Source organism: Musca autumnalis, unplaced genomic scaffold (assembly GCF_047663935.1).
Source record: "Musca autumnalis isolate F117 unplaced genomic scaffold, ASM4766393v1 scaffold_5, whole genome shotgun sequence".
In the NCBI taxonomy this organism is placed as follows: Eukaryota; Metazoa; Arthropoda; class Insecta; order Diptera; family Muscidae; genus Musca; species Musca autumnalis.
Genome location: NW_027412088.1, coordinates 21,202,797 through 21,491,154, shown reverse-complemented (window position 1 = coordinate 21,491,154; position 288,358 = coordinate 21,202,797). Strand labels below are relative to the sequence as shown.

Here is a 288,358-nt window from a genome sequence, read left to right as displayed (position 1 = left end):
GGTCTACCTCCAGTTCCAAGAAGGTGGCTACTTCGATGGGATGTAACAATAGATCCACTGGAGTCAGATGAGTAGGATTGGTGGGGCAGTTGAATAGGTGCTTAGTATCGTGCGGGCCCATGCCGCATACTGGGCAGATGTCTTGCACGGTGCGATCGATCCCAGCCCAATAGGTACATATTTAGGCGACTGCAATATCCCGAGCGAAATTGAGCCAAAACTACTCTAGTTGTTGTCGTACTGGAAGAATCTTTGCCTCCTCATATAGATGGTCCAGTATAGATTTGAGGAGGCATCCTGTTGCTGTTCTCAGGGCGGCGTTCTGACAAACTTGAATCTTATCACACTGCGTGTCACATAAATTAGGGGACCAAACTGGTGCCGCATAGCTTACCACAGACCGACCTATCGCTTTATATGTGGTCAACAAGGTTTCTTTATCTGCACCCAAGTGCTGCCGGCTAGGACTTGAGGACCTTGTTTCTACATTTCAGTTTATCGCAGATAGCTGTGGCATGCGCGGACGACGTGAAAGTAGTGTCGAATGAGACCCCTAGAATTTTGGGGCAATTTGTGGTCGGAATTCTGCTACCGTCGACCCTGATATTCAACTCTCTTCATTACTGCGCCGTCCATGTGGTGAACAGAGTGGCCGTCGATTTAGTGGCGGATATCTGTATATTCCTCGCGTGGAAAAAGGTGGTAAGATCGGTTAAACAGGAGTTCAGTCTCTCACGGATGTCATCAGGGTAGGTACCTGACGCCAGGATCTTACAATCATCCGCATACGTTACGATCTCAATGCCGTCTGGAGGGGGCGGAATATAGGAAAGGTAGAGGTTAAACAGTTCCGGAGATATCACCCCTCCTTGGGGAACTCCCTGTTTCACTCTGCGGGACTTGGATTTCTTGTTCCTGGCCGGAGGGTTGTCTGCTCGATGTCCTCGAACAGCGTGGAGTGCCTGACAGTATCAATTGCTTTTGATAAGTCAAGCGCCACCATCACTGTTTTCTCACACGGCCGCTCCAGGTATAGTCCTCGACAAATATATGTGGAGATGGCGTGCAGTGCTGTTGTCGTGCTGTGCTGCTTACGGAATCCATGCTGATGATCGGCAACTTGATTGCTATTTCGAATGCTGGGGAGGACTAAGACCTCAAGAGTCTTCGCTAAAGGTGACAAAAGCGAAATCGGCCTGTACGATTCACATTTGCTGGCATCTTTGCCTGGCTTCAGTAGCGGGACCACCCTGCCCATTTTCCAGACTTCGGGAACAATAAGTGTGGTTAGCGACAGGTTGAGAGCTTTAGTGAGATACTCCACTCCCGGCTCATCCAGCTGTTTTAACATTACCATGGAAATTCCGCCAGGGCACAACTCTTTGGATGATTTAGCGTTCCTGATGGCATTCGCAACATCATCCATTGTAAACTGTGGTGGTTCATCCTCGGCAGGAAGAGATCTAATGCGACGTAACGCTCTTCTCTTCGCCCTGTCACTCTCAGGGTGCTCGACAAACTGTCGATTGAAGTAACTGCACACCTCTTCGGGTCAGTCAACGTAATGTCGCCAAACGTGACTGAGGTCCTGTCATCCCTCCTTCCGGGGTTCGAGAGTGACTTAACCGTTGCCCAAAATTTAATTATACCGGCTCCAATGTTGCAACCCTTCAGATGATTGTTCCGCTTATGTTCGCCGACCAGCCTGTTAACTTCCAGTGTTAGCTCCCTGACTCTGGGGTCGTCGGGGTTGGTTCGACGAAGCTCATCACGCTCATTTGCTAATCCCGTCGCCTCTGCTGGGAAATTTGGTCTTACTTCGGGTATTCGACCAGCATGTATATGGCGGGCGGCTGCAGCATTGATGATGTTTCGGAACGTCCTTTCCGCTACCCGAACATCAGAAGGATTGGGCAATTCTCTGAAGCGGTGATTGGTGAACTCTCGGTCAATCAGCATTCCCATGATTGGAGAATGTGTGGCGTTCAGAGGTGATGAAATCGGGTGGTCTGCTGATGGAGCCAATTATGGGGAGATGGTCTGATCCAAGGGAAATGACGGGTTGCCAGGTTACGTCATTTGTCAGACCAGGTGACACGATGGTTATGTCTGGCGAACTGTGGCACATGTACATGTGTTCTTTTACTGGTAGATAAGGTCTGGTTATCAGGTCTTTCATCGATAGAAACCCTTTTTGTATCTTCTAGAGACGGCGACCTTCATCAGGTCTTCTCCTGATAGAAGACCTTTATTACGTCTTCCATCGATAGAATACCTTGATGAGGTTTTCTACAGATAGAATACTTCACGAAGACTTTTACTTCTGTAGATAGAAGAGCTTTATAAGCTTCTAACAGAAGAGCCTTATGAGGCCTTTTACTGTTGGAAGGCCTATATAAGGCCCTCTACTATTAGAAGACCTGATAAGAATTGTATGAGGGTCTTATAAACATAATAGAACTTCATGAGATGTTCTCGCGATAGAAAACCTTTATTAAGTCTTCTCAACATAGAAGTTCTTTATGGAGTCTTCCCAAAAAAGAGGGGAGGTTTTCTCAACATAGAAGACCTTTATGACACCTTCTCAATATAAAACAATTTTATGGCATCTTCTAGGGATAGCAGACATTTACTAGGACCTTTGTGAGGTCTTCTCAACAAAGAAGATCTTAGGAGATCTTCTCTACTTAGAAGTCCCTTTAAAGGTCTTCTCAACACAGAAGACCTTTCTGAGGTCTTCTATGAGATTTACAAGACCTTTTTCAAATATTCTCAACATAGAAGACCTTTGAGGTCTTTTGCTATTGGAAGGCCTATATTAAGGCCCTCTACTACAAGAAGACCTGATAAAAACTTTATGAGGGTCTTATAAACATAGAAGAACTTTATGAGATGTTCTCGCGATAAAAGACCTTTTTAAGGTCTTCTCAACTTAGAAGATATTTATGAAGTCCCTTAAAAGGTTTTCTCAACACAGAAGACCTTTATGAGGTCTTCTATCAGATCTTCTCAATTTACAAGACCTTTTTCAAATCTTCTCAACATAGCAGACCTTTCTTAGGACTTCTAAGAATAGAGATCCTTTATGAGGTCTTCTCAGCATAGATGACCTTTATGAGCTCTTCTCAACATATATGACCATTATGAGGGCTTTCATCGATAAAAGATATTTTTGAAATCTTCTCCATATATATAGAAGACCTTTCTAAGGTCTGCTCGGCATAGAGGACCTTTATGAGGTTTTTTCATCATAAAAGAAATTTATGAGGTCTTCTCAACATGCCTTAAAAAGGTCTTCTCAAAATAGAGAAGCGATGTGAGGTCTTCTTAGAATACCTTCTGAGATCTTCTCAATTTAGAAGACCTTTATGAAATCTTTTCGACGTAGAAGACCCCGCTAAGGTCTTCTCAATATAGAAGACATTTAATGGGTCCTCTCAACATGGAGGACGTTTATAGGTCAACGCAACATAGAAGACCTTTATGAGGTCTTTTCGACATAGAAGAACATAGAACATTTATGGGATCTTCTCAACTAAGAATACCTTTATGAGCTCTTCTCAACGTAGAGACCCTTTACGAGATCTTCTCAACTAAGAAGACCTTTATGAGCTCTTCTCAACATAGAGGTCCTTTATGAGGACGTTTGTAAGGTCTTCACAAAATAGACGAATCTGTATGATGTTTTCTCAACATAGGGACCTTTATGAGGTCTTCTCTTGAGGTCGTCTATAGATAACACATAACCTCTTAGGTCTTCCACAGACAACAGAAGACCTCTTGAGATGTTCTATAGGCAAGAAAGACCTTTTGAGGTCTTCTACAGGCAACGGATGAACTTTTGAGGTCTACTACAGGCAACGGAAGAACTTTTGAGTTATTCTACTGACCTCTTGAAGTCTTTTATAGACCTCTTGAAGTATAGACAACCTCATCTTAAGGTTTTCTGTAGACCTCTTGAGGAGTTCTACAGATAATGGAAGACATCCTGAGAACTTCTATTGACAATGGAAGACACAATAAGGTCGTCTTGAGATATTCTATTGGCATCAGGAGAACTATTGAGGTCATTTACTGACTTGAGGTCTTCTATAAAAAAGAATCCTAAGGATTCTATAGACAAGGAAGACATCCTAAGGTATTCTATAGAAAACAGAAGAGCTCTTGAGGTCTTTAATAGACAACACAAGACCCCTTAAGGTCTTCTATAGTCAACAGAATTTGTATAATCCATTGAGATCTTCTATAGATAACAGAAATCTTCTTGAGGTGTTCTATATACCCCTTGAGATCTTTTTCTGACCTCTTGAGGTCTTCTATATACCTTTTGAAGTCTTCTCTTGAAGTTGTCTATAGACATATTAAGGTCTTCTATAGACATATTGAGGAGTTTTACAGATAACGGAAGACCTCCTGATAACGTCTATAGACAATAGAAGACACCATAAGGCCCTATTGAGATATTCTATTGGCATCAGAAGACCTATTAAGGTCTTTTACTGACTTGAGGTCTTCTATAGACCTCTTTAGGTTTTCTGTAGATAATATATGACCTCTTGAGAACTTCTATGGATAACAGATTACCTCTTGAGGTCTTTTATAAACAACAGAAGACCTCTTGAGAAGACCTATAGACAATAGAAGACATCATAAGGTATTCTATAGATAACAGAAGAGCTCTTGAGGTCTTCCATAGACAACACAAGACCCCTTAAAGTCTTCTATAGACAACAAAATTTGTATAATCTCTTGAGGTCTTCTGTAAACAACAGAAGACCTTTTGAGATCTTCTATAAATGACAGAAACCTCTTGAGGTCTTCTATATACCTCTTGATATATTCTATATACATCTTGAGGTCTTCCATGTACCTCTTGAAGTCTTCTGTAGAGCTCTTGAGGTTTTCTAACGATAACAGAAAACCTCGTAATTTTTTTCTATATAAACAGAAAATTATATACTACAGAAAACATCTTGAAGTCTTCCATAGACAACAGAAAAACTCTTGACGTCATCTCTAGACCTCTGTTGATAATAAACGACTTTCTGAGGTCTTTTATAGGCAACAGAAGACCTCTTGATTTCTTATATAGACAAAGGAAGAACTCTTGAGGTATTCTATAGAGAAGAGAAGAGATCTTGAGATAACAGATGACGTCCAGATGTCTTGTATAAAAAGCAGAAGACCCCTTGATGTCCTCCATGGACAATAAAACCCTCTTCTGGTCTTCTATAGCCAACAGAATACCGTTTAATATCTTCAGTAGACAACAGAAGACCTTCTTGAGATTTTCTATCTTCTTCTTTATTTGCGAATCCGATATTCGGATGTAAAGCGATCATACAATATTATTGTTTACATGTTTTAAAATGAATTTCAAATATAGATATTATCTAGTTGTAGGTAAGTTCTCGATTTTTAGCGGCATTTAGTAAGTTGGTTTCATCTCTGTATCCTATAGTGAACAGAAAATCTCTTGAGGTCATCTACAGACAACAGAGGACCTCTGAGGTTTTCTTTAGATAGAGGACCTTTATGAGGTCTCCACAACATTGAGTACCTTTTTGAGGTCTTCCTAGTATAGAAGTCTTTGATGAGGTCTACTATAGGTAAAAGACATTTCTGTAGTGTTCTGTAAACGTCCCAGTTCCGTTATTTAGTCAACTTAATTTTAGCTATTGTTAACTTGTACTAACTATCCACCCCAATATACATTTCAACAATTATGCAATACGAAATAATCATACATACAGAATTGTGTGTCAGCAAATACCTTTTGCATGGCTATGAAAAGTGTAACAGGCATTTAACTCTCAGACACAGACCTAGGCAAATATAAGAGTCAACATATTTTTATTTAACTTACACACACACACACACACAGATGATTACACATATTCACAAGATTTACATATAATATTTGTTGTAAGGACATAAAACAAAGGCAGGTGTAGTGAAGGCAACACTGAGTATGTGTGTGCGGGTGTGGGAAATGTGGGAATGAGTGAGTGATAGGGGTGTTGCTTCACGTTTGAAGAAAAAATATATATATAGTCATGTTAGAAAACACTATTTGTCACATATACCGTAGACACTAAACACACATACACACACACTGCAACTAATTTCTCACCTTAGCTGTATGCCAGCAGCCTTGCAAATGTAGGAGAAACAGCAGAAAGCAAAAGCTTAAAGGACTACAAAAATTGCTTGGCTGCTGGCTGATTGCCTAGTTAAGCAGCAAACTTGTAACAAGGCTGGCTGGCTGGCAAGCTAACTGTTTTGTGTAGGTTTTACAACAACCATCGCCATCACGTACATAAATACATATTTAAAGTTAAATAAACTTCAAGTTGAGTTTAAATGGCCCATTATGACTGTTTGGCACATTTTAATTTTAAATAAATATTTACTTAGCAATAAATGTTTATTTTTTGCTCTTCTGCCACTCACACTGCTGCTTTTTCTTCTTTTTGTTTCTGGTTTGTTATTTGCATGCCGCCGCCGACACCAAGCTACAGGCGAGAGAGGTATGGCAGACAAAATGTGTAATTTATAATATGAAATATCATGGGAACAATGTTTTTTGTGGTATGCATATGTGTGTGAGGGTAGGGCGATGGAGTAACAAAATACTCTTTAAATTCCGCCACAATCCCTTTCGATAAGACTCTATTAAATATATGAATGAATGGTGGTTTTTAAAAATCATGTTCGCTACGTCGAGAAGGGAAGTTGTTTAAATTGGATAAAGAACTTGAACTGGTAAATAACATGTGACTTAAAAATCGAATAAGAGTGATCTCCAAAAGATAACCAAAAAACTGGACCAAGATAGACTACCTTCAAATCGCATTGCTCGATCTTAGCTGAATTGTGGGCGACCTATATATAATTGTTACGACACCGCTTTATAGAGAAGTTTTACAGGGCTGAAATACTCAGGAAATGTCGCCAACATTACTGAGGGGTATTTTGCCAACGTTCAAAATTTTATTGAATTTAAGGATTTTAACCATGCTTACCATTACACAACGGTGATATCTCAGTACGAAGGTGATAGGTCAGATTTATCTAGAGGATGTGAGGCTACTGGAAATCCCCGATCTGTGATAGACCCTAGAATAATATTCTTTAAAAATGTAAGGATTTTCGATTTGAAATTTCTGTACGAACAGACGTTTTTCAATCCATTTTTTTTTTTTCAATAAAAAAATCAAAAATAAAAATCAAAAAAGGAAATTTACATTTCCCCAAATCGCGAACTAGCTGCTGTCGATCTTTATGATGGTCAACCGTTTGCCCAAGGGCAGTTCTGAACTGAAGAAGCCGCCTGATAGGAGTTCGAGAGAAAAAGGGGATAGGAAAACCCCTGAATGTCTGAACAATAATCAGAAAATTTTATCGAAGAAAGTCGACGAAAAAACTGCTAAAATGTCAAATTTGCCAGCTAATAGCTGCGGTACCAACGTGAAGGAAACGCGTTTTGCTGACACTTCCGGAAAACCAAAAACATTTTCTAAAAATGATATGCCGTTCGTAATCGAGGACGAACCAAATACATCCTTAATAATTGATAAAGCAAACATGCTTAGTTCAACCCATCAACCATCTTGCGCCTCTAATGATGCACTTTTAAATAATGATCAAGACATCTGTCATGCTAATAATGGTAAATCTTCCAACATCAATCTTGATTTTAATATGGAGCCTTCATCTGGACTTGATGAAGATTATGACGATTTCCAAACTGTTCAGAACAAAAGATGTAAAAGAATGAGACATGAAAGTGATGTGGACTTTTCAAATCTGAAATCAATTAATTCAAGAAACCAAAGCGGAGATTACACCCAAACTAGTTCTCAAAATAGATATTCGATACTAGCTACATTAGATTTTGAAAAAGAGCCCGAGGATTCCAGAAGGGATGATAGAGATGTAAATCATGGACCCAAGGTAGTGGTACGTAACCCAATAAAATTTTGCCCACCAATATTTCTATTCAATATAAATATAGGTCGCTTGATAAGTGAGTTGGATGCGAAAAGTGTTGTTTATAGGATAGTTAATAAAAACAGATATAAAAGTAAGTTATACGTGCAGGATCCGTTGATTCACGCGGAAATTATGGAAATCTTACGAGACGGCAAATTTGAGGCATACACTTATACTCCCAAAGAATTTAAGCATGTAAATATTGTCTTGCGAAATATATATCATGCTAGTAAGTTAGAAGATATTAAGGCATGTTTAGAAAAGCAGGCTCCAAACACGATTCACAATGTTACTAAGTTTACCACACAACACTCGAGGAAAAATAACTATGACACAGGACTTTTCTTGATATCATTACTTCCAGGGAAATCTATATCTGATATATCACACATTAGATACGTTTTAAAATAAAAAGCCACTTTTGAATCCCCAAAAGCTAATACGAGAATACTTCAATGTTGGCGTTGCCAACAGTGGGGTCACGTGTCTTCCAACTGCAGCCGTCAGCGTGCATGTGTCAAGTGTGATAAGTGTCGCGGTAATTGCGAATATGTACAAACGGATAGTAGCAAACCATATTGTGTGAATTGTAAGGAATACGGTCATCCATCAAGTTATAGGAAATGTCCCTCGTATTTAAAGTATGTGGAACTAAAAGAAAAAATTAAAACTTCTGCCAAACAAAAGAGATTAGAGGCTTCAAGAGGTGTATTTAATGCTCTGGATAGGCAAAATATAGTTCAACCCGGAAAAACGTTTGCTAATTGTTTCAGCAGCTCTCAAAATTGCAAGGAGAGCTACGCATCAAATACTGTTCAAGAGTTCCTAAAAATAGCAAGAGTTTTATGTGAACCTGAGACGTTGTCTCTGGAAGAAAAAATGGAGCGTTTTATGAGAGGATACAAGAACATGACTGTATATGAGGCTAAAAGCCAATGTTTGGGGTTGTTAAACGAACTAAAGCAGTCTTATGGTCCGTAAACATATAAATTTGTTAACTCTTAATGTCAGGTCGTTAATTGATATTAGCCGAAGAATTGATTTATTGAGTATATTAAATTCTAACAGAATAGATTTAGCTTTCATTCAGGAAACACATTTGAATGAAAGACATCGAGTAGTATTGAAGGACTATGTCTTTTTAGAAAACAGAAGTGGTGTTGGTGTGGCTTTGGCTTTGGCACTTCGAGAAAACATAGCATTCACAAGACTCGAAATTCCAAATCTTCAAGTTCCAAATTTGTTCATAGTAATCAACACTTCAATAGATGGTCAGCAGAAGAAGATTTTGCTAGGAACAGTTTATTTTGAGTGTAATTTGGGGAATTCTATCATTTACAACAATCTTTCAATTATAAACAATTTCTCTCGGAACTATGATGGTTTAATTTTAGGCGGAGATTTAAACTCCAGAAACGTATGTTGGGGTGACTCTTTTACAAACTTAAACGGTAGATCACTTCTACAATGGATAAATGACAACTCTCTCGTTAGATTGTGCGATTCAACACCATCATTTCCAAATGGAGCGTCATTCTTGGACCATTATTTAATCAGTCCAAATTTAGTAGATGTTCTGCACCCTAATTTTCGTATTGAGAGTCTATCAACCTTTTCGGATCATTATGCGTTAAAATTACAACTTACGTTTAGTGGTGTTGACTTTGTTATTAGGCAGCCTAGGGAATACGTCTCATTTGAAAACACGAACTGGGTTCAATTTAAATCCGATTTAACTGCTGAATTAGATGCTCATTTCCCACCTCTTAACAAAAATCTGTCTAACGGAGTGATAGATGATTACATTGAGGAATTTACTTTCACTGTTGGTTTCGTGTCTCAATTACATTCTCAAAGAAAACCGTTGAAAAACAGAAAATTTAAAGTATCACAGGAAGTAAATAATCTTTACAAATTAAAACATGAATGGCAAAAATAATTGAAATGACTTTTTCACCGTCACATGAACAGACAAAATCCTCAATATGTATTACTCTCAAAGCAAATTCAGCTTCTTAAAGTTATAATCAAAGAAAAGGTGGAGATAGAACAGTCCCGTATTTTTGATGGAAAACTGCGAAACATTAGACCTGGTCCGAATGCATATAGACAAATCTATGGCTTAATAGGAAAGTCTAACAAGTCGGCAATAGGGGATGTATCAGTAAACGGTGTGGCCGTGATAAATGACAATGAAAAACTTCATGTATTAAAGAATCATTTTGCTGAAGTTTATAATGGGCCAGCGCCAGATAGAGACCTTACGTCTGTAGAAGAGTCAATTAGAGATTATTTGTCTAATATTCCTGATCATTTGGTAGAGTTTAATAGCGAATCAAACTCCACAAACAATGATTTAGATAGCAAATTCACCACCATGGATTCAGTTCGACTAGTGGTATCCACATTAAATAATAAAAAATCAAGTGGTTTGGACAATATATCGAACTACTTGATTAGAAAATTTCCAGTAAAAGCTTTAGAGTATCTCGTTGTTATATTTAATAACTGTTTGAATAATTCATACTTTCCAAAAGTTTGGAAAATTGGAAAGATTATACCAATTAAAAAGAAACAAAATTCCACAGACATTAATAATCTACGACCCATTTCGCTCTTATCCAATTTAGGAAAGTTATTCGAGAAAATTTTACGTGAAAAAATGGACCTAGATGTTCAGGCAAATTATATTCCTCCTTACCAATTTGGGTTTAGGAAGGGACATTCTACATTAGATGCGCTTACCAAGTTTAGTAGTGATATAGATCATAATCTGAGAAAGAGAAACTGCACTGTTGCAATTTCGCTGGACGTGGAAAAGGCATTTGATCGAACTTATCACGATGGTATTATTTATAAAATGATTCTACTAGGATTTGGAACTCATGTTGTAAAAATGTTTAGAAGGTTTTCACCGATCGACGTTTCTATATTGAACTAGGGAATTTGAAATCCGACTTAAGTAGTGTGTCTTGTGGTGTACCACAGGGGTCAATCTTGTCACCTCATTTGTTTAGCATTTATATGTACGATTTTCCGCTTGCTTTTCAGAACTCGGTGGGTGTTTTGTATGCCGATGATTGTCTCTTGTATGCCCACGCTGAATCTCCGATAGAGGCTCTGTCATTTGTTTCGGAACATTTGCGGGCTGTTCATGAGTTTTATACAGAATGGGGTATAAAAATTAACACTAGTAAGAGCGAGGCGATGTGTATAAGAAACGCCTCTGGAAAATGAAAGAGATGGGTGGTACCGGAAAGTAGGATATTAAAGCTCTCCCTTAATGGGGTAGAAATTCCGTTTAGAGATGGATTTAAACATTTGGGTGTAAGGCTAAATAAATAATTTAAATTTAATGAAAATGCACGAATATACTTGGGAAAGGCATATCGCATAAAAAGTTCATTTGGACGACTCTTCAATAACAATGCTTTACCAACTGAAACTAAAATATTATTATACAAAAGGATTGTTAGACCCGCACTGCTATATGCTTTTCCCATTTGGTTTTCAATATCCCCTACTGTCATGAAAGAGCTCAGTATCTTTGAACGAAAAATAATTAGGATGTGCATAGGAAAGAATTTTGAATCTTTTAATAAACGTCACTCAAATGGTTTTATATATGAAACATCTGAAGTTAAACCCATTTCCGTGTACGCTATAAAAATTATTAAAAATTATGTAAACAGACTATTTTTGCATCCAAACCCACTTATGAATGAAGTTGTTGAAATTGAATCGGAATACACCTGGGCAAATACAAATTATATTTCAGCTCTTGGAATTGATCTAAATTATGATTTGGGTGGTTTAATGTGTCCAGATTTTTATGTACGCACTTCTCCTGGAATCCACAGGGGCTAAATTAACCAGAAATGTGGCCTCTCTGACAGGTCTAAACATTCCTGTCAGAGAGGCCACATTTCTTATTCATTTCTTATTTATTTTTTTTTTATTTTTTTTTTATTAGGTTTAGGTTAGGTTAAGTTTAGTTTTAAGTTTAATCCAAATGAGACATGCTCTCTAAATATTGAAGTGTCGAGAGCAAACAAGATTTACTTTCACGGTACAATAACAACATATCTTACACGTCAAAACAAGCCAGATGCTGAATTTTTAAATATGTCATTGAAGCAAAACATAATAGCTTTAAGTATTTCATATTATGTGCATTTTAAACTTGTATGAAATTAAAAAAAGACTCAATAAATTTGAATTGAATTGAATTAAAAATGTAAGAGCTGTTATAATCCCTAGAAAAATATTCCTTAAAAATCCAAGAGCAGTGATAGTCGCTAGAAAAATATCCTTTAAAAATCCACGAGCTGTGATAGTTCCCAGAAAAATATTCTTTAAAAATCGAGAGCAGTGATAGTCTCTAGAAAAATATTCTTTAAAAATCCACGAGATGTGAGTATTAGTCGCTAGAAAAAAATTTTAAAAATCTACAAGCTGTGATAATCCCTAGAAAAATATTATTAAAAAATCAACCAGCAGTGATATTCCCTAGAAAAATATTCTTAAAAAATCCGCGAGCAGTGATAGCCCCTACAAACATATTCTTTAAAATTCCACGAGCAGTGATAGTCCCCAGAAAAATACTCCTTAAAAATCCACGAGTAGTGATAGTCCCTAGAAAAAATATTTTTAAAAAAATCCATGAGCTGCTATACCTAGAAATATATTAATTACAAATCCACGAGCTGTGATAGTCCCTAGAAAAAATATTTTTAAAAAATCCATGAGCTGTGATACCTAGAAATAGTCCCTAGAAAAATATTTTTTCAAAATTCATGAGTTGGACTATAAAAAAATATTCTTTAAAAATCCACTTGCAGTTATAGTTCCTAGAAAAATATTCTTTGAAAACCCCAAGCTGTGATAGTCTCTAAAAAATTATTCTTTAAAAATCCACGAGATGTGAGTATTAGTCGCTAGAAAAAAAATTTAAAAATCTACAAGCTGTGATAGTCCCTAGAAAAATCTTCTTTTAAAATTCATGAGTTGGGATAGTCCATAGAAAAATATTCTTTAAAAATCGACGAGCTGTGATAGTCCCTAGAAAGAAATAGTTAAAAAAATCCATGAGCTGTGATACCTAGAAATATATTCATTAAAAATCCACGAGCAGTGATAGTCTCTAGAAAAATATTCTTTAAAAATCCACGAGCTGTAATAGTCTCTAGAAAAATATTCTTTAAAAATCCATGAGCTGTAATAGTCTCTAGAAAAATATTCTTTAAAAATCCACGAGCTGTAATAGTCTCTAGAAAAATATTCTTTAAAAATCCATGAGCTGTAATAGTCTCTAGAAAAATATTCTTTAAAAATCCACGAGCTGTAATAGTCTCTAGAAAAATATTCTTTAAAAATCCACGAGCTGTAATAGTCTCTAGAAAAATATTCTTTAAAAATCCACGAGCTGTAATAGTCTCTAGAAAAATATTCTTTAAAAATCCACGAGCTGTAATAGTCTCTAGAAAAATATTCTTTAAAAATCCACGAGCTGTAATAGTCTCTAGAAAAATATTCTTTAAAAATCCACGAGCTGTAATAGTCTCTAGAAAAATATTCTTTAAAAATCCACGAGCTGTAATAGTCTCTAGAAAAATATTCTTTAAAAATCCACGAGCTGTAATAGTCTCTAGAAAAATATTCTTTAAAAATCCATGAGCTGTAATAGTCTCTAGAAAAATATTCTTTAAAAATCCACGAGCTGTAATAGTCTCTAGAAAAATATTCTTTAAAAATCCATGAGCTGTAATAGTCTCTAGAAAAATATTCTTTAAAAATCCACGAGCTGTAATAGTCTCTAGAAAAATATTCTTTAAAAATCCACGAGCTGTAATAGTCTCTAGAAAAATATTCTTTAAAAATCCACGAGCTGTAATAGTCTCTAGAAAAATATTCTTTAAAAATCCACGAGCTGTAATAGTCTCTAGAAAAATATTCTTCAAAAATCCACGAGCTGTAATAGTCTCTAGAAAAATATTCTTTAAAAATCCACGAGCTGTAATAGTCTCTAGAAAAATATTCTTTAAAAATCCACGAGCTGTAATAGTCTCTAGAAAAATATTCTTTAAAAATCCACGAGCTGTAATAGTCTCTAGAAAAATATTCTTTAAAAATCCACGAGCTGTAATAGTCTCTAGAAAAATATTCTTTAAAAATCCACGAGCTGTAATAGTCTCTAGAAAAATATTCTTTAAAAATCCACGAGCTGTAATAGTCTCTAGAAAAATATTCTTTAAAAATCCACGAGCTGTAATAGTCTCTAGAAAAATATTCTTCAAAAATCCACGAGCTGTAATAGTCTCTAGAAAAATATTCTTTAAAAATCCACGAGCTGTAATAGTCTCTAGAAAAATATTCTTTAAAAATCCACGAGCTGTAATAGTCTCTAGAAAAATATTCTTTAAAAATCCACGAGCTGTAATAGTCTCTAGAAAAATATTCTTTAAAAATCCACGAGCTGTAATAGTCTCTAGAAAAATATTCTTTAAAAATCCACGAGCTGTAATAGTCTCTAGAAAAATATTCTTTAAAAATCCACGAGCTGTAATAGTCTCTAGAAAAATATTCTTTAAAAATCCACGAGCTGTAATAGTCTCTAGAAAAATATTCTTTAAAAATCCACGAGCTGTAATAGTCTCTAGAAAAATATTCTTTAAAAATCCACGAGCTGTAATAGTCTCTAGAAAAATATTCTTTAAAAATCCATGAGCTGTAATAGTCTCTAGAAAAATATTCTTTAAAAATCCACGAGCTGTAATAGTCTCTAGAAAAATATTCTTTAAAAATCCACGAGCTGTAATAGTCTCTAGAAAAATAATCTTTAAAAATCCACGAGCTGTAATAGTCTCTAGAAAAAAATTCTTTAAAAATCCACTAGCTGTAATAGTCTCTAGAAAAATATTCTTTAAAAATCCACGAGCTGTAATAGTCTCTAGAAAAATATTCTTTAAAAATCCACGAGCTGTAATAGTCTCTAGAAAAATATTCTTTAAAAATCCACGAGCTGTAATAGTCTCTAGAAAAATATTCTTTAAAAATCCACGAGCTGTATTAGTCTCTAGAAAAATATTCTTTAAAAATCCACGAGCTGTAATAGTCTCTAGAAAAATATTCTTTAAAAATCCACGAGCTGTAATAGTCTCTAGAAAAATATTCTTTAAAAATCCACGAGCTGTAATAGTCTCTAGAAAAATATTCTTTAAAAATCCACGAGCTGTAATAGTCTCTAGAAAAATATTCTTTAAAAATCCACGAGCTGTAATAGTCTCTAGAAAAATATTCTTTAAAAATCCACGAGCTGTAATAGTCTCTAGAAAAATATTCTTTAAAAATCCACGAGCTGTAATAGTCTCTAGAAAAATATTCTTTAAAAATCCACGAGCTGTAATAGTCTCTAGAAAAATATTCTTTAAAAATCCACGAGCTGTAATAGTCTCTAGAAAAATATTCTTTAAAAATCCACGAGCTGTAATAGTCTCTAGAAAAATATTCTTTAAAAATCCACGAGCTGTAATAGTCTCTAGAAAAATATTCTTTAAAAATCCACGAGCTGTAATAGTCTCTAGAAAAATATTCTTTAAAAATCCACGAGCTGTAATAGTCTCTAGAAAAATATTCTTTAAAAATCCACGAGCTGTAATAGTCTCTAGAAAAATATTCTTTAAAAATCCACGAGCTGTAATAGTCTCTAGAAAAATATTCTTTAAAAATCCACGAGCTGTAATAGTCTCTAGAAAAATATTCTTTAAAAATCCACGAGCTGTAATAGTCTCTAGAAAAATATTCTTTAAAAATCCACGAGCTGTAATAGTCTCTAGAAAAATATTCTTTAAAAATCCACGAGCTGTAATAGTCTCTAGAAAAATATTCTTTAAAAATCCACGAGCTGTAATAGTCTCTAGAAAAATATTCTTTAAAAATCCACGAGCTGTAATAGTCTCTAGAAAAATATTCTTTAAAAATCCACGAGCTGTAATAGTCTCTAGAAAAATATTCTTTAAAAATCCACGAGCTGTAATAGTCTCTAGAAAAATATTCTTTAAAAATCCACGAGCTGTAATAGTCTCTAGAAAAATATTCTTTAAAAATCCACGAGCTGTAATAGTCTCTAGAAAAATATTCTTTAAAAATCCACGAGCTGTAATAGTCTCTAGAAAAATATTCTTTAAAAATCCACGAGCTGTAATAGTCTCTAGAAAAATATTCTTTAAAAATCCACGAGCTGTAATAGTCTCTAGAAAAATATTCTTTAAAAATCCACGAGCTGTAATAGTCTCTAGAAAAATATTCTTTAAAAATCCACGAGCTGTAATAGTCTCTAGAAAAATATTCTTTAAAAATCCACGAGCTGTAATAGTCTCTAGAAAAATATTCTTTAAAAATCCACGAGCTGTAATAGTCTCTAGAAAAATATTCTTTAAAAAATCCACGAGCTGTAATAGTCTCTAGAAAAATATTCTTTAAAAATCCACGAGCTGTAATAGTCTCTAGAAAAATATTCTTTAAAAATCCACGAGCTGTAATAGTCTCTAGAAAAATATTCTTTAAAAATCCATGAGCTGTAATAGTCTCTAGAAAAATATTCTTTAAAAATCCACGAGCTGTAATAGTCTCTAGAAAAATATTCTTTAAAAATCCATGAGCTGTAATAGTCTCTAGAAAAATATTCTTTAAAAATCCACGAGCTGTAATAGTCTCTAGAAAAATATTCTTTAAAAATCCACGAGCTGTAATAGTCTCTAGAAAAAATATTCTTTAAAAATCCACGAGCTGTAATAGTCTCTTGAAAAATATTCTTTAAAAATCCACGAGCTGTGTTGGTCTTGAAAAATATTCTTTAAAAATCCACGAGCTGTGTTGGACCTTTGAAAAATATTCTTTAAAAATCCACGAGCTGTGTTGGACCTTTGAAAAATATTCTTTAAAAATCCACGAGCTGTGTTGGACCTTTGAAAAATATTCTTTAAAAATCCACGAGCTGTGTTGGACCTTTGAAAAATATTCTTTAAAAATCCACGAGCTGTGTTGGACCTTTGAAAAATATTCTTTAAAAATCCACGAGCTGTGTTGGACCTTTGAAAAATATTCTTTAAAAATCCACGAGCTGTGTTGGACCTTTGAAAAATATTCTTTAAAAATCCACGAGCTGTGTTGGACCTTTGAAAAATATTCTTTAAAAATCCACGAGCTGTGTTGGACCTTTGAAAAATATTCTTTAAAAATCCACGAGCTGTGTTGGACCTTTGAAAAATATTCTTTAAAAATCCACGAGCTGTGTTGGACCTTTGAAAAATATTCTTTAAAAATCCACGAGCTGTGTTGGACCTTTGAAAAATATTCTTTAAAAATCCACGAGCTGTGTTGGACCTTTGAAAAATATTCTTTAAAAATCCACGAGCTGTGTTGGACCTTTGAAAAATATTCTTTAAAAATCCACGAGCTGTGTTGGACCTTTGAAAAATATTCTTTAAAAATCCACGAGCTGTGTTGGACCTTTGAAAAATATTCTTTAAAAATCCACGAGCTGTGTTGGACCTTTGAAAAATATTCTTTAAAAATCCACGAGCTGTGTTGGACCTTTGAAAAATATTCTTTAAAAATCCACGAGCTGTGTTGGACCTTTGAAAAATATTCTTTAAAAATCCACGAGCTGTGTTGGACCTTTGAAAAATATTCTTTAAAAATCCACGAGCTGTGTTGGACCTTTGAAAAATATTCTTTAAAAATCCACGAGCTGTGTTGGACCTTTGAAAAATATTCTTTAAAAATCCACGAGCTGTGTTGGACCTTTGAAAAATATTCTTTAAAAATCCACGAGCTGTGTTGGACCTTTGAAAAATATTCTTTAAAAATCCACGAGCTGTGTTGGACCTTTGAAAAATATTCTTTAAAAATCCACGAGCTGTGTTGGACCTTTGAAAAATATTCTTTAAAAATCCACGAGCTGTGTTGGACCTTTGAAAAATATTCTTTAAAAATCCACGAGCTGTGTTGGACCTTTGAAAAATATTCTTTAAAAATCCACGAGCTGTGTTGGACCTTTGAAAAATATTCTTTAAAAATCCACGAGCTGTGTTGGACCTTTGAAAAATATTCTTTAAAAATCCACGAGCTGTGTTGGACCTTTGAAAAATATTCTTTAAAAATCCACGAGCTGTGTTGGACCTTTGAAAAATATTCTTTAAAAATCCACGAGCTGTGTTGGACCTTTGAAAAATATTCTTTAAAAATCCACGAGCTGTGTTGGACCTTTGAAAAATATTCTTTAAAAATCCACGAGCTGTGTTGGACCTTTGAAAAATATTCTTTAAAAATCCACGAGCTGTGTTGGACCTTTGAAAAATATTCTTTAAAAATCCACGAGCTGTGTTGGACCTTTGAAAAATATTCTTTAAAAATCCACGAGCTGTGTTGGACCTTTGAAAAATATTCTTTAAAAATCCACGAGCTGTGTTGGACCTTTGAAAAATATTCTTTAAAAATCCACGAGCAGTGTTGGACCTTTGAAAAATATTCTTTAAAAATCCACGAGCTGTGTGGGACCTTTGAAAAATACTCTTTAAAAATCCACGAGCTGTGTTGGACCTTTGAAAAATATTCTTTAAAAATCCACGAGCTGTGTTGGACCTTTGAAAAATATTCTTTAAAAATCCACGAGCTGTGTTGGACCTTTGAAAAATATTCTTTAAAAATCCATGAGCTGTGTTTGTCCCTTGAAAAATATTCTTTAAAAATCCACGAGCTGTGTTTGTCCCTTGAAAAATATTCTTTAAAAATCCACGAGCTGTGTCGGACCTTTGAAAAATATTCTTTAAAAATCCACGAGCTGTGTTGAACCTTTGAAAAATATTCTTTAAAAATCCACGAGCTGTGTTTGTCCCTTGAAAAATATTCTTTAAAAATCCACGAGCTGTGTCTGTCCCTTGAAAAATATTCTTTAAAAATCCACGAGCTGTGTTTGTCCCTTGAAAAAGTATTCTTTAAAAATCCACGAGCTGTGTCTGTCCCTTGAAAAATATTCTTTAAAAATCCACGAGCTGTGTTTGTCCCTCGAAAAATATTCTTTAAAAATCCACGAGCTGTGTTTGTCCCTTGAAAAATATTCTTTAAAAATCCACGAGTTGTGTTTGTCCCTTGAAAAATATTCTTTAAAAATCCACGAGCTGTGTTTGTCATTTGAAAAATATTCTTTAAAAATCCACGAGCTTTGTTTGTCTCTTGAAAAATATTCTTTAAAAATCCACGAGCTGTGTTTGTCCCTTGAAAAATATTCTTTAAAAATCCACGAGCTGTGTTTGTCCCTTGAAAAATATTCTTTAAAAATCACGACCTGTTGCCTTGAAGAACATTGTTTAAAATCCACGAGCCTTGAAAAAATATTCTTTAAAATTCCACGAGCTGTGATGGTCCGTAGTTTGGGGTCTCTCATTGTTTTTCTACATCTAGACCTAGAAAAAAAAGCTATAAATATCCTTCGCTTGTTAACATTTAGTTGTCTAACTGTATTTCACCCTTGCACATCCTTTTCGCCAATGAAAAACAAAAATTTTTCGTTGTCCTTGAGCATTATTACGAGTTCGTCTGTAACGTCCCTACCTTCAATTCAATTCATGCCACCTGATTTTATTGGCACTCAAAACAGCATCAAATGTCAATGACCACTGGACTATCCCTTTTACAAATTTGCCGTTTCTTCAAGTGTAACCCTAACCCTATCATCCAACAGTGCTCAGGGAAATATTCAATACACCAACATTCATTCACTCGTTTATTTGTGCACTTCTTGTTCTTCTTATTGATTAAAGCATTTGAAAATCGGAAGCTGTTAATAAATTATTTCTGTGAATGAAAAGAAAACAAATAAAATATTTGAAAAAGTTTTCCCTAGCTGAGAAAAATTCCCCAATTGGTGGTGTAGTTGATATGAACGAGGGAGCAGCGTATCATTTTACATTAAGCACGTGTACTATGAAAAGAAAATGAAACAGGAACAAAAAAATCGCCAAGATATTGTAACAAGAACTGGCTGCTTCCTTGTATCAAAACCCACATTCCTACATATGGACGGCTATTCAATATTTTGACACCCTACTTGCCTGATTGTAGTCACACAACGACGACAGCAGCAACACATCTTTGGCCCCAGTAATGCATTTTATTTTGGTTTTAGTTGTTCCACAGTTTCACTACTATGGAATTGTGTGCAGAATTTGAGAGAGAGAAAGGAAGAGGCAAAAGGAAGACCTACATGTTTAGGAGTTATACGGTGGCCACATTGTACGTATATTTTCCAAAAGGTCACTAGCCTTGATAACGTGAGTAAGTAAAGTAAATTGTGGGTGTTTTATGTGATGCTGCTGCTCAACAAAACACATTCGCCCCCTTGTCCGAACGCCACTCTTGCCCTCCAGCAAACGTAGATGCACGTACACACGTGCAAAATAAAAACAGAGATACATGTACTCAATTTATCACAAATTGCTTTCAATTTAAACAGCTCCCACTTACTCACGCACGCAGTGGTGTTTAACCTGCAAAGTTTAGGCACTGAATGATGATGCTCTTCTTTGTGATGAGATGAGCGAGCAGCAGATAGTTTGTGAACTTTGCATCGGAGTTTTGTGTGAAATTGTTGATGGACTCGTTGCTCTCTGTATGCAAAAGGTGGCCAATAAATGTACTCATTTAATTTAATATTAATTAAATCTACTACTGCCTGCGACGAGCATCCAGACATCCCCAAGAGAGACTAAGTGTGGGTGGGGGGAGAAAAGAGAGTGTGAGAAACTTCACCTTACAACTTGTCACTGACAAATGGACAGAACAAAAACAATCACAGATTATTGGGCTGCACATTATGCCGTTGTTATGTCACTCTCAAATTTTTCAAATTTCTACTCTCAATTCTCCTTCTCCAGCATCCTTTTGAGTTATTTTTTTCCTTTGAAGTTTACATCTCTTCCACTCATTTCAATTGTTCATCAACGCAAAAAAGCTTTTCCCGAGAGCTGTGTATGGCTTTTGTCAACTCCAAGTAAGCTCCCCCATGAATTGAATTGAGTTCAGTGCTCTCCACCACCATTGTCGGTCGGTCTCCTCTAATAGAAATGTTCTTAATAAGAGATAATTGAGTAAATGTGTTACTCAATCTTTGGTCATCAGTTTCTTGCTGCTGCAAATTGTATTTTTGCGAGGGAGGTCACAGCATCTTTGCATTTTCACCAAAATTCATTCAGTTGCAGTACACGGACGTGACAAGTCAAACAGGCTCCTGGTGTTTTCCAAAAACCCAAAAGAAAAAAAAAACAACAGACAAGTGAAGGGCGGCGGGCGTTGCTAATGTTAATACTTTAATTTATGGCAAATATTTTGAAGTTGTTTGTGGTGCAACAGACTCTACTCTAGACTGTGTGATAAGTGTTCGTGAACAAACACAAACGCGTGTGTATTGCTGTGTACCTCCTACAATGTGCGTGACTTAGTGTGTCTGCAATATAAATTGAAACTATAATTTACTATGACGCTTTTGATTCTCTCTCCAGCTAGACAGACTACAACAAACGAATAAATAATAAATAAATGGCAACAACAATGTTCGTTTTTTTTTTCAATGCTGCAAGTCCTACAATATGCGGGTGATAGATGTTCCTTCAAGTACTCACATTTGTGCGTGTTCATATTTCTTTTTTATTATTTTCTATCTTTTGTGGCTGCTGTCTCCATAAAGATAAATTGCAAAGCAACAAGAATAAAAATAAGAACAACAAGAAAAAACGAATCAAAAGAAAAATGCAACTGAGAAACTCATAAATAATGATGTTAATTTTCCGATACAATGCCAGAGGCAAAAGAAGAAGAAGAAAAAACGAAATGACTGATGCTCCCCAGCTTTTTTTTTTGTTTTCTGTCTGCAAATGACCGGACTTTACAACTACTGTTTGCACTGCAGCATTCCTTTTTTCTTCGTACTTCTTGTAATTTGCAGAGTCTGGGTAAGTGTTTTACAGAAAAAAAGCAACAATACAAAAAAAAACTCATTTAGTCTGTTTTGTGTATTTCACTAAAATCGTTGCGAATTATTGTGTCCAAGCGGAAATCGGAACTGTAGTGAAGTGATAAAGTGTTCGAAGATACTTTAAATTGTTTTAATAAATTTGTTGTAATTTTGCAAGGACCTAATACAAAGTTTAGAATCTCCATACTGTGTATTCTCTTAAAAATATATGTATGTGTTTGTATTTCGGTTATAATAATAAAAAAATGAAAAAAATAATTAAACAACTTTAATTTACGACCGACGTACATTTGACTTTCATAGGCTATACCTACATCTGATAACTGAATTAATCTTTCCCATGTTTTTACCCTCCATCACATAATAGAGGTTATATTAAGTTTGTCATTCCGATCCACAGGCTAAAAAGCATTTCTACCAGAAATTGTTTATATTGGTCCAGGTTTTGATATAGCAACCATAAAACGGTACTCCCGATTTTCTTCGATACATTTAAAGTTTTAGACTCAAATTGCTTAAATCTCGTGTTAAGTTTTCGTTGGGAGCGCTGAACTTTCGTCCAGAAATGTTGATGTTATAGACCCACTAATATATATATTTAGCCCCAATAGAACAATACCTCCAGATGTTCAGTATTTCAAAGTTTTAGCCTCTTTATCATACCGAAATGGCTGATATTTCGTATTCAGCCCTAGTTGGGACACACTTTCCCGTAGAAATTTGTCGTTATATGTCCAATATAGCTTTAATTTGATATAGCCTTCATAGAACGGTACTTCTCGGTTTTCGATCTTCTCAAAGTTTCAGCCACATTATCACACCGAAAATCCTGAAATTATTTATTAAGTCTTCCCAAGGGGTATAAAACATTCGTATGGGAAATTGTCGGTATAGATCAGACGTGACCAAGAACAACAAAAATGTGAATATATTTTAGAAAATGCAATTATTGCAAATGGTTTAGTAACAGGCTGTCGAACAACAACAAAATCGAAAGATTTGTTTTCTTTGCTACGCTCGTTCTTAGCAGTCGTAACTAGGATGAACACATAGGGTATAGATCCACGACTTATATATCCCATATAGCTTACACGTAACGGTTCTTTGTCACATCTTCGGACCGAAATATGGATACCAAGGGCATAGGTCTAAATGTCGGTACGGGGCCGACCATGTGATCTATGCATCAGTTCTTCACCACACTGTCGTAAGAGGTATTATGTCTTTCTGCATTTATACCTATGTAACATACAAAAGGAAACGAGATAGACCCATAGTTCCTTCTAGGCATATACATAGAATCACTTTCTGAGTCGGTTTATGCATGTCCATCCGTTCACAATGTACAGGTCACAATTATTGTCCGATTCAGCTGAAAATTGGGAAATATAATTTTTTAGTCATAGGAAGAATGATATTGCTTTTGATGAAAATCGGTTCAGATTTGGATGTAGCTCCAATATATATTTTCGGCAGATTTCAAGTATTTGCTGCACCAAACACACATATATGTATATTTTCGGACGATTTCACGTATTAGCTGCACCAAACACGCTATAAATGATTGATTTCGATGAAATATGGAATGTGTGAATGAATTCGGTCTAAAAATAAATGTGTCAAATTATATCGAATTCCGTCCAGATTTGAATACAGCTCCCATCTATATTTTAGGCAGATTTCACGTATTTGCTGCATCAATCACGATATATATGTACATACGTCTGATTATGACGAAATTTGAAATGTGTGACGGAATTTGGTCTAGTAATAATATCGAAATCAGTTTAGATTTATATGTATCTCCCATATATATTTTACATATTCACAGTTCTGCTGGGTATCAAATAGTCGGCCCCGTACGACTTTGATCCTTTCCTTACTGGTTTTAATCCATTTTATTCAGAACCTTGTATATTATACAACCATCAGCAAACTCAATAAGCTTCTTTCTTTCTGGGGCCCCAATCGTGACCATCCGACCTAAATAAAGAATCGAATCAATAGCATACAGAATATGTTACCAAAAATTTAAAAACGACCGTCTCGTTTGCGGATTGTACCCGAAAGAGTGGTCATATGTAGTCAATAGTAGGACATAATTCGAGGCTGTAGGAAACAATAAGATGTACAACGTTTGGTTTCTCCCTTCAAGGGTTATCTCACATACTACCCACTACCTAGTTTAGTTGGTGCCGGCAGGCTTTTTTCGTAAGAACGCTTTGCAAAAAAAAAAACCAAACGATTAGAGACGAGCTATTAAAGTGCACTTTTCCCAAATTTTGTGTGGCAGGTACCCGAAGGACGGGACCAATGTAGTCCATATTCCGACCCGATACATGACTAGATGCAATAATACGATGTGCAAATGTTGGACCAATCAGAATCTCCCTGCGAGAGTAATCTTGGGGATTTACCATTTTAGTTGGTGCTGTCCAGGTTTCTTGGAGTTTTTAGGCCATTATCTCAGGAAGTATGGTCTTGCGCCCAAAAAAATTGTACCGTCGTAAAGGAAGCCGCAAGGACAACCCGCTGAAAAAATTCCACAATGATCCGAGAGGAACACTTAAACTTCACTGTACCCGAATTTTGTGTGGGAGGTACCGGAAGGAATGGACTGATATAATCCGTATTATAACACGATTTATGTATATCTCGAAGGAATAATACGATGTGCAGCCTTTGGACCAACTTGATTGCTCCCTTCGAAAGTTTTCGTTCAGAAAAATGTTGAACTTTTGTGGGGGAGATACCTGAAGGAGTGGACCTATATGGCCTATCTTCGAATCGGTTGATTCTTTACAGAGTTATTGTGTGAACCAGCCAGACGGACATGGCTAAATCGACTCCAAATTGGCTGAAACAAATATCGCCCTAACATAATTGGGGTCTAAAACCGTTATTTCGATAATGCACATTTTTGGTCGTATCAAAGTGTATATACCCTTCTTAGCTTAAAGGCTGAGGGTATAGTTTGCCTAAAGGCTGAGGGAATAAATATGCGTTCTTAAAAGTATTTATAAATAAGAGCAATAAGGAATTTAATGCGAAGTTTCATATTTTAAAACCGTTCCAAAATAATTCATTTGTACATAGTTTTTTTTCATGGAAATATGGTTGAATGAATTACAATCCCGGATCATGAAGATTTTTAAGGTTAATTGGTGTTAAATTAACAAAAAAATTCAGTGTTTTCCTCTCCCGAATAATGGATCGTAAACATCGATAATCGAGGCTCGAATGTATATTTATATATAAAGGTGATATGTTACATACTTTTGAGCCAAAACCAAGTCATAACACTTTCCGCACATAGTTTTTTTTATTCATTTATTTGAAATTATTTGATTTAATGTCTTATACTACGAACAATAGTTTAAAACAAGAAAAGAAGAATAATTCAAAAGGTCATACTGAACATAGGGCGTCAACAAACTCTCTTCATCTTGGTCGGTCATTTGCTAGGACCTTTATTTGGATCCATGTCATGTTACGAGATTGACATTCGTTTCTAACCATACGAACCCATGTGTTTCTAGGCCTGCCAGGTTTTCTGTGACCCTGAGGATTCCATTCAAGGGCTTATCTGGCTATGTCGTTGGGTGGTCTTCTCAGTATATGGCCAATCCATTGGCATTTGCGCCTACAGATATCATTTTCGATGGGTTTGCGGTTTGCAAGTGTAAGTAGCTGGGTATTTGTTACCCAGCTACACCCACATAGTGGTGTAGAGTTTGACATTCTGATTGAATCAAAGCAGTTTCATTGGAAAACGTGTGCATATTTTTACGAATTTTTATATATTTTTCTACCCATTTTCCCTTTGATGCGATAAAAAATGTGCCTCGTTGAAATAATGTTTTTGGCCCACAACTATTTTTGGACTATATCCGTTTAAGACAATTTGGAGTCGATTTAGCTCTGTCCGTCTCTCTGACTGGTATGCACTATAACTCACAGTGGAATAAACGGATTTGTTCCTTTTGTTAGCCCTCGCATATTTTGTCCCAACTTAGATCACGCTCCATGATGGGCCATATCGGTCCACTGCATCGGTTACTTTCCAAAAAAGTTTAACATTTGTCGAAATGAATAACTTCTTCCAGACATATATTAGTTTCCAAAACTTCATAAATTTTTGCTATAGTGCGGTTAACAACATATCTCGGACCATTTTGAAGATGGAGGGTATAATTAAATTTGTCATTCCGTTCGTAATACATCGAAATATTCGTCGGAGACCCTATAAAGTATATATATTATTGATCACCATAAAATTCTATGTCGATTTAACCATGTCCGTCGGTCCGTCCGTCTGTCTGTCTGTTGAAATCAAGACACAGCTCGCAATTTTAACGATAGAGAGTCAATATTTGGTACAGAAGTTTTTATTACTTGCAGGATGGTTGGTATTGAAAATGGGCTATATCGGTCCACGTTTTGATATAGCCCCCATAGAACGGTACCACTCGATTTTCTTTATTTTGAAGGTTTTAGCTTCATTATTACACCGATATGGCTGAAATGTGGTACTTAGTCTTCGTTGGGGGCATATAACTTTCTCCCAAAATATTGTCGGTATCGGTCCACGTCTTCATATAGCCCCCATAGAACGGTACCTCCCGATTTTCGGTATTTTGAAGGTTTTAGCTTCATTATCACACCGATATGGCTGAAATTTTGCACTGAGTCTTCTTTAAGGGTATAAAACTTTCCCCCAGAATTTTGTCGGTATCGATCCACGCCTTCATGTAGCCCCATAGAACGGTACCTCCCGATTTTCGATATTTTGAAGGTTTTAGCTTCATTATCACACCGATATGGCTGAAATTTGGTGCTTAGTCTACGTTGGGGGTATAAAACTTTCCCCCCCCCCCCAGAATTTTGTCGGTATCGGTCCATGCCTTCATATAGCCCCCATAGAACGGTATTTTGAATTTTCGGTATTTTGAACGTAGTGGCCTCAATATTGCACCGAATTGGCTGAAGTTTGGTGTCCTCAACTTTCCTCCGAAATGGCTGAAATTTTGTACTTAGACATCGCTGGGGGTTCGCAACTTTCCTCTTTAAATTTGTCGTCGTCCACGCCTTCATATAGTCCCCACAGAACGGTACCTCCCGATTTTCGGTATTTTGAAGATTGTGGCCTCAATTTTCCTCCGAAATGGCTGAAATTTGGTATTTAGACTTTGTTGGGGATACTCAAAATTTGTCGGTATAGGTCCACGCCTTCATATAGCCTCCATGGAAAGGTACCTCCCGATTTTCGGTATTTTGAATATTGTGGCTTCAATATTCCACCAAAATGGCTGAAATTTGGTATTGAATTTTCTTTGCGTCTAAAATTGAATTGAAACTAATTTTTCAATGTTACTTCAATACATTTTATGGTGGAGGGTATACAAGTTCGGCCCGGCCGAACTTAACGCCGTTCTTATTTGTTTTTTTTTTTTTGCAGCAGGTTGTTCTTGCGGCCCATTACAATGCACAGTGTGTCCAAACACAATATTTTCTGACAAAAATTCTACGTTTTTCTTAAATTCCCAAAAATAGAAAACCAGATAGCTTAGAGAGAAAATTTTAAGTTTCGTTAGTTTTATTGTTATATCTGAAGTAAGTATATACAACAATACCTTTTTCGTTAAAATAAAAATGCTCAACATCGCAAGGAAATTCCTCCATTACGTGTGGACCATATTATCACGAATTATTGGAATTTGTAATGGTTCTTTTTATACCCTCAGCATTTATGCTAACGAGAGCATATGCACTTTTATACGGACAAAATGTGCCTCATCGAAATAATGGTTTTAGTCTCCAGTATGTTTGGACGAAATCCGTTTCAGATTTTACAGATTCGGTCCAAAATTTGGCTTTCGTAATATTTTGTTGTCCAATTTAGTTTAAGTTCGAAGATGGGTTTATCGGTCCACACCATCCCCCAAAAGTTCGAAAATGTTCGGAAAATTTGTCCGTACGATAACTCTTGAAGGGAGTAACCGATGTGGTCCATACTTTGCACATCGTGAAATTTCTACCAGACTTAGATGAAGTTCCAATATGGACTCAATCGGTCCACTCCTTCGGGTACCTCCCACACAAAATTTCGGATAAGTTCAGTTTAAGATCTGCTCGCGAATCACTTTATTTTTTTGTTGAGCAACATGCTGCCTCAATTATGACGATAAAACTTTTTTCGGGGGCAAGTCCATACTTCTTGAGAAAACAGCCCGAAAGGTGTAAAAAATCCGATTTGGTTCAAAATGTGGCCTTCATCATATTTTGTCCAAACTTAGCTTAGCAAGGTGGACAATACCGGCCCACAACTTCCGGTACCTCCCCGCAATATTGAAAAATGACCATTTTAGTGTCATTTTTCAATATAGCAATAAGCACGATATCTTTTGAACGGTACAACCAATTTGGTCTGAACATTGAATCTCCTAATATTTTGTCCAAATTTATATTAACTTCTAAAATGGTATATACATGTCCTCTCCTTAGGGTACCTCCTCCAAAAAAGCTCAACATTTGTGTCTAGTTGCAGTTTAGGGTCTGTTCGAAGATCTTTTGGAGAAGTAAGCCGATGCTGTTCCTTGCGGTTCTGTTTACAGCGATATTATGTTTTCTGTGGACAAGTCCATGCTTCCTGGCATACTGGTCTAAAAGTTCTATAGGATGACCCACTGAAATGACTAGTGGGCGTGATAACTATCGAAAAGATATAACTCCCAAACAAAGATCCACTTCCATAATGGACTATGTCTATACATTCCTATAAGTATCTCCTCGGCAACACTTTTGAACTTTAATCCTAATAAACATTTTTGTCGGCAAGTTCAAATGTCCAAAAAGAGCCACAAAATTTTGAAAATACCCTAAATATATTCAATCTGTCCGTAGATGAAAGTTTTGAATCACACAGGCTGAGGGTATATCTTTGTCGAAAAAGCCGATTGATACTTTTTTACTTGTTACTACTTATTTTAATGGTAAAAAATAAGTATTTATTATACGTGACATGCCTTCGTTAAAATAATGGTTTAGTAAGGATATTTGATTATAATGATATTAATATTTCCGTCTTGAAGTCACTCCTTCTGTTACTTTTCCCCCAAAAGTGCAAAATGTTTTATTAATTTGAGGTCCTTTATTGGACAGCTTTTAAAAACTCGACCCATAAATCTCATAAATTATAATTATTTTGAAATGTAGTAAATTCCATCTCATTGTAGTTTATTCCAGTCTACTGTTGAAGTACTATCCGAATTCCTCCTTTTTTACTTTTCAATTATTAAATCGTCACAAAATTTCAATACAAATTTTCTAATCCCAGTCATGAATTTATTGTTCAATAAAATTAAATCCAAGATGTCATACAGAGCAAAATCATTTCAAAAAAATCAACAAGTGAGACAACAACAAAAATACAAAGAAGAAACACACAACTTTAACTCTGAAACAAAACCCTCAAAACACAAAGCAATTGTATTGGAGGGATACTTCAACTGACTTGAGGAAATACTCTGGAGATTTATTTCAGACACGTACATTTGTAAGTGTGTATTGAAGAAGTATGAATTCACTTCATCGCAGACAGACAGACATATAAAGAAGACATGTCGACAAATCGAGTGACAGACGAGACGGACAAACAAACATACCGAGACATATCAATTTATATAGAACAAGCTGTTGAAAAAAAACAATATTGCAGATATCCATACATACACATACATTGAATTGAATAATATACAGACTTGGGTCAAGATATATGAATGTATTTAGGCTTCTAAACTATATAAAATCACCATAGAGGGAGGTATAAGCATAAGCATACATATATGTACATCATTTAAAGATTTTTCGAATCGGATTAAACCTATCAGCTACAAATTAACATAGATGAGCATTATTTAAATTACATGGGCTTCTAATAGAGCTGAAGTCGTCCTCTGAAAAAAAAAATAATATAATTCCTCGTTTTGAGGAGACATCGTTCCCCCAAAATGTCCCCCTGATTTACATATCAATCATCATATTTTTTAATTTATTGAAATATTATTAGCAAACATTATAAACTTGTTGTAGCAATTGGTCATGCCAAACCCTCTGAGTATCTCCCAATTCGTTTTTTTTCATCTCTTCAATATGTCAACTGAAGATGTTGCTTATCATTATTAAATATTTATTATCATTTTTGTTCGTTCCATATTATTTTCCTTTTATTCCTTTTACGTTATTTTCTATTGTCATTTCTTTCCTTACTCTTTGTATATTTTTATCGATTGACTCAGAAAACAATAGCTTTGCTTTTTATTTTTGCATCCAAAGGGGAAGTGAGGTGTGTGCTTGTGTGTGTGTACAACCTTTGTCTCTGGTTGACATTAGTGCTTGCCAAACATCCAAAGTTTATTTTGCATTACTTCATAATAATGACAATTGTATCCAGGCGAATGGGGGCGTACGTGGGCTGTTGTGAAAGGAAGACATCTTGAAGGCAAAGTGGAGGTACAAAAGCCATAAACGTAATACAAATGAAAAGAATATTTCTGTAGAGCTCTTAAGTGCGTGAATTAGCATTTATTTGCTATATCATAATTTTCTGTTTTGTGTACACATGGATATAGAATAATGCTTTTGCTTGGCATACACACAACAATACGCATATTGACATACATACATAAATACAGATGTATACAAATACAATCGGTATAGAATGAAGACTTTTGATATAATGATAATAAATATAGTTTAAGGAGGAATTAATATTGGTATATAAGATAATGAGGGGACCACAAAGAGAGTTTTAATGAAAAATAAATCTGGATGTCGATTAAAGAGTGTTGATGACCCGGAATAATCTTTAGGACAAGAACAAAATTTTGTTTAAAACATTTAGGACCCAATCAACACAATCTAGACAAAAAGTACATAATCCCTTTGAATATTACTCGGCGGAGTTTTTGAAATATTTGGGTCCTTATCGAGAGGAATATGAAGAATAAAATTATAGTGCTTTAACAAAGACAAAAGTCCACTAATAAAATTCGAGTGAAAAGTGCATGAACTAGTGGCATTAAATATTGAGATACTTTGGCACGGACATCTCAGGAAGAACTGGGTTTCCCAAGTAGAACAAGTATAAGCAAAACCTATCCTCAATGACTAAACGTTCCGAGAAGTGGCCTTAAACTGCATTAAAGCAAATATGTGACCTACGGTGACCAATTAGAATGTTTAAGCGCTTTTGGTCATCATTATTTCAGGAAGCACGAAGTTGCCCAGGAAACAAAAATATTGTTGTAATTTGAATCACAAAGATTACTTTCATAACAATCCTCGAGCCAGCTTTAAAAAGCACTAAAGCAAAAATGGTGTCCGATATAGTATATTTTCGAACTTGATGTAAGTTACAGAGAACAAATAAGAAAGTATCAATCAGCTGCACGGTCAACCTCTGATCTAAATAAAAGAAGAAAACACAATACTTCTGACGTCTATAGGAAGTATGGATTATTTGCCTCCGAAAAAATTGTGCCGTTTTAAAAAGGTGCGCATACAAAACATTTTGCCAAAAATTTTAAAACGATCCCAGATGAGTCCTTAATCTCCACTCTTTCCCTTTGCAGTCCGTGTGGAAGGTACTCGAAAAAGTGGTCCGACGTAGTCGATACTCGGACATAATTCGAGGCTGCAAGAAATAACGTTTGGACCAAATCGGTTTCTCCCTTCGTGGGTTTTCTTACGTCCTACCCAATTTAGTTGATACCGGCAGACTTTTTTGACTATTTTAAACCATTACCTCAGGAAGTACGGACTGCTCCCGAAAAAAATTTCGCTGTCATAATAGGGACCGCAAGAAGATCTTTAAAAAATATATATATATCAAAACGATCCGAGATGAGCTGTTAAGCTGCACTTTTCCCAAATATTGTGCGAGAGGTATCCGAAGGACGGGACCGATATATTCATATTCAAACCTGATACATGACTAGATGAAATAATACGATGTCAAAGTTTGGGCCAATCGGAAACTCCCTGCGAGAGTTGTTTTGCGGATTTGCCATTTTAGTTGGTATGAAGTATGAATTTGACCCCGAACAAGTAAAAAAGTCTCAGCCTGTGTGCGAGAGGTACCCGAAGGACGGGGCCGATATATTCATATTTCAACCTGATACATGACTAGATGAAATATGTGCAAAGTTCGTGCCAATCGGAAACTCCCTGCGAGAGTTGTTTTGCGGATTTGCCATTTTAGTTGGTATGAAGTATGAACTTGACCCCGAACAAGTAAAAAAGCCTCAGCCTGTGAGAATTGAAACACTTTCCAATTTTGGGCGTATTTCAGAATTTTGGGCGTATGAACTTGCCGACAAAAATATGGGATTGGATTAAGGCTCAAAAGTTTTGCGGGGGAGGTATCTAAAGGAATGGACCGACATAGTCCATTTTGGTAGTATGTCTTATTTTGAGAGTCATTGTTCTCGATAGATATCGCGCCCGCCAGTTATTTCAATTGGTCACCATATAATTTTGACCGTTGAACATTATATCATGGACTTGCCCACGAATAAAAGTAGTATCTTCGGTAAAACTTCCTAAAGGATACTTGAACAGACCTTTAACCACACTTAAACAAACCGGTTGGAAATTTTTGTGGGTGGTACCCCAAGTATTGGACCGGTAGGATCCACTTTTTAACATAAACTAAGTTTGAACACAATATAAAAATTGTACCGTCGCACACGTCTAGCGGCGCTAAAGTCAAAAAATCAAACTATAAAATTGCGAAATATTTTCCTTTGTATCGATTACAGACACTTTGCAGACAAAAATTTTGTTTTTTTTTTTCATTTTTCAAATAAAAGAATTTTTGTTGCATCAGATTTTAAAAAAATTGTTCCTAAAAATTAATTTCAAATTTGTTTAAATGTTAAATAAATTCGTAATAAAACTAGACAGCATTAATTTTTAATTAATAGCAGAGGGTGTGATTTAAATTATAAAAAATAGTTTGGGGTCTGGAGGTTCTTAGTGATATAGCAATAAATTTAAAAAAAATTAAATTTTTAAATTGGACTCTCTGGATACGGAATAACCACAATAGGGCTGCAAATATTTGCAAATCTTCTGATGACTGCACTTTTAAAATAAGGGGTTTTGCATGAAATTCATACAAATTTAGCTGTGCATTTGTATGGGAGCTATATCAAAATATAGACCTATCTCGAGAAACGTTTGCAAGGAGGAGTTCTACCACCGGAGACACTATAATACCATATTATAGATAAATATGTTAATAAATAGACATCGGATTTTGCATATTTGCATATTTTTTAATAATAAAGATACGAAGATTCTGATTGGACCAAAATTCGTTTCAAAGAAATCTAAATTCAATGGCAGGGTCATATTTTGTATTTATTTTGCATATTTGCATATTTTGCATATGCACAAAATATGCAAAATATGCAAAAAATATGCAAAATATGCAAAAAATATGCAAAATATGCAAAAAATATGCAAAATATGCAAAAAATATGCAGAATATGCAAAAAATATGCAAAATATGCAAACAGTTTTTGGCCGAAATTGACAATTAAAGTTGGAAAAAATCATCAAAAAAACTTCAAAGTGTCCTAAATTAGGATAGTTGGCCGTTTAACGACTCTTTTTTAGCAGATTATTGTGCTATTGAGACCCCTTACCACAGTGTGGATATAAAAATATGGTTTTATGTCTATTGTAATACCATTTTTTTTATTATTAACCTATTAAAAAATATAAAATTTGTTAAATTGTCAAATATTTTATGTAAAATTCAATATTTTCTTTGTCTTAATTTGTTGCATTAGTCTGGTTTTAACTCAAAGGGAAAACATCGATGTCCAATTTTTTATGCGGCACTCCCCTAAAGTTGTTAGTTTGGTTAGATTTTAAGATTGTTAAAGTTTAAACACTATTGGAATATGTTAAGACATGCCATTGGGGCCTCGTAATTATGAAAATCTTGATTTTTTGGCTATTTGACGACTTCAACGACCCATATCTATAAAACGGTTAAAGCTATTTGCTCGTGTTATGCATTAAAATAAATGCCATACTTTTCTCGATATTTCTTGCCGAACAACAAAATACCTAAGTAGTACTGAATTCAAGATAATAAAGTCAATGTCCTGAAAACGCCTTAGGGTGAAAATGGAGTCTCTTGTGAAAAAGCCCTTTTTACAGTGTATTATTTAACTTGTCTGTTTAGATCAAATCTAGTAACTTATTTTCCACACAGTTGTAGTTGACCAATCGAACTAAAACTATGCACACTTTTCAGACTTGGACGACAATACATAAATATGAAACCAAAACCAATATGGGTCCATTTTTTTCTTAGAGCCCCCATATAGCGGTACCACCCGATTTAAAGTATTTTAAGGATTCTGTTTAAATTTTTAGGCCGAATTTTTCTATAACTTGGCATTTGGGGTTCCCAATGGTACAGAAACTTCCTCACTAAAAATGTTGGACTTAGGTCAAGGTTTTGGTATAGCCTCTATATAACGGTACAACACGATTTCAGGTATTTTAAAGTTTGTTCGGCCTAAATTGGCTATAATTTTGCTACGAAGTTCCCAGTGATAAAAAAAATAAATGCTGAAAACTTAAAAATAAAAAATAGTTAAAAAATAAGTTACAGTGTTTTATTTACAAATGCACTTAAAACTAGAAAATAATGTTTAATGATTAAATCTCTCAAATTAAACGCTTGCATTTGAATTAAAAATTGGGGCAATATTAAACGACCACCAGCGTTTTATTTGAGAGAATCCATCATTAAAAATTATGTTCTCGTTTTAAGTGCTTTTATAAATAAAACATTGTAACTTAATTTTTTAAATTATTTTTTTTTCTTCCCATATTATCAATTTTTGGGAATGAAAACAAATGTCTTTTACATTTTGTTCATATTTTAATTTATTTAAGGGACTGACATAATGTCATTTTGGAGACATCTGGGTAAAGATGACTACTTGGTGATGAACTCGACTCCTTGCTCTGCTATGTCGTTCACAACTTTCAAATTGTTTAACATCCTTTACCCTTCCTGGTAATTGATGTTCTGCGGTCAAGTTACAGGATCTTTTTCAAGAAATTCGGAGTTAATGCTTCATCTCTTGAACAAGAAATAATTACGACTGGTAGACTTTTTCTGGAAATTTCGGAAGTTGTTCTTTTGTTATACCCCGGTTACACTTAGCCAGATTAACCCAGTGGGTTTGGATTTCAAATGTCAATTGCATAGCGTAAACGTCAAATAAATCCTATCGAAGTGGGTTAACCCGGCAAAAAACTCTAGTGTAGCCGTACTATTAGTTTGGTTTTTTCCATCTTATTTTGCTTGCTTTGTTAAGATTTTTCTCGCATTTGGCTCTTTACGGTGGTTTGAACTATCAGATCAGGCCAACAAGTTCAGGACTAAGACACCACAGATGATTTATCATTTTGTTATTTCCTTTATCTGATATTTGTTTCGTATTTCAATAAATCTTCAATGCGGTTTAGGTCTTTTTTTGGACCTAAAAAATATTTCTGAATTTCGTTTTCACTATTTGTTGTATTAAACGCAATCTATTGTCTCTAATCCTTTTCAACCTATTGATTATGTTTACCCAATCCATCCAATATTATATCTACATAACCATTATCTTGTTCATTATACGTTTTGTAAAATCAATAACCCACACTCTCATTTATAACACTCAGTTGTTGTCGTTTGATACAAAATAAATAAACAAAATAAGAAACGTTCTGGGCACGTTAAACCAGGCTCGAAAGATGAAAACGCAAAGTGCTTCTACGACCTCTTGTTCTTGGGAAGTCAGCTGGGAAGTAGTTTTAAAACATTCTCGCCTACATCGAACTTGGATTTGTCAATCGCAGACTATTCTTATAGAAATCGCGTGAATATGTTTGGTTGATGTCCGTATGTGATGCAAAACTTGTAGTCAAAAATCCTTCTCAACAATACTTCTTATAAATCTGTACGCAGGTACAGAAGCTCTGCACTTAACATCTGCTCAAGCTTGTAAGACCCCATTATTCTAGGCATTCGTACACTGCTAAGTCTGGTTTCTCCCCTGAGCTACTGTCAGTTTCAGGAACGCCCAAGAGTTGTTCCTTACCTCCATACCAGATGATACCAGAACAGCAACCCGTGCAGAATGCTGCACTGTTTTGGGAATACCTGGTAATAGTTTTTCATGCCAGTTCACGCAAATAGCCTTGTTTTGGGGTATCTTCATTGAAGTTGTTGCTAGTATTTTTCACTGTTTATTCTCCGGAATAAACGGATAAAGCTTCTAAAGATCATATATTTGTTGGGGTCCTCTCGGAGAGCTTCTACTGTAGATAAAATGATTCGACAAACGTTCCTATAGGACACTTTACAGGGATCCAGCAGCAATGACAATTTCATGGTTAGGAGTTTTTGTTGGAGCTTCAGCAATATTGTAGCCCTAAAGTAGTAGAACTTATGTGTCAAACAGATGAACTAGGAAAAGCTGCGTCTAGCGCATCAAATTCGTTACAATATAGAAAAGTTTACATAATTTCTGAAATTCTGGCCAGTAACATCTAAACTGTTGGGGATTAAACAAGTAGCCATTATAAAATTTTCCAAATGATGTGACCATCAATTCTTCAGAACATTCTGAAACTCTAAAATTGTTATTTCACGTTGTTTAAGGGGTATTTCATAATATACCTTTTACAAAACTTATTTCAAACAATGTTCACACAGGCTGTTTATTCTCATGTTGAGGATTTTAACGAATTATTGAAATATTTACCAAATTGTTGTTGAAAATTTTGCTATAAACAAGGCGATAGAGGCATTTTACAACAATATAATGTTCTGAAGAGTTGTGTATTATATTCCAGAGAATATTTTCCCAAAAGGTAACATTAAGAAGAATTTAACATTTTGGGAGATACGCTGCGAAATATACCCAAATTATAGAATTTTTAAATATATTATATAATTTGAGGCAATGAATGCAGTTTTTCGAGTTCACTATTCCTCTAAATATTTTCTTCTTGCTCTTATCTAGAAGTTTGCTGCAGATGTCAAAACAATATTCGTTTTGCTTTCAGAGATACAGCCCCGATTTGTTTTAAATATTCGATCTTTAACCATGTTTAGATGAGGCCATAAAAACCGAACCCGTTCTAAGAAAACAAAACCCAAATATGGTTTTTGCCTATTGGTCCTCTACATTCATAAAATTGTGGACAGAAGTTGTTTGCACGCGATTGGCTCAAAAATGTTGCACAGTGTTATAATACCATATATCCTACACCACACCGTCGTAAGAGGTATCAATAACATAATAATTTGCTAAAAAATCGACGTTAAATGACCAACAGTCTTAATTTAGGGCACTTTTAAGTTTTCTAATGATATTTTCCAACTTTAATTGTAAATTTTACGACTTTTATGACGATTTTCGCCCAAAAACTGTTTGCATATTTTGCATATTTTTTGCATATTCTGCATATTTTTTGCATATTTTGCATATTTTTTGCATATTTTGCATATTTTTTGCATATTTTGCATATTTTTTGCATATTTTGCATATTTTTTGCATATTTTGCATATTTTTTGCATATTTTGCATATTTTTTGGCATATTTTTTGCATATTTTTTGCATATATTTTGCCTATTTTTTGCATATTTTTTGCATATTTTTGATATGACCCCAAATATCGAAAAATTGACCCTCAAAACGCCTAGATCCAAAATTTGAGTCCAATCGGATAAGAAATGAAAAACATGCAAAAATCCGATGTCTATTAATAAATATGGGATAACAAATAAAAATTCAACGAATCGGGGGTACCATAAAAGGGGCTACATCGAAATTTAAATCCGTATTGAAAATGTTTTGTAAGAAGATTTTATACGCAGTGAGAACACGGAATGCCAAATTACAGCCAAGTCGGTTTAAAAATGTGGTCATGATATTCAAAATAACTTAAATCGGGAGGTACGGTTACATGGGGCTATATCAAAACGTGCACCTATGTCCATAATTTTTGGAGGAAATATTTTATGACCACTAGGAAGCCTAAGTACCAAATTACAGCTAATTTGCTACGAAAATGTGGCTAAAATCCTCAAAATACCGAAAATCGGAAGGTACCGTTATATGGGAGCTATACCAAAACATTAGCTGATATTGTTCATATTTGGCCCTTTATTACCCACAGATACAGACTGAGTTTGTGCAAAATTTCAGTAACGTATCTCAATTCGTTTACAAGTTATTAATTTCGCGCCGCTAGATCAGTGGTTTCGACCACCGGGCGTCGTCGTGAAGGGGGCCGCAAGGGCAATTTGTGTGAACGTACCCCAAGGAGTGGACAGATATGTTCCATATTCAAAATAATACGAAGTGCAATGTTCGGACCAAATCGATTGCTCCCTTCAAGAGTTATGTTTGACATCATTTTACAGAACAAATTTGAACTTTTGTGAGGAAGGTACTCGAAGGAGTGGACCGATATGGCCATCTTCGAAATCAGTATAATCTTGGACAAAACATTACGAAGTGCAAAATTTGGTTCGCATAGGTTGATCCGTTCAAGAGTTATCATGCGCAACAGCCAGTCAGATGGAGGTCTGTATGGGATGTACATGCGTCGTGGTGTTTAATGTGGATACCTACCATACGGTCTACCCCACAGTGCTCTTAACACCGGGTGAATACAATGCGTCTACCAACGCCCCCGCACAGTAGGTACGAGTACCAATTCGCTCACACGTATTTGGACGTGATCGCCACCTTGGTTAGGAGCGGAGCCTACCTAAACTCCTGCCTCTCTATGGGTCAGGCACCCGGCTGCAATGCAACTCCACACTTGGAACTAGTTTTACGGAGAAATAATAAAGTCAGGGGTTTTAGATCTTTTAGGTTATTGTCTCATGAAGTATGGACTTACTGCGGAAAATCAATGCACAAAATTTCAAAACGTTGAGACACATTTCCATGAACTGCAATTTTGCGAAAATTTTTGAAATGTTTTGTGTGAGGTACCCAAACAATGGAGTGGACCGATATACATACATAGTTCTTACTGAACCTAATCTATATCTGAAATATTACGATGTGCAAAGTTTAGACCAAATCAGTTACTTTCTTCGAGAGTTATCGTGCGCATAATTTTAGCAAAAATTGTTAAACTGATATAAGACCTTTCAAAGATCTTCAGACGAAGACAATGCATGGACGGAAGACCTTCAAAATGTTTTCTAAGCGCTTTTAAAGGTCAGGAAAATTTCTAAAGGTGTTTTGTAGACAGAAGAACTTCTACAGGTCTTCTAAAGACAGAAAATCTTCCAAAGGTCTTCTATAGGCAAAAGACTTTCCAAAGGTATTCTATAGATTGACGACCTTACAAAGACTGGAGGCTTTCCAAGGGCTTCTAAAGGTCTTGTATAGACTGAAGATCTTCCAATGGTCTTCTGTGGGCAGAATGCCCTATAAAGTTCTTCTGTAGATAGATGACACTTTCAAAGACTTCTAAAGGTCTTCTATATACAGAAGACTATCGAAAGGTCTTGTATAGTCAGAAGACCTTCGAAAGGTCTTCTATAGACAAAAGAACATCCAAAAGTCTTCTATAGATAGAAGATATTCCAAAGAAGACCTCTCAAAGGTCCATTGAGCAAATTTTAAACGTAGGTTTATAACAAGCCAAATATATAGAAAACCATTTTTAGTGAATGTAGGTCCATATTTGGGTATAGCTCCCATAGAAAGATTCCGCCCGATTTGTGGTATTTTAACCATTTTGGCCAAATTAACCAACCGATTTGGATGTTATTTTGCATTTTGAGTTCTAAGTGAAAAAATACCTCCTTGCAAAAAATATTCAATATAGGTCCACGTTTAGGTATAGCCGCCATATAAATGTACCCTCAGATGTTCGGTATTTTTACAATTTTAGCGAATTTTTTCAACGGATTTGGCTATAATTTGGAATTTTGAGTTCTGAGTGAACCAAATACGTCCATGCCAAAAATGGTCAATATCGGTCTACGTTTAGGTATAGCCCCCATATAAACGTACCTCCCGATTTTCGAAATTTTGACGATTTAACCCACATTTTCCGACCGATTTGGCTGTAATTTTGTATTTTGAGTTCTGAGTGAGCAAAATACCTCCTTGCCAAAAATGTTCAGTATAGGTCCAAGTTTAGGTGGGCGTGGTGTAAGAGGAATAACTTAGCTGGTGGCAGTTGGGGGCAGATGGACTTTTTTTAATCGCATTCTAAAAAAAAAATTAGACTCACAAATGCTCACAGCATTAGCAAAACTCAACATAAATTAATAGTAATTATATTAAAACTAGCAGAAAAAGTCATTTATTAAGAATTTATTTTTAATGAAGATAAACAACGAATTATGAATTTGTTTTTTCGTAAAAACATTGCCAATGCCATCACCTATAAGTTTCATTTTAAAAATTGCACATTTACCTCTCCAATTTTGTATAATTTTACCCATAACCTACGAATGCTTAGCCGATGTATTTTTCGTTTTTAAGGCCTCACAAACAAATCACAACTTCTTCGACTTAACTTGGAGTATAACCACTGAGAATTTACAAAAAAAGGCCACGGGCGGAACCACTGTGCTATGGTCTACTCTAGACTGAAGATCTTCCAAATGTCTTTAAGGGACAGACTCTATTCTACAAAGTTCTTCTGTATACAGAAAGGGTTTCTATAAACAGAAGACCTCCCAAAGCTCGTCTGTGGACTAAAGACTTTCCAATGCTCTTTTATAGAGATCTTTAACAGATCTTCTGTAGGCAAAAGACCTTCCAAAGGCAGCAGATATTTCTAAGATATTATAAAGACAGGAAACCTTCTAAAAATGTTCTATGGACAGAAGACCTTCCAATGGTCTTCTATAGGAAAAACATCTTTTAAGGTTTCCTATGGGCTGAAGACCTTCCAAAAGACTTCTGTAGGCAGAAGAATTTTAAAAGGACTTCTAAAGGCCTTTGGAAAGTACTCTGTCCATAGAAAACCTTTAGAAGATTTCATGTCTTTAGAAGACCTTAGAAATATCTTCTGCCCATAGGAGACCTGCGTAAGATACTTTCAAGTGCCACCTAAAAGTTTTGTATAGACAGGAGACAATCCAAAAGCCTTCTATAGACTATAGACAGAAGACCTTCAAAAATCTTCTATGGACAGAAGACGCTACAAAGACAGAAGACCTTCTAATGATCTGCTATAGACTAAAGATCTTCCAAAGGTATTCTACGGACAGAAGAACATACAAAGTTCTTCTGTAGACAGGATACTTCTATAAACAAAAGACCATCCAACGATTTTTCTATAGACAGACGACCTTCCAAAATTCTTCTAAAGGCAAAGTTCTCCTGTAGAAAGCGACTATCCAACGACATGCGTTGTACAGAATTCTTTACAAAGGTCTTCTCTAGACAGGCCTTCTGTAGACAGAAGACCTTCTAAAAGCCATCTGTTGAGAGAATGCCTTCCAAAGGCCGTCTATTGACAGAAGACCTTCTGTAGATAAAATAACTTTCTAAAGACTACAGATCCTCCAAAAATCGTTTATTGACCTTCTTTTCCAGATCAGTTAACTTGATTTCATGCTAATGTGCTATACACTTTGATAGTCTTGGGAATACTAAGCACAGCTACAACGTTGAAACAAATAGTATGGTACGCCCTTACTATTTGCAGAATGTTAACTCGAAGCAAGGCCGTAAAGCTTAATGAACAGCAAAACGAAGTCGTGGTAGAAGAAGTCTTGCTTCTGCAGACCACATTGATTTTATACAGATAAATAAAACTCTTTTAACACTGTGTATCATTTTTGGAGTCATGGTTTATTAATCATATTCTGACACTGCAGCGTGATAGAAGACCAAAAATAAGAAGACACGTGTCCTGGTGATTTTTCCTATCATTTCAACTGTAGCGGTTATGGGCCCACAAAGACCTGAGGCATTGATGTCAAAAGGGATCATTCTGAAGGGCTCATATCTCCTAAATCGCTGAGAATTTGGGTTTACTCGTGGATGAAAAGTTGTAGCCCTCATCTTAAAGAATAATAATTGTGAACACATAAAATCGATTCAACCTCATCTTCAAGGTCAAAGTCACCATGGTCAAATTTCCCTTATAATTTTCTTCTCGGTTTTTAGACTACTGATATTAAACCGATCAGAATTGAAGCAAACAACCACCTACAAAAATGTACCTTAGGTCTCAATAAACAACTTTCTAGAACATATGAACCCTGTAGAAACGGTTCTTAATGACCAAAAATAGCAATACAATTTATCCTCTTTTCTCGGTGTCTGCTCCATAGATACTAAACCGTTGAAAATTCAAGACAAGAATTAACGACATTAATGTAGCAAAAATATCTGTAAACAACTTTCTGGAACATACTATCTGTCTATGAACGCTCTTTATTGGCGAAAATAGCGAAACACTTTTGAAAACATTCGATTTTTATACTTTTTTCTCCGATTCTGGTCCAAAGATAGCGAACCGCCCAAAAATTAAGAGTACAATCAACTACAAAAATGTACCTAAGATCTCAGTAAACAACTTTCTAGAACATATGAACTTTCTAGGAACGGTCCTTCATACTCAAAATTCGATAATTTAAGATCATTCTTTCCTGTTCAGGTCCGTAAATAACAAACCTTTTAAATTTCCTTGAGTTTTGAACAGTTTGTTATTTCCAGACCTGAGCAGGGGGAAACGTTAAAAATAATTCAATTGTTTGTGAATTTCAGCTTAAACAATCATTCCTATAAACTTCATGTGTTCTAAAAGGTAGTTCATTGAAATCGTTGGTACATATTTAGCCTATCAAATCCTTTCTTACTGTAAAAAACTAAATTTGTATTAGGCATTTCTCTATTGGGTCCACCCTTTTTGTGCATCCCATTTAAATATATATGATACAGTTTTGAAAATTTCTTCCATAAACTAAGAGAATTTCTTAAACAAAAGCTTTCAATTTTTACTGTAGTCTACATTCTGTATGTATGTATGTTAAAAATGTACCTATACTTCCTTCACAAAAACCATTACAATTCGAAAAACAAAACATAACTTTATCATAAACGTATCAATTAATATGCTTATCGTCAATTTTAGACTCAATTTGCAGTTCAATTAAATTCACATGAAATTTAATGGAATCATTACCAATAAGCCGATATGAAGGGCAAAAAAGCATTCACACAGACACACACACGTACACATTATATGAATTGGAAACCATCAAAAAACCTAAAATGAACACACAAACACACACATACAGTTGCCATAAGGGATAAATACGAAACAAGAAAAATAAAATTACACAAATCTCATCAGGATGCAGGACGAACAACAATAACATTAGTAAAAAGCAAGCAAATTGCAAAATGAGAGAAAGAAATCTGAAAAAAAACACTCACAGAACATATTCCAAGTTCTGTCAAAATCAGTACAATTAGTACATACTTATTTAGTTACGTACATATGTATTTACATATGTGTGACATGGTACATATGTATGTACCTCAATATGAACATCTGTAGTTAGCTAGCTGCCGCTGTGCTTAGGAGCAAAATAATGACAGAGTACACAAATCCAGCTTATTTCATTGGAACCCTCTAAAGAACCGAGAACTAAGCTCTGCTGAACTAAACTTTACTGCTTGTCATCAGTGTCGTTGCCGTTTTTTTTTTTCTTTCAATTTAATTTCTTTTTTTTTTGGTACAGATGTCAAAACCACAAATATTTTCTTCTTCGTCTTTTTCCCTTCCCCTTCTCCTCTTCCCCCTACCCCTTCCTAATGGAGAACATTACTTAAAATCAAAAAAACCACAAAAACAATGGCACAAAAAAGTCAAACAATCAGCTCAAATAAGAAATGAAATATATCCCATATATTCGAACATACATACATATGTATGTATAAGATTTACATTTAATACACATACAAACATTTCATACAAATGTATATTAAAATACTTACGTACACTCGTCCGTATGTATGTCTGCTGAAATGTAATTGAGTACATAAAAATTCCCCTAAATATGAGCATTAAAACAAACAATTCAAACAGCTTTGGCCTTAAACCTACTACCACTCAAATCAACTCGTTGAAATATTTGATTCGACTTAGTCATGCAGTGAGACTCAGTTTTTATTTTTAAAGCAAAATTCTTATTATTTTTGTGCAAAGAAAGCATTAGTGTAGAATGATTTTGAAATTGTATTTTATTCTCAAAAATAAATAGTTTATTTCATTAAAGGAAGAGACTTGAATGTTTTCAAAATAAAAATCTTAAGTTAGAAGAACCATGTGCCTTTTAAGTCTTCGGGCTTTTTTGGTCTTCCATTTCCAAAATTTGTTCTAATCTAGTGCACGTTTTGTGGGTTTATCTTCAGGTCTGCTTTTGCTCGTCTATACCACAAAAGTTGAAGAGAATCTTATACTGAAATACTCAGGAAATTCTACACACACCATCACAACGCTGAGGAAAAATGAGACGTAATATTGACTGGGACTCCAACTAAAGAATTAAGTCTGCAAAGTAGGCCTGGTAAAGACTGCAGCATGGTCCCACCCTTCACTTTCGTTAGCAGAATATTTAAGAAAATGAAGAGTGTCACTGTGTAGAATGGAGCCCTGAAAACGTCAACGCCTATTGACCAAGGCAAACACAAGTGGTTGCAATTTAATTCGGACTAACCGTGCCTAAGGGCGAATTGATATGTCCCAAATATTTGTTTAGTCATAGGCTTAAGAAGTTCATACAGTCTTCATATAGAGAAGCAGAAAGACTGGTTGCGAAAGTGCAGATGTTCTTATAGAAGACCAACTAGGGAAGACAGAAGATGTTCATACAGGAGACCAGGTTTTCTTCCTCTTACAGACGACCGAAGGTCTTCTAGAAACCCCTCCTTCGGCAGACCAGAAAGTGTAGCTAAAAAAAACACGGGAAGGTTATTTTACCGAAGACTAGAAAGTCTACCAAAAAGCCTGAAGTACTTACCAAAGAAGGCCACAATGTCATTTTAAAGAAAACCAGAAGGTCTTCTTATGGAAGAACGTTTTCTTGTGGATTGCAAGAAAATCCTCTGACAATAGACTAGAAAGCCTAAATATCTTCATATAGAAGATCAGAAGGGCTTCTAATAGAAGACATGAATTCCAGAAGATCTTCTTGTATAAGGAAGGAAAGTTTTCTTACAGAATATTGGAAGATCTTCTATAATGTCTGAAGTATTTTTACAGTACAAGGTTAATACAAATCAGATGATCTTCTTTAGAAAAGCAGAAGATCTTCTTAAAGAAGATCTATAGATCTTCTAATAGAAGAGCAAAAGTTCTTCTTAAAAATGAGAAGACGGTCTTATTAAAAAATAACAAAAGGTCTTCTTAAAGAAAAGCAGAAGGTATTCTTATAAAAGATCTGAAGGACTTCTTACAGAAGACCTAAAGGACTTCTTATAGAAGACCTAAAGGACTTCTTACAGAAGATCGGAAGGTCTTCTTATAGAAAACCTGAAGTAAGTCATCTTTGAGAAGAACGGAAAGCCTAACAATAGACCAGAAAGTGTTCTTACAGAAAATCAAAAGGTCTCCTAGCAAAGAACCAGAAAATTTTCTAACAAAAGATCAGAAGTTAGAGAAGATCAGAAGGTCTTCTTTATGAAAATCTGAAAGACTTCTTATAGAAGACCTGAAAGTCTATGGAAGATCTGAAAGTCTTCTTAGAGAAGACCAAAAGGTCTTTAAAAAAAACAAAAGCTCTTCTTATAGATGGATGAGAAAGTCATCTGACAAAAAACTTAAAGAACTAAAGGTCTTAAGTCAGATGAGCAAAAGGTCTTCTGAAAGAAGAGCAGAAGGTATTTTTAAAGAAGAGCAGCATATCTACTTATAGAAGACCTGAAAAACTTTTAACAGAAGTGCAAAAACCTCTTTTTGAAGAACAGCAGAAGGTCTTCTTACAGAAGGGCAGAAAGTCTTCTAAACGAGGAGCAAGGACTTCATAAAGAAAGTCTTCTAACAGAAGAGCAAAAGATCTTTTTGAAGAATAACAGAAGGTCTTCTACTGGAGGAGCAGAATGTCTTCTTAAAGAAGAGTAGAAGGTATTCTTAAAGAAGAGCAGAAGGTCTACTTAAATAAGAGCAGAAGGACTTCTTAAATAAGAGAAGAAGGACTTCCTAAAGAAGAGCAGAAGGACTTCTTAAATAAGAGCAGAAGGACTTCTTAAAGAAGAAAAGTAATACTCCTTTTAGAAAACCGGAAGGTCTTCTTATAAAAGGTAAGTAACTCCCCTAAGAGAGAAGACCGGAAAGTCTTATAAAAGACAGGAAGGTGTTCTTACAGGAGAACAGAAGGCCTTCTAGCAAAGCTCCAAAAACTTTTCTTCCAGAAGACCAGCACGTCGTGTGGAAGGCCTGCAGGCCTTTTTAGATAAGAAGACCTGAAAGTCTTTTAAAGGATTTGAAGGTATTATTATAGAACGCAAGGAAACCCTCTTTTCGAAAACGGGGACTTCTTGCAGAGAAGCAGAATGTTTTCCTTTAGAAGACGCACAAGATTCTCCTATAGAAGAGCAGAAAGTCTTCTAATAAAGGAGCAGAAAATGACTAAAGATACTAAAGACCAGGAAGTGTAAAAGGCAATAAAACATTCTTATAGAATACCTGAACAAAAAAGTTGAAGGCCTAAAGGTTTTCATACAGATGAGCAGAAGGTCTTCTGAAAGAAGAGCAGAAGGCCTTTTTAAAGAAGAGCAGAAGATCTACTTATAAAAGTCCTAAAAGACTTCTAGCAGAAGAGCAAAAGCTCTTTTTGAAGAAGAGCAGAAGGTCTTCTTCCAGAAGAGCAGAAAGTCTTCTAAAAGAGGAGCAGAGTGTCTTTTTAACGAAGAGTAGAAGGTCTTCTTAAAGAAGAGCAGAAGGTCTACTTAAAGAAGACCAGAAGTACTTCTCAAAGAAGAGCAGAAGGACTTCTCAAAGAAGAGCAGAAGGACTTCTTAAATAAGAGCAGAAGAACTTCTTAAATAAGAGCAGAAGGACTTCCTAAAGAAGAGAAAATGAACTTCTTAAAGAAAGGCAGAAGGACTTCTTAAAGAAGAAAAGTAATACTCCTTTTAGAAAACCGGAAGGTCTTCTTATAAAAGGTAAGTAACTCCTCTTAGAGAAGACCGGAAAATCTTATAAAAGACAGGAAGGTTTTCTTACAGGAGAACAGAAGGTCTTCTAGCAAAGCACCAAAAACTTTTCTTCCAGAAGACCAGGACGTCGTGTGAAAGGCCTGCAGGCCTTTTTAGATAAGAAGATCTGAAAGTCTTTTAAAGGATCTGAAGGTATTCTCATAGAAAGCAAGGAAACCCTCTTTTCGAAGACGGGGTCGTCTTCTAAAAGACTTCTTGCAGAGGAGCAGAATATTGTCCTTCAGAAGACCCACAGGATTCTCCTATAGAAGAGCAGAAATTCTTCTAATAAAAGAGCAGAAAATGACTAGATACTACTAAAGAAGTTCAGTAGGTTTTCTTCCAAATGACCAGGAAGTGTAGAAGGCAATAAAACATTCTTATAGAATACCTCTAGGTCTTTTATACAAGGTAAGATAGTTTTCACACAGAAAAGCAGAATCTCTTCTTAAAGAAGAGCAGGGCTTCATAAAGATGACAGCACGTCAAAAGGTCTTCTTGCAGAAGACCAAAATGGTCCTCCTATAGAAAAGCAGAAGATTTTTTAATTAAAGAAGAGTTTTCTCATTTCTTTCTTCATAAAGGTCTCTTCACAAAAGGTCTTCTTAAAAAGGAGCAGAAGGTTTCCTTATAAAGGAAAACTAAGTGCTCTAAGAGAACATCGGAAAGTCTTTCAAAACATTAGAAGGTCTTCTAGCAAAGGACCAGTAAGTTTTCTTACAAAAGACCAAGGCGTGTTCTAGGAGGCCTGCTGGTCTCAAAAGGTATAGTTATGGAAGAACTGAAAGTCATCCTGCAGAAGACTAGCAGTTCTTTCAAAAGTCCGGAAGGTCTTCAAAAGGTCTTAAGTTATTCTTACGGAAGGTAAGAAACATTCTTTCAAAAGACGGAGAGGCATTGTTAAAGACTTCAGAGGAGCAGAAGGTCTTCTTACAGAAAACCAAAAGGTTCCTCCTATTGAAGAGCAGAAGTTCTTCTAGTAAAAAATAACAGCAAATGCCTGAAAATACTCTTACGAAGTTTAGAAGGTTTCCTTATAAGAATACACTGTGCAACAAAATGGAGGTGAAACTCTGGGGAAAGAAAAATTCCTCTTGGGAAAGAAAGGCCTTGGTGAGTATATTAAGAAACCCAAAGGACAGATCCGCGTGAGTCGAACTTCCGCGTTATGGCGTGATGAAATTTTTGCTAGAGACCATGTAAGTCATCAGGAATTAGCGTTATGTCTTTGTTCACTGTTGTTTTAGCTTATTTTTGAGATGACATGTCTTCAGTCAAATCGAATGAGGATTATTTTCCTAGAACACTTCGACCTTCTAACTCGCTTCCTTCAATGTTCTTTTCGTCCTTTATTTTAAGACCCGCAAGCTGACGTTTTTCAGCTTGGAAATGTTTTGCAAAAATGTCGCTCAGAAAATTTTAGGTATGGCTCTAATTGACAACTAATCGATTTTGTCGCATTTTCATAGTAATTTTTGACATTTACCCCTGTTTGCTCAGAAAAAAGGTGTTCTTACAGGAGAACAGAAAGGTGTTCTTACAGGAGAACAGAGGGTCTTCTAATAAAGCACCAGAAACTTTTCTTCCAGAAGACCAGGACGTCGTGTGGAAGGCCTGCAACCTCTTCTCAAAGACGGGGAGGTCTTCTAGAAGACTTTTTGCAGAGGTGCAAAATGTTTTCCTTCAGAAGACCCACAGGGTCCTCGTATAGAAAAAGAGCAGAAGGTCTTCTAATAAAAGAGAAGAAATTACTAAATATACTCTTAAAGAAATTCAGATGGTTTTCTTTCAGAATACCAGACAGTGTAGAAGCCAATAGAACATTCTTATAGAATACCTGAAGGTCTTCTTATAGATGGTAAGAAAGTTTTATCACAGAAGAGCAGAAAGTATTCTTAAAGTAGAGCAGAAGGTCTTCTTAAAGAAGAGCAGGAGGACTTCTTACAAAGGACCAGAATGTGTTGTTCCAAAAGGTCGAAAAGTCTTCTTCTTCTTGCAGAAGACCAAAAGGGTCCTCCTATAGACAAGCAGAAGATTTCTTTCAAAGAACAATAAAGTGCTCTTAGAGGAGATCGGAAAGTCTCTCAAAACATAAGGTCTTCTAGCATAGGACCAGTAAGTTTTCTTGCAGAAGACCAAGACGTGTTCTAGAAGGCCTGCTGGTCTCAAAAGGTAAAGTTATGGAAGAACTGAAAGTCATCCTGCAGAAGACTAGCAGTTCTTCCAAAAGTCCGGAAGGTCTTCAAAAGGTCTTAAGTTATTCTTACGGAAGGTAAGAAACCTTCTTTCAAAAGACGGAGAGGCATTGTTAAAGACTTCAGAGGAGCAGAAGGTCTTCTTACAGAAAACTAAAAGGTTCCAGCAGAAGTTCTTCTAGTAAAAAATAACAGGAAATGCCTGAAAATACTCTTACGAAGTTTAGAAGGTTTCCTTATAAGAATACACTGTGCAACAAAATGGATGTGAAAGTCTGGGGAAAGAAAAATTCCTCTTGGGGAAGAAAGGCCTTGGTGAGTATATTAAGAAACCCAAAGGGCAGATCCGCCGTGAGTCGAACTTCCGCGTTATGGCGTGATGAAGTTTTTGCTAGAGACCCTGTAAGGCATCAGGAATTAGTTTTATGTCTTTGTTCACTGTTGTTTTAGCTTATTTTTGAGATGACATGTCTTTAGTCAAATCGAATGAGTATTACTTTCCTAGAACACTTCGACCTTCTAACTCGCTTCCTTCAATGTCCTTTTCGTCCTTTATTTTAAGACCCGCAAGCTGACGTTTTTCAGCTTCGAAATGTTTTGCAAAAATGTCGCTCAGAAAATTTTAGGTATGGCTCTCATTGTCAACTAATCGATTTTGTCGCGTTTTCATAGTAATTTTTGACATTTACCCCTGTTTGCTCAGAAAAAAATGTGTTTTGTGTTTTTGTATGTTCTGTAACGAATATACAAAAAACAAAATATAGTATTTTTCTGAACAAAAACAGGGTAAATGCACAAAACGACCACGAAAACGCGACAAAACCGATTAGTTGTCAATGAGAGCCATACCTAAAATTTTCTGAGCGACATTTTTGCAAAACATTTCGAAGCTGAAAAACGTCTTCTTGTGGTACTTTTATAGCGGCTCTTAAAATAATGGACGAAAAGGGCATTGAAGGAAGCGTATTAGAAGGTCGAAGTACTCTACGAAAGTAATCCTCATTCGATTTGACTGAAGACATGTCATCTCAAAAATAAGCTAAAACAACAGTGAACAAAGATATAACGCTAATTCCTGATGCCTTACAGAGTCTCTAGCAAAAACTTCATCACACCATAAGGGGAAGTTTAACTCACGGCGGATCTGTCCTATGGTATTCTTAATATACTCACCAAAGGATTTCATCTCCAAAAGGAATTATCTCTTCCCCAAAATTTGTGTTCACAGTGAAAGAAGGTATTTTATTAGGTCAAAAAGTATTCCTTAAAAACTCCGGAAGATCTTCTTATAAAAGAAAACAAGCTCTCTTATGGAAAACCACAAAAAATAGAACAAGCTTTTCTTAAGAAGACCAGGAATCTTCGCATAATACACCAGTATATCTTCCTAAAGATGGTCAGGAAGTATTTTTGTTGAAGACCAGAAAGCTTTTGATCTTCTTATAAAAGATTTAAAGGTCTTGTTATAGAACTCCATTAGGCTTTCTCATAACAGTCCATTAGGTATTCTCATTGACATGTCAGTGGGGATTCATCAACCACTCGTTACATAAATATTGCCATTTTATTGATGAGGGTATCGTTTGCCTTATTTGTAAAATTTTTGCGGGTTAAGGATTGTTTGGCTGCAGGCTTTTTAAATAAAAAATCTGATGTTCTGATTTAAATTTCTTTATTTTCCAATATTTCGATTGGAACCTCCAATCATCTTCAGGGAATTGAAAGAGAGTTGTTGTAAGTTTGCTGCCAAGTACTTTCTTCAACTCAATTTATGCCATTTTAGATGCGGTAATAAACGATATTCCTGGTCAGACTAAAAAATGGTTTAACGTAAACGATGTCAAAGCTGGTTAAAGAGCATTGGAACTGAGGAAACCGTTACAGCTAGTACAACCACAACGCTATAATTTTTTTTTAGAGGAAGAGTTATTTAAAGCTCCGCAGCAACCCATCGTGTCGTGATGCACGCTGTCGGTGTTGGAATTCCAATAGTAGTGCCAACAACAAAATCATATATAGGTCTAATTCATAGTAAAACTAAATCTTATTTTATATAAGACGACCTAATGGTCTTATATATAAGAACTTATAGAAGTTTCCAAAAATATACTTCAGTAGCCTTTTTAATGAAGATATAATCCTTATACCCGTTAGAAATTGTGAGTAAATTTCATTACAACCCATTGTCCATGTATGATCAAAATATTCAAATTAAATTTATCGATTTAGGTTGCTGTTTTGTGTGTGTTTGGAACCGATAAATGATTAAAAAACATACACATATGTATGTACATACACTCCACGTCAGTAGAATAGAACACCTAAATTTTTGTTAATGTTAGCTTATTTATCCCAAAACGAATTAATCAACGTTTTTAATATTGTAGGGATTTAAAGTCTATAATGTTCCGTATCAAACACAGAAAAAATTATGTTTCTAGCTCTTCGCGAAATGATTTTCTGACCAATTTTCCGATAGTACTATGAAAAATAGACATTTATTTTTGGTCATCAGGATAGAACATTCACTTTATTTTCGCGAATTTTTGAGTTATTGACGCCGAATTTTCTTTCAGTCGATAAAGCAAATCTTTCTAATCATTTTTCACCAAAGAAAACCTATAAATAATTCCGCGAACACCGAAGTAACAGCGTAAAAGAGTTTAAAATGACAGATAATTGAAACATCTCGGAATATCAATAGGAGTGGCGCAGTAATGCCATATTTCTTCACAATTAGATAGAATATGAAACAGACAACCTCGACGGATACAATCGAGTTCTTCGGATGCTGATAAGATGAAACATTTTCAAAATAATTATGAAAAACGTCAAAATTTCTTATAAAAACCATGATGTTTTGTTCAATAAAATTGTTTTTCCGCGAACAAGTCTGCCGTTTAAATCTTTGGAAATATGCTCCAGATTTAGAGGAACATAATCTGATATGAAAACATCCTCTATTCAATACACTGAAGGAAATTTTAGCACTTTTTCAAATTTAACACAACCTTTGGACTTTGAATTTTATATGTGTTCTTATTTCGGTGTCCGCGACTGTTCTCAACAGTATTATGTTCCAATATAAATGGACCAGGTTATGCTTTTCATACCGGATTTTACGATGTAGTAGTTTTTTTACTGAACTCGCATATATAAAAGCCCCGTTTTCGCGGGAAAACGGGGTCATGGAAATTGAGGTTTTGGGTTTCGTATGTTGCTTTTAAAAAGTAATAAAATTTCGCTCAGTGTATTAAAATAGCGGTTGTTTTCATATCAGATTGTCTTCCTCTAAATGTGAAGCATATTTTGAAACCTTTAAATGGCAGACTTGCTCGCGGAAAACCATTTTATTGAAAAAAACATCAAGGTTTTTATAAGAAATTTTGACGTTTTTCATAATTACTTTGAAAATGTTCCATCTTATCAGCATCCGAAGAACTCGATTGTATCCGTCGAGGTTGTCTGTGTCATATTCTATCTAATTGTGAAGAAATATGACATTACTGCGCCACTCCTATTGATATTCCGAGATGTTTCAATTATCTGTCATTTTAAACTCTTTTACGCTGTTACTTCGGTGTTCGCGGAATTATTTATAGGTTTTCTTTGGTGAAAAATGATTAGAAAGATTTGCTTTATCGACTGAAAGAAAATTCGGCGTCAATAACTCAAAAATTCGCGAAAATAAAGTGAATGTTCTATCCTGATGACCAAAAATAAATGTCTATTTTTCATAGTACTATCGGAAAATTGGTCAGAAAATCATTTCGCGAAGAGCTAGAAACATAATTTTTTCTGTGTTTGATACGGAACATTATAGACTTTAAATCCCTACAATATTAAAAACGTTGATTAATTCGTTTTGGGATAAATAAGCTAACATTAACAAAAATTTAGGTGTTCTATTCTACTGACGTGGAGTGTATGTATGTTTATTCCCTGTAGGAAATGTCAATAGTAAATCTATAGTGACTCCCTACTGACATTGTTAACAGTACTACAAATTGCTAAGCCAAAGATTCCATATAAGCACATAATTAGTAAATAAAGCCAATGTTTTCAAAGCGGGCTATGCATTTTAACATTTAAAAAATAAAAAAAGTTTTCATTGTCAGAAATATTATCGCCTTTTTATTTTCTTTGCGACAAGACTTGGTGCGACTAGTCTGCTTAAAATATTTCTGCTGCACTTAACGTTTACCAGGCGATTCGAATGTTGATATAACATCTAGGAATTGAAAAGAATAAACATGTATAAATAAACAAAATGTCCTTAAATTTGCTTACCTATTACAGCTGTATAAACATTGGAAAAATCTCGCAATTTTTTGCCAAGTAATACTTCAACATTGTAACTCATTATTATGTTGTGTCCAAATATCAGATGTAAATTGCGTTCAGCTTTTCCAGCGAGACGGGACAATACATTTTTCGGGCTCCACAATCTTCTCTTAAGGTTCCACAAAATGACTAATTGTCTATTTTTCACCACAAGTGTTGTCAGCGCCTCCAGAATTTGTATTTTTTCACTTGTATTTTATAATATTTTTTGCACATGCTCGTTGTTACTAAAATTATAATTAATTTAAAGATATTTTATTTATTTTCACGAATCATCAAAATTATTGTACACCAAACAATTAAGTAAAAAATGAAGAAAAAATAAGAAGATGCTTCGTTGGGCTATCATCTGGCAATATAAATAATGCTTCTTCTTATTAAGATAAAAGTATCAATTGTTGACAACATGTTGACTTTGTCACCATAATAGTAGACAAAGTGGTGACTTGTCGACACATGACCCCATGCTTCCTACAGGGTTTTTTTCGCATACATGTATACTGCACATGTGCTTGCAAATGTAAAATTACAAAAAAACTCAAATCGTTTGTCACTAATACTGGCATTGATTTAGGAAATTGTCAGGATTTTACAATGCTACCTATATTCATATATCATTTCAAAGATACATACATACATATGTATGTATTTTAATACGTACAATCACAACGGAAGCAAGGATATTATAGTATAGTATCGTAAAAAAAATCAACATGTGTGATGGAAAGGAAGGAATCACAAACAAAATTGTTTTTTTTTTTGTTTCTTCCTCAGATGCTGTATGTACCAGCCAGGCAAACTTACACAAAAGCCATCAACCTCAACTTCATACAGGATAATGATTTAAATACATTCATTGATACGATTTACATACACACGTATATACATACATACATACATATATACGTATATTAATTTTTTTTGCAATATTGCCGATTTTGTTTTTATGTTCTATGGTCATGTGAATATGGTATGTATGTTAAAGTAAGGAAGGCAAGCAAGAAAAAACATGATAAAGAACATCTAAAACCACATTTCAGTTTTGTGGTAATTTTTCCAGTTAAAGAAATGTATTTTATGTGAATATTCTAAAAGTTACCATAAAATAGCTTAACAGAATGCAATTTTTGATTTTGTAAGTGATGGTAAAGAATTGAAGGATTAATCCTTGTAAATATGGGTAAAATATTTAGAGGTAGTCTTCCGACCCGAATACCTAATAGTATCAGTAAGTTGATGACTAAAATAAAGTTGTTGCTAAGATCGATCGACATCGAAAGTGTTGCTAATTTATATGTTACGTTTTAAATTCAAATTACGCATTTTAATTTCTCAAAAAAAGTATTTGCCGAAATCTACTACAGTTAAAAAAAAAATCAATATTCCTTATTCCCAAAACATTTACAGTGCAATGATCTTTGTATAACATCCAACACGTGTTAGTTCTCCATGCTATGTCATCAATACAATGGTGACGCATTTGACCATTGGCCCCTTCCTGTGGTGTAAATTTATTCTGAAATAAACAAAAGCATAGCAACAGCACCCTAGAAAATACAACAGAAGAAATAATAAATACAATAAACTAAAATCTTCTAAATAGACCATATCCGGTGAGCACAGAAACCCCCATAGATTTGCATACCTTCTTCGGATGGTTGTTCCAACATATAGTGCATAATATTTATGTACATATTTACATACATATAGTATGCACATACTTATGTAGAAACAAACATATATACATACGTCTACTCTATACTCATTTGCACCAAACGAAACTCGACGAATTCACGAAACTATTCACAGTGTCAAGATTTAAAACAAAACAAAAAAACTCAGGCTTTGATTAAATGTAGTAGGTTATAAGACCCCACTAGTAAATTGGGATATAGTCGAGAGATCCTGCTACGAAAAAAGGAAAGCAAACATACATTGAATTTGTTTTTCTCTTTCCAAAGGAGCTGAAGGGTCAGCTTGATAATGCCAGAAAAATTGTTGCACTAACAAATACACGATATGTTTTGCATTTGATAAGTCCCGTCTTCAGATGTACGAAGTGGGGACAGTTTTATACCTAAGAGACAATGGGGGGACATAATTAAGGCTCATATCTATTCTGAGTTGTGTTGTGTAGTAAGTCTGAAACGAAAATCGTGCCCTCACACGGTGTGAAACATCAATCAAGTAAAAATGTCTGGTATTCGAACATTGTATACACTATCTTTCCTCGGATAAATACCCTCCCAAGTTAACAGAAGAAATGTGATTGCACGATCCACAGGATGAATATGAAATTATACGCATCTACATCTTCTACCACTCGATGCTATAGCACGCTGCCAGAAGGTCTTCTAGCAAAGGACCAGAAAGTTTTCTTGCAGAAAACCAAGATGTCTCCTCGGAGGCATGCAACTTTTTTTAGAAAATATCAGAAGGTCTCCTTACAGAAGATCTGGAAGTTTTCATACAGAAGACCAGAAAGTCTTCCAAAATCCCTGAAGATCTCTTAAAGGCCTGAAGTTATTTTTATAGAAAGCAAGAAAGGCCTCTTTCTGTAGACAGAGAAGGTTTCTATAACCACAGAAGCAAAAAAGATGTGAAGAAGGTCTTCTTAAAGAAGAGCAGAAAGTCTTCTTATAGAAGACCTGAAAGACGTCTTACAGAAGACCTTCTTATAAAAGCAAAGTAAGAATTTCAGAAGGCGCCCTTCCATAATATCAGAAGGTGCCCTTCTTACAGGAGACCAGAAGGTCTTCTTGCAAAGGATCAGACAGTTTTCTTGCAGAAAACTAAGGCGTCCCCTAGGGGGCCTTCAAGTCTCCTTTGAGAATATCAGAAGGTCTCCTTACAAAAGATCTGAAAGTCTTCTTTTAGAAGACCTGTAATGGGATTCTCCAAGCTTTTTCGGTTACCGACAAAAATGGTAAAATTAAAATGCTTATAATTTCGGTAATTAACGAAATTTGTCGGTAAGTTAGTAACCAAAATAAAGTTGTCGCTAAATCCAACCGATAGCAATAGCGTTGCCAACGTATATTCACAATTTACGATTTTATTGTTTTTTGTCGGTAACAAACAAATGCGTTAGAGAACCCCAGTACAGAAGGTCTCCGCATCTACATCTTCGGCTACCCTGTGCCATAGCAATCTGCCACAAAGGTCCTTAAGCCCCTTAGCGGCATCATTGGAGTACAGATAAAGAAATATTGTTTAACACATAGTACGCGATATGTCGGTTTGTGACAAATCTGTCAGAAAGTCGCACTGAGAACTGCAACTAAATACATCGTCATGTCATCAGTAGGAGGTGACGTACAGCAACGCAATATCATGTTCTCTTTGCAGACCTTGTTTGGGTGTTCGTCGTGAGAGTCATCCTAGTCACCATGTGAGGGCTGGAACCGTATCACCCAGACATTTTAGGAGGGATCTTCATGATCTGGAGGAAACGCTTAAAGAGAGAACCCTTAGATCAGCAAGCCTACATCAGGCATGTTTAAATAGCATTCACACATATGCAGTCGCAAACGCCAAGAATTGAAAACACACCAATAGCTTCGTAGCTACAACCCTGAGAAGTTGCACAGAGTCAGATTAAGCTTATAATGTTGCAGCAAAGGCACGTACCCGGCTAAACGTAGCAAATAAAGCACGAACAGACACAACACGGAAGTTGGACATCGTTAAGCCGCAAACACAACAGATAGCCACAGCATATTCCACTCAAGTGGTCCATTGCTTAATGAAAGCACTCCTCGTCCCGATAACATATCAGCGCAATGGCAAAATATTGCCCACTCCATGCAAACAGACACAAAATCCATACTTGGATACCAGAGACCTTCACCAAGGAACCCATGGTATGACCAGGAGTGTCGTGCTGCTACCGAAGAGAAAAATGCGGCATATAGGGCTACTCTACAATCAGTAGCAAAGCGTAGCGCACGAGAGAGGTATAGGTAGAAAAGGAGAGGGGAGAAACGGAAAAGCGGGAGTATGATAAAATCGAGATGTACAGGAGTCAGAATGTAGTCCGAAAATTCTACCAACGAATGAAGCATCAAACTGATGGCTTTGGTACAGGCTCATCCTCCTGTAGAGACCAGCAAGGTAATTTAGTAACTGATACAGATAATGTGCTCGGGATATGGAAATAACATTTTTCCAAACTGTTGGTATCCAATACTAACGAAGACAACGGTGATACCACAGAGCCAATCCCAAAAAATGGTGTTTAATGTATACCGCCTGGCCAAGATGAGGTAAAGACAGCAATAAACCGGCTGAAGAATAATAAGGCAGCAGGAGCCGATGGCCTATCAGCCGAGCTGTTGAAATCCGGAGGCGACACGCAAGAAGGGAGAAGGGCTCCAGGGACATAAGTCTGCTCCCTATTGCATATAAGATAGTATCTGGCATATTGTTTGAGCAACTAAAGAATATGGTAAATGAAATAATTGAACCCTATCAGTGCGGCTTTAGACCGGGCAAATCCACCATTAACCAGATATTTACCTTGAGACAAATCCTGGAAAAGGCACAAGAAATGCAGATCGACACTTTCAATCTTTTTGTCGATTAGAAAGCATCCTTCGACAGCCCTATATGTTCAAAGGTGTTTCAAGCCATGTCTGATTTTGGTATTCCTGCAAAGCTCATTCGGCTTTGTAAGATGGCATTAACTGATCCTCAGTTAAAATAGGAAAGAACCTCTCCGAAGAGTTTATTACGAAAAGAGGTTTCAAGGTCGATCGATAAAGGAAGTAAATGAAACCTTCGCAAAAGTCGAAAGGGAATCTGCTAAAGTTGGTCTGGCAGTAAACGGCGATAAAACCATGTTGATGGTATCGACGTGTAATATGTCCACAGATCTCGCACCATCTGTAAATGGTGGTACCTACAATTTTGAGGAAGTAAAGACCTCGGCACCGCCATAAACACAACAAACAGCATCAGTTGTGAAATACGAAGAAGACTAGTGTTGGCCAACAGATGCTACTTTGGGCTGAATAAGCAGTTTAGGAATAAAGCCACATCTCGTCAAACAAAAATAAAACTCTTTACAAAACACTGATACTGCCCGTGCTAATGTATGGTTCCGAAGCATGGGTACTTGCGCAAGCAGATAAGGCAGTGCTTGGTGTGTTCGAGAGAAAAATTCTTCGAAAGATCTACGGGCCAATCTGCGTTGACGGCGAATATCTACGTGGTATGAACAACGAGCTGTATCAACTATACAACGACATCAATATAGTTTAACGAATCGAGATACAACGATTGCGATGGCTAGGTCATGTCATAAGAATGAATGATGATGAAGCCGCACGGATGTTCACGCAGATCTGGAAGGCCAAGACTTCGTTGGAACGAACAAGTGAAACGAGACATCAGAAAGCTACATATCCCAGATTGGGCAAATACAACAGCAACAAGCAAATACAGCAGCATATGTTCTGTAAAAAGCCAGCTAAGGAAGTAAGTACATAATTGGCCTAAAGATAGGCTCGACAACTATCGAAAAAGTGACTTACAAGCATAGATCAAGTGGATTTAAGACCACTCCCTCATCCACCTCCCGCACGGAAAGCCAGGTTTTTACCACAGAGAGTGTTTGTATTTGTGTAGACTGTTTTGAAAGCTTCCAAATGTTTTTTATCATCTATGAAAATTCTATTTATTTCTAAGATTGTGGGTTCTGTTCATTTTTACAGCCATAGGCTAAATACCTGCAGCTGTCAGCAAAGCCATCTTGTACCGCTTCCTAGTGTCTAGACTTTCGACGACCATAATTTAGTACGTCTGCTTTAGGGGTTATGGTAACGTCTTTCGTATTCAATATCCGCACATAGTGTAATCGCCAGCTCGTCTATAAAGACTCTCTTCTGTTTGTCTATAAAACTCCCTTCAGCTTGTCTATAAAGATTCCCTCCAGCTCGTCTATAAAAACTCCCTGCAGCTCGTCTAAAACACTCAGTTCAGTTCGTCTGTAAAGATTTCCTCCCGCAATTCTAGAAAGACTCCTTTCAGCACATCTATAATGTCTCCCTTCCCGTCTCTTAAGACTCCTTACAGCTTCTCTATAATGACTCCCTTCAGCTCGTCAATAAAGGCTCCCTTCTGCTCCTCTAAAACGACCCCCTTTAAATCGTCTTTAAAGATTCCCTTCCGATGGTCTATATAGACTGCCTTAAGCTCGTCTATAAAGCCACCTTCAGCTCATCTGTGAAGACTATCTTCTGGTAATCTATAAAGACTGCCTTCTACTCGTCTATAAAAACTCCGTCCAACTTCCTTCTGGTCGCCTATAAATATTCCCTCAGCTCTTCTGTAAAGACAATTAATTTTTGCAAAAGATTACAAAGTGTTTCACAAACTTAGAATACCACTCCGACAATCGTAGCTGATATGAAATACAAATTTGATTGAAATAATAGATTCAAACCATTGAGTCAGTTCGTCAGTATCGGTCGCAAATTGTCTACCCTCACAAGCTGACAAAACAAAACATAAACAACAAAAAAAAACTATAATAAATTGACGATTAAATATGCACACTAAACTATACTGAAAACCTAGAGATTTACACACACACACACACGGGTAACAGAAAAATATACAATTTGCATTTCTAATAAAGGAAGGCATAGCTAAATCTGGATATGTGTTCTATCCACTATCTGTGTTTGTTTGGATGAGCGGCGACGGACCGTTTGTGCGTATGCAATGACCAATATTTAAATAATTTTTTTCTACACTTTTAAAACTGTCGCGACGACGCATGCAAATGGGGGTTTATCATCATCAGTTGTGGATTGACAGACAACCATGAGATTTGTTCTCGTCTATTCACACTGTAGCAGCAATGTCGTCATTATCACCATCATCATCGTGTCATCTTTTAAATAGTTCATCACTGGCAGAAAGGCAGCCAGCCCGGCAGTGCCCTGTCCTGTCCTGCCAAGCAGTACCATCATCATATCAAAGCAATTGTCCCCACCATAGTAGATACACAAGTTATTTATGTGGTTGTCGTTGTTGTTGTTGCTGTTGTTAGTATTTGCTTGTTCATTGGTTACTGCTTTAATTAAAACAAAAGCAACAGGGTGATGGTTTCTCTACCGTCCGTTCAAAACAACAACACCACCAACAACAATGTTTTTGTTGGATTTTTATTTAAAAAAGGGATTTGTGTGTTCCGTTCTCGGTGTTCTTGTTTTATAATTTCATTAATATGTGTGTGTGCGTGTTTTTGTATGTTTACTTGTTGATTTAATGCTCGTAGTCCGAGGCCAAACAGGCCGGCAGTTCGTTCCTCTGTGAGTTTGAAACTATTCACAATGGTATGCAGCGTAAAGTTGCTGTTTTCAGGATCATTAACATTTAATGACATGTCAAAAGTCACCAACCAACCACCACCACTATCACCATTGTTGTTTGATTGTTGCCCTGCAATAGTGGCCCCGTTAGTGTGATGTGATTTTTTTCACTCTTGTTCTTCTTCTTCTTTTGTTTTAAACATTCCGAGAGCCTTCCTCTTCAATACAATGCAAATATTGAAATTTAATCTTTTTTTCGAAAGATTTTTGTGAACAATTTGAAATTAAAATGCGGCTTTGCAGAGGGAAATGGTGAGTGAACCCAAAATTAAATGTTTAACAATTTAAACGGAAACGGATGTCAAGAGGCATGAAACTACAACAATTTGATTAGATAAGAAGAGGAAGGGAAGAAGGGATATATTTTGATTGTATTGAAATTGTCCAATAATTTACATAAACATTATCCGATATTGGTAACTTTTTTGAAAATTCAAAATGGACATGACATTATTTAACTTTATCAATCATTAAGTTAGAAAATTCAAGAATTCAATGATACAAAATTCTGAGAAATTCGAAAAATAGAAGTAAGAAAGTGATAAAACAAGTAAGGACGTATCAGTCAGCTGTGCTGACGGAGAAATACCCTCAGCCACTGACCAAGAAAAACACAACAAAACCAAACCAAACACAATAATTTTTTGTACGAGTATGCTTTAAAATCTGTATGTACCGTAACGTGGGCTTATACCAAATCATTGACATATACCAAACATTTTTGGAAACCAAACTTCCTCATGAAGGACTCAAAATATTAAATTATGTTAAAATAAGTTTGAAAGAAATTTTTGAAAAAGTATTAGAGTTATCTTGCACAATATCCGACAGGGTTTTGAAGCTTTTGGGCCATTACTACTTACAGAAAGTTTGAATATAAAGTTCATTATAAGGCCAAGGATAATCCATACGCGTAGTTAACTTTGCATCTTCCCATGAGTGAAACTCTTAAGTTACGGCCGAAGTCCAGATACAGAAGAAAAATTATTTTTAAATTTTAGGCAGTGTGCAGTGTGTCCTATTTAATTTTGACCCTGTACCCACGAAATTGGGCCTTATAGCTGCGGCCTGAACGGTCACAGCGCTCAAAATTATTATTGGGACTTATTTCCGGACGCTAATTAAGCCTCCCTTCTGGTCGACAAGGAATTCGACTCGGATCTGGGAGTCCGTACAGACTTTTTTTGGTAGCCAATAAGACTCTAATGTGGCCGTTTATAAAACTTCAACCTCATCGAATCTCTTCCATCGGTTTCCACAACTATTTCATTTCAGTTCAGCTATAAAGAATCACTTCAGCCCGTCTATAAAGACATCCTTCAGCTCGTCTATATAAACTCCCTTCAGCTCTTCTATAAAGACTCCTTTCAATTCGTCTATAAAGACTCCCTTCAACTCGTCTATAAATACTCACTTCAGCTCCTCCATAAAAACTTTCTTCCGCTCCCTTAAAAAGACTCCCTTCAGCTCTCATAAAGAGACTCTCTTCAGCTCGCCTATAAAGACCCTCTTCAGGTCGACTATAAATACTACCTTCAGCTTGTCTATAAAGAGTCCCGTCATTTAGTCTATAAAGACTCCCCTCAGTTCGTCTATAAAGACTCTCCTCGACTATAAAGACTCCATTCAGCTTGTCCATAAAGTCTCCCCTCAGCTAGTATATGAAAATTCCCATCTGCTCGTTTATTAAGTCGTCCTTCAGCTTGACTATAAACGCTCTCTTCAGCTTCACACTCCCTTCAGCTCGTCTATAAAGACTTCCTTCAACTCTTATATAAGGACACCCTTCAACCTGTCTACAAAGACTACCTTCAGCTCGTCTACAAAGACTCCCTTCAGCTCATCTATAAAGACATCCTTCAGCTCGTTAATAAAGACTCCCTTCAGCTCGTCTATAAAGACACCCTTCAACTTGTCTATAAAGACTCCCTTCAACTCGTCCATAAAGACTCCATTCAACTCGTCTATAAAGACTGCCTTCAACTCGTCTATAAAGAATCCCTTCAGCTCGTCTATAAAGACTCCCTTCAGCTCGTCTATAAAGACTCCCTTCAGCTCGTCTATAAAGAATACCTTCAGCTCGTCTATAAAGACTCCCTTCAGCTCGTCTATAAAGACTCCCTTCAGCTCGTCTATAAAGACTCCCTTCAGCTCGTCTATAAAGACTCCTTTCAGCTCGCCTATAAAGACTCGCTTCAGCTCGCCTATAAAGACTCCCTTCAGCTCGTCCACAAAGACTACCTTCAGTTCGTCTATAAAGACTCCCTTCAACTCGTCTATAAAGACTGCCTTTAGCTCGTCTATAAAGACTCCCTTCAGCTCGTCTATAAAGACTCCCTTCAGCTCGTCTATAAAGACTTCCTTTAGCTCGTCTATAAAGACTCCCTTTAGCTCGTCTATAAAGACTCCCTTTAGCTCGTCTATAAAACTCCCTTCAGCTCGTCTATAAAGACTCGCTTCAGCTCGTCTATAAAGACCCCCTTCACCTAGGCTATAAAGACCCCCTTCACCTAGGCTATAAAGACTCCTTTCAGCTTGTCTATAAAGACTGCCTTCAGCTCGCCTTTAAAGACTGCCTTCAGCTCGCCTTTAAAGACTGCCTTCAGCTCGCCTTTAAAGACTGCCTTCAGCTCGCCTTTAAAGACTCCCTTCAGCTCGTCTGTAAAGATTCCCTTCAACTCGTTTATAAATACTCCCTTCAATCGTCTATAAACACTCCCTTCAGCTTGGCTATAAAGACTCCCTTCAGCTCCTCTATAAAGTCCCCCTCCAGCCGTCTATAAGGAATCAATTTAAATTGGCTATAAAATCATCCTTAGGTTCGTTTATGAAGACTCTCTTCCCACGCATAAACAAATGTTACGAAAATTTATTTTATTGTATTGCTCTGGCAAAACTTTATACCCAAATATTTTTTCAATTTCAATTCTTTTTAAAAATAACCACAAATTAAATTTCATTTAAACCAATTATTAAATCTGAAAACCAAAGCAAATATAATTCGATTTATTTTGCAGCAGTAGTGCATAGTGCAAATGGAATAACTGGAAACCCCTTCGAAATATTAAATAAAAACATACATATTTTCTATTTTTAAATAGAAAAAAAATATTGCTACAATATTTACGGGTCCCTGCGTATAACTAGAATGTGGTGTACATGTCCACAAAAAGGTTTTTGGTGGAACATTTTTGTCCCAAAAATATCATAAATCTTTGAGCAAATTAAAGTTTATTGTTTTATTTCGCATTTTATTCTCTTCTGTGTCCTTTATTCTCTTCGTTTGCTTTTACATTTTAATTCGATTCTAAAGAATGAAAGGACGAGTCATTCATGCAACAGAGTCATCAGTCGGTTATGGGGTGATGAAATTACAAATAATGGGTTTTTTGTTATAAAAAAAAATCTGGAACAAGGATAAAGTAAGGGGTGAGCGGTGTGCAACAATAGAACTGTGGCGTGTATGTGTTTTTTTGCATTCACTTCTTTAGAAAATTCAATTGTTTTAGTTTATATTTTATTTTGGAAGTGACAGAAAGCAAAAAAAAAGTCAACCCAACTCGACCCTCCTCAGCATACAAGGCAATGGCATTTTTCGTACCATATGCATATTTGTGAGACCCAAAGTTCCGCATCCTTTATCAAGGATGTGTATGTGTGACAATGGTTATGCCATCCTGTGGTTTGTTTGTTTGTACAGTGCCAGTGTATCCGTGTGTCTGTGTCCGTACTTTACTGCTGACACTAGTGACACAGTGTTTGGTTAATACAAAACACATTTAGTCATGTGGAAAGTACCCAGATCTACTTTTATTCACTCTCAAGTTGTTGTTCAAGTGCACTTCTTCCTTTTTTTTCAAAAAGACGTTGCCATTTTGGTTGGTTGTTTGGCTGTTAAGGTCCTAGGAACAACAGCCAGCCAGCAACACATACTCGTACTTCATTCACATCATCATTGTATAACAGTACATTTCCTGGCCAGTTGCAGGATGCAATAAGCATTGTTCTGTTTCCTTTTTTTGTTGTTGGTGGTGTGGAAAAGAAGTACGTTCATACGATTTTGTATGGATTTGATCACTCTTCTGTATGTCGTCTGAAATTGTTGTTAAATTGCAAGTAAAAAATTCATACATATTAATATACATATGCATATACACATGTACATAAGTTATACATATGTATGTAGATAGCTTGACATAATTATATTAAAAACCTGAAACCTTGAAATCAATGCCTATGAAACGACTCGAATTCAAATTCATTCGAACTGCTATCAAACATCTGTGGTTTGAAAACTATTTCCTTGCATTTTCACTCAAACAAATATTTATCACAATAAAATGAGTTTGGTCTGGCCTTCTAAAAAAACCTCTTATCACTTCCAGATTGTCCCGGAAATAAAAAAAAACCAAATTTACAGAACTGTTCCTTTAATGTCCCCATGTTTTATCAATTTATTCCCCAATTTTTAACATTTGGCACAGTCCCACTTTGACTTATTAACCAACTATCTTCCTTTCCCCATAAGAAAAACAACAACAACAAAATACATTTTTACATATCTTTCAACTCATTTGCGAAAAATATGCCATAATATCTTCACATCCTTTATGCTACCTTTGTGCAGTCGTATGTAACTCCTCTTATTGCAACACAACAACAACTCCTCAACAACAAAAACGGAATGAATTTTATGGTGGTATGCGTTACCATACCTTTTAGCTTTGTACTTGCCACCATCCTCATCATCATCATCGTCTTGATGGTTTTTATCATTTTACTCTAAGGATTCATACACTGTTCCTTTAGGTTTCCTGTCATGTGTCTGATGTTTTGTTTAAAGGACTCTTCAGAGTGAGTATGTAAGTAGTATGGTCGGTCGGTCGGTCGGTCGACAAAAGTGTTCGCATGCTTTAAAACCCGTGTGCATTTTGTTTATTCTTTTGGCATTTTTGATTTTTTTTTTTTGCTTTCTCTTCTCAGTTGTTTCTGCTTAAGTATCAAAGGAAACAAAGACAAAAAGCCTTTTGAAGATGAAGATCATATTGAACTGAATTTGCCCCCGCAGGCTAACAAGAAGGACAAAGAACGGTAATCGAATTGTTTGCTCATTTTAATGGTGGCATTTGCATTAATCTACTCCTCCTACCTACCTATCGATGGCAAATGGAAATGTAAAATAAAAGAGAGTTGTTGTCATTAAAGTAAAATTATGGAAGGAGAATGGTATGGGAGAAAGATGGAAATATGTATTTAAAAAAGAATTTATTAAAAAATTTAAAGTCATTATATTTAGAAGGGAGTCTTTATAGAAGAGCTACTGGGGGTGTTTATGGACCTTCTGAAGGGAGTTTTTACAGACGAGCTGAAGGAAGTCGTTATAGAAGAGTCGAAGAGAGTCTCTATAGAGAAGCTGAAGATTGTCATTCCAAACGAAGTGATTGTTTAGAGACGAGCTAAAGGAAATATTTATAGACAAGCTGAAATAAGTTTTTATAAATGAGCTAAATGGAGTCTTTATATACGAAATGGAGGGAGACTTTATAGACGAACTGAAGTGTGTCTTTAGGGACGCGATAAAGGGGTCTTCTATAGACGAGCTAAAGAGAGTTTTTATGGACGAGCTAAAGGGAGTTTTTTGGAAGAGCTGAAAGGAATCTTTAAAGACGAGCTGCATGGAGTTTTTATAGACGATTTGCAGGGTGTCTTTAGGAACGCGATAAAGGGGAGTCTTTATAGACGAGCTGGAGGGAGTCTCTATAGATGAGCGGAAGGGAGTCTTTATGGACGAGCGGAAGGAGTCTTTATAGACTAGCTGAAGGGAGTCTTTATAGACGAGCTGAAGGGAGTCTTTATAGACGAGCTGAAGGGAGTCTTTATAGACGAGCTGAAGGGAGTCTTTATAGACGAGCTGAAGGGAGTCTTTATAGACGAGCTGAAGGGAGTCTTTATAGACGAGCTGAAGGGAGTCTTTATAGACGAGCTGAAGGGAGTCTTTATAGACGAGCTGAAGGGAGTCTTTATAGACGAGCTGAAGGGAGTCTTTATAGACGAGCTGAAGGGAGTCTTTATAGACGAGCTGAAGGGAGTCTTTATAGACGAGCTGAAGGGAGTTTTCATAGACGAGCTGAAGGCAGTTTTCATAGACGAGCGGAAGGGAGTCTTTATAGACGAGCGGAAGGGAGTCTTTATAGACGAGCGGAAGGGAGTCTTTATAGACGAGCTGAAGGGAGTCTTTATAGACGAGCTGAAGGGAGTCTTTATAGACGAGCTGGAGGGAGTCTCTATAGATGAGCGGAAGGGAGTCTTTATGAACGAGCGGAAGGAGTCTTTATAGACTAGCTGAAAGGAGTCTTAATAGACGAGCTGAATGGATTCTTTATAGAGGAGCTGAAGGGAGTCTTTATAAATGAGCTGAAGAAAGTCTTTATAGACGAGCTGAAGGGAGTCTTTATAGACGAGCTGAAGGGAGTCTTTATAGACTAGCTGAAGGGAGTCTTTATAGACGAGCTGAAGGGAGTCTTTATAGAGGAGCTGAAGGGAGTCTTTATAGACGAACTGAAGGGAGTCTTTATAGACGAACTGAAGGGAGTCTTTATAGACGAACTGAAGGGAGTCTTTATAGACGAGCTGAAAAGAGTCTTTATAGACGAGCTGAAGGGAGTCTTTATAGACGAGCTGAAGAGAGTCTTTATAGACGAGCTGAAGGGAGTCTTTATAGACGCGCTGAAGGGATTCTTTATAGACGAGCTGAAGGGAGTCTTTATAGACGAGCTGAAGGGAGTCTTTATAGACGAGCTGAAGGGAGTCTTTATGGACGAGCTGAAGGGAGTCTTTATAGACGAGCGGAAGGGAGTCTTTATAGACGAGCTGAAGGGAGTATTTATAGACGAGCTGAAGGGAGTCTTTATAGAAGAGCTGAAGGGAGTCTTTATAGACGAGCTGAAGGGAGTCTTTATAGACGAGCTGAAGGGAGTATTTATAGACGAGCGGAAGGGAGTTTTTATAGACGAGCGGAAGGGAGTCTTTATAGACGAGCGGAAGGGAGTCTTTATAGACGAGCGGAAGGGAGTCTTTATAGACGAGCGGAAGGGAGTCTTTATAGACGAGCGGAAGGGAGTCTTTATAGACGAGCGGAAGGGAGTCTTTATAGACGAGCGGAAGGGAGTCTTTATAGACGAGCCGAGGGGAGTCTTTGTATTTGGAAGGGAGTATTTGTAGACGAGCCGACGGGAGTCTTTATAGACGAGCTGCAGTGAGTTTTTATAGACGAGCTGCAGGGAGTCGTTATAGACGAGCTGAAGGGAGTCTTTGTAGATGAGCTGCAGGGAGTCTTTGTAGGTGAGCTAAAGAGCGTCTTTATAGACGAGCTGAGGGGAGTTTTTATAGACTAGCTGAAGGCAGCATTTATAGACTAGCTGAAGGCAGCATTTATAGACTAGCTGAAGGGAGTATTTATAGACTAACGGAAGGGAGTATTTATAGACGAGCGGAAGGAAGTCTTTATAGACGAGCTGAAGGGAGTCTTTATAGACAAGCTGAAGGGAGTCTTTATAGACGAGCGAAAGGGAGTCTTTATAGACGAGCGAAAGGGAGTCTTTATATACGAGCGAAAGGGAGTCTTTATAGACGAGCGAAAGGGAGTCTTTATAGACGAGCGAAAGGGAGTCTTTATAGACGAGCGAAAGGGAGTCTTTATAGACGAGTGAAAGGGAGTCTTTATAGACGAGCGGAAGGGAGTCTTTATAGACGAGCTGAAGGGAGTCTTTATAGACGAGCTGAAAAGAGTCTTTATAGACGAGCTGAAGGGAGTCTTTATAGACGAGCTGATAGGAGTCTTTATAGACGAGCTGAAGGGAGTCTTTATAGACGAGCTGAAGGGAGTCTTTATAGACGAGCTGAAGGGAGTCTTTATAGACAAGCTGAAGGGAGTCTTTATAGACGAGCGAAAGGGAGTCTTTATAGACGAGCGAAAGGGAGTCTTTATAGACGAGCGAAAGGGAGTCTTTATAGACGAGCGAAAGGGAGTCTTTATAGACGAGCGAAAGGGAGTCTTTATAGACGAGCGAAAGGGAGTCTTTATAGACGAGCGAAAGGGAGTCTTTATAGACGAGCGAAAGGGAGTCTTTATAGACGAGCGAAAGGGAGTCTTTATAGACGAGCGGAAGGGAGTCTTTATAGACGAGCGAAAGGGAGTCTTTATAGACGAGCGGAAGGGAGTCTTTATAGACGAGCTGAAGGGAATCTTTATAGACGAGCTGAAGGGAGTATTTGTAGACAAGCTGAAGCTGAAGGGAGTCTTTATAGACGAGCGGAAGGGAGTCTTTATAGACGAGCGGAAGGGAGTCTTTATAGACGAGCGGAAGGGAGTCTTTATAGACGAGCGGAAGGGAGTCTTTATAGACGAGCGGAAGGGAGTCTTTATAGACGAGCGGAAGGCAGTCTTTATAGACGAGCGGAAGGTAGTCTTTATAGACGAGCGGAAGGGAGTCTTTATAGACGAGAGGAGGGGAGTTTTTATAGACAAGCTGCAGGGTGTCCTTATAGAGGAGCCGCGGAAGTCTTTATGGAAGAGCTGAACGGAGTCTTTATATACGAGTGGAAGTGAGTATTTATAGATGAGCGGAAGGGAGTCTTTATAGACGAGCGGAAGGGAGTCTTTAAAGACGAGCTGATGAGAGTCGTTATATTCGAGCTGAGGGAAGTCTTTATAGACTAGCTGAAGCGAGTACTTATAGACTAGCTGAAGGGAGTCCTTATAGACGAGCTGAAGGGAGTCTTTATAGGCGAGCTCAATCGAGTCTTTATAGAGAAGCTAAAAGGGAATCTTTATAGACGAGCGGAAGGGACTTTTTATAGACGAGCGGAAGGGAGTCTTTATAGACGAGCGGAAGGGACTTTTTATAGACGAGCGGAAGGGAATCTTTATAGACGAGCGGAAGGGAGTCTTTATAGACGAGCGGAAGGGAGTCTTATAGACAAACTGGAGGGAGACTTTATATACGAACTGAAGGGAGTCTTTATAGACGAGCTGAAGGAAGTCTTTATATAGGAGCTGAAGGGAGTCTTTATAGACGAGCTGAAGGGAGTCTTCATAGACGAGCTGAAGGGAGTCTTCATAGACGAGCTGAAAGGTGTCTTTATAGACGAGCTGAAGGGAGTCTTTATAGACGAGCGGAAGGGAGTCTTTATAGACAAGTTGAAGAGATTCTTTATAGACGAGCTGAAGGGAGTCTTTATAGACGAGCTGCAGGGAGTCTTTATAGACGAGCTGTAGGGAGTCTTTATAGACGAGCTGCAGGGAGTCTTTATAGACGAGCTGTAGGGAGTCTTTATAGACGAGCTGCAGGGAGTCTTTATAGACGAGCTGCAGGGAGTCTTTATAGACGAACTGGAGGGAGACTTAATAGACGAGCTGAAAAGTGTCTTTAGGGACGCGATAAAGGGTTTTTTTATAGACGAGCTGAAGAGGGTTCTTCTGGACTAGCTAAAGGGAGTATTGATAGGTGAACTGAAGGGCGTCTTTATAGAAGAGCTAAAGGGAGTCATGAAAGAAGAGTTATAGAGATTCTTTATAGACGAACAAGAGGGAGACTTTATAAACGAACTGAAGGGAGTCTTTATACACGAGCTGAAGGGTGTATTTAGGGACGCGATAAAGGGGTTTTGTATAGACTAGCTGAGGAAAGTTTTTACAGACTAGTTAAAGGGAGTCTTTATAGACAAGCCGAAGGGAATCTTTATAGAGAAGCTGAAAGGAGTCTTTATAGAGGTGCTGAAGGGAGTCTTTATAGACAAACTGGAGGGAGACTTTATATACGAACTGAAGGGAGTCTTTATAGACGAGCTGAAGGAAGTCTTTATATAGGAGCTGAAGGGAGTCTTTATAGACGAGCCGAAGGGAGTCTTTATAGACGAGCTGAAGGGAGTCTTCATAGACGAGCTGAAGGCAGTCTTCATAGACGAGCTGAAAGGTGTCTTTATAGACGAGCTGAAGGGAGTCTTTATAGACGAGCGGAAGGGAGTCTTTATAGACAAACTGGAGGGAGACTTTATATACGAACTGAAGGGAGTCTTTATAGACGAGCTGAAGGGAGTCTTTATAGACGAGCCGAAGGGAGTCTTTATAGACGAGCTGAAGGGAGTCTTCATAGACGAGCTGAAGGGAGTCTTCATAGACGAGCTGAAGGGAGTCTTCATAGACGAGCTGAAAGGTGTCTTTATAGACGAGCTGAAGGGAGTCTTTATAGACGAGCGGAAGGGAGTCTTTATAGACAAGTTGAAGAGATTCTTTATAGACGATCTAAAGGGAGCCTTTATGGATGAACTAAAGAGTGTCTTATTGACGAGCTAAAAGGGGTCTTTAAAACTAGTTGAAGAGCATATTTATAATGGAGCTGATGGACGACTATGAAGACTCCGTTCATTATAGACGACCTAAAGGGAATATCTATAAACGAGTTACATGGTGACTTTATAGACGAATGGTGTCTGTATAGGCCAATAAAATGGAGTCTTTTATAGACGACTGGAAGACAAGAGAGCCAAGGGAGTCTTTGTAGACGAGCTGAAGAGGCTCTTTTAGACGAGCTGAAGAGGTTGTTTGAAACTAGCTTAAGGGAGTCTCTATAGACATGTTGATGGTGTTCTCTATAGACGCGCTGAATGGAGTATTTATAGACCAACAGGATGGAGTATTTTATGGACGAGCAGAGGGCAAGACTAGCTGTAGGGAGTCTTTATAGAGGAACAGAAAGAAAGCTTTGAAGACAAACTAAAGATGGTCTTAATAGACAATCTTAAGGTAGTCGTTATAGGCTTGCTGACGAAAGTCTGAAGGAAGTCTTTATAGGAGAACTTATGGTAGTCTTTGCGGAATAGCTGAAGATACTCTTTATAGACGGGCTGAAGGGGGTATTTTTGAACGAGTCGATGGTAGTCTTCATTGACAAGCTCACGGGTGTCATTTTAGAGGAACTCAAAAAATCTTAAAAGACAACTGAAGGATCTAAAAGAATTCTCTTTCGACGATTTGAAGAGAGTCTTTGTCGGCGTTAGTTCTTTCGATATTGTTGATCAGTGTGTCATGATTTCGAAGGGTCGAAAACTAGAATTATTGTTCGGTGGCACCTCAACTTATAGTAGCAATTTCAAGACAGCTCTACGCCGGTTTACATGACAGAAGTCCAATCATCCATTTCCCTGGGTTCGGTAACACGTTAGCTGGTTTTGATTCCAACGCTGCAACTTTAATCGGTTTTTCTGATTGCGTTTCTCAAATAATCTATTGACGGTTTTCTGACTTTTATATTACTGTTCCAAGGCTATTGGCAAGTGCCAAAATTGAGGCCATGGGTTGCAACGTTTGTCACCATCTCATCTTCCATAGTTCCACATTTACGAAATGCTTCCCCTTTCTGCCGGTTGCTCCATCGTCATTGTTGGAAATTCCTCTGTAACACCGACCGTGTAGGTGAAACAATTTTTAGATTATGCATTTTTTATGAGCCGAAGAAGATTATAAATGTCGCCATCCAAGAAGGTGATTCAAATCAGCAGTTTTCAGTTTTGCCATGGATACAACATATCGAGCTTAAGGATCTTTCGACTAGTGAAGGTGATGGAATTGCAATATCACTGCAGAATTCTTTCCACTAAAGATCTACAATATTATTTGACCTTTTTTGGAGTAACGGTCAAGTGGTGAATAGCCATTTAAAAGCTGTACCTTGAGTTAATCGGCTAACATTAGATCTATTTACGAAGGTATATCATTCTGGTTCTAGGTTTAGTAGCGCTTTTACTATAAATATGTACATATGTACCTGTTTCAGTATTTAAAACTGCCATTGAATGTCTTAGTATTACTTACATTTGTATGTCGGTATAACACATTTTGGCAGAGATTCAAAGAACACAGTGACAGTAATCTACTTGAAACGAATTCAAATGCAAATGAATATTACATTCGTCATCATTCTATCGTAATCACTATCTGATGGTTATCATTGCCGTCATCATCATAATCACCATTATAATTCTTCAAGGTTTAAAACAAAGATGCCAGGTACACTGAGAGAAAAAAATAGGAAGTATAGTGAACAGATTTTCAAAAAATTTTACAACGTCTAAAAACTTAGTTTCGGACCCTATGGACCGATTCTTGTTATCGTCGGTGCAACATAGTGTGGGTGAAAATTACAACAACTAACCTAATACCATATCCTATCACAAAACCAACCTCAACAACAAATCTTTCGGTTTTTTGTTATTCTTTTGTTATTTTTCTCCATCATGCGGGAATTTTAGTTTTCAATTTGGGGGTTTTCATTACTTTACGCTTTTACTCGAATGTGGCAAATTTTCTTTTTAAATGAAAAAACAATGCAATGCCTGCTCATGTTTGCTTACAATCAGATTTCTAGGACACATCAGAAGCAAAAGAAAACGCAAACCAAGCGAGTCATCATATGAACGGAACGAACTAACGACCGACCAGCATAGACAAGACGAATTTTCAAAATGCAATGACAAAGATTGCAATACCCAGAAGATGCAAATATGGAAGTGCTCATTCAAACAAAGCCACACACATATCCACATACATACATATTCCTTTACAGAAATACAGCACACAAAAACAACAGTAGCTTGAATGTAATCTTACATGTGGTTCTGCTGATAAATGTGCGTACATTCCCACACAAGATATCAGCAACAACAACAATAACACCAACAACAACGAACTAGTAACACACAAGGCCATAAAGAATAGAACAAGGAATACGACAATGAGAATAATGATGACTATGTGTGAATGTGATGAGTAAAAAGAATGCAAAGACAGACATAGAACATATTACGATTATCGTATGAAGTATGAAATTGTTCTACAAAAACAGCAACAACAACAAAACATGACATGTCACCAACATATGTTGCACAAATGTTTCACGCTATCTTTTTCGTTGAATTTTTATCTAAGAAATTTTTACGCTGTGCTCATTTGTTTGTTTACATACACGCTCACACAAAAATATAAAAAAAATGTACATTTAGCATACGACAAGAATTTTCAATAGATGATTATGAAGATTAGGCAATTCCAATTTGGAATTTGGCAAATCTACACATTGGATTTAATGACTCAATTACCAAGCAAACCAAAGTTCGGATGCCCGAAGACTCTGAACAATTTCGGAAGAATCTTAAGATTCTTCGTTCCAAATTTGTTCGATTTTCTAAGGGATTTTTTGTTTGGTTGTTGTGGAGAAGCAAAGTAATTTGTTATAAAATTCGCATATACATAAATTGTTTCTATACTGTTATTAAACTAAATTATTGCAAAACCAAAATTATTACAAAATTTTAAATAAAAAAATAACCATTGTTAATTTATTTTTTAACAGTTTAATTCTTATACATGTTTATTAATTCAACAAAATAAAATAAATTAAAAAAAATAAAACAAAATATAAAAGTGGTCAAATTATACAAAAAAAAAAAAAAAAAAAAAAAAATAATAACACTGTGCAACATTTTTGAGCGAATCGCGTGCAAACAACTTCTGTCCTGAATTTTATGAAAGTAGAGGACCAATAGCCAAAAACCATATTTTGGTTTTGTTTTCTTAGATCGGGTTCGGTTTTTATGGCCTCATCTAAAAATGGTTAAAGATCGAATTTTAAAAACAAATCGGGGATGTATCTCTGAAACCAATACGAATCTTGTTTTGACATCTGCAGCAAACTTGTAGATAAGAGCAAGAAGAAAATATTTGGAGGAATAGTGAACTCGAAAAACTGCATTTATTGCCTCAAATTTTATAATATATCTAAAAATTCTATAATTTGTGTATATTTCGCAGCGTATCTCCCAAAATGTTAAAGTCTTCTTAATATTACCTTTTGGGAAAATATTCTGTGGAATGTAATACACAACTCTTCAGAACATTGTATTGTTGTAAAATGCATTTATCGCCTTGTTTATAGCAACATTTTCAACAACAATTTGGTTAATATTTCAATAATTCATTGAAATCCCCAACATGAGAATAAACAGCCTGTGTGAACATTGTTTGAAATAAGTTTTGTAAAAGGTATGTTATGAAATACCCCTTAAACAACGTGAAATAACCATTTTAGAGTCTCAGAATGTTCTGAAGAATTGATGGTTGTAGCGTGTCACCGCATTACCTTTTTTTCTAATATTAATTTAAATTTCTAGACACGACAAACGAAATTTTTGCATTTTTGCGATTGGCGTACAATAATTGTTACTGTTGTTTATATCCGTTTTATTTGATCTCAGTGACATCTATTGGTCGCAATGTTCTTTTGCTATCTCGCCTAAACCTCCTTTATTACCGCTTCTTTGCTCATGAGCAAACTTATCCGTTTTTAGGTCTGGAAGTGTTGTGCTAGATATTACCATTAACAAGGGTTCTTTGCATAAATTTCCTAGAAACTCGGGCATTTTGTCACCTGCAACCTCAGTGTTTAGTTTGAATCAAAAAGGTTATTCATTCCAAATTCAACTTAATAACCTTTAAAGCAATTTTAATAAATAAAATTACGACATACTCAAGTTTTATTAAACATACAAATGCAATGTTCAATTTCCATAGGTAAATGTTAATCGTTGATTAAAAATTCTGATAAATTCGTGAAATATAAGATCCATCAAACCATTTGAACGCATTACCATTTTTCACACTTTTAGACGGATTAATTACTCAATTTAATTGAGCACACCAGCCTCCAACAAATTTTCTAGAGGAACAATTTGGAATTAGAAACCCCACAGCAACATCAGCACCAGAACCTCAGTTCGGTTTGGTTACCATGTGATACGTGCGTTTTTGGTGTGCAAGCGACAATTATGACATACAAATCACGAATTTGCGAAAGGAAATAATTATAAAGTGAAGAAAATTGTTACGCGATTAATATCATAATACCAAAATCGCCTTTCCACCATCATTTTGTGCATTTTAAACAGGCATAGTGTCAGAAGTTTTATCGAGCAAAATCACTCTAATATTTCCTGAGGTATTGTGGGTGCAAAACCAGCGAACCTGGAGTTCACAGAGGCGTACGGTAATAAGGAGCTGTGGAAACAAATTATACTGAGCACAAATTGCTATCCAATATATTTGAATAATCAACGCATGTTTGGAATCTCAGCATATCAAGTGTAAATTAGGGGGGTAATTGTCCCTTATGTGAATAAGAATACGCTGCCACTTAGAATTCATAAAGCTTGAACATCATAATCATCAAAAAACCTTAAATCATTAATATAAGTTGAACTTTCTGGTTTGTTAATAGTTTGTGGTACAGTTTCAGTGAAATAGTGAAATCAATACACAATAGTACAGACAAACATAATCAAATAAGAGCCACAAAAGTGTAGCTTAGCATTCCTAGTTCTCCTCCTCCCTCTTTTTATTTTATTTGGAGGCAGTTTACCGCTGTGTATTGATTCCATTACTTCACTGATCATTTGCTGTTATATCTAACAGAGTTTACCCTATGAATAATTAGGTTAACATTTAAACGAACATACGTACAAAGGTTCCTGTGAATCTCTCTTATTTGCCAACTACATAAGAAATAGCAGTGTCAGAGAAACGACACCAACTGAAGTGTAACAGCAGTCAACGCATCGGAAGATCTTTCGACGGCAGCGACGAGCAGAGCTAATGTGAGTAAATTTACATATTAAGATCTCTTATTATACAAACAATTTTGAAAAGCTACAATTGTTGGTTGAGAACAACAGCTGATGCTGTGTGATATTTTAGGAGATTAACATTTAACTTCTTTACCAGTCAAAGTAACGTTAACTATCGAAACATACACTTGACTTCTAGATACATGTCGTTTGTTTATGCAGATACTAAGTTTATCAAATCACGTACAGTGGGGTCCTTTGTATTATTGCAGTTCGTTGATATTTTACTTTTTGCATGCTAGCATAGATAACGTAATTTCCCTCTTATTTAAATTTTTAGGATTACTTAAATTTTTATCATTATATAAAACATATTAAGGATATACATATCTTACACATAATTATACTACCTATTCAAATAATGAATTATATGGCTTCAAAATTATAATGAATTTAAACAAAGATATTTCATTGAAATCCGGGAATTGTATTGTATGGTTCATTCACCAATAAATTTGCTCAAAATGAGTTCAATGTAAAACCTTTTCTTGTCTGTTTGAGAATGTGATGGTAAAATGGTCAGCTTGCTGTTTGGGTATTACCAATAATTAATTAACGGAATCTTTAACGAGGTAATAATGGCGGGAGGGCTAGTTAGGTGCAGCACCATCTTTAAAACCTAACGATTTGGAGCATTTCTGATTTTCATTTTCCTCTATATATCCGTCCGATTATCTCCTCCTTCCTTATATAGCACGCAACTATTATTAATTTGTACTGTCGTCAGCTGACACAAGTATCTTTGAGGCAACGAACTCCCCCCATTCCGTCGAGCTATAAGGCCGGAGACTCAGCGTGCTTTGGCTTCGCGAGATACTTGAACCTCATTTAACTAATCCCCATCTTTTAATACCGGCGATATTACATGGTCACATTATTTGGAAAATTTTTAGAATGGTTACTTGTTTCAACTACCAACAGTTTAGTTGTTACTGACCAGAATTTCAGAAATTATGTAAACTTTTCTATATTTTAACGAGTTTGATGCGCTATATGCAGCTTTTCCTAGTTCATCTGTTTCACACATAAGTTCTACTACTTTACGGCTACAATATTGCTGAAGACTGCAAAGCAAAATTCTTATTAGTTTCGGAGATAAAGGTCCGATCACTGGAAAAAAGGCTCATTTTAGGTCGGTTTAGATGAGGCCATAAAATCTAAACCCGATCTAAGAACACAAAATCCAATTAAGGTTTTTGTAGCCTCAATATGTACTTTCAGAAAATGCCCATTAGAAGTTGTTTGCATTTCCAGTGTTGCACAGTGTAATAATAATAATAATACTACGTCAATGATTTTTGGTACATTGTAGATTAAGAAAATAATCGTGATTACAAATCTGTTTTTGTAACTAACTTTGATCGCTACGCGCAAAAGATATAGGCATTTTAATTTTAATAATTAGAAATAAATCTACAAAAAATCGCGGCGTAATATAATAAGCTGCTATATCCTATTACTGTTTACAAAATTTTTACCTTTTGCGATAATAGAAAAATACTTATGAAAAGTCTTAACGGATTCGCGAAAAAAATAATTTCTTACAAAATTGTACGCATTTACAATCATATTTTTTAAAATAATAGCGCTTGTACTTACAAAAACTATGTACATATGTATATTAAAAAATTACAGCAGCATCCATACACTGTGAGAAATAAAATGATGTCTAAGTCGTGCAGCTGGGAGCTATAATATTCATGTTATTTGCAAAAAACGAAGAAAATAAAAATCATATTATTCTAATTTTATTTTTTTATGGTTTTATAGGAAAAACAATTTTTGAATTATTCATCTTTTTCGTCAAAATTCCACCCAATAGTGGAGATCAGTGTTTGAATTTGCTACCAGCACAGCACTGAAATCACTAAAAATATGCTATTGCTATGCTGTGCTGTTTTCAAAAACCAAATCGAAAACTGTTGCTGTGCTATGCTGCGAACATAAAAGTAGCACAGCACATGGTCTATGCTGTGCTTCTGAAATCTTCACAGCACATAGCATAGCATAGCCATCAAAATCAAAAACGAATGCTGTTGCTATGCTATGCTGCGAACATAAAAGTAGCACAGCACATGGTCTATGCTGTGCTTCTGAAATCTTCACAGCACATAGCATAGCATAGTCATCAAAATCAAAAACGAATGCTGTTGCTATGCTGTGCTGCAGACATTTTAACAGCATAGTAAACAGCCGCAGTCAAGAAAACAAAAACGAAAACTATTGCTGTACTGTGCTATGAACAAAGTCAACAGCATAGCATCAAACATAACCCAGAAAAATGTTTGATGGCAAAGAAGTATGTATGTATTTTAAATATAACAGAATTTGCTATTGACCTGTAAAACCATGACTAAATGCACATTTCGATATTTTTAACTCACTACTATGTCTGTTAATTGACAAAACAGTAATATATAATTTTTTTAAAGTACCAAAAAATCTCTTATTTCAAATTGTTACGAATCTCTTACCTGAATGAAAAAATTTAAGAAATAAGGAAAGAAACCACATGGCTATTTGCTAATTATTATTATTAGTCTACTGTTAAAAGCCCAAACATTCCTGTATGTTCTGCAACTAAATAATTGTTGTTATAGATAACAAAATTTCAAAGAAAATATTGAATAATTGATCGTTCTAAAACTATTCTTAGGACAAATATAAAAACATTTCGATAGACCACTAAAATATAACAAATTTGACACAAAATATTATAAAACAAGTAAAAAAGTATCAGTCGGCCTTGCCGACAGAGATATACCCTCATCCTGTATGGATAGAAATACTTTTTTCCCAAAAAAAAAAAAAAAAAAACTTATGTATTTAGGGGGGGTTTCAAAATGTTGGCCGTATGCACCGACAAAAGTATGGATAGGATTATCACACTAGCCTGCGAAAAACATAATATAGCTATATTCGGTAATATATTCAGTTCGAGCCTTCCAGGCACTACATATGGTGCCATAGAGGTTTTTTACAACTTTCGGGCTCTTTTCTCAAGAAGTATGGACTTGCCCCTGAAAAAACTTTTACTGTCGTTATTGAAACAGCTAATGCAAGTTGCTTCAACAAAAATCAAAGTGATTCGAGAGCAGGTCTTAAAGTGAATTTATCCACAATTTTGTGTGGGAGGTACACAAATGGGTGGACAAATATAGTACATGTTCGAACCTGATCTATATCTGGTAGATATTTTAGGATGTGTAAAGTATGGACCAAATCGGTCATTCCCATCAATAGTTATCGTGGGCACAATTTTTCCGAATATTTTTGAACTTTTGTGGGGGAGGTACCCGACGGAGTTGACCGATATGACTTATCTTTAAACTTGAACTAAGTTTGTTTAACATTACAAAGACCAAATTGTGGACCGAATCGGCAGATCCGTTCGAGTGTTATATTGCGCTCCAACCAATACACACGGTGTCATAGGGCTTTTTTGTACCTTTCAGTCTATTTTCTCAGGAAGTATGGACTTGCCCCTGGTGAAGCTTATACCGTTATATGGGGGGCAGTGAATGCAAGTTGCTACAACAAACGTCAAAGCGATTCGTGAACAGGTCCTAAACTGAACTTTTCCGAAATTTTGTGTGGGAAGTACCCGGAGGAATGGACCGATTGAGTCCATATTGGAACCTCATCTAAGCCTGGTTGAAATTTCACGATGTGCAAAGTGTGGACCAAATTCGAGACAATTGTACTCGATTTAGCCATGTCCGTCAGTCTGTCTCTCTGGCTAGCTGGCTGGTGCGCACGATAACTCTCGAACAGATCAACCGATTCGAACCAAATTTTGGATATCGTAATATTTTGTCCAAACTTTGTTTAAGTTGAAAGATGGGCCATATCAGTCCACTCCTTCCGGTACCTCCCCTACAAAAGTTCAAAATTTTTCTGTAAAATGGTGTGAGCGATAACTCTCGAAGGGAGCAATCGATTTGGTCCCAAATTTGCATATCGTATTATTCCTGCCAGATATAGATCGGGTTCGAATGTGGACTATATTGGTCCACCCATCGGGTACCTCCCACACAAAATTCAGATAAAGTGAAGAGCTACTCTCGGATCGTTTTTAATTATTTAGTAGGTTGTCGTTGCGGCTCTCTTTACGACGCTACAATTCTTTTCTTGCGCAAGTCCATACTTCCTGAGATATTGGCCTGAAAGCCCCAAGAAACCCTGACGGCACCAACCAAAATGGTAAATGGTAATTCTCGCAGGGAGTTTCTGATTGGTGCAGACTATGCACATCGTATTATTTCATGCAGTCGTGTATCAGGTTGGAATATGGACTACATATGTATATCGGTCCACGCTTCGGGTACCTCCGACAAAAAATTCGGAAAACGTGAAGTTTTTCTAGCGGCCTCATTTACAACGGTACAATTTTTTCCGGAGTAAGTCAATACTTTTAAATATAATGACCCGAAAGCTCAAAAACCCAGCCGGCATATACTAAAATGGTTTTTGAGCAAGATAACGCTAAACTTTTTTCAAAAATTTCTTCCAAACTTTCTTTAATGTAATTTAATATTTCGATTCCTTTATGAAGAAGTTTAGTTAAGAAGTATCCGTAGGCTTTGCTGACAGAGATATACCCTCAGCCCATGTGAATTAAAACACTTTTTGGACATTTGAACTTGCCGAAGAAATGTGGATTAGAATTAAAGTTCAAAAGTGTTGCGGAGGAAGTACTTAAAGGAATGGACCGACATAGTCCATTATCTAAGTGGATCTTATTTTGAGAGTCATATTTTTTCGATAGATATCGCGCCCACTAGTCATTTCAGTGGATCATCGTATAACTTTTGGACTAGTATGCCAGGAAGCATGGACTTGTCCACGGAAAACATAATATCGCTGTAAACAGGATCATATGGAACATCATCGGTATGCATTTCCAAAGGATTTACGAACAGACCCTAAACTGCACTTAGACACAAATGTTGAATTTTTCTGCGGGAGGTACCCTAAGGAGAGGACCGATATGGGCCATTTCAGAAAAAAAGTTTTAGACAAAATATTAGGATATCCAAATTGGTTGCTCCGTTCAAGAGATATCGCGCATTTTAGTGACATTTTTTAAATGTTGGGGAAAGTATCAGAAGCTGTGGACCGGTATTGCCCATTTCTAACTGAAACTGAAGTTTGGAAAAAAGCTACTACCTACTTTACCTCAAAATTATAGGTACCAACTTTCACAGTTGGTCCAAGTTCTATGCACGCTTTGCGCGTCGACACCATCAATTTGATCTTTTCGCCGTTTACCGCCAGACCCACTTTCGCACATTCTGCTTCGACCTTCCTAAAGGTATCAGTTACGTCCTTTACTGATCGTCCCATGATGTCTATGCCATCAGCATAAGCAAGTAACATGTGGCTATTGGTGTAAATTGTGTCATTTCTTTTGACATTTGCATCTCGTATTACCGTTTCCAGCAGGACGTTAAAGAGATCACACGAAAGGCTGTCTCCTTGTCTAAACCTTTTTTGGCACTGAACTGTTCGGAGAGGTTCTTTCTAATTTTGACTGAGGACCTCGTGTCAGCTAGAGTCATTTTACAAAGCCGGATGAGCTTTGCGGGGATACCAAATTCAGACATGGCTTGGAATACCTTTGGACGCAGCGGGCTGTCGAAGGCTGCTTTATAATCGACAAAAAGGTGATATGTGTCGATCTGCATCTCTTGGGTCTTCTCCAGGATTTGGCGCAGGGTATATATCTGGTCAATGGTGGACTTGCCAAGTCTATAGCCTCATTGGTATGGTCCAATTATTTCGTTGAATATGGGCTTTAGTCGTTCGCACAATATCCCTGACACTATCTTATAGGCAATAGGGAGAAGACTTATGCCCCTATAGTTGGAGCATACAGTCTTATTTCCTTTCTTGTGGACGGGACACAGGATGCTCAGGTTCCAATCGTCGGGTACGCGTTCTTCCTGCCAGATGGTGCTAACTAGCATCCACCTTATCAGCGCGTCGCCTCCGGTTTTAAACAGCTCGGCTGGTAAGCCATCGGCTCCTGCTGCTTTATTATTCTTCAACCGGCTGATTGCTGTTTTTACCTCATCTTGGCCGGGCGGTATACATTCTATACCATCTTCTGGGATTGGATCTGTGGTATCATCGTCTTCGCTACTATTGGATACCAGCAGATTGGAGAAATGTTCCTTCCACAACCTGAGCACGCTATCTGTATCTGTTACCAGATTACCTGGCTGGTTTCTACAGGAAGATGTCCCTGTACCAAAGCCATCTGTTTGATGTTTCACTCTTTGGTAGAATTGTCGGACTTCATTCTTTCTCCTGTACATCTCGATTTTTCCACACTCCCGCTTTTCCATCTCTCTTTTTCTTGCGGAAAAGGCGTTTCTCTTCTCTCCTTTTCTCCCGATATCTCTCTCGTGCGCTACGCGTTGCTACTGATTGAAAAGTAGTTCTATATGCCGCATTTTTCTCTTCAGTAGCAGCACGACACTCCTGGTCATACCATGAATTCCTTTGTTGAGGTCTCTGGTATCCAAGTATGGATTTTGCGGCTGTTTGCATGGGGTGGGCAATATTTTGCCATTGTGTTGTTATGTTATCGGGACAAGGAGTGTTCTCATTAAGCAATTGGGCTAGTTGAGTGGAATATGCTGTGGCTATTTGTTGTGTTTGCAGCCTATCGATGTCCAACTTCCGCGTTGTGTCTGTTCGTGCCTTATTTGCAACGTTTAGACGGGTACGTATCTTTGCTGCAACAAGGTAGTGATCCGAACCAATGTTTGCGCCTCGGAAAGATCGTACATCCAACACACTCGATGAATGTCTTCCATCTATCACAACATGATCAATTTGATTACTTGTTCTTTAATCTGGAGACAGCCAGGTGCCCTTATGAATATGATTAAATCTGGTACTGCTAACTACCATGTTTTTTTGTAGCTGCAATGTCTATCAGCCTAATACCATTGTCAGATGTTTCATTGTGGAGACTGAAATTCCCGACTGTTGGGCCAAAGATATTCTCCATTCCAATTTTGGCATTAAAATCGCCTAGAATAATTTTAATGTCATGGGCAGGGCAACGGTCATACGTTTCTTATAAGCGCTCGTAAAATATATCTTTGGTCTGTTCGTCCTTGTCTTCAGTCGGAGCATGAGCGCAAATAAAGCTGATGTTGAAGAATATTGCTTTTAATCGAATTGCAGCGAGTCTTTCATTCACTGGGGTGAAACTGGAGACCAGATATTTTAACCGCCGACCAACTACAAATCCGCAACCAAACCCATGCTTTACGTCATGGCAGCTATAATACAGTGCGTCACCTTTAGGTGTTGTTGTGACGCCTTTCCCAATCCATCGTATTTCCTGTATGGCAGTAATATCGGCCTTGTACTTTTCAGTACGTCTGCCAATGCGAAGACTGCACCTTCTCTATAAAGAGTGCGAACATTCCAGATGCAGATTCGCAGATCATAGTCCTTAAAGCGTTTGCGAGGTTCGTCAACTTTGAGGGGTTCGTTTTTCTTTTCTTTCGTTTTTTCATAGTAGGCTGTTTTTTCTAGGGGAGGGTTACTAACCCGACGCCCAAACCCAAGTTTTTAACGTTCTTATGGGTGAACGCGCGGCACATGTTAGCTTACTACCTTTAACGGGTGTTAAAGGCAGTTCCCCAGGTGACACCACGGGGAGGTCAGTGTCCACTTGAGATGAAAGAGGGACCAAGATAAATCCTGGGCTTTGCCATGTTAAAACCGGTCAGGACCGTTCCTTGGTATCTTCCATTCCCTACGTCACCCCCTTGTTTCATTCACGACAATCAATTAATGACAAAAAGTTATGACGCGTCATAAGATTACATCTCCTCCATATACCCTAAAAATCATAAAAATCCTTAATTACACAAAAATCGAGGAAAATTACGCGATTTTATTGCACGTTCATTCCTTTTGTAATTATTTGGTTTTTGTTTTTTTCGATCGATTTCTGCATTTATTGCCTTGATGTTGTCATAAACAGGTAAATCAGCTCATATGTGAAAAAACCCAATAGTATTGAAAGATATTCTTCTTGTAATTCCTAAAATCTACATTCTTAAAAATTTATCGTTTGCAATAATTTCGTTGACTAACTGTATGTACATAAAATTTACATTCCTACTTCCAATTAATAGAAATCACTTAAAATACCCACCATACCCTACAATTAGACGTTATTATTGCTTTTTAAGCCTTTAATTGTTTTTATCCAACCGAACATTTAAGTTAAGTTGTTGTGAAAACAACAAAACAAAAACAATTTCCATATTTCGAAATCTTATTCATTTGCTGTTATTGTAATGATAGAATTGTATTTGTTGCATACCATACATATTAATAAAAGCTAATTGAAAAAATATTGTTACCATGAGTATGTATGTAATGCGCGTGAGTGATGGCCAGCCACATGAATGTTTGTTGTGTCGCCCGCCCCATGTTTGTCGAAGTATGCCACCCATATGTAGGAATCGTACACAAGTAAACTCCCAGTTAGAGACACCCCTTCTCTATGAAATTGTGAAAATATAAAAACGGAAAATATTGATGATAACTATGATCATCATCGTCATCAACAATCATCAAAGTGGATGATGATGGCGAGGAGCTTCTCGTGGTGATGTTGGTTTTTGGCTTTCATATTCGCTGTTTTTTTCTCTGGTTGCCCAAGCGAACGAGTTTGTGCGTTTGATGCCTGTTAATGTTTATATTATTTTTATTGGGTTCAATTAATTAATTGTTTTGATGGGTAATATCTGTTGTGAGGGTATGTGTGTTGTGTCTACATTTTTATCAGAGATACAGACTCGGTGTACCAAGAAGGGTTGCAGTTACTGGATTATATGAATGAAATAAACTAAATTGTGAATGAAATTTAATCAAATAATCATAACAGACCACAAAAATAATTTAAATTAAGAAATAATACTAGGTATTTTCACTACATAAACACATTAATTGCTTAAATAGTTTAATAACGCGTCATCATTTGACGAAAGAATTCGATGATCCTATTTAAGAACAGAAAATATTGTTAAAAATAAAAAAAATGGATTTTAACAGAAATTTCATTTTTACTTTTCAGATCGATAGCAAACACTATACTTGAATGACTCGTTGATCTCGATTTTTGAGAAAATTTATAAACAAATTGGATTTGCTGTACAGTAAGAGGTAAGCGAAAATCTGCAATACCCTTGGTTGAGAAAGAACTAAAATCCAGAAATCAGCGATGCTGTTCCTGTAGCCCTTCATGAAACTTGTGTTGAGGCTAATTCTGCATAGGGGCTATACAAAAGACACAATATGAATTCATTCATTCATGAAAAAAATCTTTTTTTAAAAAATATCTAGCGTGTTTGGTGCATCAAATGTGGAAAATCGGCCGAAAATATATATTGGAACTATATCCAAATCTGAACCGATTTCGATATAATTCGGCACATTTATTTCTAGACCAAATTCCGTTACACATACCAAATTTCAGGGAAATTGGACATATCTAGCGTGTTTGGTGCATCAAATGCGGAAAATCGGCCGAAAATATATATGGGAGCTATATCTAAATCTGAACCGATTTCGATATAATTTGTCACGTTTATTTCTAGACCAAGTTCTGTAACACATTCCAAATTTCAGCGAATTTGTGCATCAAATCGGCTGAAAATATATGTATGTATGTACAGTGCCGGTAAAAATAATAGCACCGCTATGCATATTTCCAATAATATTGTTATATTTCTGATATTATTAAAATTATTTTGTTGACACGTCGTTGAAACTTCGTAGAGAGGGTATACTCTTTCAGGAAAATAATATTTCCTGTATATTACTACCTGATGTAATTTTATAAGAAAAGTAGTTCAGGTAACTCGAAAATTCTGCGGTAAAAATAATAGCACCGATCTTAGTTTCCATTAGTTAACTAGCGTTTTGAAGGGTTTATCAGTAAAACTTTTTTCTTTACAAGCTAGTATTGATAAAACATTTTAAAAAATTAATTTTAAACAGAAAAAAAATTGACCAAAAATGTTAAGATTTGCCTAACAAACCACGGCACCTTTTAAATAAGGCATGTTTAAAAAAGGATGGTTTATGAAGTCAAATTATACACTAAATGTGAGCATATCCTTTTTTAATCAGATGAGGGATATCTTTGGCCCCAAATTCAACAAAAAAGCTTTAAGCACATGTCGAAAACCCTCAAAAAAATAAAATAATTGCAACTATTATTTGGAAAGGCGAGGGGAGATATATTTAAGATTAGCTATCTTGCTCCAATAAGGACATGGAAATAAAGTTTTGCATGGAAAATTTTAGGGAACAGTCCATAGAACATATTTGTACCCATATGAGCCATGAAAGCGTCCAATCTTATCTTTACTGCATGGTACAACGAAAATAATAACATTTATAAAATGTCAAGTAATCGTGCCTACGAATTAACTAAATAATATCTTCGGGAATGGGGCGTAAAAATTATTTTATAATTCAGAGTAGGTTCTAATAACGACGGCGGATGACCAATAAATTCTGATTATAACTTATTTCTCACTTTCAAAAAAATCCAGGCTTGGAGGATTTGGTGTATCAGTCAGATTACACACACCCATTTTGGTATGGATGTAAAACTGAAGTATAAAACGTCTTTGGATCTAACTATTTTTGTAAAATTCACACAAAATAGAAATTATAGTTCAACAGGGAATAGAAAGCGTGATTTTTATTCAATTTCAGGACAATGAGACCCAGGATAATGTTGATAAATACGAGACATTGTGAGCTGCGTACTGATTCAAGGGCTATTAAGTTAAGGTAATGGCGTGTCCTATTCAGTTTTTATGACATAGGCCAACAGAAAATGATCTGGAATTATAGATGCGATTAAAATACGATAAACAAAACAAATGGTCTAGTATTTTTCACAACATTTTTGGAAAATATCTTCAAAAAACTATGTTAGGACATGGAGTCTCGGTTTGTTCTCGATTTAATATTGTTATTGTTAATAAATTATATTACATTTAATATTTGAATGTCTAGTATTCATTTATTAACGTTTTATATGAAATCAATCAATATTTACACCAATACATTCATCAAAGACCCTGATTTAAGAAATAGTGCTATTATTTTTACCGGCAAAAAATTTAGTATTTTAGGCATTTTGCTTATAACTTTTATAATATGTAAGTTAATTGATTCGACATTTCTTTAATTTAAAATTACGCATAGTGCACTTTTCCTAAATGCTCTGAACCGCTTCATTGAATAAGGTAATAGTAGTGAAAATAGACTAGAAATACGAATATAGGCCACGGTGCTATTATTTTTCCCGCAGCTGTATATGGGAGCTACATCCAAATCTGAACCGATTTCGATATAATTTGGCACATGTATTTCTAGTCCAAGTCCAGTCACACGTTCCAAATTTTATTGAAATTGGATATAAATACCGTGTTTGGTGCCTCAAATACATGAAATCGGCAGAAAATATATATAGGAGCTATATCCAAATCTGAACCGATTTCGATATAAATTGGCACATATATTTCTAGGCCAATATCCATCACACATTTCAAATTTCAGCGCAATTGGATATATATAGCGTGCTTGGTGCATAAAATACAGGAAATCGACCGAAAATATATGTATATGGGAGCTATATTCAAATCTAAACCGATCTCGATATAATTTAGCACATTTATTTCTAGAACAAATTCCGTCAGACCCTCTAAATTTCAGCGAAATTGGACATATATAGCATGTTTGGTGCATCAAATGTGGAAAATCGGCCGAAAATATATATTGAAGCTATATCCAAATCTGAACCGATTTCGATATAATTCGGCAAATTTATGTCTAGACCAAATTCCGTTACACATTTCAAATTTCAGCGAAATTGGACATATATAGCGTGTTTGGTGCATCAAATGCGGAATATCTGCCGAAAATATATATGGGAGCTATATCCAAATCTGAACCGATTTCAATATAATTTGGCACATTTATTTCTAGACCAAGTTCTGTAACACATTCCAAATTTCAGTGAATTTGGACATAAATAGTGTGTTTGGTGCATCAAATACATGAAATCGGCAGAAAATATATATAGGAGCTATATCCAAATCTGAACCGATTTGAATAAAATTTAGTAAATTTATTTCTACACCAAATTCCGTCACACATACAAAATTTGAAGATTGTATCTGTAATAGTTCTAAAGATATTTGCATACAACATCTAAATTTTTTGGAGGTACTTTCGGTTTTGATGCTATATCTCCAGATCAACGCGAAATTTCAAAAAATGATATAGCCTATTTTCATTCCAGGCCATGTAGCAATGTACCCTTAACATTTCAGTAAGATCTGTTCAGCGGTTTTCGAGTCTATAAGGCACAAACAAACAAACAAACAAATTTAAATTTTATATATGTATGTACCCAGCAAACCAATCGTACCGATATCGTAACGAAATCGGAACAAATTTCGGACGTTACGTCCGATATCTGATCCGAAATCGTAACGATATCTTAACGAAAGTTGTATGAAGTGGTTGACATAATTTCGGAACGAATTGTCGGAACGAAATCGGATCGATTTCGGTCAGAATTCGGAACAAAATCCTTGGGAAATTCGGAATTCGAATTTCTTCCTCCGAATTTTCGTACAGATTTCTGAACGATTTCGGAATAATGTCGTATGAAAATCGGAGGTACCTTCCGAACTTTCGTAAAGGTTTCTGAACAATTTTGGAATAATTTCGTATGATTATCGAAGGAAAAAAATTTTTCTTTGATGCCTCTTTTTTATTGATATTTTTTTTTATTGGAAGATTATAATTTCAATGATATCTAGTGATTTTCACTGTTGTTATCATTTTGTAGTTATAGTAGAACAATGTAAACTTTGTGTACGAATATGTTGAGTCTATCAGCACTAGCTTGAATTATTATATGTTGCATTTATATTTAAAATATTTAAAAAATGTATATGCGAATTTTATAACCAACCATTTTGTTTTTCGACAACAAACTAAAATGTTACTTTTTAGATATATACAAAAGGTGGTTGTTGTGCGAAGGGAAACTTGTTTCCGACATATCGATCCGAATTCGTAACGAAATCGGAAGAAAAACATTAGCAAATTCGAAGGGAAATTTACTTCCGACATTTTCTCCGAAATCGGAACGAAATCTGAACAAATTCCCCTACGAAAAATCGTATAGAAATCGATACGAAATCTGAACGATTTTGCTTCCGAAATTGTTCCGATATGTCGGACATCCGACATTTGGTTTGCTGGGTATATAGATACATACATATGTATATATAGATGTGTATAAATAAAAACACAAAATTCATCTCTATTGGATCGATGGAATGGGTTCAAATGCTGATGAAAAGATCTGACCTTTCACGACTTCCTTTGCATAGGTTCAAATGCTAATGAAAAGATCGGATCTTTCACGACTTCGTTTGAACCAATGCAAACGATGTCAAGAAATCACGTCATCGCATGGAACCCCTTCCTTCAAATTTTGCTGGGCTTTAACGATAATACATACATGTACATACCAGGGACGTACGCAGGATTTCATTGGGGGGGGGACCATTGACCAAAAACTATGAAATTAAAAAATGTTCTGTAGCGTTACATAAAGCTATTTTAAAGGGGTTTTAGTTGATTTTTTATGAAATACTAGCAAAATGCCCGCTACTTCGTATGCGGAAAGGATATAAAAAAACAAATAAACAATATATAATATGGAAATGGCTAACACTGAAAATTTCGTTGCACTAATACCAATTTTAATCAATATTTATTTTTATCTTAGTATTGTACGTACCCCTTAAGTTCGATTTTCAAAAAGATAAGCCGTATCTCACCCTTACACATTAACAGCGAGATCAACGTTGCACACCAATACACACCCTAACTCCAAAAAATAATGATTCCAGCACTGTCCCTACACCCAAAAACAAATTGAGTACCATTAAGTAATTTTCGTTTACTTATGGTACGTATTTCGACGACATATCTCAACCATACACGGACATTAATATAAAATAATTATTCCAAATTGTGCCAAACTTAGTATCAAGTCGAACTCTTCGTACCCATAAGTAAGATTTTCCAAAACTACCTCAATTCTTCACTTTAGCAGTAATCTTACTTCCAAATTTCAGGATTCAAACTCTAAATTGTACTAAATTTAGAACAATTTAGAATTTTCGTACGAATTCTCAAAACTTCCTCAACGCAACAGGGCTACAAAAATCATACTTTCAAATTGCAGGATACCACCGCTATCCGTTCACCTACATACAAATTGTACTAAATTTAGTACCACTTAGTACTTTTCGTAACCATAAGTTTACTTTTTCAAAACAACCTGAATCCTACTCTTTGACTGTAATCGTAAATCCAAATTTCAGGATTCCAGCTCTATTAATTCACCCGAATCCAAATTGTATCAAATTTAGTACCATTTCTTTCCCAAACAACCTGAATCCTACACTTATACAGTACAATTAATTCCAAATTTCAGGATTCCACCTCTACCCGTTCACCCAAATCCAGAACCATTTAGTACTTCTCGTACCCATACGTACGACTTTTCAAAATTTCCTCAATACTACACTCCAACAGTAATCTTAATTCCTAATTCCAACACTATACGTTTACTAAAATTCACATTGTACCAAATTTAGTGCTTTCTGTACCCATAAGTACGAATTTCCAAAACTACCTCAATTCTACTGTCCGGCAGTAATCTTAGTTCCAAATTTCAGAATTCCAGCTCTATCCGTTCATCCAAATCCAAATTGTACCAAATTTAGTACTTTTCGTATCCAAAGGTACGAATTTTCAAAACTATCTCAATCCTACACCCCTACAGCAATCTTAATTCAAAACTTTAGGATTCCAGCTCAATCCGTTCACCCAAATCCAAATTTAGTACTGCTCGTAATCATAAATACGAACTTCCAAAACCATTTCCTTATTTCAACGCCACTTCCCAACCTTGATTCCCATACCAAATTTGAATATTCTAACTTTATCCATTAAAAATATGCAATTGGTACCAAATTTAGAAACTTTTAGTACTTTTCGTACACTTATAGGTCGAGTTTCTAAATACCCTTTGGTACATCTTCCTAATTCTCCATCAATGACCACTCGTTAAAAATTTCAGAACTCGAGCTCTTCGCGTTTCCCTAATACAATGGATTCCATATTTAGTACACGTTAGTACTTTTCGTACCTTTCTACGACGAATTTCCAAAAATACCTTCACACAAAAACAAATTGTACCAAATTCTGTACAATTCGATTTTCCAAAACTACCTTAATCCTTCACATCAACAGTAACCATAATTCCAAATAACAGGATTCCAGCGCTATCCGTGCACTCAAATCCATGTTGTACCATTTGGTACATTTCGTACCCATAAGTACGAATTTCAAAAACTACTTCCATCTCAATCCTATACTCCAACAGCTGTTCCCCCAAATCCAAATTGTACCAAAGGTAGTACCACTTAGTAGTTTTCGTACCCATAACTACCTCAGTCCTACACTCCAACAGTAATACTATTTTCAAATTTCAGGACTCAAACACTATCCGTCACCCAAATCCAAATTCTACCACATTTAGTAGCATTTGGTTCTTTTCATATCCATAAGTACGAATTTCCAAAACTACCTTAATCGTACACTCCAACAGTAATCTTAATTCCTAATTCCAACTCTATCCGTTTACTAAAATTCATACTTTAAATTAAAATAAATAAAATTAAAATATTTAAAATTCAGGATTCCAGTTCTATCCGTTCACCCAAATCCAAATTGTAATAAATTTAGTACCATTTATAACTTTTCGTACACATAAATAAGAATTTCCAAAATTTCCCCAATCCTATGCTCCAACAGTAATCTCAATTTCAAATTTCAGGATTCCAGCTCTGTCCGTTCACTCAAATCCCTATTGTACCAAATTTAGTACTTTTCGAACACATAAGTACGAATTTCCAAAACCACCCTTATATCTCAGTCCTACACTTCACAGTAATCTTTATTCCAAATTTCAGGTTTCCAGCTACATACGTTCACCCAAATCCAAATTGTACTAAATTTAGTACCATTTAGTACTTTTCGTACCCATAAGTACGAATTTTCAAAACTACCTTAATTCTACACCCCACCAGTAATCTCAATTCCAAATTTCGAGATTCCGACTATATCCCCTATTGTACCAAATTTAGTACCATTTAGTACTTTTCATACACATAAGTAAGAATTTCCAAAACTTCCCCGATTCCACACTCCAACAGTAATATGAATTCCAAATTTCAGGAATCCATTCACCCAAATCCAAATTGAACTAAATTTAGTACCATTTAGTACTTTTCGTACACTCAAGTTTCCAAAAACCCTTTGGTGCATCTTTCTTACTCTTCATCAGTGATCCTCAGTCCAAATTTGAGGAATCAAGCTCTATCCGTTCATCCAAATCGAAACTGTACCAAATTTAGTACTATTTAGTATTTTTCGTACCCTATGCACGAATTTCCAAAACTTCCACAATACTAAACTCCACCAGTAATCTCAGTTCCAAATTTCGAGATTCCAGCTCTATCCGTTCACCCAAATCCCCATTGTACAAAATTTGTTCCATTTAGTACTTTCCGTACACAAGTACTAATTTCCAAAACCACCCTCATATCTCAATCCTACACTTCAACAGTAATCTTAATTCCAAATTTCAGGTTTCCAGCTCTATCCGTTCACTCAAATCGAAATTGTACTAAATTTAGTACCATTTAGTACTTTTCGTACCCATAAGTACGAATTTTCAAAACTACCTCAATCCTACACCCCACCAGTAATCTCAATTCCAAATTTCAAGATTCCAGCTATTATCCGTTCACCCAAATCCCCATTGTATCAAATTTAGTACCATTTAGTACTTTTCATACACATAAGTACGAATTTCCAAAAGTTCTTCAATCCTACACTCCAACAGTAATCTCAATTCCAAATATCAGAATTCCAGCTCTATCCGTTCTCCCAAATCCCTATTGTTCCAAATTTAGTACTATTTAGTACTTTTCGTACACATAAGCACGAATTTCCAAAACTACCCTCATATCTCAATCCTACACTACAACAGTAACCTTAATTCCAAATTTCAGGTTTCCAGCTCTTTACGTTCACCCAAATCTAAATTGTACTAAATTTAGTACCATTTAGTACTTTTCGTACACATGATTAGTAATTTTCCAAACCATTTCCTTTTAGAAGCACCACTTCCCAACCTATATTTCCATACCAAATTCCATGATTCTAGCTATATCCGTTCAGAATATACAACTGGTACTAAATTTTGGTACTTTTCGTACACTTAGAGGTTGAATTTCCAAAAACCCTTTGGTACATCTTTCTAACTCTCCATCAGTTACCCTCATTCCAAATTTCAGAATTCTAGCTCTTCCCGTTTGCCTAATACAAAGGGTACCATATTTAGTACCTTTTAGTACTTTTCGTACCCTTCTAGGTCGTATTTCCAAAAACCCAGCCTTATCTAACCCCTACACACCGACAGCAACCCACAGTCAAAATTTCAGCTTTCTAGCTTCAGCGGTTTCGTCTGGGCGATGATATGCTCTTTTATATATATAGATTGACACAAAGTATATAATTTCAACAGAGACAGTTTACAATATTTTAGATATAACTATGAAATTTGGAACAGAGTATAATAAATTAGTCTTTGATGTTTAGAATTGAAATTAACCATATCAGAACACGTTCAGTATAGTCCCCATACAAAAATTCCTGGTTTTTAACCAAATTCTCCAACAGAATTGACGCAACAACTAAAAAATCTTTCAAGTGAATATTACCCATGTAGGTTTACGTTTTAATGTATCCCAGAATTTTTAACCACAGTAGCTCTTATTTGGCATTTTCGATTCTATTTCAAAGATTTTCAGTATATGTATCTTCTTCTTTAAAGTACATATCCATTACACATTAACTTCAGTCCCATTAAAAAAGGTTTGTCTTATTTTTGCCTTATTAAGTTATCAATTGAACATATTTTTACAGCGAGGACTGATTCTGATAAGAAGATCTATCTTATAACCCTATTAATGTTATTTGTATACCAATAATTAATTGAAATAAATAACTCCACAAAAAGAATAACTCGAATCCGCGAGTGCAGATTGGACTTGTACCGAACTATGGTAAGAAAATAATATTCTTTTTTTTCATAAAAACACCAAACTTTACTATTTTACCAGAAGTGATAGAGTCCATGCAAGACAACTGAAAAATTCAGAAAGTTACATTTATGGTCTGTACCAGTACTGTAAGAATCAACACATTTTTCTACTAAAAAGGTTCTAGAACAGGCATTTAACAAAAAAAAAACAGAAAACGTTTTTATCAGGAGTCGGGCGATACCACTGTTTGAGACTACGAAATCCACATTAGGTCTCGGCAAAATTTTAGCTAGGTCGTGACAAAATAGGTTAAGTCGAAAAACTCCATCAACTGATATCCCAATGGTTGCTGTTCCGCCTTATATCAATCTTAATTGTACGATTAGATGTTTATGAACTCGATGACATTTAAAACTTTCCAAGGACTATGAATTCTGTCGGTTGGGTGCCACCGTGGTGCAATGGTGTGCACACCCGCCTTGCACGCTGAAGGTCGTGGGTTCGATTCCCCGGCAAGTCAACATCAAAATTTTCAACGGTGGCAAAATACCACTCAGTAATGTTGGCGACATTTCCTGAGTATTTCAGCCATGTAAAACTTCTCTACAAAGTGGTGTCTTAAGACACGCCGTTCGGACTCGGCGATAAACAGTAGGTCCCATATCATTGAGCTAATATGAATCGGGGTGCACTCATGGATATGAGAGAAGTATCCCTTGTCCCGTATGGGATGTTGTGGAATAATGTTTTGTTGTTTTTAATATAATTATAGCATTCCACTATATTTTATTTTAGTCGGGGTAGCGAAACGCACCGGGTTTAGCTATAAAATATAAAACACAAAATATAAAAAAAAATTATAAAATAAAAAATATAAAAAATAAATTTTATAAAATATAATTTAATAAATTAATGGTCCGAGACTTGAGATTCTTGATGGCCACTTGACTATCGACCTTTCACCAATTCTGCAATATTTAGGGCAATCCTTCACGCATCTCAGTTAAGACCAGGTTCACGACTACTGGCCATTGTTTTTGCATCTTGCGATGTAAAGTTATTTTATATTAGTATTTGGGTTATTGTTCGTCTCTAGGAGTTTCATGGTCTGCCTTAGAATCTGCCGGTTTCGATACACACTCAACATACCAATTGTCGGATGTCCGAGACGTCTGAACAATTTCGAAAGAATCCTCAAACAAATTCATTCCGATTTCTATTCGACTTGCTTAAGGAATATTTCTCACACATTTCTCTTGTGCTGAGAGAAGAGATGTGTCTTTCCCTGTAACGATAATGTATTTTCTTGTTTGTTATCCGAAGAGTGATATTTTCTTAGAGAGACGGGAAAACCCGATTTGTTGTCGTACAAAACATAATTTCATACTAATTTTCCTAAATTCGTACAATATGTTTCGATGTTTCCGAAAATATGTTAATAATTTCCCCACTCGTATAGATATCGCATCCGATTTTAGGCCGATTTCGGTACGAAAAAAAATTATTACGGGTTTTTGTTTTGAATCCAAAAGAAGCATCAGAAATTCGGAAGAATTTCTTTCCGTTGTCGGACCATTTGGTTTGTATCCAATCGTTCCGAAATCGGTACGAACATCGGATGCTACGGCCGATTTCGAATCCGAAATCTTAACGAAAGTTATATGGAGTACTTTACATACTTTTGAAATATCAGAGCTAGATTGGAAGGAAATCCTTGGGAAATTCAGAATGGGAATCTGAAAGAAATGTGTGAAAACGTCCCTCACGAAAATCAAATGGAAATTCGAACAATTGTTTTTTTTCTTTTTTTTTGGAAAGTGCTTCCTAAATTTTTTGAAGGTGTAGGATATCCGACATTAGGTTTGCTGGGTAACAACATACAAAGTTCTTGGAACCAATAGGACCAGTGCTTATTCAACTTTAGCCTAAAAAACTTGTAACATCAAAATATTGGTGAAGGCTACAACGAACGAAATTCCCAGAATAATTTTATCCTAAATAAACCGTTTATAATTGTGCCAATCGGTGAGCAGATCCATTAGAAAACTAAAAAACACATAAGATTACGAATATTGAATTTCAAACCGCAAAGAACTCACAATAATTCGGATTAGAACAACAAATAATGACGGCTTGGCATAAAAAATGTGGATCGAATAAAGAAAACATTCCAAACACATGAGTGAATGAGTGTGACTGAGAGTGTGTGTGCATGTGTCTGCCGATAGTCGTCGAGTACTTGCAATAAGTAAATCGAAAAGCAAAAAAAAAACAATAAGAAAACAAACAAATAATAAAATAAAACTATAAGAAGCAACAAGCAAAATATTCTTGCCTTCGCATATGGATGGGATAATTTGTAAGGCCACAACAACAACAACATGGCAAGGCAAATGAAAGGAAAAACACAACGGCTCGACACACACACATACGAACGCACACTGAGATACTTTGGAAATCTGTACAAATCCACAAACAACAACAACAGATATAAAATAACATCATAAAGACGACGTCACTTCATAATGCCGCCACCGCCAGCAAAACCATGCAAGCAAATGTGCGGCATTATTTAACGGAAACGTCGTAGTCGTCATCAACATCGGCACGGTCACGAATGAACTTCGCATTGCAAAGGAACACAAACGCACACACACACATGCATATTTGAGCATTTAAATAAGACAACAACAACATCAACAGAACAAAACGAAAGCCCCACATCCATATGAGAACGGAAGATAAGACTGAGCAAAAACCAAACAAGCAACAACAGAATAAAAGAAACTCACTCACACACACACACATTGAAGAGACAGCGTTTTTTGTGAGTGCTTGAGTGTCATTTGTACTTGAGTTTTGTTTAATTTTTCATTACTACTGATATGAGGATGAAGGAAGGGAGATATGGTGAAATTCTTCCCGGCTCAGAAACGCAACAATTCTACAATTCTCCATGTGGGTTTTTAAGTGTGAGTGTGTGGGTTTTTGCTCACTGAACTCGAAACACACACACACTGCATTGGAAACTGCGAAAAGCGCCGCCGTCCTCAGCTATTCTGTTGTGCTTTGCCTTTGTATTTCGGTTATATTTTCGAAAAACATTTCAAAATTACACTCATTTCCACATGACAATTTTTTTGTTTTGGGACAATCAGTCTGCGACGAAGCCTCGAAGGGAGAGGTTGGTTGGGTGGTTTGGTTTGCTTTTCCTTTATCAGCCAACCCAACTCAACCAGCCAACAAAAGGCAAAGAAACCAATGATTGGTGATAATAAATATTGGAATCCCCCGCCGTACGCCTCCAACGTAATTTTGTATCAACAATAACACGGTGACGTGACGTTTAAAAGTGATAACGTAAACTGAATTTGCGTGATTTCGGTTAATTTACATGTGGCTGTTTAGTAGTGATGAGTGATGGATGGATATGATGACGATGATGATGGCATAGACAAAGTGTGATAATGAAATGTGAAAAGTTTTACAAAAAATCATCGTTTTTTAAATACAATGACGTCACAAAGGCGCGTCGCAGTAGAAGACATGCTTGTGTATGTGTAATGAACAAAAAGCCTTGAGGGAATAGCTTTAGTTTTTTTTTGTTTTGTGTTTTATTGTACATTGTGACAAAGGATAATAAAAAACACGTGGTCCGTCGTCTTTCTTTTCCACCACTGCCGTCCGCCGTTTTTTATGAATAATAATAAACAACAAACATGACATTTCTTCTAAAGGATAAAAGTGAAAGCTCACAACAGCAAGGATGAGCTAAAAAGGCGTAACAACAGACAACTAAACTACCATATGGTTCTGTGGAAACAGCTTGCAAAAGAAATTGTGTTTAAATAAAATTACATTTTTAATTTCAATATCGGATAATGTGTGAAAAACAATAACAATTTTTATAGTTGTCCTTAGAAGAATCATTGTCCATTTACGGAAATCGAATTAAAGCAACAGATTGTTCCATTCAAACAAACGGATTGGGTAAGTTTCTATGGTTTCTAAAGTTATTGCCAATACTGGAAAAAGACAACAACGAAGTCTCTTTCCAACAAATACAGTAAAACCTTATAAAATAGAACATCAATTTTCACCAAAAATTGTTGCACACAAAAGTGTTGTCCTTTAAGAATTTCATTACAAAACTAATAATTTATTGAATGCCAACGTTGAGCCATGAGGTTATAATATCCACCCTGCACACCGAATTTCGTGAAATCTAGTTTCCCTCGGGACATGAACATAACTTTTCAACGGTGGTTACACCTTTCTGCATAATTTTGGGCTTTGTGCCGTGCAATATTCGTCATAATAATTATGTCGTAAAATATTCGTCATGCCTTTCAGATTCAGTAACAAAGAGAGGTGTTAACATCTCTCTGACCCGGTTGAATTTGTTTACCACAGGCAGTCCTTATAGTTTTCTGGGAAAAGTCCATATTTCCCAGTTTTCCACCTTGTTACACGAATATGAGTACACTTTCGACAAACAAATTGTGAGTTTTGACAAATTTCAATAATTCTATTACCTTTTATCGTTTTTATCGAAGAACATTTAAAATCCTAAAAATTGGGGGACTTCTAGTCCATCTTCTTCCATCTTACTTGAATTTCTTTATTTTTAAATAAAAAAGTAATTATTTTGTATTTTAATTTCGATTTACAAATGTCAAAGACACGACCTCGGATAAATATTATTCTCATTATCTACATGCAATTGTGTGTGGATGTGTGTATGTACATACATATGTACGTGCGTAATAATATAATAATGTTTACTAAATAGAAAAAACAAGTCCCCTTATCAGCAGCTGAACACTGAGAACAAATGAGAACTCAATTGTATACGTCAACAAAAAATATAGTTCAAGATAATTGAGAAATGTGAAAAGGAAAATAAACATTACAATATGTTATTGCATTAGTACAGTAAAACCCATATCCAGCGAATATAAACCAGTTATATATTTAATAATTCTGATAACTCTTGAAGGGAGTTACCGATTTGGTCCATACTTTGCACATCCTAAAATATCTACCAGCCATAGATAGAGTTCCAACATGGACTCAATCGGTCCACTCCTTCGGGTACCTTCCACGCAAAATTTCGGATAAGTTCAGATTAGGACCTGCTCTCGAATCGCTTTGATTTTTGTTGCAACAACTTGTATTCACTGCATGCCATACGACGGTACAAGTTTTATCAGGGGCAAGTCCATATTTCCTGAGAAAATAACCTAAGATATGCTAAAAAGCCCCTATCACACCATGTGTAGTGGTTGGAGCGCAAGATAACTCTAGAACGGATCTGCCGATTTGGTCCAAAATTTGGCTTTCGTAACATTTTGTCCAAACATAGTTTAAAATTGAAGATAAGCCATATCGGTCCATTCCTTCAGGTACCTCCCCCACAAAAGTTCAAAAATGTTCGGAAAAATTGTGCGCACGATAACTCTTAAAGGGAGTGACCGATGTAGATATGGATCAGGTTCGAATATGGACTATATTTATCTACACCTTCTGGTTCCTCTCACACAAAATTTCGGATAAGTTCACTTTAAGACCTGCTCTCGAATCATTTTGATTTTTGTTGAAGCGATTTGCATTCGCTACCTCCATTACGACGGTAAAAGTTTTTTCAGGGGCAAGTCCATATATCTTGGGAAAACAGCCCGAAAATTGTAAAAAACCCCTATGTCACCATATGTGGTGGTCGGATAGCACGATAACTCTCGAACTGTTAAACCGATTTGGTCTAACATTTGATCTTCGTCATATTATACCCAAACTTAGTTTCATGGGGTAATACCGGTCCAAAACTTCCGGTTATTCTCCCCAATATTTAAAAAATTTCACTAAAACGCTAGAACGATATCACTTGAATGGGGCAACTAATTTGGTCCAAACTTTGGATCTCCTAATATTTTGTCAAAATTTTGTTTAACTTCTAAAATGGCCCATATCGGTCCTCCCTAAGGGTACCTCCCCCACAAAAGTTCAACATTTGTGTCTTAGTTCAGTTAATTCCTAATCCACATTTTTGTCGGCAATTTCAAATGTTCAAAAAGGGCCACAAAATTCTGAAGAGGCCTTAAATACATTCGATCTGTCCGTAGGTGAAAGTTTCACTTCACATTGGCTGAGGGTACGGCAAAGCCGACTGACCCTTTTTTACTTGTTATCTAACACGTTACCCCTCCATTGCGACCAGTCCCACAATTCTTTATCTGGTGATTTTTTTAGTTGCACAGTTAAGTGACTCGAAACGGAATATTTGTACCTTATCCCGCCAATTCTAAGGCAAAGCAGTAGTGGCCTGCAGTAAAAACAAGAACTTATTTCCCCTGAAAAAAATCTGAAGGATCGCCCCGAATTAAAATTAAAATGTCAATTCCTTTAGGAGAATTTCTGCATAAAAAGACGGCCTCATAAACACATCAAAAAACTTATGAAGAGGTCTGATAGAATACTTCCTAAATGTTGTTTCCATATATAGAGGACTTGAAAGAAACTTCAAGGGATCTTCTACAGATAGAAGGCCTCCTAAAGGGATCTCCTATAAACTGAAGACCTACTAATGGGTCTCATATAAATCGAAGACCTCCTAAAGAGGTCTCCAATAAATAGAAGAAGTAAAATACCTCCTAAAAGATGGTGTCTTCTATAAGTAGAATACCTCTGTAAATTGAATACATCCTAAAGGGGTCTTCTAAAAGTATAACGCTACTTAAAGGTGTCTTCTATAAAAGCGTATTTTTTTAGAAACACAAGAATTACTACAAAAGCGGTCTTCTATAAATAGATGATCTCCTAAAGGATCCATCTTCAAGTAGGAGACCTCATAAACGGGTTTTCCCATAAAAAGACGGCCTCATAAAGGGGATTTCTAGGGATAAATAACCTCCTAAAGGGGTCTTCTATAAATTGAAGACCTACTAAAGGGTCTCATATCAATAGAAGACCTCCTAAAGAGGTCTCCAATAAAAAGAAGACCTTCTATTAAAAGAACTCCTCGTAAAACGGTCTTCTATAAATAGAAGACCCCCAAAGGGGGTCTCATATAAATAGAAGACCTCCTAAATGAGTCTCCTATAAAAGGAAGACCTCCTGAGGGGTCTTCTCTAAGTAAAATACCACCTAAAGGGGCCTTCTATAAGTAGAAGACATCCTAAAGGCAACTTAAAGAAATGTTCTACAGATAGAAGGCCTATAAATTGAAGACCTCCTAAGGAGGTCTCCTATAAATAGAAGACATTCTATAAATAGAAGACCTCCTTAAGGGATCTCCTGAAGAGTTTAATATAAATAGAAGGTATTCTAAAGGGGTCTTCTATAAAAAGAAGACCCCTTGATAGATCTCCCAAAGGGAACTTCTATAAATAGAACATCTTAAGGGGTCTGCAAAAAATATAAGACCTCCTAAATGTGTCTTCTTTGGATAAAGAACCTCCTAATGGTGTCTTATATAAATAGAAGGCCTACTAAAGGCGTCTTCTATAAATAGAAGACCTCCCAAAGGGGTCTTCTATAAATAGAACACCTTATAAAAGGTTCTTCTACAAATAGAAGACCTCTGAAAGGGGTCTGCAAAAAATAGAAGACCTCCTAAAGGGGTCTTCTTTGGATAAAGAACCTCCTAATGGTGTCTTATATAAATAGAAGGCCTACTAAAGGCGTCTTCTATAAATAGAAGACCATCCAAAGGCGTCTTCTATAAATATAACACCTTATAAAAGGTTCTTCTATAAATAGAAGACCTCCTAAAGGGGTCTTCTTTGGATAAAGAACCTCCTAACGGTGTCTTATATAAATAGAAGGCCTACTTCCAAAGGGGTCTTCTATAAATATAACACCTTATAAAAGGTTCTTCTAAAAAAAGAAGACCTCTTAAAGGGGTCTGCAAAAAATAGAAGACCTCATAAAGGGGTCTTCTTTGGATAAAGAACCTCCTAATGGTGTCTTATATAAATAGCAGGCCTACTAAAGGCGTCTTCTATAAATAGAAGACCATCCAAAGGCGTCTTCTATAAATATAACACCTTATAAAAGGTTCTTCTATAAATAGAAGACCTCCTAAAGGGGTCTTCTTTGGATAAAGAACCACCTAATGGTGTCTTATATAATTAGAAGCCCTACTAAAGGCGTCTTCTATAAATAGAACACCTTATAAAAGGTTCTTCTACAAATAGAAGACCTCTTAAATGGGTCTGCAAAAAATAGAAGACCTCCTTAAGGGGTCTTCTTTGGATAAAGAACCTCCTAATGGTGTCTTATATAAATAGAAGACCTCCTAACGGGATCTTCTTTAAATAGAAGACCTCCCAAAGGGGTCTTCTATAAATAGAACACCTTATAAAAGGTTCTTCTACAAATAGAATACCTCTTAAAGGGGTCTTCTTTGGTTAAAGAACCTCCTAATGGTGTCTTATATAAATAGAAGGCCTACTAAAGGCGTCTTCTATAAATAGAAGACCTTCCAAAGGAGTCTTCTATAAATAGAAGACCTCCCAAAGGGGCCTTCTATAAATAGAACACCTTATAAAAGGTTCTTCTACAAATAGAAAACCTCTTAAAGGGGTCTGCAAAAAATAGAAGACCTCCTAAAGGGGTCTTCTTTGGATAAAGAACCTCCTAATGGTGTGTTATATAAATAGAAGGCCTAGGAGGAGAGACCTCCTAAAGGGGCATTCTTCAAACAGAAGACCTCATAAACTGGATAAATTACCTCCAAAAGGGGTGTTCTCTAAATAAAACACAGCATAAGGGAGTCCTCTATGGATAAAATACGTTCTAAAGGGGGTTTCTACAAATAAAAGACCTCATAAAAGAGTCTTCTACAAATAGAAGATCTCGTAAAGGTGTCTTCTCTAAATAGAAGACCTCATTAAGGGGTTCTGTGCATAAAATACCTCATAAAGGGGTCTTCTTTAAATAGAATGCCTGCTAAAGGCGCCTTCTTTAAATAGAAAACCTCCTAAAGGGGATCTTCTTCAAATAGAATACCTCATAAACGAGTCTTCCATAAATATACGACCTCACAAAGGGTACTTCTATGGATAAAAGACCTCCTAAAGGTGTGTTCTATAAACAGAAGATCTCCCAAAGGGGTTTTCTATAAATAGAAGGTCTCCTTGGGTGGTCTTCTATAAATAGAATATCTCCTAAAGGGGTATCCTATATAGTCAATCTTTCAACATAGAGAAAGTATGAGAGAAGTATTACGACCTGCAAAGGTTAGGCCAATATCAACTCCAGATTTGAATAGTTGTTGTTTAGGTGGTCGCCAGAATTTTTTAGAGCCTTTGGGCCAATATGTCAACAAGCATAGAATTACTTACGAAAAAATAAATCTTTTTAATCAAAGCCAACGATCCAAAAACTTCCGTCATTTTAGATTTTTTGACACATTATCTCAGGAAGTAGGAAATTATCCACGGAAAAAATATTATATCGGTGTAATAAGTAGAACAAAGACTACCTTCTGTAAATTCTAAAATAATCCTCAAACAGGCTATAAATGGCATTTACGCGCAATTTTTTGAACTATTGACTAGAAGTATGAAAACCAATTAGGTTTCTCCGATCCGAACTTTTTAGGCTTTCTACCCTAGGGAAAATTGAAATTTCCGAAAATATAATTTAGATACATATAATGGATGCTAGGGTGAATACAATGGTCGGATGGGCAAACATTGTTAGATCGACTGAAAAGTCGAACTTGTCTAAAACGTGGCTACTAGGGACGAAGAATCACTACGTTATAGAAGAAATTCGTATGAAGAGACTATATCAATTCATTTAAGGGAATTATTCGTTGTATAGGTGTGGACTGTCAAAGCTAAATTTTTTTTAAATAAAACCCCTAATTTAATAAGAAGTTTTGATGTACTTAATAATCCAATAAATCTATACGATGGATAGTCCATTCTTCTTCAAAGCTGAAGTGAACATCGATTTCAAAAAACCCCATTTCAACGTTATTAAATAAGAATAAATTATTAACAATATTTAAAATATTAGATTGTAAATATTTTATTCATTACATTATGTGTTTTATGTAATATCTATTTTTAATTCTTTTTCTACTTCTTTTATTTACTCAGAAAAATATCATAAATGTTGTGGAAAACGAAAAACCATTACTCCAACCACAAAGTGTTCAATTGAAAGGCATTTTATGGGTAGACGCTCAATTTAAATGTGTCAATGCCTTAAATATAAAAAAATCATTTTAATTCAATTTTACAATCCAAAATTCTAATGACACAAAAACTAACAAAAATAAAAATAGGTGAAAGCAATTGCCAATTAGGACAAGTGAGGGAATAAAAAGAAAACAAACGGGCGATACAAACATTTTCAATTAAAAATCAATTAAAGAAAACACAACAAGTGTTTTATTAAACAAACACGACACGACATGCATCTACGCACAAGTGTAAACTAACGCTTAGGAAGTTAACAAAGATTTTCATTTCCTTTAAAGTCTGGAAACTCCACAAAAAAATTATTGTATGCGATTTGGGGGAAATTTGAAATTTGTATTCTTCTTTATTTCTGGGACAAAGTGAAACCAACTTAATATCAAACAAAATATTATTAGCTTTCAACATTGTTGTTGTTTTTGTCGACGTTCACCACATCCACCATAATAAGGAAACAGGAAGTTCACAGTTATTTATTAGTAAGTAAAGTTACGGTTTAGCATAAATAAACACAACAACAACAGCAACCATTTAAAAACAATAATTCTTACTTCACACAACGCTCTTTCCACAAATCAGCGGACATAGCTTCAGTCGGCGACAGACACAACACAGTATCCGTATTAGGAAGTGTCCATTAAAACAATAATGAATCTACTACTCACCAATCAGTCAGTCACTCAGTCAGTGCACTGCACGTTCGACCCACAAACATAAACTGTAAGCAATGCCAGCCGCCAGACACCCACACGCCGCACGTACCCATATGTGATGTGTGATCAGGCATACGTGTCGACGTTCTATAGTTTGTCAAATTGTGTTAAATGATTGGAAATGATTGAAAGACAATTTTAAGTGATTTAGCGATGTGCTACAGTGTGAAGGAAGGAATAGCAAGGTGGCAGTCAAGTCAGTCAGTGTTCGGGGATTACTATTTACTTGTGTCACATTTCTATAGCAACAAATCAAATGTGTTGCAGATTTTGTTTTGAGGATTGAATTTTATATGAAGCGGATTTACGAAAAGTGATTGAGCATGGCAACCTTGTAGACGTCGCGACGCGTCGGTCAGAACATAATTATACTGAGATATAGACACCTTTGGCCAAATAATTTTAGGTGAAAAATCCGCTTTACTTTATTTTATTTTGATGTATTATTCGTATTTCACTGATCACAGCGATATGTGTATGTTGTACGGGCGGAAATCCATATTCCCTGAGATATGGATCCTGACTCTTCGGAAAAAGTCTTATTTTAATAACCATTATTTAGCATGGGACCACTCCTCAGATCGATTTGAAACTTTTATCACAGATAGTCATTGTTGTTCACGGAGAAGCCCATACCTCCCAGCTAAGAGCCTTGACATTTTTCTATTCTAACGTGGGCAAAATGGGTACCGATTTTAAGGTAATTTTGTGTGGGTAACGTTATTTTTTGGTCCTGTTCATAGGAGAAAACATGTGTGTGGACTTCGCTAGGTGTCACTTTTTCAATAAAAACTCCTTAGGTCATGATAGCTCAATTAATTCAATTTAATAAAACATTAAATCGCCGGCAGAAGACAGCGAATTTTGCAAATGTTATGGGAAAAACACAATTTAAAATGTACTTACATATACTAATTTAATAAATTATTTTAAACAATTTTTTTTGTTAGAAATTATTGACGGCATTTAAAAGTACTGTCCATGAGCTTTAAAACGATAGCGATAAAATGAAGAAAGTCAGGAACCACATATCGACAAGACTGAGCGTTTTCCATGCCTTTAACAAGAAAGAAATACTCTTAAAAACCCACAACTTAAAAAAATCTACAACTCAAAAACTCGCCTTAAATAAGAATTAAAAAAAAAAACACAATTAAAAACTTTTGATAACAAAATCTAAAATTTAAAAAATATTTTATTAAAAAAATAGATGCTTAAAAAATATGTTTTAAAACATCCACAAATTAACAAAATATATATTTTTTTAAATTCCACATCTTGCACGCATAAGGTCGTGGGTTCGATTCCCCGGCCAGGCAAAATCAAAACATTTTTTAACGATGGCAAAACACCCCTCAGTAATGTTGGCGTCATTTCCTAAGTATATCAGCCTTGTAAAACTTTTCTACAAGTGGTGTCTTAGACACGCCGTTCGGATAAACAGTAGGTCCCATATAATTGAGCTAATATGAATCGGGGTGCACTCATTGATATGAGAGAAGTCTCCCTTGTCCCGCCTGGGATGTTTGTGGAACAATTATTATTTAAAAACTCACCCTTAAATTTGCTTTTATAAATTTAAAAATATTCAAGCCTTAAAAATGTGTTTTAAACAAACCCGCCCGCCCCTTAGAAACTTCAAAAAATTCATGCCTTAATTAAAAAAAAAAAAAAATTGAAATGCAATCCTCAAAAATAAAATTGAAAAAAAATACAAACCTTGAAAAATATTCTAAAAATCCACACCAGGCCCTTCTTCAAAAAAATATTCAAAGTACAAGCGTAGAAAAAATCATAACAAATAAACTTTGAATTTTTTGTTTTAAACCCACACATTGAAAAAATTTTCAAAAATATTTTTGAAAGAATTCAAAAAATGTAAAAAAACGCCACAAAACAATACTTTTAAAAATCCATGATTTAAAAGAATGTATTATTAAATCTTTGACTTAACAAAATATTTTGTAAAAATCCACCCTCTAAAAAATATTTAAAAAAAAATTATGCTTTGAAAAAATAATTCCCAACTAGAAAAATATTCCTAAAAAATCCTTGCTTTGAAAAAAATTTCTATTAAAAGTCCTTGCCTTTTTTAAACTCTATGCCTTGCAAAATTATTTTTAGAAACTTCATGCATTTTTTTTAAATCCATGCCTTCAAAAAATATATATAGCTAATTCATGCATTGAAAAAATATTTAAAACAAAAAATCCAGGCCTTAAAAAATTTACAAAATGCCTGCCTTAATAAAAAAAGATTTGAAATGGAATCATTAGAAAAAATATTGCCAAAATACAAACCTTGGAAAATATTCCAAAAATCCACACCAGTCCTTAGAAAATGTTCTTACAATCCACTTCTTCAAAAACATGTTCAAAGTACAAGCATAGAAAAAAGTCATGACAAATACTTTTTAAAAAAATCAATTTGAATTTTTTTTAAAACACGAAATGAAAAAAAAATCAAAAATGTTTTTTAAATAATACAGGCCTTGAAAAAACGTTTAAAAAATCCATTCTTAAAATATTTTTATAATATGTTTAAATAAATCCACACCTTAAAAAATATTCTTAAAAAATTTACGTCTTGAAAAAATAATTTCATAAAATCCACGCCAAAAAATTAAAAAACATGCCACAAACAACTATTTTTTTGTTTAAATCCATGACTTAAAAAATATGTTAACAACTCTTGACTTAAAATTTTTTAAAATCCATGACTTAAAAAATATATATTTTTTTAAATCCACGCCCTGAAAAATATTTTTAAAAAATCCAAGCCACGGACAAATATTTAAAAAAATCACGTCTTAAAAAATGTTAAAAAGAAATCCACACTTTGAAAAATATACCGACTAATTTCAGGTGGAAAGTTTTATACCCACAACGAAGACTATGTACCAAATTTTAGCCTTTTCGGTGTTATAATGAGGCCACTTCAAAGCACCGAAAATTGGGATGTACCGTTCCATGGGGTGTACATGCGTGGACTGCAGATAAATTTCTGGGAGAAAGTTTTGCATTCCAAAAGAGGACGAAATATCAAATTTCAGGCATTTTGGTAGCATAGTATAGCTAAAACCCTAAAAAATACCGAAAATTGGGAGATATCGTCCTATGGGGACTATATGAGGGCGTGCGGCCTATACCGACAAATTTCATATGGAATGTTTTATACCCCAAATGAAGACTAACCACTAAAGTTTAGCCATTTCGGTGGAATATTAAGGCCACAACCTTCAAAATACCGAAAATCGGGAGTTACCGTTCTATGGGGGCTATATGAAGACGTAGACATATACCGACAAATTTCATATGGAATGTTTTATACCCCAAATGAAGACTAACCACCAAATGTCAGCCATTTCGGTAGAATATTGAGGCCACAGCCTTCAAAATACCGAAAATCGGGAGGTATGGGGGGTTATATGAAGGCGTGGACCTATACCTAACAATTTCCTGGAGAAAGTTTTATACCCCCAACGAAGACTAAATACCAAATTTCAGGAATTTCGCTGCGATAATAAGGCTACAACCTTCAAAATACCGAAAATCGGGAGATATCGTCCTATGGGGTCTATATTAAAACCTTGACCTATATAAACATTTTATGGTAGAAATATTTCTTAGCTCTGGAAACACAAAATACAAACTTACTATTGATTCTGTGGTCAAATGGGACTAATACATTCAAATTATCTTAAAGTGACGCGTAGTATATATGGGGCGTTATATGGGGGCTATACCAAAACGTGGACCTATATAAACAAACTTTGGTAGAAAAGTTTTTAAGCCTCTGGAGACACAATATACCAAATTACAACCAATTCGGTGCTCAGATGGGACTAATACATTCAAAATATCTTAAAATGACGCGTGCTATATATGGGGCGTTATATGGGGGCTATACCAAAACGTGGACCTATGTAAACATGTTATGGTAGATGTATTTCTTTGCCTCTCCAAACGCAAAATGCAAAGTTACAACCGATTCTGTGGTCAAATTAGACTAATACATTCAAAATATCTTAAAATGACCCGTACTATACATGGGGCGTTATATGGGGGCTATACCAAAACGTGGACCTATGTAAACGAAATTTGGTAGAAATATTTTTTAGCCTCTGGAGGCACAAAATATCAAATTACAACCAATTCGGTGGTCAAATGGGACAAACATCTTAAAATTTCCTAAAAACGACGACGCGTCACTTTGTATGGGGGCTATACGAAAACGTGGACCTACATAGCCCGCTTTCAATACCAAAATTCCTACATACATATAATAGATTTTACCAAAATTTCATCCACCTACTTCAATCCGCTCGGACGGTAGAGTGATTTCCACAGACGGACAGAGGGATGGACATGGCTATATCGATGTAGAATTGCACGCGGATCAAGAATATATAGTTTGTGGGGTCTACAATGATTTTTTCAAGTAGTTACAAACGGAATGACAAACTTAATATACCCCCCATCCTATGGTGGAGGGTATAAAAAGAAATCCTACTTTAAAAAATATTTTAAAAAATTCATGCCATGATTGTTTTTAAATAAACACTTTGATGTTTTAAAACTACACCTTGAAAACCATTTCTAAAATAATCCTTGAAAAAAATATGTAAAAACCACACCTTTAAAAATTATTTGTAGAATATTTTACACATTGCAAAATTGCTTCTAAGAAAAAAATCACGCTTTAAAAAATAGTTTTTTTTTTGAAACCACCCTGTGGAAAAAAATATAAAAAATCAAACACCCATATTATCAATCTAAACATAAAATAAGTGTTCTTAACCGAATCAGCAACCGATTTCGTGGTTGGGTACCAAACACAAAATTTAATTAAGTCCTTGTTATTATTTGCTATTTATGTTGTACAAATTCCATTTAACTACCACGTTATTATTATCATGTATGTCACTACAATAATAAGCGATTTCATTTAATAAAACTCTTCACTTTTATCAAAAACCAAACCCAATTAGCCTCCTCTCTCTCTGGTGTATGGTTTCCACCAATTACAGATAACACCACAATCAGTTAAACGACGTTGTGATTACAAATTTTCTTTACTGTTTGTTTAATATTTATCACAAAAGTTGTTATCTCTTCGAAATGGAAGCCACTCTCCACTCAGTGTTGTGGTTAATAGAATGGGTGTTCAGAAATTTCAGTATTTTAGGAAATATCCAAAACGATGTTTCTCCACAAAATCAGGAATGGCGAGTGTACAAATCACAGAGTGTTTTTTCAATGTTTTTGGGATTCCTCGTTCTACTCGGAAGTGAGTGATTTTTGAAATTTAGTTTCATTAGAAAGGTTTCAAAGACGTTATCACATTTAAACAAAGTTTAAAAATGTTGTTGGCGTTTTTTATTGTTGGACTGCAGAATTTTACATCTTTGTGTTTATTTCAGCTTTAGTCCATATTTTGTTGTATTCAAGTATTTGAATAACAACAAAATGTTTTACAGTGGATATGAAATTGATTAGTTGCGGGCGGAGGGTAGGGAATACTATAGTTTCAGTTGTCACCAAACAACTTCATCAGTTCCCTTTTCCGCCGACTCTGTATCGATAAACAGGTCAATAAGCCCATCCATTGTTTTACCCCCGCTTATTGAAGCAACACTCCTATGTTCGTATTCTTTGCAAAGCAAAGACGACATAAAAACAGTGGTGGATATAAAATTCTTTAGTTCGACTCAAATTGTAGGGTAATCAGTTTTAGGGCCATATAGCAAATTTCTCATTTTGTTTAATTTGCTGGATGGGCTTATTGACCTGTTTATCGATACAGAGTCGGCGGAAAAGGGAACTGATGAAGTTGTTTGGTGACAACTGAAACTATAGTATTCCCTACCCTCCGCCCGCAACTAATCAATTTCATATCCACTGTAAAACATTTTGTTGTTATTCAAATACTTGAATACAACAAAATATGGACTAAAGCTGAAATAAACACAAAGATGTAAAGTTTAAAAATATTTAAACACCTGGTTTTTTTCTAAGCATTCGTTATCTAATTTCACGAACGAGTCAGCAAGAGAGAAATTGCGTTATCAGTGGCATGATGAAAATAGGAAGAAACTTTTTGGAAAATATAGAAACCATAAAGAACATGACTGTTAAACCTTCAAAGTATTACTAAGTATATTCACCTTCACATAGATATATTAAAATAACAAAAAAAAACCCTGTTCCGGTTAATAGATAAACCCTCTTTGGGTGTGTGTTTTAAAGCGGAATGATTCTTATTTCTCTAAATTAGGTCAAGGAGTCACTTGGGTATTGTTAAAGCTGGCTAACACACACACAAAACACACTCATGCATATGTTACATATGGTTCTAGGATATGTTGTATGTTTGCTAGCTATACATTAGAACATGGCAAGTAAATTATACAAAACCCCCCCACTACCCACAACCCATCTATCATCCATTCCTTCTTTTCATAAAAGCCGGAAATTACTTGCATGTAAAAACTCTTCTGAGAGATGGTTTTTTTGTTTTTGTAGCAAAAAGGATGAGCAAGTGAAAGGGTATTTCACCAAAGAAGAAGAGGAAGAAAAAATCCAGTTAACTTAAATTCATTAGAAACTCAAACATTTGCCTGACATAGTTAACGAAGCAAAGTGGTAACGGAAACTAAATATTTAAGAAAACTTTTTTTTATTCCGAAATTGTGTCTCATTCTTTGTTTAGTTGAGTAATGAGAAAAGCTACTCACACGAGGAAGAGGGAGCGGGATTGGTTGGCTTCAAGGCTTTTGCTGCTGTAATGCACAATGCATTATCATTCCAAATGGTTTCATGGTAATTAAAGTTCAAGACGCAGTTTTTTTGTGTTGATTTAATGTGCCACTAAAATGCAAATGCACCACACAATTCCAATGACGACTAACCAAGGGGGGCGTTGGATCTGTTCTTGTCACTTGGATACTTTGTGAGTGATGACAGAGGAGTGGTAAGGGGGGTAGGGTATGTGTGTTCGAGGCAAATGACTATGACCCAAATCACAAAGAATTTATATTCCATTGTAAAACTTGAATGAATTTTTAAAAATTCTACAAATACTTGATTTTTGTCACTGAAACTGAAAAGTTGAAGAGCAAAAAAAAAAAAAACATTGGTGACCTGATTTATTTATCTCATTAAGGTTAAAATTGCAATTTTCGGAAATACTTGTGGAAAGTAGAAGTTATTTAAATAAATATTGTAGAAAGATTGTTTGGATTGCGGTTAAGAGTTGCACATAATGGCTTAAGATTAGTTTAATTAAAATTAATACAAATGAAGGGAAATGCTATTTTTTATTTGCGCCTTATTAAGGCGAAGGTCATTTCTAGTGGTAACTTTAATTATATGTATCTATTGAGTTGATCTATTAAGATAAAAGATGGATATTGATTAACTTGGAGTGTACCGAAGTCCCATAAATCCAACCACCGACGTAGTCAGAGGCTTGGATTGGGCCTCCCCCGAAATGGTAATTTTTTAGACATTTTTTATATTTTACTTGCAAAAGTTCAAATTTTGTCAGTTGAGACAAAAAATTAAAGGCTAATTTTTAAAAATTCCATGCAATGAAGAACTTTTTGTAAAAAATTATGCCTTGAAATTATAATTTTGACATAAAATAAGCCTTAAAAAAACTTTTGAAAAAATAATTTCGAAAAAATCACGCTTTGAAAAAATAATTGCAAACAAATATTTTTGAAAAATTCACGCATTGAAAAAATAATTTTAAAAAAGTCCAAGCCTTGAAATTTATGTTTTAAAAATTCACGTCTTGAAAAAGTCCACGCTTTAAGAAATGTTCTTCAAGAGTTCACGCCCTGATTTTTTTTTTTTTTTTGTTTGAAAAATTCAAGCTTTAACAAATAATTTTAAAAAGTCCACGCCTTTGAAAAAATTCCGCGTTGAAAAATATTTTTAAAAGAATTACGTCTTATATAATTGCGAAAAAGTCCAAGTTTTGAAAAAATTATTTCAAAAAAATTCACGCCTTGTAAAAAATCGTTTAAAAAATCCAAACTTTGAAAAAAGTATTTTTGAAAAAATCAGGCCTTGAAAAAATTGATTTGAAAAAATTCACACCTTGAAAAAATAATTTTGAAAAAATTCCGACCTCGAACAAATATTTTTGAGAAAAAATTACGTCTTGGAAAAATAATTTTGAAAAAGCCCACGTATAAAAAAAATGATTTCAAAAAAATTATTAAAAAAAAATCACGCATGAAAAACTAATTTCGAAAAAATCAAGCCTTAAAAGATTTTTGAAATATTCACGCATTGAAAAAAAATTAAATTAAGTAAACGCCATAAAAAATAATTTTGAATGAAAAAACGCCTTGAAAAAGAAATTTAAAAATACAAGCCTTGAAGAAATATTTTTGAAAAATTCACGCCCACAAATATTTTAAAAAAGACCATCTCTTGGAATAATTATTTTTGAAAAAATTTACGCCTTGAAAAAAAATTGAAAATAAGTTATACCTTGGAAAAATAACATTAAAAAAGTCCACGCCTTGAAAAAAAATTTGTATAAAAAATCCACGCATTGCATTTTTAAAAAATCCAAGCCTTCAACTTTTTTTTAAAAAATTCACGCCACAAAAATAATTTTAAAAAATCATGCCTTGAAAAATATTGGAATATTATTATTTAATTATTGGAAAATTATCATTTGAAAAATCCAGGACTTAAAAATGTTTTAAAAAAATCCTCAACTTGAAAAATATTTTTGTTAAATCCGAGAGTGGAAAATAATATTAAAAATCCACGAATTAATTTAAAAAAAAAACTGATTTTTTTAGTTCCACGCCTTGGAAAAATCCTTTTGAACAAAAAATACGTCTTATACAATTTTTAAAAAGTCCACGCTTTTAAAAATTCGTTTCAAAAAAATTCACCCTTCCAAAAAATGTTTTTGAAAAATTCAAGTACGTATTGAAAAAATAATATAAAAATGTCCACGTCTTGAAAAAGTAATTTTTGAAAAAAAATTCACGCCATGAAAAATAATTTAAAAAAAATCCGGCCTTGAAAAAATAAATCTTGGGAGTTTTTAAATGAATGTTTGGGTAGGAGAGAAAAGAAAAAAATACACTTAAAAAATCACATGGATGTGGTAGTATATGATGAAAATGTCATATGTGATATGTTCAATGAATATTTTTTAAATATTCCAAAGAGCTTGAAGGATAGCATTCCTTACAAAGATGGCGACCATTGTAATAAACTTCACAGCCTAGTGCAATGTCAGCAAATATTTTCATTGCAGGTTTTGCATCGAACTGACATTGAAGAAGAAATTAAGAATATAAATACAAGTAAAAGCCCTGGATATGACGCAATTGATGGCAAAGTACTAGTGGCTTCCGCAAACTACATAAGCGAACATCTTGCATCAATTTTCAATGTAATGATAAATACGTCGATTTATCCGGATGTTCTTAAAATGGCAAATATAATCCCAATACCCAAGTCTAAGAACTCGTATAGAACATGTGATTTCCGGCCTATAGCTTTATTGCCACTGATTGACAAGCTATACGAAAAATTAATACATAAACAATTATGGAATTTTCTGGATGAAACCAAGCTAATGTATCCAATGCAATTTGGATTTAGGAAACATAGTGGAACCCATGAAGCTGTAGTAAATGTACTCAATATAATTTGTGATAGTCTGGACGCAAACTTCGGTGGAGTGGGAGCAGTTTTTTACGATTTTTCAAAAGCCTTCGATTTAGTTGACCACGCCATACTGCTTTCAAAGCTACCATATTATGGTATTCAGGGTAAAGAACTCAAACTATTGGAAAACTACCTTAGAAACAGGAAACAGTTTGTAGATGTAAACAGCGTAAATGGAGAGGTTGGCTTAGTGGAGCATGGAGTACCACAAGGGAGTGTATTGGGGCCCTTGCTATTCACAATATTCCTTAACGATATTTCCAATTTGAATCTCTATGGAAAAATAATTATGTATGCTGACGATGTAACCTTGTTGTATCCATACAATCATGATTTGGTACTAAAGGCCCAAATGGAGCACGATGCTGGGATTTTAAAAGAATATTGCAGGATCAATAAACTAGTTATTAATTCCAACAAAACAAAAATTATAAGATTTCGACCTCGGCCTAGTGAATCAGATTTCAATGTATCCATTGGCGAAACTACCATCTTTGAATGCGAATCCGTAAAATATTTGGGTATACATATACAAATCAATTTGACGTGGAATGTGCATATTGATGCGTTAAAAATGAAAATTGCGCCAGCCATCGGAATTCTGCGGAAGTTCAGGAGAAAATTTGATGTTAAAAGCAAATATATGCTATATAATGCATTAATACCGAGTCATTTAAACTACATGGCAATTATATATGCCCACCAAAAAACCGCACAACTTAAGTCGCTGCAACAGTCCCAGAATAAGGCTCTGAAGATTGTTTTTAATCTCCCTAATTTGTACTCAACGCACGAGCTTTACAGAACTGTTTCCAAAAATATTTTACCATTGTATGGGTGTTACAAATTGCAGTTGTTGACATATATATTTAAATCCATACATAGTATTGGTCTGAAGTCAATCCAGTTTAATCCCAACCAAACTGTGGTAAATACAAGAAATTGTTCAAACATAAGAGTGAAGAGATGTCGTTTAGAAGTGACTAAACAACGTATTGAACATAGTGGATGTTTGGAATACAACCGTATCCCTAATGGCATAAAAAATCTTCCAAGAATATCTTCTTTTAAAAGAGAAATAAAATCATTTTTGTTATCAAATATACAAATGCTTCTGACATAATTGTTTCGATTTAAAACTTTTACATATTCATACATGTGTATGTATTTCACACATTTAAAGTAGTCATCCGTTCTTTAAAAGTTTATTATTCAAACTAGTAAGCCCCAACAAAGCCTTGAAGGCGCTGGGGCAACACATAACCATTGTAAAAAATCAAATTGAAGTATATATTAAATAAACAAAAAACAAAAATAGTTTTGAAAAAAATTACGTCTTGGAAAAATAATTTCGAAAAAATCACCTCTTGGAAAAATATATTTGAAAAATTCACACCTTGAAAAAATATTTTTAAAAAATTCACGTTTTGAAAAAATATTTTTGAAAAATCCTTGAAAACATTATTTTTGAAAAAATCCTTTTCTTAATTTTCTTAAAATACGCTGAAACTCTGACTAAGCAAAAAACGTAAGACAATAAACTTAAGCCATGAAAAAATAATTTTGAAAGAAATAACGCCTTGAAAAAGAAATTTAAAAATACAAGCCTTGAAGAAATATTTTTGAAAAATTAACGCCCACAAATATTTTAAAAAAGACCATCTCTTGGAATAATTATTTTTGAAAAAATTCACGACTTGAAAAAAAAATTGGAAAAAAATTACACCTTGGAAAAAATTTTAAAAAAGTCCACGCCTTGAAATAATGTTTGTAAAAAATCCACGCTTTTGATTTTTTAAAAAATCCAAGCATTTTTTTAATGGCGCGTAGCCTTGGCAAATTATTTTTGAAAAAAATTACGTCTTATATAATTTTGAAAAAGTCCACGCTTCGAAAACTCATTTCAAAAAAATTCACGCATCGAAAATTCAAGTACGCATTGAAAAAATAATTTTAAAAAGTCCACGTCAAGAAAAATTAATTTTTGAAAAAATTCACGCCTTGAAAAAGGGATTTTGGAAAAAAATCACGCCTTGAAAAATAATTTTGAGAAAATTCACGCCATAAAAAAATTATTTAAAAAAATTACGGCCTTGAAACATTTTTTTGAAAAAAATTACGCCTTGAAAAAACATTTTTGAAAAATGCACGCCTTGAAAAAATATTTTTGAAAGATTCACAGCTTGAAAAAAAATGTTTTTCTTAAAAAAATATGTTTGAAAAATTCATGTATTGAACAAATAATTTTAAAAAAGTACAAAAACATTTTTGAAAAAATTAAGTTTTATATAGTTGTGAAATAGTCCTAGCATTAAAAAAATTATTTAAAAAAAAATCACACCTTGAAAAATCATTTAAAAAATCCGACTTGGAAAAATAATTTATCATTAAAAAAATAATTTCAAAAAAAAAAAATCAAACCTACAAAATATTTTTGAAAAATCCAGCATAAACAAATAATTTTAAAAGAGTCCACGCCTTAAAAGAATATTTTCTAAAAAGGCAACGCCTTGAAAAAATAATTTAAAAAAATTCATGCCTTAAAAAAATTTGCTTAAAAATACAAGCCTTGGAGAAATATTTTTGAAAAAATATTAACCAATTTTTTTTTTTAATCACGACTTGAAAGGAATGTGAAAAAAATTACACCCGAAAAATAATTTAAAACAAGTCCACGCCTTCAAAAAATATGTCTAAAAAGTTCTCGCCTTAAAAAAAATATATATTTTTTTTAATCCCAGCTTGACATTTTTTTTCTAAAAATGCAGGCCACAAAAAATATGTAAAAAAATCCATGACTTGAAAAATATAATAATTTAAACCAAGTCCACGCCTTCAAAAAATATGTCTAAAAAGTTCTCGCGTTAAAAAAAAAATATATTTTTTTTTAATCCCAGCTTGACATTTTTTTTTCTAAAAATGCAGGCCAAAAAAATATGTAAAAAATCCATGACTTGAAAAATATAATAATTTAAAACAAGTCCACGCCTTCAAAAAATATGTCTAAAAAGTTCTCGCGTTGAAAAATATATATTTTTTTAATCCCAGCTTGACATTTTTTCTAAAAATCCAGGCCACAAAAAATATTTAAAAAAATCCATGACTTGAAAAATATTGGAAAATTATTTTTTAATCATTGGAAAATTATTATTTAACAAATCTTGTGCTCAAAAATGTTTTAAAAAATCAACAACTTTACAAATATTTATTTTTTTAAATCCGTGGAATTAATTTTTTCTAAACACACTTTGATTTTTTTTTTTCAAATCCAAACCTTGAACGAATGTTTTTATAAAAACCCACCTCTTAGAACCTTAAAAAATATTTTAAAAAACATCTCTTAAAAACTAGAAAAAATCCATGCCTTAATTTTTTTATCTACAGCCCAATAAAAAAACGTTTACTATTTTTGTTGTTGTCGTAACTACTTACAAAACCCGGTACTAACACATTATTTTATTTTATGACCACTAGAATATCTAGTTATTCTGTGGCCACTATAAATTGAAAAATAAGCTAAAAAATTTATATTTTTAGAACAGTTGAGGTGGAATTTGTTTTCAATTTCAACACACTTCATATTATTATATATTTTTCGCTCTCTGCTGGATTTGAACACACAACCCTAGGAATTGTATGTCCGACTAAACACGCTCTGTGCCACAGTACTCAGTAAGTTATATGCAGTTATTTTTGTTTACTTTACTTTGTAATGGGTTACATAATGACTAGCGGATCCGAATTTTTGGTGGGAGGTTTTAAAAACACAGAACTTAGAATTTTTTTAAATTGATACATTTGAAAAACCAAACCAGCCTTTACTCAGCCTTTGCCCTCAGCTTATTACTGTACAAACAAAAATATTACGAGTAGTGGACCTAAATGACCTATGGACAGATGCCTAATTTTAAAAATAAATAGCATTTCCCTAGATGACAAAATACTTTACGGATGATTTCAGCATAACAATAAACCTCTCTTTTTAATATTTATACCCCTTGGGTCTATGAATAGAAAAACAACTTTATTCTTCCCCTTAAACAAATCTTGAATCCAATTCATTATTTTTTCATACAATTTGACTGGTATAAGTTTATTTTTATAACATTAAAGTCGTTGAGAATTTTTTTATTTTAATTTATTTTCAATGTGGTGCTGTTTGGTGGGGTGGCAGTATGTTATCAGCAATCACTTGTGTATAATTTTGTTGATTTTTGTTTTATTTTTGCCTTCATTCTTATTATTTTTGTTCCTTATGCCAATTCAATAAAACACGATTGTTTATGTAAATGATCGCTGTATAAAAATGAAGAGCAGCAACATGCCACCACTGAATAAACGAATGAAACGCCAAAAAGTGAGGCGTCAAGCAAACAGGCCCAAGCAGGCAGGCAGGAGAGCAAACAAGAAATCATATGTAAATATAGGTTAACAAAATCACTCATATATAGATGTTATTGTTAATGTCTGGCACCGCCTAACAAGTCACCCAGTGTAGAACCTCCTCCTAGATATGCATGTTGTGGTAACATGCTGCTGCATGTTTGACTAGAATTAGTAATTTTTCGAGTTCAGGAGTTGAGGAAAAACCCCCAAGTATTTGGTATTTCCCTGATAAGATAACGATTTTTTTTTGTATTTCAAGTGCCTGCATATTTGTTCTAAAACTGATAAGCCGCAGCAATGAACAAGAGAGAGATAGATTGGGACAAAAATAAAAACCAACAGTTTACTCAACTCAACCACAACAACATTTAACACGAATTTATTAGGAAACACGGTAATGGAATGATTATTTATTTTTTTAAACATATTAAATTATTAATGTTAAACTATTCAACCACCGGAAGATATACGGAAGAAGATTACAAATGTAGGTGAAGATTGAAAATTAAAAACAAAAAGTAATTGATTTATACCCAGCAAACAGAAATTGCATTCAGTCAAAGAACACAATTGTTGAAAAGGAGATACACAACACAGCAAATATAGATTAAAGGGATGTTTATCTCAGCTATAAAAACTTTGGCGAAAGTAATGCTCTTCAATCTTTTCACATCTGATGTCTTTTAAACTCCACCATACGAGTATTTAATCTAAAAATCACTAGGGTCTCAGAGACAAAGCTTAAAGACATTATTCAGAAATTGCAATATGTATTACAGCCCCGCTCGTCTTAGCGGTTTTCTAAATTCATGGGATGTATGACACTTTTTTGGACAACCGCTATTTTGATATCTTTCTTTTCTTCTAAGAAAATAATTGTTACAATATTGACTCTATTTTATCTTTCCACGCCAATAAATATACTCGATCTAGATAGCTTGCTTTAAAAAATTCCATAATTCGTATATATTTTTTAAATATTCCCCCTTAAGGTATGCTCTGGTTTTTTTCTTTCAAAGTGATCTGCACATATTAATAATATGACGTATAGATGGCGCTGTAACAAACAGGCATACAAATCTGCAGTACTTTGGCAGGCAGTGGTCCGTTTGATTGCCTGAAAAGTGACCGATTTCGGGTACTACCTTATGAAAGTTCAAAATTTTGACATAAGATTAAATGCTATTTCAGGATAATTGTGGAACTTCCACGGGTGCCACCGTGGTGCAATGGTATGCACACCCGCCTTGCATGCTGAATGTCGTGGGTTCGATTCCAAGGCCAGGCAACATCAACAATTTCAACGGTTGCAAAATACCCCTCAGTAATGTTGGCGACATTTTCTAAATATTTCAGCCATGTAGAAGTTCTCTACAAATGGTTTCTTAGGGCACACCGTTCGGACTTGGCGATAAACTGTAGGTCCCATATCATTGAGCAAATATGAATCGGAGTGCACTTATTGATATGAGAGAAGTCTCCCTTGTCCCGTATGGGATGTTTGTGGAACAATTATTATTATACTTCCTGAGATAAGAGACCAGAAGCTTTAAAAATCCCTTAAGCCCTTGGGTGTAACGTTGAATAGAAAGTTTAAATCATACGCACAAGCCACTGCTATTAACAATAAGATTACAAATTGGAGCAAGGTAAAGTCGATGGCCGCACTTGAATACTAAAACGTGCCAGAATGCCGACTTGAGGAGGTTTTCTACCCACCGTGAGTGCGGTTCTATGGGTCCTATATATACCCACAAATTGCTGGTGGAAAGTTTTATACCACAAATGAAGACTAAACACAAAATTACAGACATTTCGTTAGCCTTCAAAATGCCGGAAATGGGAAGGTACCGTTCCATGTTCTATGGGGGCTATATAAAGACGTGGACCTATACCGACAAATTTCAAGTGGAAAGTTGTATACCCCCAACGAAGACTTATTACAAAAATGTCAGTTATTTCGGTGGTATATTGAGGCCACAACCTTTATAATACCGCAAACCGGGAGGTACGATTCTATGAGAGCTATATGAATACGTGGACCTATACAGATCACTTTCAGATGGAAAGTTTTACAACCCCCACGAAGACTGACTAAAAAATTTAAGCCATTTCGGTGAGAAATTGAGGCTAAAGCCTTGTAAATACCTAGAGCCAGGAGGTACCGTTCTATGAAGGCTATATGAATATCTGGACCTATACCGAAAAATTTGGTAGTTTTATACCGCCAACGAAGTCTAAAAACCAAATTTCAGGCATTTTGGTCTGATATTGAGGCCACAACCTTCAAAATACCGGGAGGTACGTTTCAATGTTCTATGGGAGGGAACTATATAAAGACGTGATCCTATACCTACAAATTTCAAGTGGAAAGTTTTGTAGCCCCAACGAAAACTTACCACAAAATTTCACTTATTTTGGTGGGATATTGATGCCACAAGCTTCAAAATACCGAAATCCTGGAGCTACGGTTCTATGAAAGCTATATGAAAACTAACTTCAGATGGACTTATTTCAGATGGAAATGTGTATACCCCAACGAAGACTAAGTACCAAATTTCCCACATTTTGGTGTTATAAGGAGGCTAAAACCTTTAAGGCCCGAAAATCGTGCGGTACCGTTCAATGGGGCCCATATCAAAACGTGATCTATCTTGACAATTTTTAGTGGAGAAATTTCTTGGCCATTGGCAATTTCAAATGTCAAGTTTCAGTTAAATTAGTAAAAAATGTAGTTAAAATCCTCAAAATAACGAAAATCGAGAGGTTTCTCCTATGGGGCCAATATCAAAGCGTGGACCGTGGATATGGCCCATTTTCAATACCAAACATCCTAGGAGTAATAGAAACTTCTATACAACATTTTAAAACTCTATCTTAAAAAAATCGGGAGGTTCCTCTTTTGGGGGCAATATAAAAACGTGGACCGATATTGCCCATTTTCAATACCAAACATCCTAGGAGTAATAGAAACTTCTATACAATATTTTAAAACACTATCTTAAAAAAATCGGGAGGTTCCTCTTTTGGGGGCAATATAAAAACGTGGACCGATATTGCCCATTTTCAATACCAAACATCCTAGGAGTAATATAAACATCTGTACAAAATTATAAAACTCTATCTTAAAAATTGCTACCTGTAGTTTGGATATTTCGCCTTAGAATTTTATGCTGATCAAAAATATATTTTATAGGGTCTTCGACAAATACTTCAATATGTTACCAACGGAATGACAAATTTAAATATGGTGGAGGGTACAAAAAGCTACAGGTTACAATATATGCCATTACGCCATCTATACTTCAGTTTTAACATTTTGAATTTTAGAATGCACTGAGAAGTCTACTTCGTAAAGCATAATTTTGAGCGGAATATATAAATAATAATAAATGACTGATTACAGGTTTTAAGCATCCTATTCCGGCTAAGAAAATCATTGACAGACACAGCAAGTACAGTGAGTGGACTTGCCCTGATTGTATACCTTTATCTACATTCTACTTTATTTTGTAATTTTTCGGTGCATCAGCGCAACAAAATGTTGCCGATAAGGTTCCTGCGTCGATAAGGTACTTCGAGGATAGTTCTGAATTTTTTAGCGAAGATATTCCATTTTGGCTTCATACCAAAGTTGCATCTTTCGTCCCACTCATAAATATCCAAGGATGGATCAGGAGACTTCCCGCATAGCAATGAGTGCACGCCGAATTATATTAGCTCAATGATATAGGACGTACTTTTTTATATCCAAGTCCGAATACATTTTTGTTTTTTGTTGTTTTTGAAACGTCCACCCATGAAATTTTATCCCGATCGATTAACAGGATAAAAACACCTGAGCGATCTTTGTTTACATAGTAATTTGTATGTGGCCAAAGGTGCATTTTCACGAAAATCTTTTATAGGCCGCATTTATGGTTCAATCGATGCAAAAACTTCAACAGTTCAGTGTTGCAGCTAAAAACCGATTTCTACGGTTAACCTGACTGATTTTTCTTTCCCTGACTGATTTTTCTTTCCATAGTACTTTGTACGGGGGCCAAAGGCGAATTCTCAGGAAATCGCTCTACAGGCCAGAATTACTTTCCATACGATGAAAAAAATACGAGTTTATTTTTGTGACCAAAACACGAATCCAAGAAAAATTTGTGAAAATCGGTCCAGAATTTGATATTGCTCAAATATGTATATTTGGCCCATCATAAGTAATTTGGGACATATAATATAGCTGTTATTAAAATCCGAAGGGATTTTCACAAATTTATGTGTGTGTGTCAATTCCACCCATTCCACAGTGGATCCACTTGTATGGAGAAAGTGGCCAAAAATATTTCCCGTGTAAATATCAAGCTAATGCGCTGGTTACAGCTTTGTGCTGCTGCGAAGAGTGTTTTAAGAAACCACAAGCGTAACAATCTCCCCCATTTCCCCTCGGGAGGGTATACGGTAAGAAGTGTTTTATGCTGTTAATAAAAAATGACATGAACAAAGGTCGCGATTATCTTATGATGCTAAAATAGGCTTGCGGAAACAAAACAATCTCCAAAACAACATAAAATCCAACCAATTTAGCGGATTAAAAAAATCTAAATTTTTGCCTGAAAATTGGTAAAATTTTTAATATAGATCTTATAGCGTTCATCCTGGAAGGCACGTACCGCGAACGTAAGGCAAATTTGGAAGAAGATTTCTTCATCTTGCCACTGATGCCAATTATGTTAATGTACGTGGTCAGATAACAGAGTTATACGCTAATATATCCATAGAAACCCTATTCTAGGGCAGCTTTAGTCAGCGGCCCACCATTTATAGTCTGGCACTAGATGGCAGCTGATTTTAACACTGAATAATCTTAAACCCATGACCTACTTTGGAAAATTATTCCCGAGGTGGGCACTGGTGGGCATCATGACTAAAACCTTAGGTCAAATTTAAGTATATGATCGAATTGGCGTTACAAAATACACTAAGAAAATATGCAGCTAACTAGAATTCCACAACACGCTAAAACACTATTTTTTAATGAAAATTAAGCTTTTACCTCGCCCTTCAAAGTCCACTATAATATTTTGCTATACGTTTTAGTTTCGCGATATTTTGAATATTTTTACTTCCACTTAAAATAGAGGTTGTACTCACAACAAAAAATATAAGTCAAATGTTCCGACTTTTGAAGCTATTCTTAAGAAGATCGCGTTCGAATGAAGCAAAAATTAATATATTTTTAAAAAGGTCCATGTCATAGCTGTCAGAGTTGCCAGATGTTGTACCAAAATTTTGACATTCATTTTTTTATTTTTGGTCAATGGGTGGATCCACTGTGCATTCGTCCAGGCTCTATCTCCTTACAGCAGATAATCATGACTCCCTTGTAAGGTGCGGAACAGTCAAACTGAGTGTGTTTGGGATGTTCCCCAACCATCTTAGTCCGGACTTCGTGAGGTCTAAAAAGTTCAGAATCCACTGACTGCCTTGCATTTTAGAGCGGCACTGTCAAACGTTTGGGAGATATCTATTCATGACCGAATTGTTAGGGTGGTGACATAGCTCTCAAATCTTCGCCGGACTTCGTGAAGACAAAAAAAGTTCAGCAGCTACTACTTTGTAATTTCGATCTTCAATAGATGAAGACTACATTTTTCTTGTGCATTGCTGCAGGACCAAACTAGATCCTTTCTAGGAAAATGTGCAGATTTACCCACAGTGCTTTTTTATATCCGAGTCAGAGCGGCGTGTTTTAATGCACAACTTGTAGAGAAGTTTTAGATGGCTGAAATACTCAGAGAATTGTCAGAAACCATACCATATTTTGACACAGTATAAAATGTGATGTAGTATACCCTGGGAATCGATCAGAGGTTTTCATGGTAGGTTCTTATTGTACGATTCTTTGTTGTCTCTATGAACTTAATTCATATGGACCGTGTTAATGGGATCTGCAAATGAAATAATTTGGCGCAATGTTCCTACCGCACACATGCCTAAAAATTGCTCTCGAGTGCAGTTTGACTGGTCACTTTTAAAATTGCATATGTCATCAAAAATTATGTTATTTTCTTTAAAGATTTGGGACATGTTTATAGAAGGTTTAGGTTTACCGAGATTGCTATTCCTTTTTCTCTTTTTACAATCACAAACTGAGGCTGTCAGCAAACCGGAACGATTCTTTTTACTTGTCGCTATTTATATCCCAATGTGACTAAATTTTCCAATATCCACCGTATTTTATTATTATTTAATCCCCATAAACATGTAGCTCGGTTCATATTATTTAGATATTCCGCCCCAAAGTATGTTGTACATATGTATTAGATCTCCGACACATTCTGATGACAACGTTAAATTTGAAGTATAGATGGCGTCACGTCTTATACTTTAAAATAAGGATATTTTTTGGAATTTTCATGCCTTCCAGGCACATTTTTCAAAAAAATATTATAAAGGAAGTAAATGTCAAATGAAAAAAATTATAAGGAAAATATATATTTTTTTAAGTTTTGCCTTTTTAGGGCGAAGGCCATTATTTGTGAGGTTTTTAATTAATTGAATTAATCGAGCTATATGGCCTATAGAGAATTAGCCTTTAAAAAGGCAAAACCTAAAAATAAAAAAATCAGCTGAGCCCGGCTGTGATTCGAACCTGGGTCGTCGCCAACTAACAGACAATGTTGCTGACGTCTTAGCGTTCTGAACTACAATTCACTTAAATCTTTCGATGTGAAAGACATACTACAGTCTACGATGGAAAAAAGCTAACGGCTGTAAAATGATGTAATATTGAAATTGTTGATTTCTAGAATAGAAGGGAGACAAATGAGTCGTCTTTGGAAAAAAAGCTTCAATTTGAAATTCGCAAATGCAAATTTGCAATCTTGAATGTATAAATAGGAGCTCCAAATGGCGATGTTAACCTAACCAACGATCGTCGCATAGCGGTTGATGTGTATGTAGTACTTCGATAGATATCGATTAATTAAAAAAATTAAAAATTTTTTCCATTTCAAAATTTCATAGAATAAGAATCCAGCCCCAGGCCTATCGAAAACTTGAAATGTTACACAATATCCATGGATATGTGTGGTACCTACCATTCGTTCAAATTTACCCTTTATTTCAAAAAAATCAAATATTACCTCTTGAATGTCTACGCCACAAAATGTGTATCTGCAGCTCAATTTCCTTTTTGATCACTTTAAATTATAATTATTTTAATTTACCCAAACTTAACCAAAAATTCACGTCTACAACAAAAATAATCCCCTTTTTGAAAGTAACAAATTTTCATTTCCCCAAAAACACACCTTCACACCTGCATTGTGCTCCACATTTCACAACAAAAAAAAAAACCCCAAAACAAAATTACATTTATTATTTATGTAATTAAACATAAAATTATAATTAAATGCCACACATTAGATATACAAAAACGCATAAATATTAAAGTATATAACATGGCATCGGTAGCAACCGGAGCAACGGCAACAACAACAACATTTTATTACATTTCCTTACCATTTATCCCTTTTACATGCCGAACATACATACCTACAAACAGACACAGAGTCCAACCGGCCGACAGACAGACAAACAGACATTCATACTTCCTACATATGTTTTAAACCCATAAGCCTACTATTTTACAACAATTTTTGAGGACAACCACAACAACATAAGATAAGATAAGCGGATGTTTTGTGACAATTAAACGGATAAATATCTCTCCTGAGGATTTTCAAATTCAAAATTCATTGAAACGAGGGAGTGATGGGGAGGTGATGGATGGATGTATAGATGTAAAGTGAAAGATAGTTTGCTGCAAATGAACGACGGAAGGAAGGAAAGAGGATGCACTTAATTAATAGGATTTTTGTACAAAACAATCCTCACCACAGGGACGAATGACGGAAATACAAATACACAATTGTAAACATGCCAACATACATAACTACATACATATGTACATTCGTACATGCATACATATCTATGAATTTTAACTGTATGTTCATTATGTAAACCTACATACATATACATATGACTCTTGATTACATGTACACACATCCATGTATACACCCACTTTAAAATGCAAATACATATGTACATATGTATGAATGTTCGTTTCCACAGATTGACAACAACAACAACACCGAACTGTAACATGCATGCCTACCAACTACAATAAAATTTCTGAAACTTTTACCCAGATAAATTCACAATCATGTAACTTTAAATCGTCACATCGTCTCTCAAAGATTATCCATGAATAATAGATGAATTTTTACTTTGCAATCGAGTAGAGGAGACTCACGTGTGGTGTTGTACCAATTGTGTGGTTGATAGGTAGGCTGGCTAGCTCGCTGGGTCCATAGTAATCGTATGGTGTAAAGGGATTTTTGGTTAAATTAAAATAATTTTAATTTAAAGTGACCTACAAGTGAAAATTGTAATGCAGATTCCAATTGTGTCACGTGACAAGTCATGAGGGGTCAATTGGAACTTATTAGAAAAATCCGTAACATGAACATGGGTTTGAAATAATGAAACATGAATTCGAATGAGGGTGACAAGATATTTTGCAAATGACCTAGATGGAATGAAGAATATTGACATTTTAACTGGGGCTTGGATTGGTCAAAAAATCAGGTTATAAGAATAAAAATAAATGAATAAATAATATCTTAAGAGACAGCGAAAATTGTAAAAGCAACTTTGTGTGGCACTACATGACAAACGCCACCTAAACCTCAATTTTAGAATTTCTTGTTTAGCATGTGCTGAAAAGCATACATATTAAAACATAATTTTAGGCGGAATATTACAATAAGAATAATAACTAATGAATTACAATTTTCAACCAGTCACAATGAACGTAGATCTGGATTATTTTCCGACGGAGAATGAACTGCTGAAGCGTTTTGGTCATTAATCGACATATGAAGAGTTTGCTTTTGTAGTTATACATTCAATACAAATTTTCGAATATAAATGTTTAACAAATACAAACAATTCCTGATTATTTTATACTAATTTTTCTGTTTTTCTCTTATATTTTTAGAATACTGGCATACAAAATATTTGTGGGCATATTTTTCTTAAACTGGTAAGTTTAAAGCAGTTTTATGGAGTCTTCAACAGCAAACATATACAGTTTGTCAAGTAATTGTTTTCGAACCAAGAAAACTAACATTTTTCTGTATTACTTTATTAAAAATTACTGATAATTGTGATAAAAATGTCGGGTTTTTTGCAAAAATTAGTTGGACGACTTATTTAAGACAAGATAGGATGTATTAATAAAAAATTAACCCACGCAGTCCAACAAAAAATAACGAAAACCAATAACTACAAGTAATGCAAGTTGTCAAATAAATGTTTTCGAAATGTAATGGAGGTTCCAATATACCCCATATTTTCGGTAAATACTTGAAAATCATGACAATTTATGAATTTTATTTTTAACAGGGAGTTACTACTAACAAGTATCAACAATATTAGGCATCGAATATCCGTACCAGGAGGGTTACCATATGGACCAAGGGAGTACCAGGTCATATTACATGTAAACAGGCTCCTGTAGGTTTTAAACCGGAAATATCTGAGAACTGAGACGTTTAATGAGTTTGTTCAGTTCACTAGGATGGATTGCCATCAACTAAAATACAGATTACCTTCAGAATAATTAAATCAGGAGGGTTGCCAGATGTACAAAAAAGGGACCAGGTTATATAAACAGTAAATGAGACCACCTGAATCCATAACCAGGGCTTAAGATTTGTTTATTTAACTCAAATTGAATTAATGGATGCGGAAATTCTCTAAAACAAACCAAAATATGACATAAAAGTACAAATATCGCTTAGAAATACATATGCAAGATATTGTCAGTCTATACTGATTTTATAATGGACATCCGATTTCAACAGTTTAGAGCCAGTTCAGAGAATTCTCTAAGTTTTTTTACTTTCATGGTAACATTGAAGCATTATTTTGCCGTCAGCATTATTTTTCTCTTAAAAAATATGCTACAGTAGTACTGCAGAGTACAGGAAATGAGTCCAATAGGTCGTAGTAGGCATTTCTGAAAATTGTCGAAATATGTACCCTATACATTTCTAAGCAATATTAGTCTCTTACTGCGATATTTCCGATAGTTTCGTGAAATGTTATTATCTCTTAATTAATATTAAGTGAAACAACAAACTTCGGTGCCCTGTTTTGAGACACAGTTGGACTCATTTACTGTTTATATAACCTGGTACCTTTTTCGTACATCTGGCAACCCTCCTGATTTAATTATCCTGAAGGTAATATTTATTTTAGTTGATGGCAATTCATCCTAGTGAACTAAAGAAACTCATAGAACGTCTTAGTTTTCAGATATTCCCGGTTTAAAACCTACAGGACCCTGTTTACATGTAATATGACCTGGTACTCCCTTGATCCATATGGTAACCCTCCTAGTACGGATATTCGATGCCTAATATTGTTGATACTTGTTAGTAGTAACTCCCTGCTAAAAATAAAATTCATATATTGTCATGATTTTCAAGTATTTACCGAAAATATGGGGTGTTTTGGAACCTCCATTACATTTCGAAAACATTTATTTGACAACTTGCATTACATGTAGTTATTGGTTTTCATTATTTTTTGTTGGACTACGTGGGTTAATTTTTTATTTATACATCCTATCTTGTCTTAAATAAGTCGTCCAACTAATTTTTGCAAAAAACCCGACATTTTTATCACAATTATCAGTAATTTTTTCATAAATTAATACAGAAAAATGTTAGTTTTATTGGTTCGAAAACAATTACTTGACAAACTGTATATGTATATTAGGGTGGCCCAAAAAAGACAAAAATTTTACTTTTCTATTTTTTTTTTTTTTTTTGAAACGCCCGCCCAAATTTCGTCCCGATCGGTTAACAGAATAAAAGCACCTGAGCGATCTTTGTTTACATAGTAATTTGTATGGGGCCCAAAGTGCATTTTTACAAAAATTCTCCATAGACCGTATTAATGGTACAATCGATGCAAAAACTTCACGAGTTCATTGTTGGGATTAAAAACCGATTTATATGATTAATGATAAATCGTGTCAGGGGACACTATCATTATTTCCATAGTACTTTGTACGGGGGCCAAAGGCGAATTCTCAGGAAATAGCTCTACAGGCCACAATTACTTTCCAAACGATGAAAAAAAAATACGAGTTTATTTTTTTGACCAAAAAACGAATCCGAATTTGTGAAAATCGGTCCAGAATTTGATATTGCTCCAATATGTATATTTGACCCATCATAAGTAATTTGGGACATATATTATAGCTGTTATTAAAATCCAAGCGGATTTTCACAAATTTATGTGTGTGTCAATTCCACCCATCCATCCAGGCTCCATTTCCTTACAGCAGATAACCATGACTCCCTTGTAAGGAGTGGAACAGTCAAACTGAGTGTGTTTGGGATGTTCCCTAACCATGATTGCCTTGTAAAGGCGGTGGCATAAATCTCACATCTTAGTCCGGACTTCATGAGTGCTAAAAAGTTCAGAATCTACTGACAGCCTTGTAAGTTTGAGCGGTACTGTCAAACAGGGTGCGTTGAGAAATATCTCAACCATGACTGCTTTGTTAGGGTGGTGATATAGCTCTCACATCTTCACCGGACTTAGTTAAGACTAAAAAAAGTTCAGCAGCTACTACTTTGTAATGTCGATCTTCAATAGATAAAGACTACATTCTCCTTGTACATTGCTGTAGGACATAACTCGATCCTTTCTAGGTCAAAGTGCAGATTTACTTAGATTATCTTGTCTCATAGACAAAGACTCCACCACCCACTGTGCTTACAGTGACGTCCAGGGACTCATTTTTATCAAAGGAGATTACCATGACACCCGTCTGAGAGGTTCTTCAGGATTTTCCAGGTTTAAAACGCATGGTCCGATTAATTTGTTGGCCACTACAAAATTTAATTTAAATTTTACTTTAACCACTTTGCAACTTGCCACCTTATCTCGGTTGGAGGTGGCATAGCTCTCATATCTTTGTCCTGGCTTCATTAGGGCTAAAAAAATCAGCAGCTAATGCTTTGCAGTGTCGATCTTCAATAGGCGAAGACTACATCCTCCTTGTGCATTGCTGCAGGACAAAATCCAATCATTCCTAGGCAAAACATCAGCTTGCCCTCAGGTATACTTAGATATTCTTGTCTTATAGACAGCCTCCAGTAATACCCCTTAAAAGAAGGTTGCCAAGCCACTCTCACAATGATATCCAGGGACACCTTGTTCTTACACATTTATCATAACACCAGTGAAATCGAGGGCAATGCTAACTTTGGTATGTTTGAGATGTTCTTCAGGACTTTCCTGGCTTAAAATGCAAGGTCCGAATAATTTGTTGGCCACTAAAAAAATTAATTCATATTTTACTTAAACCACTTTGCCAGTTTGTCTCGATTGGAGGTGGGTGGTATAGCTAAGTCCGGCGTGAAGGCTAAAAAGATCAGCAGCCACTGCTTTGCAGTGCCGATCTTCAATAGGTGGAGACTACATTCTCCTTGTGCCTTGCTGCAGGACAAAACCCGACCCTTCCTAGGCAATAGTGCAGCTTACACTCTGGTATACTTAAGTATTCTTGTTTCATAAGCACAGCCCCCAGCAATCCCCATACAAGGACATCCAAGGCTCATTTTTATCACAGAAATTTACCATGACACCCATGTAAGTGACCGCTCTGTCAAGTTCGCCATTTTCCAAGAAATATCGATTATTACTGATTTTCCGATCAGGATTAGATCTATCTAAGTCTACCAGACCATAAGTAGTTCAGCAACTGCAGCTTTGTAGTTTTAAAGATTAATCTACATAAGACCCCCAGCTTTTAGAGCAGGGTTCCTGTGACTTTGAGTAGCTTACATGACTGTCTTTGTCCCCTTTTGCGACAAATCAATAACCACATTGGACTTCGTTAGGGCTTGAAGGTGATTAGTAGCTGCCGATTTACCGTATTAAAGATGTATCTGCATAAGGTTTCTAGGGAAGGTTGGGGGCCCCCTGTGTGGCTTTGTAAGGGTTCGAAGCTGCTAAATTGCCATCGTCCGAAAACTCACCAACTCTCAGACAATATTCGATTAGCTGAAATTATCTACCGCTGTAAGCTGACATTGACATTGGACATGCCTCGGATAGTTTGTTCTTGCGAACCCTACAATGGTAAATTTTTCAGATGAGGCCTATTTTGAACAACACCTTGGTATATCTCCCTCAATTTTAGTAGCTATTAGAAGATCGTTCTTTGTGGACACTGGCATAATAATTCAAAAGTTTTAAAAAATCCTACGGGAAGGGAAATCTATAACAAGGTACTTAAAGTTTTAAAACTTTCATACGAGTCCAGCTTTTTTATAACCTCAACGAAATAATGGTTTTAGACCCCAAATATGTTTTGACGAAATCCGTTACAATTTGGGGTGGATTTAGCCAAATCTGTCTGACTGTCTGGCTAGAGCGCAAGATAATTATCAACTGGATCAACTGATTTGGTCGAAAAATTGACTTTCGTGTTGACATTGGAAATGCCTCGGATAGTTTGTTCTTGTGAACCCAACAATGGTGAAATTTTTCAGGGACAAGTTCATACTTCCTGTGATAATGGCCCAAAAGCTCGAAAACCCATACAGTTACCAACTAAAATGACTGATGGTCACGATATCCATTTTGTCGAATACTTTGCAAGTTCCAATGAGGCCTATATCGGGCAATACCTTGTGATTGAGAGAGGTAATTTTAATGGCTATTAGAAAATCGTTTTGCGTGGACAAGTCTCTGCTAACTGGCATAAAAGCTTTAAAAAATCCTACGGGTAGGGAAATCTATAAGAAGGTACTTAAGGGCTTAAAATGATCAATTTATAACGACTAAATTGTCTGGAATTAAGCATAGCTATGGCTTTCATATGAGGCCAGCTTTTTTATAACCTCAACGAAATAACGGTTTTAGACCCCAAAAATATGTTTCGACGAAATCCGTTTCAATTTGGGGTAGATTTAGCCACATCCGTCCGTCAAGAAATTTTACTTTCGTGTCATTATGTTCAAACTAATTTTAAGTTCTAAGCTGAGGGTCCTCTCCTTCGGGTACCTCAACCACAAAAGGGACTAAACAAGTTGGCCCATACTTTGCACATCGTAAAATGTCAATCAGATATGCATCAAGTACGAATATGGACTATATCGGTCCACTCCTTCGGGTATCTTCTACAAAACATTTCGGAAATGTTCAGTTTAAGACCTGTTTCGAATCGATTTTATTTTTTTGCAATAGCTCTATTAAGACGGTATACGTTTTTTCTGTGGCTAGTACATATATCGTAAGATAATGGGCCGAAAGCTGTAAAAATCCCCTACGGCCACTGTGTATAGTGGCTGGAGTGTATGATAACTCTCGAACGGATGAACCAACATGGTCCAAAATTTGGCCTTCGTAATATTTTGTCCAAACTTAGATCAAGTTCGAAGAAAGGACACTCATTCGGGTACCTCCCCTCAAAGATCGAAATTGTTCGTTAAAATGTAGTATACGATAACTCTCGAAGGCACTAACCGATTTGGTCAATACTTGGCACATCGTAAAATTTCTACCACACATACATCAAGTTCGAATATGGACTATATCTGTCTACTACTTCGTGTACCTCCCACATAAAATTTCGGAAATTTTCAGTTTAAGACCTTGGATTTTCTTGCATTACTCGCTGCCCCTATTACGGCGGTACAATTTTTTTTCAGGGGCATTATCCCCGAAAAATTTAAAAACCACCTACGGTCACTATGTGCAGTGGACGCAGCGCACGATAACTCTAGAAAGGATGAACGGATTAGGCCTTCGTAATATTTTGTCCAAACTTAGTATAAGCCCGAAGAGGAGCCATATCTGTTCAATCCTTCAGGTACTTTCCCCACAAAAATTCAAAACTTTTCGCTAAGATAATGCGCACGATAACTATCGAAGGCAGTACTTCGTAATATTTCTGCTGATCATATACAAACTTCGAATATCAACTATAACGGTGCACTCCTTAGGGTACCTCTTCCACAAAAGTTCTATGTTTTTCGTACCCAAATCCATGCTTCCAAACAAAACCTCTAAATTATATGGTGACCAGCTGAAATGACTGGAGGTTGCGCTATCTATCGAAAAGAAATGAATCTCAACATAAGATCCACTTCCAAAGTGGACTGTACCGATGCATTCCTTCAGTTACCTCCTCCGGAACACTTTTGAGCTTAAATCCAAATATTTTATCGGCAAGTTCACACAGGCCGAAGTTATATTTTTGTCAGCAAAGCCGATTGATACTTTTTTTACTTGTCGACTTTCAGTTTTCATCCTGAGTTAAATCCACTTTTGTCATGACTAGACAGCGGAATCCTATGCAAATGCATATATGGTTAGGATGGTCGTAGAGAAAATCTGATTAGACAGAAACTCGTTTTATTACAAAATAAAACGAATTAGGCTCAGAAAATGTTGCATATTTTGCCATATGACATATTTTTACATATATGCATACAATGAGCATGGCTGAAATTTGGTATTAAGTTAGGGGTTGCATTTACATCTGAAATCTGTCCGCATAGATCCACGTCTTCATATAGCCCCCATAGGACGGTACCTACCGATATTCGGTATTTTGAAAGTTGTAGCATCAATATCCCACCGACATGACTGAAAATTGGTATTTAGTCTTCATTGCGGGTATAAAACATTCCACCTGTCGGCATAGGTCCACGTCTTCATATACTCCCCATAGAATGGTACCTCCCCATTTTCGGTATTTTGAAGGTTGTGGCCTCAATATCCCACCGAAATGACTGAAATTTGTCATTTTGTCTTGGTTGTGGATATAAAACTTTCCACCTGAAATTTGTCGGTATAGGTCCACGTCTTCATATAGCCCCCATAGAACGGTACCTCCGGATTTTTGGTATATTGAAGGTTGTGCCCTCAATATCCCTCCGAAATGGCTGAAATTTGGTATTAAGTCTTCCTTGGGGGTAAAAAACTTTCCACCTAAAAATTGTCGGTTTAGGTTCAGGCCTTTATGTACCACCCATAGAACGATACCTCCCGATTTTCGGTATTTTGAAGGTTGTGGCTGTGGTTATATATTTCTCTATATTATTGACTTGTCTGAAGAGAATTTTAAACAGAAAAATTGTACACACTAAAATTTTTGTACCTATTATTGAAATATTTGTTGCATAAGAAAATATGTAAAATTCATAAATTTTGCATATGTCATATGTTTCGATTGCAATGCAATCAGAAGCCAAAAATATGCCCAGTCCCAAAATTTGGCATGAATCGGACCAAAAATAGGGGTTGCATAAAATTCGTAGGTGAGGAAGGGACCTAAGTTTTTACATAATTTCAAAATATACCCATAGAGTTGTCTGAAATTGAGCAGTGAAGGATTATATGAGAGCCCACTTTTCGATTTGTCTTTCTTCCATGCATTACGCATTCCTTGTAAGGATCTAAAAACCTCAGCATGACCTTAGTACCACATTTAAAGTTTTATTATTTCTTTTTTTCATTCCGACTACTACATGCATGCAAAATATCCCGCTGTGTTACTCTTTTCTTCATTTCAGAAGCAGCGAAGAAACCTTAACATAACATTCTTTAAAATTTTTCATCTAAGTTGAATCGTTTAATGAGTTGTAACCAACCCGCCACAATTTCAATTAATTTTTACTTAAAATATGGCATTCTTTCTCTCTCTCCCTTTTTACCCAAACACATTTTTTCCTAAATCTCAATTAGCCAAAAATTCATGGTACAATTAATTTGTTGAATAAAATAACTCTAAAAAGAAATTTGCGTTAAGATAATCTTCAATTTCCCACCATTCAAGCGAAAGCAAAAAACCCCCATGTGAAGAAAACAAAGGATTCATGGGATTTATTTTTGGGATATTTACATTCATTTGAAATTTGAGCTGAGTTGTTTTTTTTTCTGCGGGAATTCTACCTGCAAATCAAAATCTAACAATGGTAAAGTGTGGTATTGCTCTTCATTGTTTTACGAGGATGTGGCAGTGGAAGAAACACGATGAACAAAAACAGAAGGATAACATTGCAAATCATTTGATGTAGAATAGATTCTTGGTACAGCAATTATGTTCACTGGTGGTAGCCGTGGTGGCAGTGGTGGTTAAATAGCGTATTGGTATATCGCTTGTTTTAATTGAAAATTTCCAGCATTGTTTTTGGGCGAACACAAAGACTACTCATTTTGGGGGGCTAGACACATTTGTGAATGAACTGAACTCTGAGAACTGACCTATTTCAGTGTTATGGAATTTTAAAGATTTTCCATTGAAAACAACCATTGCCTGGTTGGAAATAAAATTCGGGGGAAAATGTTTGTTGATGGGAAGGAAATAAAGATGTTAAATATGTGAGACACTTTGCATGCATGCTTCCATGTGGTTACCACCACCACCACGACCACAATATACAGGGTGGGGGGTATCATATTGTTCAATGGCTTTGGCTTCATAGTTATAAATTTTTATGTACCGGACATATGGTTTTAATCTTAAACATTCACATGCATGTAACGTCAAACCACTACAAAAGCAACAAATAAAAAAAGAAACTACAACGGACGCAGTGCCACGTAAAACACTTCCAGTATCCATATATCGAGTACATGAATATTCTGTGGCGTCCTTCTCCTCCGCACCTTGTCGGTAGAGGTTTGTTTTTTTGTTTTTGTTCTCCAAAGGTGGCAACTTTGCATTGGAGGGTAAAACCAAGTTGGAGCTCCAACACCATATTGCAGATTGCATGTGTAAATATTCTGACATGAATGGGGAACGAGTTGTATTATTTTTTATTATGTGTACAAAACGAAGATAGAGCAGGGAAAATGGAGAAAAATATAAAAAAACGATCCCAAATAATATCAACAGCTACAAAATGAATGAAGAACGTATGAATGTAAAATCCCTTTGCCCGGTGTACATTGCGGCTGCGGCGGTGGTACAGTGGCAAAACCATAAACCTTTGATGCCATACATAAATTCCTTCCGGCGGAAGTGTTCAGTTCATACGATGATGTTCAGTTCAGTGCATAACCCTAGCCTCAAGCGATTTAGAAGAAACTATTAAAAAGGGACCAACACGACCACCACATTACCACTCATATAATTCTCACTGTGTGTGTTCACGCCAAACAATCTGTGAAAAAAAATCAGCTCTCTGTCGCTTGACAACCAAAGTAGATTCAGTGTTCAGACACTCGCGGGGCATATAAACTATTAAGATTAAACAATAACAAACTGATATAAAGCCGCGCGCAAATATGTATGCTTTTTGGCTTGGTTTTCAACAAACACACACAAACACAACTACGTACTCACACATATATATATATACATGTTAATGGGTGTCCGTGTGTTTGCAAGGGGGATATATTTAAAAAAATAACATTTAAATATTTATCATTTTGTGGTGGAGACCACTCACATGTGTACAAGGGCTGGCTGGGGTTGGTATAATTTCTGATAAATTTTTCTTTGTTTTACAAAATGGTTTGTGTTGTTGTTGTTTTTGCAAACAATAACTATTACTATCAACTATTTTTTCATATATGAAAAAGTTTTTAATATGTTGAATATATGGCAATGGCATTATCTCATCATCGCCGTCATCATCATGAGAGCAGTGGAGCCTGAAACTCAGCTAGACATGTTTTGATAGTGTAATTGGTCCCATAATGGTAACCACAAAATGAAAACCTCGATATGCACAATCATTGAATTCCCTCTCTCTCTGTATGGATGTGTGTGTGTGCGGACACAAAACTTTTGCCAGCAGTTTAGTTTAACACCACAAACACACAAATAGTAATCATCGTCATTACCATCATCATCATCAACAGCAGCATCATTGGCAACATTTAGTTATAAAATATTCTGCTGCAAGGGAAATTGAAATATTTCTTTTCCCCCAGTCCCCTTCATTGTTCATAGTAGACATCTCTTGTGAGCCTCATTTTGCCTCCAAAATAAAATGTGTAAAAAAAGAAAAAAAAACCGCCAAGAATTATTTAAAATTTATATTTTTTCAATTGCATATGCACATACATATGTATGTATGTATGTAGGTATCTTTGATGATGATGATGTTGTGAAAAGATGTGTAAACTATCAAAGCCGAAAGTGGGAAAAGTTCAACATACAATGTGCCATCATTTATGTATGGCTAAATATCAACCATGATTTACAAACGAATATACATATACAGATATGATAATCCTACAATATTATTTGTATTATTAAAAGCTATCAGACTCACACAAACACATATGTGCGTACAAACGTACTTATCAAAAGACAGAACCACATACATACATATATTCCATATACATACATGTGTATATTCATGTGATAAATCGCAAGGTGGTTTAAGTAACAAAAATCCAAACAAAACTCGGAGTCGATTTGCAATGTCCGTCCATCCATCTGTCTGTCTTGTCGGCTGGAACGCCCCAATAAACAATTTGGTTCTCGTAATATTTAGTCCAAACATAGATCAAGTTCAAAGATAGGCCATATCGGAACATCCCTTCGGGTACCTCCCCCACAAAAGCTCACATTTTTTTGTAAAAATGGTGCGCACGATAACTCTCGAAGGGAGAAACCGATTTGTTCCAAACTTTTCACATGGTCATATTTTTACCAAACCGAAATAAGATTCGAATATGAACTATACCTGCCCACACAAAATTTCGGAAAAGTGTAGTTTAAGGAGTTGAATCGTTTTGATTTTTTTTTTTTGCAACAGGATGTTCTCGGAGACGCTATTATGACGGTACACGTTTTTTAAGGGGCAAGTCCATACTTCCTGAGAAAATGGTCCGAAAGTTGTATGTGCAAGCATGTGCAGTGGATACTGCGTTGATCCAAACTTTGCATATCGCAATATTTCTTCGAATCTTAGATAAAGTTTGAAGTGTAAAAATATTCGCCAAAGTGGTTAGTAATTTTGTATCTCGCAATATTTTGTCCAAACTTAGATGAAGTTCAAAAAAGGACCATATCGAACCACACCTTTGGGTACCTCCTGAACAAAACTTCAACATTTTTATTTAAGTACAGTTTAAGGTCTGTTCGAGAATTGTTTGGCAATTTTTAGCGAAGACACTCCTTGTGGTCCTGTTTACAGCGATGTTATGTTTTTCGTGGGCACGTTAATGCCTCCAGACATAATAGTCCAAAAGTTCTATATTACAGAGTGACCAACTGACATGACTGGTGAGCGCAATATCTTTCGAATGGAATGACACCCAAAATAAGACCTACTTCTAAAATGGACTATGTCGGTACATTCATTCAGGTACCTCCTCCGCAACATTTTTGAGCATAAATATAAATCCATATTTTTTGTCGGCAAGTTCATACGTCAAAAGAGGGCCACAGAGAGACGTCTTGCCCAATCCATCGTATTTTCTATATGACAGTATTATCGGCATGACGTAAGCTTCACCTTTTCTATAAAAAGTCCAAACAATCCAGATGCTAATTTGCAAATATTGTCCTTAAAAAATTTTGCGGGGGTTTGTTTTTCTTTTCATTTAGGATTTTTTACAAGGAATCACCTTAATGAGAATCTCATCCTCGCTTTGGACCCGACTTATTAAATGGTGAACCTCAGCTTCAAGGATTACAAAACTTTTTTTGAATATTATCAGTACGCTCTTTAGCCATAAGGCTGAGGGTAAACAAACAAAAAGCTAACGCTAAGGCTTTGATGCTGCCACAAGAAGGCGCACCTGCAATAACTCCATGATAATTATTTTTTCGTTCAGTCTCCTGTACTTTTTGACTATGCGTACGATTTATACAACAAAGAAGTGATTCGTATCGACTTTTGCTCTTCGCATTGATTTAACGGTTGAAACAGTCTATGGGTGCATTTGGTCTACCACAACGGGATCAATTTGGTAACTTTTTATGGGATCTAGCGAAGTGTCTTTCCTCATGTCTATTGAGAAGTCTGAATCTTATGCTATTAATTCCCACGGGTTTTTGCCGCCTCGAAAACTATCAGTCTCATTCTGTTGTCGGATGTTTTATTAAAGATACTAAAGGCAACGAAAGAAAGTTCGGCCAATTATATTCACATTTTTGATATTGGCAATAAAATTGCTAACTAAAATTTTTATGTCAAGCCTGAAAAGAGATATATCGCTATATACATTTGGTCGTGGTCTTCTGTTGAGAAATGGGCAGAGATACATCTGTTGGAGAAGAATACAGCTTTGTTCCATATTGTTGGTCTTTCATTCACCTGAATGAATCTAGCGCATCATCCCGCATTTTGGTGCACACGTGCCCCTGAAGAGACCTCGCACACAACTCATGTATACTAATCGCCATTTAGTTCAGAGTGGTACAGATGTTTTCTTTTTGATCACCTTTTTTTCAAGTGAACTAGTTCGTTCGTTTAGTTCAATCGTTCGTCAATAAGCTCTTCTAATAAAACTGATTAAATTGGTAAAGGCAAAGATGTGCTGAACTAGATTGGCAATCGTTCCTTCGTTGATCGTTCGTTTATCTTTCGGTTGGGTCTCAGTGAACAATAATTAACTATTTTAATGCATCGTTCAATTGAATTAATTTGTTTGTGAACTAAACAGAAAACGATAAAGAAGGTTGAGCTGCCGTTTGTTTAGCTGATGTTTAATTTAATCAATGCATTAACGCAGATGTTGTCTACGGGGAGAACGAAATTTACGCTCTCGACACAAAGTCATTACATTTCTAGTGGTTGCTGATACCTGATCTAGTGGCGTTGGATTTTAGTATCCGGGAAACTACAAAGCTATAATCAATCTCATGCCTAGTTTCATTGCAGCAATAATAGAGTGCTGCAATGCAGTTGTATCGGACTTGTATATTTGAAATACATCCACCAAAGCAGATTCGATGTGCAGATTCGCAGTAGTAGTGATTTAGGATGGGTTACTAAACTAACATATACTTCAGTGACTTGTATAAAAGCATGTGTCCGTAGCAAAGTTTTCCTCGCACTGATGACTTTCGTGATGGAAAAGGGATGCAGTCAATCTGCTGCTGATATGATGTGAGGCATTATTAGCTCAATTGCGGTATTTACGTCGACACTTTTTTTCCTTTTTTTTTAAACTCTTGCCTCTGGAGGAAATTAGATTACATTCAAAATGCTTTCCTTTAGACTGTTGTGGATTTTGAAACGTTCGTGTTCTTTCATTTCCTTTATCATTAACAACAAAAAAGATCTTTAAGCTATTTTGCTCTTTAGTGCTTTTTCTACCATTTATTTTTCTCCACAAAATGCAATTGATATGTCTGTTTATGTGACAGCCTTTCTGCTCAAATTTTGGCATCATTTCAAAATGTTGTTTAGATAAAACAATAATGGTTATATATGGACAAAACTAATAATAATAAACAATAGTTTTAAAAGGGGGCCAGCCCAGAGTCACTATCATGACCAGATGATACTCAAAATAATTGTCCCTATTAAATATTTAAGCATCAATATAAACAAGTGGATTGTGAATAGAGAAAAAACAACACATTTGTTTGAGGCAAACTGAAAAAAAATTTTTGGAATTAATTTCAATAGATTATTTATATTACAATTTACCTTCTTATTGAAATAAATTTATTTTATTATAATGTAATTAATTAAATACATATTGTAAAAAATATTTTTATATTTTAATTTGGCACCTGAAAGTATGCCCAACAATTTTTATTGCTCATAAAACCAGCCAAATTAAATGAACACGTTCGGAAATAGATGGTGCTACTGTATGTAAATTAGTATTAAGTAGAGTTGTTTCGTTCATGAACGAACCGGCTCAAAGGAACGACTCCGTGAAAAGAACGAAGGGATCCGTATCCAGCTCATTCGTTTATATCGTTCATTTAGACCGCTAATAACTAACGATATTCACAAATGTTTTATTGAACGAAAAAGAGCCAAATAACGAAGTGAAAGATCCGGATCTTTTTGGTGAACGGAATGAAAAAGATCGATCCGCTCAACGAACGAGATTGTCCAACACTAGTATTAAGCAGATTTTTGCAAATTTGACATCTCTCTTTTGCTCTTATTAGGACGAGGGTCATTATATATGAAAGTTTTTAATTGATTGATTTAATTGAGCTATCATGACCTAAGGAGTTTGTATAGAAAAAGTGATATCTAGCGAAGTCTCACACATCCACCCAATATGCCACGATTTTTCGCTGGTGGTTATTCAGCACATCAAACATATTAGATGCGATTTTCTAGACAATGAAAAAAGTTTTATTAAATTAAATTTTATTAAAAATTATTAAGTTTAAAACTTCTTGAAATTATGTTTTAATTTTGCGCCGGAAGGTATGTCCCTCAAACCACTTACCAAATAAAATGTAAATGTTCAATCATAGATGGCGTTCCTGTACGTAAAATGATATCAAGTATTTTTTTTATTAATTTTCTCGTTTAGAGTTAAGCTTGATGATCGGAAATCTTTTGCAAATTTTGGCACCACTCTACAAGAATTTTCCAAAAACCACATTATTTTTTAACCTTTCTCATCAGACATGTCTCTATAAGTCAATGATTTTATATTCAATAAAAGTGGGTTTCACTGTTACCCGCCGAAGTCAATGATTTTAATTTTATGGATAGAAGACCTTTAAGAGGTGTTCTATGGATAGAAGACCTTCAAGAGGTGTTCTAAGGATAGAAGACCTTCAAGAGGAGTTCTATGGATATAAGACACTCGAGAGGTATTTATGTATAGAAGAGGCCTTCTATGGATAGACGATCATTAAGGGGTATTTTATGGATAGAAGACCTTCAAGATGTGTTTTTATGGATAGACGATTGTGAAGAGGTATTCTATGAATAGAGGGGGCCACCGTGGTGCAATGGTTAGCACGTCCGCCTTGCACTCAGAAGGTCTGCGGTTCGAATCCCAGGCCAAGCAACATCAAATTTTCAACGGTGGCAAAATTCCCCCCCAGTAACGCTGGCGACATTTCCTGAGTATTTAAGCCATGAAAAACTTCTCTACAAGTGGGTCGTAAGACACGCCGTTCGGACTCGGCAATAAAAAGTAGGTCCCATATCATTGAGCCAATATGAATCGGCGTGCACTCATTGATATGAGAGAAGTCTCCCTTGTCCCATCTAGATGTTTGTGGAACAATTATTATTATTATTATTATTCTATGAATAGAGGACGTTCAAGAGGTATTTTATGGATAGAAGACATTTAAGAGGTGTTCTATGGATTGAAGAACTTCAAGAGGAGTTCTATGGACATATGACCTTCAAGAGGTATTTATGTATAGAAGAGGCCTTCTATGGATAGGCGATCATTAAGAGGTATTTTATGGATAGAAGACCTTCAAGAGGTGTTCTATGGATGGAAGACCTTCAAGAGTAGTTCTATGGATAGAAGAGGTCTTCTATGGATAGGCGATCATTAAGAGGTATTTTATAGATAGAAGACCTTCAGGATGTCTTCTATGGATAGACGATCGTCAAGAGGTATTCTATGAATAGAAGACGTTCAAGATTTCTTCTATGGATAGGCGATCGTGAAGAGGTGTTCTATGAATAAAGGACGTTCAAGAGGTATGTATTTTATGGATAGAAGACCTTTAAGAGGTGTTCTATGGATAGAAGACCTTCAAAAGGAGTTCTATGGATATAAGACACTCAAGAGACATTTATGTATAGAAGAGGTCTACTATGGATAGGCGATCATTAAGAGGTATTTTATGTATAGAAGAGCTTCAGGATGTCTTCTTTGGATAGACGATCGTGAAGAGGTATTCTATGAATAGAGGACGTTCAAGATGTTTTCTATCGATAGACGATCGTGAAGAGGTATTTTATGGATAGAAGACCTTTAAGTGTTGTTCTATGGATAGACGATCATTAGGAGGTATTTTATGGATAGGAGACCTTCAAGATGTGTTCTATGGATGGAAGACCTTCAAGAGGAGTTCTATGGATAGAAGAGGTCTTCTATGGATAGGGGATTATTAAGAGGTATTTTTTGGATAGAGAACCTTCAAGATGTCTTCTATGGATAGACGATCGTGAAGAGGTGTTCTATGAATAGAGAACCTTTAAGATGTCTTCTATGGATAGACGATCGTGAAGAGGTCTTCTATGAATAGAAGACGTTCAAGAGGTATTTTATGGATAGAAGACCTTTAATAGGTGTTCTATGGATAGAAGACCTGCAAGTGGTATTCTATGGATAGAAAACCGTCCAGAGGTATTTTTCAAATAGAAGATCGTCAAGGGGTATTTCCTAGATAGAAGACGTTCGAAGATCGTTTTATGTATGGAAGACATTCAAAAGGTGTTTTATAAATAGCAGACTTTAAAATATGTCTTCCATGGATAGATGATCTTCAAACGGTATTCTATGGATCATCAGATGTCTTTTATGGATAGAAGACTTCCATTGTAGATCTGTTCTCTCTATGGATACAATAACTTCAAGGGATGTTTTGTGGATAGAAGGCTTTCAAATTGACTTCTACGTATTGAAAACAATCAGAAGAGTTCTTCTATGGATGGAATACCTTTTTAATAGAAAATATAGTTGCTTGTCCGTATTACACTAATTTCATGACAATTGTCTGCATACAAAACAGAAAAAAAATATTAATATAAAATCGTTTGAATTTTGATCTGTAGAATAAATTAAACCATAAGAAAAAAACACAAAACAGACCTTACGAAAAAAATTAACATAACAACTGAAACAAAAGCTATGTAAATTATTATAAAGATCATATGTCAATGCTTGAGCTTTGAGTTGATGACAAAAATTCTCACACAAACACACACGTATACAGACAAACAAAACCCCTTAAACAGACAGACAGACTTATAACAAAATATTCACAATGACTTTTTAAAGGAGAAAAAATAAAATAAACACGGAATTTTTATACTGCACAAGGTATACGATGAATATTTTGTGTGTGTTCGTTTTTTCGTGTTTCTCATTCATTCTGTTTCAGTACGAGTACGCGTTGTTTTTTTTTTTTTGATATGTACATATTTTAACTTTTAGTATGAAATGTAAATCCCGTCATAGACAACCAAACGACCGAACGGCCAACAAACCAACACCACCAACAAAAAACGAAAGCAAAATGTGGAAAAATGCTAAGTAAACAAAAAATACTTTTAAAAACTATGTTAAAAAGAGAATATTTGTATGGTGGTGCTGCTGCACAGAGGAGAAGAACATCTAGACATCCATCCATCCAGCCAGCCAGCAATCGAGGTATTATATGAATATCATTAGTAGGGTTGCCGTTTTGAATTTAATTTTTTGGCAAACATTTTAGATGAAAGTGGTTTATTAAATGTTTAACAAAATAATTTTACCCAGAAAATCCTAGAAGGATATAGGAGATTTCTCTCATTTTAAATACTACAGCCCGATTCTATTTTTGGTTCAATGAAGTGGCGTTTCCATCTTAACGCCGAGTCTGAGTCTAGACCACCCAAGGTCTAGACCACTCAGGTTGCAAAGACCTATGTATCTATCAATGGTTTAACCAGAGAAATGGGGGATACCTTGGACCGTCTTAATCGGCTTCCTTTGTGGCCTCAAATATCAAATGCTCAATATCTTAACTTTCTTCATTATCCAACATTCTTCATGGAATAATATTAATCCCTAAACCACACTAAGTTTATGACCAGATGTAGTAGTAGTGGCGCCCTATCCCAACACAACTTATCGGTTTTTCTCAGGAATAAGTTTCTAATGAAAGTCACTGAAGGCATAAATAAATTTTAATATTTAAACCATTTCCGACCAATTTTTATTTGGTGGACTGAAAAGAGCAACCAATCATTTAGGCAACCAAACCACCATATAAACACATAACGACATACCTATTTACCTAGATATGTTGATACACATACATATCTATGAGTGTTGCTGCATTTATGAGAGTTGAAACTACCGGAAAAAAATATTTAAAAAAATATTCAACTTAAAAGAATTTTTTCATCAAAATACAATGGTATAAAATTTCGTTTCGTTGTTGTTTGTTTGTCATTTTTTTAATATTATTATTTTTTGTTGCTGTTGTTGCAGAACAATTTACATTGCCTACGAATAAAATGAACATGCATAACACACACACACAAAACGAACAGCCATCCATCCATCCATTCGTTGAGGCCAAGGAATATATTAACATTTCAATTGAATGTGACATATTTTAATTTTGTTTCTCCCAAAAAAATAGTTGATTCGAAAAATAAAACGTTTGATTTTTTATCTTCTTGTATTTCAGAATGTTTGCATATGTTCAACGATTGGATTCTGCCTGGATATTGGTCACTTGTGGAGTGAACGTTACATTTGTTAATCTCTCGCTTACTGGAATTATACGAGCTGTCCGTTGTTATCTTTTTTTTCTCGAATTCTGGCCCAGGTCAAACCAATCAACATTATTTTGTTTGTTAAATTTTGGAATTGTATCCATCAATCCATCAATACACACACCCATGCAAGACACTTATGGGAAGGATAATAACACAGTGTTATGTGTTCGATAGGGGAGAGGGTGGATATTAAATAACCTATAATTGGTAAGTAAATAAAATGAATTAATTTTGTAAAAAAAAGAATTTAAATAAAATGTTGTATCGGAAAAAAGTGAAGGGGAAGAGATAGGAAAATATAATAAATACCGTTAAAGTTTAAAATATGTATGTATGCAGAATCAGAGGCGACAGGGGTTGTTCCTGCATTTGATGTATATATGACACCTTCAATAGGTCCTCTATAAACAGGATACCTTCAAAAGGTCTTCTATGGATAAAATACCTTCAAGAGGTCTTCTAGGGATAGATGACCTTTAAGAGGTTCTCTATGGATAGGCGACATTTACGAGGTGCTCTATGAAAAAGACCCTCAAGAGGTATTCTTAGGATAGAACACCTTCTATGGACAAAAGATCCTCATGAGGTATTCATAGCATAGAACACCTCTTGAAAGTCCTATATGTATAGAAGACCTTCAATAGGTGTTCTATACTCAGAGCTCTTCTAGAATAAAAGACCATCACAAGGTTTTCCAGAGCCAGAAGACTTTCAAGAGGTTTACTAAAGACAAAACACCTTGTAGGGGTCTTCTATGAACAGGAGACCATTAAGAGGTATTCTATGGATGGAAGACCCCCACGACTCCTTTAAGGACCTCCTTCACTAGAAAGCCTTTACGAGGTCTTTTTTACCTTAGGGATGAAATACATCCAAAGCTGTTTCAGGTAAAGAACACCTTCAAGATATCTTCTAGATGGAATCTATGAATAGAAGACCTTCAAAAGGTCCCCTATGGGTAAAAGATTTTCAAGAGGTCTTATATGGACAAAGGACCTTCAAAAGGTCTTCTAGATACTGAGGAGGTCTTCTATAGACAAAAACCCTACAAGAGGTCTTCAATGAGTGGAAGACATTGAAGGTGTTTGAATAATTACAAGTATTCTTTTATGGATAGCAGACCCTGAAGTGGTCTTCTATAAAAAGAAGATCTGCTAGAGGTCTCCTTTGTACAGAAGACCTTCAAGAGGTCTTCTAGGGACAGAAGACCTTCAAGAGGTATTTTATTGGCTGAAGATCTTCAAGAGGCCTTCCATGGATAGAAGACATTTAATTGGTATTCTATGGAAAGAAGGTCTTCTAAGGACAAAAGTCCTTCAAGAGGTTTTTTATGCACAGAAAATCTTTAAGAGGTCTTTTGTGGATAGAAGACTTTCAAAAGGACTTCTGTGAACAGAAGGCCCTCTATAATTCTTCTACGAATAGAAGACCTTCAGGAGGTCTTCTAGGGTCAGAATACCCTCAATAAGTCTTCTAGGATAGAAGACCTTTAAAAGGTCGCCTACGGACAGAAAACATTCAAGGGGAATTCTATGGATAGAAGACCTTCAAGAGGTCTCCTATAGACAGAAGACCTACGAGAGGTATTCTAAGGACACATGGCCTTCAAGAGGTCTTCTATTGATAGAACACCTTCCAGAGGTCTTCTATGGACAGAAGTCCTTTAACAGGTCTTCTGTGTATAGAAGACCTTCTAGAGGACTTCTCTGAACAGAAGATCCTCAATAGGACTTCTGTGAACAGAATATCCTCAAAAGGACTTCTGTGAACAGAAGATCCTCAAGAGGACTTCTTCGAACAGAAGTTTCTCAAGACGACTTCTATCAACAGAAGATCCTCAAGAGGACTTCTCTGAACAGAAGATCTTCAAGAGGTCTTTTATAGACAGAAGACCTTTACGAGGTCTTCTTTACATTGAGGACCTCCAAAAGGTCTTTTTGGGTTAGAAGACCTGCAAGAAGCCTTTTTTGTATATAACACCTGCAAGAGGCCTTATTTTGGATAGAAGACCTCAAAGAGGTTTTCTAGATACAGAAGACATTCAAGAGGTATTCTATTGACTGAAGATCTTCAAGAAGTCTTCCATGGACAGAAGATCCTCAAGAGGTCTTCTATGGATAGAAAATCTTCAAGAGGTCGTCTAGGGACAGAAGACCTTGCAGAGGTCTTCTATGGATAGAAATCCTTTAAGAGGTCTTCTATGGATTGAAGACCTTCAAGAAATCCCCTATGGACAGAAGATCTTCAAGAGGTCTTCTAAATACAGAAGACATTCAAGAGGTATTCCATGGATAGAAAACCTTCAATGGGACTTCTGTGAACAGAGGATTCTCAGGAGATCTCCTATGAGGACTTTTATAGATAGAATATCTCCAAGAGGTCGACTAGAGAAGACATTCAAGAGGTATTCTATTGACTGAAGAACTTCAAGAGGTCTTCCACGGATAGAAGACCTTCAAGTGCTATTCTATGGAAAGAAAACCTTCAAAAGGACTTCTGTGGACAGAAGACCATGCAGAGGCCTTCTTTGGATAGAAGTCTATGAACAGAAGATCTTCAAGAGAACTTCTCTAAACAGAAGATCCTCAAGAGGTCTTCAATAGACAGAAGACCTTTAAGAGGTCTTCTTTAGATAGAAGACATCCAAGAGGTCTTCTTGGGATAGAAGTCCTGCAAGAGAATTTATTTGTATAGAACACCTGCAAGAGGCCTTATTTGGATAGAAGACCTTCAAGTGGAAAGAAAACCTTTACAGAAGAACAAAATATCCTCAAGAGGTCTTCTATGGATAGAAAACCTTCAAGAGGTCGTCTAGGGACAGAAGACCTTACAGAGGTCTTCTATGGATAGAAGTCCTTTAAAAGGCCTTCTATGGATTGAAGACCTCCAAGAAGTCTCCTATGGACAGAAGATCTTAAAGAGGTCTTCTAAGGACAGAAGACCTTCAAGAGGTCTTCCATGGATAGAAAACCTTCAAGAGGACTTTTGTGAACAGGTATCCTATAAAGTCTTCTATAGATAGAAGATCTCCAAGGGGTCATCTAGGGACAGACGACCTTTAAGAGGTATTCTATGTACAGAAGACCTTCTAGAAATCTTCTATGGATGGGACACCTTCAAGCGGTCTTCTATGGATCGAAGACCATCAAAAGACCATCTTCTATAGAAGTAAGACCTCCAAGTCGTATACTCTCAAGAGTCTTCTATGGATAGACGAACTTCAAGTGGTCTTCTCAAGATGGTTAGAAGACTCTCAAGAGCTCGTATAACCTTTGAGGACCTCCTGCTCATCTATGGGTACACGAACTTCAAGAGGTTTTCCATACATAGAAAATCCTTCAGAGGTGTTCGATAGCTAGAAGACCCCCGAGAAATCCTCTATGGTCTTCTATGCACATAATACCCCCAAAAGATCTTTTATGAATAAAAGTCTTTAATAGGCCTTTTATAGATAGAAGAACTAGAAGAAGACTTCTCCAGACTGAAGAACTTAAAAGGGTATTTTAGGACAGAAGACTTTCAAAACGTCTTATATGGTTAGAAGGGCTTCAAGAGTTCGCCTAGACCAGTGATGGCCACCAACAACAACTTTCCTATGCCCGCGGGCATACGACACACACGTACACTGTAAACACATTCGTTCGGTTAATGTATTGCTTACGTTTCCACTCACACTAGCGCAAGTTATAATCTGCAAAAGTGTGTTTTTGGCCATCACTGGCCTAGACCATCAAGAAGTCTTCTATTGATGAAAGGCATTCCAGTAGTCTTCTAAAGAGATCTTCTATAAATATAAGACCTTCATCAGGAAATCTACAGATATAAGAACTTGAAGAGGTTTACTATGGAAAGAACACCTTCAAGGGGTATCATACTGATAGTAGACCTCCTACGTATAGAATTCCTTCTCTGAATATAAGACTTCCTTGGATAGCAACGGCCATAGAAGACCACTTATGGTATTTTATGGATAGAAGACTTTCAAGTGGTCTTCGATGGACCGAGTAGACTTTGATTAAAGACCATCAGGTGATGTATCAATAGAAGAACTTCTAAACATCTTCTTTGGACAGGACACTGTGAATAGGTCATCTGTGAATAGAAGTGCTGACTTCCGTATCATCAGTTGCTTGGCATATGACTGCAAATGTGTGAAGTATTATGTTTCTTAACGCCGCAGTACTTAACAACTGCGAAGCTACGTATTTCAAAAAGTCAAAAATACACATTTTTAACGCAGGTAAAGAGCAAACATATATCATTTTCATTTCTTAAGCTTTTAGTTTAATTTTCGAGAAACAATGCATGGGTGTGCAACTGAAATATTTTGACGACGTTTAAACAACACAAAGCACCTGACGATACGGAAGTCAGGCAAGATCTTCTAGAGCGTTTCTATGGAGAAGGATTTCAACAGAGGTTATCTCCTTGATTCAAGAGGGTATCTCCCTGAGTTAACCCTTTTACCAACATTGGAAACAAAACACTGTGCATTGTCGAAGAAGTCACTCAGAAAAAGCCTCAGATAACTATATTAGTGTATAAGGTTACACACATGTACACACCTACGAATGTTTGATTGTGTGTGTGAGAGCGTGTGTATTTTTACAGATGACCCCCAATGATTGATTGACATTTATAAAGTCACACAGAAAACGAATGAAAGTTTCATTCATTCAGAAAAAATAACCGTGCACTCGCACTCGCACACACACACAAAAAGAGACGCACACACTTGGATTTACAACTACTAGTGTGTGACATAAAACGGAAGTGACTGTGGCGGTTGTCAAACGGATATTCGAGGCATAACTTATGTTGTTCACATACACACATACACATACATATATGAACATGTGTCAAAGTTTAATCCCATAGTGTTGTTGATTAAATAAAAATAATTATTTGGTAAAAATGGTAAATGGAAGAGGAGGAACAGCAGCAGTAACAGCATCCGAAAAAAGGGAGAATAAAAATGCCAGTGGTCAATATATCCATACATGGTGTAACCGGAAATGTAAGCAAGCTCGTTTATTTCCACACACACTCGGACATATACTCGTACCTTTGTATGTATGGTGGGTATGTGAGTGAAAACATAAAAAATAATAACACAAAGTAATTGTCCAGTAGCAGCAGTATCATCATCATTGTCAACATCAACAGCTCTACCCCTGTAGGGCTGCTGGCTGGATGGTTGACTTGGGTTGTTGTTACTCGGTAATTGTATTAAATGTTTTGTGTCAATTTACACTTTTCACTCGAATGATTTTCACACCCCAGCATAATACAAATATAAGGAAAACCCCCTCTCTCTCTCTCTCTGCCCAGAGCTCTTTCTTTTCCTCATCCTCTCTTTTTCTCTCTGCTTTACTAGAAGATATCACGAAACCAAAAATTCATCACTCATTCACTTTTTTTGTGTGTGAGAAGATGGAACGAAAGAAAAAAACCCCATCATCATTGGATTCATAAATGGGGGAAGGTGAGTGCAAAGCTTTAAGTTCAGATTGTTTAGTGTGTGGCATTGCCTGAGGAGAATGGAAGGGATGCTGTGGATATCTCAAACACACACAAAATACGAAACATGTGTTCTCTATTTTGTTTTTAAATGCTGCAGCGCGATATGCAAAGCTCTCTTCACGTCGTCTCCTCTTCCTGACCCATTGGCGCGGCAATGCTTGGTGTTTCATAAGTTTTCATTTTTGGTGTCATTGTGACGTATGACACCGGTGTATTCGTACCCTTATCATTCTCTCGCCCCGTGTGATTTTCTATACGACTGGACGGAGAACTGATAAGGGCTCGTATCGCCGCTACAACAGAAAAATAAAAAACTACGAAAAACTATAGAAAAAAATAATCCTTACTAACAAATCCACTGATATTGGATGATGGCAACAAAATCCTTTGACTTTAAACCCATGTGGATAACAAATTTTGTGGACAGCCACAAGTTCGGATGTGCTTTTAGATGCGATGATGATTTTTTTTAAACAATGTGAAAGTGTGGAAATGTTTTTTAAATGTTAAAACGTGTTTAATTAGTTAAATTTAGTGAATAAGAATTTTGTGTGAATTGTCATGTGAACGAACATTAGACCAAATGTGAAATGGTGGACAAGTTTATAAAAACTAAAAACAAACAAATAAAATAAGTGTTTTAAATTTAAAGTGTTGAGTATTGAATAATGCTTTAGAACTATGAGAACAACTAAAAGATTTAATAGATTTCTCAAATTTGTTTAAAAAATATATTTAAAACTAAAAATAATTGTGTAAATATGATGTGAATGTTCAACAAATGAAATAGTGGAAAAGTTTGTAAAAAAAATGGATAAACAAATATAATGAATTTAACATGTTGAAGAGTTGAATAATGTTTTAGAACAACCTATGTACGTAGTAATAAAAAATATTAAACAGATTTCCCAATTTTGTATAAAAATTTAATTTAATGGTTTTCCATATAAAATGTATTTCTAACTGAGTATATACACGGTGCGCCTTAACTAAATTTAGTTTTTGCGGGTTCTGAGACTAAAATGTTCATAGATGAGAAAAATCAAAAAAACAAAAAAATCGCCAGAGGAATTTTCAAATAAATCGCGGTCAAAGTTCACATTTTTGGGACTTTTTTAGGTTTTCACGATTTTACTTGGAAACCACGAGCCGTATCATAATGGGACTGAAGAAAATGTTGTAGCAGTGAAAATTCTCTATAAGATTGACGTTAATGACTTGTTCCTAGGATTTAAAATTTGTGCGATATTGAAGTTCAAATTGGGACAATGGACTGACTGTATCGCCTCCTTATAAAACAATGTCATGCACGGAGCGCCTTAACTTACTTTAAGTGAAAACAGCTTACATCTGGGATGTTTTTGTGCATTCTGAAACAGCAATGTTGTTGGATGAGAAAAATCCAAAAACAAGAAAAAATCGATGATTATACTTGCGCTCCAAAATCCACTGGATTTCACGAAATCCTGAAAAACACCCCGGTGTTTACACTTTTTTTGTTGATTTCAAACATATCACAATAAACAAGGTATATGCATATGCGCAGCTGATCGAACATGAATTTTCAAAACAAAATGCTATAAATTGAATTAGTCACCAAAAAAAAAGACAATATAGAACTTTACAACTTTATTTCGAAAATGATCGTATAATTATCTATATATCGTATTAATAGTACTAACAAATGGAAAAAAATAATAATAAATGATTTTATCGTTGAGACATCATAATAATAAATTTTGATAGATAAAAGCCGTGTTCGGAACTTGTGTTTTCTGCAATACAATTTTGGCCCAGTAGAAACTAGCAACATGTTCTTTGCCATCTAAATATGATAGCTGATACCTACGTTGAATTTGACATTTCTGCTGTAGTTTTTACAATTTCCGTAATTTTTCCGTTACCGTATTTTTTAAGAAATTTGTATGGGGAAGCAATTTTTGACAATTCGATCTTTTTTTTCTAACATTACCATTAAAAAAGTACGGAAACACAATGAAATATAGCATTGTAACAAAGTAATTTAATATTTTTTCACATTGTTTACAAATTTTGATACTAAAATTTTTTTCTTGCAGCAATTGACCATCTACCTTGTTTATTGTGATAAGTAAAAGTGTTGCAACTTTTGGTACTTTTTTAGGCCAAATCGGGGTTGTATATCAAGTGTACTGTGATTTCGATGTTGATTTCGCTGAAATCACGAAATGAGATGATTTCATTTTTGTATGCGAAATCATTATAAATTTTGCTTAAATCCGAGCGAAATCACGAAACGACGCCGCATTTTTATGGCATTTTTAGGTTTTCACGATTTTGCTTGGAAACCACAAGTCCTATCGAAATGAAGCTAATGAAAATGTTGTAGCTGTGAAAATTCTCTAGAGGATTGACGTTAATGATTTGTTCACAGGTTGTACCATTTTTGAGATAAAGAAGCTCAGGTTTCATTTTTAGGTTTTTTTGCTAGGGTTTCGCGTTTCTGCATTAATACGGCAAGTCTTATCGACCGGCTGTACCATTTTTTAGATATATATGTTTAAGTTGGGAAATTGAAGTCATGGCATTCAGGTATGTGATGGAAAATGATTCGACTCGTTTTGCCATAAATCGAAATCGTATATTTCTAATTTTGGTGAATACTTTAATGAAATTGAAAAATATATATCAACAAAGGCAACTCGCTGCAAATCGACTCTATTCGGTTTTCATCACATACCTGATTGTTTTATAAGGAGACGATACAGTCAGTCCATTGTCCCAATTTGAAGTTCAATATCTCAAAAATGGTAAATCATAGGAAAAAGTTCTAAGGTTCTAAAGTCTTGTAGAGAATTTTCACTGCTCCAACATTTTCTTTAGTCCCATTACGATACAACTCGCGGTTTCCAAGCAAAATCGTGAAAACCTAAAAATGCGAAGTTTGACCGCAATTTATTTGAAAATCTCGCCGGCGATTTTTTTTTTGATTTTTCTCATCTATGAACAATGTAGTTTCAGAATCCGCAAAAACTTCCCAGGTGTAAGCACCTTTCATTTAAATCTAGTTAAGGCGCACCGTGTACTCGTATATGGTGGTTCAATTATTTGGAGATTATTTAAAAAGTGCAACCAAAAACGTTTAAGAGAATATTAACTTGATCAAACACTGATTAATCGAAAGTCATAACGTTAAAATGGTACGAAATATGAATGTGAATTGAAAATCTCAAAGTGTATGGTTCATTTTTGAATTACTTCATTTTTAGCATAGCGCAGTTCTCAATTTCCCAAAAAAGCAGCCCACATATCGATTTTTTTTTATAACACTGTGTGTAATTTTTTGAGTCATGTTTTATTAACCATATTCTGACACCGCAGTGTGATAGAACACCAAAAATGAGAAGACACGTGTTTCGCCGTTTTTCCCTATCTCATCAACTTTCGCGGTTATAAGCCTCCAAAGGTTTGAGGCTTTGATGTAAAAAGGGCCATTTAGTCAGGACTATATCTTCCAAACCGTTACGAAATTGTCTTGAAGAACAAAAGCTGTGAACACATATAAACCATCAAACTTCATCTGCAAGGCCAAAATCGCCATGGTCAAATTTCTTTTAAAAATTTTCTCAAGTTTTGTTATACAGCTATCAAACCGATCAAATTTGAAGCAAACATCCAACTACAAAAATGTACATTAGATCTCAATAAACGTCTTTCTACAATATACGAACCCTGAAGGAACAGGTCTTAATGGTCAAAATAGCAAAACAATTGCGATTTTTTTTCTCGGCTTCTGCTCCATAGATATTAAACCGTTTCAAATTCAAGAAAACAATCAACCACACTAGTGTAGCAAAGGCATCACCAAACAACTTTCTCGAATGTGCGAAATGTCTATGAACGGTTCTTAATGGTAAAAATAGCAAAAATCTTTTGAAAATATCCAATTTTTATACCTGTTTCTCCGACTCGGGTCCAAAGATACGCAACCGACCAAAAATTAAGACTACAGTCAACTACAAAAATGTACCTTAGATTTCAACAAACAAGTTTCTAGAACAAATGAAGATTCTAGGAACGATTCTTCAAGCTCAAAATTCGATTATTTTAGATCATTCTTTCCTGTTCAGGTCCGTAAATAACAAACCTTTCAAATTTCCTTGAGTTTTTAACAGTTTGTTATTTCCAAACCTGAGCAGGGGGAATGTTAAAAAATTAAATTGTTCGTGAATTTCAACCCTAACAATCATTCCTAGAAACTTCATATGTTCTAAAAAGTTGTTTCTTGAAATCATAGGTACATTTTTGTGGTTGACGGTATCCTCAATCTTTGGACCAGAGTCGGAGAAAAAAGTTTAAAAATTGGATATTTTCAAAAGATTTCTGCTATTTATACCATTAAGAACCGTTCATAGACATTTCGCATATTCGAGAAAGTTGTTTGGTGATGCCTTTGCTACACTAGTGTGGTTGATTGTTTTCTTGAATTTTAAACGGTTTAATATCTATGGAGCAGAATCCTAGAACAGAGGATAAAAATCGCAATTGTTTTGTTATTTTGACCATTAAGATCCGTTTCTACAGAGTTCGTATGTTCTAGAAAGATGTTTATTGAGATCTGAGGTACATTTTTGTAGTTGGTTGTTTGCTTCAAATTTGATCGGTTTGAAAGCTGTATAAAAAACTTGAGAAAAAAATTTAAAAGAAATTTGACCCTGGCGATTTTGACCTTGCAGATGAAGCTTGATGGGTTATATGTGTTCACAATTTTTGTTCTTTAAGACATGAGCTACAACTTTGCCTCTGAGATAAATTCAAATTTCGTAACGGTTTTTAAGATATAGTCCTGACTAAATGACCCTTTCTACATCAAAGCCTCAAACCTTTGGGGGCCTGTAACCGCGAAAGTTGATGAGATGGGGAAAAACTGCGAGACACGTGTCCTCTCTTTTTTGTTCTTCTATCACGCTGCGGTGTCAGAATATGGTTAATAATTTTCGTGCTGCACAGTGTAAATTTAAACTAAATACCTTTAAATGCGTGTAGTTATGAAAGTAAGAATATTTTTTGTCTGTAACCGGTAAAAGTGACGTTCGTTGAAAATTTACTCGCAACGTTTTGCAATCTCAAATTTTAGTCGTTTAGAAAACAATTAATATACCCAATAACAAGAACAGTATTTTAATAATTATTGTTGGTAATTGTAATGAATGATATATCAAATGTGTTTAAAATATTCAGTGCTGCCAATTGTGCATTTGGAAAAAAATTCTGTTAAATATGACGCTAAATTTTTTGTACTCAATTAAATAAGGAAAATTACACTGTACAACAAAATTGATCTTTTTTTTATATTACAAGAAATCCCGCACAGGTTATGAAAGAAGACACGTGTATCGGCGTTTTGAAAGTTTACGTCGAGAAGTAACCTAAATAGGCGTAGCAAGTTTCGCTCATTTCTACATGTTTTGAAATATTCGACATCAGATTCCTTGTAATCCTTGCATTTTATGTATAAAGTGTCTTTGGCAATATTACTGACAACAATGCGTGGTATATTTGTATGAAAAAAATTAACCCTCATGCGAGTCTCTAAAGGGGTCTTTTTGGTCCATTTTTCAAAAAACGTTTAAAAACTCCTTTAAAATGAGATCGATTCAAATCAAAATATTCCACAAAATTATTAGTCATAAAATTTTACGATAGGTCCCCGGATACACCAAAACTCTAAATCGTACCTAAACGCCAGGAATCTGCCAAAAGTAAAATCACGTTTTAATGTTGTACTTTATCTGAGTTTATTAAGTTTTGTCCCACAAAACTTCATTCTAGATAGAAAACGTCAATGACAGAAATATTCTCCATCAAATTTCAATATAAGTCGACGAATAAATGAAATATGTATTTACAATATATATCAAGAAAATATATAAATCAAGTTTGCCAACAAAACACCCAAATATTTTTTGAATAAATAAGTTTTGTTCTTTTTTCGGGTTGATGCATGAAAGTAATATTAAATTTAGTTTCAGACGAAAGTTGTCAAAAGAAGAAATATTCTACACAAAATTTCATTGCAAGTCCCAGAACAAACTAAATACCTTAGTAAAATACTTTGTTGAGAAAATTACGTTACAAAATTAGATATTATAGGTAGAAATTATTTGTTAAACTTTTAGACTCTTAACTAAAATTTATTCCAAAATATTTCACTTTGTGGGGATTGTGCCAAAAGAAGAAATGTTTCAAATCAAGTTTCATTATTAGTCTCCGAACAAATGGAATTTTTAGCTACAATATATAACATCTCCAGAAGCTTTCGCTATTTGTTATTGTGTGAAGGGGTAGAACTGAATTTTTGAAATTCAGTATTAGAAGAGCAGTAAGTTGGTGCTTAGAATGGAGAAGGAAGTTTTGGAAATTCGTACTCATGTATACCATATTTATTAAATAGTACTATAATTGGTTTTGGGAAAACAGATGGCGGTGAAAATGAGAAGCACGGTTGGGACATTCGATGGATATAAAGAGGAAGGGGCTAAATTTTGGTATTACGTAAAGCGGTTATTTAGATAAACAGTTTTCTAAAAGCAATTCTGGAGGTCGCTGTGGGCTGAGTTATAGATGTTGTGTTAGAAATACCTACTATTAAGGTAAGGTCACATTAGGCATAATTTGCTTCAGCGACCGACAGTGTGCGCTAAATGAGAGCAAGTGAGCATAAATTTCAATACATTATTTACGCTTACTTGCTCTTAGAAAAGTGCAAAATACTACATTGGTATTGGACCACCAAGTAGAGCTACAACTGTAAAATTGAAGTTAAAGTCATGGGTTTGAAAATTGTACTGAATATTGTACCATAGGTTTAATGTTAACGCGAATGCGGTTTCTAAATGATGCACTGCAATCAAGTTTCCACAAAACATCGCCATCTTACACGGTTACTTGCTGTTGTTTTTGCATCTTCCCATGTAAGGTTGTCTTGTCATTGTTCTTGGGTTATTGTTCGTCGCCAGGTGTTTCTTGGTCGATCTCGATTTCGTCATCCTTGGGGATTCCATTCAAGCACCATCCTTGTTATGCTATGAACATTTTTTCTTAAGGTGTGGCTAATCCACCTCCATTTCCTACGTCTAATCTGCTTTTGTATGGATTCCTGGTTTGTTAAGTTCCACAGTTCGGTGTTACATATGGTGTTGGGCCAGAATATCATGCATATGATCCAGAGGTATTTGTTTATGAATACCTGTAGCTTTTGTGTGATGGTGTTAGATACAAGCCAGGTTTCTAGAGTTGTGCCAAAGGAACTATATGGAACTATCTAGTTCACTTCGCTGTTCCAATAGCCCACAATTTTTCTTTGAACGAACTGCGTATACTTACTATCACACGTTATATTTCATGATGTTACTCATACGTTTTGGAACTAGTACAAGGAACTAGGAACTAGATTACCCAACTCTACAGGTTTCACTGCCGTATAGCAGAATCGATTTTATACATGCTTGGTTTACCTGGATATAAGTGTGCTCCTCCGTACAACTTGCAGTCGTCCAAATGCTGCCCTCGCTTTATTTAGCCTATTGATAACGTCTGTTTCTCCACCACCATTCGTTGTTACAGTGCGTCCAAGATAACCGAGAACCGAACATATTCAATTACTTGACATTGTAACATGATGTTTTCTGTACTGGTGTTGTTTATTTTCATGATTTTGATGTTAATCTCAAGTCCAACATTGCGGGCAAGTCTCTCCAGGTCTTCTAATTTTGACTACATGTTGGATATTTTGTGAGAGAGGAGACAGATATCATCCGCATAGTCTAAGTCTTCGAGTTGTCGTGAGAGATTCCATGTTATGTCTCTTTCCTGAGAGCAGACTTCATTCATTATTGAGTAACAGAGGGCATCCTTGCTTTACTCCCGCTTTTGTGAGAAACGGTTGACTTATGTTCCCGTTGTATAGAACTGAGAGTTCTGCAGCTTCGTACATCGCTTTTATTACTTGGATTATTTTCTGGGGTACTCCCTTTTTGCTCAATGCTTTCCATATGCCAGTCCGTCTGATGGGGTCGAAGGCTTTATTGAAATCGATGAACGGTAGATACATAGATTGTAGGGTGTTGGCTGGTCTACCAGCTTCTATTTGGTATGATGCCAGCATGTTCATCTCTCAGAATGTTTTCAATTTGCCTTTGAATTCTTCCCAAGCCGATGTGATGTGTGGTCGAAGTAACTCATCCTCGGTTCTGGAGTCGATCTGTAGAGCTTCTGTGGTAAACCATCATCTCCTGCTGATATATTACTTTTAAGTTGTTCTATTGCCTCTTTTATTTCGTTCAAGCTGAGAGGGTTACAGGGTATATTCAACGTATTTTCTCTTGGACTGCTATTGTACATTTCGTTATTTTCAATGGTGTTTCTGACGCTACTAATTTCTTCGAAATGTTCTCTCCATCTTTGAATTAATTCATCATTGTTCGTTAGTAGCCTACCATTACGATCTTTTACTGCTTGGTTCTTGGTACACTTTCAATTTGTGACACTATCAATTGTCCGGTGTACTTTTCTCATGTTATTCTGGCTTGCTGCTTTCTCTGCTGTTTTTGCCAGATCTTCTAGGAACTTTCTTTTGTTGTTCTTCAACTGCATCTTAAGTTGACCTCTTTGAGAAATTTGGTTCCAAGTGTCGTCTGATATCCAAATGTTTCTCTATTTTTTGACTACGCCCTATAAATCTTCCGCAAACTGATGATATGTTGATGTAATATCTTTCCATGTGTGGTGTTGGTTTGTTAGCCACTTGCCGTGGCTAGGGTGTTTCTGGTTGTGTTGTCGCATATGATGAGCTCCTGGTCGCTGTCAATGTCAGCACCTCTTTTGTTTCTGAAGTCTGACAGGGAGCTCCTCCATCTTCTACTCATGCATATGTGATATATCTGGTTGCGAGTATTGGCGCTCGGTGATGTCCATGTGTATTTATGAGTCTCCTCCTGCGGGAAGATGGAGCGACCAATGACTAGCTGGAATATTTGACACAGTCCTAAAGTTCTACCGATAGCAAGAGTTCTGTCAACTTTTATTAAAACTTTTCATTCATAATTTTGCGTTTTAATGTCACCGATTTTGTCGGTGCCACTCTGGTGCAATGGTACGCACACCCGCCTTGCACGCAGTAAGTCGTGGGTTCGATTCCCCGGCCAGGCAACATCAACATTTTCAACTGTGGCAAAATACCCCTCAGTAATGTAGGCGACATTTCCTGAGTATTTCAGCCATGTAAAACTTCTCTATAAATTGGTGTCGAAAGACGCGCCGTTCGGACTCGGCTATAAACAGTAGGTCTCATATCATTGAGCTAATATGAATCGGGGTGCACTCATTGATATGAGAGAAGTCTCCCCTGTCCCGTCTGGGATGCTTGTGGAACAATAATATTATATTTTTGTCGGTAACTCAAAAAATGTGTTAGAGAATTGTACTACTGGACGTCTCCATTAGGATTATTGAGCTTTGATTTCAATGTCGTAGCCATACAACCACGATTTGTCCAAATTTAGCAATTTTGGAAAAATCTTCGCTGCCTCACGTTTCATGCCTAAAACATCCATAAAAATTGCTCGGCACAACCCGAACGATATAACAATTTAATATTCGATAGTGATTCGACGTTATACAAAATCATTTTCTTCACAGCTTCTATGTTTCCACCGGTTGTTGACGTGCTGGGGCGACAAGGATGAGCATCACTATTGACGGCCTTCCTTAAACCGGTTATAACGCAATTGAACTTGTGTTCTGTTCATAGTAGACTCGCCAAACGCCATAGCTTGTATTGAAGAAGTGATATCTAGCAAAGTCCACACACATCCAACCAATATTCTACGATCGTTTCGCTGGCATATCAGATGTTATCCTCGACATAGGTCGAGTTTGATAACGTCTACTTATACGAAACTTATTGCAAATTTGCAGTTGTACAGTATTTTCGAAGCGTTTTTTTATCAACCCAGTGTCTCTTTTGGTCCATATTTTCGTATAGTAAAAATCGAAGAACACACTAAACCACTACTAAACTTTTTGTACCCTCAGCCTTTAGGCTAAAGATGGTATATACACTTTTAAATAACACTGTGCAGCAGCATTTTTGGGGTGGTGAAAAATTCCATTTGGGAATGAAAGCCCTTGATTAGTATATGAAGAACCCAAAAGGAAATTTTCGCAATAGGTCAAGTTTCTGAGATATCGCGTGATGAATTTTTTGATTTTTCCCCTATAATAGTTGGGAAAATAGCTTCATATTTCTCTTTGGTGTTATTGCAGCTTCGTTTTAAGAATACATGACTTCAGTCAAATCGATTGACGAATCTTTTTGTAGAATATTCCATTCTTCTAACTGACCACAAGATGAGATTTTTCAACATCCAAATATTCTACAAAAATGTTGCTCAGAAGATTTTAGGTATGGTTTGAATTATATCGGGACATGTTTTTGACATCGTGAACATAGCACATCCTTTGTAACTAGCGTTGTGGTTTTCTACACAGTAACTACATGTCTTGTAACAGTTTTGGACGTTGGCAATTGGCGGCTTTGTGGATATTTCCACACTTGACGCAAAGAGAATGTAGTTTGCGGTAGGTTTTCGTATTTCCGCATTTTTGGCAGTTGGTACATTGCGCAGATCCTTTGCGATTTAACAGTTCCTCTAAGGAATCCTAAATCATAAATAGATTTGATTTTCATATTTTCTTGCTTTGGAATATTCGTATGTTAACATAACCTTGAAAATTGGCTAGGGATTTTTTTCGTTGAAAATATTAAAGATGAATTTAACCTGTTAACAATCCGCTTCCAATTCGCTTCTTATTTACTCTGTCAATGGCCTTAAGTACTTAAAAATCCAACAAATTACCAACCAAAATTCCTGATTAGCATGATAACTATCGAGAGGAGTAACTGACATAAATCCAATCTTTGCACATCGTAATATTTTTTTTAAACTTTTTCACAAGTTCGAATATGGACTATATCTCACAATACTTCCTGTACCTCCCTCACAAAAGATCAAGAGCCCCACTCAAGTGAAGTTTGAGGCTTTTCGAGTATCGGTTTGAAATTTTCACCAAAGTCCATGCTTCTTCACATATAGCCCGAAAGCTCTAACAAATCCTGGGATGACCAACTAAAATGGATGACTTCGAAATATACCTTAAGACAATTATTTATATTTTAAATTAAAATTATTAATACTGTAAAATGTTCAGTTTTCACTATTACCATATGACAATGGTGTATTTGTATTTCATTCACTTTCCGCATACGAAGTAGCTGACATTTTCCTAGTATATCATACATATCGAATAACAAGTGAGCAAAGGCTATAGTCGGGACGGAGCCGACCATGTGATACCCTACACCACTACCCCTGTGCATAAGCTTTTCACTGGTAAACATTTCTTTTAGGGAATATAATCCGACTACCACCAAAAATAATATGCCTCTTTCTCTCTGGGACCCCCATAAGCAACCAAAATTACGTGACCATCCGATCAAAATTACGACCTGTAGCTTGATTGCAAAAAATGGAAGAATTGGATGCATTACCGACTATTGTGGTATCTCCCTTGTTTGACCACCTTCGCCAACCTGCTTTACACCAATGTAAATGTAATATTTTCTTCTTCCATAGACAGGCTTTGCGGTTGGTATACCCCTACTAGAAGCCGATATATTCACAAAGAAAAAAACTTTGAATTTGTCTCCAAATGAGTTTTTCCCCAGAATATTATCCGACCCCTAAATATTATCCGACTATCACCAAAATCAATAGGCTTCTTCCTCTGTGGGGCCCCCATCTACCCCCAAAAATTTTGTCACTATCCGATCAAAATTCCAACTTGTAGCGTGATTACAAAAAATGGAAATATTGGGTATATTACTGAATTTTGCAATATCTCGGTTTGCTCACTTACGCCAACATACTTTGCATCAATATAAACGAGATCTTTTCTTCTGCCATTGAGGGGTATTCCTTTTGGAATACTCCAACCAGAAGCGGAGATATTCGCATAAAAACACGTTGACATTTCTCCACATAATCTTTTCGCTTAATCCGACTCCTGAATATTATCCGACCATCACCAAACTAAATAGGCTTCTTCCTCTGTGGGACCCGCATCAACTCCCAAAAAATTCGTGACGATCCGATGAAAATTGCGACCGATTACAAAAAAACCGTGATTACAAAAAAATTGGAAAATAGGACGCATTATCGACTATTGCCATATCTCTGCTATTTGACCACCTACGACAACCTGCTTTACATCCTTGTAAAGCTGATATTTTCTTCTTTCCTTGCCAGGTTTTGCTTTAGATGTACCTCTTAAATGAACAGAGATATTGGCTTTGAAATAAAACGTTGACCTTTCTCCAAATAAGTGTTTGCCCATTCCGACCCCTGAATATTATCCGACCATCATCAAAATCAATAGGCTTCTTTCTCTTTGGGACCCCCATTAACCCCCAAAATTTCGTGACGATCCGATCAAAATTGCGACCTGTAGCGTGATTACAAGAAAATCGGAAAATGGGATGCATTATCGACTATTGCCATATCTCTGCTATTTGACCAATTACGACAACCAAATTTACATCGTTATAAAGGTGATATTTTCTACTTTCCTTGACAGGTTTTGCTTTTGATATACCTCTTAAAGAAACAGAGATATTGGTTTTAAAATAAAATGTTGACTTTTCTCCAAATAAGTGTTTGCCCATTCCGACCCCTAATTATTATCCGACCAACACCAAAATCAATAGGCTTCTTCATCTGTGAGACCCCCATTAACCTTAAGTTTTCGTGACGATCCGATTAAAATTGCGACCTGTAGCGTGATTTCCAAAAAATAGAAAAATGGGATGTATTACCGACTATTGCGATATCTCCGTTATTTGGTTACCGACCTACGCCGACCTAGTTTGCATCATTGTAAAGACGGGATCTTCTACTTTCATAGTCAGACTTTGCTTTTGGAAAGTTTTCAACCAAAGCTGTGATATTCGTCAATATAGTTAAAATCGCAAAAATGAAAATTGGGGTTTTATTTGCTACTATTGTTATATCTTCGTTGTTTGATTACCTACGAGCACCTGCTTTACATCATTAGAAAGGTGATATTTTCTTCTTTCATTGCCAGGTTTTGTTTTTGGTATACCCCGTATAGAAGCTGAGATATTCGCTTTGGAAAAAAACGTTGTCATTTTATCCACCTAAGTTTTTTGCCCTTTCCGACCCCTAAATATTATCCGACCATCACCAAAATCAATAGGCTTCTTCCCCTCCGGGACCCCTATCAACATGCAAAATTTCGTGACGATCCGATCAAAATTGCGACCTGTAGCGTGATTACAAGGTTTAGATGGACAGACGGACAGACGGACGGACGGACGGACACACATAGCCAGATCGACTCAGCTCGTCGAATCATTCATTTTGATATATATATGTATGGGTCTACGACCATTATTTCGATGCGTTACAAACTTTTTGGCCAAAACCAACTTATAATACCCTCCCCACATAGTGGTGTAGGGTATAAAAATGGGACAAGTAAGACTTTTTGGAAAGCGTATATTATTCTATTGTACTTTGCATCCTTAAAAATGCAATAGAACAAATCCTTGCTCAGACTTGTAACATTAAACAAAAGAAAGAAAGAAAGTAATACTCATATTCATTTTCCAGGAAAATATATGAAGTATCAAAGTGTCATAGCTCATTCCTGATACAGATGATTCACTATTACAAACAAAAAAATATGCAACAGAATTTCCTTATAATCTCCTTTACTTCTGGCTGGAACACAAAAAACCCACACACCCACCAACCAGCAACAAAGAAAAGCTATAACAACAACAAAAAAAACTGTGATAATGTCTTTAAATCCTTTTCCATATAACTTTGCTAAGATATAAAGAAAATTAATGATTCTTCTATTCGTACGAGGACGATGACGACGACTACAACAACACCTTCGCCCAGGTTTCGCATTTGTTTCGCAGCAAAAGAATTGTTTAACAGTAATTTGAAAACTTGTACAAAACCACCCAAAATGATTCATGGCTAAGAGAACAGGACCACATACAACACGCACGCATCGCATATATGCGAACATAAATAATAACCAACCTCCTCCGCCTCCACGGGCGGAGAAGATACGAAGAAGAAAAAACCCAAACAGGCAAGAAAAAACCAATTCAACGACAACACGCAGCAGTACCTCCACTACCATGAATCATGTAGAATGACAAAATAAGAAACAGTGTGGGAAAATAACGAATAGCAAGCAATGGAACTATCAGCTCTGCAAGGTGTTTGACAAGATAGTAAAGGTGTGCAGCAGTCGACGAGATGTTTGCCAAAACTAGTTTAGTATCTGGAGACCGACCACAACAGCCACAGGAGTAGCAGCAACAGCAACAAGGTTGTATGTTTGAATGTGGGCTATACTTTGTGTGTTTGTGTAGGTGTATTTCCAATATATATGACAGTTAAACGACCACAAGAACACCACTAACACAAAAAGAAGTTGAGGTAAAACGCCCCCATCTTCCAACATTGACAGTAACTTTGCCAACTGGGACTCTCTGGCCAGATACCCATCCCCAAGCACATGTTGGGAATTCTGGCAGGATACCATGAAAATTCCACTAGAATAAACATTTAGTGTGGCCAAACATGTCAGTTAAAAAAATAATAACACACCAAACCATGAAACAGATTTTTGTATGTGAGAAAACATATGAAAAACTCCAGGTTTGAGTATAGCCTATTCCGGATAAATTTGATACGACAAAAAAGTATCTCTTCAAAGTAAAAATTCCAGACCCCACATATATTAAGACCAAATCCGTTTCACACAACTTTAATATAATGTAGCTTTGTCCTCCCGTCTTGATGCAGCGCACGATAACTCTCCAAGGTAGTAACCGATTTGGTCAAAACTTTATACATCGTAATAATTCTTCCAAATTTAGTTCAAGTCCGAAGATTGACTGTATCTGACTACTCCTTAGGATAACTTTCCCACAATAGTGCACAAATTTAAGATTATGTGCAGTCTAGGAATGGCTCGAGGATCGTTGCGAAATTTTTAAAGATGGAAGTTCTTGTGGCCTTGATTCCAATGATACAATTTTAGTTGTGGGTAAATCCGTAACTTCAGAGTTAATGACCCAAAAAATAAAAAATAGGATGAACTTCTGTCTATAGACTACACCTTTAGAAGACCCATCAAAGAGGTCTTCAATCCATACACGACCACTTTAGGAGTTCTAACGTCTATAGAAGACACCTTAATGATGTCTTCAATCCATAGAAGATCTTTTTATGAGGTCTTCAATCCATAGAAGATACCGTTAGGAGGTTTTCTGTCTATAAAAGGGCCATTTAGGAGGTCTCCTATCTGTATCTTTTGGAGGCATTCTATCTATGAAAGACCCCTGTAGGAAGTACTCTATGTATAAAATACCTCTTTAAGAGTTCTTCTATCTAAAGAAGACCCCTTTTGATGGTCTTCTATCTACAGAATATCCTCTGATTAGGTCAGCAATTTTAGGAGGCCTTTAGGTTGTCTTCTGCCAACAAAAGATTTTTTTATTGAAGACCTCTTTAAGAGTTCTTCTTTCTAAAGAAACCCGTTTAAGGATGTATTTTTAAAGAATATTTTTCTTAGACCTTCAACCAAAAATCGCAGATTTTGTACAGACTATTTTTCTTTGACCTTAGGACAAAATAAACGTGGATTTTTTATGAATATTTTTCTCAGATTTTTTAAGAATATTTATACCCTCAGCCTTTAGGCTAAGAGGGTATTTACACTTTGATACGACCAAAAATGTGCTTCATCGAAATAATGGTTTTAGACCCCAAGTATGTTTAAACGATATCCGTTGCAGACAATTTTGAGTAGATCTAGCAATGTCCGTCCGTCCGTCCGTCTGTCTGTCTGTCTGTCTGGCTGGTGCGCACGATAACTCTCGAACGGATCAATCGATTCGGTTCAAATTTTGGGTATCGAAATATTTTGTCCAGATTCGATTTAAGTTCGAAGATGGGCCATATAGGTCCACTCCTTCAGGTACCTCCCCCACAAATGTTCAAAAATTGTCGCAAAACTTGTGCGCACGATAAGTCTTGTAGGGAAGAACCGATTTGGTCCATACTTTGCACATCGTGTAACTTCTACCAAATTTAGATGAGGTTCCAATATGGACTCAATCGGTCCACTCCTTCGGGTACCTCCCACACAAAATTTCGGAAAAGTTCAGTTTAGGACCTGGTCTCGAATCGCGTTGATTTTTGTTTACGCAAGTTGTTTTCGCTGTACTCTATACGACGCTGTAAGTTTCATTAGGGGCAAGTCCATACTTCCTGAGAAAATAGCCTGAAAGCTACAATGACACCGTGTGTAGTGGTTGGAGAGCAAGATAACTCTCGAACGGATCTGCCGATTCGGTCCAAAATTTGGGTTTCGTAATATTGTGTCTAAACTTAGTTCAAGTTCAAAGATGGATTATATCGGTCCACTCCTTCCGGTACCTCCCCCACAGAAGTTCGAAAATGTTCGGAAAATTTGTGCGTACGATAACTCTTGAAGGAAGTAACCGATTTGGTCCATACTTTGCACATTATGAAATTTCTACCAGACTTAGATGAGGTTCCAATATGGACTCAATCGGTAAACTCCTTCGAGTACCTCCCACACAAAATTTCGGAAAAGTTCAGTTTGGGACCTGCTCTCGAATCGCCTTGGTTTTTTGTTGTACCATCTTGTATTCACTGTCCCCTATACGAAGGTACAAGTTTCCTCAGGGGCAAGTCCATACTTCCTGAAAATATAGCCTGAAAGTTGAAAAACAAACCCTGTGACACCACGTTTATGGGTGGAAGCGCAAGATAATTCTCGAACGGAAATGCCGGTTCCGGCCGAAATTTGGCCTTCGTAATATTGTTTCCAATCTTAGCTTAGGTTCGTAGATAAGCCATATCGGTCCACTCCTTCATGTACCTACCCCGCAAAAGTTCAAAAATATTCGGAAAAATTGTGGGCACGATAACTCTTGTTGGGAGTGACCGATTTGGTCCATACTTTACACATTCTCATAATATCTACCAGATATAGATCAGGTTCGAATAAGTTCACTTTAAGACCTGCTATTGAATCAATTTGATTTTTGTTGAAGCAACTTACATTCGCTGCCTCACTTACGATGGTAAAAGTTGTTTCAGGGGCAAGTCCATACTTCTTGAGAAAACAGCCCGAAGGGTGTAAAAACCCCCTATGGCACCCCCATGGTCTATGTCGGTCCATTCCTTTAAGTACCTTTTCAGCAAAATTTTTGAACTATAATCCTAATCAACATTTTTGTCGGTTCATACTACCAAAATTTTGAAACCCCCTAAATACATAAGTTTCTTGTGAAAAAAAGTGTTTCAATTTGCACAGGCTGAGGGTATATCTCTGTCGGCAAAGCCGACTGATACTTTTTTACTTGTTTTCTTAGATTTTTAGACCAATTAACCTGGATTTTTAAAGCATATTTTTCTTAGACCTTTGGACCACCTAACGTGGATTTTATAAAAAAATATTTTTCTCAGACCTTTAGACTACTTAACGTGGATTTTTGAAGAATATTTTTCATAGACCGTAACATGGATTTTCTAAAGAAGACTTTTCATAGATCTTTAGACCAGAGTCGCCCAAGAATTTCCATCAATGTTTTAGTATATGTGTATGTATGAGTAAAGAGAACAACAATCACATAATGTTTATTCTTTGTTTTCATTTACTTACATTGTAAGTGAGAGAGAGAGAGAGAAGCAAATGCAAAACCAACTCAGTGGGCGACCTCACTATACTGTCTTTGCAAAGAAGCGCGTCCCTGCTTTAGACAAATAAACGTGGATTTTTTAAAGAATATTTTTCTTAGACCTTTAGATAAATAAACGTGGAATTTTTAAGGAATATTTTTCTTAGACCTTTAGATAAATAAACGTGGAATTTTTAAGGAATATTTATCTTTGAATATTTTTCTAGGGTCTTCAGACCAATAACCGTTAATTTTTTTAAAAAATATTTTTCTTAGAATATTTTATCTAGGGTCTGCAGACAAATAAACCTGGATTTTTTAGAGAATATTTTATCTAGGGTCTGCAGACAAATAAACCTGGATTTTTTAGAGACTATTTTTCAAGGGCCAATAAACGTGGATTTTTTAGAGAAAAATTTTCAAAGATCTTAAGGCCAATAAATGTGGATTTTTTTAAAATATTTTTTAAGCGTCCTCAGGCCAAAAAACGTGAATTTTTTAAAAATATTTTTCTAGAGACTTTAGACCAATACAAGTGGGTTTTTAAAACTATCTTCAGGTGTCTTCAGGCCAATAAGAGTGGATTATTAACAAGTATATCAAGGGGTGTTAGACAGGGATGCCTTTTATCTCCCCTGTTATTCAACGTGTATTCAGAGAAAATATTCCAAGAAACACTCGAAGGAGAAAACATCGGAATCAGAATTCATGGGAAACTAATCAACAATATAAGGTATGGGGACGATGCTACGTTACTGGCAGGGAGCATATCCGGTCTACAAAAACTAGTAGAGAAACTGGCACGTGTAAGTGAGAAATATGGTCTTAAAATCAACATGAAGAAGACGAAGTATATGATCATTAGCAGAAAAAATCCCCATGCTGAGGTGAACTTAAAAGTACAAGGTACACAAATAGAAAGAGTGAGAAACTTTAAATATCTTGGGATATTAATAAACGGCAAATGGGATCCCTCGAAAGAAATAAAAAGTCGAATAGAGATGGCGCGAGATGCTTTCTGTAAATATAGTAAAACCCTGAAAAGTCGTGACATAAATATAACAACAAAAATACGTTTCATAAAATGTTATGTTTGGTCGGTGCTGTTATATGGAACAGAAGTTTGGACGCTCAAATCCTCTGATGAAAGAAAATTGGAATCCTTTGAAATATGGATTTACCGGCGAGTACTGAAAATACCATGGACTGCGAAAATTTCTAATGACGAAGTACTAAGAAGGATGAATATAAGCCGGCAATTAATAACAACTATAAAAAGGCGCAAAATAGCGTATCTGGGACATGTATTAAGGAACAACAAATACATAATTTTACAAGCAATTCTGAAGGGAAAAATTGAAGGAAGGCCAGCTAGAGGAAGGAAAGAAACATCCTGGCTCAAAAATATCATGGACTGGACAGGTTATACCAACGAAACCGACCTGCTGAATGCTGCAAAACACAGAGAGCTGACAACCATTATACAATATGATAATAATTAAAATGCGATAAATATTGAAAAAAGATGTATTGTACGATCATTTATATCCGGATAACGGATGAGTAAATAAAGAAGAAGAAGAAGAAAGGCGTAAAGTTCGGCCGGGTCTGAACTAATTATACCCTCCACCACGAGTTATATTGAAGTAGAATGTGAACAATTAGTTTCCTTTCGTTTATGAAGAAGACTAATTACCAAATTTCAGCAAATGTCGTCGATCTATACCGACAAATTCATGAGGAAAATTTTTAGACTTAAAGACGACTAATTACAAATTTCCGATATTTCGGTAAGATAAAGTGGCTAAATCCTAAAAAATACTAACATTGAGAGGTATGCTTCTAACACGTGGACATATACCAATAATTCTTTTCAGGAATGCTTTATAACCCCCTGGAAGACTTAATAACAAAATCCAGTCATTTCGGTGGGATATTCACGTCACAACCTTTAGAATAACGAAATCGGGAGCTACCGTTCTATGGGGGCTATATAAAGGCGTGGACCTATACCAACAAATTTCATATAGAAAGTTTTCTACCCCAAATGAAGACTAAACACCAAATGTCAGCCAATTTGGTGGAATATTGAGGCATCAACTTTCAAAATACCGAAAATCGATGGATTATTGTGGCCATAACATTCTAAACACCGAAATTCGGGAGTACAGTTCTATGGGGGTTATATAAAGGCGTGGACCTATACCCACAAATTTCATATGGAAAGTTTTATACCCCAAATGATGACTAAGCACCAAATTACAACCATTTCGGCGTAATATAGAGGCCACAACCTTCAAAATACCGAAAATAGGGAGGTACCGTTCTATGGGGGCTATATGAAGGCGTGGACATATACCAAAAAAATTCCGGAGGAATATTTTATACCCCCAACGAAGACTAAGACCAAACGAAGGAATATTGAGGCCACAACCTTCAAAATACCGAAAATCGGGAGGTACCGTTCTATGAGGGCTATATGAAGGCTTGTGCCTATACCGACAAAATTTTGGGGGAAAGTTTTATTCTCCTAGCGAAGACTAAATACCAAATTTTTGCCATTTCGGAGGAATATTGAGGTCACAACCTTAAGAATACCTAAAATCGGGAGGTACCGTTCTATGGGGGCTATATGAAGGCGTTGACCTATATCGACAAAACTCTGGGGGAAAGTTGTATACCCCCAACGAAGACTAAGTACCAAATTTTAGTCAATTAGGTGTAATAATGAAGCTCAAACCTTAAAAATACCGAAAATCGGGTGGTGCCGTTATATGGGGGCTATATCAAAACGTGGACCGATATAGTCCATTTCCAATACCAATCATCCTAGGAGTAATATAAACTACTATACCAAATTACAAAGCTCTATCTTAGAAATTGCGTATCTTGATTTCAACAGACGGACAGACGGACATGGTTATATCGACTTAGAAATTTACCCTGATCAAGAATATATATACTTTATAGGGTCTCCGATGAATATTTCGATGTGTTACAATCGGAATGAAAAATTTAATTATACCCTCCATATTACTCGTATGGTGGAGGGTATAAAAATGTATATTTCTAGGGCATTGACGGCCAAAAACACACATTTGCAGATTATACATTGAGCTCGTGTGAGTAGAAAAAATCCGAACGACCACCATTAGTATTACACTAAAACAAACCAACGTTCTTCTCATCGACTGATTTGCAAAATGTAAACAACACGCTAACCACGCTAACCTAACGAAGTCATACGAAGATGTTTACTCTATACCACAGCCGACCAAGAAGAGGGCACACAAAATTCTCAATATTTGCAACTTTTGACAGTGTGTTAGTAATGTTGTATGCACGCATGCTGCAAAACAAAAACAAATCAAAACATTTGTGTGCTCTTTCGTTGCGTTCGGGTCGTGTGTGTGTGAATTGCCGAAAAACTTCGTAACTTTAACAATATCAAAGCACGACATTGCTCTATACGTGTGAGTACGATCGCTTTGCCTATGCCCGCGGGCATAGGAAATTTGTTGTTGCTGGCCATCTCTGTTCTAGGGCCTTCAGGCCAATAAAAAATATATTGTTAGGGCCTTCAAACCAATATACATACTTTATTATAAGATATTTTTCTAGGGATTTCAGGCAAATAAACGTGGATTTTTTAAAAAATATTTTTCGGGTCTTCAGACTAATTAATCTGCATTTTTTTAAATATTTGTTTGGGTCTTAAATATGTTATTCCGTTTGTAACACATCAAAATATTCATCAGAAACCCTATAAAGTATATATATTCTTGATCAGAGTAAAATTCTAAGTCGATATAACCATGCCAACTTGTCCGCCCGCCCGTCCTTCCGTCCATATGAACATTGTCGGTATAGGTCTACGTCTTCGTAGACCCTATAGAACGGTACCACACGATTTTCGGCATTTTGAAGGTTTTAGCCTCATTACCACGCCGAAATGGCTGAAATTTGGTATTTAGTCTTCGTTGGTGGTATAAAACTTCCCCCAGAAACTTGTCGGTACAGGTCCACGCCTTAGTAAAGCCCCCATAGAACGGTGCCTCCCTATTTTCGGTATTTCGAAGGTTGTGGACTTAATATTCCACCGAAATGGCTGACATTTTCCCTTTTGGGTTATTAAACGTTCCATATGAAATTTGTCGGTATAGGTCCACGCATTTTTATAGTCCTTATAGAATGGTACCACCCGATTTTCGGTATTTTGAAGATTTTAGCCTCATTATCACACAGAAATTACTAAAATTAAGTACTTTGCCTTCGTTGTGGGTATTAAACTTTTTGCCAGAAACTTGTCGGTATAGGTCCACGCCTTCATATAGCCCCATAAAACCGTACTCCTCGATTTTCGGTATTTTGAAGGTTGTGGCCACAGCACCCCACAGAAATGGCTGAAATTTCCGATTTTCGTAATTCTGAAGGTTGTGACGTCAATATCCAACCGAAAGACTGAAGACACAGTACAACAAAATTGAACTTTCTTTAAAATTACAAGAAACCCCGCACAGATTATGAAAGAGGACCGAAAAAAAGAATACACGTGTATCGGCGTTTTGAAAGTTTACGTCGGGAAGTAACTTAAACAGGCGTGATAAGTTCCGCCCATTTCTACAGGTTTTGAAATATTCGACATCAGAGTCCTTGGAATCCTTGCATTTTAGGCATAAAGAGTCTTTGGTAATATTACTGACAAAAATGCGGGGTATCTTTTTATGAAAAAAATTAACCATCATGCGAGTCACTTAACGGGTCTTTTTGGTCCCTTTTTTCAAAACGGTTAAGAAACTCCTTTAAAATGTTATCGTATCAGATCAAAATATTCTACAAAACAAGTGAGCCAAGGCTATAGTCGGGGCCGACTATGTGATACCCTACACCTCTACCCCTGTTCATAAGCTTTTGACTGAAAAATGTCGTAGTTTGATTGTACAAAAAACGGAAAAAGGGATGCATTACCGACTATTGCGATATCTCTGTTGTTTGACCACCTATGACAACCTACTTCACATCGTTGTAAAGGTGATATTTGCTACTGTCCTTGCCTTGCCTTGAGAGATATTAGCATAGAAATAAAACGTTGGCCTTTTCTCCAAATAAGTTTTTTTCACATTTCGACCCCAGAATAATATCCGACCATTACACTGTGCATCATTTTTTTTAAGGTGATCTTGTGCAAACAATTCGAACTGAGGATTTTTTGAAAGTACAGACCCAAACGACAAGAAACCCTAGTTGGGTTTTGTTGTGTCAGATCCAGCTCGGATTTTATGGCCCCATCTAAACATGGTTAAATATTGAGTTTTTAAAGAAATTCGGGGCTATATCTCTGAATCCAATGCGAATCTCCTTCTGACCTCTGAAGCAAATTTGTAGGTAAGGACAAGAATAAAATATTTGGAGAAATAATGAACTCGAAAAACTACATTTATTGCCTCAAATTTCAAAATATATGCAAAAATGCCACAATTTTTAAACATTTCGCACCGTATCTCCAAAACCGTTAATTTTTTCTGAATATTTTCTTTGGGAAAATATTCCCTGGAATGTAATACACAACTCTTCAGAACATCTCACTGTTGTAAAATGCCTTTACGCCGTTGTTTTCATCACATTTTTCAATGACGATTTAATAAAAATATCAATAATGAAGTGAAATCCGAAATGCGAGAATAAACTCTTGGTGTGAACTGTGTATGAAATACGTGTTGTACAAGATATGAAGCAAAATACCGCTGAAACAACAAGAAGTAAGAATTTTAGAGTTTCAGAATGTTCTAAAGAATTGTTGAGAACTTTATTTGGAAGATTTTTGCAAATGTTTACTTGGTTCAACTCCCAATAGTTTAGCAGATACTGAACAGAATTTCAGCAATTATGTAAAATTTTCTATTTTGTATAGATTTTGATGCCCTAGATGCAGTTTTTCTTATGTGGTTTTTTCAAAAGATAAGTTCTACTAGTTTAGGGCTACAATTTTGCTAAAGACAGCAAGGCCAAATTCCTATTCGTTTCTGAGATGAAGGCATGATGAATGCAAAAAAGTGTAGATTTAGCCCGGTTTAGATGGGGCCATAAAATTCGAACTGGATCTGAAAGGACAAAACCCTACCAGGGTTTTTGTAGTCTAAATATGTACTTTAAAAAAATGCATTCTAGAAGTTGTTTGCATTTTCAGTGTTGTATAGTGTTATCAAAAATCAAAAGCTTTTGTCCTCTGTAGGAGGAACCCCCAAAATTTCGTGACGATCCGATCGAAATTACGACCTGTAGCGTGATTACAAAAAAAAAAAATGAAAAAAGGGATGTATTGGATTCTAGAAGCGGATATTGCGATATCTTCGTGATAAAACACCTACGAGAACCTACTTTACGTCATTAGAAGGGTGATATTTTCTACTTTCATGGTCAGGTTTTGCTTTTGGTATACCCCATATAGAAGCTGAGATATTCGCTTTGGAAAAAAACGTTGTCTTTATATCCAAATAAGTTTTTTGCCCATTAGGACCCCTAAATACTATCCGACCATCACCAAAATAAATAGGCTTCTTCCTATCTGAGACCCCTATTATCCCTCAAAATTTCGTGACGATCGGATCAAAATTGCGACCTGTAGCGTGATTTCCAAAAAAATGGAAAAATGGGATGTATTACCGACTATTGCGATATCTCCGTTATTTGGTCACCTACGCCGACCTAGTTTGCATCGTTGTAAAGATGGAATCTTTTTCTTTCATAGTCAGCTGTGATATTCGTCATTATTATTAAAATCGCGAAAATGAAAATTTGGGTTTTAATTGCGACTATTGTGATATCTTCGTTGCTTGATCACCTATCGTTAGAAAGGTGTTATTTTCTGCTTTCATTGTCAGGTTTTGCTTTTGGCATACCCCATATAGAAGCTGAAATATTCGCTTTGGAAAAAACGTTGTCTTTTTATCCACATACGTTTTTTGCCCATTCCGACCTCTAAATATTATCCGACTATCACCAAAATAGGCTTCTTCCCCTCCGGGACTCCCATCAACATCCAAAATTTCGTGACGATCCGATCAAAATTGCGACCTGTAGCGTGATTACAAGGTTTACATGAACAGACGGTCGGACGGACACACATAGACAGATCGACTCAGTTCTTCGACAGACATTCATTTTTGTATATATAAGTATGGGTCTACGACCATTATTTCGATGCGTTACAAACTTTTTGGCCAAAACCAACTTATAATACCCTCCCCACATAGTGGTGTAGAGTATAAATATTTGGGTGTTTTGTTGGCAAACTTGATGTATATATTTTCTTGATATATATGTTGTAAATACATATTTCATTTATTTGGCGACTTGTATTGAAATTTTATGGGGAATATTTTTGTCTTTGACGTCTTCTATCTAGAATGACGTTTTGCGGGACAAAACGTAAAAAACATGATTTTGCTTTTGAAAGATTCCTGGCGTTTAGGTACGATTTAGAGTTTTGGTGTATTCGGGGACCTGCAGTAAAATTTTATGACAAATAATTTTGTAGAATATTTTGATCTGATACGATAACATTTTAAAGGAGTTTCTTAACGGTTTTGAAAAAAGGGACCAAAAAGACCCGTTAAGTGACGTTAAGAGACACTTTATACCTAAAATGCAAGGATTCCAAGGAATCTGATGTCGAATATTTCAAAACCTGTAGAAATGGGCGGAACTTGCCAAGCCTATTTAGGTTACTTCCCGACGTAAACTTTCAAAACGCCGATACACGTGTCTTCTTTTTTTTTTGGTCCTCTTTCGAAATCTGGCCGAATTGTCTTGTAATTATCTTATGTGCTGTACAGTGTTATAGGTCCACGAGTTCCTATATCCTCCATAGAAGGGTACCTCTTGATTTTTGGTATTTTTAAGGTTTTCTGTGTTGTTCAGGCCAATAAATGTGTATTTGTAGGGTCTTCAGGATAATAAATGTGGGTTTTTAAAGAATATTTTGTAAAAAGTCTTCGAAGGTGACTCTGTGATTCCAATCGCGTACATCTCTAAAAACTACTAGGGAGACTTACTAAAATTGACTCACTCCATAAATCAAGTGCTATCTACAATAGTTCAATATTTTTCAGGTATTTGTATCGGAAGACGAAATGTGAAAGTTTTTTCGTGGATTTTGGAAGGTTACTCATGTAATGTTCCATATTCTAATGCAAAGAACTTGAATCTTACTTTGAAAAATAGCATAAAAGTTAATATCCCACTCCAATTTGGAGTACACTCCACTTGACTAGAATAGAGAGAATAATTTTCTGTACTTTTGTAATATTTCTGGGCATATCTAAATTTCTTTATGGAATCAGTGTGTTTTGCAGGGTATAATATCTGCTATTGCAAAATATCTCTGCAATAAAGAAAACTTAAAGCGTGAATAGCAACGAAAATTCTAGCACTATTGCACAATCACAATTTCTGTTACAATTAAACATTGAAATAACGCATCAGTATCACAACAGCAATCGCTGCAGCACGAAACCATTGAGCCATACCAAACAAGGCAGCATCTCAAACAAGTTACCTTGAACCAAATCTCAAGAGGGGTATTCACTCCTACATCCCCTTATTGACTAACTGAGACATGTTCGATTTGCTCTGGCACATTCATTGAAATTTCATTTTCAACAAAAATGTTGAACAGTTTTTGTTGATTTCGTTTTCTGCTAAAGTCTGAGGGGAACGCATGTCCTTAGAATTACTTGTGGTGTTCAGATGCTATTTGTTTTAGATTTATTTTGGTTTGCTTTCTTTCTTATTTGTAGCAAACACAAAAGTACATTGAAAAATCCTTTTTGCGTTTTGCTTCATCTGGGTCCGTTGGTACGAGTATCCTTAGTTCTATTCAGGGTATTGGTGTTGATTTTATTTTTATTTTCATTCTCAAACAAAAAACACCTGGCCAAGTGAAAAGTTGAGTTTGGGGAATAGCGTAGAAAATAATTTTATGAGAAAATAATGATATTAATTTGTATTTATTATTAGTGTAAAATAAAGGAAATATCCCAAACACTATTAAAAGATAACAAGAAAAAACCCAACGTTCTGTGTATTTATGTCTTTGCTGTGTGTCCGGTATATTGAAAAATAGGTATTGTACTGTACAATACCATTCATGAGAATGTACTTGTATAAGTAGTTGCATACTTTTAGGCTCAATAATATTACGAAGCAGGCTGATACAAAATTAAACACTTTCTTTGCATATTGATGGAAATTTCCATCATATTTCCCAAATTCCCAATTTCCCAAAAATATACATATAAAAGAACACTTTATTCACTTTATGTTTATCCTGTCTGGATATCTTTTTGATGTCCAGTGCATACATAAAACTATATCTGTTAAAAAGAGTCTGAAACTAAATATTAAATGTTTGAAAATAAAACGTATTTTAACTATTTTTTCATTAATAAGGAGTCCGAAATCTATCACCTCCACTAATTTAATTGGGTCAGTATTTGCAATATCACATCGTTAGTAAATAGGATTAGAGTGCCTCCTTGGGACGTTCAGCCTTATCTCTCACAAAAATATTGGTCTCAAAGAAGCCCTTGGAGAATCCCAAACCGAATAGGTCTTCCATTGGAAAGACAGACGTCAACTATAACTTTAATGGTCCTGCTCGCTAAAAATTTACATTTCTGGGCATTAAAATCAAATTGCTTAAATTTAGACTAAATCACGTCATGCCACGTTTTAAAGACCATTATCTGCGAGTCTGCACCTGGAATGTTCGCTCTCTCTATAGAGAAGGTGCAGTTTACGCATTGGCAGATGTACTTGAAAAGTACAAGGCCGGCATTACTGTCATACAGGAAATACGATGGAATGGGAAAAGCATCACAACAACAACTAAAGGTGACGCACCGTATTACATCTGTCATGACACAAAGCATGAGTTTGTCCGCGGATTTGTAGTTAGTCGGAAGTTAAAACATCTGGTCACCAGCTTCACACCGGTGAACGAAAGACTTGCTACAATACGGATAAAGGCAAATTCATTAGCTTTGTCTGTGCTCATGATCCAACCGAAGACAAAGACGAACAGACCAATGATATATTCTATGAGCGCTTAGAAGAAATTACGACCGTTGTCCCGCCCATGACATTCAAATTATTCTAGACCTAAAGGTGACGCACTGTATTACAGCTGCCATAACACAAATGATGAGTTTGGTTGTGGATTCGTAGTTAGTCGGAGAGTAAAACATCTGGTATCCAGCTTCACCACAGTGAATGAAAGACTTGCTGCAATTCGAATAAAAGCTAAATTCTTCAACATCAGCTTTATTTGCGCTCATGCTCCCACTGAAGAAAAGGACGAAAAGGACAGACCAAAGATATATTTTACGAGCGCTTAAAAGAAACATATGACCGTTGCCCTGCCCATGACATTAAAATCATTCTAGCCGATTTTAATGCCAAAATTGGAAAGGAGAATATCTTTGGCCCAACAGTCGGGAAATTCAGTCTCCACAATGAAACATCTGACAACGGAATGAGGCTGATAGACTTTGCTGCGGCAAAAAACATGGTAGTTAGCAGCACCATATTAAAGCATCTCGACATTCATAAGGGCACCCGGCTGTCTCCGGATCAAAGAACAAGAAATCAAATTGATCACGTTGTGGTAGATGGGAGACATTCATCGTGCGTGTTGGATGTACGTTTGTTCCGAGGAGCAAACATAGACTCGGAAAACTACCCTGTTGCAGCAAAGGTACGTAACCGTCTAAACGTTGCAAATAAAGCACGAACAGACAAAACACGAAAGTTGGACATCGGTAAGCAGCAAACACAACAGATAGCCACAGCATATTCCACTCAACTGGCCCAATTGCTTAATCAAAGCACTCCTCGTCCCGATAACATATCAGCACAATGGCAAAGTATTGCCCATTCCATGCAAACAGTCGACTAATCCATACTTGGATACCAGAGACCTCCACCGGGAAATCCAAGGTATGACCAGGAGTGTCGTGCTGCTACCGAAGAGAAAAATGCGGCATATAGTGCTACACTGCAATCAGTAACAACGCGTAGCGCACGAGAGAGGTATCGGGAGAAAAGGAGAGAAGAGGAACGTTTTTTTCCGTACGAAAAAAGATAAATGGAAAAGCTAATGGCTTTGGTAATCCTGTAACTGATACAGATAGTGTGCTAAGGATATGGAAAAAGCATTTTTCTAAACTGTTGGTATCCAATAGTAGCGAAGTCGACGAAGATACCACAGATCCAATCCCAGAAGATGGTATTGAATGTATACCGCCCGGCCAAGATGAGGTAAAGTTTGCAACAAACCGGCTAAAGAATAATAAGGCAGCAGAAGCCGATGGCTTACCAACCGAGCCGGAGGCGACACGCTGATAAGGTGTATGCATCAGCTAGTTAGCATCATCTGGCAGAAAGAACGCGTACCCGGCGATTGGAACCTGAGCATTCTGTGCCCTGTCCACAAGAAAGGAGATAAGACTGTATGCGCTAACTAGAGGGGCATAAGTCTTCTCCCTATTGCCTATAAGATAGTGTCAAGGATAGTGTGCGAACGACTAAAGCCTATGGTCAATGAAATAATTGGGTCATACCAATGCGGCTTTAGACCTGTCAAGTCCACCATTGACCAGATATTTACCCTGCGGCAAATCGTGGAGAAGACCCAAGAGATGCAGATCGACACTTACCACCATTTTGTTGATTACAAAGCAGCCTTCTATAGCCCCCTACGTTCAAAGGTATTCCAAGCCATCTCTGAATTTGGTATCCCTGCAAAGCTCATCCGGCTTTGTAAAATGACTTTAACTGACACGAGGTCCTCAGTTAAAATAGAAAAGAGCCTCTCCGAAGAGTTTTGTACCAAAAAAGGTTTCAGACACGGAGAGAGCCTTTCGTGTGATCTCTTCAACATCCTGCCGGAAAAGGTTATACGAGAGGCAAACGTCAAAAGAAGTGGCACAATCTACACCAATAGCCACATGTTACTTGCTTACGCTGATGATATAGACATCATGGGACGATCAGTAAAGGAAGTAACAGATACCTTTAAGAAGGTCAAAGGAGAATCAGCGAAAGTGGATCTGGCAGTAAACGGCGAAAAAACAAAGTTGATGGTGTCAACGCGCAATGCGTCCATAGAGTTAGGACCAACAGTAGTAGTTGGTTCCTATAATTTTGCGGCAGTAAAAGACTTCGTTTACCTCGGCGCCGCTATAAACACAACAAACTACATCAGTTGTGAAATAAAGAGAAGAATTGTGTTGGCCAACAGATGTTACTTTGGCTTCAGTAAGCAGTTTAAAACAAGGCCACATCTCGTCAAACAAAAAAAAAACGGTTTACAAAACACTGATACTACCTGTGCTAATGTATGGTTCCGAAGCCTGGGTATTTGCGCAAGCAGATAAGGCAGTGCTTGGTGTGTTTGAGAGAAAAATCCGTCAAAAAGCGTTGACGGCGAATATCGTCGTCGTATGAATAATATAGTATATATAAACGTATCGAGATGCAACGATTGCTTTGGCTAGCCATATCATAAGAATGAGCGATGATGAACCCGCTAAAAAGGCGTTTAAATACGGGCCACATGGCGGTACACGCATAACTGTCAGACCAAGGCTTCGATGGCGCAAACAAGTGGATGAAGAGATGAAAAGGCGCGGTATTCCAGAGTGCGAAGAAACAAATAGAGAGAATTGTAGATCTTATCTTAGTTCGGCTTATGGAACAAATATTCTGTAATGGGCAAGCTAAGTAAGTTAGTTAACAAAACGATCGTTGCATAGAGGATAATGTTTGGGTCTACGCTAAATGTAATTTTTCAATAAAACTCCTTAGGTCATGTAGATCGATTGATTAAATTAACTAAAAATCTCACAAGAAATGACATTCGACCTAATAAGGCAAACATTATCAGTGGATAACTAGAAGTTTTTCATCATGTTCGTTATATGTTAGTTATATACTGTTATACTTTTTGCAATATTAACCAATAAATGTAGTTTCTTTTACTGTAAAAGTATTCAAATCGAGCACATATTCTCCTCTCTCGTCACACGTGTTCTAATCAAGCATAACCTTCCGAACAAATGTTTGGTTCCAGTCAATTATGGACATACAGTCGTACAATCGTACTCGCTACAACGACGACGACCATGTGGTCTTTTGCAATTCTCCAAAGGTTTAGTCATTGTTTATTGCTAACCAGACGTACTTTGGAGATTGTCATTGATATTGTGGCTCACTGGCAGAACTTCTTTAACCCCCCATCTAACAGAAACAAAAAAACCAAAGTATTTTTAAAGCAGTCAAACCCAGCAGAAAAACAAACAACGAACCTAAATCGATTGTAAGCAGCTACAGTTGTTCCTCCTACAAATGTTTTAATTTGTGAAGCTCGGAAAGGTACGAAATTGAAAAAACAACTCCCCAGATGTTTAGATAGCATCAAGGACACACCGGTAAAATAACACAAAAGAAAGCAAAACGAATGTCACTCTCTCACTCGCACACAAACGACTGTCCTTTGTCCCTCCATATTATTACAACTTAACTTTTAACTGGTGTCCCCAAGTCGTCGTTCTGTTGTTTAGCTCAACATCCTGCTTAAAATGAATTAAACTTCGAAAAACTCATGACTGTTCATTTAATGCCTTAGAGCTGGGGTTTCTAGCTCATCTTTTTCTTTCTCTTCTGCTACTGCTGCTTCTTCTACTGTGTCTTCCGTCGCTATGCTGTGTTGTAAGCAAGTCAAACGGAAGTGAAAAGTTAGTTGCAAGTTTCTTATTTCAATTCGTTTTGGAAAATTTTTTATCCGTTGGACTTTTCTTTAGGGGCTCTGTTAGTTTTTCTTTAAACAGGCGACCGACTCCTTTGTCCATGAATTTTATCGAATTTCTGTGATTATAGGGACACAAATGCAATGTGAAGCCGATTTTTTGGCCTTGCCGGGAATAAACAACAGCCGACAAAAACAACGCCAAAATTTAGGAAAACAAAACGCCAAATGTATAGAGTCTTAGCAATAGACTCTGCTGCCCAATCTGTTGTTGTTTGGTGGAAAAAGCGTGAAGTTATGACTGGGGAAATGTGAGGTGGGGTGATGCGGTGCTTAACCAGGTAAAAGTGTTTGTGCCACTTGACTGCACACGACCAGAGTTTGATTTAAGTTTATGAACTTAACTTGAGAGTGCCAACAAGGTAGGAACAGGCAAACAGGCATTAGAAGTTGAATTTAAATAATCCATTGTGATCTCCTATAGTATAAGACATGGAGGCCTTCTATGGAAGCAGAAGTCCCGGAAGTTTTATACGGAAGAAGACCTATTGGTCTTTTACAGAAAACGAACTAGTAGTCTTCTATAGAGTAAGACCTGGTGGTCTTCTATAGAAAAACACATGGTAGTTTTCTGTAGAAAAAGATATGGTGGTCTTCTATAGAAGAAGATTTGGTGGTCTCCTATAGAAAAAGATCTGGTGGTCTTCTATAGGAGAAGAGAGGGTGGTCTTCTATAGAAGAAGACCAAGTGGTCTTGTAAAGAAGAAGACATGGTGGCCTTCTATAGAAGAAGTCCTGGTGGTCTTCTATAGGAGAAGAACTAATGTCCTCCTATAGAGGAAGAATTATTGGTCTTCTATCGTAGAACACCTGCTGATGTTCTATAGAAGAACACATGGTGGTCTACTATAAAGAAAGGTATCTTTATAGTAGAAGAAGACCAAGTGGTCTTCTATAGAAGAAGACCAAGTGGTCTTCTATAGAAGAAGACCAAGTGGTCTTCTATAGAAGAAGACCAAGTGGTCTTCTATAGAAGAAGACCAAGTGGTCTTCTATAGAAGAAGACCAAGTGGTCTTCTATAGAAGAAGACCAAGTGGTCTTCTATAGAAGAAGACCAAGTGGTCTTCTATAGAAGAAGACCGAGTGGTCTTCTATAGAAGAAGACCGAGTGGTCTTCTATAGAAGAAGACCGAGTGGTCTTCTATAGAAGAAGACCAAGTGGTCTTCTATAGAAGAAGACCAAGTGGTCTTCTATAGAAGAAGACCAAGTGGTCTTCTATAGAAGAAGACCAAGTGGTCTTCTATAGAAGAAGACCAAGTGGTCTTCTATAGAAGAAGACCAAGTGGTCTTCTATAGAAGAAGACCAAGTGGTCTTCTATAGAAGAAGACCAAGTGGTCTTCTATAGAAGAAGACCAAGTGGTCTTCTATAGAAGAAGACCAAGTGGTCTTCTATAGAAGAAGATCAAGTGGTCTTCTATAGAAGAAGACCAAGTGGTCTTCTATAGAAGAAGACCAAGTGGTCTTCTATAGAAGAAGACCAAGTGGTCTTCTATAGAAAAAGACCAAGTGGTCTTCTATAGAAGAAAACCAAGTGGTCTTCTAAAGAAGAAGAACGGGTGGTCTATTGTAGAAGACCTGGTGGTCTTCTATAGAAGAAGAGAGGGTGGTCTTCTATAGAAGAAGACCTGTTGACCTTCTATAGAAAGAGACCTGGTGGTCTTCTGCAGGAGAAGACCGGTTGGTCTTCTATCGGAGAAGACCTAATGGTCTTCTATGGAAGAAGAACTAGTGGCCTTCTATAAAAGAAGGCCTATTGGCCTTCTACAGAAGAAGAAGACCTGCTGGTCTTCTATAGTAGAAGACCTTATGGCCCTCTATAGAAGACCTGCTAGTTTTCTATAGGAAAAGACCTGGTGGTCTTCTACAGAGAGACCTCTTGGTCTCCTATAGAAGAAGACCTGATGGTTCTACTATAGTAGAAGACCCGTTGGCTTCCTATAGAAAAAGACTTGGTGGTATTCTATTGAAGAAGACCTTGTGGTCTTCTATAGTAGAAGACCTGGTGATCTTATGTCTAAAAATACCTGGTGGTCTTCTCTAGGTCAATACCAGGTTGTCTTCTATAGGAGAAGAACTATTGGCCTTATATAGAAGAAGGCCTGCTGGTCTTCTATAGAAGAACACTTGGTGGTCTTCTATAGAGGAAGACCTGACGCTCTTCTATAGAAGAAGACCTGATGGTCTTCTATAGCAGAAGACCTTATGGTCTTCTATAGAGGAAGACGTGGTGGTCTTCTATAGAGGAAGACGTGGTGGTCTTCTATAGAGGAAGACGTGGTGGTCTTCTACAGAAGAAGACCTGGAAGAACACTTGGTGATTTACTATAGAGGAAGACCTGCTGGTTTTCTATAGGAGAAGACCTGCTGGTCCTTCTTTAGTAGAAGACCTGTTGGCTTTCTATAGAAGAAAAGCTGGTGGTCTTCTATAGAAGAAGAAGTGGTGGTCTTCAAAAGAAAAAGACCTGGTGGTCTTCTACAGAAGAAGATCTGCTGGTCTGCTATAGAAGAACACTTGGAGGTCTTCTACAGAAGAAGACCTGCTGGCCTTCTGTAGAAGAAGAACTGGTGGTCTTCTATAGAAGAAGTGCTGATTGTCTTCTATATGAGAAGATCTGTTGCTCTTCTATAGGAGAAGACGTGATGGTCTTCTAAAGAAGAAGACCTATAGGCCTTCTATTGAAAAAGACCTATTGGCCTTCCTTAGTAGAAGACATGTTGGCCTTCTATATAAAAAGAACTGGCGCTCTTCTTTAGAAGAAGACCACTAGGTATTCTGCTACAGAAAAGCGCTAGGTCTACTACAAAAGAGGACCTGTGGTTTCCAATAGAAAAAGTCCTGGTGGTTTACTACAGAAGAAGACCTAGTGGTCTTCTAAAGAAGAAAATCTGATGGTAGTCTTCTATAAAAGCAGCCTTCCTGGTATCTTGTCGATGGCCTTCTATAGTATAGCTTATCAATCCATTCTTCTAGAAGTTCTTATACATATAATCCTTGCCAGTACTTACGATTATCCTATGACTACGACAATGACATGGTTCCAAACAATCTCTTGCATTGCCACGTGAACTGAATAAAACATTTAACTGCAATATCTCCAATAAAAAACCACACTTTAGTGGTTGTGCTCTAGCTACCGCCGGCTGTCAAAACTATTTTAAGAATTTATGAAAATGCAGGTAATGTTAAGAACTATTTTCAAAACCACAAATCTAGGTTTTCGCCTAACCAATGTGCAGCAACAAAACTTTACAAGCAATTGTAAGTTTTAGTTAATGCTTTTGTGCAAGAGTCCTTCTTCTTCGTTTACTTCTTCTTCTTCACACAGATGCAACTTTCAAGTTACAGCAACAACAACAACTGTATTCATTGTTGTTGTTCTACCTCATCTCGTCTGTATAATATTAATTGTTGTTCATTCTCAGGATATTTTGTAAACTGTTATTGTCTGTCCGACGGAGAAGCTCAACTTCCTCCTCGCTTTCTTTATCGTTTCTTTGTACAGCTTATCCACAAACATCTTGAGTTTGGTTCACAACTTCATTTTCCTCATCGTCACATAGCGTCGTCGTCGTTGTCGTTCACACAGTCAACTGGAAAATAAACAAAAGTTTCTTTCTTTTGCACATTTTTTTGTTTTTGTTGTCTTGCAAACTTTTGTTCGACTTTTCTCAATTTGACCTGAATTGCATTTTTGATATAAAACGGTTTTCTCCGTTCGTCCTTTCGTTCATGTCATCCCAAGCTGTTGTACCACCGAGTCTTTAACGTCATTCTTTGCGCCTTTCTTATTGTGGTCCTTGTCGTCATCATGCTCATCCTCCTCCAGACAGTGGCTGTCGTCTTCGTCCTCGCAATCATCATCATCGTCGACATCAACCAAGTGGCTGCATCAGTAGAGAGCACTTCATTTGCCCCTGAATTGTGCTAATTTGTGACTGGTTTGCTTTTCGGTTGTTAATTTTTTCGGTTAAGTCCTTAACGAAAGTGAGTCCTTGTGATTTATTTATTATGCACGTATGAACATTTACTGACTGATGCTGCTGGTGGCTGATTCATTTGAATCTGTGAAATATCTACGAGTCTATAGTGAAATGCCCGGAGATGAGCAGAAGTACTTTTGGAATTGAGTAATGGAAAAGTTGATGTTGGTTTTGATTTTTGGCAGAGGATAATCATAAAAGTGGGTAATAAATGAAAACATGTGTGACATTTACAATGTCACTTAAAGCGGACTTTTTGCTTGAAAAATATTCTTTAAGAAATCCACTTTAATTGGTCGGAGGACCTATGAAAAATATTCTTTAAAAATCCACATTAATTGGTCTGAGGACCTATAAAAAATATTGTTTAAAAAATCCACATTTATTGGTCGGAGGACCTATGAAAAATATTGTTTAAAAAATCCACGTTTATTGGTCTGAGGACCTATAAAAAATATTGTTTAAAAAATCCACATTTATTGGTCGGAGGACCTATGAAAAATATTCTTTAAAAAATCCACGTTTATTGGTCTAAGGACCTATAAAAAATATTGTTTAAAAAATCCACATTTATTGGTCGGAGGACCTATGAAAAATATTCTTTAAAAAATCCACGTTTATTGGTCTGAGGACCTATAAAAAATATTGTTTAAAAAATCCACATTTATTGGTCGGAGGACCTATGAAAAATATTCTTTAAAAAATCCACGTTTATTGGTCTGAGGACCTATAAAAAATATTGTTTAAAAAATCCACGTTTATTGGTCTGAGGACCTATGAAAAATATTGTTTAAAAAATCCACGTTTATTGGTCTGAGGACCTATGAAAAATATTCTTTAAAAAATCCACGTTTATTGGTCTAAGGACCTATGAAAAATATTCTTTAAAAAATCCACGTTTATTGGTCTGAGGACCTATGAAAAATATTCTTTAAAAAATCCACGTTTATTGGTCTGAGGACCTATGAAAAATATTCTTTAAAAAATCCACGTTTATTAATCTGAGGACCTTTGCAAAATATTCTTTAAAAAATCCACGTTTATTGGTTTGAGGACCTATGAAAAATATTCTTTAAAAAATCCACGTTCTGAAAAATATTCTTTAAAAAAAAAGTTTATTGTTCTGAGGACCTATGAAAAATATTCTTTAAAAAATCCACGTTCTGAAAAATATTCTTTAAAAAAAAAGTTTATTGTTCTGAGGACCTATGAAAAATATTCTTTAAAAAAAAAGTTTATTGTTCTGAGGACCTATGAAAAATATTCTTTAAAAAATCCACGTTTATTGGTCTGAGGACCTATGAAAAATATTCTTTAAAAAATCCACGTTTATTGGTCTGAGGACCTATGAAAAATATTCTTTAAAAAATCCACGTTTATTGATCTGAGGACCTATGAAAAATATTCTTTAAAAAATCCACGTTTATTGGTCTGAGGACCTATGAAAAATATTCTTTAAAAAATCCACGTTTATTGGTCTGAGGACCTATGAAAAATATTCTTTAAAAAATCCACGTTTATTGGTCTGAGGACCTATGAAAATTATTCTTTAAAAAATCCACGTTTATTGGTCTGAGGACCTATGAAAAATATTCTTTAAAAAATCCACGTTTATTGGTCTGAGGACCTATGAAAAATATTCTTTAAAAAATCCACGTTTATTGGTCTAAGGACCTATGAAAAATATTGTTTAAAAAATCCACGTTTATTGGTCTGAGGACCTATGAAAAATATTCTTTAAAAAATCCACGTTTATTGGTCTGAGGACCTATGAAAAATATTGTTTAAAAAATCCACGTTTATTGGTCTGAGGACCTATGAAAAATATTCTTTAAAAAATCCACGTTTATTGGTCTGAGGACCTATGAAAAATATTCTTTAAAAAATCCACGTTTATTGGTCTGAGGAAATATGAAAAATATTGTTTAAAAAATCCACGTTTATTGATCTGAGGAAATATGAAAAATATTGTTTAAAAAATCCACGTTTATTGGTCTGAGGACCTATGAAAAATATTCTTTAAAAAATCCACGTTTATTGATCTGAGGAATTATGAAAAATATTGTTTAAAAAATCCACGTTTATTGGTCTCAGGACCTATGAAAAATATTCTTTAAAAAATCCACGTTTATTGGTCTGAGGACCTATGAAAAATATTCTATAAAAAACCCACGTTTATTGGTCTGAGGACCTATGAAAAATATTCTTTAAAAAATCCACGTTTATTGATCTGAGGAATTATGAAAAATATTGTTTAAAAAATCCACGTTTATTGGTCTGAGGACCTATGAAAAATATTCTTTAAAAAATCCACGTTTATTGGTCTGAGGACCTATGAAAAATATTCTTTAAAAAATCCACGTTTATTGGTCTGAGGACCTATGAAAAATATTCTTTAAAAAATCCACGTTTATTGATCTGAGGACCTATGAAAAATATTCTTTAAAAAATCCACGTTTATTGGTCTGAGGACCTATGAAAAATATTCTTTAAAAAATCCACGTTTATTGGTCTGAGGACCTATGAAAAATATTCTTTAAAAAATCCACGTTTATTGGTCTGAGGACCTATGAAAATTATTCTTTAAAAAATCCACGTTTATTGGTCTGAGGACCTATGAAAAATATTCTTTAAAAAATCCACGTTTATTGGTCTGAGGACCTATGAAAAATATTCTTTAAAAAATCCACGTTTATTGGTCTAAGGACCTATGAAAAATATTGTTTAAAAAATCCACGTTTATTGGTCTGAGGACCTATGAAAAATATTCTTTAAAAAATCCACGTTTATTGGTCTGAGGACCTATGAAAAATATTCTTTAAAAAATCCACGTTTATTGGTCTGAGGACCTATGAAAAATATTGTTTAAAAAATCCACGTTTATTGGTTAAAAAATCCACGTTTATTGGTCTGAGGACCTATGAAAAATATTCTTTAAAAAATCCACGTTTATTGATCTGAGGAATTATGAAAAATATTGTTTAAAAAATCCACGTTTATTGGTCTAAGGACCTATGAAAAATATTGTTTAAAAATCCACGTTTATTGGTCTGAGGACCTATGAAAAATATTCTTTAAAAAATCCACGTTTATTGGTCTGAGGACCTATGAAAAATATTCTTTAAAAAATCCACGTTTATTGGTCTGAGGACCTATGAAAAATATTCTTTAAAAAATCCACGTTTATTGGTCTGAGGACCTATGAAAAATATTGCTTAAAAAAAATCCACCTTTATTAATCTGAGGAAATACGAAAAATATTGTTTAAAAAATCCACGTTTATTGATCTGAGGAAATATGAAAAATATTGTTTAAAAAATCCACGTTTATTGGTCTGAGGGCCTATAAAAAATATTTTTAAAAAATCCACGTTTATTGGTCTGAGGGCCTATAAAAAATATTTTTAAAAAATCCACGTTTATTGGTCTGAGGACCTATGAAAAATATTCTTTAAAAAATCCACGTTTATTGGTCTGAGGACCTATGAAAAATATTCTTTAAAAAATCCACGTTTATTGGTCTAAGGACCTATGAAAAATATTGTTTAAAAAATCCACGTTTATTGGTCTGAGGACCTATGAAAAATATTCTTTAAAAAATCCACGTTTATTGGTCTGAGGACCTATGAAAAATATTGTTTAAAAAATCCACGTTTATTGGTCTGAGGACCTATGAAAAATATTCTTTAAAAAATCCACGTTTATTGGTCTGAGGACCTATGAAAAATATTCTTTAAAAAATCCACGTTTATTGGTCTGAGGAAATATGAAAAATATTGTTTAAAAAATCCACGTTTATTGATCTGAGGAAATATGAAAAATATTGTTTAAAAAATCCACGTTTATTGGTCTGAGGACCTATGAAAAATATTCTTTAAAAAATCCACGTTTATTGATCTGAGGAATTATGAAAAATATTGTTTAAAAAATCCACGTTTATTGATCTGAGGAATTATGAAAAATATTGTTTAAAAAATCCACGTTTATTGATCTGAGGAATTATGAAAAATATTCTTTAAAAAATCCACGTTTATTGGTCTGAGGACCTATGAAAAATATTCTTTAAAAAATCCACGTTTATTGGTCTGAGGACCTATGAAAAATATTCTTTAAAAAATCCACGTTTATTGGTCTGAGGACCTATGAAAAATATTCTTTAAAAAATCCACGTTTATTGGTCTGAGGACCTATGAAAAATATTCTTTAAAAAATCCACGTTTATTGGTCTGAGGACCTATGAAAAATATTCTTTAAAAAATCCACGTTTATTGGTCTGAGGACCTATGAAAAATATTCTTTAAAAAATCCACGTTTATTGGTCTGAGGACCTATGAAAAATATTCTTTAAAAAATCCACGTTTATTGGTCTGAGGACCTATGAAAAATATTCTTTAAAAAATCCACGTTTATTGGTCTGAGGACCTATGAAAAATATTCTTTAAAAAATCCACGTTTATTGGTCTGAGGACCTATGAAAAATATTCTTTAAAAAATCCACGTTTATTGGTCTGAGGACCTATGAAAAATATTCTTTAAAAAATCCACGTTTATTGGTCTGAGGACCTATGAAAAATATTCTTTAAAAAATCCACGTTTATTGGTCTGAGGACCAATGAAAAATATTCTTTAAAAAATCCACGTTTATTGGTCTGAGGACCAATGAAAAATATTCTTTAAAAAATCCACGTTTATTGGTCTGAGGACCTATGAAAAATATTCTTTAAAAAATCCACGTTTATTGGTCTGAGGACCAATGAAAAATATTCTTTAAAAAATCCACGTTTATTGGTCTGAGGACCTATGAAAAATATTCTTTAAAAAATCCACGTTTATTGTTCTGAGGACCTATGAAAAATATTCTTTAAAAAATCCACGTTTATTGTTCTGAGGACCTATGAAAAATATTCTTTAAAAAATCCACGTTTATTGTTCTGAGGACCTATGAAAAATATTCTTTAAAAAATCCACGTTTATTGTTCTGAGGACCTATGAAAAATATTCTTTAAAAAATCCACGTTTATTGTTCTGAGGACCTATGAAAAATATTCTTTAAAAAATCCACGTTTATTGTTCTGAGGACCTATGAAAAATATTCTTTAAAAAATCCACGTTTATTGTTCTGAGGACCTATGAAAAATATTCTTTAAAAAATCCACGTTTATTGTTCTGAGGACCTATGAAAAATATTCTTTAAAAAATCCACGTTTATTGTTCTGAGGACCTATGAAAAATATTCTTTAAAAAATCCACGTTTATTGTTCTGAGGACCTATGAAAAATATTCTTTAAAAAATCCACGTTTATTGTTCTGAGGACCTATGAAAAATATTCTTTAAAAAATCCACGTTTATTGTTCTGAGGACCTATGAAAAATATTCTTTAAAAAATCCACGTTTATTGGTCTGAGGACCTATAAAAATATTCTTTAAAAAATCCACGTTTATTGGCCTGAGGACCTATGAAAAATATTCATTAAAAAATCCATGTTTATTGGTCTGAGGACCTATGAAAAATATTCTTTAAAAAAATCCACGTTTATTGGTCTGAGGGAGGACCTATGAAAAATATTGTTTAAAAAATCCACGTTTATTGGTCTGAGGACCCATGAAAAATATTGTTTAAAAAATCCACGTTTATTGGTCTAAGGACCTATGAAAAATATTCTTTAAAAAATCCACGTTTATTGGTCTGAGGACCTATGAAAAATATTCTTTAAAAAATCTGCGTTTATTGGTCTGAGAACCTATGAAAAATATTGTTTAAAAAATCCACGTTTATTGGTCTGAGGACCTATGAAAAATATTGTTTAAAAAATCCACGTTTATTGGTCTGAGGACCTATGAAAAATATTGTTTAAAAAATCCACGTTTATTGGTCTGAGGACCTATGAAAAATATTGTTTAAAAAATCCACGTTTATTGGAATGAGGACCTATGAAAAATATTGTTTAAAAAATCCACGTTTATTGGAATGAGGACCTATGAAAAATATTGTTTAAAAAATCCACGTTTATTGGTCTGAGGACCTATGAAAAATATTGTTTAGAAAATCCACGTTTATTGGTCTGAGGACCTATGAAAAATATTGTTTAAAAAATCCACGTTTATTGGAATGAGGACCTATGAAAAATATTCTTTAAAAAATCCACTTTTATTGGTCTGAGGACCTATGAAAAATATTCTTTGACTGACTATAGAAGACCTGAAGAAACTCGTCCCGACGTGCAGATGATTTTCCATCTATAGAAGACCTGTAGATGGTCTCCATCTACAGAAAATCTCTCTCAACTTTTCGATCCCACCTAATAAATCCTTGTTTAATCAGAATAATTACATTCCCCATAAACATTTTTTTGTTTCATATTTTAATATTGAAATTCTAAATTTTATTGCCCCTGCATGATCCACTTACAAACACACACACAAACACACGCACATGCATACCTAAGTGAAAATGTGTACCAAATCATTTATGTAAACATAAAATGTTAAAATATTTTCATAATTTCCCATAAACCACCACGAACCGCAATGGACTTTTCAAAAGCAGCATAAAGTAGAACATCAGCTATCAATGCATCTTTACTTGTGGGTGAGCAAAAATATACATATCGATGTATGGAAGTGTATGTGTCTATACAATGTATTCATGTTTGGGTTTGTATTAGAGAATAACTTTGAGCAAAATTTACACATAACATTGTCAGCTTTAATTTATTATCAATAAATTTTCATTAGCATCGTAACCCCTTTTACGACACCTGCAGGACAAATGTGAATGGGAATATTTCGACCCAGCATATTACCGAAGGAAAATAATGGAGAAGCAGCGGCAGTGTAGAGTAGATGTATCCGGTCGGTCGCTTGTTCAGATTACAATGGTCCACTAAAGCTTATACTCGATGTCCTTCATTGGCAGACACACACACACACACTCTGTAACACCCAAACTCCTAAGGACACAAAGAGACAGTGTATTTTGATGATCAGAGTAGGGATACCGTAGTGAAATGTATGCAGCAAGAAGTGGCTGTCTATGCTGCCACATCATGAATGGTAGCATGACCCACAATCCATTTGTTTGGGGGTGGTGATGGTGGGTGGCGGTGATGTTGGTGGCGATTGTGTCAGTGTTAAGGGTTTAGTGGGCGACCATGGAGTGGTTGCATGTAATTCTGTGCGGTATAATTCACAATTTCTGCTGGCGGTTATCGACATCAACATCATCTCCAATAACAACAACAACAATGACGATGACAATAACAACTTAAACTCGATAGTTAGTCATGTGAGCAACAAACTGTTTTTCATTTGTGGCGAATTAGATAGTCAATCCAAACATCCGAACAGAGAGCTGGGGACGATGGATGGGGTTTCTTCTACAGCAGCAAAGACCAAGGACTCGAAAGGATTTTATGATGATGATGGAATGGAATGGCAAGTAACAAAAAAAAGTAAGACATCAATGTGAACAGCATCCATTACACAATGCTTTTCAGTGGCGGATGTGTGTGTGTGCCCATAAAGGTAGTTATTATCTTGTAGTTGTTGCGGCTGCTGCTCACTTTCATTCAACCCCTTTGGCGGCTGTCAAATTTTTGCACTGAAGGGTTATTGACTGACTGTGCGAAGTAAAATATTCGCACATTCAAATGTGAAGCAGGGGTTCCCCCCTTCGTATACCTTTATTACTCTAGAGGGTAATAAAATGATAACATGCGTAATATGTAGTCGGTCGGCAGTCGGCTATCTCTGATTAATGTAATAAAGGTAAGCCTCCGAAATGATTCTATGTTCCAATGTAAAGGATAACAATAAAAGCTACAAATTATTTGTGTAAGAACATTATTATTCGAGTTCTTGCTGCTTTGGGGAGGATAAAAGAGGATTTGAAACAAGTCAATATAAATCAATAGAGTTGTTTTACTGCACAATCGGAATAGGGTGCAAAGAAAATGGAAAAATAAGTATCCAAATGTGATGTGGGACCATTAAATGTTTTCGCGAGAGAGAGAGAGAGAGCGAAGGAAAACAAATGAAGTTAGAAGAAACCAAGAAACGACCTGGTGATGAGCTACACCGAAACAACTCAAGTAGTTTTTTTGACTATACAGAAACACATTTATGCTGTAGAAAATCCGATGTATTATGGGATGGAATATTAGTTAACAACAAAAAAATTGTTAGTTTCCTTTCACAATTTTAGTTGAACAAATTTTTCGAACATGGATATCCCAAATGCCTAAATTATATACTCTGAAAAATGTTCTCAGCTAGGTGAAAAGTACCACCTATCGGCTATATCAAAGTGTGGACCTTTCTTTAGTATTTTTTGGTGGAAAATTTTTGTAACGGCAGGGTACCTCAAAATTCAAATTTCGGGTAGTTCCGTCAAACAACGTAGGTATGACCCTCAAAATACCGAAAATCGGGAGGTACCGTTATATGGAAGCTATACCAAACAACTAAAAAAGTATCAGTGGGCTTTGCCGACAGAGAATACCCTCAGCATGTGTGGATTGAAACAAAAACTTCAACATTTTGGGCGTATTAACCGACAAAAATAGGGTTTGTATTAAAGCTCACAAATTTGCGGAGGATATCTATAGATAGGGCATTTGTACCATACTTGCCTAAGAAAAATATAATATCGCTGTAAACAGGGCCACTGGGAAACCCTTCTGTAAAAATTTCAAAAGGATCCTCGAAAAGACCGAGCCTTAACCACACAAAAATGTTGAACATTGGTAACAAGGATTGGACCGATAGGGCCCACATTTGAACATAAACAAAATATTTAGAGATCAAAAGTTTGACCCAAATCATTTCCTAGGTTTATGAGTAGGCAGCGGAATCCTATGCAAATGCATATATGGTTAGGATGGTCGTAGAGAAAATCTGATTAGACAGAAACTCGTTTTATCAAAAAATAAAACGAATTAGGCTCAGAAAATTTTGCATATTTTGCATATCGTGCATATTTTGACATATTTGCATAAAATGATCATATGCAAAACCATATGCAAAAATATATACAACGGCTTGGGGTCTAAAAATCCCACCGAAATGGCTGAAATGTGGTATTAAGTTTTCGGTAGGGGTATGAAACTTTATACCTGAAATTTGTTCGCATGGGTCCACGTCTTCATATAGCCCCTATAGAACGGTACCTCCCGATTTCCGATATTTTGAAGATTGTGGCCTCAACATTACACTTAAATGGGTGACATTTTGTATAAAATCTTCGTTGAGAGTATAAAACTTTTCATCTGAAATTTGTCAGTATAGGTCTACGTCTTCATATGGCCCCCCAAGAACGGTACCTCCCCATTTTCGGTATTTTGAAAGTTGTAGCCTCAATATCCCACCGAAATGGCTGAAATTTGGTATTCAGTCTTCCTTGGGGGGTATAAAACTTTCCACCTGAAATTCCTCGGTATAGGTTCACGTCTTCATATAGCCCCCATAGAACAGTACCTCCGGATTTCTGGTAGTTTGAAAGTTGTAGCCTCAATATCCCACCGAAATGACTGAAATTTGGTATTTAGTCTTCGTTGGGGATATAAAACTTTCTACCTGTAATTCCTCGGTATAGGTTCACGTCTTCATATAGCCCCCATAGAACAGTACCTCCGGATTTCTGGTATTTTGAAGGTTCTGGCGTCAATATCCCTCCGAAATGGCTGAAATTTGGTATTTAGTCTTCCTTGGGGGGTATAAAACTTTCCACCTGAAATTCCTCGGTATAGGTTCACGTCTTCATATAGCCCCCAATAGAACAGTACCTCCGGATTTCTGGTATTTTGAAGGTTCTGGCGTCAGAACCTCAGAAGGTATAGGTTCACGCCTTCATATAGCCCCCATAGAACAGTACCTCCGGATTTCTGGTATTTTGAAGGTTGTGGCCTCAATATCCCTCCGAAATGGCTGAAATTTGGTATTAAGTCTTCCATGGTGGCATAGGTTCACGTCTTCATATAACCCCCATAGAACGGTACCTCATGATTTCTGGTATTTAGAAGGTTGTGGCCTCAATATCCCTCCGAAATGGGTAAAATTTGGTATTAAGTCTTCCTTGGGGGTATAAAACTTTCAACATGAAATTAGTCGGTATATGTCGACGTCTTAATATAGCCCCCATAGTACGATACCTCCCGATTTCCGGTATTTTGAAGGATGCGGCCTCAATATCCCGCCAAAATGGCTGAAATTTGGTATTATGTGTTTCTTGGGGGTAAACAACTTTCCACCTAAAATGTTTCGCTTTAGGTAAGGGACTTCATATAGCCCCCATAGAACGATAGATCCCGTTTTTCAGTATTATTGAAGATTGAGGCTGTGGTTATAGGTTTCTCTATTTTATTGACTTGGCTGAAAAGAATTTTAAACAGAACAATTTTACATACAAACATTTTTGTACCTTTTATTGATATATTTGTTGCATAAGAAAATATGTGAAATGCATAAATTTTACATATGCAAAAATCTATGCATTTTGCATATGTCATATGTTTCGATTGCAATTTAATCAGAAGCCAAAAATATGCCCAGTCCCAAAATTTGACATGAATCGGACCAAAAATAGGGGTTGCATAAAATTCCGCTGTCTATTTATGAGATATCGCGCGTACAATTGAAGCGAATATTTTCGAACTTTTCTTGGGGAGGTACCGAAAGTAGTGGACCTATAAGCACCACCATTAAATATTCATCTAATATTACGATACCCAAAGTGTGACGAACGCAGTATTCGGTTCGAGCTCTACAGCGGTGCCATAGCTCTACAGCGGTGCCATAGGGTTTTTACAACTTTCGGGCTGTTTTCTCAAGAAGTATGGACTTGCCCCTGAAAAACTTTTACTGTCCTAGTTGAGGCAGCGAATGCAAGTTGCTTCAACAAAAATCAAAGTGATTCGAGAGCAGGTCTTAAAATTAATTTATCCGCAATTTTATGTGGGAGGTACCCGAAGGAGTGAACTAATATAGTCCATATTCAAACCTGAACTAAATCTGGTAGACATATTAGGATGTGTAAAGTATGGGCTAAGTCGGTCATTCACTTCAAGAGTTATCATGCGCACAATTTTTCCGAACATTTTTGAACTTTTGTGCGGGAGGTACCTGAAGGAGTAGACCTATATGGCTTATCTTCGAACTTAACCTAAGTTTAGACAAAATAGTACAAAGTCCAAATTTTGGACCGAATCGGCAGATGCGTTCGAGTGTTATCTTGGGCTCCAACCACTACACACGCTTTTTTTTACACTTTTCAGGCTATGTTCTCAGGAAGTATGGACTTGCCCCTGATGAAACTTTTACCGTAGTATAGAAGGTAGTGAATACAAGTTGCTTCAACAAAAATCAGAGCGATTCGAGAGCTGGTCTTAAACTGAACTTTTCCGATATTTTGTGTGGGAGGTACCCGAAGCAGAAAACCGGTAGAGCCCATATTGGAACTTTGGAGCAAATAGGTTATTTCGATGAGGCACATTTTGCCTGTATGAATATGCATAAATGCTGAGGGTATAAAAATGTTGAAGGTACCACCTACGGGGCTATTTCAAAGTGTGGACCTATCTTTAGAATTTTTGGTGGAAAAGTTTTATAACTGCCCCAAATATGTTTGGACGAAATGTGTTTCAGACAATTTGGAGTTGATTTAGCCATGTCCGTCCGTCTGTCTGTCTGTCTGGCTGGCTGGAGCGCACGATAACTCTCGAACGGGTCAACCGATTCGATCCAAAATTTGGCTTTCGTAATATTTTGTCCAAACTTAGTTTAAGTTCGAAGATGGTCTATATCGGTCCACCCCTTCCGGTACCTCCCCCACAAAAGTTCGAAAATGTTCGGAAAATTTGTGCGCCCGATAACTCTTGCAGAAAGTAAACTATTTGATTCATACTTTGCACATCGTGAAATTTCTACTAAACTTAGATGAGGTTCCAAAATGGACTCAATCGGTCCACTCCTTCGGGTACCTCCCACACAAAATTGCGGATAAGTTCAGATTAAGACCTGCTCTCGAATCGCTTTGGTTTTTGTTGCAACAAACTGCATTCGTTGCCCCCCATAGGGTGCCATAGGGTTTTTACCGTCATACGACGGTACAAGCTTCATCAGGGCCAAGTCCATGCTTCCTGAGACAATAGCCTGTAAGATGCAAAAAGCCCCTATAACACCTTGTGTAGTGGATGGGGCGCAAAATAACTCTCGAACGGATCTGCCGATTCGGTCCAAAATTAGGCTTTCGCAGTATTTTGTCCAAACTTAGTTTAAGTTCGAAGATAATCAATATCGGTCCACTCCTTCAGGTAACCCCCCCCCCCCCCCACAAAAGTTCAAAAATATTCGGAAAAATTGTGCGCACGATAAATCTTGAAGGGAGTGACCGATGTAATCCATACTTTGCACATCCTAATACGAGGGAAGTTCGGAAACTTCTTAGCCTAGCACAAAACGCGCGGTATAAACAGAAACAAAGTGAAGTGTTTTGGAAACTTCCATCTCTGTTATGAACACATGTTAAATTTTGTTTCGATCTGGCAACTCCTTCATATAGAAACAGGTGTTCAAAAAAGACGCATCCGCAATTTTTTTACAATGGAAAAATTAGAAATTCGTGCTGTTTTTAAATATTTACATAAAAAAGGTTTATCGGGACAAGAAGTTCATAATGATATGGTGAATGTGTTAGGTGAAAGTGCTCCTTCCTATGCAACAGTAAAAAATTGGGTTGCTGAATTTAAACATGGTCGTACAAGCATTGATGATGAACCACGTAGCGCACGTCCAAAAACAGCAACAACAACAGAAATTGTAGACAAAGTGCATGATATGGTATTAAATGATCGACGAATAAAAGTGCGTGAAATTGCTAATATCATGGGCATCTCAAATGATCGAGTCCATTTCATTTTGCATGAAGAACTACAGATGAAAAAGCTTTCTGCAAGATAGGTGCCGCATTTGTTAACAGTCGATCAAAAACGCATAAGAATGAACATTTCTCAAGCTTGTTTGGATCGTTTTAAGCGAAATAAAATGGATTTTAAGCGTCGTTTCATAACTGTTGATGAGACATGGATCCACCACTATACTCCAGAGACAAAAGAACAATCCAAACAATGGACTGGGCAGGAAGTGCCCCAAAGAAGGCAAAAACAATTCAATCGGCTGGTAAGGTTATGGCAACGGTTTTTTGGGACTTCAAAGGTATTTTATTGATTGACTATCTGCAAAAGGGTAAAACAATAAATTCAGAGTACTATTGCAACCTTTTGGATCAATTAAATGTACAAATTCGAGAAAAACTTCCTGGCTTACAACACAAAAAAAAAATAATTTTTCATCAAGACAACTTGTTCCCAAATCTAAAAAAATTCCTTGCTGGCAAGCGTTTTACCTCAAATGAATATGCAATTAGAGTTATAAACCACTATTTCGAAGACCTTGAGCAAAACTATTTTAATCAAGGGATAGAATTGCTAGAAAAGCGTTGGACTAAGCGTATTGAAGTTTAAGGAGATTATATTGAAAAATAAAAATATTTTTGAAAAACTAACTATTCTCTTTCATTGATAGGCTAAGAAGTTTCCGAACCGCCCTCGTATATCTACCAGATATAGATCAGGTTCGAATATGGACTATATTTGTCTACTCCTTGGATTCGAACCGCAGACCTTCTGAGTGCAAGGCGGACGTGCTAACCATTGCACCACGGTGACCCCCAGAGTATACTTATGCCCCTATAATTAGAGCATACAGTCTTATCTCCTTTCTTGTGAACGGGGCACAGGATACTCAGGTTCCAATAGTCGGGTACTCGTTCCTCCTGCCAGATGGTGCAAACCGGTTTTGAACAGCTCGGCTGGTAAGCCATCGGCTCCTGCTGCCTTATTATTCTTCAGCCGGTTTATTGCTGTCTTTACCTCATCTTGGCTGGGCGGTATACATTCAATACCATATTATGGGATTGGGTCAGTGGTATCTTCGTCGTCTTCGCGGCTATTGGATACCAACAGTTTTGAAAAATGTTCTTTCCATATCCTGAGCACACTACCTGTATCAGTTACCAAATTATCTTGCTGGTCTCTACAGGAGGATGTGCCTGTATCAAAGCCATCAGTTTGATGCTTGACTCTTTGGTAGAATTTTTGGACTTCATTCTGGTTCCTGTACATCTCGATTTTTTCACACTCCCGCTTTTCCATCTCTCTCTTTTTCCTGCGGAAAAGACGTTTCTCCTCTCTCATGTTCCCCCGATATCTCTCTCGTGCGCTACGCCTAGCTACTGATTGTAAGGTAGCCCTATATGCCGCATTTTTCTCGTCGGTAGCAGCACGACACTCCTGATCATACCATGGATTCCTTGGTGGAGGTCTCTGGTATCCAAATATGGATTTTGCGGCTGTTTGCATGGAGTGAGCAATACTTTGCCATCGCGCTGCTATGTTATCGGGATAAGGAGTGCTTTGGTTAAGCAATTGGGCTAGTTGAGTGGAGTATGCTGTGGCTATCTGTTGTGATTGCAGGATACCGATGTCTAATTTTCGTGTTGTGTCTGTTCGTACTTTGTTTGCCACGTTTAACCGGGTGCGTATCTTTGCTGCAACAAGGTAGTGGTCCGAGTCTATGTTTGCTCCTCGGAACGACCGCACATCCAACACGCTCGACGAATATCTTCCATCTATCACAACGTGATCAATTTGATTTCTTGTTTTCTGATCTGGAGACAGCCAGGCGCCCTTATGGATGTCGAGATGTTGAAATCTGGTGCTGCTAACTACCATGTTTTTTTGCCGCTGCGAAGTCTATCAGCCTCATGCCATTATCAGATGTTTCATTGTGGAGACTGAATTTTCCGACTGTTGGGCCAAAGATATTTTCCTTTTCAATTTTGGCATTACAATCGCCTAGTATAATTTTAATGTCATGGGCAGGACAACGGTCATATGTTTCTTCTAAGCGCTCATAAAATATATCTTTGGTCAATTCGTCCTTGTCTTCAGTGGGAGCATGACCGCAAATAAAGCTGATGTTGAAGAATTTTGCTTTTAATCGAATTGCTGCGAGTCTTTCATTCACTGGGGTGAAGCTGGAGACCAGGTGTTTTAACATCCGACCAACTACAAATCCGCAACCAAACTCATGCTTTATGTCATGGCAGCTATAATACAGTGTGTCACATTTAGGTGTTGCTGTGACGCCTTTTCCATTCCATCGTATTTCTTGTATGGTAGTAATGTCGGCCTTGTACATTTCAAGTACATCTGCCAATGCGTAAACTGTACCTTCTCTATAAAGCGTGCGAACATTTCAGGTGCAGATTCGTATATCATGGTCCTTAAATCGTTTGCGGGTGTCGTCAACTTTTGAGGGATTTGTTTTTCTTTTCTTTTGTTTTTATGCCCTCAGCATTTATGCTAACGAGGGTATATACACTTTCATACGGCTAAAATGTGCCTCATCGAAATAATGGTTTTAGACCCCAAGTATGTTTGGACGAAATGTGTTTCAGACAATTTGGAGTTGATTTAGCCATGTCCGTCCGTCTGTCTGGCTGTCCGTCTGTCTGTCTGGCTGGCTGGTGCGCACGATAACTCTCGAACGGAGCAACCGATTCGGTTCAAAATTTGGCTTTCGTAATAATTTGCCCAAACTTAGTTTAAGTTCGAAGATGGGTTATATCGGTCCACTCCTTCCGGTACCTCCCCCACAAAAGTTCGAAAATGTTCGGAAAATTTGTGCGCACGATAACTCTTGAAGGGAGTAACCGATTTGGCCCACACTTTGTACATCGTGAAATTTCTACCAGACTTAGATGAAGTTTAAATATGGACTTAATCGGTCCACTCCTTCGGGTACCTCCCACACAAAATTTCGGAAAAGTTAAGTTTAGGACCTGCTCTCGAATCGCTTTGATTTTTGTTGTAACAACCTGTATTCGCTGTCCCCCATACGACGGTATAAGGTCATAAGGGGCAAGTCCATACTTCCTGAGAAAATAGCCTGAAAGTTGCAAAAATCCTCTGTGACACCGTGTGTAGTGGTTGGAGCGCAAGATAAATCTCGAACGGATCTGCCAATTCGGTCTAAAATTTGGCCTTCGTAATATTTTGTCCAAAAATAGTTTAAGTTCGAAGATAACCAATGTCGGTCTACTCCTTCAGGTACCTCCCTCACAAAAATTCAAAAATCTTCGAAAAAATATGCGCACGATAACTCTTGAAGAGAGTGACTGATGTAATCCATACTCTGCACATCCTAATATATCTACCAGATATAGATCAGGTTCGAATATGGACTATATTTGTCCACTCCTTTGGTTACCTACCACACAAAATTTCGGATAAGTTCACTTTAAGACCTGCTCTCGAATCACTTTGATTTTTGTTGAAGCGATTTGCATTCGCTACCTCCATTACGACGGTTAAAGGTTTTTAAGGAGCAGGTCCATATTTCTTGGGAAAACATCCCGAAAGTTGTAAAAAACCCTATGTCACAATATGTGGCTTTCGAACTGTTTTACCGATTTGGTGCAGCATTTGGTCTTCGTCATGTTTTATCCAAACTTAGTTTCATGGGGCAAAACCGGTCCCCAACTTCCGGTACTTCTCCCCAATATTAAAAAAATGTCACTAAAATGCTAGGACGATATCACTTGAATTGGTCAACCAATTTGTTCCAAACTTTGGATCTCCTAATATTTTGTCAAAATTTAGTTTAACTTCTAAAATGGCCCATATCGGTCCTCCCTAAGGGTACCTCCCCCACAAAAGTTCAACATTTGTGTTAATTCCTAATCCACATTTTTGTCGGCAAGTTCAAATGTTGGAAAAGGGCCACAAAATTCTGAAGAGACGCTAAATACATTCTATCTGTCCGTAGATGAATGTTTCCATTCACATAGGCTGAGGGTATATCTCTGTCGGCAAAGTCGACTGACATTTTTTTACTTGTTTTATAGTAGGCTGTTTTTTCTAGGGGAGGGTTACTGACCCTGAGCCCAAACCCAACTTTCAATGTTCTTATGGATGAACGCGCGGCACATTTTAGCTCACTACCTTTAACGGGTGTTAAAGGCAGCTACTCCAGGAGACACCACGGGGAGGTCAGTGTCCACTTGATATGAAAGAGGGACCATGTTAAATCATGGACTTTGCCATGTTAAAGCCGCTGAGGACCGTTCCTTGGTATCTTTCATCCCCTAAGTCACCCATGCATATATCGACTCTGAATTTTACCCTGATCAAAAATATATATACTTTATAGGGTCGCCAATGATTATTTTAAAGCCATTACAAATGGGAAAACAAACTTAACATACTATCCATTCTATAGTGTAGAGGGGAGGGTATAATAAACATAGATTAAACGGATATAAACAAAAAGCATGATTACAATTACATTGGCACATGTATCTGTCAAATATTTCATTTGCCCATAATCCCCAATTTTACCCTAAAATAATAACCCTATCTAATCATAGAAAGATCTGAATCCATTACATTTCATTTTTGATAGTTTCACTTTGACGGCTTTGTCATTGGATGATGGGTTATGGATGTTCGCTCTGGCTGGATGGCTGGCTGACTGTATGCTCGGCTGGTTGGTTGGATAGTTCATCGATGGTTGATGGCAAAGGTTGTTGTCACTCTTTTTATGCTTTCACAGGAACTTTCTACCTTGCAGCAAAAGGGAAGGTAATTGGAATTACACTAAGAGTGGTTTGACACTAAACATTGAGCAACTCCGTCTGTCCCTAGCCCACAGTTATCTATGATGTTAAATTGTTGGTCTTTCGATTGGATGGATGGCGGGTTAAGTGGATGATGTTGTTGATGTTATTTGCATTACTCAGATGTTGTGGTTAGTACTACAAGAATGGCAAAATGGAGTGAGTTTGAATTAGAAGGCGTGTGAGTGAGTAACCAAATGAAGTTAAACATTTTTATTGACTAAAATTGTAAACTGAAACTTGAGCTTGAGGGTGGGTGGTTCTTTTACAGACCTCTTCATCATAATCCCCATTATATCCATCTCATTTGAAATATATCTTGTTACCCCACTTTTGGAAATGACATCCTTTTAATACTGGGACCAAAGGTTTTTTTCCTCTGTGGTCCTTTGTTTTGACTTTTGCTGCAGCAAAAGGAAAAAAAAAGAAGCGAATTTCCAAACAGTGGAATAGCAATAAATATGTATTGCAGTTATGGATATGTGTGAAGTTGTGTGTTTAAGCTCTGTGTTAGTATGGCACGGAAGTGACCTGTTTTCATGCTAAACATTACTGACATAACCGGCAGTCAACTCTAACATCATCAGCCGTGGCATTACAAGCCATCATGGGAGCATCATCAGCAGCAGCTGCGACAATGGTCTTTCGTTCGTTCGTCCGTATGTTCATTTATTCATATGGAGAGCAGCGCGACAAGCTAGCTGGCAAGTGATGAATGTAAGTTTAATACATGATGACATCAGATATCATGCCACGATAAAAAACCATTAGAAAAGACACAAAACGTTTTAGAAGAAGGATCTAAAAAAACAGCAACACCAATAGCCGTCGTTGATGGCAAGAAAAACCAACAGAAGAGGCAAGAGCATGTCAGCCAGCAAGCAAGCAAACATGAAAGAATTATGTTAGGAAAAATAAAATGCTTTCACTTTGGGTTATAGTGTGTATCATCAACACCGCCATCATCACCATGGTTCTTGTCATCCTCACAATCATCCGCATCATCATCACCATCTTCTTCTGCTCAGTGTTAGTCCTTAGCCGGGTTATGGCCGCTGATCCCCTTTTAACTTTGTTTTTATATCGTTTTCATTTTTTTTTGTTTCTTTTGTGATATTCTTGTTTGTATTTCTAGTTTCCTCCCACTTTCCTCCATTTATTTTTGCTCGCTCCTATAGTGCAGCTGAGGCTGGATGTAGTAACTTCATGGCACATTAATAGTATTAATGAAATTTTAATTGAATAAAATTCTTCTCTTGCTCACTTTTTTATTATTAAACGCGCGATTAAATCAACTTTAACATCCTGGCATAGCCGCTCTATTATTAAAGGCTTCCTCTTATTCATCTTCGTCATCATCATCGTGGCGGTGTTGGTGGTAGTCGTTGTTGTTCGACTTCAAATTATTACTCAGTTATTTCAATATTTACAGGCTAGAGGGAAATTTAAACGGCAATGCATTGCATCAATTTGTTGTTGTTCTTTTTTGTTTAACCCAAGGGCTCGGACTTTATATGCCAAGCTTTTGGGTGTTAATGAATGAATAATGTTGCAATTAATAAGGTGTAATTTTTTTCGCAACAGATAAAAGGACACAAATGTATAAATGGATGTAAATGTTTATAAAAACCTTCGGTTATTTGGATTTAATAAAGAGGGGGTATATAGGGTATAAAGGTTCCATGACAGTCGGCGATAAAACGCAGACCATTTGGATTTAGAAATTAGACTTCAGCTAGGATTAGATAGTTCTGACTGAATGAACGAGTGAGGTGGAAGAGACTTGAAGTTTGTCTCTCCAGCAGACTGTTTCCACAAGCTCAGTTTTACCATTGCTGAAGGCTGCATCCAATGGAGCATAAATCCTGCACAAAGAAGTATTCGATTCTTGGTGATTTAGTCGACTCATGGAGCTCATCTTCCATGACATTACAAAGAACGCTCTGCAGCACATGGTGCCGACAAATGATTAACTTGAATGACCTCTCCTTTCGAATATTTGCTGCAGTCGAACTACAATGCCTGTCCTTTTACCCATATTCACGTTTGTTGGTTCGGCAATATTCATCACAATTGATGCTCACAGGTTGAGCAAATCTTACACATTATGTATTCCTTATTTGAGCTTTCCCATCTTTCAATTTAAGCTCAGCCAACTTAATTTCTTTAGATTCCTTCTTGAGAACCACGGACTGATATTGAGAGACCTCAAGGTGTTTGCCGTCAATCTACGTGCTTCAGTTCTCCAGATAAATAGCGCATATCAAGTACTCCTTCACCCGAGCAGCTTCCTTGTAGATTGCCTTGTGGATTCTCCCTCAGCGGAAAGCGACAGCTTTGAGCTTATAATAACGCGTCTTAAAATGCCTGTTGGGTTTTGCTTCCTTTTGTTCGTTGCTGGACTATCTGTACTTCTGTCGGATGAGTACGTGCTACTTTCTGAACAATCGGGTGGCGCTGAGCTGGTAAGTGTGGACACCGTCGCGTCGTTTGTCCTTTTTTGCTTGAATGTCAGGGGATGCAAGATACCAAGAACGGTCCTGACCGGCTTTAACATGGCAAAGCCCAGGATTTATCTTGGTCCCTCTTCCATCTCAAGTGGACACTGACCTCCTCGTGGTGTCACCTGGGGAACTGCCTTTAACACCCGCTGCAATCACAACAGATAGCCACAGCATATTCCACTCAATTGGCCCAACTGCTTAATGAAAGCACTCCTCGTCCCGATAACATATTAGGACAATGGCAAAGCATTGCCCACTCCATGCAAACAGCCGCAAATTCAGTACTTGGATACCAGAGACCTCCACCAAGGAATCCATGGTATGACCAGGAGTGTCGTGCTGCTACCAAAAAGAAAGAGAAAAATGCGGCATACAGGGCTACTTTACAATCAGTAGCAACGCGTAGCGCACGAGAGAGGTATCGGGATAAAAGGAGAGAGGAGAAACGTCTTTTCCGCAGGAAAAAGAGAGAGATGGAAAAGCGGGAGTGTGAACAAATCGAGATGTACAGGAGACAGAATGAAGTCCGAAAATTCGACCAAAGAGTGAAACATCAAACTAATGGCTTTGGAACTGGCACATCCTCCTGTAGAGACCAGCAAGGCAATCTGGTAACTGTACAGATAGTGTGCTAAGGATATGGAAAGATCATTTTTCCAAACCGTTGGTATCCAATAGTAGCGAAGTCGACGAAGATACCATAGATCCAATCCCAGAAGATGGTATTGAATGTATACCACCCGGCCAAGATGAGGTAAAGACAGCAATAAACCGGCTGAAGAATAATAAGGCAGCAGGAGCTGATGGCCTACCAGCCGAGCTGTTTACAACCGGAGGCGACGCGCTGCTAAGATGTATGCATCAGCTAGTTAGCTCCATCTGGCAGGAAGAACGCGTACCCGACGATTGGAACCTGAGCATCCTGTGTCCCGTCCATAAGAAAGGAGGTAAGACTTTATGCTCCAAATATATAGGCATAAGTCTTCTCCCTATCCCCTTGAAGATAGTGTCAGGGATATTGTGCGAACGACTAAAGCCCATGGTCAACGAAATAATAGGACCATGCCAATGCGGCTTTAGATCTGGCAAGTCCACCATTGACCAGGTATTTACCCTGCGGCAAATCGTGGAGAAGACCCAAGAGATGCAGATCGACACATACCACCTTTTTGTCGATTATAAAGCAGCCTTCGACAGCCCGATACGTTCAAAGGTATTCCAAGCAATGTCGGAATTTAGTATCCCCGAAAAGCTCATTCGGCTTTGTAAAATGACTCTAACTGACACGAGATCCTCAGTTAAAATTGGAAAGAACCTCTCCGAAGAATTTTGTACCAAAAGAGGTTTCAGGCAAGGAGACAGCCTTTCGCGTGATCTTTTTAACATCCTGCTAGAAAAGGTTATACACCAATAGCCACATGTTACTTGCTTATGCTGATGATATAGACATCGTGGGACGATCAGTAAAAGAAGTAACCGATACCTTTATGATGGTCGAAGGAGAATCTGCTAAAGTGGGTCTGGCGGTAAACGGCGAGAAGACCAAGCTGAGGGTGTCGATGCGCAATGCGTCCATTGAGATCGGACCAACTGTTGAAGTTGGTTCCTATAATTTTGAGGTAGTAAGAGACTTCGTCTACCTCTGCACCGCCGTAAACACAACTAACGACATCAGTTGTGAAATAAAAAGAAGAATTGTATTGGCCAACAGATGCCACTTTGGCTCAAGTAAGCTCTTTAAAAACAAAGCCACAACTCGTCAAACAAAAATAACGCTTTACAAAACACTGATTCTACCAGTGCTGATGTATGGTTCCGAAGCCAGGGTACTTGCGCAAGCAGATAAGGCAGTGCTTGGCGTGTTTGAGAGAAAAATTCTTCGAAAGATCTACGGACCGATCTGCGTTGACGGTGAATACAGACGTCGTATGAACCACGAGCTGTATCTGCTTTACACCGACATCAATATAGTTAAACGTATCGAGATGCAGCGATTGCGTTGGCTAGGCCATATAATAAAAATGAGCGATGATGAACCCGCTAAAAAGGCGGGTGCACGCAGAATTGGCAGGCTAAAGAATATATGGCGTAAACAAGTGGATGAAGAGATGACAAGGCGCGGTATTACAAAAATCAAAGCACGAAACAGAGAGAAAAGTTTCGTCAGTTTTGCACAAATAGCTTGAGCAGACATAAGGCGACCAACCCAGCAATTAGACCAATCCTTTATCTATCTGTCCTTTGGCAGTGGACCAAAAATTTGAAGGATCCAATAGCGTGAAAGTAAATACTAAGTACTTAATACTAAATACTAAATACTAAATACTAAATACTAAATACTAAATACTAAATACTAAATACTAAATACTAAATACTAAATACTAAATACTAAATACTAAATACTAAATACTAAATACTAAATACTAAATACTAAATACTAAATACTAAATACTAAATACTAAATACTAAATACTAAATACTAAATACTAAATACTAAATACTAAATACTAAATACTAAATACTAAATACTAAATACTAAATACTAAATACTAAATACTAAATACTAAATACTAAATACTAAATACTAAATACTTACTACTTACTTACTTACTTAGCTGGCCTTTTACAGAACATTTGTTCCATAAGCCGAACTAAGAAAAAATCTCCAATCCTCTCTGTTTGCTGCTGTATTTTCCCAATATGGGATATGTAGCTTTGTGATATCTCGTTTCATTTGTTCGCTCCAACGAAGCTTTGGCCTTCCAGATCTGCGAGAACCTCCATGCGGCCCGTATTTATACGCCTTTTTAGCGGGTTCATCATCACTCATTCTTATAACATGGCCTAGCCATCGCAATCGTTGTATCTCGATTCGTTCAACTATATTGATGTCATTGTATAGTTGATACAGCTCGATGTTCATACGACGCCGATATTCGCCGTCAACACAGATTGGCCCGTAGATCTTTCGAAGAATTTTTCTCTCGAACACACAAAGCACTGCCTTATCTGCTTGAGCAAGTACCCATGCTTCGGAACCATACATTAGCACGGGTAGTATCAGTGTTTTGTACAGTGTTATTTTTGTTTGACGAGAGGTGGCTTTATTCCTAAACTGCTTACTCAGCCCAAAGTAGCATCTGTTAGCCAACACTATTCTTCTTCGTATTTCACAACTGATGTTATTTGTTGTGTTTATGGCGGTGCCGAGGTAGACGAAGTCCTTTACTACCTCAAAATTATAGGTACCAACATTCACAGATGGTTCGGTGTTTATGGACATATTACGCGTCGATACCATCAACTTGGTTTTTACGCCGTTTACTGCCAGACCAACTTTAGCAGATTCTCTTTCGACTTTTGCAAAGGTGTCAGTTACTTCCTTTACCGATCGACCCATGATGTCAATGTCGTCGGCATAAGCCAGTAACATGTGGCTGTTCGTGTATATCGTTCCATTTCTTTTGACCTTCGCGTCTCGTATGACCTTTTCCAGCAGGATGTTGAATAGATCACACGACAGGCCGTCTCCTTGTCTGAAACCTCTTTTGGTAGTAAACTCTTCGGAGAGGTTCTTTCCAATTTTAACTGAGGATCTCGTCTAAAATACTAAATACTAAATACTAAATACTAAATACTAAATACTAAATACTAAATACTAAATACTAAATACTAAATACTAAATACTAAATACTAAATACTAAATACTAAATACTAAATACTAAATACTAAATACTAAATACTAAATACTAAATACTAAATACTAAATACTAAATACTAAATACTAAATACTAAATACTAAATACTAAATACTAAATACTAAATACTAAATACTAAATACTAAATACTAAATACTAAATACTAAATACTAAATACTAAATACTAAATACTAAATACTAAATACTAAATACTAAATACTAAATACTAAATACTAAATACTAAATACTAAATACTAAATACTAAATACTAAATACTAAATACTAAATACTAAATACTAAATACTAAATACTAAATACTAAATACTAAATACTAAATACTAAATACTAAATACTAAATACTAAATACTAAATACTAAATACTAAATACTAAATACTAAATACTAAATACTAAATACTAAATACTAAATACTAAATACTAAATACTAAATACTAAATACTAAATACTAAATACTAAATACTAAATACTAAATACTAAATACTAAATACTAAATACTAAATACTAAATACTAAATACTAAATACTAAATACTAAATACTAAATACTAAATACTAAATACTAAATACTAAATACTAAATACTAAATACTAAATACTAAATACTAAATACTAAATACTAAATACTAAATACTAAATACTAAATACTAAATACTAAATACTAAATACTAAATACTAAATACTAAATACTAAATACTAAATACTAAATACTAAATACTAAATACTAAATACTAAATACTAAATACTAAATACTAAATACTAAATACTAAATACTAAATACTAAATACTAAATACTAAATACTAAATACTAAATACTAAATACTAAATACTAAATACTAAATACTAAATACTAAATACTAAATACTAAATACTAAATACTAAATACTAAATACTAAATACTAAATACTAAATACTAAATACTAAATACTAAATACTAAATACTAAATACTAAATACTAAATACTAAATACTAAATACTAAATACTAAATACTAAATACTAAATACTAAATACTAAATACTAAATACTAAATACTAAATACTAAATACTAAATACTAAATACTAAATACTAAATACTAAATACTAAATACTAAATACTAAATACTAAATACTAAATACTAAATACTAAATACTAAATACTAAATACTAAATACTAAATACTAAATACTAAATACTAAATACTAAATACTAAATACTAAATACTAAATACTAAATACTAAATACTTACTTACTTAGCTGGCCCATTACAGAACATTTGTTCCATAGACCGAACTAAGAAAAGATCTCCTATTCTCTCTGTTTAGTACTTCGCTTTTTGGAATACCGCGCCTTGTCATCTCTTCATCCACTTGTTTGCGCCATCTATTCTTTGGCCTGCCAATTCTGCGTGCACCGCCATGTGGCACGTATTTATACGCCTTATTAGCGGGTTCATCATCGCTCATTCTTATTATATGGCCTAGCCAACGCAATCGCTGCATCTCGATACGTTTAACTATACTGATGTCGTTGTATAGCAGATACAGCTCGATATTCACCGTGAACGCAGCTCGGTCCGTAGATCTTTCGAAGAATTTTTCACTCAGACACGCCAAGCACTGCCTTATCTGCTTGCGCAAGTACCCAGGTTTCGGAACCATACATCAGCACGGGTAGTATCAGTGTTTTGTAAAGCGTTATTTTCGTTTGACGAGTTGTGACCTTGTTTTTAAAGTGCTTACTTAAGCCAAAGTAGCATCTGTTGGCCAATTAAATTCTTCTTTTTATTTCACAACTGATGTCGTTTGTTGTGTTTATAGCTGTGCCGAGGTATACGAAGTCTTTTACTACTACAGTTGGTCCGATCTCAATGGACGCATTGCGCGTCGACACCATCAATTTGGTCTTCTCGTCGTTTACCGCCAGATTCTCCTTCGACCTTCATAAAGGTATCGGTTATTTCTTTTACTGATCGTCCTATGATGTCTATATCATCAGCATCAGCAAGTAACATGTGGCTATTGGTGTAGATTGTGCCACTTCTTTTGACGATTGCCTCTCGTATAACCTTTTCTAGCAGGATGTTGAAAAGCTCACACGAAAGGCTGTCTCCTTGCCTGAAACCTCTTTTGGTACAAAACTCTTCGGAGAGGTTCTTTCCTATTTTAACTGAAGATCTTGTGTCAGTTAGAGTAATTTTAAAAAGCCGAATGAGCTTTTCGGCGGTACCAAATTTAGACGTTGCTTGCAATACCTTTGAACGTACCGGGCTGTCGAAGGCTGCTTTATAATCGACAAAAAGGTGGTAGGTGTCGATCTGCATCTCTTGGGTCTTCTCCAGGATTTGCCGCAGGGTAAATATCTGGTCAATGGGGGACTTGCCAGGTCTAAAGCCGCATTTCGTGGACCATGGGATTTAGTCGTTTGCACAATATCCCTGACACTATATTGTAGGCGATAGGGAGAAGACTTATGCCTCTATAGTTAGACCATAAAGTCTTATCTCCTTTCTTATGGACGGGACACAGGATGCTCAGGTTCTAATAGTCGGGCACTCCTTCTTTCTGCCAGATGGAGCTAACTAGCTGATGCATACACCTTATCAGCGTGTCGCCTCCGGTTTTAAACAGCTCGGCTGGTAGGCCTTCAGCTCCTGCTGCCTTATTATTCTTCAGCCGGTTTATTGTTGTCTTTACCTCATCTTGGCCGGGTGGTATACATTCAATACCATCTTCTGGGATTGAATCTGTGGTATCTTCGTCGACTTCGCTACTATTGGATACCAACAGTTTGCAAAAATGCTCTTTCCACATCCTTAGCACACTATCTGTATCAGTTACCAGATTACCTTGCTGGTCTCTACAGGAGGATGTGCCAGTTCCAAAGCCATCAATTTGATGTTTGGTAGAATTTTCGGATTTCATTCTGTCTCCTGTACATTTCGATTCGTTCACACTCCCGGTTTTCTATCTCTCTCTTTTTCCTGCGGAAAAGATCTTTCTCCTCCCTCCGTTTCTCCCGATACTAGAGTTGGGCAATCTAGTTCCCGGAGGGAATCGATCTTTCTAGTTCCTTTTCCCAAAAGGAACTAGTTCCAAATAGCTCCGAGAGCGATAAAGTTCAATGAATCTTACCTTTTATCGTTCTTTCTAGTTCCTTCGCTCCAAATAGTTCCCAGGCCGATGTAGTTCAATGAATCTTTCTCTTTCGTCGTTCTTTTTTCCTTTGTTCCAAATAGTTCCGAGAGTGAAGTAGTTGAACGAATCTCTTTTTTTCATCTTTTGGTGAATGAATTGACATACAAATAAATAGATTGAAGCGATGTACCGATGTGTGATTTACGATTTTTTAACAATCTGGCCGCATCTGAATAATTAAGGAAACGAAGGTGAAAAATCGAAGTGAGTGTGGAATAAAATGAAGAAAAATAATTATACAAATGAAAGGAATTATATGCACGGCTGGATGAACTAAAGGAACTATATAAATGCAAGAGTCGGATATAGTTCCAATAGTTCCTTGTCCGGAATAGTTCCCTGGAACTAGTTCGTTCCGGAACTACACAACTCTACCCGATACCTCTCTCGTGCGCTACGCGTTGCTACTGATTGTAAAGTAGCCCTATATGCCGCATTTTTCTCTTCGGTAGCAGCACGACACTCCTGATCATACCATGGATTCCTTGGTGGAGGTCTCTGGTATCCAAGTACTGATTTTGCTGCTGTTTACATGGAGTGGACAAGTTCTTGCCATTGTCCTGATATGTTATCAGGACGAGGAGTGCTTTGATTAAGCAGTTGAACCAGTTGAGAGGAGTATGCTGTGGCTATCTGTGAGTGAACAGTAGTGATTTGGGAAATCAGCGTTGAGCTAGTTGAAAGTTAGCGTGGAAATGTGTTTTGAAGTATAGTAAACTACAGTCGAACATCTTTATATCGTGGTTGCTAAGGACGAAAAAGTGCTGCAATATAGAGAAAATGTCTAATAAAGAGAGATTTTGTGAAAATTTATGTCAAAATTCATATATTTGTTTTATAAAACGATTCGATATAGAAAAAAATCGATATAGAGAAGTTTGACTGCACTTGAACTCTAGTGAACTCTAGTGAACAATAGTGAATTAGGTGAACTGAAGTGAGCTAAATGTATCTAAACCAAATTGGGCAAAATAAAATAAAAGCCATGTAAACGCTACTATAGCGAGCTACCTCGCTCGCTACCTCAACTATAGGGAGCTATGCCAAGTTACAATCTTGTAAGATAGGTACCATGAGCTAGATGATGAACTAGGTGCATTAGGTTAACAAAGGTTATAATGAGTGGAACTACAAGTGATCGAGTTAAAATATGGCGTGTTAAGTGAATTCTAGAGTGTCAGGTGTGCAGTGATCTATAAAGCACTATAGTAAACTTGGCGAACTATAGTGAAACTGGTAATCTATAGGAGGAGATAAGTAAACTAGAGCCGCAAGGAAAACCGTTGTGGGCTATGTGCAATAGTTTAACTGGTTCAACTCTAGTTTACAAGAAGAACCATGTGAACTTAAGGAAACATATATGTAATATGTGTATAGCGAGCTAAGTTATCTATCATTATTCATATTATGTAAAGTGAATCCTGTTTTCAATTTTCCTTTTCATCAAAAGCAATGACAACATTGTTGTTCATTTGTTGTTGGAGCAGCAACATAATTATCGGCTGCGTCATCATAATTATCAACAACAATTATCTTCTTTATATGGGGAGAGAAGCAATAAAAGAAAAAGTGAAACCCCACCATGAATTCTATGGTGACAACCTCAAAAGACAACAACAAAAATAGCAACAGAAGCGGTTGAAATTTGCAAACAACATCAATATCCCCATCGACATCATCAACAACTTGATGAATGAACGAACGAATGAACACACATACTATGATTGACAAGGGGGTCCGCTTTGTTGTTGGATTCGTGTTAAAAGGATATTAAGTGTAAAAAAATGGAACTGTATGGGTGGTGGAACAGCAATAAAGAATAAAAAAATATGATATACCCTCAACCAATATTTCCCACTTTTTATCAACTCCCTGCTTTTTTCATACAACACTTTAAGTAGTAAAAGGATGCCACAAAAGAAGAAGAAATAGGTTATTTATGTATAAACAACGTTAATATCAGCATAAGATTCTCTGCAAGCCAATGTTGGTTGGTGAACAAGGGGTTTACACATTTAATGAACAGGAGTAGTTTAACATATCTGTTATGTGTGGCTTTTCAATGAATATGATATGTTTACTATCACCTAAAAGGGAAAAACTATTAAGTACGCATTTCAAAGCAAGTCGCTGCTGCCTTTGTCTGTGTGTGTGTGATTAACTGCCTGAGTGTATGTGATAACATATTCCAACAATAGTTCTTTGGAACAATATTCGCTAACAACAATTACACCACAACAACAGCAATATTCATTATGGGAAAATCCGGAAGTCTTTTAATAAAATATGGGCTAAATTCTGCTTAAAGTTTTTAGATTTAATTTTTGTTGGTAATCATTGACTGCTCTACACACACACACACACACACACTTAGGCAGCACTTAACAGTTTAGACATGAAAAAGAAGAGGACGTATTTAAGTGAAAAACAAAAACGAAGAGCTATCAAAATAGGAAAAAGTAAATTTTTGAGGGGAAGAAACTTAATCGGTAAGACAGTGGCTTAAAATCGCATCTATTGCCTAACAATGAACCAGGTGAACTTACATAGTGAGCCAAGTTAAATAAAGTGAGCCAGGTCAACTATAGTGAATAGAGTGAACTATAGTGAGCAAGGTGAACTATAGTGAGCAAAGTGAACTATAGTGAGCAAAGTGAACTATAGTTAGCCAGGTGAACTATAGTTAGCCAGGTGAACACTATAGTGAGGCAGGTAGAGTTATAGTGAACAGAGTGAACTATAATAAACAAAGTGAGCAATATGGACTATAGTAAATAAGGTGAAATATAGTAAAAAAGGCGAACTATAGTTAGCAAGGTGAACTATTGTGAACATTGTCAACTATAGCTCTGTTCCTTAACGTGCAAGAATCTTCAAGTTTTGCAACTTTTCACGAAAAAAGCGTTCCTTTACGTCAAGCAGCATGCAATTCATACGAAAGCAGTTTACAACTTTTACTACTTATGCCGGTTTTACCATTTTCAAAAGTAAAGGAACAGACCATATAATGAACAATGTGAACTATAGTGAGCAAGGTGAACTATAGTGAGCTAGGTGAACTATAGTGAGCTAGGTGAACTATAGTGAGCTAGGTGAACTATAGTGAGCAAGGTCAACTATAGTGAGCAAAGTGAACTATAGTGAGCAAGGTGAACTATAATGAACAGAGTGAACTCTAATGAACAAAGTGGACTATAGTGAGCAATGTTGACTGTAGTAAACAAGCTGAACTATAGTGAACAATATGAATAACAGTGAGCAATGTGGACTATAGTGAACAATGTGAATAACAGTGAGCAAGGTGAACGATAGTGAGCAGGGTGAACGATAGTGAGCAGGGTGAACGATAGTGAGCAGGGTGAACGATCGTGAGCAGGGTGAACGATAGTGAGCAGGGTGAACGATAGTTGTTGTTGTTGTAACAGTGTTTTATTATTATGTTTGTATGTTCGTTCTCCTGTTCAATCTGGCTCTGGGTCTATCTCCAGTTCCAGGAAGTTGGCTACTTCGATGGGATGTAACCACAGATCCACTGGAGTCATATGAGTAGGCTTGGCGGGGTAGTTGAATAGGTGCTTAGTATCGTGCGGGCCCATGCCGCAAACTGGGCAGATGTCTTGCATGGTGCGATCGATTCCCGCCCAATAGGAATTTAGGCGACTGCAATATCCCGAGCGTAATTGAGCCAAAACTACTCTGGTTTGTCGTGGCAGCTGACGCTCTTCACCTGCGATAGATGGGGGGTGTGCTCCGATGATTGCATTCACACAATAATTGCTTATGGTCTTAGCAACTGTGTCCGTGTGAATGCTGTTCAAACCTGCCTGATATGCCTGTTGATCTAGAGGTTCTCTCCTTTATTGTTGGACCGTCGTCTCTAGAGCATGAATATCCTTCTTGATATGCGTGGGTGTATCGGTGGCCAGCAGATGGTGATTGGGATGGCTCTCACGGTAACACCCGATCAAGTACTGCAACGATAGCGTCTCATTATGTTAGTCGACTGTAAATTTGAGGAGGCACCCTGTTGCTGTTCTCAGGGCGGCGTTCTGACAAATTTGAATCTTATCCCACTGCGTATAACATAAATTCGGGGACGAAACTCACGCCGCATAGCTTACCACAGACCGACCTATCGCTTTATACGTGGTCAACAAGGTTTCTTTATCTGCACCCCAAGTGCTGCCAGCTAGGGACTTGAGGACCTTGTTCCTACATTTCAGTTTATCGCAGATAGTTGTGGCATGCGCGGACGACGTGAATGTGGTGTCGAATGTGACCCCTAGAATTTTGGGGCAGTTTGTGGTCGGAATTCTGCTACCGTCGACCCTGATATGCAACTCTCTTCTATACTGTACCGTCCATGTGGTGAACAGAGTGGCGGATATCTGTATATTCCTCGCGTAGAAAAAGGTGGTAAGATCGGTTAAATAGGAGTTCAATCTCTCACAGATGTCATCAGGATAGGTACCTGACGCCAGGATCGTGCAATCGTCCACATACGTTACGATCTCAATGCCGTCTGGAGGGAGCGGAATACAGGAAAGGTAGAGGTTAAACAGTTCCGGAGATATCACCCCTTCTTGGGGAACTCCCTGTTTCACTCTACGGGGCTTGGATTTCTTGTTCATGAACTCTACATACAACTGGCGACCACACATATAGTTGATTATCAAACGTTTCAGACTTGGCCGGAGGGTGGTCTGCTCGATGTTCTCGAACAGCGTGGAGTATTTGACAGTATCAAAGGCCTTTGATAAGGCAAGCGCCACCATCACTGTTCTATCACACGGCCGCTCCTGGTTGAGTCCTCGACAAATATGTGTGGAGATGGCGTGCAGCGCTGTTGTCGTGCTGTGCTGCTTACGGAACCCATGCTGATGATCGGCAACTTGATAGCTATTTCTAATGCAGGGGAGGACTAAGGCCTCAAGGATCTTCGCTACGGGTGACAAAAGCGAAATCGGCCTGTACGATTCACCTTTGCTGGCATCCTTGCCTGGCTTCAGTAGCGGGACCACCCTGCCCATTTTCCAGACTTCGGGAACAATCCAGCTGTTTCAAAATTACCATGGAAATTCCGACAGGGCCCAAACGCTTTGGATGATTTAGCGTTCCTGATGGCATTCGCAACATCGTCCATTGTAAACTGTGATGGTTCATCCTCGGCAGGAAGAGATCCGATGCGACGTAACACTCTTTTCTTCGCCCTGTCACACTCGGGGTGCTAGACAAACAGTCGATTGAAGTAACTTGAACACCTCTTCGGGTCAGTCAACGTAACGTCGCCAAACGTGACAGAGGTCCTGTCATCCCTCCTTCCGGGGTTCGAGAGTGACTTAACCGTTGTCCCCAATTTACTTATACCGGCTCCAATGTTGCAACTCTTCAGATGATTTAACCACTTGTTCCGCTTACGTTCGCAGTCCAGCCTGTTTACTTCCAGTGTCAGCTCCCTCACTCGGGGTTGATTCGACGAAGCTCATCACGCTCATTTGCTAATCCCGTCGCCTCTGCTGGGAAGTTTGGTCTTACTTCGGGTATTCGACCAGCAGGTATATGACGAGTGGCTGCAGCATTGATTATGTCTCGGAACGTCCTTTCCGCTACCCGAACATCAGAAGGATTGGGCAATTCTCTGAAGCGGTGATTGGTGAACTCTCTGAAACTCGGCCAATCAGCTTTCCCATGATTGACGAATGTGCGGCGTTCAGAGGTGATGAAATCGGTTAGTCTGCTGATGGGGAGATGGTCTGATCCAAGGGAAATGACGGGTTGCCAGGTGACGTCATTTGTCAGACCAGGTGACACGATGGTTATGTCTGGCGAACTGTGACACACTCCTCTAATTCTGGTAGGGGCGTCCTCATTGACCGAGCAAAACGTAAAGCAATCAATCTGCTCAGCCAGCGCTATACCTCTCTGGTCGTTTTCGAGGACCGAATGCGCATTAAAGTCCCCCAGGACCAGACGATTATGACCTTTCAAAAGCGGGCTAATGTCAAGCTTATAATCTGAGATACAGCTATTTCTCGGCGGGATGTATACGTTCAGCAACTCTATCTCGGCAGTTCCACACCTGACTGCTACCCCCATACACTCCATGTACGGGTCATTAGAGGCAGGCTCAAGCGAGATAGGTCTGTATTGAACTGGGGTAAGAGGAAAGCTAATCCCCCACCTCCATCACAACGTACTGAGCTGTGGTCGTTCAGCATGGTTTCCTGCTCCGCCGATAGTGAGCAAGGTGATTTATAGTGAGCATGGTGAACTATAGTGAGCATTGTGAACTATAGTGGGCAAGGTGAACGTTAGCAAATTAGACTATAGTAAGCAAGATGAACTACAGTGAGCCAGGTTAACTATAGTGAGTCAGGTGAACTATCAAAATAGGAAAAAAGGATTTTTTAGGGGAAGAAAATTAGTCGTTAGGGGAACTAGATGAACAATAGTGACATAGGCAAACTATAATGAACACGGTGATTTATAGTGAACTACATTGAGCCAGGTGAACTATATTGAGCCAGAGGAACCATAGTGAGCCAGGTGAACTATATACAAACAAAAAAACATTGTTCCACAACATCCCATACGGGACAAGGGAGACTTCTCTCATATCAATGAGTGCACCCCGATTCATATTAGCTCAATGATATGGGACCTACTGTTTATCGCCGAGTCCGAACGGCGTGCCTTAAGACACCACTTTTAGAGAAGTTTTTCAAGGCTGATATACTCAGGAAATGTCGCCAACATTACTGAGGGGTATTTTGCCACCGTTGAAAAATGTTTGATGTTGCCTGGCCGGGGAATCGAACCACTGACCTTCTGCGTGCAAGGCGGGTGTGCATACCATTGCACCACGGTGGCACCCAGGTGAACTATATAAGAAGCAAAAAGAACTGTAGTGACAAAAGAGAACTATTGTGACCAAAGTGAACTGTAGTGAACTATAGTGAACCAGGTGAACTATAGTGAACCAAATGAACTATACTGAGCTAGGTGAACTATACTGAGCTAGGTGAACTATAGTGAGCTAGGTGAACTGTAATGAACTATAGCCTAATTTGTAGAGAGATTTGTAAGGGAACGGGATCAACAATAGTGAACTAGGCAAACTGTAATGAATAAGGTTATTTATAGTGGATAGTGTGAACTTTAATAAGCTAGGAGAAGTATTTTAAACTAGGTAAACTTAAGAGAATAAAATTGAACTAGGTGAACTATGATGAACTATAGTGAACGGAGTTTTTTTATAGTTAAACAGGTGAGCAGTATATATTATATGGTATTGTATTGTAGCGAATAGTAGGGAAACTGTAGTGATAATCTAAATATTATTCTAATAGAAACATAGATCCACTGTATGTAATATTCGCTCCATGGTATCAGTTGTAGTTTGCTTGAAGGATGAGAACAAGGTTTCCCTCTGTTGAATGCTACTCCCATTGTAATGTTATCACTCTAGTCATGGAGTTAGTTGGTGTTGTGGGTGTTTTCCAGATGCTGACGTTGTTGTATGTACATTGTTTGTTTAAAGTTGCCGTTGTTGATAATAACATTGTCTGTGAATTCCATCATAAGCCAATCTTTGTGGAGTAGAGCAGAAAAGTTTCTTTGAGTTTTCACACATTTACCACTTGATTTTTCTTCCATCATTGATTCGATGAGTTGTAAAAGAACAACAACAAATACACTCACACATTCACCGAAAAACTTACGTATGTATGTACAGATCACAAAACCATAACAATAGGGACAAATTTACAAAACAGAACCAAAATACCGAAAAAACGACTACTAAACTGATTGGTTAGGAAAGTTTTTGCCGCTAAACTACTGAGTGACGAGGGCGACGACAACGGCGGCAACATTTGATGGTTTAAAGTGGATTTCTGGGATTTGGTGTTAAAATGATTGGTTGTCTGTGTGTGGAGTTGGAGGGGATGCATGTATATATGTTTGTTTGAACAAATCCCTAACTTTTGTACTTGGTAAACACTTTTGTTAATGTCAACACGTATACTCTTACATATGTTTGTATGCGTACGTGCCTAAAGATAATCACCCCAAGTTTTTGGATAATGAACTTCACTTATTAAATTGTCTTCCAAACTAAAAACTATTCATTTAAAGTAATTATTCTCATTTTATTTGAATTGATTTTGTATTAGAAGAAGAAACATTTTTGGAAGATTAATGACATAATGATTTAATAAGTTGCCTGAATGTGGATAGATAAGAAAAGGCAGGGATGTTAAAAATATAATAAACATTATTATGAATTTCTGGCTAGAAAAGATGTGCGCTTCCATTTTAATGCCTATAAAATTAAAGGCGCTTTATTTGAGGTAGTGGAAGCTATAAGCAATAGCGACAAATGAAAAAGGAAATTATCCAGCTAGTCGGAGCAGCAAGAAGATTTTAAGAAGTTTTTAGTATTAAATAAAGTCTACAATGAACTAAGAAAGCTTTAGTGAACTGCGCGAACTCAACTATATATGTATGTCAACTTGTAAACTAAGTGACCCCTAGAGAACTAGGTTAATTTTAGCGAACTATAGTGAACTTTGCGAATTAGGTGAACTATAGCGAAATAGGTAAATTATTGTGAACAAGGTGAACTATAGTGAACAAGATGAACTCTAGTGAACAAGGTGAACTATAGTGAACAAGGTGAACTATGGTGAACTGTAGTGAACAAGGTGAACTATAGTGAACAAGGTGAACTATAGTGAACAAGGTGAACTATAGTGAACAAGGTGAACTATAGTGAACAAGGTGAACTGTAGTGAACAAGGTGAACTATAGTGAACAAGGTGAACTTTAGTGAACAAGGTGAACTATAGTGAACAAGGTGAACTTTAGTGAACAAGGTGAACTATAGTGAACAAGGTGAACTATAGTGAACAAGGTGAACTATAGTGAACAAGGTGAACTATAGTGAACAAGGTGAACTATAGTGAACAAGGTGAACTATAGTGAACAAGTTGAACTATAGTGAACAATGTGAATTATAGTGAACAAGGTGAACTATAGTGAACAAGGTGAACTATAGTGAACAAGGTGAACTATAGTGAACAAGGTGAAATATTGTGTACTATAGTGAACAAAGTGAACTATTGATAACAAGTTGAATTATAGTGAACATGTTGAAACATAGTGCACATGGTTAATTATAGTAAACATGTTGAACTATAGTAAACAAGGTGAGCCATTATGAACTATAGTGAACAAGGTGAAACATTATGAGCAAGGTGAACAAGGTGAAATATTGTGAACAAGGTGGACTATAATGAACAAGTTAAACTATAGTGAACAAGTTGAACTATTGTGCAGAAGGTGAACTATTGTGAACAAGGTGAACTATGGTGAACAAGGTGAACTATGGTGAACTATGGTGAACTATAGTGAACAAGTTGAACTATAGTGAACTATCATGTTCTGTAGTGAACAAGGTGAATTATAGTGAACAAGTTGAACTATAGTGAACAAGGTGAACTATTGTGAACAAAGTGATCTATAGTGAACAACTGAAGTGTTCACTGTAGTTCACTATAGTTCAATTTGTTCACTATAGTTCAAACTGTTCACTACAGAACATGAATGGTTCACTATAGTTAGTTCACTTTGTTCACAATAGTTCTCTTTAGCTTTGTTCCTTTACTTTTCTAATGGTAAGGGTGGTAAAAGAGAAAGTGTCAAAATTGCTCAAAATTGCTCTCTCATGAACATGAACAGAAAAATAAAGGAACGGAAAAATTGTAGATCTGGCAGCAATGTCAACATAAAAAAATCAATTTTCGTCTTTTATTTTACATTTTTTAATTTAGTTTTGTCAGTGTTCGACTTTTTCTTCTGTGTTTCGTCCATTTTCTTTTTCATTGTGAAATAATCGTCAAACAAAAGTCGAAAAATCAGTTCTGCCATTTTTTACCTGCAGAAATTTTGCTGGTAGCCTGTGGTAGAAGAGAAAGCCATTTTGGCTCTCTCTCCACTCTCACTCTCTTAAAAATTGCTTCCAGTTTTGCCACTTTTCGGGGTTAAGGAACGCTTTGCAGGTTAAAAATGGTACCAAATGGTAAAAATGGAAAACTCAGGTAAGTAAAGGAACACAACTTTTGTTCACTATAGTTCACCCTGTTCAAAATAGATCAACTTTTTCACTGTGGTTCAATTTGTTCACTATAGTTCTCCTTGTTCATAATGGTTCACCTTGTTCACTATGGTTCACCTTATTTACTATAGTTCACCTTGTTAACTTTAGTTCACCTTGTTCACTATAGTTCGCCTTGTTCATTATAGTTCACCTTGTTCACTATAGTTTGCCTTGTTCACTATAGTTCACCATAATCGCAAAAGTTCACCTAGTTCACCTTGTTCGCAATAGTTCACCTTGTGTACAATAGTTCAACTTGTTCACAATATTGCACCTTGTTCACAATAGTTTACCTTGTTCACTATAGTGCATCATGTTCACTATAGTTCACCTTAATCACAATAGTTCACCTGGTTCACTATAGTTCAACTGGTTCACTATATTTTACCTTGTTCACTATTGTGAACAAAGTGAAATATTGTGAACAAAGCGAACTATTGTGAACAAAGTGAACTATTGTGGACAAAGTGAACTATTGTGAACAAAATGATCTATAGTGAACAAAGTGAACTATTGTGAACAAAGTGAACTATTGTGAACAAGGTGATCTTCAGTAAAAAATGTGAACTAAAGTGGACAACGTGAACTGTTGTGATCAAAGTGATCTATAGTGAACATCGTCAACTGCTTTGAACAAAGTGAACTATAGCGAACAAACTATGACCTAGATGAAATATTCCAGGAACCTTAAATGACTATGGGTATATTCTCGCATTATAGTAAGACCAGTAAATGGTCCAATCTCTTCTAGGTGGTTCGATTAATTACTTCCGTCCCTAGTTTGTGTTCGTGTTAGACTCTGTTTTCTTTGTTATTCTGTGCATTAGTATCCTCACATATCCTTAACGTATCTAGCAGTAGAATTCGTGGAGTCCGTCGGTATCTTTGCTTGAAAAATAATAATTGAATAATAACATTGCTGACTTAGTGGTCTTCCTAGACTAAACTTACTAAAATAAAATTTTAGAGTTAGCGTTGCGACATCCTTTAACGTTTCCGAAGTTTCTACATGCAAATAAAACCAATCTATGCATTATCCTACTTCCTCTTGCCCTTGAATGTTCTCTCGTAATCAACCCTAAGAAAAATCTTTTCGGTTGTAACTAATCACTGTAGTTCTAAACTTTGGCCAATTAACGAACGTATTTGACTTTAGACCATCGAACATCCCACAAACATTTAACCAATTATTTGAGCATTCCATTGTGGCATCGATTAACTTTAACCGCATGGTTAACAACGTCGCTGTGACGACAATGGCAACGTAGCAGAATGTAACTGGGGAAAAAAACGGATTCTTCTTCTTCTCGCTTAAATACTATTATTAGGTTTATAACAATTGCTAAATACTTTGAAAATTGAATGGTTACACCCACCAAGCCACCAGTCGACACTGCTGACTGACACTACCAATGGTGTCCGAGAGCGAGTGAAAAGAGATCCTATTACTGTTGCTAAACTAAGAGGGAACTGAGACCAGCAGTTTCAGTAGTACTACTGCCAGTTTTACTGTTACAATGGCTATGACTTTAACTATGCTAGCAACTACTTTATTTAATAGCTCTTAATTACCAGCTCAACTGTAATTGACAGTGAACAATATGCCATGTTTAATGGCAAACATACACTCAAACGTAAACATGCATACATATAAAGTGAAGACCCAACAAACAATATATTGCATATTACATATTAATACATGGGTGACGTAGGGGATGGAAGATACCAAGGAACGGTCCTGACCGGCTTTAACATGGCAAAGCTCAGGATTTATCTTGGTCCCTCTTTCATCTCAAGTGGACACCGATCTCCCCGTGGTGTCACCTGAGGAACTGCCTTTAACACCCGTTAAAGGTAGTGAGCTAACATGTGCCGCGCGTTCGCCCATAAGAACGTTAAAACCTTCGATTTGGGCGTCGGCTTAGTAACCCTCCCCTAGAAAAAACAGCCTACTATGAAAAAACGAAAGAAAAGAAAAACAAATCCCTCAAAAGTTGACGACCCCCGCAAACGTTTTAAGGACCATGATCTGGGAATCTGCACCTGGAATGTTCGCACTCTTTATGGAGAAGGTGCAGTTTACGCATTGGCAGATGTACTTGAAAAGTACAAGGCCGACATTACTGCCATACAGGAAATACGATGGAACGGGAAAGGCGTCACAACAACACCTAAAGGTGACGCACTGTATTATAGCTGCCATGACACAAAGCATGAGTTTGGTTGCGGATTTGTAGTTGGTCGGAGGTTAAAACACCTGGTCTCCAGCTTCACCCCAGTGAATGAAAGACTCGCTGCAATTCGATTAAAAGCAAAATTCTTCAACATCAGCTTTATATGCGCTCATGCTCCCACTGAAGACTATGACGAACAGACCAAAGATATATTTTACGAGCGCTTAAAAAGAAACTTATGACCGTTGCCCTGCCCATGACATTAAAATCATTCTAAGCGATTTTAATGCCAAAATTGGAAAGGAAAATATCTTTGACCCAACAGTCGGAAAATTCAGTCTCCACAGTGAAACATCTGACAATGGTATGAAGCTGATAGACTTCGCAGCGGCAAAAAACATGGAAGTTAGCAGCACCAGATTTCAACATCTCGACATCCATAAGGGCACCTGGCTGTCTCCAGATCAGAAAACCAGAAATCAGATTGATCACGTTGTGATAGGTGGAAGACATTCATCGAGCGTGTTGGATGTGCGTTCGTTCAGAGGAGCAAACATAGACATCCGAGTCAGCAAAGGTACACACCCGGTTGAACGTAGCAATCAAAGTACGAACAGACACAACACGAAAGTTAGACATCGGTGAGCTGCAATCACAACAGATAGCCACAGCATATTCCACTCAACTATCCCAATTGCTTAACCAAAGCACTCCTCATCACGATAACATAGCAACGCAATGGCAAAGTATTGCTCATACTTGGATACCAGAGACCTCCACCAAGGAATCCATGGTATGATCAGGAGTGTCGTGCTGCTACCGACGAGAAAAATGCGGCATATAGGACTACCTTACAATCCGTAGCAATGCGTAGCGTACGAGAGAGATATCGGGAGAAAAGAGAGGAGAAACGACTTTTCCGCAGGAAAAAGAGATAGATGGAATAGCGGGAGTGTGAAAAAATTGAGATGTACAGGAACCAGAATGAAGTCCGAAAATTGTACCAAAGAGTCAAGCATCAAACTGATGGCTTTGGTACAGGAACATCCTCCTGTAGAGACCAGCAAGGTAATTTGGTATCTGATACACATAGTGTGCTCAGGATATGGAAAGAACATTTTTCAAAATTGTTGTTTGTTGTTGTAACAGTGTTTTTGTTATGTTTATTTGTTCGTTCCTCTGTTCAATCTGGCTCTGGGTCTATCTCCAGTTCCAGAAAAGTGGCTGCTTCGATGGGATGTAGCCACAGATCCACTGGAGTTAGATGGGTAGGTTTGGCGGGGCAGTTAAAAAGGTGTTGTGTGTCGTGCGGGCCCATTCCGCATACTGGGCATATGTCTTGCACGGCGCGATCGATTTCCGCCCAATACGAATTTAGGCGACTGCAATATCCCGAGCGTAGTTGAGCCAAAACTACTCTGGTTTGTCGTGGCAGCTGACGTTCCTCAGCTGCGATAGATGGAGGATGTACTCCGAGTACTTTATTCACACTATAATTGCTTAAGTCCTTGGCAACTGCGTCCGTGTGAATGCTATTCAATCCTGCTTGATATGCTTGTTGATCTAGAGGTTCTCTCCTGTATCGTTGGACCTCTCCCTCTAGAGCATGGATATCCTTCCTGATCTCCCTGAATGGGCCGGGCCTACCCACAAGATGGAGATTGGGATGGCTCACACGATAACATCCAAGCAGGTACTGCAACGAAAGCATCTCATTGTGTTGCTTTACAGGAAGAATTTTTGCCTCCTCATGTAGATGGTCCACTGAAGATTTGAGGAGGCACCCTGTCGCTGTTCTCAGGGCGGCATTCTGGCAGGTTTGAATTTTTTCCCAGTTCGAATCACACAATCTCGGTGACCAGACTGGAGCCGCATACCTTACCACAGACCGACCTATCACGTTATACGTGGCCAACAAGGTTTCTTTATCTGCACCCCAAGTGCTGCCGGCCAGGGACTTGAGGACCTTGTTCCTACTTTTCAACTTGTCGCAGATAGCAGTGGCGTGTGCGCACGACGTGAATGTAGTGTCGAATGTGACCCCTAAAATTTTAGGGCAGTTTGTGGTCGGAATTCTGCTACCGTCGACCACGACATTCAACTCACGTCCAAACTGCGCTGTCCATGTGGTGAACAGAGTGGCTGTAGATTTTGTGGGTGAAATCTGCATATTCCTCAAATGGAAAAAGGTGGTAAGATCGGTTAAATAGTTGTTCAGTCTCTCACAGATGTCATCAGGATAGGTACCCGACGCCAGGATCGTGCAATCATCCGCATACGTCACGATATCAATGCCGTCTGGAGGGGGTGGAATACAGGAGAGGTAGAGGTTAAAGTGTTGGTATCCAATAACAGCGAAGACGACGGAGATACCACTGACCCAATCCCAGAATATGGTATTGAATGTATACCACCCGGCAAGATGAGGTAAAGACAGCAATATGTCGGCTGAAGAATAATAAGGCAGCAGAAGCCGATGGCTTACCAGCCGAGCTGTTCAAAACCGGAGGCGGCACGCTGATAAGGTGTATGCATCAGCTAGTTAGCACCACCTGGCAGGAAGAACGAGTACCCGACGATTGGAACCTGAGTATTCTGTGCCCCGTCCACAAGAAGGGAGATAAGACTGTATGCTCTAAATATAGGGGCACAAATAAGTCTACTCCCTATTGCCTACAAGATCGTGTTAGGGATATTGTGCGAACGACTAAAGCCTATGGTCAACGAGCTAATTGGACCATACCAATGCGGCTTTAGACCTGGCAAGTCCACCATTGACCAGATATTTACCCTGCGGCAAATCCTGGAGAAGACCCAAGAGATGCTGATCGACACCTACCACCTTTTTGTCGATTATAAAGCAGCCTTCGACAGGCCGCTGCGTTCAAAGGTATTCCAAGCCATGTCTGAATTTGGTATCCCCGCAAAGCTCACCCGGCTTTGTAAAATGACTTTAACTGACACGAGGTCCTCAGTTAAAAAAAGAACCTCTCCGAAAAGTTTGGTACCAAAAGAGGTTTCAGACAAGAAGACAGCCTTTCGTGTGATCTCTTCAACATCCTGCTGGAACAGGTAATACTAGAGGCAAACGTCAAAAAAGTGGCATAATCTACACCAATAGCCACATGTTACTTGCTTATGCTGATGATCATGGGACATCATGGGCCGATCAGTAAAAGAAGTAACCGTTACCTTTATGAGGGTCGAAGGAGAATCTGCTAAAGTGGGTCTGGCGGTAAACGGTGAGAAGACCAAGTTAATGGTGTCGACGCGCAATGCGTCCATTGAGCTTGGACCAACTGTGGAAGTTGGTTCCTATAATTTTGAGGTAGTAAAAGACTTGGTATACCTCGGCACCGTCATAAACACAACAAACGACATCAGTTGTGAAATAAAAAGAAGAATTGTATTGGCCAACAGATGCTACTTTGGTTTAAGTAAGCAATTTAAAAACAAAGCCACATCTCATCAAACAAAAATAACGCTCTACAAAACACTGATACTACCCGTGCTAATGTATGGTTCCGAAACCTGGGTACTTGCGCAAGCAGACATGGCAGGGCTTGGTGTGTTTGAGAGAAAATTTCTTCGATAGATCTACGGACCGATATGCGTTGACGGTGAATATCCACGTCGCCACGAACCACGAGCTATATCTGCTATACAACGACATCAGTATAGTTAAACGTATCGAGATACAGTGATTGCGTTGGCTAGGTCATATCCTAAGAATGAGCGATGATGAACCCGCTTAATAGGTGTATAAATACGAACAGCTTGGCGGTGCACGCAGAATTGGCAGGCCAAGGAATAGATGGCGCAAACAAGTGGATGAAGAGATGAAAAGGCGCGGTATTCCAGAGTGCGAAACAACAAATAGAGAGAAATGGAGATATTTTCTTAGTTCGGCCTATGGAACAAATGTTCTGTAATGGGCCAGCTAAGTATGTAAGTACCTGTTGTGCTGATTACAACGATAATTTTGTTTTCGTGATCAAAACCCGACTCTCTGAAAAATCACCCGAAAATTCTAAAAAAAAAAAATCCTACCGTGCCCCACTAGATTGGCTGTATTGACTGACATTGGTCCAGCATTCGCCCAGCGTAATAACTTTCTCAAACATAAACATGCCAATTCCTTCAGTATCCCTCTCAAAGGATGTTAGCTAATAGATTAAAATAGAAGCAAAGGCGGAAAACTTCGCATAGAATAGAAATGAAAGTATTCTCTGGGTAGATCAACTTGAACATTGTCCCAACACCAAATTCATGCATACCAAACAAGTGCATGACCATGTTTGTAAAGAAGTGTGAGTATGTATTTGTATGTCCTTTCGAAGATTTGCACTTTCGTTACACAAATACCAACTTCTATAACTATTCGGGGTGTTTATTCGAGAAAGCATGAGCGTGGGTGTGTGGGTACGACTATTTGGTAAAGTTGCATAGAAATTTCATGTTTATTTGCCTTCGGGTAATGTGTTGGTATTTTGTGTTTATTTTCATATTTGTATTGGTGTTAAGATTGTGCAAAATATGTGTGTGTGTGTGTGTTTGTCTATGTGTGGCTGCAATATTAAGGCTCATTCGTGGGTCGATTGGGTCTGACAATTTCGGGGTGTTGATGTTATTTGCGTTTTCATCTCGACTCGACAATGTATTTAGTGGGAGAGGATTAAATGCAAATAGACGCGCTGCAATGCATATTTCCCTAAATAGTTGTGTGTGTGTGGTATGTGTATGCGAGAATGCGTAACATAGAAAATCTGTGTGCGTATGTTATCCTACATCCATCCATCCATCCTACATGCGTGCGTACAAGTTAAAATGTTTGTTACATAAACTTATTGGCATTCGTAACTTGACAATATTGTTGACAGCTAAAGATTTTGTTACCATAGAAGTGTTGCGAACATGGGTGTGTGTGTGTTAAATGCTTGTAGGGTGTAACATGTCGATTCTATTTTATTTAGTTAAAACAAACACACATATATACACACACGCAAGATAACAAGCAAATCCAGTCTTAGTTATGGAAAATTTTAAGTAAACAGCTACAACAGCAAAGCAGAAAGTTAACCCATAAATTAAAATGCAACTTCAGAAGAAGAAACAATTTAACATCGAAACCAGCTGTAGGTTCTTCCTTTTTATAGTCACAGACATCGTTGGCACAGTGTTACAGAAGAAATAAGAATAAAAATACATATCCCTGTTAAAATAATTAGTTTTTAAGGGTTTTTTTTTTGCTGGGCACCCCCAGCCTTATGGCTTCTTTGCCTCATTTAAAAAAATGTTTAAGACCCCTTTCATACGTTAAGACCAAGTCCGTTGTAGACAATTTTAAGTCGATCAAGCCATGTCCATCCGTCTGTCTGTTATTTATTTTGTATTTATTTATTTTTTTTTGATTTTTCAAAATAGTCTGGCTTAATCCCTTTTGTTGTTTTAATATTTAAAACAACAAGTTTATTAGTGGAGAAGGTTTGGCATTGTTCGCCAAGGGGTAAGGCAAGGAAGACTAGTTTCGATCCACGCCACTGGATCTCATCAGTTCCCTTTGTTTCTTGTTTGTGGATATTCTCCACCGAAGTTATTTTTCAATAACTTCTTCAACAAGGAACTTTTTATACCCAAACATCAATCGTCAGCTCGAAGTATAAACGTAAACAAAGAAAACTCTTCAATGAGAAGTTTTTCTTTGGTGACCTAACACAACTCCGACGAAAGTGTTTACGAAACAAAGCAAACCTTCTTCCACTCGTATGTGTCGTTGATTTTTCAACAAATGCACATACCCAAATGCTGTTTGGTAGCTTATATACCAACAACACACATAACTCTTGAAGGAAGTAACCGATTTGCTCCATACTTTGGACATCGTGAAGTTTCTATCAAACTTAGATGAGGTTCCAATATGGATTCAATCGGTCCACGACTTCGGGTACCTTCCATACAAAATTTCGGAAAAGTTCAGTTTAGGGCCTGCTATCGAATAGTTTTGATTTTTGTTGTAGCAACTTGTTTTCACGGCCCTCATACAGCGGTACAAGTTTCATCAGGGGCAAAACCATACTTCCTGAGAAAATAGCCTGAAAGGTTGGAGCGCAAGATAATTCTCGAACGGACCTGCCGATTCGATAAAAAATTTGGTTTTCATAATATTTTGTCCACACTTAGTTAAAGTTCGAAGATAAGCCATACCGGTTCACTCCTTCAGGTACCTCCCCCACAAAAGTTCAAAAATGTTCGGAAAAATAGTGCGCACGATAAGTCTTGAAGGGAAGGACCGATGTAATCCATACTTTACGCATCCTAATATATCTACCACATATAGATCAGGTTTGAATATGGACTATATTTGCCCATTCCTTCGGGTACCTCCCCCACAAAATTTCGGATAAGTTCACTTTAAGACCTGCTCTTGACTAGCTTTGATTTCAGTTGAAGCAACTAGCAATCTCTGTCTCAATTACAACCATAAAAGTTTTTTCAGTGGCAAGTCCATACTTCTTGGGAAAACAGCCCGAAAGTTGTAAAAAAACCCATGGCACCATATGTAGTAGCTGGAGAGCACAATAACTCTCGAACTGATAAACCGATTTGGTCCAATATTTGGCCTTCGTCATATTTTGTCCAAACTTAGTTCAACTTCTAAAATGGCCCAAATCGGTCTTCTCCTTAGGATACCTCCCCCACAAAAGTTCAACATTTGTGTCCAAGTGCAGTTTAAGGCCTGTTCTCGAATCGCTTTGATTTTTGTTGCAACAACTTGTATTCACTGCCCCCATTCGATGGTACAAGTTTGATCAGGGGCAAGTCCTGAGAAAATATCCTAAAAGTTGCAAAGAACCCCTATGACACCGTGTGTGGTGGTTGGAGCGCAAGATAACTCTCGAACGTATATGCAGATTCGGTCCAAAATTTGACCTTCGTAATATTTTGTCAAAATATAGGTTAAATTCGAAGATAAGCCATATTGGTCCACTCCTTCAGGTACCTCCACCACAAAAGTTGAAAAATGTTCGGAAAAATTGTTCGCACGATAACTTTTGAAGGGAGTGGCCGATGTAATCCATACTTTGCACATCCTAATATATCTACCAGATATAGATCAGGTTCGAATATGGACTATATTTGTCTCCTCATTCTGGTACCTCGCACACAAAATTTCGGATAAGTTCACTTTAAGACCTGCTCTCGAATCACTTTGGTTTGTGTTGAAGCGATTTGAGTTCGCTACCTCCATTAGACGGTAAACTTTTTTTTTTTTCAGGGGCGATTCCATATTTCTTGGGAAAACAGTCAGAAAGGTGTAAAAACCCCCTATGTCACCATATGTGGCGGTCAGAGAGAACGATAACTCTCGAACTGTTCAACCGATTTGGTCCATCATTTGGTCTTCGTCATATTATATCCAAACTTAGTTTCATGGGGCAATACCGGTCCACAACTTCCGGTACTTCTCCAAACTTTGGATCTCCTAATAGTTTGTCAAAATTTAATTTAACTTCTAAAATGGCCCATATCGGTCCTCTCTACGGTATCTTCCCCACAAAAGTTCAACATTTGTGTCTTACTGCAGTTAATTCCTAATCCACATTTTTTTCGGCAAGTTCAAATGTCCAAATGTCAGAAGAGACCTTTAATACATTCGATATGTCCGTAGGTGAAAGTTTCACTTAACATTGCCTGAGGGTATATATCTGTCCTACTTGTTTTACTGTCATGTCAAATACATCACTTTTTTCAACACTACAAAGGTCTCCTTTTACTTATTTACTTACTTAGCTGGTCCATTACAGAACATTTGTTCCATAAGCCGAACTAAGAAAAGATCTCCAACTCTCTGTGTTTTGCGCTTCGCTTTCTGGAATAACGCGCTTTGTCATCTCTTCATCCAATTGTTTGCGCCATTTTTGGCCCGAATTTATACACCTTTTTAGCGGGTTCATCGTCGATCATTCTTATGATATGGCCTAGCCAACGCAATCGTTGCATCTCGATACGTTTATCTATACTGATGTCGTTGTATAGCAGATACAGCTCGTGGTTCATATGACGTCGATATTCACCGTCAACGCAGATTGGTCCATAGATCTTTCGAAGAATTTTTCTCTCAAACATACCAAGCACTGCCTTGTCTGCTTGAGCGAGTACCCAGGTTTCTGAACCATACATCAGCACGGGTAGTATCAGGGTTTTGTAAAGCGTTGTTTTTGTTTGACGAGATGTGGCATTATTCCTAAACTGCTTACTCAGCCCGAAGTAGCATCTGTTGGCCAACACTATTCTTCTTCGTATTTTACAACTGATGTTGTTGATTGTGTTTACGGCGGTGTCGAGGTAGACGAAGTCTTTACTACCTCAAAATTATAGGAACCAACGTCAACAGTTGGCCCGATCTCTATGGACGCATTGCGCGTCGACACCATCAATTTGGTCTTTTCGCCGTTTACCGCCTGACCCACTTTCGCAGATTCTGCTTCGAACTTCCTAAAGGTATCAGTTACTTTCTTTACTGATCGTCCCATGATGTCTATGTCATCAGCATAAGCAAGTAACATGTGGCTATTGGTGTAAATTGTGCCATTTCTTTTGACATTTGCATCTCGTATTACCTTTTCCAGCAAAATGTTGAATAGGTCACACGAAAGGCTGTCTCCTTGTCTGAAACCTCTTTTGGTATTAAAGTGTTCGGAGAGGTTCTTTCCAATTTTAACTGAGGACCTAGTATCAGTTAAAGTCATCTTACAAAGCCGGGTGAGCTTTGCAGGGATACCAAATTCAGGCATTGCATGGAATACATTTGATCGGAGGGGACTGTCGAACGCTGCTTTATAATCGACAAAAGGGTGGTAGGTGTCGATCTGCATCTCTTGGGTATTCTCCAGGATTTGCCGCAGGGTAAATATCTGGTCAATGGTGCATTTGCCAGGTCTAAAGACGCATTGGTATGGCTTATTATTTCATTGACCATAGGCTTTAGCCGTTCGCACATTATCCCTGACACAATCTTGTAGGCAATAGGGAGAAGACTTATGCCCCAATAGTTAGAGCATACAGTCTTATCTCCCTTCTTGTAGACGGGCACAGGATACTCAAGTTCCAATCGTCGGGTACTCGTTCTTCCTGCCAGATGGTGCTAACTAGCTGCTGAATACACCTTATCAGCGTGTCGCCTCCGGTTTTGAACAGCTCGGCTGGTAAGCCATCGGCTCCTGCTGTCTTATTATTCTTCAGCCGATTTATTGCTGTCTTTACCTCATCTTGGCTGGGCGGTATACATTCAATACCATCTTCTGTTATTGGGACTGTGGTATCTTCGTCGTCTTCGCTGCTATTGGATAACAACAGTTTTGAAAAATGTTCTTTCCATATCCTAAGCACACTATCTGTATCAGTTACCAAATTACTTTGCTGATCTCTACAGGGGATGTGCCTGTACAAAGCCATCAGTTTCACGTTTCACTCTTTGGTGGAATTTTCGGACTTCATTCTCCTGCACATCTCGATTTTTTCACACTCCCGTCTTTCCATTTCTCTCTTTTTCCTGTGGAAAAGACGATTCTCCTCTCTCCTTTTCTCCCAATACCTCTCTGATTGTAGAGTAGCCCTATATACCGCATTTTTCACTCCTGGTCATACCATGGATTACTTGTATCCAAGTATGGATTTTGCGGCTGTTTGCATGGAGTGGCAATATTTTGCCATTGTGCTGATATGTTATCGAGACGAGGAGTGCTTTGATTAAGCAATTGGGCCAGTCGAGTGGAATATGCTGTGGGTATCTGTTGTAATTGTTGCTTACCGATGTTAAACTTTCGACTTGTGTCTGTTCGTGCTTTATTTGCAACGTTTAGCCGAGTGCGTACCTTTGCTGCAACAAGGTAGTGGTCCGAGTCAAAGTTTGTTCCTCGGAACGAACGCACATCCAACACGCTCGATGAATGTCTTTCATCTATCACAACTTGATCAATTTGATTTCTGGTTTTTTGATCTGGAGACAGCCAGGTGCCCTTATGCATGTCGAGATGGTGAAATCTGGTGCTGCTAACTACCATGTTTTTTGCCGCTGCAAAGCCTATCAGCCTCATACCATTGTCAGATGTTTTACTGTGGACACTGAATTTCCCGACTTTTGGACCAAAGTTATTCTCCTTTCCAATTTTGGCATTAAAATCGCCTAGAATAATTTTAATGTCATGGGCAGGACAACGGTCATATGTATCTTCTAAGCACTCATAAAATATATCTTTGGTCAGTTCGTCCTTGTCTTCAGTGGGAGCATGGAGCATAGAGGTGATAATGAAGAATTTTGCTTTTAATCGAATTGCAGCGAGTCTTTCATTCACTGGGGTGAAGCTGAACTACAAATCAGCAAATCAGCTATAATACAGTGCGTCACCTTTAGGTGTTGTTGTGACGCCTTTCCCAATCCATCGTATTTCCTGTATGGCAGTAATGTCGGCCTTGTACATTTCAAGTACATCTGCCAATGCGTAAACTGCACCGTCTCTATAGAGAGTGCGAACATTCCAGGTGCAGATTCGCCGATCATGGTCCTTAAAACGTTTACGGGGTTTGCCAACTTTAGAGGGGTTTGTTTTTTTTTCTTTCATTTTTTTATAGTAGGCTGCTTTTTCTAGGGGAAGGATACTAACCCGACGCCCAAACCCAAGTTTTTAGCGTTCTTATGGGTGAACGCGCGGCACATGTTAGCTCACTACCTTTAACAGGTGTTAAACGCAGCTCCCTAGGTGACACCACGGGGAAGTCAATATCCACTTAAGATGAAAGAGGGACCAAGATAAATCCTAGGCTTTGCCATGTTAAAATCGGTCAGGACCGTCCCTTGGTATCTTCCATCGCCTACGTCACCCTTATACCCTTTGTAATTTGTGAAACATTTGCTTATCGTTTTACATTATCCTTTGACCCATACTCATTTGTTAACATTCATAACATAAGTAAGTGGACCACAAATGAGCAACACCTGTTTCCACTTTCAATGCTTCGGTTTTCTTATACGAAATGAATAGCGTATCCGTATATGTTTGCATATCATTTTAAGAACTTTCTTTTCATTCTTTATGATTATATTTACCCACTTGAAGCTTATCAAAAAAATGCCAACAGATTGTGTGGCATTCTAGCTGCATTATTGGTGACATCAAGAAAAGCCTTTCATGGCATATTAAAGCTGTCTCGGCTGGCTGCTGTTGATGACACGAGTAAATAACATCAAATGAATGAATGCAGCAGAATGGTTGTCTGTCGGTGGTGCTTGGTTGGCTATTTGCTCTGTATCAAAAGGATACATGGCAAAAGGATGGTTGAAGAGCAAAAGTGTTATGCAGTTTAGCCATAAATGTGGATTTAAAGCAAAACAAACTCGGCGTGATTCAACAAATGCCGAGTAGGGCACTATGTAAATATATCTTGAGGAAACCCTTATGTATATTATATTTTTGAGCTTATTAATCTCCATAGTTTTGTGTACTTTTTCGATGTTAAAATAATATGTGTTTGTTGAAATAAGTCTTCAACAGTTCATCATTAACTGGCTTCGGTAAATTTCACAAGAATACTCGAACATGCTTTAAACTGCACTTCATCAGAACAATATGGATGTGCTCAGTTTGTCACATCCTCATCCAACACACTCAAACTTCGATGAGATGCAATAGATGTTGGGAGTGGGTGCATGTCAGGAATTGTTCTGGGCCCATTTGAGGGACTGCGACAGGGACTATGTTGCTGCATGCTGCATGAACACAGCCCCCGCAGCAGCCCCACACTCAGCACTTAACACCAGTCTTTGTTGTTCCAATTCCTGAAAATACATTTTTTTGCAACTTAATTGCAATGGACTTCGAGCTAAGTTCGAGGAAATAGTGAATTTCATGAGTCTGAAGAATATCATAGCCACGGCGCGCCGCGGCGTTGCAGGACACCAAGCTCAGTCAGGTATTAAGTTAGGTTACTTAACGTATTCATCTCAGCGATAAATACCCTGCAAAAAGTTTGCCTTTAAAAGATGCAGTTAAATCATATGTACAAGTGATTTGGAAGTGCTTCAAATTATGCATTTTCACTCATTATTTTTACAAGAGCGTGAGCACTCCATTAGCACTGCATTTTAACTAATCCTTTTTCACTGCATTTTAGCTAACCCTTCGGCACTGCATTTTAACTATCCCTTTGGAATCGCATTTTAACTAACCCTTTATGGTAGAATAGAGTGCAGTCCAATTTGCATCCAAAGCACGTGTTTTGATGCAGTGCTTTGGATAGAGTTTAAAGACTCTCTTCGAAACTTTATTACATTAACCCAAATTATGAAATTTCTTCATTAAATTCAATCGCAACAGTTGTTGTTGCAACAGTGTTTTGTATTATATGTTTGTATATTCATTCTTCTGCTTAATCTGGCACTGGGTCAATCTCCTGTTCTAGGAAAGTGGCTGTTTCGATGGGATATAACCACAGATAGGGAGTAAGTTGAGTAGGTTTGACGGGACAGTTGAAAATGTACCGTGTGTTGTGTGGGCATGTGCCGCATGTGGGGCACAACTACTACTCTGGTTTGTCCCTGTACTGGAAGATGTAGATGGTCCACTGAAGTCATGAGGAGACATATCGCAATAGTCTTTGTTACCTCCGCTCTCAATTTTATCCAAACTATATTCTTCTTGCTTAATATGCTAAAGGCGTTTTTATATATTTTATATTGTCTACCCAACGCCAGTTAACATTTCGACATGTTCTCTAACAGATCTTTATTAAAAATTTTTCTTCTCACAAATTACCGCAGAAAGGTTGGAAAATTATTTTATAAGAAATTTTTGGAAATGTTAACACCCGTTTCTATTTTTGGAAGAATTGATGCCGGTGCGCATGTAGGGATGTACAAACTGACTTATGTACTTTTAGGGACCTCTAAAAACTGCTAATAAAATGTAACGAACGGAGTGCCTTTTTCACGACTTGAACTGCATCCGGATGCTATTAAAATGTGGGAAATGGATGTCATTCGTTGGACTACATCCGAATGCGGTTAAAAAGTAAGGAATTGGAGTGCATATTCACGACTCTGATTGAACTACATTCCGATGCAGTTGAAATGTAAGAAATGAATGTCATTCTTTGGATCGCATCCGATTGAGCATAAAATATGGGGAATGGAGTGCCTTTTTCACAACTCCGTTAGAACTGCATCAAAACATGCAGTGAAAGAACTAGTCTATACTGCACTACTTCCAATTAAGTTTGCTGGGTAGTTGTAGGATATAAGCCCAAGATTAGCCCGCTTTTGGATGGTCATAACCAGACAGCGGAATCCTATGCATTTGCATATGGTTAGGATGGTCGTAGAGAAAATCTGATTAGACAGAAACTCGTTTTATCACAAAATAAAACGAATTAGACCCAGAAATTTTTGCATATCGTGCATATTTTGACATATTTTTACATATTTGCATAAAATGAGCATATGCAAAACCATATGCAAAAATATATACAAGGACTTGTGGTCTAAAAATCCCACCGAAATGGCTAAAATGTGGTATTAAGTCTTCGTTAGGGGTATGAAACTTTACACCTGAAATTTGTCCGCATGGGACCACGTCTTCATATACCCCCCATAGAACGGTGCCTACCGATTTCCGATATTTTGAAGGTTGTGGCCTCAACATCACACTTAAATGGTGACATTTTGTATAAAGTCTTCGTTGGGAGTATAAAACTTTCCACCTGAAATTTGTCAGTATAGGTCCACGTCTTCATATAGCCCGCATAGAACGGTACCTCCCGATTTTCGATATTTTGAAAGTTGTAGCGTCAATATCCCACCGAAATGACTGAAATTTGGTATTTAGTCTTCGTTGGGGGTATAAAATTTCCACCTGAAATTTCTTGGTTTAGGTTCACGTCTTTATATAGCCCCACAGTACGGTAACTCCGCATTTCTGGTATTTTTAAGGTTGTGGCATCCGTATCCCTCCGAAATGGATGAAATTTGTTATTAAGTCTTCATTGGGGGTATAAAACTGTCCATCTGAAATTTGTCGGTATAGGTCCACGTCTTCATATAGCCCCCATAGTACGGTACCTCCGGATTTCTGGTATTTAGAAGGTTGTGGCCTCAATATCCCGCCAAAATGGCTGAAATTTGGTATTAAGTCTTCCTAGAGGGTGAACAACTTTCCACCTAAAAATTGTGGGTTTAGGTTCAGGCCTTCATATAGGCCACATATAACGATACCTCCCGATTTTCGGTATTTTGAAGGTTGAAGCTGTGGTTATACATTTCCCTATTTTATTGACTTGTCTGAAAAGAATTTTAAACAGAAAAATTCTACCTATAAACATTTTTGTACCTATTATTGAAATATTTGTTGCATAAGAAAATATGAAAAATGCATGAATTTTGCATATACAAAAATTTATGCGAATCGAATTAAATCTCTTTGCTGCTGATTAGGAACCACCACAATTTTCAATGGATGATGTTGCGAATGCCATCAGGAACGCTCCATGGTATCTTGTATCTCAGTAAAGTTCTCTACCTTTCGATATCCATCCACATCGTTCTCGATGTCTGGAAATGGGCAGGGTGGTCCCGCTACTACATACATACATATGTTCCCACAACATCCCCGAAGGGACAAGGGAGACTTCTCTCATATCAATGAGTGCACGCCGATTCATATTAGCTCAATGATGTGGGACCTACTTTTTATTGCCGAGTCCGAACGGCGTGTCTCACGACACCACTTGTAGAGAAGTCCCGCTACTGAAGCCAGGTAATGATGCCAGAAAAGGTGAATAGTACAGACCGATTTCGCTTTTAATGCCCGTACCAAAAACCCTTAAGGCCAAACATCAGCATGGGTTTCATAAGTAGCACAGCACGAGAACACCGCGGCACGTCATCTCAACACATATTAGTCGAGGACTCAACCAGAGCTAGCTGTGTGATAGAACAATGATGGTGATGCTCGACTTATCAAAAACCTTTGATGCTTTTAAGCACTCCACGCTGTTTGAGAACATGGAGCAGACTAGACTCCGGCCAAGTTGAAAGCGTTCGATAACACTGTGCAAAAAAATGGAGTTGAAAGTCTGGGGCACGGAAAATTCCTCTTGGGAAAGAAAGGCCTTGGTGAGTATATTAAGAACCCCGAAGGACACAACCGCCGTGAGTCGAACTTCCGCGTTATGGCGTGATGAAGTTTTTGCTGGAGACCCTGTAAGCCATCAGGAATTAGCGTTATGTCTTTATTCACAGTTGCTTTAGCTTATTTTTGAGATGACATGTCTCCAGTCAAATCAAATAAGGATTATTTTCGTCCTTTATTTTAAGAGCCGCTATAAAAGTACCACAATATGACGTTTTTCAGCTTCGAAATGTAACTTATCGTATGAGTCCCCAGCTTTTGCCAATGAAACTCTTGAAGGAATAGGGTACAGTAATATATTTCTTTGTCCACTCCTCGATGTTTTTTTTTCTAGGTCATGAGGTGGTCCAAGAGAATACCGAAGAATTTATCTTCGAGATTAAGCTATAGTGCAACTTCATCTAAGACTGGTGGCTTGAAAGCGGAAAGTTTACGCTTCCTTGTGTATAGTACGAATTCTGTCTTCACCGGGTTCGCCTCAATATCCAAAGCACATTGTATCAGGTCCGACAACGTATGTAGAAAGTGTCTACTTTCTACATTATCGAAGCGCACAATAAGTTCATTTATTACCGGAAGTAAGAGAAGATGTGCGAGAACGGCATTTTTCACGAGTTTCTTCTATTAAAGAAAAAAAGTGTCCTCGGGAATTTTTTCCTATAGAAAGAACGTGTCCTCAGGGACATGAGGATTTTTTTCTATAGAAAAAAATGCGTATTCAGGAATTTTCTCCTATAGAAAGGAAGTGTCCTCAGGGACATGAGGATTTTTTCTACAGAAAACAAATGTCCTCAGGGACCTGGGAAATAGTTTTTCTATAGAAAAAAGTGTCATCAGGGACCTGAAAAAAAAATCTTCTCATTGACATTAGACATTTTTATAGAAAACGTCGTCTGATTCTTCGTCATCGTCGTGGGCGGTCCCCCCAACAACAACGCCCGGAAATGCATCTTTCCTGCAATTCAATTGCAACGGTCTCCGCAATAAGGTCAGCGAAATTTTAGATTTTATGAGTTGGAAAAACATCATGGTCGCCGCGATCCACGAAACAAAGCTCACCGCCACCTGTAGTTTGCGTTGTGATGGTTACAACGTTTTGCAGAAGGATCGCACAAGAAGCGGAGGAGGACTTGCCTTCCTGATACACCAGTCTGTCCAGTACAGACCCATCTCGCTTGAGATTGTCTCTAGTGACTCATTCATGGAATGTATTGGGGTAGCAGTAAAGTGTGGTACTGTCGAGGTAGAGCTGCTTAATGTGTAAATACCGCCGATGAATAGCTGTGCCCGGCGTTATATGCCCGATATTAGTTCGCTTTTAGAGGGCAATAACCGTTTGGTGCTACGGGACTTCAATGCTCATCACGAGCTTTGGCATTCCGCCCTAGGTAATGACCAGAGGGGTGCAGCACTGGCTGAGCAAATTGATAGCTCCACGTTTTGCACGGTGAATGAAGACGAGTGAGGATTAGAGGAGACTGTCACAACTCGTCAGATATCACCATTGTGTCACCAGGCCTGACAAATGACGTATCCTGACAATCCGTCATTTCCATTAGCTCAGACCATCCCCCTATCATCGTCTCCGTAAACAGACCACCCGATTTCATAACCTCTGAACGCCGTACTTTCCTGAACCATGGGAAAGCTGATTGGCAAGGGCTCAGAGAATTTACCAATCACCGCTTCAGAGAATTGCCCACTCCCTCAGATCCTCGGGTAGCTGAGAAATCTTTCCGTGTCATCATCACTGCACCAGCCGCTCGATACATACCTGCTGGTCGAATACCCGAAATATGATCAAATTTCCCAGCAGAGGCGACGGGACTAGCAAATGAGCGTGATGTGCTTCGTCTTACGAACCCTGAAGAATCAAGAGTTAGAGAGCTTACTCTTGAATTCAACAGGTTAGTAGGCGAACATAAGCGGAAAAAGTGACAAGACCACCTGAAGCACTGCAACATTGGTGCAGGATTAAGTAAATTGTGGGCAACGGTTAAATCACTCTCGAATCCGGAAAAGAAGGATAAAAGAACAGCAGTTACTTTCAACGGCGTGACAGTAACTGACCCAAAGAGGATCGTGTTTGTACGATCTTGGCGTCGGGTCCTATCATCGATGACATATGTAATAGGTGAAATGTCTACATAGCTGATCTAGTGTAGTTTTTCCATCTGAGGAATATGACAATATCCGTCGCTATATTCAATGCCACACTGTTCACCACATAGACGGATGAAGTGAGGCTCCCACACAACATATTGGTCGATGGTGCACTGATTCCGACCACTAACTACCCCAAAATACTGGGTGTAACGTTCGATAGCATGTTTAAGTCGTACGCGCATGCCACAGATATTTGCGATAAGATCAGAAGTAGGAACAAGGTGCTCAAGTCGCTGGCCGGCAGCACTTTGGGTGCTGACAAAGAAACCTTATTGATCTCTTAAAATGTAATAGGCCGATCTATGGTAAGCTATGCGGCGCCAACGTGGTATGCAAATGTTAGCACTACGCAGTGGAGGAAAATTCTAACCTGCCAGAATGCTGCCCTGAGGACTGCAACAGGGTGCCTCCTCCAGTGGCACCAGTGGACCATCTTCATGAGGAGACGAAGATCTTACCGGGGCGTCAACACAATAAGATGATGTCGATGTAGTACTTGCTTAGGTGTTAGCGTCACGTCAGGAGAGATCTTCATGATCTAGAGAGAGGTCCAAAGGTATAAAAGAGAACCTCTAGACCAACGAGCTTATCAGGCAGGCTTGGATAGCATTCACACTGACTTGGTTGTGCAGGCAGTACAGAGATACAGTGTGAATGCCGTACTTGGAGACCACCCCCCATCCATCGCAGCAGAAGAACGCCAGCTGCCAAGGCAAACACGAGTTAAGATCCGGACGATGCACACTATACACTGCATTTGTTTAGCTGCCCAGCTAACCCCACTCACCTGTCTCCTGATTCTATATGGACGCACCCAGTCCAGGTTGCAGAATTCTTGAATCTGGATACAGAGGAACCTGATAACTGAAATAATACACGAACCAACACATTTGGGTTGCTACAACAACAATAGAAAAAATGGCCTTAGGAGTTTGAGGAATTCTCCTCAGAAATCTGAGGATTTTTTTTTATAGAAAAATGGGTTTTCAGAAACCCAAGGAGTTTCTTCTGTAGAAAGTGTTCTTTGGGATTCAGAATTTTTTGTCTATAGTACAAAGTGTCCTCTGAGACTCAGGGACCTGAGAATTTTTGATATAGAAAAAAGTGTCTTCAGGCACCTTCAGACTTTTATTTATAGAAAAAAATTGTCTTCAGTAAACTGAGAATTTTTTCCTATAGAAAAGTGTTTTCGGATAACTGAGGATTTTTTCCTATAGAAAAAAGGTGTCCTCACGGACCTGAGGTATTTTTTTAAGCGCACAAGAATTTCATTTATCACTAAAAGCCGGAATAGGGGTGCGAAAACATCATTTCTCTCGGATCTGTATCCTATCAGTGAGTGGTCGATCCTGCTTTTCAAAATTTCATCAATTCATTCTACTAGGATGGGGGGAGTTCTTGTGGTGGAATGGATTCAAGACTTATAAAATTCTACAAGACAAACGGAAGAACAATCATAAGGATCAAAATTGTGGCTGACCCAAAACGAATTAGAGGAATGTACACCTTCCTCACTACACATTCCCAGGTTACTATAGATATTGTCTGCTTCAAAATGGCTCAACTGACTAACTAAACTTTATTTTTCAAATGGCATTTCCTTACAGCTCTTCCTCTTGAATGAAACCTTTCCAATAATTCGAAAAAGAAAGTCTTTTAGCCCAGAAATACTATAAATTATGAGCTGCAAATAATGTTCAACTCTACAAACATCAATTGTATTTTTTAAGCCTCTAATTTTTTGTCCATTGCCTTTCAACACTGACCCGCAAAAAATTTAATCCGAAAAGACGGACAATAGAAAACGGATGAAAAAGCTAAGTAAATAAAACTCTCAGCCTATTTGAAGGAGACGAATTTTGATGGTGGTCTCAAATTGTAAAACAAATCTCAGCACCATAGGAAAAAAAAATACCTGTACAAGTTAACCAAAGTACAAACAACTACGACAACAACAAACAGTGACCACTTGAGAAAAGACTCATTAATAACGAATGACCTCTTCCCGAGTTAAAACAACTTGAAACTGAACTGCAATGCAAAACAAGGAAACCCTTCATCCAATAACTTGGCCAGTTGAAAGTACAACAAACATTACGAAAATACAACAATAACAACTTAAAGGAGAAAATAACTTAAAGGAGAATTACATAAAACCAAAATCTCTAACATTTTGCAAAATAAAAGCGAAAAAGAAAAATGGTTTTGATGTTTCGTCTGAAGATGGAGTTGGAGAATGTATAAAATACGCGATACAATATTTTGATTGTCAAACTTTTTTAAGGATCATTAATTAATACGCCCAAAGTGTTGTCAATTGCATAATGGAAAATTTTTAATATTTGGCAATTAGATGTCCAAGGGTAAACTAAGTTAAAAAATTGAATTTATTTCAAAACCATGTCTTCTCAAGACAATGATTCACATTTTATTTATTTATTAGTCCTGAAGAATTCCACCAAATTTACAGAGGGACTCTATCGATTAGTTTATTAACAAACCATGAATGCATGAATGTAGGGTATAATAAAATTCTCTGTTCTTTATTCCCCTCTCTACAATTTATATATTTTCCTACCTCTTAAAGCGAATCTAACAAATTCATTTTAGACGAAAAGAGAAACAGATGAGAAACAGGATTTGGACGATAGTTACAATTTCCGTTCCGTTATATGACCAGCGCCATGAAATGGGAGACGAATTGAGGAGTTTGTTGTTGATGGTGGTTGGTGGACACCACCACTCAATGAAAACTCAACGCCATGGTGAAAATGAAAACAAAACTGTAACGGTTACTTATAAATGCCACTTAAGTGCAGTTAGCAGTACATTTTTTTTAAAGTTTTCTTCGTTTTCCAACTTCGCTGTTTCTCGGTTACCTTTCGGTTGTTTATTTCATTTCGACATGCTTTGTATATTCAGTCAGGTTCACCAGGATGGCAAAAAAGAGAAAGAATTTCATTTGCTCCTCAAGTATGCGACACAATCATGTAGTTTTTTTCGTTTGTTTTGTTGTTTCTTTTTGATGAAAAAGTCCAAAAAGTTCTTCAAGTGTTGAGCCTTGTTCTTGTTTTTCAATTTTTATTTTGAAAATATGTTATTTTTTAAATGTTTAAATGTTTTTTGGTCTTCGTAGCTTTTGGTAGCTCCTTCGGGCGATATTATTGTAATTCAGTTTTCTCCTCTAGTACTGGTATATTTTAGTTTCTATCACAAACACAAGGACATATTAATATAGACATACAAAAAATATTTGCAATCGGATTAGGTTTCCTTGTGTTTTTCTTTTTCGTTTGGAATGTGTTAAAGGTCCTCATGTGCACATTTGGAGTAAAACGAATGATTTCCATCGTTGCCATTGTTCACTAAATTGTTGTAAAGTGACTTCGTAGTTTGTACATACTCGTACATGTGTTTTGAGGTAGAAGACCTAGAGTGCTTCTGGCCAACATTTGGTACGTGCTAGTTACCATTTTAGGAGACCCAATGGACAAATAATGACGAAAGGAGAGGATTTTTCTATGAAGAAAGTATTCTCAGGGATCTGAGATTTTTTTGTAGAAAAAAGTATCCTGGGGATTTTTTAAATATAAAAGAAAACCTCCTATGGGACCTGAGGCTTTCTAATAGACTTTTTTTTAATTTTTTCTATAGAAAAAGTGTCCTCAGGGACCTGACTAAATTTTTTCTATAGGAAAAAGTGTCCTCAGGGACCTGATGAAATTTTTTCTATAGAAAAAAGTGTCCTCAGGCACCTGACGAAATTTTTTCTATAGAAAAAAGTGTCCTCAGGGACCTGACGAAATTTTTTCTATAGAAAAAAGGTGTCCTCAGGGACCTGACTAAATTTTTTCTATAGGAAAAAGTGTCCTCAGGGACCTGATGAAATTTTTGCTATAGAAAAAAGTGTCCTCAGGCACCTGACGAAATTTTTCTATAGAAAAAAGTGTCCTCAGGCACCTGACGAAATTTTTTCTATAGAAAAAAGTTTCCTCAGTGACCTGACGAAATTTTTTTCTATAGAAAAAAGTTTCCTCAGTGACCTGATGAAATTTTTTTCTATAGAAAAAAGTTTCCTAAGTGACCTGACGAAATTTTTTTCTATAGAAAAAAGTTTCCTCAGTTACCTGACGAAATTGTTTTCTATAGAAAAAAGTGTCCTCAGGGACCTGAGGCAGATTTTTCTATAGAAAAAAGTGTCCTCAGGGACCTGACGACATTTTTTCTATAGAAGAAAAAGTGTCCTCAGGGACCTGACGACATTTTTTCTATAGAAAAAAAGTGTCCTCATGGACCTGACGACATTTTTTCTATAGAAGAAAAAGTGTCCTCAGGGACCTGACGACATTTTTTCTATAGAAAAAAAGTGTCCTCAGGGACCTGACGACATTTTTTCTATAGAAAAAAAGTGTCCTCAGGGACCTGACGACATTTTTTCTATAGAAAAAAAGTGTCCTCAGGGACCTGACGACATTTTTTCTATAGAAAAAAGTGTCCTCAGGGACCTGACGACATTTTTTCTATAGAAAAAAGTGTCCTCAGGGACCTGACGACATTTTTTCTATAGAAAAAAGTGTCCTCAGGGACCTGACGACATTTTTTCTATAGAAAAAAGTGTCCTCAGGGACCTGACGACATTTTTTCTATAGAAAAGAGTGTCCTCAGGGACCTGACGACATTTTTTCTATAGAAAAGAGTGTCCTCAGGGACCTGACGACATTTTTTCTATAGAAAAGAGTGTCCTCAGGGACCTGACGACATTTTTTCTATAGAAAAGAGTGTCCTCAGGGACCTGACGACATTTTTTCTATAGAAAAGAGTGTCCTCAGGGACCTGACGACATTTTTTCTATAGAAAAGAGTGTCCTCAGGGACCTGACGACATTTTTTCTATAGAAAAAAAGGGTCCTCAGGGACCTGACGACATTTTTTCTATAGAAAAAAAGGGTCCTCAGGGACCTGACGACATTTTTTTCTATAGAAAAAAGTGTCATCAAGGACCTGACGACATTTTTTTCTATAGAAAAAAGTATCCTCAGGGACCTGACGACATTTTTTTCTATAGAAAAAAGTATCCTCAGGGACCTGACGACATTTTTTTCTATAGAAAAAAGTATCCTCAGGGACCTGACGACATTTTTTTCTATAGAAAAAAGTATCCTCAGGGACCTGACGACATTTTTTTTCTATAGAAAAAAGTATCCTCAGGGACCTGACGACATTTTTTTCTATAGAAAAAAGTATCCTCAGGGACCTGACGACATTTTTTTCTATAGAAAAAAGTATCCTCAGGGACCTGACGACATTTTTTTCTATAGAAAAAAGTATCCTCAGGGACCTGACGACATTTTTTTCTATAAAAAAAAGTGTCCTCAGGGACCTGACGAAATTTTTTCTATAGAAAAAAGTGTCCTCAGGGACCTGACGAAATTTTTTTCTATAGAAAAAAGTATCCTCAGGGACCTGACGACATTTTTTTCTATAGAAAAAAGTTTCCTCAGGGACCTGACGACATTTTTTTCTATAGAAAAAAGTATCCTCAGGGACCTGACGACATTTTTTTCTATAGAAAAAAGTATCCTCAGGGACCTGACGACATTTTTTTCTATAGAAAAAAGTATCCTCAGGGACCTGACGACATTTTTTTCTATAGAAAAAAGTATCCTCAGGGACCTGACGACATTTTTTTCTATAGAAAAAAGTATCCTCAGGGACCTGACGACATTTTTTTCTATAGAAAAAAGTATCCTCAGGGACCTGACGACATTTTTTTCTATAGAAAAAAGTATCCTCAGGGACCTGACGACATTTTTTTTTAGAAAAAAGTATCCTCAGGGACCTGACGACATTTTTTTCTATAGAAAAAAGTGTCCTAAGGGACCTGACGAATTTTTTTCTATAGAAAAAAGTGTCCTCAGGGACCTGACGACATTTTTTCTATAGAAAAAAGTGTCCTCAGGGACCTGACGACATTTTTTCTATAGAAAAAAGTGTCCTCAGGGACCTGACGACATTTTTTCTATAGAAAAAAGTGTCCTCAGGGACCTGACGACATTTTTTCTATAGAAAAAAGTGTCCTCAGGGACCTGACGACATTTTTTCTATAGAAAAAAGTGTCCTCAGGGACCTGACGACATTTTTTCTATAGAAAAAAGTGTCCTCAGGGACCTGACGACATTTTTTCTATAGAAAAGAGTGTCCTCAGGGACCTGACGACATTTTTTCTATAGAAAAGAGTGTCCTCAGGGACCTGACGACATTTTTTCTATAGAAAAGAGTGTCCTCAGGGACCTGACGACATTTTTTCTATAGAAAAGAGTGTCCTCAGGGACCTGACGACATTTTTTCTATAGAAAAAAGTGTCCTCAGGGACCTGACGACATTTTTTCTATAGAAAAAAGTGTCCTCAGGGACCTGACGACATTTTTTCTATAGAAAAAAGTGTCCTCAGGGACCTGACGACATTTTTTCTATAGAAAAAAAGGGTCCTCAGGGACCTGACGACATTTTTTCTATAGAAAAAAAGGGTCCTCAGGGACCTGACGACATTTTTTCTATAGAAAAAAAGGGTCCTCAGGGACCTGACGACATTTTTTCTATAGAAAAAAAGTGTCATCAGGGACCTGACGACATTTTTTTCTATAGAAAAAAGTGTCATCAAGGACCTGACGACATTTTTTTCTATAGAAAAAAGTGTCATCAAGGACCTGACGACATTTTTTTCTATAGAAAAAAGTATCCTCAGGGACCTGACGACATTTTTTTCTATAGAAAAAAGTATCCTCAAGGACCTGACGACATTTTTTTTCTATAGAAAAAAGTATCCTCAGGGACCTGACGACATTTTTTTCTATAGAAAAAAGTATCCTCAGGGACCTGACGACATTTTTTTTTATAGAAAAAAGTATCCTCAGGGACCTGACGACATTTTTTTCTATAAAAAAAAGTGTCCTCAGGGACCTGACGAAATTTTTTCTATAGAAAAAAGTGTCCTCAGGGACCTGACGAAATTTTTTCTATAGAAAAAAGTGTCCTCAGGGACCTGACGAAATTTTTTCTATAGAAAAAAGTGTCCTCAGGGACCTGACGAAATTTTTTCTATAGAAAAAAGTGTCCTCAGGGACCTGACGACATTTTTTTCTATAGAAAAAAATATCCTCAGGGACCTGACGACATTTTTTTCTATAGAAAAAAGTATCCTCAGGGACCTGACGACATTTTTTTCTATAGAAAAAAGTATCCTCAGGGACCTGACGACATTTTTTTCTATAGAAAAAAGTATCCTCAGGGACCTGACGACATTTTTTTCTATAGAAAAAAGTATCCTCAGGGACCTGACGACATTTTTTTCTATAGAAAAAAGTATCCTCAGGGACCTGACGACATTTTTTTCTATAGAAAAAAGTATCCTCAGGGACCTGACGACATTTTTTTCTATAGAAAAAAGTATCCTCAGGGACCTGACGACATTTTTTTCTATAGAAAAAAGTATCCTCAGGGACCTGACGACATTTTTTTCTATAGAAAAAAGTATCCTCAGGGACCTGACGACATTTTTTTCTATAGAAAAAAGTATCCTCAGGGACCTGACGACATTTTTTTCTATAGAAAAAAGTATCCTCAGGGACCTGACGACATTTTTTTCTATAGAAAAAAGTATCCTCAGGGACCTGACGACATTTTTTTCTATAGAAAAAAGTATCCTCAGGGACCTGACGACATTTTTTTCTATAGAAAAAAGTATCCTCAGGGACCTGACGACATTTTTTTCTATAGAAAAAAGTATCCTCAGGGACCTGACGACATTTTTTTCTATAGAAAAAAGTATCCTCAGGGACCTGACGACATTTTTTTCTATAGAAAAAAGTATCCTCAGGGACCTGACGACATTTTTTTCTATAGAAAAAAGTATCCTCAGGGACCTGACGACATTTTTTTCTATAGAAAAAAGTATCCTCAGGGACCTGACGACATTTTTTTCTATAGAAAAAAGTATCCTCAGGGACCTGACGACATTTTTTTCTATAGAAAAAAGTATCCTCAGGGACCTGACGACATTTTTTTCTATAGAAAAAAGTATCCTCAGGGACCTGACGACATTTTTTTTTTAGAAAAAAGTATCCTCAGGGACCTGACGACATTTTTTTCTATGGAAAAAAGTGTCCTAAGGGACCTGACGACATTTTTTTCTATAGAAAAAAGTGTCCTCAGGGACCTGACGACATTTTTTCTATAGAAAAAAGTGTCCTCAGGGACCTGACGACATTTTTTCTATAGAAAAAAGTGTCCTCAGGGACCTGACGACATTTTTTCTATAGAAAAAAGTGTCCTCAGGGACCTGACGACATTTTTTCTATAGAAAAAAGTGTCCTCAGGGACCTGACGACATTTTTTCTATAGAAAAAAGTGTCCTCAGGGACCTGACGACATTTTTTCTATAGAAAAAAGTGTCCTCAGGGACCTGACGACATTTTTTCTATAGAAAAAAGTGTCCTCAGGGACCTGACGACATTTTTTCTATAGAAAAAAGTGTCCTCAGGGACCTGACGACATTTTTTCTATAGAAAAAAGTGTCCTCAGGGACCTGACGACATTTTTTCTATAGAAAAAAGTGTCCTCAGGGACCTGACGACATTTTTTCTATAGAAAAAAGTGTCCTCAGGGACCTGACGACATTTTTTCTATAGAAAAAAGTGTCCTCAGGGACCTGACGACATTTTTTCTATAGAAAAAAGTGTCCTCAGGGACCTGACGACATTTTTTCTATAGAAAAAAGTGTCCTCAGGGACCTGACGACATTTTTTCTATAGAAAAAAGTGTCCTCAGGGACCTGACGACATTTTTTCTATAGAAAAAAGTGTCCTCAGGGACCTGACGACATTTTTTCTATAGAAAAAAGTGTCCTCAGGGACCTGACGACATTTTTTCTATAGAAAAAAGTGTCCTCAGGGACCTGACGACATTTTTTCTATAGAAAAAAGTGTCCTCAGGGACCTGACGACATTTTTTCTATAGAAAAAAAGTGTCCTCAGGGACCTGACGACATTTTTTCTATAGAAAAAAAGTGTCCTCAGGGACCTGACGACATTTTTTCTATAGAAAAAAAGTGTCCTCAGGGACCTGACGACATTTTTTCTATAGAAAAAAGGGTCCTCAGGGAGCTGACGACATTTTTTTCTATAGAAAAAAGGGTCCTCAGGGACCTGACGACATTTTTTCTATAGAAAAAAGGGTCCTCAGGGACCTGACGACATTTTTTTCTATAGAAAAAAGTATCCTCAGGGACCTGACGACATTTTTTTCTATAGAAAAAAGGGTCCTCAGGGACCTGACGACATTTTTTCTATAGAAAAAAGGGTCCTCAGGGACCTGACGACATTTTTTTCTATAGAAAAAAGTATCCTCAGGGACCTGACGACATTTTTTTCTATAGAAAAAAGTATCCTCAGGGACCTGACGACATTTTTTTCTATAGAAAAAAGTATCCTCAGGGACCTGACGACATTTTTTTCTATAGAAAAAAGTATCCTCAGGGACCTGACGACATTTTTTTCTATAGAAAAAAGTATCCTCAGGGACCTGACGACATTTTTTTCTATAGAAAAAAGTATCCTCAGGGACCTGACGACATTTTTTTCTATAGAAAAAAGTATCCTCAGGGACCTGACGACATTTTTTTCTATAGAAAAAAGTATCCTCAGGGACCTGACGACATTTTTTTCTATAGAAAAAAGTATCCTCAGGGACCTGACGACATTTTTTTCTATAGAAAAAAGTATCCTCAGGGACCTGACGACATTTTTTTCTATAAAAAAAAGTGTCCTCAGGGACCTGACGAAATTTTTTCTATAGAAAAAAGTGTCCTCAGGGACCTGACGAAATTTTTTCTATAGACCTGGGACCTGACGACATTTTTTCTATAGAAAAAAGTGTCCTCAGGGACCTGACGACATTTTTTCTATAGAAAAAAGTGTCCTCAGGGACCTGACGACATTTTTTCTATAGAAAAAAGTGTCCTCAGGGACCTGACGGAATTTTTTCTATAGAAAAAAGTGTCCTCAGGGACCTGACGAAATTTTTTTCTATAGAAAAAAGTATCCTCAGGGACCTGACGACATTTTTTCTATAGAAAAAAGTATCCTCAGGGACCTGACGACATTTTTTCTATAGAAAAAAGTGTCCTCAGGGACCTGACGACATTTTTTCTATAGAAAAAAGTGTCCTCAGGGACCTGACGACATTTTTTCTATAGAAACAAAAAAACATTTTTTCTATAGAAAAAAGTGTCCTCAGGGACCTGACGACATTTTTTCTATAGAAAAAAGTGTCCTCAGGGACCTGACGACATTTTTTCTATAGAAAAAAGTGTCCTCAGGGACCTGACGACATTTTTTCTATAGAAAAAAGTGTCCTCAGGGACCTGACGACATTTTTTCTATAGAAAAAAGTGTCCTCAGGGACCTGACGACATTTTTTCTATAGAAAAAAGTGTCCTCAGGGACCTGACGACATTTTTTCTATAGAAAAAAGTGTCCTCAGGGACCTGACGACATTTTTTCTATAGAAAAAAGTGTCCTCAGGGACCTGACGACATTTTTTCTATAGAAAAAAGTGTCCTCAGGGACCTGACGACATTTTTTTTTCTATAGAAAAAATGTGATCACGGACCTGACGAATTTTTTTCTACAGAAAAAATGTGCTCAGTAACCTGACGAATTTTTTTCTATAGAAAAAAATGTGCTCACGGACCCGACGAATTTTTTTCTATAGAAAAAAATGTGCTCACGGACCTGACGAAATTTTTTCTATAGAAAAAAGTGTCCTCAGGCACCTGACGAAATTTTTTCTATAGAAAAAAGTGTCCTCAGGCACCTGACGAAATTTTTTCTATAGAAAAAAGTGTCCTCAGGCACCTGACGAAATTTTTTCTATAGAAAAAAGTGTCCTCAGGCACCTGACGAAATTTTTTCTATAGAAAAAAGTGTCCTCAGGGACCTGACGACATTTTTTCTATAGAAAAAAGTGTCCTCAGGGACCTAAGGAAATTTTTTCTACAGAAAAAAGTGTCTTCAGGGTCCTGAGGAAATTTTTTCTATAGAAAAAAGTGTCCTCAGGGAGCTGAGGATTTTTTTCTATAGAAAAAAGTGTCCTCAGTGACCTGAGGAAATTTTTTCTATAGAAAAAAGTGTCCTCAGGGGCCTGAGGAAATTTTTTGTATAGAAAAAAGAGTCCTCAGGGACCTGAGGAAATTTTTTCTATAGAAAAAAGAGTCCTCAGGGACCTGAGGAAATTTTTTCTATAGAAAAAAGAGTCCTCAGGGACCTGAGGAAATGTTTCTATAGAAAAAAGAGTCCTCAGGGACCTGAGGAAATGTTTCTATAGAAAAAAGAGTCCTCAGGGACCTGAGGAAATGTTTCTATAGAAAAAAGAGTCCTCAGGGACCTGAGGAAATTTTTTCTATAGAAAAAAGAGTCCTCAGGGACCTGAGGAAATTTTTTCTATAGAAAAAAGAGTCCTCAGGGACCTGAGGAAATTTTTTCTATAGAAAAAAGAGACCTCAGGGACCTGAGGAAAATTTTTCTATAGAAAAAAGAGTCCACAGGGACCTGAGGAAATTTTTTCTATAGTAATAAGAGTCTTCAGGGACCTGAGGAAATTTTTTTCTATAGAAAAAAGTGTCCTCAGGGACCTGACGACATTTTTTCTATAGGAAAAAGTGTCCTCAGGGACCTGACGACATTTTTTCTATAGGAAAAAGTGTCCTCAGGGACCTGACGACATTTTTTCTATAGGAAAAAGTGTCCTCAGGGACCTGAGGAATTTTTTTCTATAGAAAAGAGAGTTCTCAGGGACCTGAGGAAATTTAATCTATAGAAAAAAGTGTCCACAGGGACCTGAGGAAATTTTTTCTTAGCAAAAATTGTCCTCGGTGGCATGAGGAAATTTTTTCTATAGAAAAAAATGTACTCAGGGACTTGACAAAATTTTTGACAAAAAAGTGTCCTGAGGTAACTGACGGAATTTTGTCTATAAAAAAAGTGTCCTCAGGGACCTGACGAAATTTTTGTCTATAGAAACAGGTTTCCTCAGGGACCTGAGGACATTTTTTATAGAAACAAATGTCCTCAGGGACCTGAAATTTTTTTCTATAGAAATAAGTTTCCTCTGGTACCTGACGAAAAAAGAAAAAAGTGTCCTATGTACCTGACGAAATTTTTCCTATAGAAGGGATCAGGGAAATCTTCAGGCCCTGATGACACGGTTTTCTATAGACAAAAATCCTCAGAGCACTTTTTTTCTACAAAAAATAACTTAAGGCGCCTAAAGGCACGTTTTTCCTCTAAGGAACAATTTCCCCATAGAAAGATTCTCAATTCCCATAGGTCCCTTATGAGAATTTGTCAGTAGAAAATAATCTCAGGTGGAACACATTTTTGTAAAAAAAATTTCTATAGAAACATGGGAAATGTTTTCTATAGAAAAAAGTGTACTGAGGGTATATTCGGGACATTATGAATTTTTCCTATAAAAAAGGTTTTCTATAGAAATTAGAATCCTCAGGAACATAGGTATAGTTTTTTGCTATAGAAAAAAGTGGCTTCAGGTACTTAGGAGATTTTTTGCCACAGAAAAATGTGGCATGAGGATTTTTTCTATAGAAAAAACTAAACTGAGGATTTTTTCTATAGAAAAAAGTGAACTGAGGATTTTTGCTATAGCAAAAAGTCGGGTCCCTGAGATCTATAGACAAAAGTGTCATCAGGGAATTGAGGAACTTTTTCTATAGACAATCAGAATATTTTTTTTTTAAAACAGTGACTTTTTTTAGAAAAAAGTGTCCCCAGGGTCCTGAGGATTTTTGTCTATAGAAAAAGCTGTCCTCAGGAGCCTGAGGATTCTTTCTATAGAAAAAACTGTCCTAATGTACCTGAGGAAAACTTGTCTATAACAAGGTGCACATAGAGACCAGTAGGCCTATTCTGTAACTTTTAACAACTATCGATATTGTTTAAATTTCTTTTGTTTTTGTAACAACAATAAAACAAACAAATGAAATTGTTGTAAAATAAACAATGAGTAAAGTTGTTAAAAACTTACAGAATAGGCCTACAGATGCATTTTTTTCATGGAGAGATCTGAGGAGTTTTTTGTACAGACAAATGTGTCCTCAGGAACCTCAGGTTTTCATTTTTCATAAAAAATACCCAGGAACCGGAGGAATTGTCCTCTATAGAAAAAAGTATACTCAGTAACTGTAGAATTTTTCATAGAAAATTGTTCAGATATTACTCACGATTTTTTCTGTAGAAAAAGGTCCTCAAGTAACTGAGGATTTTTTATTTAAAAAGTGTTCTTAAGAATTTTTTATGGATTTTTTCTCCTTAAGAAAATGTCCAGTGACCTGAGAAACTTTTTTGTATAAAAAAGTGTCCTTAGTGACCTTAAAAAATTATTTTCAGGGTCCTGAGGACTTTTTTCTGTTGGGAAATAATGCCCAGAGGTAATCGAGGATTTTCCTTTGTAGAAAGCGTGTCCTCAAGGACCTTATGAACAAAATAAGTTCAACCAAACAAAAAAAATATCACAACAGCTTGGCCACCTCTGTCTAAACTATCCTCACGTTCAACAATCACAAGCTGCCATACAGTTTCAGTTACAAAACGTTTCCTTTGTTTTATTTCTGACATTAAAAAAAAACCCTGACCTGTAACCAGTTATGGAAACTTAATTTTACGCTAAATTTGTTTTTGGTATTTTCATAATTTTCCATTAGTTATTGTTTACAACATGTAAGTTAGAGCTCAGCCAACAAAAATCAGACGGACAATTGAACGACCGAACAAATTTCCATTGAACTATTGTGCAGTAGAATGAAAAAAAAATAATCCCCTCTTTTGGAAACAAAATGCTGGTAGTCGGTATTTGTGGCCTCTTTTTGCACTGATTGTACGAAAAATGTATGTCATACAAATGGGGTTCTGTGTGTGTGTGTGCAGGCATGTGTGGCTGCCCAGCTAACATTTTTTTCCGAATTCGTATCGAATTCGGACAGAATTTCTGAAAAAATATCCGATTCTGATGCCGAATTCGTATCGAATTCGGTACGAAAGTTGTATGGACGTGGTCACCGAATTCGGAAAGAATTTGCGAAGAAAATTCATAAAAAATGTTAGAGTTTCGCGACGAATTCGGTCCGTATTCGGAAGTAAATTCTTGGAAAATTCGGAGAAAAATTTAGATTTTCTGACAGAATTCGGTCCGAATTCGGAAGAAAATTCTGGAAAATTCGATGAAAAATTTAGATTTTCTTAAGAAAATCCGTCCGAATTCGGAAGGAAATTCTGGAAAAATTCGGAAAAAAGTTCAGATTTTCTGAAACAATTCTGACGCCTTTGATATTGACACAACACGTGTCGTACTGTACTGAACAAACCCCACTCAGAGACAATTTTCTTTTAATGTACTATTTATGGAAGATTATAATTTCAAACTTTCTAATGATATTGCCTGTTGTTATCATTTTATGATTAACAGTAGAACAATGTGCAGAAGTATGTTGAAGCTATCAACACTAGCTTGAATTATTATATGTTGCATTTATATTAAAAAAATTGTAAAACTGTATATGCGAATTTTATGACCAGTCATTTTGTTCTTCGACATCAACCGAAAAAAAATTCCCTTAGAAAATCCATTAGAAATCGGAACGAATTCGGAATGACGATTCTTAAGGTTCTTTAGAAAATGTGCAGAGATTCTTAAAATAAACTTATAGAAAATCGGTCCAATTTCTAGGAAAATATTAGAGAAATCGGCCACATTTCTAAAAAAAATTCAGAAAATCTCAGAAAAAATCTGATATCAGAGCCCTCGGAAAAAATTGTTAGCTGGGTGTGCTCAACACGAACACACACACACTCATAACTAGAATGTATAACTAGTAAATTGGTATTGTTTGCAGCAGCAGCATCAGCAGTAGTGGCATTCGAAACAGGACAATTATTGATTTCTGTTTAACGAAGTGAACGATAGAAACGAACAACCAACGACCGACCTAACTTTGTACCAAATAAACGTTCCGATCATAAATCAATTCGTTTGACAATGTTCATAAAAATGACAAGAACATTTCTGGTTGCCTTCGAAGAGTTTGGTTGGGGTATTGGCATCATCAACAATGCCAAAGTAATATTAGCCAATAACTTTAAGATGATGGAAAGTCTTACGAATGTCGATAAGTTAAAGAATGTTTGTTCTTGTTTGTGAGAGTATATGTTCCAGATGAAATATTGAAGCAAGAAATATTTTGTTTAAAATTCAATCAGTTATTATTAATAAATGTTACTTAAGTGAAAGGATGAAGGATAACGTAAATTTTTGAGGCCCAGTATTAATACTATAGAAAAAATACAGAAAACAATTCCTCAGGTCACCGGGGTCTATAGAAACATTTTTCAGGTCACTGAGCACAATTTTTCTATAGAAATAAATTCCTCAGGCCACTGAGGACACTTTTTTCTATAGAAAAAATTCCTCAGGCTACTGAGGACACTTTTTCTATAGAAAAAATTCCTCAGGTTACTGAGGACACTTTTTCTATAGAAAAAATTCCTCAGGTTACTGAGGACACTTTTTCTATAGAAAAAATTCCTCAGGATACTGGGGACACTTTTCCTATAGAAAAAAATCCTCAGGTTACTGAGGACACTTTTTCTACAGAAAAATTCCTTAGGTTACAGAGGACACTTTTTTCCATAGAAAAATCCCTCAAGTCACTAAAGACACATTTTTCTAGAGAAAAAAGTCCTAAGGATACTGTAGACACTTTTTTCTATATATTTACTGAGGAAACTTTTTCTATAGAAGAAATTCTCAGGTTCCTGAGTACAATTTTTCGTTAGAACAAAATTCCTCTGGTCACTGAGGACAATTTTTTAACTGACTAAACTGTTTTTCTGTAGAAAAAATTCCTCAAGTTACTGTAGACACTTTTTTTCTATAGAAAAAATCTTCAGGTTACCGAGGACACTTTTTCCATAGAAAAAATTCCTATAGAAAAAATTACGCAGGTCACTGAGGACAATTTTTGCTATAGAAAAAAATCCTCGAGTCACTAAAGGCACTTTTTTCTAGAGAAAACATTGCCTCAGGTCACTGAGGACAATTTTTTTTTACTGAGGACACCATTTTGTTATAGAAAAAATGCATCAGGTTACTGTAGACATTTTTTATATAAAAAATCCTCAGGATAGTGAAGACACTTTTTTCTATAGAAAACAATCCTCAGGCCACTGAGGACACTATTTTTTCAAAAAAAATTCCTCAGGTCACTGAGGACACTTTTATATAGAAAAAAATTCCTCAGGTCACAGAGGACACGTTTTTCTATAGAAAAAAATCCTTACATCACTGATGACATTTTTTCTATAGAAAAAATCCTATAGAACAAAATTCCTCAGATCACTGAGGACACTTTTTTCTATAGAAAAAAATCCTCACATCACAGAGGACACTTTTTTCTACAAAAAAAAAAATAACTCAGGCCAATGAGGTCACCTTTTTTATCGAAAACATTACAAAGAACACTGAGGACACTTTTCCACAGGTCACTGAAGCCACTTTTTCCATTTCGTTAGGTCCCTGGCGACAGGTCCCAAAGGAAACTTTTTTCTATAGAAACAATTTCGGCACGTCCCTGAGGAATGCTTTTTTCTATTGAAAAAATTCCATAGGGACCTGAGGACACTTTTTCTCTAGAGAAAAATTCCTCAGCTCACTGAAGCCACTTTCTTTCATTTCGTTAGGTCCCTAAGGAAACTTTTTTCTATACAAAAAAGTTTCCTCAGATCCCTGAAGAAACTGTTTTCTATACAAAAAAGTTTCCTCATATCCCTGAGGAAACTGTTTTCTATAGAAAAAATTTCGTCAGGTTCCTGAGGAAACTTTTTTCTATCCTCAGCTTACTGAGGACACTTTTTCTATAGAAAAAATTTCTCTGGTTACTGAGGACACTTTTTCTGTAGAAAAAATGCCTCAGGTTACTGAGGACACTTTTTCTATAGAAAAAAATTCCTCAAATCACTGAGAACACCTTTTCAAAAAAAAAAATCCACAGGTTTTTACTGAGGGCACTTTTTCTATAGAAAAAATTAATCAGGTTACTGAGGACAATTTTTTCTATAGAAAAAATTCCTCAGGTTACTGAGGACACATTTTTCTATAGAAAAAATTCCTCAGGCTACTGACGACACTTGTTCTATAGAAAAAATGCCTCAGTTTACTGAGAACACTTTTTCTATAGAAAAAATTCCTCATGTTACTGAGAACACTTTTTCTACAGAAAAATTTCCCAGGTTAAAAAATCTTCATGGTACTGAGGATAATTTTCGGAGGACGATTTTTTCTATAGAAAATCTTCAGGCCACTGAGGTTGAGGACACTCTTTTCTATAGAAAAAAATCCTTAAGTCACTGAACGCACTTTTTTCTATAGAAGAAATCCTCAGGTCGCAATGGGAAAGTTTTTCGTTCTTCAGGTCACAGGGGACAATTTTTTCTATAGAAAAAATTCCTTAGTCTATAGAAAACTTTTTTCACTCTTTTCAATAGAAAACAATGCCTCAGGTCACTAAGGACAATTTTTTACTGAGGGCACCGTTTTTCTATGGAAAAGAATTCCTTAAGTTACTGTAGACACTTTTCTCTATAGAAAAAATGCACAGCTTAGTGAAGAAATTTTTTCTATAGTAAACAATTTTTCAGTTTACTAGCGACACTTTTTCTATAAAAAAATCCTGTCGCTCTTAAGGACACTTTTTTCTATAGAAAAATTTCCTCAGGTTATTGAGGACACTTTTTCTATAAAAAAAAATCCTCAGATTACTGAGGACCCTTTTTCTATAGAAAAAATTCCTCAGGTTACTGAGGACTCTTTTTCTAAACAAAAAAAAATCCTCAGGTTACTGTACAGACTGTTTTATAGAAAAAAAAAAAAAATCCTCAGGTTAGTGAGGACATTTATTCGATAGTAAACAACTATTCAGTTTACTGAGGACACTTTTTCTATAAAATAAATAAAATAAAAAAAATCCTCAGGTAACTCTGGAAACTTTTTTACTGAGGACACTGTTTTTCTCTAGAAAAAATTGCTCAGGTTACTACGGATACTTTTGTCTGTAGTAAAAAATGCCACAGGTTAATGAGAAAACTTTTTCTATATAAAAATTCCTCGGGTTACTGAGGACACTTTTGTCTTTAGTAAAAATTTTCGTCAAGTCCCTGAGGAATCTTTTTTTTCTTAGGTTACTGAGGACACTGTTTTTCTACAGAAAGAAAATCTACAGGTCTATGAGGACACTTTTTTTCTATAGAAAAAAGCTTCAGGTCTCTGAGGAAACTCTTTTATAGAAAAAACTTCGTCAGGTCACAGAGGAAACTTTTTTTATAGAAAAAACTTCGTCAGGTCCCTGAGGAAACTTGTTTCTATATAAAAAGTTTGCTCGCTTCCGTGAGGACACTTTTTTCTATAGAAAAAATTTCGACAGACCCTGACGACACCTTTGTCTAAAGAAAGATTTTCTGCAAAAAATTCTTACGTTTTTTTTTCATAGAATCAAGTGTCCTCAGGTATCTGACGACACTTTTTCGATAGAAACTAGTTTCCTCAAGGATCTGAGGATTTTTTCCGTATGTGTATAAAAGGCTTTGCAAGCTTTTATGTTTATATAATAGCTTCTTTCGGTTCAATGAAGATGGACTTCTGTCTATGGAAGACCCGTGGATAGTCATCCGTCTATGGAACACCTTTGTATTTTTCTTCTTCTGTCTATAGGAAACTTTTGGGCGGAATTCTGTCTATAGAAGACCTTTCCAAGGTCTTCTGTCTTTCAAAGTCCCCAGATCCCTGAGGATACCGACGACGCTTACTTCCGTAGAAAAAATATTCTTCATAGAAGACACTTTTACTATAGAAAAATTTCCCTCAAGTTGCTCTATAGAAGAAAATTCCTCGAGGACAATTTTCCAACAGGTGCCCTCAGGGATATAGAAAAAAGCGTTGTCAGTTCCCTAAGGACACTTTTTTCATAGAAAAACACTTTTTTCTACAGAAAAAAACTACTCTAGGACACTGTTTGTATATAAAAAATCCAAAGCTCACTGAGGAAAATGTTTTATAGAAAAAAGTCCTCAGTTGACGGAGGACATTGTTTTCTATAGACAAAAACATCTCAGGTCACAGAGGACACCTTTTTATAGAAATAAATTCTTTAGGTTACTGAGGAAATTTTTTTCTATAGAAGAAAATTTCTCGGATACCTGACGACACTTTTTTCTTTGCAAAAATGTTACTCTTCTGCGCCCTGAAGATTTTTTTCTATAGAAAACATATTCCTCAGTGCACTGAGGACACTTTTTTCTATAGAAAAAATCCTCAGGACTTTGAAGACAATTTTTCTATAGAGAGCAATTCCTCAGGACACTAATGACACTTTTTTCTATAGAAAAAAATCCCCAGAGTCCTAAGTGCACTTTTTTCTCTAGAAAAAAATCCACTGAGACTTAAGTGAACTTTTTTCTTCTGAGGACACTTTTTTTCTCTGGAACAAATTCTTCAAGTCACTGAAGACACTTTTTTCTATAAAATTCCTCAGGGCACTAAAGACAATTTTTTCTATAGAAAACATTTCTCAGATCACTTAGGCTACCTTTTTCTATAGGAAAAAATTCGTCAGGTCACTAAGGCCACTTTTTTCTATAGAAAAAAAATTATCCAAGTCACTGAGGCCACTTTTTTCTGTAGGGAAAAATTCTTCAGGTCACCGAGGCCACTTTTTTCTCTAAAAAAATTCTAAGATCACTGAGGACACTTTTTATATAGGAAAAAATTCCTCAGGTGACTGGGGACACATTTTTCTATAGGAAACAATTCTTCAGTTTACTGAAAATATTCAACTTTTTTCTATAGAAAAAAATTATCCAGGTCACTGAGGCCAGTTTTTTCTGTAGTGCAAAATTCTTCAGGTCACCGAGGCCACTTTTTTCTCTAAAAAAATTCTCAGATCACTGAGGAAACTTTTTATGTAGGAAAAAATTCCTCAGGTGACTGAGGACACATTTTTCGATAGGAAACAATTCTTCAGTTTACTGAAAATATTCTATTTTTTTCTGTAGAAAAAAGGAAAACATTTCCGGACGACACTTTTTTTCTTCTGTCTGTTGAAGACTTTTGGAAGGACTTCTGTCTATAGAAGACTTTTGGAAGGACTTCTGTCTGTAGAAGACCTATAAAAGGTCTTCTGTCTGTTAGAAACATTTGTTAGGATCTACAGAAAAGCTTTGGAAGATCTTTTGTCTAAGGAAGACCTTTGAAAGGTTTTCTATACCTTTAAAAGGTCTTCTATACCTTTGAAGGTCTTTGGTCTATTGAAGTGCTTTGGAATGTCCTTTGTGGGAGATATGTTCTCTATTTTAGGCCTTCGCAAGGTCTTCAGTCTGTAGAAGGTCTTTGGAAGGATCTTTGGAGTGTCTAGACCTTTGGTCTTTTAAGGCCTTTAGAAGGCCTTCTTTCTGTTGAGACCTTTGGATGACCTTCTTGCTATAGAAAAACTTTGGAGTAATTATTACCTCTAGAAGGCCTTTGGAATATAGCGGACTTGCAATTTTATAAAAATTCTTAGAAATCATTTTGCATTCTGAACATTATTTGTCTTGCGACCTTTTGATACAAAATATTTATTTTAATTGCTGGCCCCAATTGACACGACAATAAGAGTTCATGCGAGTTTGCCTTTTTTATTTTGAATAGAAAAAAATCGATCGCTAAAAATCGTTTACAATGAATCATCCATCCATTGTGCATCCTTTTGTTTATCCATTTGTGCTCTGTTCAGTTCGTTGATTTGTGGTTATGAGTTTGTTTGGTTGCCATCCGTCTTTTTTCAAGTGTGTCATGATTTGTTTGTGATACACCACAGTGGAGAAGAGAAAGGGTTTGGTTTTTGTTGTTGTTGCTGTTGTTATTGTTTTTTTTTTATTCACAAAAAAACATGGACGTTTATTAATAAAGTTTTCTACTTGTATATCATTGCTCCGTATGAATGATGCAAATGACTGCTTGAAAATATGTAAATAAATTGCGGGCAAATATGAACGGCGATAGAAGAGAGTTTCAAAACAACAACAATAACGGTACATCAAGAACATAGGGTTGCCAGTTTTAAATTAAATATTAGTTTCATTTAGCCATCAGTCTTCTCAGAAAGATCTTCAGTTGAGGATCTGTTCGATGATATGTTTGTACTTCCACGTAAATTCATCAGTGGGTAGGGTGCTACTACTCCCTAAAGTGTTTCAACATTCCAGATACAGGTTTCTTAAAACGCTTGAATAGTCTGCATCCTTTGCGAGGTATGTTTGTCTCTTCTCTCATTTTTTATGATAGGATCTTCTACTAAAGTATGATTCAGGGCTTAAAAAAAACAATATTTTAATCATCAAACGAGGCAACCCTATTACCACCAGAAAAAAAGGAAAACCACGAAGGCAACAAATGTATTTTGTTTTTCATATAACAATGTTTTTCACGAAACCGCCAAGACTCTTCAATGTTAAAGTGTTTACCATTGTGTTCATCAACATCATCATCGGCGGCGTCACCGTCATAGTTTTGGATTTCCAAGGCAAAAACGAAAACCCCATACACACAAATATACCACACATATTTCCAAAAACTGGCATGCGAGGCCATTGAAGTAAGTAGGGCCTAACCCAATTCATGTCATTCAAAGTTTCAAAGGAGTTACTATGGTAAACACTTGAGGCAGACCGGGTGTGTGTGTGATGCGTGAGTGTATGCATGTGTGTGTGTGCTGGCATTTGTTTGTTGTAAGTTTTCATCTTCAACTGCACCATTTGTACCCCTTTTTGAGTGCCGATGTTCAGTTGCCAAATAACAATAGAGAGTCTTAAATATGAAAACTTTGTTAAAGGTAGGTTAAGCGGCACTTGTTCCATTTGAACTCGCAACAAAAGTGAACGACGACGTGTGAAAATTCCTGAGATGCATGAGATGTGCTAGAAGTGGCGACTTATTTTATCAATTGATACGAAATGTGAACAATAAGTGAAGATATTAGTCAATAATGGTTTTGTAATTATCTTGACGTGAGTTCAAAAGTAGGTTGTAAATAGGCTAATAAGAATTCCGTTGGGCATATTTATTACGGGAATTAAATATAGAGAGAGAAAGTCAGAGGGATTAAAATAAATAAAATAAATCCTGTTGTTAAGATAATCAAAGGAATTTCGATAGGGAAACAAAAAATTCTAAAACAATTCTAGAAAATGTTAAAAATTTTTCAATTTTGTGTAGAGTAAGACCAAGAAAACATTTACAATATTTGTATGAACGTGTAGAACGCGAAACTCTTCATTCTATCAATGTCACCACAGTACACACGGCAAATAGGATGTAATTCGCGTAGCCGCAGTGTATTTGCCTTTAAAATATTTTGAGCCGTTCCTTCTGGATTCTAAATAAATAGTCTAAAGCTACGAAAGTCCTAAAAATCCCTGCGGGTTGGCATCAAAATTACTTTTGTGGGAGAGATACCAGAAAGATTTCGGGACCTTATGATATTGTTACGAAAATAACTGGTAAATCCATATAATTTTTTTTTGCTAATTTAAAAATATAAATTTTCATTAAGCATTTAGTTTATTTGTATTAGTTTTGCAACAACAACTACTGTATGGAGTTTATTGCAATTATGAAATTATAGGCTAGTCTCAATTTACACTGCTTACTTGGCTAATGGTTTTTGTACTCTCTCTCTCTCATTTATTTTCACGATAAGTTATGCTACTACATTGTCACGTCATTCATTGTAACCTCTCCTACTTCCTCGATTTTATTACCTCTGCCCCAGTAGTTGGTCTGTTTGTATACGAAAATGTGTGTATGTGCATCTGGATCTCGTTTTAACATTGGAGAACCTCCCAGGTTAAGGATCCTAGAACAGTCTATACATACCCGCATTAAAACCGTCAGTGTAATCTAAAGAGTAAAGGAGTCACCAAAGTAGAGTAAAGCTGTGTGCTTAATAGAGCTAAGCAGTGTGCTCGAGTGAATAACGTCAATAAAGTTTTGTAGAATCGAGATTAAGTTAAGTTAAACCCCAATACCGTAGGGGATGGAACATACCAGGGAACGGTCCTGACCGGCTTTAACGTGGCAAATCCCAGGATTTATCTTGGTCCCTCTTTCATCTCAAGTGGACACTGACCTCCCCGTGGTGTTACCTGGGGAACTGCCTTTAACACCCGTTAAAGGTAGTGAGCTAACTTGTGCCGCGCGTTCATCCATAAGAACGTTAAAAACTTGGGTTTGGGCGTCGGGTTAGTAACCCTCCCCTAGAAAAAACAGTCTACTATGAAAAAACGAAAGAAAAGAAAAACAAACCCCTCTAAAGTTGACGAACCCCGCAAACGTTTTAAGGACCATGATCTGCGAATCTGCACCTGGAAGGTTCGCGCTCTTTAAAGAGAAGGTGCAGTTTACGCATTGGCTGATATACTTGAAAAGTACAAGGCCGACATTACTGCCATACAGGAAATACGATGGTACGGGTAAGGCGTCGCAACAACACCTAAAGGTGACGCACTGTATTATAGCTGCCATGACACAAAGCATGAGTTTGGTTGCGGATTTGTAGTTGGTCGGAGGTTAAAACATCTGGTCTCCAGTTTCACCCCAGTGAATGAAGGACTCGCTGCAATTCGATTAAAGGCAAAATTCATCAACATCAGGACTAACAGACCAAAGATATATTTTACGAGCGCTTAGAAGAAACTTATGACCGTTGCCCTGCCCATGACATTAAAATTATACTAGGCGATTTTAATGCCAAAATTGGAAAGGAGACTATCTTTGGCCCAACAGTCGGGAAATTCAGTCTCCACAGTGAAACATCTGACAATGGTATGAGGCTGATAGACTTTGCAGCTGCAAGAAACATGGTAGTTAGCAGTAGCAGATTTAAGCATGTCGATATTCATAAGGGCACCTGGCTGTTGTGATAGATGGCAGACATGCATCGAGCGTGTTGAATGTACGATCGCTCCGAGGTGCAACCATAGACTCGGACCACTAACTTGTTGCAGCAAAGGTCGCACCAGATTAAACGTAGCAAACAAAGTGCGAACAGACACAACACGGAAGTTGTACATCGGTAAGCTGCAATCACAACAGATAGCCACAGCACAATCCACTCAACTGGCCCAACTGCTTAATCAAAGCACTTCTCGTTCCGATAAAATATCAGGACAATGGCAAAACATTGCCCACTCCATGCAAACAGCCGCAAAATCAGTACTTGGATACCAGAGACCTCCACCAAGGAATCCATGGTATGACGAGGAGTGTCGAGCTGCTACCGAAGAGAAAAATGCGGCATATAGGCTACTTAGCAACGCGTAGCGCACGAGAGTGTTATCGGGGGAAAAGGAGAGTGGAGAAACGTCTTTTCCGCAGGAAAAAGAGAGAGATGAAAAAGCGGGAGTGTGAACAAATCGAGATGTACAGGAGACAGAATGAAGTCCGAAAACTCTACCAAAGAGTGAAACATCAAACTGATGGCTTTGGAACTAGCACATCCTCCTGTAGAGACCAGCAAAGTAATCTGGTAACTGATACAGATAGTGTGCTAAGGATATGGAAAGAGCATTTTTCCAAACTGTTGGTATCCAATAGTAGCGAAGTCGACGAAGATACCACAGATCCAATCCCTGAAGATGGTATTGAATGTATACCACCCGGCCAAGATGAGGTAAAGACAGCAATAAACCGGCTGAAGAATAATAAGGCAGCAGGAGCTCATGGCCTACCAGCCTAGCTGTTTAAAACCGGAGGCGACACTCTGATAAGGTGTATGCATCAGCTAGTTAGCTCCATCTGGCAGGAAGAACGCGTACCCGACTATTGGAACATGAGCATCCGGTTTCCCGTACATAAGAAAGGAGATAAGACTTTATGCTCCAGCTATAGGAGCATAAGTCTTCTCCCTATCGCCTACAAGATAGTGTCAGGGATATTGTGCGAACGACTAAAGCCTATGGTCAAGGACATAATTGGATCATACCAATGCGGCTTTAGACCTGGCAAGTCCACCATTGACCAGATAATTACCCTGCGGCAAATCCTGGAGAAGACTCAAGAGATGCAGATTGACACCTACCACCTTTTTGTCGATCTATGTTTGGACAAAATATTACGAAGGCAAAATTTTGTACCGAATCGGCAGATCCGTTCGAGAGTTATCTTGCGCTCCAACCACTACACACCGTGTCATAGCGGCTTTTTGCATCTTTCAGGCCTTTTTCTCAGGAAGTATGGGCTTGCCCCTGATAAAATTTGTACCGTCGTATGGAGGACAGTGAATACAAGTTGTTGCAACAAAAGTCGAAGCAATTCGAGAGCAGGTCCTAATCTGAACGTATCCGAAATTTTGTGTGGGATGTACCCGAAGGAGTGGACCGATTGAGTCCATATTCGAACCTCATTTAAGTGTGGTAGAAATTTCACGATGGTGAAAGTATGGATCAAATCGGTTACTTCCTTCGAGAGTTATCGTGCGCACAAATTTTCGAACTTTTGTGGGGCAGGTACCGGAAGAAGTGGACCAATATAGCCCATCTTCGAACTTAAACTAAGTTTGGGCAAAATATTACCAGAGCCAAAGTTTTGACCGAATCGGTTGATCCATTCGAGAGTTATCGTGCGCACCAGCCAGCCAGACAGACAGATGGACAGACAGACAGACGGACGGACATTGCTAAATCGACTCCAAATTGTATGAAACACATTTCGTCCACATTTTGCCCGTATGAAAGTGTATATACCCTTTCTAGCCTAAAGGCTGAGGGTATAACCGTATGAAAGTGTATATACCCTTTCTAGCCTAAAGGCTGAGGGTATAAAAACAATCCAGAAGTAATGGATCAACATATTTCTGTTGCAGATCCACCGTGAATTATATGCTATTTAATGTATGTGCTTAGTTGTTAGTGATAGGGCGAAGAGGGAAGTTTCCCGTCACATTAACACTCCTCCAGCAGAATATGAACCGACTCAGTCATCTAGTGCTTGAATCGCAATAATCATTCGGAAAGTAATATCATTCAAAGCAATTGGTCCAGGTGATCCTGCAGTAAAGTATTTAACCAAATTGTCGTTAGCGACAATCATAGTTCACGAAGACATAAAAAATTGGCAAGGTAGTCCAGGTACTGAAACTTTGGAAAGCTGTGAGTAAAGGAGAAACTTACGGCCGCCCTCTTTTCTGCCGCCTCTAACAAAGACACACCGCCGCGTATAGCGCAACAGGTGTACCTTGGGTGGGGTAATATCATCGCAATTGTTCAATATCTACCACTGTGGACTTACACAACAACCAAATGCCATAAAAATCGTGTCGTATGGGAATAACTATCTGCAATGAGCTAAGGAGCAGGAACAAGATTTTCATATCGCTTGGGGGCAGCACTAGGAGTGTAGATAAGGAAACTGAGAAAGAAGACCTGTTGAAGTCTTCTATAGACAAAATACCTATTGCAAAAGACCTCTTGAGGTTTTCTATAGACAGAAGACCTCTTGAGGTCTTCTATAGACAGAAGACCTCTTGAGGTCTTCTATAGACAGAAGACCTCTTAAGGTCTTCTATAGACAGAAGACCTCTTGAGGTCTTCTATAGACAGAAGACCTCTTGAGGTCTTCTATACATGGAAGGCCTCTTGAGGTCTTCTATAGACAGAATATACCTTGAGGTTTTCTATTGACAGAAGACATCTTAAGGTTTTTTATAGATAGAAGACCTCTTGAGTTTTTCTATAGACAGAAGACCTCTTGAGGTATACTATAGACAGAAGACCTCTTGAGGTCTTCTATACATGGAAGGCCTCTTGAGGTCTTCTATAGACAGAATATACCTTGAGGTTTTCTATTGACAGAAGACATCTTAAGGTTTTTTATAGATAGAAGACCTCTTGAGTTTTTCTATAGACAGAAGACCTCTTGAGGTATACTATAGATAGAAGACCACTTGTGGTCTTCCATAGATAGAAGACCACTTGAGGTCTTCTATAGACAGAAGACCTCTTGAGGTTTTCTATAGCCAGAAGACCTCCTGTGGACCTCTTGAGGTCTTCTATAGACAGAAGACCTCTTGAGATCTTCTATAGGCAGAAGACCTCTTGAGGTCTTCTATAGACGGAGGACCTCTTGAGGTCTTCTTTAGATGGAAGACCTCTTGAGGTCTTCTATAGACAGAAGACCTCTTGAGGTCATCTATAGACAGAAGACCTCTTGAGGTCATCTATAGACAGAAGACCTCTTGAGGTCTTCTATACATGGAAGGCCTCTTGAGGTCTTCTATACATGGAAGGCCTCTTGAGGTCTTCTATAGACAGAATATACCTTGAGGTTTTCTATTGACAGAAGACCTCTTAAGGTTTTTTATAGATAGAAGACCTCTTGAGTTTTTCTATAGACAGAAGACCTCTTGAGGTATACTATAGACAGAAGACCTCTTGAGGTCTTCCATAGATAGAAGACCACTTGTGGTCTTCCATAGATAGAAGACCACTTGAGGTCTTCTATTGACAGAAGCGCACTTGAGGTCTTCTACTGACAGAGGACCTCCTGAAGTCTTCTATTGACAGAAGACATCCTGAGCTCCTCTATAGACAGAAGACCTTTTGAGTCTTCTATAGACAGAAGACCTTATGAGGTTTCCTATAGACAGAAGAACTCTTGCGGTCTTCTATTGACAGAAGAGCACTTGAGGTCTTCTATAGACAGAAGACTGCTTGAGGTATTCTGTAGACAGAAGACCTCTTGAGATCTTCTATATGCAGAAGACCTCTTGAGGTCTTCTATAGACGGAGGACCTCTTGAGGTCTTCTTTAGATGGAAGACCTCTTGAGGTCTTCTATAGACAGAAGACCTTCTATAGACAGAAGATCTCTTGAGGTCTTCTATAGACAGAAGACCTCTTGAGGTCTTCTATAGACAGAAGACCTCTTGAGGTCTTCTATAGACAGAAGACCTCTTAGGGCCTTCTATAGACAGAAGACCTCTTGAAGTTTTCTATAGACAGAAGACCTCTTAAGGTTTTCTATAGACAGAAGACCTTTGAGGTTTTCTATAGACAGAAGACCTCTTGAGGTCCTCTATAGACAGAAAACCTCTTGAGGTCGTCTATAGACAGAAGACCTCTTGAGGTCTTCCATAGACGGAAGACCTCTTGAGGTCTTCTACATACAGAAGACCTTTTGCGGTCTTCTAGAGACAGAAGACCTCTTGAGGTCTTCTATAGACAGAAGACCTCTTGAGGTCTTCTATAGACAGAAGACCTCTTGAGGTCTTATATAGACAGAAGACCTCTTGAAGTCTTCTATAGACAGACGACCTCATGAGGTCTTATATAGACAGAAGACCTCTTGAGGTCTTCTAAAGACGGAAGACTTCTTGAGGTCTTCTATAGGCGAAAGACTACGTGAAGTCTTCTATAGACAGAAGACCTCTGGTCTTCTATAGACAGAAGACGTCTTGAGGTCTTCTATAGACAGAAGACCTCTTGAGGTCTTATATAGAAAGAAGACCTCTTGAGGTCTTATATAGACAAAAGACCTCTTGAGGTCTTATATAGACAGAAGACCTCTTGAAGTCTTCTATAGACAGAAGACCTCTTGAAGTCTTCTATAGACAGAAGACCTCTTCTATAGACAGAAGACGTCTTGACGGCTTCTACTGAAAGAATACTTCTTGAGGTATACTATAGACAGAAGACCTATTGAAGTCTTCTTTAGAAAGAAGCCCTCTTGGGGTCTTCTATAGACAGAGAACCTCTTGATGTCTTCTACAGACAGAACACCTCTTAATGTCTTCTATAGACAGAACACCTCTTGATGTCTTCTATAGGCAGAAGACCTCTTGAGGTCTTCTATACACAGAAGACCTCTTGAGGACTTCTATACACAGAATACCTCTTGAGGTCTTCTATAGACAGAAGTCCTCTTGAGCTCTTCTATAGACAGGAGACCTCTTGAGGTCTTCTATCGACAGGAGACCTCTTGAGGTCTTCTTCTGACAGAAGACCTCTTGATTCTTCTCTAGACAGAAGACCTCTGCTATAGACAGAAGACGTCTTGACGGCTTCTACTGAAAGAATACTTCTTGAGGTATACTATAGACAGAAGACCTATTGAAGTATTCTTTAGAAAAAAGCCCTCTTGGGGTCTTCTATAGACAGAAGACCTCTTGAGGTCTTCTATAGACAGAAGGCCTCTTGAGGTCTTCTATAGACAGAAGACTTCTATAGACTCTCTCTTGAGGTCTTCTATAGACAGAATACCTCTCTATAGACAAAATACCTATTGCAAAAGACCTCTTGAGGTTTTCTATAGACAGAAGACCTCTTGAGGTCTTCTATAGACAGAAGACCTCTTGAGGTCTTCTATAGACAGAAGACCTCTTAAGGTCTTCTATAGACAGAAGACCTCTTGAGGTCTTCTATAGACAGAAGACCTCTTGAGGTCTTCTATACATGGAAGGCCTCTTGAGGTCTTCTATAGACAGAATATACCTTGAGGTTTTCTATTGACAGAAGACATCTTAAGGTTTTTTATAGATAGAAGACCTCTTGAGTTTTTCTATAGACAGAAGACCTCTTGAGGTATACTATAGACAGAAGACCTCTTGAGGTCTTCTATACATGGAAGGCCTCTTGAGGTCTTCTATAGACAGAATATACCTTGAGGTTTTCTATTGACAGAAGACATCTTAAGGTTTTTTATAGATAGAAGACCTCTTGAGTTTTTCTATAGACAGAAGACCTCTTGAGGTATACTATAGATAGAAGACCACTTGTGGTCTTCCATAGATAGAAGACCACTTGAGGTCTTCTATAGACAGAAGACCTCTTGAGGTTTTCTATAGCCAGAAGACCTCCTGTGGACCTCTTGAGGTCTTCTATAGACAGAAGACCTCTTGAGATCTTCTATAGGCAGAAGACCTCTTGAGGTCTTCTATAGACGGAGGACCTCTTGAGGTCTTCTTTAGATGGAAGACCTCTTGAGGTCTTCTATAGACAGAAGACCTCTTGAGGTCATCTATAGACAGAAGACCTCTTGAGGTCATCTATAGACAGAAGACCTCTTGAGGTCTTCTATACATGGAAGGCCTCTTGAGGTCTTCTATACATGGAAGGCCTCTTGAGGTCTTCTATAGACAGAATATACCTTGAGGTTTTCTATTGACAGAAGACCTCTTAAGGTTTTTTATAGATAGAAGACCTCTTGAGTTTTTCTATAGACAGAAGACCTCTTGAGGTATACTATAGACAGAAGACCTCTTGAGGTCTTCCATAGATAGAAGACCACTTGTGGTCTTCCATAGATAGAAGACCACTTGAGGTCTTCTATTGACAGAAGCGCACTTGAGGTCTTCTACTGACAGAGGACCTCCTGAAGTCTTCTATTGACAGAAGACATCCTGAGCTCCTCTATAGACAGAAGACCTTTTGAGTCTTCTATAGACAGAAGACCTTATGAGGTTTCCTATAGACAGAAGAACTCTTGCGGTCTTCTATTGACAGAAGAGCACTTGAGGTCTTCTATAGACAGAAGACTGCTTGAGGTATTCTGTAGACAGAAGACCTCTTGAGATCTTCTATATGCAGAAGACCTCTTGAGGTCTTCTATAGACGGAGGACCTCTTGAGGTCTTCTTTAGATGGAAGACCTCTTGAGGTCTTCTATAGACAGAAGACCTTCTATAGACAGAAGATCTCTTGAGGTCTTCTATAGACAGAAGACCTCTTGAGGTCTTCTATAGACAGAAGACCTCTTGAGGTCTTCTATAGACAGAAGACCTCTTAGGGCCTTCTATAGACAGAAGACCTCTTGAAGTTTTCTATAGACAGAAGACCTCTTAAGGTTTTCTATAGACAGAAGACCTTTGAGGTTTTCTATAGACAGAAGACCTCTTGAGGTCCTCTATAGACAGAAAACCTCTTGAGGTCGTCTATAGACAGAAGACCTCTTGAGGTCTTCCATAGACGGAAGACCTCTTGAGGTCTTCTACATACAGAAGACCTTTTGCGGTCTTCTAGAGACAGAAGACCTCTTGAGGTCTTCTATAGACAGAAGACCTCTTGAGGTCTTCTATAGACAGAAGACCTCTTGAGGTCTTATATAGACAGAAGACCTCTTGAAGTCTTCTATAGACAGACGACCTCATGAGGTCTTATATAGACAGAAGACCTCTTGAGGTCTTCTAAAGACGGAAGACTTCTTGAGGTCTTCTATAGGCGAAAGACTACGTGAAGTCTTCTATAGACAGAAGACCTCTGGTCTTCTATAGACAGAAGACGTCTTGAGGACTTCTATAGACAGAAGACCTCTTGAGGTCTTATATAGAAAGAAGACCTCTTGAGGTCTTATATAGACAAAAGACCTCTTGAGGTCTTATATAGACAGAAGACCTCTTGAAGTCTTCTATAGACAGAAGACCTCTTCTATAGACAGAAGACGTCTTGACGGCTTCTACTGAAAGAATACTTCTTGAGGTATACTATAGACAGAAGACCTATTGAAGTCTTCTTTAGAAAGAAGCCCTCTTGGGGTCTTCTATAGACAGAGAACCTCTTGATGTCTTCTATAGACAGAACACCTCTTAATGTCTTCTATAGACAGAACACCTCTTGATGTCTTCTATAGGCAGAAGACCTCTTGAGGTCTTCTATACACAGAAGACCTCTTGAGGACTTCTATACACAGAATACCTCTTGAGGTCTTCTATAGACAGAAGTCCTCTTGAGCTCTTCTATAGACAGGAGACCTCTTGAGGTCTTCTATCGACAGGAGACCTCTTGAGGTCTTCTTCTGACAGAAGACCTCTTGATTCTTCTCTAGACAGAAGACCTCTGCTATAGACAGAAGACGTCTTGACGGCTTCTACTGAAAGAATACTTCTTGAGGTATACTATAGACAGAAGACCTATTGAAGTATTCTTTAGAAAAAAGCCCTCTTGGGGTCTTCTATAGACAGAAGACCTCTTGAGGTCTTCTATAGACAGAAGGCCTCTTGAGGTCTTCTATAGACAGAAGACTTCTATAGACTCTCTCTTGAGGTCTTCTATAGACAGAATACCTCTTGAGGTCTTCTATAGACAGAAGACTTCTTGAAATCTTCTATGGACAGAAGACCTCTTGAGGTCTTCTATAAACAGAAAACGTCTTTAGGTATTCTATAGACAGAAGACTTCTTGAGGTCTTCTATAGACAGATGACCTCTTGAGGTCTTCGGAAGACGGAAGACCTCTTGAGGTCTTCTACAGACAGAAGACTTCCTGAGGTCTTCTATTGACAGAAGACATCCTGAAGTCTTCTATAGACAGAAGACTTCTATAGACTCTCTCTTGAGGTCTTCTATAGACAGAATACATCTTGAGGTCTTCTATAGACAAAAGACTTCTTGAAATCTTCTATGGAAAGAAGACCTCTTGAGGTCTTCTATAGACAGAAAACCTCTTGAGATCTTCTATAGACAGAATACCTCTTGAGATATTCTATATACAGAAGACCTCTCGAGGTCTTCTATAGACAGAAGACCTCTTAAGGTTTCCTATAGACATAATACCTCTTGAGGCCTTCTATAGACAGAAGACCTCTTGAGGTCTTCTATAGACAGAAGACCTCGGTCTTCCATAGACAGAAGACTCCTTGAGGTCTTCTATAGACAGAAGACCCCTTGAGGTATTCCATAGACAGAAGACCTCTTGAGGTCTTCTATAAACAGAAAACGTCTTTAGGTATTCTATAGACAGAAGACTTCTTGAGGTCTTCTGTAGACAGAAGACTTCTTGAGGTCTTCTGAAGACGGAAGACCTCTTGAGGTCTTCTACAGACAGAAGACTTCCTGAGGTCTTCTATTGACAGAAGCGGAAGTCCTCCTGAAGTCTTCTATTGCCAGAAGACATCCTGAAGTCTTCTATAGACAGAAGACTTCTTGAGGTCTTCTATAGACAGAAGACCTCTTGAGGTTTTCTATAGACAGAAGAACTCTTGCAGTCTTCTATTGACAGAAGAACACTTGAGGTCTTCTATAGACAGAAGACGTTTTGAGGTCCTCTATAGACAGAAGACCTCTTGAGGTCTTCTATAGACAGAAGTTCTTTTAAGGTCTTCTATAGACAGAAGACCTCTTGAGGTCTTCTATAGACAGAAGACCTCTTGAGGTCTTCTATAGACAGAAAACCTCTTGAGGTCTTCTATAGACAGAAGACCTCTTAAGGTCTTCTATAGACAGAAGACCTCTTGAGGTCTTCTATAGACAGAAGACCTCTTGAGGACTTCTATAGACAGAAGTCTTCTTGAGGTCTTCTATAGACAGAAGACCTCTTGAGGTCTTCTATAGACAGAAGACGTCTTGAGGTCTTCTATAGACAGAAGACCTCTTGAGGTCTTCTATAGACAGAAGACGTCTTGAGGTCTTCTATAGACAGAAGACCTCTTGAGGTCTTCTATAGACAGAAGACCTCTTGAGGTCTTCTATAGACAGAAGACCTCTTGAGGTCTTCTATAGACAGAAGACGTCTTGAGGTCTTCTATTGACAGAAGACCTCTTGTGGTCTTCTATTGACAGAAGACCTCTTGTGGTCTTCTATAGACAGAACACCACTTGAGGTTTTCTACAGACAGAAGACCATTTTGACAGAAGACATCTATTGACAGAAGACATCCTGAAGTCTTCTATTGACAGAAGACATCCTGAGGTCTTCTATAGACAGAAGACCTCTTGAAGTCTTCTATAGACAGAAGACATCTTGAGGTTTCCTATAGACAGAAGAACTCTTGCGGTCTTCTATTGACAGAAGAGCAATTGAGGTCTTCTATAGACAGAAGACTGCTTGAGGTATTCTGTAGACAGAAGTCCTCTTGATATCTTCTATAGACAGAAGACCTCTTGAGGTCTTCTATGGACAGAAGTCCTTTTGAGGTCTTCTATAGACAGAAGACCTCTTGAGGTCTTATATAGACAGAAGACCTCTTGAGGTCTTCTATAGACAGAAGACCTCTTGAAGTTTCCTATAGACAGAAGACATCCTGAAGTCTTCAATTGACAGAAGACATCCTGAGGTCTTCTTTAGACAGACGACCCCTTGAAGTCTTCTATATACAGAAGACCTCTTGAGGTTTCCTATAGACAGAAGACCTCTTGAGGTCTTCCAAAGACAGAAGACCTCTTGAAGTCTTCTATAGACAGAAGACTTCTTGAGGTCTTCTATTGACAGAAGCGCCCTTAAGGTCTTCTATTGACGGAGGACCTCCTGAAGTCTTCTATTGACAGAAGACATCCTGAAGTCTTCAATTGACAGAAGACATCCTGAGGTCTTCTTTAGACAGAAGACACCCTGAGGTCTTCTTTAGACAGACGACCCCTTGAAGTCTTCTATATACAGAAGACCTCTTGAGGTTTCCTATAGACAGAAGACCTCTTGAGGTCTTCCATAGACAGAAGACCTCTTGAAGTCTTCTATAGACAGAAGACTTCTTGATGTCTTCTATTGACAGAAGCGCCCTTGAGGTCTTCTATTGACGGAGGACCTCTTGAAGTCTTCTATTGACAGAAGACATCCTGAAGTCTTCAATTGACAGAAGACATCCTGAGGTCTTCTTTAGACAGAAGACCTCTTGAAGTCTTCTATATACAGAAGACCTCTTGAGGTCTTCCATAGACAGAAGACCTCTTGATGCCTTCTATTGACATAAGATCTCTTGAGGTCCTCTATTGACAGAAGACCTCATGAGGTCTTCTATTGACGGAAGACTACTTGAGGCCTTTTATAGATAGTAGATCTGTAGAAGTCTTACATAGACAGACAGTCATAAATTCTAAAAAGACCGCAAATGTTCTAAAGACAGCAGATCTCTTCAGGCCTTCTGTATCAAGAAGACCTTTTGAGGACTCCTTTAGAGAAAAGACCTCTTAGCGTCTTCGACCTCTCGATGTTTTCTAAAGATAGAATAACTCTTGAGGTCGCCTAAGGCAAACGACTTTTTTAGGCCTTCTATAGCCAGACGACCCACAGAGCTGGCAGACAGAGCAGGTTGAAAAAATATCCTAAGTATGGTTTCTAGATGATTAATTCTTCCATTGCCACCTAAAATGAACAACAACTTGCTCAGAGCGAAAATGTGAGTGTGACATAAACGGTGAGCTGTGTTAACAATAAATCCAAATGTATAAAATTGCAGATCCGCACCAAGAAAATTAAAAAAATCTCATTAAAAACACACACACACAGATGAAATAAGAAAATCCTCATATCTTTAATCCAGAGTACGTGGATTTAGGCGATGTTTTTTATGCTATTCTAGATGGCATTGTTAAGAAATGTTTCAGGTGGATATTCGGAAACAAATCTTTTTTTTATTGTAAAGTAACAGAAACCAGCAACAACAACAACAGAAAAAAATGAAGAGAAACAAGTTAATGGCAAACGGAGATTAATACAACAAAAAATGATGGTTGTTTTATGAAACAAGAAAATGGGACACTAGAGAGGTGCTTCAACTCCTGCCAAATATGAAACCAAATCAAGCAACTAACCACTCACCCTGCCTCTATCCTCCAACCCCCCAACAGTTGTTGATGATGAAAGAAACAATTGAATTTTTTTTGCTCATCTGCCAAGAATTACACTTAACTTTACTTTGGGGTATAATAATGGAATGGAAATGGAACTGCGACCAGAGACACAAGCTTAAATTACAACGCTTGATGCGGAATGGCAAAGGTAAAAGTGAAAATTAAAGTAATATTTGCAAACTTTAATAAAGACTTTTATGATATCACATTTTCTTATTGATTTTCAAAATGGTATGGATGTGTGTGTGACAGTGTCTCAAAGTTACTCCAACTTATTGGAAAGTTATGTACAAATCTCTTGGATGTCATGCCATTTTGTGTGACATATTCCTAATGTCTGACAGTTTAATTGCAGTTGTGTCTGTCCCACTTATTAGTGCATGCAGGATGTAGTGGTTGATCGGATGGATGGTTGGTCAGTTTGGAGTATGATGACAATAATGAATTGGGTTGTAGTGTTTATGACATGGTTTTGACACTGTTTATGGTTCATATCAATTTCGACATTTCCATCTTGCAGCTTTCTATGGAAGTTTCTGAATTAGTCCATGTGTTTGTGTGTGCGTGCGAGTGTGCTTGACAAACTAATTGAGACATAGAGAGCTAAAATTAATTATCACTCAATTTGTTGCAATAAGAAGTGGCACAATCAATATGTACATACGTACGCATACATACACATGCAGTCAGGTTCGAACACATACAAATGTAAATGCGGTATTCACTCTGTATGTATGTATATGTGCATATTTGCATATCTGTATTGCTTGTTGCAACTTGGGTGTGCAGTCGAAACTTACATCTGACAAAGTAGTAGCCGCATTTTTCAAACTGACAATATGATTCATTTAACGCCTACAATTACTCGTTGCACAGTGGGTGCGACGTGTCAAAACAAATGACTCTTCTTTTGAGTTTTTCTGTAGACAGGCCTATCTATTGACAGGAGACCTCTTGATGTATTCTATTGAAAGGAGATCTCTTGAGGTCTTCTATCAACAGAAGTCTTATTGAGGAAGAAGACACCTCCATAGAGACCACAAGACACATGTATAGACAGAATACCTCTTGAAGACTTCTATAGAAAGAAGACCTCTTGAAGACTTCTATAGAAAGAAGACCTCTTGAAGTCTTCTATAGGAAGAAGACCTCTTGAGGTCTCCTATAGGAAGACGACCTCTTGAGATTTACAGAGGAAGTGTCCTCAGGGACATGAGGAATTTTTTCCATAGAAAAAAGTGTCCTCAGGGACCTGAGGATTTTTTTTATAGAAAAAGGTGTCCTCAGGGACCTGAGGATTTTTTTCTATCGAAAAAGTGCCCTCAGACACCTGAGGATTTTTTTAGAATAGAAAAAAGTGTAACTGAGGACCCTAGAAAAAATTCTTATGGCCATTAAGGAAATTTTTTTCGATGTAAGAAAATTTCTCAGGCCACAGAGGACTCTTTTTTCTATAGAAAAAAATTCCCTTGGACCCTGAGGACACTTTTTTATAGAAAAAAATTCCTCAGGTCACTAAGGACACTTTTTGCGATAGAAAAAATTCCTCAGGTCCCTGAGGACACTTTTTTTCTAAAGAAAAAAATCGTCAGTTTCCTGAGGATACTTTTTTTGTAGGAACAAATTACTCAGTTTCCTGAGGACACTTTTTTGTAGGAAAAAATTCTTCAGCTCCATGAGCACACTTTTTTCTTTTTTCTATAGAAAAAAATTCTCAGGTCCCCGAGGACACTTTTTTCTATAGAAAAAATGTTTAGGTCCTAAGGACACTTTTTTTCTACAGAATAACATTTTTCTGGTCCACGAGGACCCTTGTTAATATAGAAAAAATCCTTAGGCCCCTGAGGACACATCTTTCGATAGAAAAAATTCCTCAGGTCCCTCAAGACACTTTTTTCTATAGAAAAGAGATTCCGCAGGTTCCTGAGTAGACTTTTTTCTATAGAAAAAAATCTGTAGAAAAAAAATCCTCAGGTCCAATCGGACAGTTTTTTTATAGAAAAAATGTTCTCATGGTCCTGTGGAATTTGTTGTATAGACCTGAGGAATTTTTTCTATGGAAAAAAGTGTACTCATTGACCTGAAGAATTATTTTCTAAAGAAAAAAGTGTCCTCATGGACCTGACGAATATTTTTATAGAAACAAGTGTCGGAATGGACCTGAGGATTTTTTTCTACAGAAAAAAGTGTCCTCAGGTAAATGAGGGATTTTTTCTATAGCAAAAAGTCTACTCAGGAACCTGAGGTTTCTTTTTCTATAGAAAAAATGTCCTGAGGGACCTGAAGAATTTTTTAAGAAAAAAGGGTCCGCATGGACCTGTGGAAATTTTTCTTTAGAAAAAGGTGTCCTCAGGGGCTGAGGATTTTTTTTCTATAGAAAAAAGTGCCCTCAGGGACCTGAGGAATTTTTTTCTATAGAAAAAAGTGTCCTCAGGGACCTGAGGAATTTTTTTCTATAGAAAAAAGTGTCCTCAGGGACCTGAGGAATTTTTTCTATAGAAAAAAGTGTCCTCAGGCAACTGAGGAATTTTTTTCTATAGAAAAAAGTGTCCTCATGGACCTGAGGAATTTTTTTCTATAGCAAAAAGTGTCCTCAGGGACCTGAGGAATTTTTTTCTATAGAAAAAAGTGTCCTCAGGGACCTGAGGAATTTTTTCTATAGAAAAAAGTGTCCTCAGGCAACTGAGGAATTTTTTTCTATAGAAAAAAGTGTCCTCATGGACCTGAGGAATTTTTTTCTATAGCAAAAAGTGTCCTCAGGGATCTGAGGAATTTTTTTCTATAGAAAAAAGTGTCCTCAGGGACCTGAGGAATTTTTTTCTATAGAAAAAAGTGTCCTCAAGGACCTGAGGAATTTTTTTCTATAGAAAAAAGTGTCCTCAGGGACCTGAGGAATTTTTTTCTATAGAAAAAAGTGTCCTCAAGGACCTAAGGAATTTTTTTCTATAGCAAAAAGTGTCCTCAGGGATCTGAGGAATTTTTTTCTATAGAAAAAAGTGTCCTCAGGGACCTGAGGAATTTTTTTCTATAGAAAAAAGTGTCCTCATGGACCTGAGGAATTTTTTTCTATAGCAAAAAGTGTCCTCAGGGATCTGAGGAATTTTTTTCTATAGAAAAAAGTGTCCTTAGGGACCTGAGGTATTTTTTTCTATAGAAAAAAGTGTCCTCAGTGACCTTAGGAATTATTTTTTTCTATAGAAAAAAGTGTTTTCGGGACCTGAGGAATTTTTTCTATAGAAAAAAGTGTCCTCATTTTTAAGGCATTTTTTTGTATAAAAAAAAGTGTCCTCAGTGACCTGAGGAATTTTCTCTATAGAAAAAGTGTAATCAGGGACATGATGATTTGTTTTTCTATAGAAAAAATGTCCTCAGGGACCTCCGAAATTTATTGCTATAGCAAAAATTGTCCTCAGAGAACTGAGAATTTGTTTCTATAGAAAAAAGTGTCCTGAGGGACCGAAGGAATTTTTTCTATAGAAAAAAGTGTCCTCAGGGACCTGAGGATTTTTTTTTCTATAGAAAAAAGTGTCCTCATGGACCTGAGGATTTTTTCTCTATAGAAAAAAGTGTCCTTAGTGTGAAAGTGTCCTCGGGGACCTGAGGAATTTTTTCTATAGAAAAATGTGTCCTCAGCGACCTGAGGAATTGTTTTTTTATAGAAAAAAGTGTCCTCAGCGACCTGAGGAATTGTTTTTTTTATAGCAAAAAGTATCCTCAGGGAAATGACGAATTTGTTCTATTGAAAAAAGTGTCTCAGTGACCTAAGGAATTTTCTCTATAGAAAAAAGTGTAAACAATGAACTGATGAATTTTTTTATAAAAAAAAAGTGTCCTCAGGGACCCGAGGATTTTTTTTTTTTTGAAAAAAGTGTGCGGAATTTGTTCATGCACCAGAGGAAATTTTTTCTATAGAAAAAAGTGTCCTCATGGACCTGAGACATTTATTTTTATAGAAAAAAGTGTCCTCAGGGACCTGAGGAATTTTTTTCTATTGAAAAAAGTGTCCTCAGGGACCTTAGGAAATTTTTCTATAGAAAAAAGTGTCCTCAGGGACCTGAGAATTTTTTTTCTATAGAAAAAGGTGACCTCAGTGGCCTGAGGAATTTTTTTCTATAGAAAAAAATGTCCCCAGACACCTGAAGACTTTTTAAAATAGAAAAAAGTGTCCTCGGACACCTGAAAATTTTTTTAGAATAGAAAAAATTGTCCTCAGACAACTGAAGATTTTTTAGAATAGAAAAGAGTGTCCTCAGTTTCCTGAGGAATTTTTTTCTATAGCAAAAATGTCCTCAGTGACCTCCGGAATTTTTTTCTATAACAAAAAGTGTCAACTGGGACCTGAGAAATTTTTTTCTTTAGAAAACAGTGTACCCTTTCACCTAAGGAATTTTTTTCTTTAGAAAAAAGTGTCCTCAGGGACCTGAGCAATTTTTTTTTCTATAGAAAAAAGTTTCCTCAGAGACCTGAGGAATTTTTTCTATAGAAAAAAGTGTCTTGAGGGACCTGAGGATTGTTTTCTATTGAAAGAAGTGTCCTCGTGGACTTGAAAAATGTTTTTCTATAGAAAAATTTCCTCCGGGACCTGAGGGAAAAAAGAGGTATTTTGTAGACAGAAGACCATTTAAGCACAAACGTCGTTGTGAGAACGAGAAACCTCTTGAGGTATTTTATAGACAGAAGTTCTCTAGAGGTTTTCTATAGAACAAATAGCTCTTGAGATATTCTTTAGACTAAAAATTACTAGGAGTATTCTATGGCCAGAAGACCTCTTGAGGTCCTCTATAGACTGAAGACCTTCTGAGGTTCTTCTTAGACAGGAGACTTTCTAGGTATTCTATAGATAGAAGAATACTCGAGGCCTTAATAGGAATAGAAAACAGTAGACCACCTGAGGTCTCCGAAAGACAGAAGACCCCTATAGAAGAATACCAACACCTTTTGGTGCTTTCCCAAAAATGTCTTGTTACGACCACTGAAATCGTGTTTTTCCTGAGTCCATGTGTGCGGTCAAACGATTGATTTTTCATTTTACCAGGAAAGTAAATGTGAACATTAAGCAAGCATTTCCAGTATCCGGTTGTGGCGGCCGTAACTTCCGTTTCCGTTTACAAGTGCAACAGAAGCCAATAACAACGGCATGCAGAGATTATTGGAGTTCCCCCTTTGGACCCCATCGTCAACAACAATGCCACAAACGGACACCAAAATCATAGCTGATAACGCCCACACAAAATAGTGGAAATGTACGCAAACACACGCAGTTATGTACTGCAATGCAAATACACACATACATACATGTGTATGTGTAAATGAAATTTTGAAGAGAAATGCCAATGCTTTACAATTGTCCAAATGCTGTCGGATGTTTTGACATTTTTATTTTGTTGTTTTTGCAGTCTCTCCTTCTCGCTGTGTTTCTCCGTGCGTGTGTGTGTGTTACTTACAAAGCCCTTGGACAAATAATGGAACATTCATACATGTGTATAGGTATGAATGGTCAAATGTAAGACATCTCCGTTTTACACATGCATACATATGTGTGTATGTGTTTATACATACAAACATGTTCAGTATATAACCTACATCGTCGTTCAACTGTTCATTCCATATGATGTGAATTGAGTAGCAAATATAACCAGGCTAACCAAAAGGGATAAAGGACATTGAATTGCTCAGGACAATTGACAGACAATACCAAGTGAGGAGTAAGAGCCTGTGTGTGTGTTTGGGTGGGTGTATACGTATCGTTACGCACTTTCAGTTCCAGTTCTGATAGTTCACAGTGACATACAAACTGAATCTCTCAGTGTCCCAGACCACAAACTGTACAATTTACTGAAGCTGCCCAGAAACAAACAAAATATCGAGGGCAAGTGTGACGTGTGTTTTGTTGATATGATCATCATGTTAAGGTTACATGGTCTGCAGTAGCAGCAGCAGCAGCGTAGTACTTGTAATAGAAACAGTGGCAGACGAATTGCCAGTTAAAGCAACAACTAATGACAGTTGCAGCAGCAGAAATTGTGGTAGTGGCAACGTCAAATAACTGCAAATGTTGTTACACATTGAACAGATCAACCGACAAGATTCTCTGTCTGTTTGTCGTATCAGAGCAACTATTTTATGCCTAATTCGTGTTTGCTTTTGCAGAATGTCAATTATTTTAGCCATTCAGACACAAAGCTTGCAAACATTGAGGTTAGTTGTGAGTGGATGTGTGCATATTGAACTATGTGTGCGTGCGTTTCTTTAGAATAAAAAAGGAAGTTTGTTTGGTTTGTTTTTTACACAAAAATGTTTATAGTTTTTTTTTTTAATCTCAAAGTTGTTATTAATGTAAATCAATTCAATGGAAATGTGGGATATTGAGAAATCTTAGGGAAGCCACAGGTCCAAATGTCGTATGTCCACATTTGCAATATATACAAATATAAATATAAATCAATTATGGTAGCCAGACTTGGGTACGATGGATACCCACTTTCACCTTCAGTAAACTTATGTTAGCCACAAGATTAGCCGCTCTAAACATTCTCCCATAGGAACAATAAAGAACTTTGTTTATGGCCAGAACTATGTAGAATAAGTAAGAAGATATCAGTCAGTGTGCTGGCGGAGATATACCCTCAGCCCCTGACCAAAAAAAAAGAAATCACAATAACTATGCCGTACATAAAATATCTTGATTTTTTATAACGAGTTTGCATCAAAATACGTTTGACATTCATTGACATATAGTGCAAAAGTTGTTAATAAGCAAACTTCTGATTTATTGAGAACTCGAAATATTAAATTACGTTCAACTATATTTGGAAGAAGTTTTTGAAATAGTTTGAGAGTTATCTTGCACAGTTTGGTTTTGGCCGAAAAGTT

The 288,358-nt window shown here is 36.7% G+C and overlaps 2 long non-coding RNA genes across 2 annotated transcripts; one reads left to right on the top strand and one right to left on the bottom strand.

Moving 5' to 3' along the window:
* Positions 1-53,620: 53,620 nt before the first annotated feature.
* On the bottom strand, positions 53,621-216,122 carry LOC141405906 (uncharacterized). The gene is made up of 3 exons (XR_012413278.1): positions 216,035-216,122; positions 53,796-54,076; positions 53,621-53,736 (listed from the first exon to the last, which is right to left on the bottom strand). It is a non-coding gene; the product is annotated as an uncharacterized lncRNA (long non-coding RNA).
* LOC141405946 (uncharacterized) lies at positions 98,883-153,141 on the top strand. The gene is made up of 3 exons (XR_012413291.1): positions 98,883-99,216; positions 129,299-129,343; positions 147,653-153,141. It is a non-coding gene; the product is annotated as an uncharacterized lncRNA (long non-coding RNA).
* Positions 216,123-288,358: the final 72,236 nt, after the last annotated feature.